Below are 250,826 nucleotides of genomic sequence, written 5' to 3' on the forward strand. Positions count from 1 at the left end.
TGCATTTATCGACTAAAACCAAAGGTAGTAAAAACAAATAAAACGCGCACGGTCGGGAGCTACGTCCCCGGAGTTCCTGGCTCCTCCAGCCGCTTATTCCCATCGCGCAGCGGCGCAGAGAAAGAGTGGAGAGGCAGCGACAGAAGCCATATTTCCGCCAGAGTCCGCCATATTTCTACATCACCACGCCCGCAGAGACAAGCCATTGAAAAGCCCGTCAAGCTAGGCTCACAGTGTGTATGCCCTAGTCTCCACCTGCCTTCTCTTCCTCCCTGGTGGAGCCCTTTCTACTCGTCCCCCCTCTCCTCCTTACTGCCAGGGCAGGAACGAGCCGCGACAGCTCTTCAGCAGCAGTTCTTCTCGCGAGAGGGACGAGCGACCGTGCCTAGAAAAAAGGTTCAACGTAAGGAAGTTCTCCTGCCTGGCGCACGCTGAGATTGCCGGGCGTCGGCGGCGGCGGCCTTGCGCACTTTCGGAGGAGCCAAACTCTTGCTTTAGGACAGAAGGAGCGACAGGGAAGCGAAATTGAGGAGGAGGGGAGGGATTAACGGAGATAACCACTTCCGTGGGGAGTGGTTATTTAGGAAGGCGGTGTAGGGTAGAGTTTGTGAGGGACATTCGGGTGGTGGTAGCGGTAGCAGAGGCAGAAACAGAAGTAGTAGTGAGGGAAGGAGGAAGAGGGGTGTTGGTGCTGAGCAGCTTGGCTCGCGAAGAAAGCACTGCTGCCGCCACGGCTGCAGTGGTGGATGTTTTCATGTTGCTTGGTGCATAATTTAGCGGAGGAGTTGGAAGCGGCGACTATTTGAGGCAGGGAATTTGTGCTGCTGGGGGCCCGCTTTTTCTTTATCTGTGTATTGCATCGAGGCAGTTCGCTGCACTTGATCTACAGTGCCTGGGTGGGGACTTCCGGGCAGAGAGTGTCTGTGTCCCCCGGGGCTGGTGCTCTGGTGGGGTGTGTGCGCGCGCGTTTTTAGGGTGGGGGTTGTGTCTGAACCAGTTAGGAAGAATGACTTTGGACTCCATGATGGCGTGTTGCCTGAGCGAGGAAGCCAAGGAAGCCCGGCGGATCAACGACGAGATCGAGCGGCAGCTACGCCGGGACAAGCGGGACGCCCGTAGGGAACTGAAGCTGCTACTGCTGGGTGAGTGTGGGCCGCTGTCAGCACACACGCCTTAAGCGCCGATGGGGGTGCAGCCCAGACATCGCTGCCCCGGGCTCTATCCGGCTGCCCCCCCCAGTGCATTACATGGCGCGGTCGGTTCGGTTTCCCCCAGGCGCCTGCCACCTTCACTGCGGGGCGGCCGTGGCGGTGGTGGTAGTGATCCTCTCGTCGTTCCTCCGCCACCGCGTTGTGTGTGCGCGTTCGTGTACAGGCTTCGCTGAGGCGCTTGTAGCTGGGTAAATAACCGTGGTTCCTGTGGGTGGGTTTGATATGGTGAGGAACCCGTCCTTCCAAAATGGAGAGGGAAAAGATGGCTGGTCAGTGGAGGGGGTGTTGGGGGAATATCGGCGATGATGGGTATAGGAGAGTGATGGTAAGGAAGCAGATTAATGAAAGAACTTGCAGGAGGGATGCTTTGCGGATTTCTGGTGCATTGTTCTCTGAGTCTTAGGTTGTTGGATCACCAGTTGCATTTTTTTATTGTGATTTTTATTCAATGAGGCAAAATGGGATAAGGGGCTTATGCCAGATTGTAGACTGACTTTTAAAGCAAAAGGAGAAAGAAATCATAAAGACCAAGATGCACCCGTGAAGGTGAAAAGTAACCTTAAAGTATACTAGTGGGCAGCAGGATCTTTAACGCCTGTGGAATCTACCCACTGTTCCAAGAAATAAAATCTATTGTATCATTTATCTTTAATTAAAACAGGTTGTTATTTTGGAGCCACAAATGTGCAAAGGCAATGTTTGTTAATTAGGAGTTTGGCTTGTGTTAAAATAAGCTTTTAGAATTAAAACACATTTGTCTGTATCTGAGGTGCTCTACTACAGTGTGTAGTTCTTGTGGTAACACAGCTTCTGTCGTAGACTAGCAGGCTTGAAATAGGTCTGCACCAGTGTTTGGGTGAATGGGAATGTTCCAAGTGGATGTGGGGTGTTTATGCCAAAGACTTTAGTCTTGGATCAAGTATATGAAAGTAATTATTTATATTGGGGTAATAAGCTGCCTTTACACTAAGGTGATTTGAAAGGAACTCATTTATTTTAATGCTTGCTTATGAATGTTTTTTTTTACTTTAAATAATACAGTTTGACTTCTGTATATGGAAAAAGGTATTGGCATCCTTAACTGATATGGAAAAAGGAGGGATGGAGACAGATACAATGCTACCAGTAATAACATTCTGTCTCATTTTGGCCTAATTTTGGGCTGATGGAAGTGTGTGCTGTGGCTATTTCAAAATCCAAAACCAAGATAAAATAGAGGACAGATAGCTTGCATTTTTAAAATTTTATGGATGATCAAGTATAATTACTTAACTATATGTATTTGCTACGGGAGAGGTAGTTGATGTTTGACTTGTTACTCAGGTCAAAATTGTTGCTGCATATCCTGGTCTTCTTGCAGTAATGCTAGAGGTTTCTCCCAAGTTTTTAAAAATGCCTGAAACTTACTGAATGGTACCAACATATACCACACAGAGAAGGAATTCAGAGATTTAATTCCACAGTCAATAGTGCAGATCTGGTATTGTTTTATAAGGTCCACCCATTGGTAATGGTAAGTGTATGGTAATGGTAGATTAGGGCCTAACTGTGGCATTACTTTTAGATCAAATGAAATAAAGTGTTTTCAGAGCAAATAGATAAGAAGCCATTACTTAGAAAGCTTTGAAGAAAACACACTGGTTGCCTGTATGAATGTTTTCTTCATATATCAGTATCTGTATAAACCATGCTTCTGAACGTGTAAGCATGATGTACATGAAACCAAGGTAAATGTTCTGCTTCATACTTAATAGTATATCTGTGTTTGAGTAGATATTAGTATAGAAATTGTTCTTGTGTACACATTTTTCGTGTTGTACTTTGTCAGCTGCAGTCACATATTTGATTGAAAGTGTGCACGTGCAGCTGTTTAAGAGTTAATATTGTAAAATGCAGTATAGCAGTAAACCATTGTTGAAGTCACAGGATTGGATAGAGATTCAAGTTTCAATTTATTAAAAAACCACAAACCAAAACTCAAACTTTCTAAAAATTTGTTTTAATTAGTGTATTTCTTTTAGGTATCTGACAGTACTTTCAGTCACTCTCACTGGTTCCCCAGCATAGTCATTTGTTCAGTTCTTAAGCTTGTGTTATTTGTTTGGGTAATTCATATGGTTAGGATGGATAAAGCAATTTTAAAAATAGGAAAATAATAATTTAAATGAGGAAACTGGGAAATGTCTGAAGTTGTTTGCCATCCATTTTTTTAATTGACTTGACCTTTACTGTCCCATTCTGTATCTTTAGCCATCAAAACTTAAAATAGCAGTAGTGCTTTATTTTATGTAAATGTAAGGCAAACTTTTTTGAAAAGTGCCAACTTCTCACACTGAAAAGTGTTGTTGGATTTAGAAGCCTAAATGGGTTAAAGGCTTTTGAACATGGGACAAAAGGTATACCCTTTTGATCATAAGGTGAGAACACAGCTTAAGCTGAGCTGTGTTAACTGACCACATATGCTTTTTGAACTTGTGCATAGTAAAAGGTATTAAATCAAAAGGCTGTAAGGAACAAATGAGCATGCCTATGCCATATTTTTTGTTCTTATTTAAAAATTAGACATACATACAAATGCAAACATCTAGAAAATATAAAGAAAAAATTCTGAGTTAGAATGGAGGATTTTTTCCCCTCCTTAACTTACAGAAATTATAGTGCTTCCTTGCAAGGTGAAATATTTCCCTCCTGTGTTGGTTACTGTGACACACATTATGCTGTGTGCACCTTTCTTGTGTATTAATGATATGTTTTTACTTTTCCTGGGATCAGAGTTTAAAATGTTGCAAGTAATTTCTGGAAAACTTTTTGCATGGTGAGATTATTTTAAACTATTAGTTAAAAAATAAACTCTCTCCATGATTAAATGTTAAAATACCACTTTTAGGTACTGCATTGAACATCATTGTCCTGTTCTAATCTACTGTAAAAACTTAAGCAAAGTCTCTCTTACTATTGTAATTCTAAAAAGTGAGAACTCCAGCATATGCACTGAAAATAGTCCAGCTAGCACAAGTTGGTTGCAGTGTTTAATGTACTTTGGAACAAATTCAGTCTTCCACTGAATTTGGTTTTTATCTCCTGTATTTTTGAAATTCTTCTGTATTCCATTACTACTGAACATTTTGTAAAGCCTTATGATTGTTCTCCAGAGTATGAAGTTGTTAACATTTATTTGTTGTTTGCTGTTGTAAATACATATATTGCTATAGTACAAAAAAAGGCATGTGTTTTTAGTGTTTTATATTTGTATGCACCAAACAATGTACAGTATTCTGCATGCTTGTATTTTAAGCATGTATGTACGTATTTATTGTTAAGTAGCAAGAGGCATGTGATCTAACTTTCTATGTATATAATTTCGACTGTCATCAGTGGAAGTTTTACCTGGTCTCAGAAAGCAATGTTTGGGTTTAAATGTTAGTTTGTAGCCATAAATCTTCACTACTGGAAATAATATGCCTGTACACTGTATATACTTGTGTTATGCATTATTTTCTCTTCGGGAGTATCTAAGAAAATTATCAGCAATATCTATAAGTTTTGGCAAAATTAGGTATTGGAGATGAATCAGTGAAGCAAGGTGTCAAATATGAGTATCTTTTCATTATGTTACCAAAGAAAACAGGTTGGAGGTAAACCTTTTGAATTTAGCATGAATTGAAACTAGTCTTAAGTGGAAGACTTTGTTTTTTCTCCAAACCTATATGTTGTAGGGTTTTATTTGTATACCTGTGGTAGCTGAATGAAAGATTTGTGTACAGAACTCTGTAAATTAGTAGACAGTCTTCAAAAACCTTGAAGAAAAAGTGGGCCCATCAAGCCAAGTCTTCCTTCCCTGCAGTAATCTGAAATATATATATGCAAATAGACAGTCTTATCTACTTATATAAGTAGATAAACTGATACTACATGTTTCAGGATTTTTTTGTGCACAATTTAAAAATGCTGGTGTTGATTAGCATATCCTGATTGACTATTTTCTTTGCTCTTCATAAAGCAGAAAATGTAATTATTTTGAAAGAGCATTGCAACCTCTTCTTATTTATCTTGTATTGATCCATACTTATACTTACACTGTATGTATTTATGATTAGAAAACTTGATGATGTATGTTGAAACTAGATTGGTAAGTATATTTTAGTTTGGAGAAGCTGTTTCTAAGGTTATGTAATTTGATTCTGGATGACAAACACTGATCTATTATAGAGATGTATATAGACATATACATCCAATTATAAAAATAACTGGTTTTGAGGAAAACATGAATCATCATCTTGTTATCTATCTGATAGAATGATTTCACATTTGCTGGAAAAGAGCATATTAATTTTTTAATGCATGATAAAGGAATATTTTATTTTCAGCTTTATAAAGGATTTTCTTCTGGGTTATTTTGTTTTGATTTTCCTCCTTTAAAAGTGACCTACTGTAGTTAAATGGAAATTTGTTTAGAACCTCAATAATCAAAGAATTCTGACTAACTTAGTTTTGCTCATATGTCAAAAAATCAAGGGACTCCAAATTTGTACTTCCTTTAAAAAACATTATTGAATTTGTACAGGAGGGAAACATGATAAACTGAGGACTCTCTTGAGAAGGGACTTTGGGGTATATATTGTAATGTTAAGAAATATTTCTCAGTTTTTAGCTACTTCAAATTATTTTTGGTGTGTAAAGGCAGTGGTAATTTAATAAGTGACAGCATTTCTTTTGAAGTAATATGACAATCTGCAAAATTAATCCAGGGAAGGGAGAGTGTGATAAGGTAGATGTGTGTTTCTCGCTTTGCTGAATGGATTAATGCTGAGGAAACATGTTCTCATACTTAAACAAGATTGCATGCAGCTGTTGCTAATAAAATTATGGGATGTTTTTCAACATTCAACTGTTATTTGCTCTACTTATTTAAAACATATAACTTGTAAGAATCAAGAGTAACAAAGTAAAATAAAAACTGAGGAAGCACTTGAATATTGGAAATACTATGAAGCCATATAAATAGTATTTTTAAAATCAGAGAAGTGGGCAACAGGCTTTAAGTATTGTGTTAACACTGTGCAAAGAAATAAGATATTGAGGGGCATAAGTCTAAGTGATACTAGTTTTAAAAGTTTTCAAAGTTTCCGGGGAAGTTCTAGGAACAATATATATCTGTGGGTTCTCTGTGATCTCTCTGTGTAGATGAGCTTGCGAAGCTGTTCTTCAGCATTTAAAAACAGTCCTGGCTCACTGGTGAGGTTCCAGATGACTGGAAGCTGGCCAGTGTGGCACCCATTCACAAAAAGGGTAGGAAGGAGGATCCTGGTAATTATAGACCACTCAGCCTGACCTCAGTACCCGGTAAGGTTATGGAGCAGTTTATATTGTCATCACGCAGCACTTACAGAATGGCCAGGGTATCAGGCCCAGCCAACATGGGTTTAGGAGAGGAAGGTCATGTTTGACCAACCTGGTCTCCTTTTATGACCAGGTGACCCTCCTGGTGGATGTGGGAAAGGCTGTGGATGTAATCTGTTTGGACTTCAGCAAGACCTTTGACACTGTCTCCCACAGCATACTCCTGGATAAGCTGGCAGCCCATGGCTTGGACAGGAGCACCCTTTGCTGGGTTAAGAACTGGCTGGATGGCTGGGCCCAGAGAGTGGTGGTGAACAGTGCTGCATCCAGCTGGTGGCCAGTCACTTGTGGTGTTCCTCAGGGGTCTGTGTTGGGGCCAGTTCTGTTCAATATTTTTATTGACAACATGGATGAGAGTATTGAGCCTTTCATTAGTAAATTTGCAGATGACACTAAGCTGGGAGCTTCTGTCGATCTGTTGGAAGGTAGGAGGGGTCTGCAGAGAAACCTGGAACAGTTGGATGGATGGGCAGAGTCCAACAATATGATGTTTAACAAGTCAAATTGCTGAGTTCTGCACTTTGGCCACAGCAACTCCCTGCAGTGCTACAGTCTGGATACAGAGTGGCTGGACAATGCCCAGGCAGAAAGGGACCTGGGGGTACTGGTTGACAGCCGACTGAACATGAGCCAGCAGTGCACCCAGGTGGCCAAGAAGGCCAACGACATCCTGGCCTGTATCAGAAATAGTGTGGCCAGCAGGAGCAGGGAGGTCATTCTTCCCCTGTACTTGGCACTGGTGAGGCCACACCTTGAGTACTGTGTCCAGTTCTGGGCCCCTCAGTTTGGGAAGGATGTTGAGATGCTTGAGCACATCCAGAGGAGGGCAACAAGGCTGGTGAAGGGCCTGGAACACAAGTCCTATGAAGAATGGCTGAGGGAGCTGAGGTTTTTTAGCCTAGGGAAAAGGAGACTCAGAGGTGACCTTACTCTCTACAACTTCCTGAAAGGTGGTTGTAGTTAGGGGGGGGTCGTCTCTTTCTCTAGGCAGCAACTGACAGAATGAGAGGACACAGTCTCAAGCTGTGCCAAGGGAAATATAGGTTGGATATTAGGAAAAGGTTTTTATGGAAAGAGTAATAAAGTACTGGAATTGTCTTCCTGGGGATGTGGTGGAGTCACCATCCCTGGATGTGTTTAAAAGAAGATTGGATGTGTCACTCAGTGCCATAGTTTAGTTGAGGTGTTAGGGCATGGGTTGGACTTGATGATCTTGAAGATGTCTTCTAGCCTAGTGATTCTGTGATTCTGTGTAGCATTCTCTTGGCACCAATGAGCAGTGGCCCGATGCTGTACCAGCTCAAGCTTCATACTGCTGACAGTTGTTGCAAAATTCACTCTGGAACAGTTTCTGATTGCAAAGTACAGCTTTTTTCTGGGTTGCTTCTGCTGTGAGCCCAGAAAACCCATGTGAAATAACCCCCTCTGAAGCGAAGCCTCTACCCTAAAGAAAAGCCACCAGGTAAAAGAGGGTTTGCTTGGTGTCCTGAGTGTACTGTGATGCTTGTATCCCCAATCGTCTGTTCTGTTTATGTTGAATATTGTGTTCTGTACCATTAAGACTGGTTCTGAGAGCAAAGGGGGGGAAAAAAGAAGCATGCAGTTTGTTTTCAGAAACTACTCTGACTCCTTTGCTTTCTGACTCCTGGACTGTGTTCGTCTGAAGCAAAGACAGAGAGCGGGACAGAGATCTCCTTTGCTTTTATTTAGCTTAGCTAGCTGAGGCAGAGAAGTTCCCTGGACAGTTTATTTTCCCTCTTTTTCTCGGGACTGTTTACACTTGTCTTGGACTGAAAAACACAGAGACACCTGGATCTCACACCTGTGGCCCACTGGGGTTTAGGACGGCATTTTCCAGCACTGGAGGGACTAATAAGAAACTGGGTGAGCTGAGCTGCAACCTATGGCAGGGACGTTCTGAGTTTGCCATTTCACTTTGGAACTATGAGAGGTTTTATTGTTTCATATTATTAATTTTTTTATGCTTCTGGACACTTTGTTGAATATTTTTTTCCACTTTTCTCCAAGGAGATTTTTTCCCAGATCAGTTGGGGAAGGGGCTGTTTGGGTTTTGCTTTTCCAGGGGGACCCCATTTGGAGGTTTCCTCCCAAAGTTACCCTAAAGCAGGACACTTGGTCACCCCCTACTTTTTAAAGGCACTCCAGAAATCCCTCAGCTTTGTTTCCAGCCATGGTGCCAGTCCTTTAAGTGACAGTAACAATTTTGGGCACAAATAGATATGGAATACAATAACAATTTGGGTTACCCTGGACACCTCTAAATTATTTTATCTGATTTACAGAATTAAAATAATTTAAGATCAGTTATGTTCCCTCCATGACTGCATGCACATGTGCCTTAGAGTTGCTGAAGAAGGACTTCCAGGTGTTGTGTAATGTTCAGTAAGCCAGTTGACAGTGGTTTTGTGTTTCTGTTGATAGCTGTTTGTGATCCTTTTGCTGTTGTTTTTTTTTTTTTTTTTTGTTTAATTGAAATTATAATATAAAAAAAAGTATGAAGAATGTTGACTTGTGTCGATAACATTTTAATATCTGAAAATGTAAGCTCAAAATTTAGACTTGAGCACTTCTCATTTGTCTGTTTTGCAAATATGTATAAAACAACTTTATTTCATGGAAGTAAAAGTTTACTTTGGAGAAAAGTTAAAAAAGTTAAAAAAAAAAAAAAGACATCTACAAGACCTCCTCCCTTGTGTGAGCTGAAATTTCATTATGATTCTTGTTAGGATCTGGTCTTAACATAGAAGAGCAAAGAAAACTAAGTGTCTGAATAAAACAGATTGAACTCAGAAAGGTTTGAATTATATCCCAAAACTTTATTAAAACTAATCGAGGTTAGATGTTGGTGTCAAAAAATTGGTATATTTTATTTAATAGTAAGAGAGGCAAAGAGAAAGAAAGAAGGAAGGAAGGAAGGAGAGTGGTGGGTGGACAGGATGAGTGTTCACTGCCTCTGACCAGAGGCTTTTGCACCACACACCCAAACCCTTTCCACCCCCCTTCTTTGGTGTGAGGGTCTGTGTGAGTTTCGCAGCAGATAAACCTGGGGCTATGGTCTCCACCCCGAAGGTGAGAGGCTTAATCCTCCTGTGAATATATTCTTCCCCCAGCCCAAACCACTTTATCTTATCTCCATCAATGTGCAGTGCAGGGCCTCAGACAGGGCATGGTGTTTTTCCATGTATCTTTTGTTATACAATTTTGCTATAATAGGCAAAAGACCTTAATGAAGATGTTTAAGCCATAATTTATAAGATTTCAGTTTCTGACAATTCTTTGTCAGAATATCAGAATAGGGACTGATTCCCTACCTAAGTCTATTCTTAAGTATCTTATTCCATAACAACTAAAAATAACTAGAAATATATTTGAGTCCGTTCTACAAAACCAGAAGCAAGTATAACTAGTGAAAAGTAGAAATATTGAAAACATTATACAACAAAAACTTCTATCAGCCAGTGACTGTAGTGAATTTAGAATTTTTCCTCAGAGGCAGAGGTAAAGCAGGATTTATAATATCAATAACTCTTATGCCAGTAATCAGCTTGTGGACTTTCATTAAACAAAAAACCATAATATTTTAAGAGAGCAGAACTATGAAGAAACTTTGGGAGAGCTCAGCTTTTTCTCAGGTACATAAAGCTGTACCTCGGTAGTATAGCTTATTTGCTAGAGGTGATGTTGTTTGATTAAAACAGTAGTTGTAGCTCACCGCTTCTAATTCTTGCATTTAGTAAGACTTCTCATACTGGAAAAGTATCAGGGAGTAGATACTCTTTCTGAATGACATCTATAGTTTTCATTGTATTCTGATTCACATAATCTTATGATTTTAATGCCTTTTTAATAGGGAGCAGTCATTTATTAATCTATACATTTTTAGTTCATATTTTATGTGTGTTTATAAATGCTATAAAAACATTACAAAAGAAATTATAAAATCTTTTTGAGGAGTTGCTGATTGGGTATATACAAAGTTTCATAATCAAATCTAAATAAATATGTACTTTAAGCATATAACAAGCTTCTAGGCAAGTATAAGGAAAAGCAGCAGCTTTTCTTGAAGAGAATGTTTGGAGTATTAGAACCATTAGTTTTGATTTGTCTGAAAAGGCTGGAAACCATTTTTCTTTAAAGTTTCTGAATTAGCTCAGCTGAGCGGGTGGACAGAATGGAGCTGAATTCAAGCTAGTATGGCTGAATGGGCCCTACAGGTGAATGCTGTCCACATAATGTGGTGCTCTGTTGTGCTGCTAATAATTTTGCAGAAGAAATAGAATACTATGCTGTTCTTTTTAGTCATGGGAAAGCATTGCTTTAAATGACATGATATGTTAATACACTGTGCTGTTATGAATGCAAATGCAGAATGAGGTGACCAGATGTTTTGACTGAAAATCTGCCCATTTATCCATGGTATCTTCTAATGTCATGTTCTTAGTGACCCAATAAACGCTTCCGTTCTTCCCCCAAGAATAAATTTTGTTTTAATTTATTGTCATGAGCAAATGCTGCATCTAAAAATTTACATTGCATTTCAGTAATCATGCAGTTAGCACCAAAATACCTATATAGTATAGTGCATAAGGCTAGCAAGGATGTCCTCTGAGAATTTAGCTGTTGTGGTTTTGGTTTGAATTTTTTGGTTAATGTATTATTTATGTGGTGGTTATTGTCCTGGTTTGGAATAAATTAGGGGAGAACCTTTAAAAGGAGTCCTCTAAAGATGAACCTCCACCACCCCTTCCTCCTCCCAGCCCTGGGTTTGGGAAGGAAAATGTCTTGGAGGAAAAGTGGAAAAAACAGTTTATTGATAAATGAAAAAAAACCACTCCCCAACACGAAGGAAAAGGAAAACAGTACTTGAATTTTCGGTGAGGGGGAGGGTGCAGAGCTTCTTCCGCGGGCCCCGGAGATTCTCCGACTTCTCGGGTCAGGTCTGGAGCCGGTCCAAAATCTTTGGGGGGGGGGGGGGGGGGGGGGCGGAAGGGAAAAGAAAAGGAAGGAAAGGAAAAAAAACCACAAACAGAAGCGGCGAAAGACAGTGGCAGAGGCAGGCAGCAGGTAGGCAGAGATAGAGAGAAGCAGAAACAGCAGCAAGCACGCAGCTGAGCCAGAGAGAGAGAGTGAGCAAGCAGCAAAAGCGGCAGGCCCCGCCAAAGAGGGAGGGGGGCAGCTGTTAGACATAACAATGTAGTCCAAGATATGGGCTAGGGGACAGCGTCAGCCTAGAACATTCCACCCCTTATCCCATATCGTGGACACACAATAAAAACTTTCATCTTACTCAGACTTTTGATACTTACACATTTCCGTCCATCTTACTTGCTTAGACTTTTGACACTTATACGTTTCTTTATGTTTCATGTTTGACTGATTTAATGTGCAGATAATGGTAGTAACATTCAGCATATATGAATTCTACTCCACATTCAGATCTTCTTGAGGTACACATCGTATTGTTTTATCTTTCTGTATTATCTAACATGTACAACTCGGTTTTTGAGCAGAGACAATTCTATGGATGGGTTTGTCTTTACTTGAGGCAGGGTTGATTCATACTGTCTTTCCCAACAAACTTTTAACATGGGTTACTGGGACTTCATCTTTATTTACTATATTAAGGTGCTGGGACTGAGCAGGACCCGCTCGGTTAGTGGAACTTTGAGTGTTAATTAACCAGGTGGTTTTTGCTAAATGCTGCTTCCAGTTTTTTAAGGAGCCTCTACCCAATGCTTTCAGGGTGGTTTTTAACAACTCATTGTACCTCTCCACTTTATTTGCAGCTGGTGCATGGTAGGGGATATGATATACTCATTTAATACTATGTTCTCTAGCCCAGGTTTTAATAAAATTATTTTTTAAATGAGTCCCATTGTCTGACTCAATTCTCTCTGGAGTACCGTGCCTCCAAAGGACCTGCTTTTCAAGGCCCAGGATGGTGTTGCGGGCTGTAGCATGAGACACAGGGTAGGTTTCCAACCATCCCGTGGTGGCTTCTGCCATGGTCAGCACATGACGCTTGCCTTGGAGGGTTTGAGGCAGTGTGATGTAATCAATCTGCCAGGCCTCCCCATACTTGTACTTAGACCACCGCCCTCCATACCAGAGAGGCTTCATCCGCTTGGCTTGCTTAATGGCAGCACATGTCTCACAGTCACTGGTAACTTGAGAAATACTGTCCATGGTTAAATCTACCCCTCGTTCTCATGCCTACTTATAGGTGGCATCTCTACCTTGGTGACCTGAGGCATCATGGGCCTATCGTGCTAGGAACAACTTTTTTTGTGCTTCCACTTAAGATTTATCTTCAACTCCCCTATTTTTGCAGCTTGATCTATTTGCTGATTATTTTGTTGCTCCTCATTAGCTCTACTTTTGGGGACATGGGCATTTACATGGCAAATTTTCACAGGTAGGTTTTCTGACCTAACTGGGCAGTGATATCTTTCCACTTTTCAGCAGCCCAAATTGGTTTTTCTCTGCGTTGCCAGTTCGCTTTTTTTCATTTCTTCAGCTATCTCCACAGAGCATTGTCTACCATCCAAGAATCAGTGTACAGATAGAGCTTTGGCCACTTTTTTCTTTTTGCAATATTTAGGGCCAGTTGAATGGCTTTGAGTTCAGCAAATTGACTGGATCTATTCTCTTCTTCAGCAACCTTTACGATTTGTCGTGTGGGGTTCCATACAGCTGCTTTTTACTTTTGATTCATCCCTATGATGCGACAGGAACCGTCCGTGAATAAAGCATAACATATTTTTTCTGTCGGCAGCTGGTCGTATGGCGAAGCTTCCTCAACCCGGGTCACTGGTTTTTGTTTTTCATCTGCAACACTGAAATTGTCACATTTGGGCCAGTTTGTAATTACTTCTATAATTTTAGGGCGATTTAATTTTTCAATTTGGGCGCATTGTATAATGAGGGCAATCCACTTGCTCCAGGTAGCACTGGTGGTATGGTGGGTGGAGGGAACCCTTCTTTTAAACATTTATTTTAGCACCGGTAGTCGGGGTACCAGGAGGAGTTGTGCTTTTGTACCTATAATCTTTGAGGCAGCCCAGAACCCTTCGTAGGCTGCTAAAATTTCCTTCTCTGTTGGAGTGTAGCTGGCTTCTGACCCTCGGTAACTTCGACTCCAGAATCCCAGTGGTTGGCTTCGCGTCTCCCCAGGCACCTTCTGCCAAAGGCTGCAGGACAGACTATGGCTCCTGGCTACAGAGTAGAGCACATTCTTTATGTTCGGTTTCGTCCTGACTGGGCCAAGGGCTACCGCGTGAGCAATTTTCTGTTTGATCTGGGTAAAGGCGTGTTGCTGCTCCGGGCCCCACTGGAAAGTGTTTTTCTTGCGAGTTACCAAGTAGAGAGGGCTCACAATTTGGCTGTACTTTGGAATATGCATTCTCTAAAAGCCTATGGTGCCTAGGAAAGCTTGTGTTTCTTTTTTGTTTGTTGGTGGAGACATTGCTGTGATCTTGTTGATGACATCAGTGGGAATCTGATGCCATCTATCTTCCCACTTAATTCCCAGGAATTGGATTTTCTAGCAGGTCCCTTGACTTTGCTCTTCTTGATGGCAAAACCAGCTTCAAGGAGAATCTGGATGATCTTCTCCCTTTTTTGAAACACTTCATCTGTAGTGTTCCCCCACACAATGATGTCATTGATGTACTGCAGATGTTCTGGAGCCTCATCCTTTTTCAATATGGTTTGGATCAATCCATGGCAAATGGTAGGACTGTGCTTCTACCCCTGGGGCAATCGGTTCTAGGTGTACTGCACACCCTTTCAGGTGAAAGCAAACTTAGGCCTGCATTCTGCAGCCAGAGGAATGGATAAAAAGGCATTGGCGATGTCAGTAGTGGCATACCACCTTGCTGCCTTGGACTCCAGCTCGTACTGTAGTTCTAGCATGTTCGGCACAGCAGCGCTCAGCGGTGGAGTCACTTCATTCAAGGCATGGTAGTCTACAGTCAATCTTTATTCTCCGTCAGACTTGCGCACAGGCCAGATGGGGCTGTTGAATGGTGAGTGGGTTTTGCAGATCACCCCTTGGCTCTCTAGCTCACGAATCATCTTGTGGCTGGGGATTACTGCATCTCCATTTGTCCGATACTGCCAGCGGTGCACTGTCGACGTGGCAGCAGGTACTCGTTGTTCCTTTACCTTCAGAAGTCCTACTGCAGATGGGTTCTCTGAAAGTCCAGGCAAGGTATTCAATTGCTTAATACCCTCTACTTCCACAGCAGCTATTTCAAATGCCCATTTGAGTCCCTTAGGGTTTTTGTAGTAGCCATTCTTGAGGAAGTCTATGCCCAGAATACACGGGGCCTTTGGGCCGGTCACAATCAGATGTTTTTGCCACTCATTTCCCAGTCAGGCTCACTTCAGCTTCTAACAAAATCAATTCCTGTGATCCCCCTGTCACCCCAACAATAGAAATCTGTTCTGCCCCCATATGTTCCGATGGCATTAGAGTACACTGTGACCCAGTATCAACCAAAGCTTCATGTTTTTGTGGCTTTTATGTGCCAGGCCATCGAATCTACACAGTCCAAAAAACACGATTTTCCCTAACCTCTACCTGGCTAGAGGCAGTGCCCCTCTAAGCATGATTTTCCTCAGCTCGCGGGATGTGCCTTCTCTTCCCATCAAAGGTGCGCCCGCGTTGAATACCAGGGCTTCTAATTTGCACAGCTGAAATTTGGAGGAAGTCCTCCTTAATCTCTTCCTTGAGCTTCTTATGATTCTTCTCTAATTTATATTCCAATTTCTGCAGTCGTGTTTCCACGGCTGCAATCCTGGTATGAGTTGGGCCATGTACAGCATCAGCATATGCTTGAAGTTTCTTTGCCATATCGAGCACAGTTTCATGTCTCCTCCTGCTTCATTATTGCTATAGCAGAAGCGTATTCAGATGGCCCAAGTCGTACAAGTTTTCGCCACATCACGGGTGTACATGGTACCAAGTCTGGGTTCTTAATGTTTAGGTCATCTGAGAAGATGATCTCCGCCACTGCCATTTCTCTCAAGTGTTGAATCCCTTGTTCTATGGTCTTCCACTGGGTCTGCTGCATGTAGAGATCGTCTGCACACAGATATCTTTGTGCCACACTTCTCAGGACTCGTTCCCAGAGACTGCAAGGGGTAGCCTCCCTCATCATTCCTTGGTCAATAACTGGATCATGTGATAGGGAGCCTAAATGTCTTGCTTCAGTGCCATCCAGAATTGTAGCTTCGCCTGCAGCATCCCAAAGATGGACTAACCAACTAATTATAGACTCATCTGGTCATCGAGTGTAATCCTTTCTTAAGCCTTGAAGGTCTTTCAGAGAAAAGGACTCAGTAGTCGCTGCTGATCTTGTGCCAGCTGGTTGGGCATTTGATCTTAGGCCAGTTGGTCCGGCTTCCCATTGGGTGTCAGTTGGTTCGACTTCTGATTTTACGTCAGTTTATCCAGCTTCTGATTGGGTGTCCTCGGGAGGCCTCAAGGGTCCTTCACCTGCATCATCCTCCACTGGTCGATCAGTCTTTTGTGCTCTCTTTGCCCCAGCGACTGCCAGTGTCTTAGACTCCATGTCTGGTTTAGCTGTTGGCCTGGAGCCCAGGATATTAGCTGCAGCCTGAGTGACTGGGGTGGTAACTAGCTTATCTCCCTGTTCCCTTTCTTCTATCTGCTGCCCTTCAGTATCCAGCAGAGTACGATAAACATATGCCAGGGCCCAGCTCACTGCAATAATCCTTTTCTCCTTAGTATTACCAGGGCACTTCTCTTTCAAGTACTTTGCCACCTCAGCTGGGTTCTGAATTTGTTCAGATGGGAAGTCCCAGACTATAGGATCAGAGAATTCCTTTAAAATTTGGCCCATATCTTCCCATTTCCCACTCCACTCAAGATTTCTTTTAGTTGGCTTTATCCCTAAATCAGGAGTCTCATTAGCCCCTTTGGAAATCTCAGCTTTCATTTTATATAAACTGCAGACAGTATAGAGAAAACTTACTAAATTAAATGCCAGAAAGATGGTCTCTTTAACACTCAGGGGAAACTGAACATTTTCTAATAGAGATGTAAACAATTCAAAGGAGAAGAGGGAAGACAGAGGCTGAAAAACCTCTTCCCCTGCTTCTCCCCTAACAAACTGAGTGCACCACCATAACAACGAACTATACACTCCTGGAACAGATTTAAGCATCTTAACAGCCCTCCTATAAAACATCACAAGCAAGCCCAGCCCAATGAATATTCTGGTTAGTGCCCCACGGCCCCAAGAACTATGTATTAGGAGCAACACCAGAGCTATTTCTGGGTAAGGAAATAACCCTAGGTACCACAAAGGTCTTAAGACCTCAAAAACCCCTGGGGACCAGAAATATTGGCAGGCTTTCACCCCGAATGACATTATGAGTTGAGAAAAAACCATCCCAATACACCCACAAAACAATTAGAACCACCAATATTATTATTAATGTTTTTTCTGCTTTCTCTGGCCTGTTTCCCAGCCAATGCACCAAGAAATGTCCTGGTTTGGAATAAATTATGGGAGAACCTCTAAAAGGAGTCCTCTAAAAATGAACCTCCACCACCCCTTCCTCCTCCCAGCCCTGGGTTCAGGAAGGAAAATGTCTTGGAGGAAAAGTGGAAAAAACAGTTTATTGATAAATGAAAAAAAACCACTCCCCAACACGAAGGAAAAGGAAAACAGTACTTGAATTTTCGGTGAGGGGGAGGGTGCAGAGCTTCTTCCGCGGGCCCCGGAGATTCTCCGACTTCTCAGGTCAGGTCTGGAGCCGGTCCAAAATTTTTTGGGGGGGGGGGGGTGCGGAAGGGAAAAGAAAAGGAAGGAAAGGAAAAAAAACCACAAACAGAAGCGGCGAAAGACAGCGGCAGAGGCAGGCAGCAGGTAGGCAGAGATAGAGAGAAGCAGAAACAGCAGCAAGCACGCAGCTGAGCCAGAGAGAGTGAGCAAGCAGCAAAAGCGGCAGGCCCCGCCAAAGAGGGAGGGGGGCAGCTGTTAGACATAACAATGTAGTCCAAGATATGGGCTAGGGGACAGCGTCAACCTAGAACAGTTATATATTTGCTGAAATCTGTTTATTAATTGGGACATAGGATTTTTGGGAGAAAAAGGTGAAATAGGTTTAATTTAAAAGTAAATAGATAGATTTTATTAATATACATTAAGAAAAGAAAGAAAAGAGGGAAAAATGAGATATTTAAGGATTTTTTACAAACTTTTTTCTACTTAATACAGAGAGAAAACTGATTTTTAGTTAGTTGCAATTATTTAAATACAATTTTGTATTATTTTGTGAGAGGAGTGTTTTTTAAAGTTTATGGAGATATATGCTATAAGAAAAGGTTTGGTGGTTTTTAATGTTACAAATCTGCAACTTTTTAGAATTTTGCAGATTTTGTGTAGTTTTACTTATATAATAGTTTTTTAAAGTTGCTTATGGGTTTTTGTATGCTTGGGGTATTATTTTAAGAATGCTTTTTTAGTTTAAAATAAGGATTTTTTAATTATTTTTAAAATTGTTTCTATTTTAAAAGAAAAAGACACTTTTTTTAGGAGCTGGGGACATATTTTATTTAAATTTTTAATAAATATTATTTTTATTAGTATACACAATTTTTTGGTTAGAACTTGCATTTTTAAAATAGCATGATATTAAAAATAGTTTATTTTTCTATAATTTACATTTAGAGACGTTTGGTTAATTTTTAAATATAGTTTTTATTTTTTTTTGTTGATTTTTAAATGTTTTTTATATTGTAAATTACTTTGTTTTTTATGAAGAAAAAAGAATTAATGTTTTTGCTCTAAGTTTCTTTCTTCTTCCTCAAAACTGTATATATTCATCAAATACATAAACAACCAAAAAAATTTTTTTTCTTTTAGTTAGTCTAGCTAACTAAAACAACAAAACTTCCTATTTCTTTTTTCCTTTTTCTTTCTTTCACCCACAACCCACCAAACCTAAACATCAACATTTTCCAACACCAAAAAATCTAAAACTAATAAAAATATAAAAAACTGAACTAACGCCTAACAAAAACTCTCAATTTTACCATCTCTCTTCAAAACAAAAAAAATTATTATTTCATTTCATATTATTCGTTCCTTATATTTATAAACATTTCATTTTTTAAATAAATAATTTTTTTCATTTTTATCCAAAAAAATTCTTTTCCCAAACTAACTAAAAAAACCAAAACATTAAAATTTTCTCTCTAAAAAAACCCCATTCAAAAATTTCCTCCCAAGTTTGCCCTAAACCAAAACAATACATTTTTATACAAATCTGCAAAATTCTGAACGGTTGCAGATTTGTAACATTAAATCCACCAAATGTTTTCTTATAACATATATCTCCATAAACTCTAAAAAAACTCCTCTCTCAAAATAATACAAGATTGTATTTAAATAATTACAAGTAACTTAAAATCATAGTTTTCTCTCTGTATTAAGTAAAAAAATAAACAGTTTGTAAAAAAAAGTTTAAATATCTAATTTTTCCCCCTTTTCTTTCTTTTCTTAATGTATATTAATAAAATCTATCTATTTACTTTTAAATTAAACTTATTTCACCTTTTTCTTCCAAAAATCCAATCTCCCGATTAATAAATAAATTTCAACAAATATAAAACCACCACATAAATAATACATTAACTAAAAAAATTAAACCAAAACCACAACAGCTGTTCAATTTGCTTTCTTTTTTTTCTTTAATAAATAGCACAGATTTCTTTGTGTGTGTAGAATCTAATTATTATTTTAATTATAAACTTGTTTATTGATAATATTGCCTTTACCTGTTTTCTTTAAACTTGCAGAGTGCCAGTGGTATATTCATATCTATAAAGTCATCACTGTGTGTCTATCTACACACGTTAAAGTATACACATAGGTATATTGTTGTTAAAATATACAGGGAACATGATTAAAAAATTAATTTTTTAATGACTTCTAGTGACCTGTCTTCCTAGTTTGAAATGGTTGAAATTAGACTTGAGGTCTCTTCTGAGAGTATAGAAGTTGTATTGTTCTTGTCCAGCTAGAGGGCTGACTGGCCCTGACTAATCTATATGGGAACATGGCCACATTCCATGGGGAATGCTGGTGAAGGGGAGCTGTCTGGGCTTCCTCCTCTCCTTGCTGGTGGACAAAGTCCATAGAGGGGCTAGTTTTCTTTGAGTTTTCTTTTCTTGCAATAGCTGTGAAGATGTAGAAGTGCAAGAAGACAGCAAAAAAATTGCTGGTGACTCTCAAAAGAAAATAGACATTAAAAAGCACTCTCAATAACGACCCACTGTAAGCCACAGGAAATGTGTTACAATCTTTGGAACTGTGCTTCCTTCTGGGTAGACTTTTAATGTTGCACTTGGAACTGATGCCTTGGAAGGCTGACCTGAAACAGAGACTGGACAGAGCTAGAGAATAAAGTAGGTATTTATTGCAAGGCCTCCAGGATCCACCCTGGGCAGGACAGGAGCCCGACCAAGGTTGCACCTCAGGTGGACCAAGAATAGTCACAAAAATAGCACACCGGTCATGAGATTTTGCACTTTTATAAGTTTTGGTCTTATTTGCATATTGGGGTTTAATTGTCTAATTACGGCTTCAGGTTGTGAGGTCTCATCCTTCTTGTTCTTCCCTTCAGTCCACTGTTGTTTATGCTTTCAGGCCTGAAAGGTGTCCTTGGTTCTCCTTGGAAAAAGGATTTGTTTTGTTTACCTACTCTCTGAAGAGAGCTTACTGCCACTTAATATGAGGCTCAGAACTACATCCCTAGGCAGCACAGAATCCGCAAACATGAAAACTAAAACTTAAGGCATCAGAACCAGTAGATATTTCTCTGTATGCACACAGATGTGGGTGGGTGTTGTGAGAAACAGATAAAGCTGTAGGTGACCCTATAAATTCAGGACCAAGGGAGAATACAAATTCAACATTTGAGTCCCTCAGATTATGTGAGAGAGAAAAATTAAATGTCAGTAGTGTTTTCATTGTCTTGCTACATGTCATGTCATGTCACGTCTGCTTATTGTTAACTTTCGTCCAATTTGGTCTATGAATACTCACTGGGGGAGAAAGGGTGAAGGAATACTATTAGTTTTAAGGAACAGATATTTTGGGGACATAGCTTCTCTTAGCATTTATTAATATCCTGTGAGAAACTTTCACTTTGAACAGTGGCTTTAGTAAGGAAGAACTATGTTTTGTGCATAGCCAAGAAAGCAACAGTTGCAGTCTTGGAGCATTAATGAGAAGGGGAAGAGGGAAAGGATTTCATAATGCATTCTCAAGGCTGGTAATTGGAAAGTTTTATACTCTTTAACCTTGCCCTCCTACCACCCTCCTATTACCTCCTTTTCTATTTCTCTGTTGGAGATTATGGCTAAAATTATCTATATGATTCCTAGGTGATATTGCCTCTGAATGTTTTCTTTGTTTTATTATTTTATTTTATTTTATTTTATTTTATTTTATGGAAGAGTGGTTTTGTTTATTCCTTATCAAATTACTAATATACCTCTTCTTTCCCCCCCTCAAAGTTTAATTATGTAATCATGTGTAATGACACTGAGGCAAATCTGAGACAACAGAGTAGCCAGGATAAGAGTATATGGGAATAAGATGAATGCTCTTTTGAGAAATATCTATGAATGGCCTTGAAACTAGGTAGATGTAGGTCTACATAGTTACTGCTTGTTCAGTCTTAATAAGAAAGAGGAGTGTGAAGAAGTTCTATACACTGGTACAAGGAAAAAGGGTTAAATATGAGAAGAAAATATTTATTGTGAGACTATTTTACTTACACTGTTAAGATAGTATTATCCTTACGGTACTCTTAAGATGTAGTCTCTTTGAAAACCAGTAAAGATATACAGTGCATAATAAATACTGTAAGGTATATGATTTTAAACTTCATGTTATCCATGAGGATTCAAGTTGTTGGAAGGTTTTGATTGCAAGACCATGGACTTGTATTTTTTTTATGTTTGTCTAAAGTAAGAATTGCTTTATCATTTTAGTAGAAGTGGCATGTTTGAGCCTTGAAAGAATCCTTCTTTCAGGTATAGTTCTGAAATAGGTGTTATGGACAATCAAAACTATCAGACAAGCATCTGAATACTAATATTTGATATATAATAGCTTTATGTTTCTAACATAAGTTGATATATTTTACTGACTATATTATATAGCACAATGAGATCCCAAATAGCTACATGGGAGAAATGTGTTTAATCTATCATGTTAGAATGACCAGGTTGATCTGCATTTATGTTCTGTACCATCTAAACCCATACGATGATGTTCTTTCTTTCACATGACTAAACAACAGGTCAAGGGAGGTGATTCTCCCCTTCTGCTCCACTCTCACGTGACCCCACCTGGAGTACTGCACCAAGTTCTGGGGTCCCCAGCACAAGAAAGACATGGGCTTGTTGGCGTGGGTCCAGAAGAGAGCCACAGAGGGCTGGAACACATCTCCTATGAAGAGAGACTTGGAGAGTTTGGGCTGTTCAGCCTGGAGAAGGCTCTGGGGAGATCTTAATGTAGCTTTTCAATATATAAAGGGGGCTTATAAGAAAAACAGAGAGACTTTTTGCCAGTGCCTGTAACGACAGGATTTCACAGAATATTCTGAGTTGGAAAGGACCCTCAAGGATCATCAAGTTCAACTCTTACATTAACAGCCCATGCAGGGATCAAAGCAACGACTTGGGTATTATTAACACAAATGGTTTTAAAGAGCTTAAATAAAATTTAGATATTAGGAAAAAATTCTTCCCTGTGAAGATAGTAAGGCCCTGGCACAGATTGCCCACAAAAGCTGTGGATGCCCCATCCCTGGCAGTTTCAAGGCCTAGTTGGATAGGGCTTTGAGCAACCTGGTCTAGTGGAAGGTTTCTCTGCCCATGGCAGGGGGGTTGAAACTAGATGATCTTTAAGGTCCCTTCCAACTCGAACCATTCTATGATTCTATGCTATCTAGGCAAAAGCCTAGAATTTGAGTGAACGTGTCTTCTGGAAACAGTTATTTTGCTGGTAGGCAGGGTCACCACCAAAGACACAGACACCAGCTTAAGGAATAAGTATAATTTACTATAATGCAAAATTGCAAAGAATTGCAAAAGGATAATCTAAACAATGCACCAAATCATTAGCAAATAATTACAAAAGGACAAGCTAAGCAGTACATCTAATCATTACTACAAAAGATTGCCTGTAGTCATCAAGAAAGATACACCATCAGTTACCCTAATACTTTACCCCTTCATCCAGATCCTCAAACATCAGCTGGGGGAAGCTGTCATAGCAAAGGACTGGAGAAGCACACCTGGTAACTGGGACATTCTGAGGTGTGTCCACCTTACAGGCCATGAGGCTTCTGACTTTAATGTGAGAGGGGTCCTGTTTTTATACTGTTGAATAAACAAGCTACCATAACGTCTAGTGTGGGAACATTTGGTTTCATTCTCCTTTTGAGTTTCTCCCAAAGCCTGGCCAGGGCTCAAGGAAGAACCATGGGAGTTGTTTTTGATCCTACACCCCCAAACAGGGCCAGATGTGGACTTTTCCAGTTTCTAAATATGGAAAGGTAAATACATGTTTTGCCAATGAATGAATACATATATCATATTGCTAATAATACTACATTAATGAGCAGATACATATATCGTATTGCTAATAATACTTTGTTAATGAGTGGATATATATAACATTTGGTTGGAAGGTTCATCTAGAGGTCAACTTTGGCTGAGGGCCTGTTGTTCAAGCCTTAGTACTTCAACAGTGGCCAAAAATTTGTAAGGGGAAAAAATCATGAAAGCACTAAGAAGCACTTGCTGTTCTTAGTCTCTCATTTAAGATAATGATATTTAATAATATAAATGCTACTTGACATAAATATTGTACTGTAACAGAAGCATACCTATTCCAATGGCTTCTGTATTCAATAGAGATGCTTATGCTGGCTTTGGTATGATAAAGCAATTAATTTTTAAAGCATTTATGCATTTTAAGAAACAAAATACTCAGCAGTCTCCTTTGATTTTCTGGATGGAGGCCCTTAATACAAGTGGGAAGTCAAAAGTTAATGTTACTGTGTCAAAACAGACCTTACAAATGTAAAATACATGAAATAATACCCCCCCACCCCCCCCGAAAGTGTACTTTTATCTTTTTGCACTTTGATTTTTAACATATTATTAAAAAGTAACAAATTGCATAACATACCAGGTTTTAATTTGCATTTCTGATGTATGCAAACATATATCAAGTATACTTTCCAGATAGTACTTATTTAAAATATCAAATAGAAAATTGAGTACCAAATATTTTATCTACAATTTAGGAAAGAAAGATGTACAAAGTATAAAGTTGTATTTCTGTGGTAAATGTGTGGGTTCGGTTTTTTTCCTAAATATATTTTGGTACATGATAATTACATATAATACTGGAAAATATCAAGAAATCCTGACTTGTCTTTTCCAGTTAAAATAATTGAAATTTCATTCAGTGGAGAAAACTGTTACTCAGTGAGGCTGGAGGGGGAAGACAGGACAAATTAGGAGGAGCTGTTGATTCCCCTGAGGGTAGAGAGGCCTTAGAGAGAGCTTGATAGATTAGAATGCTAGGCAATTGCCAGCCTTGTGAAATTCAAAAAGAAGAAATGTTGGATTCTGCACCTGGGACAGTGTAATCTTGGGTGTAAATATAGATTGGGGAACAAGAGGCTGGTGTGCAGCCCTGCAGAAAGGGATTTAGGAGTTCTGGTTGATGGTAAACTCAGTACGACTCAACAAAATGCCCTGGTGGCCAAAAGGGCTATGTCCTGGGGTGCATTAAGCACAGTATAGCTAACTGATGAAAAGAAGTACTTGTACCACCATACTCAGGATTGGTCCAGCCTCACCTTGAGTACTGTGTGCAGTTTGGGACTTCACAATATAAGGGAGGCAACAAAGATGGTAAAAGGCCTCAAAGGCATGAATCATCAGGAGCAGCTGAGGATACCTAGGTATGGTCATCTTAGAAAAGAGGTAACTGTGACCTCATTGCCATCTACAACTTCCTCAAAGGGGGCAGCAGAGGGGAGATGCTGAACTATTCTCTGTTGAGTCTAGTGCCAGGACATGAGGGAATGGCTTAAAGCTGCATCAGGGGAAGATAGATATTAGGAAATAGTTCTTCACTGACAGAGTGATCAAGCACTGGAACAAGCTCCCCAGGAAAGTGGCCAGGGCCCCAAGCCTGTTGGTGCTCAAGAAGCATTTGGACAGTGCCCTTAGGTTAATGTCTAGGTTGCCCTGTGTAGAGTCAGGAGCTAGACTCGATGATCCTCATGGGTCCCTTCAAACGTAGGTTATTCTATGATTCAAAGCATATTCTGTTTTACCATTTTGTAGTTTCCTTTCTGCAGGATGTGTGCCAGGAAAAAATAGTATTAATGCAATAAATTGTATGTGATGTTTGTATATAAGGGGCTACTGCTGCCTTTAAGCAACTTGACTATCTTCCTGACTCTGCTCTGTGTGTTATCAGCCAATGTTTTGATCTTTTCATCGTGCCAATCATGGAACTTGAAAAGGTCAAAAATATATAAAAATAGTTTGTCTTCAGTGCTGTAATAAGTCTTAAACCCCACTCTCCACCAGTAATAATGCTGTAATAATTGCAGCTTTGCTTAGCTAACCTTTGAGATCCATTAATCCCAAGTTTTTCTTGTTTTGTTGTAGCTAATAATGTTTCTTGTTTTCTTCCAAGTTAGTCTAGTTATGGGGGAAGTATCTGAGCAAATCCCTAGACATGCATGTATTTCATGTTCTGCCACTACTAAGCAGCTTTATTTTCACCCAAATAGGATTTTTTTTACAGAAATATTTGATTTCTTAGTTTAAAGAACTTTTTCTGTGCACTTTTTTGTGACTAACAGTAGAAAAAGATGGACTTTCTTCCCCTTGATCATAACAATCTAAGAGAAGCTAATAATGTTAAGATTTTGTAAGTTCCTGTATATTGTGATGAAAATTACATATTCACTTCCTAATAATTTCTGTGTAATCCCATAATTTATATTATATCTCTAATTAATATTCTTTTATCCCATTTTAGTGCATTCTGTAATTGAAATTTTCCATTATTTCTTTTTTTTACTAGGATTACTTTTCACACTTTTCTCCTGTACATAGAATCATGGAATCATTTAGGTTGAAAAAGTCCCTTTATATCATCAAATCCAACTGTAATCCTAATGCTGCCAAGTCAACCACTAAGCCATGTCCCTAAGTGCCATGTCTACATATCTTTTAAATCCCTTCAGGGATGGTGACTCAACCACATGCCTGGACAGCCTGCTCCAATGCTTGATAACCTTTTGGTGAAGATTTTTTTTTCCTAAATCAAACCTGAACCTCCTCTGTCACAATTTGAGGCCATTTCCCCTCATCTTATTACTTCCTATTTGGGAAAAGAGACTGACACCAACCTAACTACAACCTCCTTTCAATCAGTTGAAGAGAGTGTTAAGGTCCCTCCTCAGCCTCCTTTCCTCAAGACTAAGCAACCCCAGCTCCCTCATCTGTTCCTCATAAGACTTGTGCTTCAGACCTTTTCCCAGCTTTGTTGTGCCTCTTTGGACACATTCCAGCACCTTGATGTCTTTCTTGTATTGAGTGGTCCAAATCTGAACACAATAGTTGAGGTGTGGCCTTGCCAGGGGGACAATAACTTCCTTAGTCCTGCTGTCCACACTGTTGCTGACATGAGCCAGCATGCCATTGGCCTTCTTGCCTACCTGGGCACACTCTGGCTCATATTCAAAGGCTGTCAACCAGCACCCCCAGATCCTTTTCCAGTGAGCAGCTTTCCAGCCATTATTTCCAAGCCTATAACCTTGCATGGGGTTGTTATGACTGAAGTGCAGGACCCAACGCTCCATGGAGTTAAGGAGGACTGGAAATGTTTGCTTCACTGCTGCTACTGGCTTAATCACAAGATCAGTCAGTGGGAAGAAAGAGGATGGTTTATTGAGCATTGACCTTAGAAGGGACAGACTTGAGAAGGCACAGAGAAATGACATTTTTATATATGTAGGTCTAGTATTGCGTTTTCTTTTGCATGTGTGTATGTGTGGCTATATAAAATAGTGTCCTGGGTTGTAGTTTAGGATGTATTCTATCACCATCTTCAGTTAATGGCCCATCAATGCCTTTTGCATGACACAGAGATAACTCCCTCTGGGAGTTCTCTCTCTTTAATGAGCCATCAAGGCCCTCTTCCATGACTCATCATCCCATTGTGAGATGCTCCGCCCATGGGGAAGAGCCAAGCATTCTCACCTGGATATAAGCTGGGATTTGGGACAGTAGAAGCAGCCCTCACCCACTGGATTCCCAGAGGACCGGAGCTACCAGACCTTTCTACAAGATTTCTGTTTCAGGAAGACCACCTCGTCTGGACTGTTTCCATCACCCTGATCAGGTTGTATTCTGACTCTGTCAGTGTTTTTTTCTTTTTGTATTTATTTTATTTTATTCTATTTTATTTTCCTTTTCTTCTCATTAAATTTTATTTCTGATTTAGAGCCTCTCACTTGGTTTGTTTCTCAAAACCACAACAAATAGAAATTGGATCCAATTCTTTTCCCATACAGACTTCTAGAAAAGCTGAAGACTGGAGTAAAAATAGTTTTAATTCAGCACCATTACATGACAATCTTTGCAAAATTTAGTATACTATCGGCAATTGAGAGACGGAGACATTCCGAGTTCCGATCAGAAGCCAAATTTATTGATCATACAAAGCGTTTATATAGGGGTTTTTTTGTATGGCACTTATATAGGGTTCTATTTTTTGGTAACAATTTTTCATTGGTTATACATTGTTTATGACATCAGTTACTTGGTAATCATTACAAAATTTCACAACATGTTTCTTGGTCACTTCTACCCCAGGGAGCCTTTATCTGTGTCTGTCTGTCTTGGTTTGGAAAGACAGGTGTCTGCTAAGAAAGGCAGGAGCCTCCCTTGAAATGGAGAATGTGAACCCCCTCCCTCCAAATTATTACAATTTTAAAATTAAGGGGCTCTCATGCAAAGATATGGGAATAGGAATAACAGTTCTTTACTAGGAAAATTAAAATAAAAATGTTGTAGTAAAAAAAAAAAAAAAAAAAAGCAAGCAAACAAAAAGAAAACACTGACAGGGTCAGAATACAGCCTGACACTTTTGGTTAGGGTGTTGATAACAGTCCAATCAAGTCTTCCTGGAGTGACAGATGTGGTTCTGTTAAAAGCGATGATCCTGTAGAAGGGTGTAGTTTTCCTCTGAAGGTCCAGTGGTGGTGAGATGGGTCCAGTTTTCCTCTGGGAATCCAGTGGAAACAGGCTACTTTGGTGTTCTGACTCTCAGATTTTATCCAGATAGGAATGCTTGGCTCCTCCTGCTGGGTGGAGCATCTCACAATGGAACAAAATGTAATTTTATCAGTAATGCAGTGAAACTGAATGGCCCATTAACAGAAGATATCTCCCTGGGCAGAGGATGGGTCATGGAAGAGATAAAGAACACTACTCCACCTGGTTTTGACAGATGATAATACATGCTTTTGGTTACATCTTGCATTGCTACTTAAGACACTGTCTCTCTCATGATTTCTGCTCGATCAGGCATAAGATACCAGGCTCCTTTATCAGTTCCATTATACTCTCTGTTTCAATCCCCGTAATATACCTTTAGATCTTCAAATATAGTTTATTTTCAGCCTTAGGCTGACGAAGTCTTAGTACAGTGCCACTCAATTAAAGAATCACAAAGCTGAATAAGATATAGACTCCTTCAGTTTTATTTTTTTGAGTTTTTAAAATTTTGTTCATCTATATATTGTAATTTTTATAGACTCACAGAGTAAATAATTGGAAGTACTGTTTTGTCTAATATAATGCAGATGGCTTTATTGACATGTTTTCTTTCCAGTTGTGTATGATTTTAGTTGCTACCTAAACTCCCAGCAAAGAATTACAAGCTTCAAGTTTTATTTTATTTTAAAACAGAGTAGATAATACAAACATGTTCTTACCATCTCAGTGGCTAAATTTGTATTTTATGATTTGTTTTTTGGAGGAATATGGATTTCTTCTTAAAGAAGAAATATTTTGACCAAAAATGGAAGTTATTTTGTATTTCAGTGGTTTAGAGATATGTGGAAAATCACGCTGTTAAAGGCCAGTGTCCACAAAGGAGACAGAGGAGTCCTACAAGAATCAACTTTATTCAAATAAAGGGAGAGATTCCACAAGGCCGTACCCCCATGGAGTCTCTCTCAAGTTTTTGGAGTACGTGGCCTCCTTTCATCCTAAACTCTACTGCATGTTGCCCTCCTCCTTTTCTCATTGGCTCTGGTACTAGGAAGGTACAGACTTCCCAAACGGCCTACTACATATTTCCCCTTTAACATGTATCCCCTCCTCATCATGCATTGTATGACCATTAAAATTAGCTTTAAGCCCCCCCTGGGTAAAGTTAATATTCATAAGTCTGTTAAGCCTGAGCATTTTCTCATAAAGTTCAGAAGTTCAGACTGCTGGGTTCTGCAACAAACTTGTATGGCTTGATGTTTGTGAAGGCTCCCACACCCATTCTTCCAGAATCTTAGTTCTTTCAGATCTAGTAGTTTGTGCAGACATTAACACCCATTTCTCCTATCAGGGATATTTGGTGCAAATGACTTTATGTGTTAGTTAAAGCAAAGTTTTTAATAAGCCTGTCAAAAATGCATACCATACACTATTCTGTGCTTTATGGATTCATATTGAACACTCTTGTACTAAATGTATGACATATCTTGCAGGAAAAATGGAAAATATTACAGAATTGTTAAAGCAATGCATGATATGGTACTTATTTCACTTCATATATTGATTTGGTTTAGGGCAAATTTGGGAGAAAACCTTCAACTGGTGTCCCTCCAGAATAGCAAATTCAAGCGGCCCCTCCCCCAACTGGTTCAGGAAAAGATTTCCTTGGAGAAAAGTGGAAAAAGCTATTTATTTAACAAGCAAAGTATCCACAAGTATAAAAAATGAACAGTATGAAACAATAAAACCTCTCACTGTCTGAAGAGATGGCAAACCCAGAAAGTCCTTGTAGTGGAGTGTAGCTCGGCTAGCTCACTCTTATCAGTCCCTCTGGCACTGGAAAATGCTGAGGCCCAGGCCCCGCTCAACATAGAGAGAAAACTGATTTTGAACTGATTTTCAGTCAGTTGCCACCATTTAAACATGATCCTACATCACCTTGGGAGAGGAGCCTCTCTAGAGTTACGGAGAACACGCCACAAGAAAAGGTCTGGTGGCTTTCAACGCCACAGATCTGCAACCACCCGGAATTTCTGCAGATTCTGTGCAGTTCCACCCATATAACAGTTTCCCAAGCTGTTTATGGGTTTCCGCATGTTTGGGGTATCATTTTAAGAATGCTTTTCTAGTACAAAACAAGGATTCTCTTCTATCTCTATAATCGCCTCTATCTCAAAAGAAATAGAGACCTCCTCATTCTTTCCCAAGAGCCAGGGACATATTCTGTTCAACATTCTCAGTTAAAACCCTTTGGCTAGAAATTGCATTCCCCCAAGCAGCATTAGGATATTACAAAAACAGTCCATTTCCCCATACTTCACATCTAGAGAAGTCCGGTCAGAAATGTCCACTTCCTCCATCCCATCTTCCAACAGTCTTTCTCAGTTCTTTCACTGACTTTGTCTCTCTACGTTTCAAATCCCTCTGTCTTCCATGGAGGAGGGAAAAGGGTTAAAGTCTTTGCCCAGAGTCTTTTTTTTCCTCCTCTCCAGCTGACTCCTGGAACTTCAAGGCCACAGGTGATGGGGGGGGAGGAAGGATGAGACGGAGCATGCTCAGGAATGCTGATGGATGAACCCTCCTCCACCCTGGTCAGATCTAAAGCAACTCAAACTTTTCTCCAGAGCTCCAGGGAGCTGTTCAAAGTTTTTAAAAAAGTCTCTTCTTCGGACCAGAGGCTCTGGCAGCCAAGCCCCAGAGCATGGCCACTGTGGTCCTGGTGAAGGGCCAGCACTGCTGATCTGTAGTCCTCCTCCTCCTCCTCCTCTTCCCATCGGATGAGCTGGGGGAGGGGGGGAGGAAGAGGGGACATGGCCAGCCTCAACCACTCTCCCCCAGGTAGGGCCTTCCCCAAAGCCTGGCCAAGCCTGGCCCGGGGGGCCCAGCCCGAACTTCTGACTTACGAGGTGATGTTAGCTCCTTGCCAGCTGGAAAAAGAAAGGGCCGATTCACCTAGGACTTGTGATTCAAGACTGCATTTCCAGAGGCGTAGAAAACACTCCCATTCATTAGCCAAGCTGTCAATCCATGCAAGAACTTCCTTAGGGAAAAAACCTTTCACATTCATGCTAAACCACCACAGTATAAAGACAGGTTTATTAATAAAACTACAAGAAAGAAAAAATTAATAAGAATCAGAATGCAACCTTCAAAACACTTCTCCTCCCCCCTACAACTGTTCACTTTCCCACTGACAACATAAAGTGACAAAACTTTGGATTTTTAGTCAGTTTTACCACTTTAAAATAGTCTTTCATCAGTTCTTGGGGAGAGAAGCCTCTCTTAGAACTCCAATGGAGACATCACCACAAGAAACAGTTCTTTGATGGCTCCCATGTCACGAATCTGCAGCCATCCAGAAACTCTACAAACCATTAAGTCCCTCCCATTTGGCAGCCTTCCCACAGCTGTGCTCATGGGCATATCAGCTTATTAGGGTACAGTTTAAAGATGACTGTTCTAGTATAAAACAAAGGTTATCTTCATTTATCTCTAAAATCATCTTCATCTCAAGAAACAGAGGTCTTCTTTTTTCCCTGGGGGCAGAGGGCTTCCTATATCTTTCTCTCTATCTTCGTCTGTTCAAAATTCTCCATTAGATCAAAACTACATCAGCCCACGGCAATGACTAGAACTTTGCATCCACTCGAAAAGCATTCTATAAGTTACAGGGATATTTTAGTCTATTCTCCATGGCCTCACAAGAGAAGTCCAGCCCAAACTAGGCAACTTCTCAATCTTCCTCCCACCTAGGACTTTTACTCTCTCCCTTCACTGACTTCAGTCTCATGCTGTGTCTCTCCACATCTCACTCTGTCCTTTTCCTCTCACTTGGGGAGAGGGTTAATGTCCTCAGGTCTTATTTGTGCAGTGAAAGAGTTAATATCTGTTGTGGTTTGAAAACAAACCAAGTGAGAGGCTCTAAGTCAGGAAAAAAAAATTAATGATAAGAAAAGGAAAATAAAATAGAATAAAATAAAGTAAACTAAATACAAAAAGAAAAACCACTGACAGAGTCAGAATACAACCTGATCAGGGTGATGGAAGCAGTCCAGACGAGGTGGTCTTCCTGAAACAGAAATCTCGTAGAAAGGTCTGGTAGCTCCGGTCCTCTGGGAATCCAGTGGGTGAAGGCTGCCTCTACTGTCCCAAATCCCAGCTTATATCCAGGTGAGAATGACTGACTCCTCCCCGTGGGCGGAGCATCTCACAATGGGATGATGAGTCATGGAAGAGGGCCTTGATGGCCCATTAAAGAGAGATAACTCCCAGAGGGAGTTATCTATGGGTCATTCACAATGCACTGATGGGCCATTAACTGAAGATGGTGATAGAATACATCCTAAACTACAATCCAGGACAATCCACCCTTATTCTATTACCATCTACAACATGCCTAAATCAATACATTCTTACAGATGAATGCATATATACATACAGAATGAAACCTTACACACTGCTCTCACTTAAAATTAAGTCTCCCTGTGGTACACAACGGGTTTCTCCATCTTTCTGCATTACCCACCAAGTGTAACCAGGTCCTTGAGCAAAGACAATCCCATGGATGGGTCTGCCTTTGCCTGAAGTGGGATTAATCCAAACACTCTTTCCTAAAATGCCCTTCATGTGTACCACAGGTACTTTGTCTCCATCCACTGTGTGTAAGGGTTCAGACTGGGCAGGACCCTCGGGTGTTAACTATCCATGTGGCTTTGGCTAAGTTTAGTTCCCAATTCTTGAAGGTCCCCCCACCAAGTGCCTTCAGGGCAGTGTTTAGTAGTCCGTTGCACCATTCAACTTTCCCGGCAACTGGTGCATGATAAGGAATGTGGTATATCCATTCAATACCATGTTCTCTAGCCCAGGTGTTTATAAGGTTGTTCTTGAAATGGGTCCCATTGTCCGACTCAATTCTCTCAGGGGTGCCGTGTCTCCACAGGATTTGTTTTTCAAGACCCAGGATGGTGTTCCGGGCAGTGGCATGAGGCACAGGGTGGGTTTCCAGCCATCCAGTGGTGACTTCCACCATGGTCAGCACGTACCGCTTTCCTTGGCGTGTTTGGGGAAGGGTGATGTAGTCAGTTTGCCAGGCTTCCCCGTACCTGTACTTCAGCCATCGTCCACCATACCACAGAGGCTTCATTTGTTTGGCCTGTTTGATTGCAGCGCAGGTCTCACAGTTATGGATGACCTGTGAGATGCTGTCCATAGTGAGATCCACCCCTCGGTCATGGGCCCATCGATATGTTGCATCTCTTCCTTGATGACCAGAGGCATCATGGGCCCAACGAGCTAGGAATAATTCTCCCTTGTGCTGCCAGTCTAGATCCACTTGTGATACTTTCACCTTGGCAGCCTTGTCTCCCTGCTCGTTGTTGCGATGCTCCTCATTAGCCCGGCTCTTGGGTATATGCGCATCCACGTGTCGAACTTTCAAGGTCATCCTCTCTACTCGGGCGGCGATGTCCTGCCAAATGTCAGCGGCCCAGATGGGTTTTCCTCTGCGCTGCCAATTGGCCTTTTTCCAGCGATTCAGCCATCCCCACAGAGCATTAGCTACCATCCATGAGTCAGTGCAGAGATAGGGCCTCGGCCACTTTTCTCGTTCAGCAATATCCAAAGCCAGCTGGACAGCATTAAGCTCTGCAACTTGACTCGATCCACCTTGTCCCTCGGTAGCTTGTGCAACTTGTCGTGTGGGGCTCCATGCTGCAGCTTTCCATTTCCGGTTAGCTCCTACAATTCGGCAGGAGCCATCAGTGAACAGAGCATATCGTCTTTCAGTCTCCAGTAGCTCATTATATGGTGGGGCTTCCTCAGCACGTGTCACTTGCTTTTCTTCTTCTTCCTCTTCAGATGATAATCCAAAAGTCTCACCTTCCGACCAGTTCGTTAAAACTTCCAGAATCCCAGGGCGATTTGGGTTGCCAATGCGGGTGCGCTGTGTAATGAGGGCAATCCATTTGCTCCATGTGGTATCGGTGGCATGATGTGTGGAAGGAACCTTTCCCTTGAACATCCACCCCAGCACTGGTAGTCGGGGTGCCAAAAGCAGCTGTGTTTCAGTGCCAATCACTTCTGAGGCGGCTTGAACTCCTTCATAGGCAGCCAAGATCTCCTTCTCTGTGGGAGTGTAGTTGGCCTCGGAGCCTCTGTAACTTCTGCTCCAGAATCCCAATGGTCGGCCTCGAGTCTCCCCAGGCACTTTCTGCCAAAGGCTCCAAGACAAACCATTGTTTCCAGCTGGGGAGTAGAGCACATTCCTCACATCTGGTCCCGTCCTGACTGGGCCCAGGGCTACTGCATGAGCAATCTCTTGCTTGATCTGAACAAAAGCTTGTTTCTGTTCAGGGCCCCAGTGGAAATCGTTCTTCTTGCAGGTCACCAAGTAGAGAGGGCTCACGATCTGACTGTACTCAGGAATGTGCATCCTCCAAAAGCCTATGGCACCTAGGAAAGCTTGTGTTTCCTTTTTGTTGGTAGGTGTAGACATGGCAGTGATCTTGTTGATTATCTCTGTGGGGATTTGGCGACGACCATCTTGCCATTTGACTCCCAGGAACTGGATTTCATGAGCTGGTCCCTTAACCTTGCTTCTTTTAATGGCAAAACCAGCTTTCAGCAGAATTTGGATAATTTCCTCTCCTTTCTTAAAGACCTCCTCTGGCGTGTTCCCTCATATGATGATGTCATCAATGTACTGCATATGCTCTGGAGCCTCACCCTTTTCCAGTGCAGATTGGATTAGTGCATGGCAGATGGTGGGGCTGTGTTTCCACCCCTGGGGCAGTCTGTTCCAGGTGTACTGCACGCCCCTCCAGGTGAAGGCAAACTGAGGTCTGCACTCTGCTGCCAAAGGAATGGAGAAGAAGGCATTGGCGATATCAACGGTTGCATACCACTTTGCTGCTTTGGACTCCAGCTCGTACTGAAGCTCTAACATGTCTGGCACAGCAGCGCTCAGTGGTGGTGTGACTTCATTCAGACCACGGTAATCCACCGTCAGTCTCCATTCTCTACTGGACTTACGCACCGGCCAAATTGGGGTGTTGAAAGGTGAACGGGCCTTACTGACCACCCCTTGTCTTTCCAGTTTACGGATCATCTCATGTATGGGAATCACAGAGTCTCTGTCAGTGCAGTATTGCCGACGGTGTACTGTTGCTGTGGCAATTGGTACCTGTTGTTCTTCAACTTTCAGCAGTCCCACAGCAGAGGGGTCATCTGAGAGACCAGGCAAAGTATTCAACTGTCTGATGTCTTCTTTCACCACTGCGGCTATCCCAAAAGCCCAACGATATCCTTTTGGATCTTTGAAATATCCATTCCTGAGATAGTCTATGCCGAGGATGCATGGGGCCTCTGGGCCAGTTGCGATAGGGTGTTTTTGCCACTCGTTCCCGTTTAAACTCACTTCGGTCTCTAATACAGTCAGTTCCTGGGACCCTCCTGTTACTCCAGTAATAGAAATGGGTTCTGTTCCTACATATCTTTATGGCATCATGGTACATTGGGCCCAAGTGTCAATCAATGCTGTATATTTTTTTGGGTCAGATGTGCCAGGCCATCGGATCCACACAGTCCAGTAGATCCGATTGTCCCTTTCCTCTTCCTGGCTAGAGGCAGGGCCCCCCTATTCCTGGTCATCGCATATGTTTTTCTCTTCCTGTAAATGAGTTGCTGAGGTCCCTTCAAGAGGATCAGTCATATCATCATTCCTGTACCGTCTGGAGTTCTGTGCACGAGAGACTGGAGCAACACTGATTCTAGATGAGCTTTTTATGGCAGGTGTTTCTCTTTTCAGTTCACGTACCCGGGCTGCTAAGGAGGAGGTGGGTTTTCCATCCCACTTCTTCATATCTTCTCCATGCTCCCGAAGAAAAGACCAAAGGTTACCTCAGGGTGTGTATCCTCTCTCCCTGGCTGGGGGATGCCTGCTCCTAATTGCAGAGACTCTTGTTGGCTCTGGTGAGATATCGTAAATTTCTTCCTTAAGTTCTTTTTTCAGTTTCTGATGGCCTTCTTCAATTAAGCTCCTGACTTGCTCAGCCAGTCTTGTTTCCACAGATGAGACATGGGCACGAACTGGGGCGGTGACAGTGTCCTCGTAAATCCTTAGTTTATTAGCCAGGACACCCACCTTGTCCTCACCTTCTCTCCATTGCAGTGTTGCCAGGTAACGTGAGTACATCTCTGGTCCAAGCCGTGCAAATCTCAACCACATCCGTGATGTGCACTGGACATCATCTGGGCTCTTAGGAAATTTCTTGTCTTCTGCAAAAATGATCTCCAGCACAGCCAATTCCCTTAGGCATCGGATACCTTGTTCTATTGTGTTCCATTTTCCTTGGTGCACGAGGAGGTCTTCTTTACAAAGGTATCTGTCTTTCACACTTGTTAGCAGTCGCTGCCAGAGGCTGAGGGTTTCTTGGGTTTTTCCAATTCCCTGGTCAATGACCACATCCCGAGACAGTGATCCCAGATGTCTGGCCTCAGTTCCATCCAGAATGGTGTCATTGGCTGCAGCGTCCCAGATGCGGCGCAGCCAGGTGAGGATGGACTCGTTGGTCTGGCGGGTGAATTCCCTTCTCAGGTCATGCAGTTCACCCAGAGATAGAGAGCGAGTGATGATCTCTGTCTCTTCAGCTGGGTGCGAAGGTCCTGCTCCATCCTCGTCAGTTGCTATGCGGACTGATTTGCTCCTTGATGTCTTCTTCTGAGTGGTGGCAACTGCTACTGGTTTAGGCTGTTCCGGTTCAGTGACGGTTTGTGTGGAGATGCTGAGGGCACTTTTGGCTCCTTTCTCCTCTGTGACAGTCTGCATAGATGTGGACACCGTTGCCTCACTTTTGGCTTCTTTCTCTTCTGTGATAGTCTGTGTGGTCGTTGATGCTATTGCTTTTCTTCTTTTTACCTCTTCTACTTCTTTGACAACATGCTCCAACACACCATGTAGTGTTTTGATTCTAAGCATAGTGCAGAGAAAACAAAGCAGGACTAACAAGAACATCATGCTGTCCTTGGCATCCAGAGGGTACTCAACATTTTCAAAAACTGCTGTGTCATTTCTGAAAAGCTGGAAAAAATAATTCTTTACTACTCCCCACAGGGGCTGGGTGAGATTGTTGAGGCTCCAGACGTAGCATCCTAGGCTAGAACAAGAATACAAAACTGGGTATATATTCTGAATAATGTTCGTTGCCTCAGATTTTATCAAGCAATGGACATAATAGACCAGTAAAGCAATTTTAGTACCATATCCTGGTCTGCGCCGGAGCATTAAGGGTGGCAGATAGTGCCCGATGTTTGGAAAAATATTGAGAGATAAGTATAAGACACATGTAAGCATGTTGAGCATCATAACAGACAGGTGTCTTCTTCAATAAAATTATAATTTCTGACTTTTCTTATTGCCTCCGCCCTACATTGTGCGCCAAAAAATATGTTGTGGTTTGAAAACAAACCAAGTGAGAGGCTCTAAGTCAGGAAAAAAAAATTAATGATAAGAAAAGGAAAATAAAATAGAATAAAATAAAGTAAAATAAATACAAAAAGAAAAACCAGTGACAGAGTCAGAATACAACCTGATCAGGGTGATGGAAGCAGTCCAGACGAGGTGGTCTTCCTGAAACAGAAATCTCGTAGAAAGGTCTGGTAGCTCCGGTCCTCTGGGAATCCAGTGGGTGAAGGCTACCTCTACTGTCCCAAATCCCAGCTTATATCCAGGTGAGAATGACTGACTCCTCCCCGTGGGCGGAGCATCTCACAATGGGATGATGAGTCATGGAAGAGGGCCTTGATGGCCCATTAAAGAGAGAGATAACTCCCAGAGGGAGTTATCTATGGGTCATTCACAACGCACTGATGGGCCATTAACTGAAGATGGTGATAGAATACATCCTAAACTACAACCCAGGACAATATCTTGCCCAGGTCTCTCCCTCTTGGGCTGTGGCTCAGGGAGTTGGATTTCAAAACCGCACTGATAAGGGGTCTCAGTAGCTCCATGCTGAGCAGTGGGAGCGGCCCAGACAACAGCAGTCAAAATCTTAGCAGCCAGGCAGGCTGATGGAGGCTTCCCCCACCCCTCGGTTGCATCAGAGTGGGCCTGGCCCAGCTTGGGCCCGGAGCCAGTCCTGGGGACCTGGCGAACACCTCCTTTGGCCCAGGCCGGTGGCAAGGCAGGCCTTAGGGTCAGCTGGATATTTGTAGCTGTGGCATGCCCTCCCCCCACCAGCAGCTGCTGAGGCCTGGAGACCCAGCCAGGCCTGGCCTCACCAGCATGGTGGAGCAGCAGGGCCTGGCTTGGCCCGCCCAGCCTGCTGACTGGAGCGGGCCAGGCTGGTTGTTACCTGTTCCCAGGCCAGAAGGAAAAATAGGGTTTATCCTGAGATTTCTCTGATTTTAACCCTGTGTGTTCACAGAGTCATCTTTATAATGGCTACACCGGATGTCAGTATTCAAACCTAGTCACTGATGGGGTTTGCTATAACTTCCTCAGAAAAATCACTTCCTTGCAAAACCAACACAATTCCTCATTTTGCTTTTTTATTGGTAATATTGGTGTGTTATATTCTGGTTCACACTCCTTCAATAACCCATATTTAAAAAAATTTTCTATGAGCTTTTCCAGCCTCTTCCTTGCCTCCCAACTAATAGGATATTGTTTTTGCCTTACCAGTTTAGCTTCAGGTTTGAGAGTAATCTTCACCAATTCGGTGGCTTTTGATTTTCCAGGCATTTCAGTTTCCTATACCAACAGGGTCACAGCATTCTCTACCTCCTATGGGATTTCTTCCAATTCAATTGACTCCTGTAACAGAAATCCTTTCCCCAATGGCTTTTGATTCTGGTATTTAAATTTGTATTTCCCCATCCTAAAAAATTATTTGAGCATCCAATTTTCCCAATATATCTCTCTCCAGCAAGCCAACTGGGCATTCGGGCATATACAGAAACTCATGAGTAATCCAGTTATTTCCAAATTTAAATTTCATGGGTTGTAAAAAGGACTGAGTTTTGCTTTTCCCTGTAGCACCAATTACATTTACCACTGTCTTGGTCTGAAACAAATTAGGAGGAAATGTCTTGAAATGAAGGCATCCTCTAAAGAGAGGTAGGTTTCAACAGCCCTTCCTCCACAGGTTCAAAAGGAATTTCTTGGAGGAAAATTAAAAAACCCCTGTTTATTCAACAAGCAGAGTGCACACAGACACAGAAAAGAAAATTAACATTGTTAGATAATAAACCTTCTAATTGCAGAGAAAGATGGTGAATTTTTAGAGTCCTGCTCAGCTTCTCCTGAGGTCTGGAGCCAGAATGCGGCGTCCCTGAAGCCTTCCCCCCACCAGGCCATGGGGCTCCTGGCGATGTTCTGGTGTTTTGGATCGGAGCAAAGCTTAACAGTTCCACAAGAGGAAGCCACAGCTCTGGGAAAAAAAAACTTCTTGCCTCAGCTAGCAAAAAAGAAGCTAGCTAAAAGGAAAGGCACAACTTCCTTTTTTTCTGCTGCATACACAGAGCCGAGAGCTGGCGAAAAGCTGAGGGATTTACCTGTGGTTTTGAACACAAGTCACCAAAAGAATTCCACTGCCTCCCCCCCTCTTTGAGCTTTAAGTTACAGGATCCATGTATGGGCATAAAGCAGACGATAGGGGATACAGTATCATAACATCACCCCAAGAAAACCACATTCCTACTAAGTTTCCCTTTGCATGTATTCTACACGGAACAAGTTGCTTCTGTGTCCACCAAAAATTCCACTTCTTTTTGCAGCCTCAATGTAACCAGGGGATCAGCTGGGGTAGAATTCCCCTGTCCCCTTCAATCTTCATCTTCTAATGGTTTAATCTTTAAAACCAGGTCCAGCTTTCCAGCCTATGGGCATTCTCCCTTCCAATGCCCCTTTTCCTTGCAGACAGCATACTGGTCTTCCCCTAACCATTGTCAGGGAAATGTTGGGAGCCTCCCACCTCCCCTTTCCCTTTGTCCTCCCACCTGACCTCCCCTGTTGGCCGGTCCCTTAGTACCCTCCACAGGTTCTTTAGCCACCCCCAGTGTCATAAGAAGTTTGTCATGTCTCGTTCTCTCTTCTAGCCTGTCGTAGTTCTTTTAAGGTATCAATGTCATGATATGCCTTCCATACTTCATCTAACAACTTCCTTAAGTCACGTGACTGCACTCCTTCCAGTTTCTGGAGTTTCTTTCCAGTATCTGAGGTAGACTGCCCTATAAGGGTAGTTGCTAACTTTCACAATGGAGTCGGAGACAGGGATGTGACATACACACGCTGAGGATCATGTGGCAACAGCCTCGTTTATTGTTTGGCAGCTCCTTTTATAGGGTTTTCAAATTTCCTGTGCTTACAGACATGATTGGTCAAGGGTCTTAACTCTGCCTAGCTAACTGGCCAATGATATAGGTATATTTGTTCTTCACAGGGGTTGGCTGAAGGTCTTTTGACTGGGTTTGAATCTGACCTATCCTTGTTGTGTCTACTTTGAGCTAAGCTGGTTGAGCTGGTATCTGTTAAGCCAAATCATCTATGCAGATATAGTCTGGCTGTATCTGTCATAGTTCCCTCTTCTCAGTTTAATAAAAATGCAGTGTTCTCTGTTATCTTACTTGCAAACGCCCTTTGCAGATAAGATGACAGGACAGCATGATGACACACATAATTTTACCTAACTCGATGTTGTGGTTTGAAAACAAACCAAGTGAGAGGCTCTAAGTCAGAAATAAAATTTAATGAGAAGAAAAGGAAAATAAAATAAAATAAGATAAATACAAAAAGAAAAACCACTGACAGAGTCAGAATACAACCTGATCAGGGTGATGGAAGCAGTCCAGATGAAGCGGTCTTCCTGAAGCAGTGATCTCGTAGAAAGGTCTGGTAGCTCCAGTCCTCTGGGAATCCAGTCAGTGAGGGCTGCTTGTACTGTCCCAAATCCCAGATTATATCCAGGTGAGAATTATTGGCTCCTCCCCATGGGCGGAGCATCTCACAATGGGATGATGAGTCATGAAAGAGGGCCTTGATGGCCCATTAAAAAGAGATAACCCCCGGAGGGAGTTATCTATGAGTCATGCAGCAAGGCATTTGGTGGGCCATTAACAGAAGATAGCCCAGAGAGAGGGGGCCTGGGAAAACACTGCCCCACCTGGATTCAACAGTTCATGAAGATGGTGATAGAATACTTTGTGTACATCCTACACTACGACCCAGGACACTCGACAAGCTTAGGCTCTCTTAGGTAGTGATGCATGTCACATATCATTAAACATGCTACATATGTTCTTAGGAGCTGTCAGGCAGGATTCTTAATAATACAAGCTCTCAAATTGGCATGCTGCAGGCTTAGTACTTAAAGTTACAAACTTACAGCTGAACTCTATGAACAAGAAACATTTCAACTTTACAACCATGGGAAAATCAAATAACAGGGAAAGCAACTTGTCAAGTTCAGGTTTTTGCCTTGAATAAACTTGTTATCTCAAAAAGGTCCCAAATCACTATGTATCAATTGCACAAGTCATTTAACTCACTGTTCTGCGATGTCTGCTGGAGCTTCATCAGGAAGATGTTGTCTCTGGTCTCGAGCAGGACAAACACACCTGGCGGGTATCCATTGTGTTCCAGTGTCCATGGAAACACAGGCATACCCATGTCCCTATGTAACGAGGTCTTATGGACCTTCCCACTTGTTCGTGATAGTGTCTTATACCATTACTTTAGGTTTAGGTGACTGAGCATCTCCAGATGACTACAGTGATAGGAAATTATTTAAGATCACTAGGTTTTGGGATTGTTCTGGTACTGTTAATTGATTCAAGGTGTAAACAGCTTTCGCTACTCTGCTCTGTGGATTCAAGGTGTAAACAGCTTTCGCTACTCTGCTCTGTGGGGTCTCACTACATATCCCTCCTTTTTGTTTATCTGTGTTTTAAAGTGCCATGTGCTTGTTCTACAATGGCCTGTCTAGTTGGTAAATGGGGTACACTGGTTTGGTGTGACACACCCTAGAGCTGCAGAAATTGTCTAGTTTTTTGTGATGTGTATGCACGTCCATTATCTGTTTTGATGTTATGAGGGATACCCAAAGCAGCAAAGGCTAATCGTCAATGTATGATGGCATCCCAGCCTTTTTCTCCTGAGTGGACTGGTGCTCATATGGCAGAGGAAAAAGTATCAGTCAATACATGCATATATTTTAACTGTCTGAACTTGAGAATATGGGTGACATTAGTCTGCCAGATTTACAAGGCTTTTAAGCTATGGGAATTAACTCCAATCTGTGGTGGTGCAGTGTGGCCTTGGCAGTTAGCACAAGTACTGACTATGTTATGAGCCTCTGTGTTCAACAGCAGAAATTGCCTCTGCAGAGCTCAAACACCTTGATGAAAGAAATTGTGTGAGTCTTTTGCTTGTGCCAGCATGTCTGGCTGTGGTTCTGTCCAGGCAGGGCTAGCTAGGTGATCTTGTGTGTTGCCCTCTGTAATAAAACCTGGGAGATTTGTATGGCTTCTAATGTGTAGAATGTAGTACAGATAGTTTCTTGTTTGGATGGTGTGCCACAAAGTTTTTAGTAGGCCAAATATTGTGCATTGTTGATTTTTTTCAACAGAGCTCAGTCTAATCTCTGTGTTATGTCAGCAACTACGCCAGCTGGTGGATGGGGTCCGCCGCTTGGGACCCAGAGAGCCACAGCCACCCCAAAGGATGTCTCGCTAGAGACAGCTCCTTGGGGGGTCAGGGCGCTCCTCAGCTGGGTAGAGGGGCTTCTCAGCATTGGGCAGAGCAGCAATTTTTCAGCTCAGTGATTTCAGCTTTCAGTGATTTCAGCCCAGTGCTCTTAGCTCATGCCCTTGTGAGTTAGCCCCTCTTTTAGCCGGCTGTGGTGAGAGAGAGAGAGGTCTTGTATGGAATTTCCGCAGGTGGTACTTTATTGAGAGGGTACCAGCGAAAGGGGTCCAGGGACGAGGAACCTCTGCTGACCAGAGGAAACTCAGGGGTTTTTATGGGACACCAGGGTGGGAGGAAAAGGTTACAGAACCAATCAATTGTAACAGATCTACATAAAATCCCGAGGGGGCTTGTGGGTCTCCAGACGGGTTGCCGTGGCTAGGATGGTTGCCTTTTTGTCCTAGGGGCTCAGGGTGAAGTTGCGAAATTCTTCCTTGACTCCTCAGCTTGGCTCCCTCCAGGGCAGAGCAGCCGGGGCTCCGCCCACCTCCACAAGCAACATAGGGAGAGTCAGTGAAAATATTTAAAGAGGTATGGGGAAAGCACTGAAAAGTCACAGCTACAGCATGTAGCTCTACCAACTGAGGTGATCCATTCCATGACCCTCCAATGTTTGCCATTCACTTTTTTGCTTTCACGTCACAATTGCCTTTCCCATTTTCCTAGAACCATCAGTAAACACAGTAATACCTTTTAAGGGTGTTCAACTGTTCAGAGGTTTTAGGGATAGTGCAGTGGTTTTACTTATTTACAGTAATGTATGACTCAGTAAATGATCGCTAATTTGCCCTGAGAAATTTTGTAAGGCACTTTGCAAAGCAGTGCTGTTGGCATAACACCACTCAAATTCTTCTTGCGTCACAGGTTTAATGATTTTTGAACGATCTTTTGCAGTCAATTGTAAACACCTTTGACAACATTTCATGATTAACTTGGCAATTAACTCAAAAAAACAGTAGGGGCTGTTTTTCTAGGTTGATGAGGTAGGAACATCCATTCTAAAACATGCAAAGGGTCAGACCAACGACTATCCCACTGTCCAATAATAGCAGTAGGATGGAAATCAATGAGAATAAACACAATACACACTTCAAGGCATATTCGGTGGATCTGTCTGTTTGTGATGGCTTGCTCTACTATCTCAAGAGCAACCTTTGCCTTCGTGGTTAACTTCCTGGGAGAAGTTAGATCAGGATCACCCTTTAGAAGGTGAAATAAGGGCACTAATTGTGGAGTGGTCAATCCTAGATAGAGTCTGAACCAGTTGCTTGTACCCAAAAGTTTTTGAGCATCATTTAAATTTTTAATTTTTGTTGAGAATTGAATTGTTTGGGGCTGTATAGTCTGAGCCATAATTTTGAGTCTGAGGTACTTCCAAGGTGGTTGCTGCTGTACCTTTTCTGGCGCTACTTCCAGCCCAAATGTTTTTAATGCCTGCAACAAGCTTGGCCAACTCTGTGAGAGTTCCCTTTTTGTTTGGGTTGCTATCAAAATGTCATCCATGTAGTGGTAACAGTATGCTACTGGAAATTGTTCTCTCACTGATGAGAGTGCCTGAGCAACATACAACTGACAAACTGTAGGGATATTTTTCATACCCTGAGGCAAAACTCTCCATTGATAACGCTCCACTGGTGCAGTGTTACTGATAGAAGGCATGGTAAAGGCAAACTTTGGGGTATCATCTGGATGCAATGGAATAGTAAAGAAATAATCTTTCAGGTCCTCAATATCTCAGTTTTCAGGAATCATTGTAGGAGATGGCATACCACGCTGGAGGGCGCCCATGCTCTCCATGGCTGAATTGGTCTTTCTCAGGTCATGGAGCAAGGTCCATTTACCTGACTTCTTTATTATAACAAACACTGGAGTGTTCCAAGGGCTCGTGGATGGTTCTATGTCCCCCTGAGCCAGTTGTTCCTGCACCAAAGACCTAAGGGTGTGCAAGTTCTCTTTCTCGAGCGGCCACTGTGGTACCCATGCCTGTTGAGTGATAAGCCATTTTAGGGGTAGTGTGAGATATTTTATGCCCCTTAAAACAGAGGCCCTTGTTAAAAATCTGTCCCCACCTGGACTGCCCAAGCAGATAAAACAGCCCTCCCCCACAGGTTAAGTGGTGCTGCAATGATGTAAGGTCGCTGAGGTAGTAGTTTGTCCCTCGGGATTTTTTACCAGAACAGGTTTGCTGCTCTGTCCTGGTTTAGGTCAAATTTGGGAGGAAACCTCTGAATGGGGTTCCTCTGGAGAGCAAACTCAAACGGCCCCACCCCCAGCCGCTCTGGGAAAAAAAAATTTCCTCAGAGAAAAGTGGAAAAAACTATTTATTTAACAAACAAAATGCCTACGAGCATGAGGAATGAAAAAAATTAAACAACAAAACCTCTCGCTGCTCCGAAGAGAGATGGCAAACTGAGGAGGTTCTCGCCAGAAGTTAGTTTCAGTCTTTCTGGTGCTGGAAAATGTCGAGGTCCAGGCCCCGGTGGGCCACGGATGCCGGATCCCAGAGACTTCTCTGAGTTTTCAGTCCAGAGCAGACTTAAACAGTCCCAAGAAAAAGAGAGAAAAACAGTCCAGGAAGCTTCTTTGCCTCAGCTAGATAAACTAACTAAAAGGAAAAAAAAAAAAAAAACTTCTCCCGGTCGCTGTCCGAGTATCTGACAAACACACCGTCCTGAGCAAGAAGAAGGAAAAAAAAAAGGAATGTGGAGGAGTGAACACTTTTCAAAAACAAACTGCGTGCGTCTTCTTCCCTGCTCACCCTCAGAAGCACTCTTAAAGGTACAGAACACAACCTACAGCACACACAGAACAGACAATTGGGGATACAGAGGCATCATAGTCAACCCAGGACATGCTCAAACAGCTCTGTGTGGTCCCTCTGAGGCCAGCTGTTGCGAAGAATGAAGACATGATTTTTTGGAGGATGAGCAAGTCCAGACTGAGCCCTAAGGCCTGTGGGCTCCTTGGGCCCACAGGGCCTGTTGGCTTCTGTGACACAGGAACAATTCCCAGTTGTGGCTCAGTAAAAATTCCCTTCTGACATTAAGGTGTTCCGGGCAATAATGAGGTTTGATATGCAGAATTGTAGCTCTGATACTTTAATCACCTTAAGACAGAGATTGTTTACATACTTTGTGTGACCTGTAATGTCAACTAAGTTGTGAATGTATAAAATTCACTGCTGTAAACAATAAAGCTGAGAGCGACATGATAACCACATTGGTTCAGATGTGTCGTCTGCTCTGTCCAGCCTCCTATTAATTAGGGCTTTTTGTTACAGCCAGCAACAGCAGATCCCGCAGGCTCGGTGAGTCGCGATGGAGCCCAAGTGTGGGCAGGGATGATGGTGGCATATGCTCCTGTGTCAATCATGCCACTGACCTTTATTTCAGAGGGTCTTGCCAGAGGCATTGCGACAATACACACCATGTTGGGCCTCTGCTCACCCATGACGGGGGTCTAAAATACCTAAGGTTCACCTGTTGACTCAAAGCCTTAGTCTCGTTACACTCTGGGATCCATATTTGGAACACAAGACTTAAAAAGGATAAGCGGGGCAATTCTGTTTTTTTCTGGGATAGTCACAGGTGGAGTAGGGGTGGAAACCATTGTGTGCATTTGTCCTGTAAATCTGCATCTATAACACCAGGGTGCACATAGATGCCTTGCAAGGTGGCACTAGATCTTCCAATTAACAGTGCACTCTAGTCCTCTCCTGATAGGCCCCCGTGCCTTGAGAGGGACTTTATGTAGCTTTAAGGTGGCAATAGTTACTGAGATGGAGGTGGAAACATCCATTCCAGCTGCTCCTCGAGTCCTTCCTGTGAGCCGGTCGCATAAATTTGCACAGGAAGGTGAGGAGATACTTGTGTCTTCATGTGTCTCACTCTCGCGTTGGGTTGTTCATTTCCCTTGTTCTTAAAGGATTCTTTAAAAGAATTTTTATTAGTATAAACTTTGTATTTGCACTGTTTAGCCATGTGACCAGGTTTCCCACATCAATCACAATTAATGATCATATTCCTTTGTCTTTGACATGCCTCCATCAGAGTGGACTTGTGGGGACAGTTTGCTCTCAGATGGCCTTGCTGTCCACACCTGTAGCACTGAGATGCTATCTTTACAGCAGCTTCTATGGAATCTGCTAGCATGGTCATGTAATGAGAATTAGATCCAACCTTAGCATAGGCATTTATCAGTTAATTTAGTGATGAATTTTCATTAGGTAACACTTCTATGACCTTTCAGCAGTCCTCATTTGCACTGTCCTTTGTCAATTGTGAAAACATACATATGATAATCATTTCCCCAAAGTCATTAACATATTTCCCCCCTCCTCTTTATTCATGTGTTCTTCTGTCCTGGGGGTCTCTCTGGTGGTCCCTGGTGGTCGTAGACCCCAATGTTCCAGGTGACCTGGCTGAGTTGGGAGGACACTGAGGCTGGTGAACTTCCAGTTCTCCTTCTTACACAATGGGCATTGTGTAGTTTCCATAGGACAGTAGTTTTGGAGAACAAGCATTGTGTTAATTCACCAGGTACAGGCCATTTGTCATCTGGTAACACACCTATGAGGAAAAGAATTAGCTGCCTAGCCAACAGTGAGAGTGCTCATCCTTCCTCTTCCATCATGGTGCAGGCTTCTCCTGTATCACACCAGGAAGCATGAAAGCCTCAGCAGTCCAACTGCTGTTAGATCTACTTCAAAAGCTTTCTGGATAAGCTGATGTTCTATACTCTCCATCTTGGAGATTTGGTCTATACCATTTCCATAATTTAGCAAAATCTGATAAGACTGTCAAATAAAAGATAACAGCTCCTGGAAATAACAATTTTCATGTGATAATGGTTGGATAATGGCCCTTTAGCTCTTTTTGGCCACCTGTCTTTCCTACTTAGTGCTTGGCTTTGACCTAATGCCTCTGCTCCTGGCATATATCAGGCCTTAGCATGAGCTGTGTGAACTAAAAATTTAAGCAGGAGTTGAATAAACAGTCACACATTGTAAAGACAAAATATTGTAGAGACTTTGAGGTTAGATTTTGAGATGTACTACCTGAAATACTTAAGAGTTACAAGCACAGAATCATGTTTTACCCTTGCATTGCACTGCTTGTGAAATACACTTCTCTGAGACACCTAAAACATCATGTAAAGCATAAGGCTTTCTTTGTCCTGGTAGTCAAGTATTATATCATAAATGAGGCCTGAAAGCTTTATAAAAATGATCAAAATAAAATCTAGGCTGAAAGGCTAAGTACTGCATGCATTTAAATGCATTGCATTTCTTAGGGAGCTAAATAGCTAGGTGAGCATACAGCATTCACATGGCTGTGCAACTGTTTTAAATTTCAATTCCTTCTTATAAAGTATTCATATGATTTGTTTGTTTAGATAAGCTCTGCTAATCCCAGAGACTAAATTTTGCCAAAGGCAAAAATGCTGTGTGATATATTTTGTGCAAAATTCCAAAAAAGCAAATCTTAACTTTAAATTGGTAAACATGCAGAATATTAATTTATTAGTTTTTTATGCTTTTTGTAAGTACAAAGACACAAATAAATTCAAAGAAAGTAATGACTCTCCATTACCAAATACAAGCCAAATTTTACTTAAAGCTGATTTTATATATTTCTGAGGTTGAAGTTTGCACAACTGTAATTGTTATATTATTTGGCTTTCTAACAAATTTATGTTTTGGTTGTATATTGCTGCTTACCATAATGTTCTGAAAGTTGGCCACGCAAACTAATTTTTGTTCTTACTCTATGATTTTTTTGTGATAGAACATCTACTAGTAATTCCCTATAGTTGAGAACTATATCTTTGGGAATGGAATTTTATGCTTATAATTTTAAATACACAGTGGTGTATACTAGATTTTTTGGAGAATACATTTTGGTTTAGTTACTAACTCATTGCTATTTTTTTCTGCTTCTATTTTTTCTTCAAAATAAATGTTTTAATTCAATGTTGCTTCAGTTGTTACTGTTACTGCTGTCTTGATATTGAAGCAAGCACCTTGCAAGCACCATAACCACTTGACAGTGTTTTTCCCAGTACTGAACAAGCTGTACACTTTGTGCAGAAATGTCATGTTTGTGTCCATTGGTTGAAGTATATCCTTATTTGTCTTGCAGGCACAGGAGAGAGTGGCAAAAGCACATTCATCAAACAAATGAGAATCATTCATGGATCAGGTTACTCTGATGAAGACAAAAGGGGCTTTACGAAATTGGTGTACCAGAATATATTTACAGCAATGCAGGCCATGATCAGAGCCATGGATACCCTCAAAATCCCATACAAGTATGACCATAATAAGGTGAGATTTTTGTTTATTTCCATAGCTGAAATTTTTCCTCTTTTATCTTTAGGAAATGTACTGAAGGTCTCTAAAAATTATAAATCACAAATTATATTCTACCTAAAGTTTAGAAGAAAAGGGCTTCTTTCAGTCCTGTCTCTAGTTCTCTGCCCTTTGCACTGCTCTGACAACACAGGTGCTGTTCTTATAAAGGTGTTTGGGGGGGTTTGTCATAGCAAGAGGGTAGAGGGCAGGCTGCTGTTTGCCTGTGACTTTAATTAATCTTTTTTCCTTTCCTCCCAGCTCATGTTCTGGCCAGAGCACAGTTAAGTAATTTTTCTGGTTTATACCAGTACTACTTAAAATTTCTCATTAATATTATGGGGGGGGGGAAAATTATTGGAAAAATAGGCGGGAATATCTGCTTGTGTGTGAAATAAAACTTTTGATACAAGGCCTTAGAATTAACAAATTCTTTTCAAAGTGATGACATCATTGAAACTTAGAAAGAAAATACATTTAAAGCATTTTGTAAGGTTTATCTTTGATTAACCTGACTTTTTTCAATTTTTGTTCCATTCAGAGATTTTCCATTTAAAATCAAATGTATAACTGGTATAACTAGTATTAAAATGGAAATTTGCATGTGTATTTCAGCTCCATGTTTTTGCTGTTCATAAAGCACTGAATTTCCTAACAAGCTGACTTGAAAACTTAGTTGATTGTGAAGCACACTTTATCAAAATCGGTACTGACAGTCATTTTACTGTAGTATATGAAAGTCCTAATCATAAATCAGTAAATTATTTCCTTGTATTATACTGCTAAGTGTGTATTCTGCAGTTATTGTTCAAACTGTGTGTTCAATTTATATAGGCTGTTTTTGTACAGTTGTACTGAATTAGATGTATCATAGCTGTATATGTGTGGCCAGACCTTTCTAATTAGAGCTGTTCATTTCTCTATATAAAAATACCTTGACTTAAAGTAAGTGACTCTATCTTTGCACTCACCTCCTCCACAAGCATTTCCATCAGTTCTATGTGTGGATTAAAGTATAACTTGCCAAAGTTACCAGGTTCTAGATGCAATTCCTTTAAAAACTTGGGGATTTTTTAATTCAAGGAAATTAAAAATGCAAATTTATTTCTCCACCTCCCTCCTTTTTTTTCCTCCGTTGAGAAGGTAAATTCATTAGCCTTGCAACCTAAAAAACACAGGAAGGGCATTTCTTATTAATTTGAATATCAAATTAAAAATTTGGTCTCTAGAGAATATCTCAAAGTTCAAGGAACTGCATATTTTTAGCACAGTACTTGTCTTGCACAGTAGCTTAGAAAACTACAGCTCAAGCTGATGTTTGTATGGCTGAGCCTAAAGAAAAGAAAGTGAAGTGACACTTATCAAATTCAAAAAGTCCAGTTACGTAGACAGTTGTGATCCTCATACAGTATAAAAAAATTACATCCAGGCTGGATTATTTTAATATCAGTGTAGGAAGAGGCATGTTGTAAATTAAGGAAGTTAGTTCTTTCAGTGTTGTGTTGGCTTCCTAGTCAGTGATATAATTAGAGTCAGAGTTTGAAATTCATTGTCCTATATTATAATAATCTAGGATATTTGAAATATTTATTATCAGAATAGTGAAAGTCAATTGAGAAATGTAACCATTACTGTTTACATTGTAATGTCTCAAAACTGATGGTAAGGCATTGTATCATACTTCATCACACTTTTCATCACATTTTTTGTCTTGTCAGTTTCAGAATATGAGCTCTACTGAGCTTTAAGATAATAGGTGAGGGTTATCCTTAGGGATATGACATAGGAAATGGTGGCTTATGGATTGTGTTTTTAGTTTCCATTTGAGTAAACTGTTACTGTGTTTCCTTTTCTTTTAACCAGAAATTTTGAATTTTTATATGCATCTTGAATTTTGGAGAAGCAGTTTATATAATACAGAAAAGCCTTAGGTGGGGTTTTGTTTGTCCTGGTTGTTTTTTTTTTTTTTTTTTCAGAAATGGACTTCAGCAATTATCAAAATTGCCTGTCTGTAAAGTTTTTGAGAATGTACAATAGTAACTCATGTGCAACCTCTGACATTCAAATTCAATTTAAAAAAATCTTATATATATTTTAAAATAATTTTTAAAATTGTCTTTTTAAAAATCTGACCTGTGTATTTATGTTCCTGTCAATCCTTTCAAATTCTGAATTAAAACATTAACTTTAATTTTTTTATCTTCTGAAATTCCCAGTGTTGTCCATAGTGGCTTAGAAGTCATTGCTCCAGGTAATGTAGTCCCCCGGTTCTCCTTTTCTATCTTTCTTCATGTCTAATATTGCTGAAGGAAGGCTTTTTATTTTTCTTCTCCTGTTGTTACATAACTTTTGTTAAATAAATATACTACTATACTAAAGAACTACTACCACTTTTACCCATTATTGTTCCCTTTCAGTGTAATTTCCAGAAGACAGTTGCCTCTTCTTACAGATGTCAGGAAGATGTCACTCAGCAGTGGTTATCAGGCAGAAAATCTTATTTGAATCCATATCCATAATTTCCCATGACACTTCTTAAATATTTATAACAAGATACCTAATGAGAGATAGAACAGGGTACAAGAAACTGTAGGGACTGAAAACATAAAATGATGTCTTATTGTAGACCAAGAATTTTGTTGTAAGTTGTTTCCATTGCTGAAGTTGTTAATACCTCCACACCCCCACCCCCATAGAAGTAATTTACTGTAACAAACACAAAAGTAAGATATCAGGATCAGGTATGGAGTCAAATTACATAAATTCTCACCACAAGTAGTGGAGTCTTAAAAGTTTTGGATCTTCAGTGAAATTTCATGTTGAACAACAAAGTAGTAATTTCACATGACATTTTTTTTTCCTCCCTGGTTAAAGTAGGTATAAAGTCTAAACATTAGAGGTATATGGACAGCATAGGTTGGAGAAAAGGACCTCCCTCATATACCTTACCTGATATTCAGAGTATGAAGGATTGAATCCCAAGCATTAGCATACAAGCTGTGAGATGCATTGACTCTCAGATGATGCAGAATCTGCAGTATTTATGGCCTTCTTAAAAAAGAATTATTATATTTTTGGGATGTTGAAATGAAATGCTTCTAAAGAATAGCTTATTGGTCTGGAATACACATAAAAAACTGAACTGTGCCATCTTTGTAAAAAGTATTCTTCAGTGTCTCAAATTGAGGCAGAGAGCTTAAAAGCAGGTTGCAGGAAAAAGGGATTTATACTAGTCATGTTAGTTAGTACTCCTAATACTCTCAGATGTCTTCCTCTAGACACACAAAACTAAAGAAAAATCACCTAGTAAATAAAAGTTTTGCAGTCAGTTAAATGCTTCTAATACTCTGAAGATAGTGATGCAATTTTCCACAAGAAATAGACTACCTAAGAGCAAGCCAATATGGAAAAGAGTGCGGTAAGATTTCAAGTGTTTTAATCAATTAACATCTATGCAGATAAAGAAATCTTTAATTTCTTTTTATTTTTTGTTTGTGAGCCTTGTTTGACATGAGGTAAAAGCTAGCTCCCCAATAGCTTTACATTTCCTCCCATGAGGATTTGCTTTAAAGAGGGCTTCAATAAAGCCATGAACATTTTTTTCTTCAATGCTTCATAAAGAATCAACTTCCACAATCCAGAACAGAACTCAGTCTCCCCCTAACTGCTCTTCTTTTCAACTGTCTTCCTCTGTCAGTCACTTATTTCTCTCTTGCTTAGCTGGCCTCTCTCCAGTTTTATTTTACATTTTAAAGTTTTTTTATCTCTTTACCTGTGACTATATTGTCCTACTCTATTGTTTTCATTTTTCATTACATTTAAAGCAAAATTTTTTAAAAATCATTGCTTACTTCCCTTTTTTCTTTACCTTTTGGTTAGAGATGAAATTTCTTGCATTTGCTTGCCTGTATTGCTCCAATGATTTTATAAATTATTTGTTTCCATCTCTTATATTCTTTACTATTTCATATTTTATCCCAACAGAAGTGACTTTTAGATTATATTTTTTCCAAGTGTAGGAAAAATGATGGTCTACCAGAGGTAAGAGGTTTGCAGTCACTCAAAGAACTGAAAATATCTTTTGTTTGCATTTTAAAACAGCTGCAAACCTACAAAATTAAATTAATTAATCACACTGAGGTTCATGCATGTGCTAACATTTAATTTTGAAATGAATAGGACATAGATTATTTAATATATATGCCAGATACAGAATACTGTAGGCATAAATTTTAAAACTTAATGTTAGCTACTCATATTTCAGTGCACTAAAATTTCTTCATTCCTTCTTTTATATTTTATTTTAAGAGAAGCACTTTATCTTTTTTGGAACATAATATTTTAAGTGATTAACTACCCTTTGCTAATGGGAAATGAGAAGTCAAATACAAAAGCATATGTGTGGCTTGTGACATCCATGTTTTATCTTTCCAATTCCACCATTTACTCCTAGTAGAGAGAATGGGTGGTTAAAATGCTTGCTTACAGATCCTTGTAGATTTTGCGATGGCTCCTGCAGGTGTTAAAGGACTAATTATACAAGATGTTTCTAGTGCTTTTTTTTTTTTGTCACTGTAGTTTCCTTTTTATAAGTATTCTTTCTCTTTTACTTTAGATATGTTTGTCACAGTTATTTTTCTTATTGTGTGTCTGAAAAGAAATATTCATATGACCATGCATTCTGACAATAAAAATGTGAAATACTCTCAGGTCAATTTTTCTATGTAATAGAGGTTCGGAGTTTATTTTAAGGCAATGAGTAAGATGTCATAGTCTTGAAATGATTCTGATTTTTTCCTTTATTAGCAGTATTTTAATAGCTATATGGGTATTTATATTATATATAATTTTTTCTTAGAGCAAAATATTTGTTAACTTACTAATTAGTTCATTCATTTGTACAAATTGTGTTTACATAATCCGGAATTCAATTCTGAAATAATTTAAAATTGAAATATTTTCTTAAAACTCTCTGAAACCTTGGAAAATGTTTTCGATCCCCAGTAAACATTTTTTGGGAAACTAACTGATACAGTTATGTTCCATTTATGTTATGTGAAATTACTAAAAGCTTTTCAGTCTTGTGTCTTCATTGTTCATTTCTAACTCACAAGATTTGCTTGGAATAAGATTTAGTTCCATGAATTAAGAAGCTGTCATCTAAAATGGGCCATTTTTTCTGAAGATTTTATTGGTCTCTCTTTTGGTTTGCACTTTCTATGTGGTAAAAGTTGTAACGTCTGAAATGTAAGAAAGCTTCCTCTTATTATACAGTTCAGGTTTGGTTTAGAGAATTGGCTAAGTGTTAAGCAAATTAGTTGTGTTTTTTTTTTTTAAATATTAGAAATTAACCAACTTTTTTTTTATCAAGTGTTTGTTTTTTTATTATTTGTGGCAGTACTAGTAGTTTTGTATTTATAGTGGGATGCATTGCCTGAGAGGTATTCCCATAATTGCTTTGATTGTTGAATTTTTTTCTTGCATTTTTTTCTCCCTGCTTAAAGTGGGTATAAAATCTAAACATTAGAGTTTATTACATATTCACACTACGCAATTCTGATCACATGCCTACCTGATTTCAGAATATGGACCAATGTACCTCCATTCTTACAACAAAGTTAATACAATCTAACTTTAGGTGACTACCTAAAGGTGAGGCATGAGACAAAGGATCAGTGTTTTATTTCTGGAACAGGAGAGGAGTAAAGAAAAATCTTAGGTATGACACTATTTGTGTTAATTTTGTTTTTACAATATGCTTTTCCAGAATCAAAGGAAGGCCTCTGTTGCATGCCTCAATTTTGGAAAAAAGTATATACATTTTTTGGTTTCTGTAATTATTTATTATTATGGTGGACCTAAGATATTGGATAAGAAGAAAATGATTTGTAATGAGCAAGTGGCTTCTGTGAACAGTCTTCAGTTTGACAAAACAGAGCTTAGTATTGGGTTGAAAGGGTAACTGAGAGAGTTGCTTTGAATCCTTTCTTTCACTTCTCTAATTTTCATGTGCAGTAGAGTTCATGAAATGTATGCCTTGGCTGGGGTAAGTAATACTGTGAAAAAACTGTTATGACTAAGATATTTTCATGCAAATTGAGTTTGTTTCAGGTTGATGACTTTGCATTTTTCTTCATGTGACCAGTAAGGCAGAGTATAAATTTGACTTGTTTTGTTTTAGTTAACCTTGTTAGCTAATTTGTATACAGTGTAGGTGTAGACTGTATGCACGTGTTTTGCAAATTTTGAGTTTTTCTTGAATATTTTCAAAATGTAACTTTTGACAAGTAGTTTGTTTGAAGATGTTCCTCTATTTTTAGATTTTATTTTCTTTAATAAGCTATGACCCTTGTTTTGAGAACATATGCTCTCAGTATGTGTTGTTGCTGTACAAGCAGATAAATGAGCACTCTTGGGGTGTGCATACTTTCTTTGCATCTTGCTTTCAGTCCTTATCCAGCTATTTTTTTGGACCAGAGAACCAAGTGCTGTCAATTGTACAGGTTATAAAAACAGTAACTGTCACTGGATCATAAAAAAGGTCTTGGGCACACTTGTTTTCTTTCTGGACTCTGGTACAGACATATACTGGCTGGAGACAGAATGGAAACATGCTCTGGAGTAAAGAGGTATTAACACTGCAGTTGTGTAACCCTGGTAAATCCCATTGCAGTCTTTGGGGTCCCAATTACACCACTTCATTACTATTGTTATGTTTTTATTCCTGTTGATCCAAAAAAAGAAAAACACAGAGATCAAAATTATTGACATTGGATTTTGTTTGATCATATTTTTCTTACCTAGTCTATATCTATTTGTAAACTACATTGAGTTTGCTGTGTATGTTGTAGAAAAGAAGCACCACCTTGACTTTGGAAAGTCTGACAAAAAATATTTTTTTTTCTAACCTTACCATTTGTAGGGCCACACTATGTCGTTTTACATTTGTTAAGAGGTTTAGAACAAATTGGAAAAAAAATTTTTGTGTGCTCATTTCTATTAATGTTTGTTCAATTATTTTTGTGGTAGTGTAGTAATTTATTCTTGTATTGGGTTTGCATGGCAAGGTTTTGGTAGGGAGGAGGTAAAGATGTGGCTTTTGTGAGAAGCTGCCAGAAGCTTCCCCTATGTTTGATAGAGCAAATGCCAGCTAGCTTCAGGAGAGACCCATTGATGGCCAAGGCCAAGCCCATCAGTGATGGTGGTACCACCTCTGGGATAACATATTTAAGCAGGGAAAAAAAACCCTGTGCAGCAGCAACTGCAGCCAGAGAGAGGAGTGAGAATATGTGAGAGAAATAACTGCAGACCTCAAGGTCAGTGGAGAAGGAGGAGATGGAGGCACTTCAGGCACAAGAGCTGAGATTTCCCTGCAGCCCATGGTGCAAGACCATGGTGAGGCAGCTGTGCCCCTGCAGCCCAGGGAGGTCAATGAGGGAGCAGAGATCCACCTGCAGCCCGTGGAGGAGATCCATACTGGAGCAGGTGGATGCTTGAAGGAGTCTGTCTGTGGGAAGCCTGCACTGGAGCAGGGTCCTTGCAGGACCTGTGGAGAGAGGAGCCCAAGCTGGAGCATATTTGCTGGCAGGACTTGTGACCCTTGTGGAGGACTCCTGCTGGAGCAGTCTGTTTCTGAAGGACTGCACCCCATGGAAAGGAACCCACGCTGAAGCAGGTGGATGCCTGAAGGCGGCTGTGACCCCGTGGGAAGCCTGTGCTGGAGCAGAGTCCTGGCAGCATCTGTGGACCTGTGGAGAGGAGCTCACGCTGGAGCAGGTTTGTTGGCAGGACTTGAGAAACTGCAGGGTAGTCATGTTGGGAGTAGCCTGCTCCTGAAGGACTGCACCCTGTGGAAGGGACCAGTACTGGAATGGGGGAAGAGTGTGAGGAGTCCTCCCCCTGAGGAGGAAGGAGCAGCAGAAACAATGTGTGACAAACTGACCACAACCTCCATTTCTTGTCCCCCTACACTGCTGGGGGAGGAGATTGAGAAAATTGTTAGTAACATTAAGCTCAGGAAGGAGGAAGAGGTGGGGGGGTGTTTTTAAGATTTGGTTTTATTTCTCATTATCCTGCTCTGGTTTGATTGTTAATAAACTAATTTCCCTAAGTTGAGTCTGTTTTGCCCATGACAGTATTTGGTGAGTTATCCCTCCCTGCCCTAATCTCAACCCATGAGCTTTTCATTATATTTTCTCTCCTCTGTTCAGTTGAGCAGGGGAGTGATAGAGGGGCTTTGGGCACCTGGCATCCAGCTAAGGTCAACCCACCACAATTCTTTACTGCTGGTTCTGCTCAACTAGGTGCTTGACATTGGAGAGATATAGTAGCACCAATAATTCAAAGATCCACCAAGGATCATTTAAAACACAAATCTGCTGAGTACAAAACATGAATAGCTTTTACACCTGCAGGGTGCACTCAGACTACACTAAAACTTATAGCTGTGCAGAAACAGGCTTCCTGTCTCATCTATTTTAGCAGGTGTTCTGACATAACAGAACGTTTCTGCAGTGTATTTCAGTATTTATTTTGAACTGGGTGTAGATGCAAAGGTAATATGTTATCAATCTGCTTTTTTAAAAACTGAAAAGATAAGAATAGCTTGGTTTGGAAGGGTTTTCTTTACTGTTTTTATTAAGAGTTAGAATCATGATGATATTCCATTAAAAAAACCCAGCACCCTCCATTTCTATGTCTAAGCCATAATGTCATATGTTGCTATATCATTTGGTAATGAAGGTTAAAAGGCCAGAATAATTTTATTGTATCGGTCTCTGAAAGCTAAACTTAAAGGCACATATTACAGTCAAATAGGAAGACTCTTGTATAATTTTAAGTTCGTGAAGGGTGGGGGTTTTTTACTTAACTCACAATAGGTAATCTGATAAAATTGTGTTTTCTGGCATGAAATATTGTATTTTTAAGAAACCTTTAAAATAAATTTTTAATGTTTTCTTTGATGTTCTATGCATTTTTTTAAAGCTGGTTTCATTCAACTCTGGATTGAAAAGGGACTTTTGAAAGATGAAATCTTTTGCAGTAAGGCTTTTAATTAATTTTTCCCCATGAAACCAGTACTTTCTGGGTTTCATTTGGTTCTTCTTTTCCCCCTTTCCTTTCCTCTACTTTCTATGTCAGCTTGAAACTTTAATACTCCCTTGGCCTTTAAAATTTAAAACATTAAAGGATTGAAAATAAAGCTGTTCAAAAAAGCACAAAATATAGTGGATATTTGTGGTGGGTTGACCCTGACTGTCCCAGGTGTCCACCAAAGCTGCACTATCACTCCCTTTCCTCGGCTGGAAAGGGGAGAGAAAATATAATGAAATGCTCATGCCATGGGTAACCCAAAATGTTATTGTATTCCATATCCATCTGTGCCCAAAAATTGTTACTGTCTCTTTAAGGACCAGCAGTACAGTCAGAAACAGAATCACAAGGTCGGGGGAATGGTAGGGCAAGTGCTTTTAGTCTGCTCTTTCCCAGGCAGCCCACTCTTTTTTTGACTCGTGATTTTTGCCTTGCTGGCTTCTTGGGTTTTGCCTTAGGCAGAGCTCACTCTTTCTTGGTTCCTTGGTTTGACTCTTGGTTTCTTGCTATAGAGCTGAGGCAGCATGGGCAGAGGCTTTTCCTTTTTGGGCTCTCCTTTAGTTTTTTTTTCTCAACTTGGAGAGACTGCCGTGGGGCGAATTCCACAGGTGCCCAACTGTTGCCATAGCCCTGAACATCCCCAACCTCCAGCAAGCCAGTCTAGCTTGCCATTGGTGCCCAGCCAAGGGGAGAAGACCATGAGCTGCCCCAGCCCAGACACTTTGCTTTGCCTGTTCCTGTCATCTCCTGCTGTGAGGAAGGTGAAGTCCCTCTGTGAGTTTCTAGCCCTTGATCCAGAGAATACCAGTTGGAGCTCCAGACATCAGGGAGATAAGCAGAGCAGAGGGAGGCATGGGGGGAACACTGACACCATATTTCCCTTTGTCCTTCGAACCACATGCTCAGATGTGGAGCACTATCTTGATGGGATGTGCCTGGCATTTTGGGTCTCTTTGTTCTTGGGGGGAATCTGTGAGATTTATGTTTTATCCAGCAGTTATTTACTTGTTTAATTGTTCTGGGGTTTTTTGCCTGTTGCTGTTCCACTTGTTAGTAAACTGTTACTGTTTCACTTATATCTACTAGTATTCATTGCTCATCAGTGGAAAGGGATTTGTTTGAACCTATAAAAGGAGGCAACTCATTCCAGAGTGTTCTCCTTTAATTTGTCTCAAACCAAGATAAATTTGGCACCCAACTTAAGGGGCATGAGAAAGAGTGGAAAAATTGCAATTTTGTCTGGAACATTCTATATTGGATACAGAACTCACTGGTCAACATGCTGCCTGGTTTAATCATGGGTCTCTGGCACCTAGGCTTATATATATCTCTGTATATATGAAACAGTTTGCCTAGGATATGGTTGTTTTTCAGATCAGGGATGCAAACTGTTATAAACGACATAGCCAAATTGATATTTAAAAGCAGATTTTATTGTGCTACCAAAATTGGTCTCGGAAAGCCGCAATCAAAAGAGACAGCATTGAGCCCAGGATCAGTGCTGGGTGAACCTTAGATTCGGACTCTATCACTCCGAACCTCCCTCCGTTCACAAATTCTGCCTTCGCGGGGTCCATTTTTATACAGTTTTTCGGCTGGACAGGGGTTGCCTCATTCTTTTTGTTTCTCTCATTCTTCTTGCATATTCATGTAGTCACTTCTTGCTGCCGGTTTGTTGAAAAACTTTCCGGGAAGGGATGAATGCTTGATTCCATTTACAGGAATCTGGTATTGGGATGAACCAAGGATGCAGATTAGCTTCTGATAGATACATATTGGGTATTGATCACTGGGTCGTTGTCAGGCCCATCCCTGGAGACAGCCCATCTCCGATCAAAGCCACCTTTTTCTTTTGCAAATCCAATTCTTTCCTGCTGCCACCCTTGTTTTACAATTGCAAATCAGTCTCTTCCCTGTAGCTGCTTATAATTTTACAATTTTTGGAATCCTCAAATCTTAAGCACGAGTTATTTTATATTACATATCACATTAAGCATGAATTATTCTATATTATATATCACACAAACCAACATTGCTTTGTCGATACACTTTGTGATATCAGTTTATGTTAAGATAACATCAGAGGCAGTGAGATGTGTATTTGCTTCTGTTTTGCCTGTCCTGGTCTCAGCTGCAACTTCTGGGGGTTTAGTAATAAAAGTAGGTCATGATTTTTCCCAGCCTTTTATGTCCTTCTCCCCCTTCAGGTTTGACACATCACCTTTTGAGAATGTTCATTTCTGTCTGGATGTTAAAGACACATGTTTTTGTTGTTAATTCTGTTAACTCTCCTCTATATGGCCTACAATACATTTAGAATCAGGGCTGAGATTTCCAGGGTGGTTGCTAAGAGATCTGCCCTAGTGGTGGAAAATCCAGAGTGGCATGGGATGTGGGAGGATATAGGCTAGGTCCTGAAGAAAAACTCTGCCCCAATAGTTTACAATTTTGCCCCTGAACAAATTCAGAACCCAGCTGAGGTAGGGAAATATCTGAAAGAAAATTGCAATGACAACTTCAATGAGGGACAGCTCATTGCACTGTGCTGGGTCCTGGGTAATGCTTATCACAATGCTTGACACCATACAGCAGCACCTACAGCCGGAGGGTAAGGAGAACAAATCAGGGGACACTATGGACAGTCAGTCTGCAGTTACGCCAGAAGGGCAGCCTAAGCCAATAGCAGTTGCCTCCATCCAGAAAAGGAAGACCAAATCCATTCACTCGATGGATGATGATGGGGAGGCAGGACCCTCACAGGAAGCAGAGGAATCAGAACCAGAAATAATCACTGAATCTTCATCCTTAGAAAGTCTCTGCAGTCTCAGGAAAGACCTCACCCGATGACATGACGAGTCTATATTGAGCGTCTTGATCTGAGTTTGGGACACTGCAGGTGATGGTTCAGTTTTGGATGGTATTAAAACAAGGCACTTGGAATCTCTGTTGTGTCATGAGTATCGATCAGGGGATCATGAGGAGGTCTGAACCCCTCAGCCTCTGGACACAACTCTTGGCCATTGTGAAGAAGAGATACCTTTGCCCAGAAGATCTCCAGCCGCAGAAAAGCCCTCAGAAGACCATGGAGCAACGAATCCAATGCTTGCAAGAATGGGCTGTGCTAGAGATCCTTTTCTCAAATTATGACAAAACCAGTAAGAGTCCAGACCTGGTAAAATGTACAACACTGATGGGGCTCAAACTCGCATGACACAGGCATACTCCCATTTCCTAGCATCACTGCAGTGGAATGAGGAAAATGAGACAGTGGGTACTATGACTTCCTCTTGTTAGCCATTCAGGCACAGGCAGGGGCTTCCTCCACCCATCAGAGGTTGATTTTAAAAGGGAGCTGAGCAGGTGGTTTCCTTCCTGTCATTAGCCATTCAGGCACAGGGAGGGGCTTCCTCCGCCTATTGTAGATGATTTAAAGAAGGCTTTAGGGAGCATAACAACCCAGAGCAGGCAAACAGGAGTGGGAAAACAGGGGTGTGGCATATCTTTGAAGGTGTTGCACAACAATTTGTGCAGGCGGGGCAAGCAGGCAGGGTTGCAGCCATCCACCTGGTAGTGGGGTTTTATTTTGTGTTGGGGTTTGGTTTGGTTGGTTGGTTTTTGGGGTTTTTTTCCTCAGCAATGGTCTCCAAACGATCAAAAGCTATAGCTAGTAAAAGTGTACCAACTCAAACAGAACCCCTCAAGAAGGACACATCTGTCAAGACCTCTTAATGCAAGGAATGTTTGAGCCTGTCAGTAGTACCAGAGGATGGTGTAAAAGATTCCTCATGTGGTGCAAACAGGTGAATGATCTGCTCGGTCTGGTGGTGGAGCTTAAGGAGAAAGTAGAAAGACTAAGGAGGATTAGGGAAAGTGAAAGGGAAATAGACTGGTGGAGTTTCACCCTTCCATCCCTGAGAGAAGCTCATCAGGAGTCAGAGGACTCCCATGCCTCTTAACATCAGGTAGAAGGAGGAGACCTAGTAGATGAAGGGGAGTGGAAATGAGTCCTTACTCAGGGACGTAATAAAAATACCTCCCGATCCCCATCGCCTACTCAGGTGGCACTTCAGAATAGGTATGAGGCCCTGGATCTAGAGGGTCAGCCAGATGACATCAAATAAAATAATCTGCCCAGTGAGCCTCCCAATTATGCTTCATCTGTCAGACGGATCACCATCTCTGACATTAAAAAGGAAAGAGAGGTAGTCATAGTAGGTGACTCCCTTCTGAGGGGAACAGAGGGCCCTGTATGTTGATGGAGCCCATCTCACAGGGAAGTCTGATGCCTCTCTGGGGCCTGGGTAACAGATATCACTGGGACACTCCCTTAGCTGATTCAGCCCTCTGATTATTGCCCATTGCTGTTACTCCAGGCTGGCAATGATGAGATTGAAAAGAAGAGTACCAGGGCAATCAAAAGGGACTTCAAGGCTCTGGGTCGAGTTGTTGATGGGGCAGGAGCATAGGTGGTGTTCTGCTCAGTCCCTTCAGTTGCAGGGACAAATGATAAAAGGAACAGTAGAACCTGCATTATCAACAAGTGGTTTAAGGGCTGGTGCCATCAGCAGAATTTTGGGTTCTTTGATCATGGAGCAACTTTTATGGCACCTGGCCTGCTGAAGCCAGATGGACTCGATCTATCTATTAAGGGCAAAAGAATTCTAGCCCATTAATTGGTGGGACTCATGAGAGGGCTTTAAACTAGGTTCAAAGGGAGAAGGGGATGCAACTAGGCTCTCCAGAAACAAGCTCAGAGATGGTAAGCCAGTCAGGGGTAAAATCAGCAGCCCAGTTGAAGTGCACGTACATCAATGCACGCAGCATGGGTAAGAAACAAAAAGAGCTGGAAGCCATGGTACAGCAAGAAAGCTATGATGTAGTCACCATCATGGAAACATGGTGGGATGATTCGCATTACTGGAGTGCTGCACTGGATGGCTACAAGCTCTTCAGAAGAGACAGGCAAGGGAGAAGAGGTGAAGGGGTGGCTCTGTATATTAGGGAGGCTCTCGACACCATGGAAATTGAAATTAATGATTATAAGGTCAAGTGCCTATGGGTAAGAATCAGGGGGAAGGCCAACAAGGCTGACATCCTACTGGGAGTCTGTTATAGACCACCCAACCAGGAAGAAGAGGTAGATAGCTTATTCTACAAGCAGCTGGAGGATGTTTCAAGATCACCAGCCCTTATTCTTGTAGGTGACTTTAACCTGCTAAACATCTGCTGGGAACTCAACATAGCAGAGAAGAGGTGGCCTAGGAGGTTCTTAGAGTGTATGGAGAACAACTTCTTGTCATAGCTGGTGAGTGAGCCTACCAGGGGAGAGACTACGCTAGACCTGCTGTTTGCAAACAGAGAAGGGCTGGTGGGAGATGCAATAGTCAGAGGCCATCTGGGGCACAGTGACTATGAAATTTATAGAGTTTTCAATATTTGGTGAAACAAGGAGGGACTTTAAGGAAACTTCTACACTGGACTTCCAGAGGGCAGACTTTGGCCTATGCAAGAGACTTATTCAGAGAATACCTTGGGAAGCAGCCCTTAAAAGCAATGGAGTCCAGGAAGGATGGGTGTGCTTCAAAACAGAGGTCTTGAAGGCTCAGGAAATTACTGTCCCTATGTGCTGAAAGATTAGCCAATGCGGAAAATGACTGGCCTGGATGGGCAAGGAGCTTTTGAAGGAACTAAGGAAAAAAAAGAGGATGTATCACCATTGGAAGGAGGGCCAGGTACCTCAGGAAATGCTTAAGGGAGTTCCTAGGTCATGTAGGAAAAAAAATTAGAGAGGCAAAAGCCCAGTGGGAGTTCAATATGGCCACTTCTGTGAAGGATAATAAAAAATATTTTTACAAATATGTTAATGGCAAAAGGAAGGGCAAGGACAACCACCATTCTCTATTGAATGCAGGAGGGAATTTAGTAACTAAAGATGAGGAAAAGGCAGAGGTACTTAACACCTTCTTTGCCTCAGTTTCAACAGAAATACAGGTTTTCCTCCGGACAACTGTCCTCCTGGGCTGGTAGATTGTGTCAGGGAGCAGAACAGCCCCCTGTTATCTAGGAGGAAGCAGTCAAATCCCCGCTGAGCCACTTAGATGCTCACAAATCCATGGGACCAGATGGGATCCATCCTAGGGTGATGAGGGAGCTGGCAGATAAGTTTCCGAAGCTGCTCTCCATCATTTATCATCAGTCCTGACTCACTGGTGAGGTTCCAGATGACTGGAAGCTGGCCAATGTGACGCTCATCGACAAGAAGGGACGGTAGGAGGATCTGGGAAACTATAGGCCTGTCAGCCTGACTTTGGTGCCTGGCAAGATTATTGAACAGATCATCTTGAGTGCTACCACACAGTACCTACAGGATGGCTGGGGGATCAGACCCAGTCAGCATGGGTTTGGGAGGGTCAGGTCATGCCTGACCAGTCTGATCTCCTTTTATGACCAGGTGACCATCCTGGTGGATGCGGGAAAGACTGTGGATGTAATCTGTTTGGACTTCAGCAAGGCCTTTGATATTGTCTCCCACAGCATACTCCTGGAAAAGCTGCCAGCCCATGGCTTGGACAGGTGCACTCTTTGCTGGGTTAAGAACTGGATGGATGGCCAGGCCCAGAGAGTTGTGGTGAATAGTGCTGCATCCAGTTAGCAGCCAGTCACTATTGGTGCCCCCCAGGGATCAGTATTGAGCCCTGTCCTGTTTAATATCTTCATTGATGATCTGGATGAGGGGATTGAGTCCACCTTCAGCAAATTTGCAGATGACACTCTGCTGGGAGCATGTTGATCTGCTAGAGGGTAGGAGGGCTCTGCAGGGGAACCTGGACAGCCTGGATAGATTGGCCAAGTCCAACAATATGAAGTTTAACAAGTCCAAGTGCCGAGTTCTGCACTTTGGCCACAACAACCCCCTGCAGCGCTACAGTCTGGATACAGAGTGGCTGGACAGTAGCCAGGCAGAAAGGGACCTGGGGGTACTGGTTGACAGCTGACTGAACATGAGCCAGCAGTGTGCCCAGGCGGCCAAGAAGGCCAATGGCATCCTGGCCTGTATCAGAAACAGTGTAGCCAGCAGGAGTAGGGAGGTCATTCTTCTCCTGTACTTGACACTGGTGAGGCCACACCTTGAGTACTGTGTCCAGTTCTGGGCCCCTCAGTTTAGGAAGGACATTGAGATGCTCGAACGTGTCCAGAGGAGGGCAACAAGGCTGGTGAAGGGCCTGGAACACAAGCCCTATGAAGAACAGCTGAGGCAGCTGGGGTTGTTTAGCCTGGGAAAAAAGGGAGGCTCAGGGTTGACCTTATCAGTTCCTACAAGTACCTGAAAAGAGGTTGTGGTCAAGTGGGGGTCAGTCTCTTGTCCCAGGCAACCACTGACAAAATGAGAGCACAGAGTCTTAAACTGCACCAGAGGAAGTTTAGGTTAGGCATCAGGAGAAAATTCTTCACGGAAAGAGTGGTTCGACTTTGAAATAGGCTGCCCTTGGACGTGGTACAATCATTGTCCCTGGACGTGTTTAAAAAAAGACTGGACGTGGCACTCAGTGCCATGGTTTAGTTTGTAAGGTGGTGTTAGGTCATAGGTTGGACTTGATGATCTCAAAGGTCTTTTCCAACCTAGTTAATTCTGTGATTCTATGACAAGAAGACTCCAGAAGTATGAAGACACTGTCCATGCCCCGACAAGAGCCCAAATCCTGGGTGTGGAAACAGACTTGACCAAGTGTATGCAGAAATTGGGAGACAAGATTGAAGAGACCCATCAGAAACTCAGCAAGGAGCTTAAAGAAGGCCTTCTCCAAGTCTCATCAGTACTGACTAGAGCCCCTGTTATCAGAAGCAGACATCGCCCAGCTAGGGAGAGGAGGTACACTCCATGAGCCAACCCATGGTTCCTACTGTGTGAAAATGGGAAAGACAGGAGAATATGGGATGGAAAACCCACTTTTGTCCTTACAGCACAGGTGCATAAGCTAAATGAGGAAACTACTAACAAAAGGAGTCCTACAAAAATGAATGTATCTCAAGTCTTGTGACCAAGCTGTTAGATATAACAGAAGGCAGGATGACATGTCAGATCCCCTTGAAGGAACCTCCAGAATGTATGCCCAGGGAGGGAACAATAGCCAGAACTAGAGGGGCCTTGCCTCCAACCAGGTAGAGGCCAGGAAAAATTGAGTCTATTAGACTGTGTGAATCCTATGGCGTGGCACATTAGAACCGCAAAAATACAAGGCTTTTGTTGACACTGGCACACAATGTACTCCAATATCATTGGGACATGGGGAGGCATGTGTTGATTTGGCACAGCCTGTTTTTTTTGTAATGGCGGGGGGAGGGGCACAGGGCGAGCTTCTGTGAGAAGCTACTAGACTCTCCCACCATGTCCAACAGAACCAAACTCTGATGGCCCTGAAGATGGACATGCTGCTGGCCCAGTTAGAGAGGTTGGTAAAGCCTCTGTGATAACATATTTAAGAAGAAAATCCAAACAGGGCACTAGCAGCTTTTTCCAGTAGGTGGCGAGGCGCTGTTGTCAGGGGCCATCCCTGGTATGGTGCACAGTGATGTGCCGCGGCCACCACCATCTCGGTGTGGCCTCCGGTTAGCCTTGCTTGCCTGGCTGCCCCTAACTGGCCATGCCATGGGCAGAGGGGTGGTGGCAGCTTCTCCTTCCCAGCTTCCCCCAAAGAGAGGTCTTGAGTAGCACCAGCGCCACAGTGGCTGCTGCTGCCTGCACAGTGGTGGTGGTGCCACATGGCCGGCAGCAAAGGACATGTGGGCAGCTGGATGGTGTCAGCCTCCTTGTGCTCTGGGATCCAGCGGGAACCTTTGGATTGGTGGAGCTTGTTGGCGGTTGGTTTGCTGTCACCAAAACTGCGGGAAAAACAAAAGCCTCTCCAATAGCATTTTTAATTTAGAGAGTCAAGGCATTACTTTATTATCTGGCCAGGATGTGCCAGGGAAAATATTCCAGACACACATGTTGTTGCAGGATTTTCCCCCAAATTTTATGCAGTCAAAACCCATAGAGATGCACTGTTTCAAAGTTCATTGGTCCAGAGTTGAGCAACCCCCAATATTCAGTTTCCCATTGGATCCGAATCTCCTTGCCTCCGATGTTAACTAGATCTTCATTCTTAGACTTTCTTATCAGTCTTTTCTGGACCAGATGTCTCCAACTCTGCCAGAGGTGGCATCTGAGGGTAGAGGTTCATAGATGGCTACTGATGTTCTGTTGATGTTCCGTGATGGCCTTTTATCTTTCTGGGTATCTTTGGTCTACTCCCAGTCTATTGGTATGTTAAGCCTGAGCTGCAGAATAAGGACTTTACAATTTTTCCTAGTTTAGGACAAATTTGGGAGAAAACCCCTGAATAGGGTCCCTCTGGGAAACAGACCCAAACGGCCCCTCCCCCCAGCTAGTCTGGGAAAAGAACTTCCTCAAAAAAAAAGTGGAAAAAACTATTTATTTTATGCCACAAGCATAAAGAATGAATAATATGAAACAATAAAACCTCTCATTCTGGAGTGAGATGGCAAATTGAAAAAGTCCCTGCCGTGGGTGTAGCTCAACTTGCTCAGTCCCTTATCAACCCCTCCAGAGGTCCAGGCCCAGTGGGCCTCAGGTGCCAGCTCTCAGTGCTCCTCTGGGTTTCTTCAGTCTGGAGCAAGTTTAAACAGTCTCAAGAAAAAAAAAAAAAACCAAAAAAACAAAAAACACAACAAAAAAAACCAAAAAAAACCCAAAAACAAACAAACAAACAAAAAAAACCCCAAAAAAACAGTCCAGGAAGCTTCTCTCTGCCTCAGCTAGCTAAACCAACTAAAAGCAAAAAAGATTTCTGTCCCGCTGCTGTCTGTGCCTCAGACGAACAACACCGTCCTGAGAAAAAAAATGCAGAGGAGTGAACGCTGTTTTTCAAAACAAACTGTGTGTTTCTTCTTTCCCTGCTTCACTCTCAGAACCAGTCTTAAAGGCACAGAACTCAATATACAGCACACACAGAACAGACGACTGGGGATACAAGCATCATAAAGTCACTCTAGGACAAATTAAAAATTGTAAAGCAGGTATGTTTTATTTCCACCTGGGACACATGGGGGATTTTCCACCATACATGCATACCTAGTCGAGACAGGTTTAAGGTTTAAATACACTTAGAGCCCACAAAATCACACTTCTCTGCCCACCCAGTCCCCTACCCATTCTCCGCCTCCTTGCCCTTCATATTATAATTAGCCTTGTGTGATGCCACGCCTCCTGGTGGTCACAGGCAGGAGTCTTCTGGTGAAGTAAGAAGTTTTCCTCAGGTGTTTGCTGTTTGACCTCCGTCTCTGGGCACGCACAGTGGAGGTTTGGCTAATTCTCAGGTCACTTTGTCCTGGCCAAAACCAGGAGCCTGGTTCTTGCTGGTTTCTTAAGCCACAGGTTCTGCTTTATTGGGTTTTTACAATACCTAAATCCTGTTTCACTGAGTTTTAACAATATGCATCTTATCTTTATGGCCTTTACCTAGGAACTCAATTCTTATGTGTTCTGTTACAAGTTGTTTTTCTACTTCTACAAAATTGCTAAATAAGCTATATATTTCTGTTTCCCCTCCACCTGCTTAAGCACATTATATGCTTCTAAAATTCTGAATTTTCATGTACATATATGTTTCCCATATCAAGCCCATCTCCTTAGAGTGATGCAATATCTCTTAAAAAAAAAAGAAAATTCCTTTCCTCCAGGCAAAGTCAAGTCAAGCCTAACTAGAGAGACAAAATAAAAATGTAAAAGTTATATTGTTTCCAACAGTGCCTACGGGCAGCGGTTTTTCTTCTGGTCAGAGAAGAGGAGGAAGTGAGGAGATGTGAGGGAAAACAACATGGCCACACCAAGGTCAGTGGAAATGAAAGAACGTGAAGAGGTGCTCCAAGCATTTGAGATGAGATTCTTCTGCAAGTTGTAGTAAGGACTGGTAAAACAAACTGTCCCCCTGTAATGCATGAAGCCCACGGGGGATGCAGAGATCCCCTCGCAGCCCATGGGAAGAGTGCTCTTGCCAGAGGGGGTAGATGCCAAGGAAAGCTGTGATCCAGTGGGAGACCTGAATAGAGAGAAAGAAAGCCCCTTCTTCCAGAGATAAAGAAGAACTCTTGCTTCCAAACTAGAGCAGTCTATCCTTAAAAGACTGCACCCCATGGACGAGTCACCCATGCCGCAACATTTTTGGCATTTTTGCGATGACTGTCTGCCCATGGGAGGGACCCCATGGCATAGCAGAAAAAAGACTCCTCTCCCTGAGCAAACAGAAAAGGATCTCGAATGACGAACTGACCAAAACCCCCACACCCTGTCTCCGGGCACTGTAACTGGGAGGGAGGGAGGGGCTGGGGGGAGAAAAGGGTGTTTTAAAGGGTTATTTTACTTCTCATTATCCTCCTCTGACTCTGTTAATAATAAGTTTACTTTATACCTTTAAATTTGAACCTGTTTTGCCCTTAGAGTATTTTCTCTCAGTCCTTATCTCAACTCACAAGCCCTTTGTTAATTTTTTTCCTCTCCTCTACCCAACTATAGCAGGAGAAGGTAAGCCAACGACTTTCGTGAATGCCTGGCATTTGGCCAGTGTCAAACCACAATAGGGCAGAACCTGTTTCTATTACTGGGGTGACAGAGGGGTCTCAACATTTGACTTTGTTTGAAGCTGAGGTGAGCTTGACCGGGAAGGAGGGGAAAAAAACCACTATTGTGACTGGTCCAGAGGCTCTGTGCATCCTTGGTATAGATTACCTCCAGAGTGGTTATTTCAAAGACCCGAAAGGACCCAAGTGGGTTTTTGGGATGGCTGCTGTGGAGACAAAAGGCATTATACAGTTGAACACCTTGCCTGGTCTCTCAGAGGAACTTTCTGCAGTAGGACTCCTGTTGGTTGAAGAACATCATGTACTGATTGCCATCAGAGTGATGTATCATCAGCAATACCGCACAAACCAAAACTGTGATTCCCATCCATAAGATGATCCATGAACTGGAGACCCAGAGACTTGTCAGTAAGACTCACTCTTCAACAGCCCCATTTGGTCTATGCATAAATCTAATGGGTAATGGAGACTAACTGGACTATCGTGGCCTGAATCAAGTCACACTATCACTGAGTGCTGCCATGACAGACATGCTCGAACTTCAGTATGAACTGGAGTCCAAGGCAGCAAAGTGGTATGCCACTGTTGACATTGCTAATGCATTTTTCTCCATTCCTCTAGCAGCAGAGTGCAGGAAACAGTTTGCTTTCACCTGGAGGGCTGCATAGTATACTTGGAATTGACTGCCCCAGGGGTGGAAGCACAGTCCTACCATTTGCCATGGACTGATCCTGCCTGTACTGGAAAAGGGTGAGGCTCCAGAACACTTGCAATACATTGATGACAAAATTGTATGGGAGAACATGGCAGAGGAAGTTTTTGAGAAAGGGGAAAAAATAGTCTGGTTTCTCCTGAAAGTGGATTTTGCCATCACACCAAGTCAATGGCCTGCCCAGGAAATTCAGTTCCTAAGTATGAAGTGGCAAGACGGATGCAGACAGATTCTAACAGCTCATGAGTTAAGGACAGGCAGAGATCACTCATCGATTACCATCACGGGCAAAATAGACTTGGCTCAGGAAATTAGTTTCATTTATTACCATTCAAATAATAATAGGATAATAAGAAATAAAACCAAATTTTAAAACACCTTCCCCTCAACCCTCCATTCCTCCCAGGTTCAACTTCATTTACAGTTTTTGCTACCTCCTTCCCCTGAGCAGCGACAGGGGGTTTGGGGTTGTGGTCAGTTCATCACATATTGTTTCTTTGTTCCTTCATTCTCCCATTCTTCTGCTCTAGTGTGGGGTCCCTCCCGCAGGAGACAGTCCTCCATGAACTTCTCCAACGTGAGTCCTTCTCACAGGCTGCAGTTCTTCACAAACTACTCCAGCATGAGCCCCTTCCACAGGGTACAGTCCTTCAGGTACAGCCTGCTCTGACATGGGTCCCCAGCAGGGTCACAAGTCATGCCAGCAAACTGCTCCAGCGAGGGCTCCTCTTTACATGGGTCTACAGGTCCTTGTCAGGACCCTGCTCCAGCATGGACTTCCCACAGGGTCACACCCTCCTTTGTGCATCCACCTGCTCTGGCATGGGTCTCCATGGGCTGCAGGAGGATCTCTGCTCTGCCATGAACCTCCATGGGCTGCAGGGGCACAGCTGCCTTACCATGGTCTTCACCATGGGCTACAGAGGAATCTCAGCTCCAGTGCCTGGAGCACCTCCTGTCCCTCCTTCTCTACTGACCTTGGGGCCTGCAGACTTGTTCCTCTCACATATTCTCACTCCTCTCTTCTGACTGCTGTGTGCAGCAGGTTTTATTCACTTTTCAAATACGTTATCCCAGAGTCGCTACCACTGTTGCTGATTAGCCTGGCCTTGACCATCAGTGAGTCTATGTGAGCCACCTCACACTGGCTCTATCTGACACAGGGGAAGCTTCTGGCAGCTTCTCATAGAAGCCACCGTTGTACTGCCTCTGCTACCAAAACCTTGCTGTGCAAACCCAATACAATTTTATAAATTCCCTTGCAGTCAGTCTGACAGGAAATGTTTTAATAATTTTCAAAAGTAGCTTGCGGAACATTTAATTTAGATGTACAGTAACAATTTGGGAAAGAAAGTTTCAACATTTATTCTCTTATTTAAGAGTTTTTTCAACTTCCTGCCATTTCAAAAATAGCATGTGTTTTTTAAACCCTTATCTGTAGCGCAAAGGTCAACTGTTTCTGTGGTAATGCAGGTGTGCTAACAGTATTGGACTGAGATATCACTATAAGATATGGAGACCATTTGACTAGTATATGTTTGTACTGTGGCTGACTGTAAAAAATGGATTTTTCTAAAAGAAAATTTGAGTTACTTCTCTGTTTCAAATTTGCTCATGGGAAAAGGTTTTCAAGGATATACATGAGGAAATTGAGGAATATGTGAATGGACAGATTTTTCAGGGGTTGCAAAGGAGTCTTGCACAATGGGATGTCTGCACAATGGGATGTTTGCAAGGGACAACAAAGCATTGAAGTAGTTTCTAAACTACCTTCAGGAAGTTTCTAAGAACCCTATCTGTCCCTTCTTGGATGCTTATCATCTTTTGTGGTCTTTATGCAGAGCTTTCTGTGTGCTGTTCTTAGATACCATACGAATCATCAGTGTATGTGGTGTTTTACTCATCTGACAAATAAAACTGCATCAATGATATTTTTAATATTCTTCATTGACACTGGCTTTATTAAAAGAACTGCTTTCTTATGTTGCACTGCAACTAATTTATGCAATCCAGTAGGTCTTTTTTAATTTCTGTTATGTACTAGCTAGGATAGGCAGTAGAAAACAGCCTTTTATGAATGCATCCCAAGTAGATGGTACAACCATCTGGGTGTGCTGAAACAGATGCCATATAGAGAAGCCTTTTCTACATAAAATCAAATCATGGCTGTTTCACATTCTAATCTAAGTTTTCTTTGTGTCCTGCATTGCTAGGTTGAACTACATGAGAATTGGAGTGTATGATTTATTTCCCATTGGGAAAGGAATGAAAACTAGATCTCTCATGTAAAGCTATCCCAATGAGAGGAAATATACATAAATATGCTTTGGAGAGGATTTGACAGTATAAGAGTAGTGATATAGTTGAGATGTAGGTTGAAATGTCAAACCTACTTTTAAGGTCAGGGTTAACACCTGACTAAGTGTATTCAGTTATCTTTCTCCAGTGTTCAGATGGTCTCATTAAGTCATTATTCCTTAAGAATGACAGTTATTTCTCAGCAGGGTATCAAATTAAGTTTTTTCACTAAACACCTGAGCTGGTTTTGCCTGAGATAGAGTTCATTTTTTTTCACAGTAGATAATATGGGGCTGTATTTTGGATTTCTGCAGAAAAAAAGTGTTGATAATGCAGAGATGTTTTAGTTATTGATGAGCAGCACTTGCACAGTGTCAAGGCCTTTTTTGCTTCTCACCCCATCCCACCAGCCAGTAGGCTGGAGGTGCACAAAAAGGTGGGAAGGGACACAGGTGGGAAAACTGACCAAAGGGAGATATTCCATACCATATGGAGTCATGCTCAGCATATAAAGCTGGGGGAAGAAAAAGGAAAAGGGGGATTCTCAGTTATGGCATCTTGTCTCAGCAAAGTTATGACTACAACAGTAAAGCTATGATTACAACAGCAAAGCTATGATGTAGTCACTATCACGGAAACATGGTGGGACGACTCACATAGCTGGAGTGCTGCACTGGATGGCTACAAGCTCTTCAGAAGAGACAGGAAAGAGAGAAGAAGAGGAGGGGTGGTCATTTTTATTAGGGAGGCTTTTGATGCCATGGGTATTGAAACTAATGACGATGAAGTTGAATGCTTATGGGTAAGAATTACGGGGAAAGCCAACAAGGCTGACATCCTACTGGGAGTCAGTTATTGTCCACCCAGCCAGGAAGAAGTGGTGGACAACTTATTCTATAAGCAGCTGGAGGATGTTTCAGGATCATCAGCTCTTGTTCTTGTAGGTGATTTTAACCTACCAGGCATCTGCTGGGAAATTAATATAGCAGAAAAGAGGCAGTCCAGGAAGTTCTTAGAGTGTGTGGAGAACGATGTTTTGTCACAGCTGGTGAGTGAGCCCAGCAGGAGAAGGACTATGTTAGACCTGTTGTTTGCAAATAGAGATGGGCTGCTGGGACATGTGGTGGTTGGAGACCACTTGGGGCACAGTGATCATGAAATTGTAGAGTTCTCAATATTTGGTGAAATGAGGAGGAACATCAATAAGACTTTTGCATTGGATTTCTGAAGGGCAGACTTTGGCCTATTTAGGAGACTTATTCCGAGTTCCTTGGGAAGCAGCCCTTAAAAACAAAGGAGTTCAGGAAAGCTGGATGTGCTTCAAAACAGAGAAGCTGGCCAATATGACACCTATTCACAAAAAGTGTAGGAAGGAGGATCCTGGTAATTATAGGCCACTTAGCCCAACCTCAGTACCCGGTAAGGTTATGGAACAGTTTATATTGAGTGTTGTCACGCAGCACTTACAGGATGGCCAGGGTATCAGACCCAGCCAGCATGGGTTTAAGATGGGGTAGGTTGTGTTTGACCAACCTGGTCTCCTTTTATGACCAGGTGACCCTCCTGGTGTATGTGGGAAAGGCTGTGGATGTTGTCTTTTTGGACTTCAGCAAGGCCTTTGTCACTGTCTTTCATTGCATTCTCCTGGAAAAGCTGGCAGCCCACGGCTTGATGGGGAGCACTCTTTGCTGGGCTAGGAACTGGCTGGATGGCTGGGCCCAGAGAGTGGGGGTGAATGGTGCTGCATTCAGTTAGCAGCCAGTCACTAGTGGTGTTCTGAAGCACTCCCCCGCAGCCCCCCGGGGCTAGCTCTGTTTCTTGGGAGGCTTTGGGGGAAATGCTTCGAGGGGACCAGGGCAAAAGATTCCAAAAGAGGCTCTTACCCCCAGGGTTGATCCAAGACGTTTATTCCATACGGGGAGGCGAAGGCAGGAGGGCCAAGAGGCAAGGGCCCAGAGGGTAGGAGGCAGGGCCCCAGGAGGCAAGAGAAGGCCCCAGGAGGTAAGAGAAGGCCCCAGGAGGTAAGAGAGGGCCCCAGGAGGTAAGAGAGCGAGAAGAGGAAGAGCAGGACCTTATCAAGGCTCCTGCCAAGGGGGATGGCTGGAACTCAGCCAATTAGGTCCAGAAAGGAAGGAAGGGTCAAACTACAGGGTTACAGCTCCAGAGGCCCTGGGGAAAAAACCATTCCCCAGAGAAATACAACAATTCCCCCTTTTTTGTTTAACAAAGTTACAAGAAAAGCATTAGGTTCATTTTGACTTGGAATGCTGATTTCCCCACCACTCACAATTGGTGGGAAAGTCAGACTGCTTTAGGTTTGTCAACTCTATGTGGTTGACTTCTGAGGTAGAAGGTATGAGACTATTGATAGCTTTGAAAATCAAACAACGTAGGATCCCGAACGCTATGGTTACAAGGAAGAGAATAACAAGAAACAACAAAATGGTTTTAACTATAGAAATCCACCACCCTGTGAATCCCCAACCCTTGAACAGTTCCTTGACCCAATCTTCAGATTCTTGTTTCACTTGTCACTAACAAGATGACAGCTTGGATGGGGTTCATCACAGGGTTGAGTGGGAGGTAGGTTTTCTCTAAAAGGGAAAAACAGACATTTTAAAACACGGTAGAAGTTTCTGTTTCTGCCGGAAGGAGTCCACACCTAGGAAGATTCTTTTTCCTCCATCCGGCGGCGTCTTCTCTTTGAGGCAACGGCTACTTGCCTGTCACCCCCTTCTGCTAGAGCTGGATTTTTGGGGACAAAAGGTTTCACCCACTTCTGAGGAATCCACCGAGGGCCTGAGGGAGTAGCCACACATGCATAGCCACGACCCCAGGTCACGAGCTCATAGGGACCTTTGGTTTCCCAAGTTTCAGGATCCCTAATCAAGACTGGTGGACGCTGAGACAATTTGAATTGATTGCCACTGTTAAAATGACGTACCACGGGTGGACTCATATTTTCAAATGAACAGTTCAGAAAATTGATAGTAAACATGGCTTTGCAGAGCTTCTGCTGCGGAGACATCCACGCAGTTGAACTGCTCTGTCTAGCCAAGACTTGCTTGAGCGTCTGGTGTGCACGCTCAACCACAGCTTGACCTGTGGGGGAGTGAGGGATGCCAGTCTTACATTTCACTCCCCACTGCTGGACAAACTCCAGGAACTCCTTGGACACATACGCTGGGCCGTTATCAGTTTTGATTTCTTTTGGGATTCCCAATACTGAAAAAGCTTGCACTAGGTGCTGCTTGGCATGCACAGACTTTTCTCCCGCATGGGCAGAGGCATAAACTGCGCCTGAATATGTGTCAATGCTTACATGAACATACTTGAGGCGACCAAAACTAGGAATGTGTGTGATGTCTGTCTGCCACACTTCACAACTGCCAAGGCCCCGGGGGTTAACCCCCATGCCCATAGACGGCATGGCTTGGAGCTGGCAGTTGGGACAGGTGGCCACAATGGCTCGAGCCTGACTCCGTGTTAGCTGGAACTGACGGATCAGACCTGGCACATTTTGATGGTATTGTTGGTGACTCAGCTTTGCCTGTTGGAAGACATCAGGGAGACGTGCTTTTTCAACTGGTGCAGCAAGGGAGTCTGCCTGATGATTCCCTTCTACAATTTCACCTGGCAAATCAGTGTGTGACCTCACATGCATCACATAGAATGGATGCTCTCGATGAGAGACTAAATGAATTAGCCTCGAAAGCAATCTGAAGAGATGTTCATTCTCGATTTCTTTGAGCACAGCCTGCTCCGCTCTGGACACTACCCCCGCTACGTATGCAGAGTCCGTTACCAAGTTAATTGGTTCTGAGAACTTCTCAAAAGCTCTTACCACTGCGGCCAGTTCAGCCACTTGGGGGGATCCCTCCACAAACTCAACATCAGCTTCCCAATGCTGAGTCTGTGGATTTCTCCAAGTCATCACCGACTTGTGGGAAGCCCCAGAAGCATCTGTGAACACTGTGAGCGCCTTGAGTGGTCTCCGACTCCTTATCTCACAAGGAATGAGGTGGAATTCCTCGTTGAACAACTTGTGAGACGGGGCATGGACTGATATTTGTCCTCTGTAGCTGTCCAGAGATAATTGGAGACTGGCATTGCTCTGGAGCAAATGCTCAAACATCTCTTTGGTCAATCTCTCAGGAGAGTTCCTTCCCTCCTTAGAAAGTCTGACTGGAAGGTGAATACATGTAAAGTCACAACCAGCCAGTTCACACAATCTCACCCTGGCCTTCCGAATCAGCTGAGCTATCAATTCTTGTGGCTTAGTGATGGTCTTGGATCTTTGGTGAGAGAGGAAGACCCACTTTATGATCAAGAGTGAATCTCTCTGCCCCTCGATCCATTGGAAAATCAAACCATGCAAATGTGGCAGCTTTCCTAGAACAATGAAATGGAAAGGCACATTTGGCTCACACCGATGAGCCTGCCTCTCTGACAAGGCCTTCTGTACCTTTTCGATCGCCATCTTTGCCTCTGGGGTCAGTTCCCTGGGAGAAACCAGCTCCCTCTCCCCCTTCAATAAATTGAAGAGGGGGGCTAAATCCTCATTCGTGAGGCCTAGCCAGGGTCTTACCCAATTCAAAGACCCACACAAGGAGTGGAGATCTGCTAGGGTTTTGGGATTGCACTCAATTTCCAATTTCTGTGGAACAATGGTCCTCGCACTGATTTCCAGACCCAGGTACTTCCAAGGTGGCATCCTTTGAACTTTGTCTTCCTGCAATTGAAATCCAGCAGAGGTTAAAACCTTAACCACTAGGTCAAGTGTGTGTTGGAGTATTATGTTATTAGGGCAGCACAGTAATATGTCGTCCATGTAGTGAAGGATGATGGCATCCTTTCTCTTGGCACGTACCGAAGATAGCAATGAGGCTACGTACTGTTGGCATATGAAAGGACTCACTTTAAGGCCTTGGGGCAAAACTCTCCAGTGATAGTGCTTCATTGGGGCTTCTCGATTGATGGTGGGAACCGAGAATGCAAACCGTGGGGCATCTTCTGGGTGCAGTGGAATTTGGAAGAAACAGTCCTTGATATCTAGGACAGCCAATTGCCAATCTCGAGGGAGCATTGATGGAGTGGGCATCCCTGGTTGGAGTGGTCCCATGTCCTCTACAATTTTGTTTATTTCCCGGAGATCATGGAGCAACCTCCACTTGTCCTTCCCCGGTTTCTTTACTACAAAGACTGGGGAATTCCAAGGGCTTGTTGTCTTCTTCTAGGTGTCCTTGAGCCAATTGTTCTTCCACGAGCTCCTCAAGCACCTTGAGCTTCTCTTTACTCAATGGCCACTGTGCTACCCATTTTGGGGTATTATCCAGCCACGTTAACTTTTGGGTAGGGCGCTCCACAGTGGCTATCTGCAAAAATCCTGAGGAGTCTTAGGAATGACCAATTGGACTCCCCACTGGGACATGGTGTCTCTGCCCCACAGGGGGGCCTTATATTCTGCAACAAATGGGCGGACGCTGGCCAATTTTCCATCAGGTCCCTGAATTTGCACGATGTTTTTTGAAATTTTTGCCAATGTGATTCCACCTATGCCCTGAAGTTTACCCGCTACAGGTTGCAATTCCCAATGTGATGGCCACATGGTTTTAGGTATAATCGTGATGTCCGCGCCTGTGTCCAGGACCCCTTCCACATGGAGGTGGTCTGGCCCACAGGCTAGGTTGCATGCCATACAGGGTTTATTCTCTCCCACCACCTCAGCCCAGTAGACTTGTGGTGATTTTCCATCTGCCGTGATCTCTACTGGAACAGGAATAGCCTGAGCAAGAATTTGCCCCTCTACTAGGTAAAATGGTGGGTGCATGCAGCGTGCCAACAGCATAAGGCTTGTTATCTCTCCCTTAATGGTCATGGGAGCTACCTCAATCTCCAAAGGTGTGTGTGCTGTGTCCCCAATAACAAAATACTCACTGTCCAGTCCCATGTGGTAAACCATCAGATCCTGTGGGATGTTTGACAGGTCCACTGTAATGACTGTCCAATCAGTAGACCTGAAATGAAAACCTTTGGCAGTCACGAGCCTGAATCGGCCTCGCGGCTGCCAAACCTTCTTAATTGAACATTTGACATTTTTATTTTTCTGCACCCCCACACCGTGTGTCCTGTCCTCCCCCTTTTTTGTTAAGAGAGAGGCATTCGCCAGTGTGGGTCCCGCTATATTTATATCTTTGCGCGTATTTTTATCAACAGCGGGTACGCGCTGTGAGCTCAGTTTTTTTGTTTGTTGAACTTCTTCTGTTTCTGGTTTTGTGGGCAGGCTCTGGCGAAGTGTCCTGGCTTTTTGCAATGGAGGCAGGTGATGTGCTGCAGCTGGTCTGGTGACATTGGTTGCCTCCTTGGTCCTGGTAACGCAGCTGCCGCATGCTGTGGGTGTGCCAGTCCTGGATTCCTTTCAGGTGCACTGAACAATTCTGCTTTCCTGGTACAGGCTTCAATCATATGTGCAAGACTAGGCGATGGGTCGAGGGGAAGGCTAAGAATAATTCTACGACAGGTCTCATTAGCATTCCTCTGAGCCATCTCCTTGATCAATTCTGCCTGCACCACCGGATCTTGCACTTGTCTTTCCACTTGCGTTCTCAGATGGTCCACAAACTGCAAGAAATTCTCTGAAGGAAACTGTTTAATGTTAACATAACTGCCTTTAACTTCTATTGTTGGTAGCTGGTAAAACATTTTTTCTGCAGCATTACAGATCTTATCTAAGACTGGCTTGGATAACACTCGAGTTTGCATTTCTGGACAGTGCCAATTCCCTTCACCACACAAATTATCATGTGTGATATCATTATCATCATTGTCTTTTGTTTCGCCAGGAGTTTGGTGAATTTCCTGTAATACTGTTATCAAAGCCCTTTTCCATCTGGTTTCCCATAAGTCATATTCTGAGGGGCTTAACAAGCATCTGAATAGGTCTTTGATGTCAGTAGGTACCATTTCATTCGAATTAAAAGTTGCTCTCATCATACCTTTAAAAATTTCACTGGATCTTCCAAATTCTCTCTGTATTTTGCAAAGTTCCTTTTTTTCTTGATAGGATAACGGCTGATAAGTTCTCCTGCCGTTTCTCTTACCAAGATAAACTACAGGTGCTACATAGGGTATGCTTTCACCAACATCTTTCTGAGTTACTAAAATTTCTGCTGCTCTTCCATTGCCCAGGGAGGCAGGAGGTATTCCCTCCCCCACCCCCTGGGGTCTGGCACGAGGCAGCTCCCCCCCCCTCTCCCGGGGTCCCGGAGGAGGCTGCCCATTTCCGCTTGCAGCAAGGAAATCTCCTCCCCCGCTGGGGCTGTAGGCTGGGAGCTGCCCACCCCCACCCCACCAGGGGCCGCAGGCTGCAAGGGGCCCGCCCCCGTCCCCGCCGCTCGGAGGGAGGGGGAGGCACTGGGAGGAAGGATGGGGCGGGACAGCCCAAGGCACGAATGAATTGGGGAAGAGATATGGAGCAGGGGCGGGGAACTGGGGAGAGAGGGGGTCGTTGGGAGAAAGAGCAAGCACATGGTGTCCGCCATTGTCCCCCAACACGTGGTCCTGTTTCTGCTGGGGAAGCTCATTGAGCTTTTCCAGTTCGGGAATGGAGGAATCAGGGAAAAGGGAAAAGGCATTTGGGGAATTTGTCTGTGGCTGTCTGCTTTTTTCCGCTTCTAACAGCTGCTTGCGGGCTTGTAAAAATATTGGAATGAATAGAGGAGCTTTTTTATCACCATTCTCAATTTTTGAAGTTAATGAATGTCCAATTTTATCCCAAAATGAAACAGAATTTAAGTCTTGCAAGGCAGATTCTGGAATTTCAGCTGATAGCCAACCGACGAAATGTATTAGCAACTTTTTAGGGATTTTAACATCAATTAAAATACTTTTAAGCTGTTGTAATAAACTCTTTTGGTGAACAGATAGCCGTACGCCCATGTTTCTGATGTTTTAAAAAACTACCTGTTCAAAATCTACCTTCTGACGCGAAAACACAACACGAAATTTTCCCGACACTCGGTATGAGCCGAGCAAGCGAGACGGGGGAACCACGGGGCCGAGAGAGCGTCACTGCTGCCGCTTCTCTTCGGCTCCGGGGGCACTGGGGAGGGGGGGGTCCAGCTGCCGTAGCCTGGCTTTTGAGACCCGACCCGTGCTGTGAAAACCCCCGAAACGTGGGCTGTGCCGGCCGGGGCGGCGCCGCTCGCTGCGGAGCTCCGGCCAGGGAAAACCCCTCACGTTTACTTCAAACTGCCTCTGCTGGGTCCTAGCGCACCCTGCAGCCATGCAGTGTCCACGATCCAAGGGTAAACCTCCCCCCAGCTAGGAGCTATTCCCGGGTTAGTCGCAACACGGGGGAATTTTACCTGTCTTGTGGACCGAGGCTTGTGCGTGCAGCTGCATCAGAAGTCCCTAGTCCTGAGCCGACTTGCCTCAGGCGTAGGGCAAGCTACCGGTCAATCCCAACCACTTAGGGTCACAAAAAGGGCAACTCATAGATGGTAGGGTAGTTGACTGCTCAAAAGCTTTTGAGACCCCTGGAAGGGGCTCCAGCTACTGCGTGGGCTTTTAATATAATAAAAACCGACATTGGGCGCCAACTGCAGCACTCCCCCGCAGCCCCCCGGGGCTAGCTCTGTTTCTTGGGAGGCTTTGGGGGAAATGCTTCGAGGGGACCAGGGCAAAAGATTCCAAAAGAGGCTCTTACCCCCAGGGTTGATCCAAGACGTTTATTCCATACGGGGAGGTGAAGGCAGGAGGGCCAAGAGGCAAGGGCCCAGAGGGTAGGAGGCAGGGCCCCAGGAGGCAAGAGAAGGCCCCAGGAGGTAAGAGAGGGCCCCAGGAGGTAAGAGAGCGAGAAGAGGAAGAGCAGGACCTTATCAAGGCTCCTGCCAAGGGGGATGGCTGGAACTCAGCCAATTAGGTCCAGAAAGGAAGGAAGGGTCAAACTACAGGGTTACAGCTCCAGAGGCCCTGGGGAAAAAAACATTCCCCAGAGAAATACAACAGTGTTTCTCAGGGGTCTGTGCTGGGGCCAGTTCTGTTTAGTATTTTTATTGATGACATGGATGAGGATATTGAATCTTTCATTAGTAAATTTGCGGGCAACACTAGGCTGGGAGCATGTGTCGAACTGTTGGAAGGTGGGAGGGCTCTGCAAAAAGACCTGGAACAGTTGGATGGATGGATGGAGTCCAATAAGATGAAGTTTAATAAGTCCAAGTGCCGAGTCCTGAAATTTGGTCACAATAACCCCCAGCAACATGATAGGCTGGGGACGGTGTGTCTGGACAGTGGCCAGGCAGAAAGGGACTTGGGGGTACTGGTCAGCAGCCGGCTGAACATGAGCCAGCAGTGTACGCAGGTGGCCAAGAAGGCCAATGGCATCCTGGCCTGTATCAGGAATAGTGTGGCCAGCAGGACGACGGAGGTCATTCTTCCTGTCTACTCAGCACTGGTGAGGCTGCACCTTGAGTATTTTGTCCAGTTCTGGGCCCCTCAGTTTAGGAAGGACGTTGAGATGCTTGAGCACATCCAGAGGAGGGCAACAAGGCTGGTGAAGGGCCTGGAACACAAGCCCTATGAAGAATGGCTGAGGGAGCTGGGGTTATTTAGCCTGGAGAAAAGGAGACTCAGAGGTGACCTTATCATTTTACAACTACATGAAAGGTGGTTGTAGTTAGGAGGGGGATTGGTCTCTTTCTCCAGGCAGCAACTGACAGAATGAGAGGGCACAGTCTTAAGCTGTGTCAAGGGAAATATAGGTTGGATATTAGGAAAAGGTTTTTATGGAAAGAGTAATAAAGTACTGGAATTGTCTTCCTGGGGATGTGGTGGAGTCACCATCCCTGGATGTGTTTAAAAGAAGATTGGATGTGTCACTCAGTGCCATAGTTTAGTTGAGGTGTTAGGGCATGGGTTGGACTCAATGATCTTGAAGGTCTCTTCCAACCTAATGATTCTGTGATTCTGTGATTCTGTCTCTCCAAGTAACTGTTACATGCAATTGAGCCCTGCTTTCCTGGACATGGCTAAACACCTGACTTCCAATTGGAAGTGGTGAATGGATTCCTTGTTTTGCTGCATGAACAGCTTTTGCTTTCCCTATTAAATTGTCTTTATGTCAGCTCATGAATTTTCTCACTTTTATTCTTCCAGTTCTTCCCCATACCACCAGGGGACCGGGAGTGGCTGTGTGGTGCTTAGTTACTGGCTGAGGCTTAGACATGACAACCTGTTTTGCCTATTCTGGATTTGGTGATTAGATCTCTGATCACATTAGGGTTGTGTGTGTGTGTGTAATGGTTTGGAGTTATATTAGCTTCAGAGTTTAGAGAATTATAATACAGTGATTGTTAAAATAAGTATGCTAAGTGACTGTGTAACCAAACAGAAAACATTATCATAATTTTAGGCTTTACAGTTGATGGTGTTGTGCAAAATACAAAGCATTCCTTTTATAAGCTATGTGTAAAGAAGCAACAGTATCTTTTCCTTATGAAGAGCAAAAATGTAATGCATACTTTTACCATTAATAATTTTCTCCCAGAAAATTGAGTTTATAGATACTTGATCAGCTGAATAAAATGTACTTAACCAGAACTACATCACACCCAAAATTCAGACATCTATTTTTATCACCATCTTCTTATTATGTCTCAGTGCATCACCAGATGAATGCAATGAGTAACAAGAATAAGTCTTCTGTATTATGTTACTGATACCAGCACTGTTATACTTCATAAAGAAAATTAGCAACTCTGGAAAACATTTTTTTACTGCACTGTTTAGAATTTTTTCTTCATCATAACCAATTATAGAAGAACAGAAAGGCTTGTATTCTTCAAAATGTTTCTTCTATTTTATTGGAATCTTGCTATTTCAAGTGTTAGTGTGTGCTATATTTCATGTTTTTACAGCATCTTGCTATTCAGCAGCCCAATGATGTTAGAGGCCAATGTGTTGAACTGAAATAATAATATAATCGACCTTAAAATGAAGAAGACTGCTGGAAAAGTATTCAGAGCTTTTATTCAATGACTATTTAATAGAATCACAGAATATTGAGTTGGAAGGCACCCACAAGGATCATCAAGTCCAACTCTTGCACAAGGATCATTGAGTCCAACTCCTGGCTCTGTGCAGGACACCCCAAGAATCCCACTATGTGCCTGAGAGCGTTGTCTAAATGCTTCTTGAACTCTGGCAGGCTTGGTGCTGTGACCACTTCCCTGGGGAGCCTGTTCTAGTGCCCAACCACCCTCTGTGTGAAGAACCTTTTCCTAATATCCAATCTAAACATGCCCTGACACAACTTCAGGCTCTTCCCTTGGGTCCTGTTGCTGGTCATCACAGACAAGAGATCAGTGTCTTCCCTTCCTTTTCCCCTCACAACAAAGCTGTAGACTGCAATGAGGTCTTCCCTCAGTTTTCTCCAGGCTGAACAGACCAAGTGATCTCAGCCGCTCCATCATATGGCTTCCCCTCACAGCCCTTCACCATCTTCATTGCCCTCCTTTGGACACTCTCTAATAGCTTCATGTCTTTCTTATATTGTGGTGATCAAAACTGCACACAATATTCAAAGTGAGGCTGCACCAGGGCAGAGTAGAGCAGGATAGTCACCTCCATTGACCAGCTGGCAATGCTGTGCCTGATGCACCCCAGGACACAGTTGGCTCTCCTGGCTGCCAGGGCACTGTTGACTCATATCCTACTTGCCATCAACCAGGACCACCACGTGCCTTTCCATGGCACTGCTTTCCAGCATCTTGTTTCCCAGTCTGCCTGTATATCCAGAGTTGCCCTGTCCCAGGTACAGAATCTGGCACTTGCCCTTGTTAAACTTCATAAAGCTGGTGATTGCCCAGTCCTCTAATTTGTCAATCTCTCTCTGCAGGGCCTCTCCGCCTTCAAGGGAGTCAACACTCTTCCAGTTCTGTATCATCTGTGAACTTGCTTAGTATCCATTTATGTCTTGTGTCCAAGGCATTTATGATGATGTTGAAGAGAATTGACCCTAAAATGGTGCCCTGTGGAACCCCACTAGTGACAGGTCACCAGTGTGATGTCACCCTATTTATTATATACCCTTTGTGCTCAACCCATGAGCCAGTTTCTCACCTATTGCATGATGTGTTCATCCAGCTGTATAGTGGACATTTTGTCCAGAAGGATGTGTGAGAGACCATATTGAAAGCTTTACTGAAATCCAAAATGATGACATCAACTGGCTTCCCTTGATTTGAATGTAGACCTCCCCTTCCCACTGAATGCTGGACTGTAGTACTATCCACTGCCTCAGCCTCTGCATTCCTTTCCCTACTTGCACACTCATAAGGATCAGCCACAGAATAACCTAACATTTCATTTACTGTGCAGTCATGAATGGAAAGCAGCAGTAGCATGCCCAGAAAATGCTGCCTTGGATTACCATGAGGTAAAAAAAAATCTCATTGGAACTGTCCTCTTTGTGTAAATAATACATGGTGAGCTGTAGGGATCCTTCCATCTTTGATCCCTGTCTCTCAGCAACTCATTATGAGGCCACAAGAAAGTCAGTTTTACCAGAAATGTTGAATATGCTTGGTAATTATGGGCAATTCAATCTAAATATCCTATAATAATGCCTTAATTTAATTGCTTTACATACTTAGTGCAACATATGCTAGCTATTGAAATTGATGTACTTATTGACAGCTAAGAACCTAAATATAGATCTTGGATTAGATCCTAAAGTATTTAAATTGTATTTTTTTACTTTTTTTACTTTAACACTATAAAACTTTATACAAATAAATTGGAATATGATAATTGTCTTTTATCCACCTCTGTGTTCACAAAGTTGTTTCCTCCCTTTATAACTTTATTGTACTAAGGTGTTCATCATACTAGCTTGGGGTTGCTGCAAAACCTGTATGATTGTAGAAGTGAATGTTGGAATCATGTATTTGTGGCTCAGTGCCTTGTGCCACTATGCAGGAATACAGAAATACATGTTCTGCATATTATAGGAGCTGGTTCAGCTTTCATAAATGAGTCCTAATTTTGGAAATTGCAGGAATGTGCATAGTCAATTTGTAGTAAATAAATGCTAATGCTTTCCTTCATCATCCTTTTTTCCCATCTTACCTTTTTCCTTCTTCTATTTAATGCAATTCCTTTTTAACATTCCGCTATCACATTTTCAATTATATGAATAAAAAAGGGATAGATTTCTCAACTGAATAGAAATAAGATGCAACTGTTAGAAATAGAAAACTTCTTTTCATCGTCTTCCAGCTCTTTTAATTGATGGCTGTTAGCCAGAAATAGATTTCTGCCTAATACATGAACAATAGGAGTACAATGAATGTACTAAGATTCCTCTTTTTAATTGTACCATCTGCCTAACACAGGTAGAAAGGGACTGACTCAGCCAACCAATATTTTCCTCCACCCCATTTGTGTTTTCAGTGTTGGTGCACAATATGTATTGATAGTGAATGTGACCTCCATACAGATAGTACACTCACACGAATGTAATCTTTAGTGCATAGGTAGATCAGTTCAGTTGGATGTACTGACAGGGTGGGGTCTACAGGGCAAGCACAGTAAACTGATTCTTGCTAGGAAAAACACTCAGTTCAATCACTCAATTTCAACATATTTATTTTGCAGTTATTTCCTTGGTTGTTTTTTTTTACATCAACATCCCACTACCACTCCAGATCATCTATCCGTGATTGATCTGTGTGAACTGCATACAGTTAAGAGAAAGGGATTGTTTACCCCAGAGCTCTTTCTCACATAGGAACACTTTAATTTTTATGAAGATAATCTGTTGTGAGTTACTCTTTGCATTTAAAAAGTACTCATTCTGGACCTTCAGCACCTGTATTTCAGATTAGAAGAGAAAGAATGATTAAACACTGTCCTACTATTTACCTTGGCAAAACAATAAAGATGAAATATATAGCTGAAATTGTAACTAAAAATGTGACAGCTCTTGCCATGTATTCACTCTGCAGAGTCCCTCTTGAAATGTGTCCCTTCAAGCATGCTTCTAGTGGAATCCTTGGTTAAAAACCTTTTTGTAAAACTAATTTGAACAAATATTTGAAGAAATCTTTAAACTTTATAGTACAAGTTGAACTTGATTTGGCCCAATTTTTTTTGTCCCCCAAGGGCATTCATAATTCAGTGTTGATTATGAGTTCAGTGGTTGTCATCTTAATCAAGTTGATAAGCGCTTGCTCAAACTAATACCAGATTATTCACATAAAAATTCATGAAGATGAATGTTTTCAATATTTGTGGTTAAAGAAATTTTTGAACAAACTGGATAAAATTATGACAATTCTAAATTATCTGTGTTAAAATAATTATATGTTAAGTTGGTTGTGTTTCACTAGTGTAATAAAAAACCTCAACATCTCAGATGATAGCAGTTAAAAGCATAGAGAATGCATGCCTTCAGCTCTGTGTGCTATTTCAGAAAAAACAACAATAAAAATAAACTTAGAACCCAATTCTGGTTCAATTTTTTTAAAAGCTACACTAATGTATATGACATTGCATATCAAGATTGTCAGATACTATAGCATTCATAATTTGTAGTGCTTAAGGAGTTATGAAAAAATGTTCTAGAAATAAGGAAGAAAAACAATTAGTTAATTATTAGTTATGGCTTAAATAATCAAGACAATTTTAAAATTTCTTTCTATGCAGTTTAGCAGTCCTATGCACTAAATGGCTTTTTGCTTCTCCTGAACTGAATGTAATAAAAGTGTAAAGGGTTTGTTGTTTTTTGATTTTGTTTAGGGTTTTTTTGTTTTTGTTTGCTTAGGGTTTTTATTTTTAATTGCTTTTTTTAGTGCAAACTAAAAAACGGAAGGAGAAGAAAGTGAAGGGTATAATTAGAAGTCTCATAGGCGTTTGGGGACTTATATTTTACAATAATGAAACTTTGTATAGTTATATCACTATAGTGCTGTCCTGCCACTGGAGTGCTGATTATTTGATTGTTGTTCAGTATGCATGTGGGTAGTAAGGTTAATCTTATCCTCATGCTGATTTTCAGGTAAATAGCAGAGCCTATATACTTCTAAAGCAAAATTTAAATTAATCTGTGATTCTTCATCATGCCAAAAATAAAAGGAATATACATGAGAAAGCAAGAAGTAAAACATTTATATGTGGCCTTTATTCAAATAAAACATTGCAAATTGATTCAAACTGTCTGTATAGGTCAAGGAAAATGTATGACCCACCAACACTTGCTCTAATGTTTCTATTTTACTTGTTTGTTTTGCGGGGTTTAATCATATGGATTTATGCTTATTAGATGGCACACATCTATGGAGGTAGTCTGCAGAAGAACTTGAAAAATATTTGATACTATTCTTGCACTGTTTTGCTAAATTGTTTTGCAAAGAATCATCCAGTGCTCTGTCCCACCCAGGAACATACTCTCTGGAATCAGGAGCTCTGTCAGCATCTCTTGGTCTGCCAAGATTCCAAGTTTATGGGTGTGTGCTGCTCTAAGAGGAAAGACAGCTTCCTATTTTCTGTACTTTGGCCTTACTGTGGTACAAAACATAGAATCATAGAATTGTAGAATCATTAAGGTTGGAAAAGTCCTCTAAGATAATCAAGTTCAACTGTTAAACCAGCACTGCCATGTTCACCACTAAACCATATCCCCAAATGCCACATCCACATGCCTTTTCAACACTTTCAGGAATGGTGATTCTACCACTTCCCTGGGCAGCCTATTCCAATGCCTGACCACACTTATGGTGAAGAATTTTTTCCTAATATCTAATCTAAACCTCCTCTGATGCAACTTGAGGCCACTTCCTCTTGTCCTGTTACTTGTTACCTGGGAGAAAAGACTGACGCCCACTTCACTACAACCTCCTTTCAGGTACTTGCAGAGTGATAAGGTAATTCCTGAGCCTCCTTTGCTTCAGAGTAAACAACCCCAGCTCCCTCAGCTGCTCCTCATAAGACTTGTGCTTTAGACCCTTCACCAGCTTCATTGACATTCTTTGGACATGCTCCAGCGAGGCCAAGATGATTTTTTTGCCTTTTCTTCTATATACCTTTTATGTAACTTCTATGTATCCTCAGTATTCTTACATGCATACTTGTAATTCCTTAAGTTGTATAACTTAGGATAGCCCTAGTATTTTGCTAGGCCAGGAGACCAAACATCCTAAAGGCCTCTTAGTAGAAAGCCGGAACACCCTACACTGTCTTGGCAAACCAAGGTCATCTCTAGAACATATCCTGTAAACTAGGGATTTGGCCCATCCAGGGGGGAATTCCTCGAATGGGGGAATATCACACCATTCATCCAGGCCTCATATTGGGGCATCCTTGTAAGATATGCTAATTTGTAAGGTCTATAAATTGTATACACGATCTATCACATGTGCATTGTGGCACGTTCCACCTTGGCAAAGTGGTGCACCAATAAGGATCCTTAATAAAATACCAAGGTAAAACCCCTTATCCCTTATCTGTGTCTGGCTCTCAATTTTTAAGACCAAGAAAAGGCATCACCAGCACCTCAACATCCATCTGGTAGTGAGTAGCTCAGAACTGAACACAGTACTTAAAGTGGGGCCTCACCAGTGCTGAATACCGAGGGACAATCACTTCCCTAGTCCTGCTGGCCGCACTATTTTTGATGCAGGCCAGGATGACATTGGCTTTCTTGGCCACCTGGGCACACGTTGGCTCATGTTCAGCATGCTGCCAAACAACACTCCCATGTCCTTTTCTGCCAAGCAACTTTGCAGCCACTCCTCCCCAATCCGGTAGCACTGCATGGGGTTGTTTTGACCCAAGTATGGGATGCAGCACTTAGTCTTTATTGCTGAACCTCATACCATTGGTCTTGGCCACCTACCCAGCCTGTACAGATCCCTCTGCAAAGCCTTCCTACTGTCCAGCAGATCAACACTCCTGCCCAACTTAGTGTCCTCTGCAAACTTCCTGAGTATGCACTCAATCCTCTCCCCCAGGTCATTGAAGCCACGGGAAGCCAGTTTTTCCAGAAGAATGATGTGGGAGACAGTTTCAAAGACTTTACTAAAGCCCAGGTAGACAACATCCACAGCCTTTCCCTCATTCACTAAGTGGGTGACCTGGTGTTGTGGTTTGAAAACAAACCGGGTGAGAGGCTCTAAGTCAGAAATAAAATTTAATATGAAAAAAAAAAAAAAAAAGAATAAAATAAATGCAATAATACAAAAAAAGACCACTGACAGAGTCAGAATACAACCTGAGCAGGGTGATGGAAGCAGTCCAGGTGAGGTGGTCTTCCTGAAGCAGTGATCCCATAGAAAGGTCTGGTAGTTCCTGTCCTCTGGGAATCCAATGGGTGAGAGCTGCTTGTACTGTCCCAAATCCCAGCTTATATCCAGGTGAGAATTCTTGGCTCCTCCCCCTGGGCGGAGCATCTCACAATGGGATGATGAGCCATATAGGATATCCTTGATGGCCCATTAAAGAGTGATAACTCCCGGAGGGAGTTATCTATGAGTCATGCAGCAAGGCATTGATGGACCATTAACTGAAGATGGTGATAGAATACATCCTAAACTACAACCCAGGACACTTGGTCATAGACGGAGTTCAGGTTAGTCAAGCAGGACTTGCCTTTCATAAACCCATGCTGGCTGGGTATGATCCCCTTCTTGTCCCACATGTGCAAGATGATCTAGTCCATGACCTTCCCTGGTACTGGCATCAGACTGACAGGCCTGTAGTTCCCTGGATCCTCCTTCCAATTCTTGTACATGGGTGTTACATTTGCTAACTTCCAGTCAATTGAGACCTCCCTATTTAGCCAGGACTCATGGTAAATGATTCCAAGTGCCTTGGTAGACTCAACTCCCAGCTTCCTCACTACCCTTTGGTGGATCCCATCTGGCCCTGTAGACTTGTGGGCATCTAAGTAGCATAGCTAACCATTTCCTCCTAGATTATGGGGGCTTCATTCTGCTTCTTGTCTGTCTTCCAGCTCAGGGGGCTGGGTACTCTGAGGAACCCTGGTCTTGCTATTAAAGGCTGAAGCAAAGAAGGCATTAAGTGCCTCAGCCTTTTCCTCCTCCTTTGTCACTTTCCCTTTGCATTCAGTAAAGGACAAAGATCCTTTTTAGTCCTTCTCTTTTTGCTGATGTATTTGTAAAAACATTTTTGTTGTCTCTTACAGCAGTAGCCTTTGGCCCTTCTAATTTTCTCCCTGCATAACCTCACAACTTCTTTGTATTCCTCCCAAGTTGCATGTCCCTTCTTCCTAAGGTCACTCTTTTTCCCTCTGAGTTCCAGACAAAGCTCTCTGTTCAGCCAGACTGGTCTTTTCGCCCTCTGACTAGTCTTTTGACACATGGGGACAGCCTGGTCCTGTACCTTCATGGACTCCTTTGCCCCTCAGGACTGCCTTCCAAGGGACTCTCAACCAGTCTCCTAAACAGGTCAAAGTCTTCCCTCCAGAAGTCCAAGGTAGTAATTCTGCTGACCTTTCTCCTTACTTCTCTGAGAATTGTAAACTATCATTTTGTGATTGCTTTGCCCAAGACAGCCCCTGACCATCACATCAGCCATCAGTCCTCTGTTCACAAACAACAGGTCCAGCGGGGCACCTCCACTGGTTGGCTCACTCACCAGCTGTGTCAGGAAGTTCTCTTCCACGCATTCCAGGAACTTCCACTGCTTTCTCTCCACTGTGTTGCATTTCCAGCAGATATATGGTAAGTTGAAGTCCCCTACAAGAATAAGGGCCAGTGATTGTGAGTCTACCCCTAGATGCTCATAGAATAATACATCTCTTCATCCTGGTTGGATGGTCTAAAACAGACTAACCAGGATATCTGCTTTGTTGTCCTTCCCCCTGACTCTTACCCATAAAACACTTGACCCTATCCTCACCATTATTAAGCTCCAGAGAATCGAGACTCCACTACCTCTCCTTCCTTGCCTATCCCTTATGAGGAGCTTCTAGCTATCCATTGCAGAACTCCAGCTGTGTGATTCATCTCACAATGTGTCCCTGATGGAAACTATGTCATAATTTTCTGGCTGCGCTGTGGCTTCCAGTTTCTCCTGTTTGTTGCTCATGCTATGTGCATTGGTCTTAATGCACTTCAGTTGAGCTATCAATCTTGCTGCCTTTTCAGTGAGAGAAGCTCTAATTCCTGCATGACCATTCTCAGGTACTTCTATGGTTTCTAGCACATCATTAACCCTTGCATCCTTGTTGCCACATAGATGCATCCTTGCTGCTACATAGATCTCCATCCCCTACCTCTACCAAATGGCAGACGAAAAGACCTCGCTAGCACACCATCCCTCAAATAATAGTGTGCCACCCCCAGGCTTATTTTCAGTGATCCTGATTTCACATCCTTTCACCCTACAAATCTAATTAAAAGCTGTTTCATTTGTTGTTGATTTACTAGGCTCAAGTGATGCCTTAGGATTTAGTTTTTATATTTTTATATTTTTCAGATCCCATAGTGCTTTAGTGTATAACTCTAAAACTCCATGGCCTGTCAGCTACTGTTCTCCCCTTTTATTCAGAAAAAAACAATTCCTCTTTGGACCTGAAACTCAAGGACACCTTCTTATCTCAGGCCCCGAGAGATGTAAATGACAATGAATTGTGAAAGGCAAACTTGGAGTGAATTACTTAATTACCTGAAACTGTAATTGGAGGATTAACCCCTGATATGTAAATGGACCAAACTTATAACTGTATGAAAAATTCATGACTGTCATCCATCTTAGGTGTAGCCCCTCAGAGGCTTTTGACTGCCCAAGGTGTACCTATTGAAGACCTTCAATAAATACCTGATTTTATTCTCTTAATTTTGTGTAGTCTCTGTTTCAGGTAGCCACTCCAAGTCATCACAAGGAATAAGAAAAGAAGGGCAAAGGATAGATAAAGATTTCCTCCAAAGCTGTATATCTTCCTATACGGCCCAGTAAGGCAAGGCATTTACATATACTACAGTTGTAGATTACAAGTCATCAAGGTCTGAATCTGTAAATGACTCATGACTTTGGTTGACTAGCATAAATAATTGTTTATTCTAAAAGCAAGAGCTACATTCTCAAGAAATGAATCACTGGGATGTTAATCCTCTCAAGACAGGAGAGAAAAAGTCGTGGTCATGATGATGGCTTTTTGTACTGACTTCCATTCAGCTTCCAGACTGCTTGGATCTGATCTCTTGCCATTTATGTCTATGCAATCTATGTGAATTATACCATGCAGACCTAGAATCATACAATGGCTTGGGTTGGAAAGGACCTTAAAGATCATCTAGTTCCAATCCCCCTGCCATGGGCAGGGTCACCTCCCATTAGACCAAGTTGCTCAGAGCCCCATCCAGCCTGGCCTTGAACACTTCCAAGAATGGAGTATCCACAACTCTGGAAAAGATGTTACAGTACCTCACCACCCTCACACAGTAAAGAATTTCTTCCTACTATCTAATCTGAATCTACCCTCCTTCAGTTCAAAGCCATTCTCCCTTGTCCTATCACTACATGTTCTTATAAGTCCCTGTCCAGCTTTCTTGTAGGCCCCCTTTAGGTACTGGAAGGCTGCTGTAAAGTTCTCCTTGGAGCCTTCTCTTCTCCAGGCTGAAAAACACCAACTCTCTCAGCCTGTCTTCAGGCTTACTGTGGTTGATGATTTAGTTATTGGCAGGCCAAGCACTACAACATTTCTTCCAGTTTTGGGAAATCTTGTTACAAAACAGAAAATAACTGCTAAGATTTGTTTTCTCACATAAGAGAGATTCTTTAATTGGGCATCTTAAAATCAATTAGTCCACATAGACCATTGATATGAAACAACCTTGCCTACTGCATCTGAAGCATATTGCTTTCTTCTGTGGATCAAAATACTTTTTAAAAATAGACTTCATTTGTGTATGTCTCTCATAATTTTTGGTAGGTTAGAAAGCTGTCACCAAAACTGTAGGAAAAACAAAAACTCTCCAACGACATCTTTTCAGTGTTAGAGAATCAAGGCATCACTTTATTCTAGCCAGGATATGCAACAGAAATAATTTCATCCACACATTGCCCTGGTTGTGCAGAGAAAATCATTCCATCAGACAATCTTTACTAGATTTTTTTCACATACTTATACAGTCAAAACCCAGAGAAATTCATTGGTTCAATCTTAATTGGTCCCAAGTTACACAGTTCTTAGTATTTGGTTTCCTAATGGTTATTGATCCCTTTGCCTTCGATGCTAATTAGGTTCTCATTCTTCATTCTCTTATCCATCTTTTCCCAGACCAGGTATCTCAGACCATGACAGGGGTGATGTTTAGAGTTAACAGTCGTTATCTTTTGTGTATCTTGTTTTACTCCCAGTGTGTTGAGATGTTAAGAGTGGTGAAACAGTCCTTTGAAAAGTAACTTCAATTCCTTTCCCCCAGGCAAAGGCGAGCAAAACCCCTGACTAAAATTATATAAACATTTTAAACTTTGTATCATTTCCAACAAAGCTAGTTTGGAAAAAAAATACATAGACAATATCAAAAGGAATATAAATTTTTTTAACTTCTTTCTAAGTTTGTTCTAACATTGACTGTAACCACCTGTAATAGTTTTAAAAAGAAAAATTCTGTGAGAAAAAAGTTAATACTGCTCGAGCCCCTCCCCCCTGCCCAACAGTGTAGGGGAAAACAACAAAAACAGGACTGTGAGAGGTAAAAACAAAAACATTAGAGTCACAATTATACTGAGGCAAAACGCACAAAAAACACAACAGTACAGAGGAAAATGGTTTACCTACAAAACCAAGAAAGGCAAAACGTCACCTGGCCTCCCATTCCTAGGGCAAAACCAAAATGATTTGCTGCCCCCATGCTGTCTGCCACGTGGGACCTGGGGGAACAGGCAGCACACCGGAGAGCCTCCTGTGGCTCAAACCTCCTCCCCCCAGCCCGGGAATAATGGAAAAACAGGGACAAAACAAAACCCGGTGAGCTAGTTCAAACCAGGAACTATGCTGCCAAGATACGTCATCCTGGTCAAACTCCCTCCCTGTGGCAGCAGCAGTGGTGGTGGCGGTGGGGGGGTGCTGTTGCCATCTGGATCTTCCCTGACTTGTGGTGAGTGTCTCTCCCCGACAGTGAGTGGCAACGGCAGTGGGGGTTGCTGGGTCTCTCTCTCAGTGGAAGCAGCAGCAAACTGGCAGGCAACATGCGGCTGGGTCCCAAGCAGGCTCTGGCTGCACGCAACTCGACTGGACTGGGGGGCCACCCCTGACACTCCATTTCCCACGGCAACCTCCTGGACAGAAGCTGACTTTTCAAGGCTTGGGCTCCACGGCTGGAGAAAATGATGAACAGGGAGCCTGTGGTGATGGTGTGGTCTGGTCAGCCCCAGCCCCTTCCCAGCTCCAGGCCAGAGAAAGAATTGCAGCCCTTATGCTTCCCCCTACTGCCTTATAAAAGACAGTCCGCCAAAGATGATGTAGAGGAGTGTAGAATACACAATTTTGTTACCTCTGTTATAGATGGGTAATATGATTATTTGCTCTCACAATTAAGGGATGAATATTGTGTGTATGTTAAGAGGAGTTTTGTTGATGTATGGTTATGTTACTGCAGTTTGTTGTTTAGACACCCTCTGTTCTCCCCGTAGTCCCCTTTCTCTCCCTCTGTATTGTTGCCACCGGACAGCCTTGGTTTTCAGGGTTGTCTGGGACATGTGGAGGGAGGGCGTGTACATGTGCCCCTTGCATGGGGCAGCTGGGAATGGGGAAAGCTTGTTGCTGGGGAGGCATGGCATGACAACATCTCACCTTCAATCAAGTTGCAAGAAGATGTCCACCAATGGACAGCAAAGAAGAGTTGACTGGCAGACTTTGGGAAGGGCCAGGGTTGGCTGATGCAGCACCAGGGGTATAAAAGGAGGAGCAGCCATTTTGTAGATGAGCCACTGGCAGTCGGCCATGCTTCCAGAGATGCAGTTTTTCCTTATTTAGTCTTTTGTTGTGCTTGTTGAGGTTTGATAAACCTTTAAAAATTTAAAGTGAGCGGTAATTTCTCACACCCCTAATGCTAAACTCTGCCTCCTATCCCTGTAACTAGGTCACCAGTGTTGTAAGATTCCAAAAGGTTGATGCATCTATGGAAACAATACGGGAACAGATCCATTTTCTGTCCCACCTAGTCACTGAGGAACATCAGTGCTTTCAAAAAATTAGATAATAGGTAGGAAACTGACACTATGAAGCTGTCATGGTTTAGGAATGGTACTCTGCAATTTAGTTCGCTTAACAAGACTTTCCAAACCACACTGTTGCTTGGTCGTCCCTCCTATCCCCTCTTCCACCTCCACTCTCTGTGAGTGACCAGGGTTAGGCCAGAGATGAGAATTGGAGGCACCAAAGGCAAAGATCACAGGGTGAGATAAGAACAATTTATTGTAAATGGCAATGAGATTTATGCTTTAAGTTTTAGCTTTCATATTTTCCACATTCTGTACTGCCTTAGTTTGTGACTCTGAACTTCATATAAAGTGTTAGCAAGTTCTTTTCACAGGGTAGTTAGACAATACAATCCTTTTCCAGCCTGAGAACCAAGGACACGCTTGCGACTTCAGGCCCAAAAAGGTATAAACAAAGGCGATTTGAGAAGAACAATCGGGGATAATGGGACTTCATAACCTGAAGCTGTAATTTGACAATTAACCCCAATATGTAAATGGACCAAAACTTATAAAAGTGTGAAAACTCGTGACCAGTCATCCATCTTGTGTCCATTTTGGGTCCATCAAGAGCCATAACCAGGCTCTTGTACTGCCCAAAGTGTATCCTTTCAAGGCCTTTTAATAATTACCTACTTTATTCCTTTAACTCTGTCCAGCCTCTGTTCCAGGTAGCCTTTTAAGGCATCAAGATAAGAAAACTAACAGTAACAGCAACAGCAACAATATCAATAACAAAGTTATACAAAAAGATAATGGTTCACATGCAAGAATGCTCACCACAGAGCCAGATCCAACCTGACTGTAGCCATGTTTTTCCGACCAGAAGGAATCCTTTTTCCCTGGAAGCAAGACAGTCCCTTCCCCCTAGCCCTGGCAATGACATAAGGTGTTATCAAATAACATAATGTCTTGGCCATGTCCCCTTCCGCTGATCTGGGCCAGAACCAGGACAGAACCTTAGAGATTAAAAAATATATTTCTATTTAAGTGCAATCAGGGGAAAAATAATATTGCCAGAATGACCAGTATAAAAATATAATTATCTTCAAGCTCAGAATTAGTTTTTAACATTGTCAATAATTTTCTGAAGGGAATGATGAAGAAGGAGAAGATAGCTATTTTGGTATCATCTAACACTGATTTCCTGGTTTCAGAAACATAAAATCGCTGTTAGAAAATACCTCTAATGGTATTCCTGGAAATTTGAGTCTTCTTTTTCTGGGATGATTCTTTTTAATACCTGTAGAAATCAAGGAAGAAACTCTTAAAAACTGATGTGATTTGCTAAAGATAATTGGATGAATGTTTCTATATCTGTGGCAAATAATGTGCAAATTGTTATATGTATTCTTATATCTTCAGAAAGACATGGAAAATGTTCTTTGACTGCTGATGTCAAGTGAATCAGACTGTAAAGTAAGATCATCTAGATTTTGTTTGCAGAACATTACAGCTTAACTAGTAATTACATTTTAATTACCAATTTGAATTTGGTGGTACTTGCAGAATCCTTTTTGTTTGTTTGTTTCACTGCTTTGATAGCAGTTGTTGGTGTTCCAAAAGAAAGAAATCTCAGATGGTACAATTTTTTAAGGGGCAGTAGCTTTACTGTTTTGTTTCAAGTAATGTCTATTTTTGGTTACAACAAGAAGTATCAGTGAAGACTAAGAAGTACTAGATAAAGTTTATACTGCAGAAAATGGATGAATGATGAGTCTTCAGATTTTTCATGCAAGCAATTTGAGTGCTAACATGAAAAGTAATGTTCCAAGATTGATATTATATTAGTGGAAAGAAACTAAACCCAGTATTTAGCAGTTGTAGCACCACACATCATGCATGGTTGAGTCTTTTTCTGCATTAAATTTATGCTTTTGCATCTCATCAGGCTTCGGTAGAATTACTTTTGGCTTTTATCAGAGCAAATGAGAAAAGAAGCCAATAGATGAGATCCTGTTTTTAAATCTCACTCTTTTTGACCAAAAATTAGAAGCCAGTAAAAGATACCAACTGACAATGACTTAGAGAAAGAAAATTTGCAATCTACAGCAAAGTATAGTACCTCTGGGGAAGAAGACACCATAGCCTAGATGTAGCATAAAAACTTGAAATCTGTGTGAAGGGTTATTACTTTTTCTTTTTTAAGAAAAGCAGCATTGCTGTGAAGAGCTGTATGTCAGTAGGATACAAGTAGTCATGAGTCTACCCAAGTCTACCCAGGGAACCAGAAACAGTTTTCATTGAGAAAAGAATGTTTCTCTTAAAAGGCTGAATTATATTTCTGATGTATACGCATCATTGGTATATATTGAACTTCATTTCAGAGGTTTTGCCACATAGTGCCAAGTCATATTAGTTCTAGGGCAGGACAAATAAAACTATTAAAAATTTGAATTTATTTTTAATTTATGTCTAAATTAAGAACTGAATAAAGTAATTACCTTTTATGATGCTCTTGATGTATAATACTTGAGCACCTGTCAATTATGATGAATTTCCCATGAAAACTTAAGAGCAACTTTTCAATACTGAGTCAGTCTTTTACCTCTGTTAGCATTTTGATATGAGCTGGCCATACTTTCAGAGCTCAAGAACAACAAAAGAAGTAATATCTGAATATATTGCTGTATCAGTTTGTTACAAGTAGTAAGCAAATACTTGGGGTATTATTCTTTTGGAATACTATAAAGTCAACTGAATACATAACTGGGCTTGAGCAAAAAATACAAAATCTTTTGGGAAAAAATATATCTTCCTGTTTCACAAGAGTATTGGCTTGTGATTAGTGGAATACGATTTTTTAAAAATTTTGTTATGAGACTGTAGAAACCCTTCATGATCTGTCCAGTTTTGGGATGGGTGAACATGATGTTCCAGAAGAAAATATACTTTGTTAGAACTTGAAGACTTGAGTTCTTATAATAGAGAGCATATGTTCTCCATATCTCAAAACCAAACATTTTTCAGATTGAACTTGGGGTTCTTGATTTCCCCATGAGTAGACAATAGTTGCAGGTATAAAATTTTATTAAGTAATGAGTAGTAGCATACTTCTGGACTGTCTAAAAAGAGAGATGACAGGTTGTATGTGTGTAACCAAGATACATTACTTTAAAAATAACAAACCCACTACTTATTGTATGCACTTACTTGATTTAAAATGCAAAGGGGTCTGTCCCCTCACTGAAATGAGTCTAGTCTGAAATGTAGACTAAGTTTGAGAATAGAATCAGTTGGTTTTTTGTTTGCTAAGTTTTCATCTCTTCTTTTTCTCTCTTAGTGTATGTACATATAAATGAATATCTTTAAATGACAAGTTTTCTCCTTCCTTCCCATTCTTTCTGCTCCCATCAATCTAACTCTGCCAAGTTGCTTAATAGGTTATTGTTTAAAAAGCAAGTATATTATATGCCCTAAAATTGGACCTGAAAAATGAAAGCTTTCTTAAAAATTAGTTTATTTAAACATAAATTTTCATGTGAACTGTCGCCGACTGCCCAGTTCCCTGGCAAGGGTCTTCTGGGTGCCGCGACCTTCCCAAGTGAGTCGCCCAATGAGAGACAGCCTCAACCCAGGCGGCACAGGCACTCCTCTAGAGTGATCAGCTCTTTTGTGAGATTGCAGAAGCGATCAAGCCTGTCAGCTCTCGCCAGGCTGTGGCTGCCAAAGCAGCTTCCTTCCAGGCAGGGGTTTACGCAGGTGGCGCAGGAGAAACCACAGGAGCCGGGGGTCTTCTTCAGGAGCCTTCTTTATTCTCTGACGACTCTCCGAGGAATGACCCCAAAGGTCTTGGGAGCTGGATTTTTATTCTTAACTCAGGGGGTGGGGTTTACTAAAGCAACCAATAGTGGCGCGGATTGAAAAGTTTGCCAATCGGAGAAGGGATCCAAAAAGAACCAATCAGGATACAGAACTGAGGGGAGGACACAACAACCAATCAGGGGTAAGGTAATTAACATATCAGGAAGTAACTTTAACTGCCAACTTCAAATAACAAGGGGTTAGACAACTAGGTTAGGGAAATTCAAGGGCTAGACACCCTCCATGGGAGAGCCGGGAGCGTTGCTCCCTCTGCATAGTCTTTGGGGGCCTCCACAGTGAACATTTTATCAATTTCAGCTAAATAATACTAGATTAAGATAAGTTTATTCTGAAATAATGGTCCATGTACTCATTTATTAATTCACCTTCTCTCATATCATCCCCATTACTATTTTTCTTAGTCTGAACACATCTTAACATCATTCGTTCATAACCACACATTGGTAAGATAGCCAGTCTGAAAAATGATTCCTGTTAATCACATTCACAATATATGAACTATTTGTAAACATAGAAAAAAAAATTTGTTTTCTTTGTTTCAAATTAGGCTCATGCACAGTTAGTACGAGAAGTCGATGTAGAGAAGGTGTCAACTTTTGAGAACCCCTATGTAGATGCACTGAGAAGTTTATGGAATGACCCTGGAATCCAGGAATGTTATGATAGACGACGAGAATATCAGTTATCAGATTCAACAAAATAGTAAGTATATAGTGGTTACAAGCAACTGTATCTTATTTTCTGTTCTTTCTAACAAATTAATTCTTACTTTTTATCTTTGTATATTATATTTTTGTGTACTTACATTTACAGTTTTTGTGTGTGTCTGTACAAGTATCTGCGTGTGCGTACATATTCAGCACAAACCTACACAATAATGTGAATGTAAAGACTACTGTAAGGAAGGTAGTGTATCTAGTTTAGTGTTGTGTGTTTCTCAAAACAAAGCCTATGTTATTTTGAAATAACATAAATAAAGCCTATGATAATTTGAAATCTTACATTAAGTTTATTACTAGGGAAGTGCAATCAAACGTAAACCTATATGCAATTCATAAAAATTGTAATGCCCTTGAACATCTGTTTTCCTAGTTTAAAATAGCAATGGAATTTAACATTTGACCCTGAACATTGTCTAAATTTTATCTCCAAGAAATTCTGTTGCTCTGATGTAGCAGTCCGCTGTTTCTGCCACAGTGGAGGCTCTGGTATCCAGACATACAGCACGACTTCCACTTTGCTTTCATGAGTGGGTCGGGTCTTGTAACAGACGCATTGTACCAATATGGCAGACGGTTACAAAAGACGTTTATTAAGTAAAGTTTTCAGGTTTTATACTTTCAGGTCTTCTACTACGTCAGACAGGATATAGCCCTACTTTCCGGGTTAGTAGTTGGAGTGGAAAAGTACTGGCACATGTTAGTAGGGGGTCTACATTCCTTTCAGGGGTAGCTCATCTCGAGAGGGGGATGGGGCTTGCTCTTTTCCTCACCGTTACAGCCCGAAATCTTCCGCGCCGCCTGTCCCTATCTAACCACACTCTGAGTAATATACTGCAGAGCTCTGGTAAAATTTTTCATCTGGTTAAAAAAAAAAAAAGATGGTGGTAGAGGAGGATGACTTTTTGGTATTGCTCACTAGAAAAAGAGTTAGCATACTTGTGTATTAAAGTTGTGGCAAAAACTTCCATGGTTTCCACTGGAACTTTTAGATTACCTATGGAAATCAATCATATTATATTGTTCTAGTCTCCATGTCAGGTTGGCATGAAAGACATCCTCTCGTTGAGGAAAACACAGAAGAAACTGAAAGGCACCATGAAGGTAAAGTCAATGGAACATGACCATATACATAACAAAAGTCTGGAGGGAGATTTATCTACACAGTAGCCTGAGGGTCCTTATCTAGCACAATTCTTTATACATGACTGAGTCAAGACAAACTTTAAAATATCTTGCTCCTACAGTTTAGGAAGCTAGAGAGCTACTAGTGTGTGAATTAGGTCTGCTCAAATTAGCTCCCGTGCTCTGTAATTACCATACCACATTCTGCTTCTGCTTTATCAGCCTCTCATACAGGTTGTTCTATGCAATATGCTGTCCCATAGAGCTGGTTTCCTTCACAGTCTATAACTTTTATTACGTATATATGTATATTTTGGTGCACAATGCTTCAAAATACAGTAAACTCTCTCTTGTATTGCATGGATTCTCAGTGTCCCCAAATATACAATATTGTGTTCCATTTTTGAATGGTAAGAAAGCTAAAAATCATAGGAAATTACATATAAGTGAAAATTTTTAGTGCACATAATAGGAAAAGAACATTTTAGAGACAAATTAAGCTAACTATACTTTCTGATTGTTTTAATTTTGAAATGAACAGCAAATATAAGTAGAAGGTGAAACAGCTTTTCTTATACTTTCAATTTCCTATATTTGTATGTCCTAACTAGGATTCCATGATAGATATAATACTGATTTCAAAATTTAAATTAGTGTATATTTTTTAATGGTTGCCCTAGAAGAATACAATAAAATTAATAAGTCTCCAAAGTAGGGAATAGGCATCTGATGTCACTTCACATCAAATTGTACTGAATCTTAGTTTTGACCTAGTTCTAATGAAATCATCACCATAATAGATCTTTTGAGTAGTATTAAAATAGTATATCTCATTAATGAGCTATAGAAATATAATTTTCATACATTTTCTTGCAGAAGAGAAATATACTAGTTAATTGGTAATTTTTAAAGTTCAGCATATGTAACCATTTAACAACATGATTTACTGAGGATTTTGTAGATTTCAGTTATAAAATATTAGAGTTCATTTTGTGGTGTTCTTCAAAAATTGTTTTAGAACAAGTAATAAAACATTAAAATTATGAAGCACTATATATGAGTCTTTACATGAGCCTCTCATATTTATGCTTGCAAATAGAGTTTCTTTACATATGTAAGTCCAGGAAAAGTGATTTGCAAAAACCAAAGAAGCATGATTTAAAAATACAGTCCACATGTCAGCAAACAGGGTGAAAGAAACTTATCCAAACTTATCCTTTGAAGCCAATAAGTAGACACTTCTTTATTCAGGGCGCCAGGGACACTTAACAAACAAACCTCATCCATTTTATATACTTTTTCGGCTGAATCATCATTATATAAGTTCTTTTACATACTATGCATACCATGCCCACTCTTAAATTTGACCTTTACATTCATTGGTTCCAATAGTTAATAAATTAATTGTAATAAATGATCAGCCAATTTTATCAATAAAGTAATTTATTGAAAAATTGCAAAATGAAAGTCCGAGAAAGCCACAAGCAAAGACCAGCACCAAGTCCAGGGTCAGTACTGGATGAACCTCAGATCCGGTCTCTATCGCACTGGATCTCTCCTGTTCACGAAGTCAGTCTTCGCAGGGTCGGTTTTTATACAGTTTTTCTGACTGGATAGTGGGTTGCCTCATCGTTTTGTCCCTCTTGTCTTCATTGCATATTCATATTTCTTTTCCTCCTAGCTTCGGGTCTGATGAATAGTTTTCTGGGCAGGGATGGACACTTGATTACATTTACAGGAACCAAGCATTGGGATGCACACCCATGAAGATGTAGATAAGATGTCCTTTAGGTGTTGATCACTGGGTCGTTGGCAGACCCATCTTCGGAGGAGACCCATCTCCTCTTGGAGCCACCCTTCTTTCTGTTGCAAATGGGTCGCTTCCCCTGTTCCTGGCAGAGGCGGCACAATTCCCGAACACCTTTATTTCTTACACATGAATGATTTTATACTGCATTTTACAATAAAACACTAATTAATTCCACAAAATATATCACATTCATCAATATGCCTATCCTAAAACAATCATTTGTCATATCTACTGAGGTCTACTGATTGGAATCCTTAATATAAAAATCAAGATGGGAAGGGTAGTGGGTTTCCAAGCAGCATAACTGGTGAGCATGACAGTCTCCATAGCTTCTTGACTGAAACATAAGGGTCCAGTTACTTCTTGGCAAGATTTCTGTGGTTACAGATTCCAAACACAGCACTCCTGATATTTCTTTACCTTATACTTCACAATTTTCTACTTATAATCATAGCTAACCCTTTCATATGATTTAATTGATTATTGGATCAAAATACTCATAGCACACATGTTTAGGGATAAAACAATGTCCTTGTTTTAGCCAGGACAGGGTTACGTTTTGCAGTAGCCAGGAGGAGGCGTGGCCAGGGCCCTGAGGTTATTCTATACCATCTCACATCATTGCTGGGGATGGGGGAAGGGACTCCTGAGGAAAAGGGATTCCTTCAGTTGAGCAAGTGTGGCAGACAGGATGGTCAGGATGAGGTAGCAGTCACATCTGGTTGGGCTCTGCAGTGAGCATTTTTGCATGTGAATCACTCTTTCATACACCTCTGTTGTTAATATTGTTGCTGTTACTGTTTGTTTTCTTGTCTTATTGCCATTTCCAGTAAATTGATCTTATCTCAACCCATGATCTTTGCCTTTTGTGCCTCCAGTTCTTTTTTCTGGCCACCTGTGGGGGCGGAAGAAAGGGATGGGAAACGATTGAGCAGTAGTGGGGTTTGGAGAATCTTGGTGGGAGAACTAAATTGGGGAGTACCATTCCTAAACCACAACAAACATCTAAACAAAATTTGCCAGCTTTATATCCCAATGTCACAAAGCAGAAAAAAAATGAAATTTATTACTGGGATTGACAAAGCACTTAAAAGGAAGTAAGCATCCAGTGTTTACTGACTTGGTGAGATTTCAGTAATTTCATCTGACTTGATATATATAACTGGAAAAATAGTTTGTTGGCCATCAGCTCTCTTGTATATGTTTTGAAACATGTCAATCTCATTCTTCTTCCCTTATCCCTTGCATGAATCTCTCCTGTAGTCTTGTCAGATTTTTTGCCCCAGCATTTTTACAATAGTGGTATTTTTAATCTGTTCAGTGTTGCTTTTTCCCCCCCCCTCACCATTAGTACATGTTGTCTTTCTAAATCTCTTTCCCTGTTATTTCTGTTTCTGTTGTTTCTAAATTCTGTTACAACTTCTAGTATCTCTTGTAAGTTTTTATACTTTCACTTTCTGTTGTCTTCTGAGCTGCTTTGTCATTCTTAGCAAGACTTTTGAAGTTTTCTCTCCACTGCTAGTACACTGCAAGAAGACATCTGATAGATGTGCATTTACCAGAAGAGGTGAGAGGAGTGTCTAAGAAAGTAAGTTTCCTGAAAGGTGGGAGTTGATTTTAGCCTCTTGGTAGCTCAGCAAATGGATTCCATAATTTGCCCTTACCACTGGGTGCACCAATGGCTGTATGTTCATATTGTTTTCTAAGTAATTTCTAGACTTGTATCTGCACTAAATTCAGGAGCACAACTTATAAAAAGATATTCACTTCCAACATACATTGCTGGGTGACTTACCCACTTATTTACCATTTAACCACTTCCATTTATGGTTTCAAAGATACCATTCAGTGTGAGACAGATGTAAACCAACATCACAGTGTGGATAGCCTGAAATAATAGCTGGGTGAGATTAGATATTTTTCTATATATAAACTCTACAGACCTAAACCCAAATAGAAACAAGTTACTAGTCAACAGTTGGATTATATCATGATTTTTCGAAGTCTGAAGGTAAGAGAAGCAACAGTTTTACCAAGAAGATACAGTTGTTAGAAGTATCATTTCACGTTCTTGTTACAGCTTGCAGAATTTATGATGACATAACCAAAGGAAACTTTTAAAATGTAACTGGAAAACTTGCCATAACCTTGCTAAGCAACTTCACTTTCACTACCTCATTAGATAGATGAGTTATGGCATAGTGTACCTCCAACCAAGGGTTTTCTAGTTGTTACACAAGCACTGAGCTTGTGTAACAATTAGTTTAGCTTCTCTTCCCTGCGTTTTATTACATTTTAGATAATTAAATATTATTCTCCCTCAAGTTCCTACACCACTTTATCTATGCCAGTCAGTATTTAATGCTTTTTTTTTTTAATTATACATGCATAGTTATTCTGTCATGCAATAGACATACTAAATCTAAAAGGAAGGCTTGAACAAAGGTATAGAATTTACTGTGTAATTGTGTTTCCTGTAGAAAAACTGAAGATTAAGCAGTTGAACTAGGAAAATTCAGAAAGGCAAGTGAGATTGCATTAAACAGTATACAGGATGCAAGTTTTGAAAATTTGCACAACTGTTTTTTGGTTTGATGACTTCAGTTTTTAGCTGCCTCCTAATTTTGGTTTTGAGCCATGTAGAAATTATAAATTCAGAGAAGTAATTAGGTAGGATTTGGATGGGATAAGAATAAGAAGAACACAGTTCATCTTTCTTCTACACCTACTAATCTTAGCTTTACTACATTTATTTTACTTTAGACTAAGATTAGATAATTCTGGAAACTGGTAAACATGCCTCAACTTTTTGCAAGTGGTAAAGAGGTTCAGAGAGGCAAATATGCACAGAGGTTCTGCAACCACTACTTTGCATTTAGCTTTGCTCACAGCTTGTGTTACTGTAGTGGAAATTGATTAAATTTACTGTACTGAGTGTTCCCAAAGAGGATGCTCTTCTTAGTCTGGCAACTCTGATGTAGGAAAAAATCCTGCTACAATTACTTTGACATTTTGCTTATGTGGAATTTGGAGACAATAAAGTTATATGTATTTTTCAAAAGTGCATAAAATCCCTCTTGCTTTTCAGAGCTTGTTGCTTTCTAGCACATGGTCAAAATTACTGCTTGTTTTGGGTAGTGTCATCACTCAGTACAGTTTTTAGCAAAAAGAAAACTCACAGAACTCCCCCACCAAACCCCAACAATAACTCAGTAAGGGTGGCTCCATCCAATTTCAGAAGAAACAGATCCCAAAGAACAGAAATATAATAAATGGAATTAACCAAAGCTTATTACTTAAGGCTACTTAATCAGATTATTTTGTGGTTTTTTGACTTTAACTTGTCATACTGACAAGTATGACAGGTAGTTGTAGAGAGCAATAAGGTCTCCCCTGAGCTTCCTTTTCTCCCAGGCTAAAAAATCCTAGTTCCCTCATATGCTTCTCATAAGACTAATGCTCTAGGTCCTTCAGTTGGCTTCGGCCCATCTATCCAGTCTGCCCAGATCCCTCTGTAGAGCCTTTCTACCCTCAGGCAGATCAACACTCCTACCCAATTTGGTGTCATCTGCAAACATACTGAGAGTGCACCCAATCTCCTCATCCAGACCACTGATAAAGATATTAAACATGACTGGTCCCAGTACTGAGCCCTGGGCAACACCACTTGTGACCAACTTCCAACTGGGTTTAACTCCATTCACCACAACTCTTTGAGTCCAGTGTCTCAGCCAGTTTCTTACTCAGTGAAGAGTATACCTATCCAAGCCATAAGCAGCCAGTTTCTCCAAGACAATGATGTAAGCAATGATGTCGAAGGGTTTACTAAAATTTAGGTAGACAATATCCACAGCTTTTCCTTAGCGTTCTTAGGTGCTTTCATGGCTTCTAATGCATTGACAACCCTTGCGTCTTTGCTGCTGCACGGATCTCCATCCCCTACCTCCACTGAAATGGCTACAGTTCTGTGCACATTGATACAGGGACATTTCAAATGTACTCCAGAGTATTCAGCATATAGTGGAGCAGACTGAAAGACCTTGCTAGAACACTGTCCCTCAAACACTGGCATGCTGATTCCAGGCTTATCTATAGCAAGCCTGGTTTTATCCCTTTACCTCTTCAAATCTAGTTTAAAGCTCTTACAATGAGCCCTGCTAACTCTTGCACAAATATCCTTTTCCCCTTTTTTTTTTCCCTTTTGAGAAAGATATATCCCATTTGACACCAGCAGGCCTAGAGTCATATGGACTGACCTACAATTAAAAAACCAAAATTCTGCTTGTGACATCAGTCATGAAGCCAGGTATCAATCATCTGGCTCTTCCTGTTTCTTTCCTCATCATTCCCTGCAACTGGAAGGACAAAGGAAAACATAGGACCTTTCATTTCACACAAAAAAGAGTCTGCTGTGACAATAACCTGCCTTTTTTTCTTTATGTAAGGGATTTGGATATGGTGCATAGTCCAACTTAACCTTGACAACACCTCCAACATAGATGGACCATCATCCTCATCACTTTTTGGTTCCACTTGCAGACCCTCATACCTATTGCACAAGGACACCTGGGAAGGTGAGGTAGTCACAGAGGAGATGCTCCTGCTGCGTCAGGCAGGAACTTGTTGCCACCACCTCCATCCCTTAAGTCACTGCATTCTGCCAGGTGGAGAGAGCATAGGGAATCCTCCATATCATTTGTCCTGTCTGCCAGACAAAACTATCCCAGGGAAGGTGGGGTGCAGTTCCAGTAGTCGATTTCCTTAGACTCCCTGATACTGCTTAACCTACTTACCTCCTCCCTGTAATCTCCAGAACAAACTTTCTGTTAAATGATAAACTTAATTTCTTGGGTTTTCTCCCTTCTTTCTTCCCCTGTATTCCCACTCTCCTCATATAGATTAAGAAAAGGTCTAATTGCTGACTGTGTTGTAACAAGTCATCTTGACTAGTCTTAGATTTATTAGTGTGAATAATCAGCTATATCTCAACAAATTTATTTTATGTGTAGAGATTTTTCTTGGAGGCTTTCTAGTGTGGTGCCAGTCATATTCCTTCTCTGAAGCAGTGCATTTCAGAGGCAGTATATCCCCCAAGAATTTGTCCTGTGTTCATAAGGACTTCCAGCAGGATTTCATCTAGGCATGGGGTTTATTAACATGCCAGTGAATATTAATTATCTCACTCCACCAGATACCCTGAGTTTGGGAAGAGGTACTGGGCAGTATTCCTAAATGAAACAATCTTATTCTTGGCCTTGGAAAGGAAAAGGAGTCTTAGAAATAGATAAAGGCTATAGCTATCTACCTTTGCCCACCCCTTAATGCCTTATATTGGAAAAGATGGGATATATGTCTCATCTTGTCATGGTCAACAAGTCTCGCTTTATTGTAAAACCAGTGGTCTTTTATACACACAATAATTAGCTCATGCATATTGCAAAATCTAAGCTCAGGATTGGGTCTAACACTAATGCTTTGTTTTCTATTACTAGCCTTGCGATTCCAAGTTCCCATCTCATTAATTTTCTTTACTGCATACTAACTATTCTCAACAACCCAGCTGGTATCTCTGCACCTGTGTTTCAAGGGCACTGTTGGCCCTGCTTCAGTCACGTACCCAGCTGGTATCTCTGCACCTGTGTTTCAAGGGCACTGTTGGCCCTGCTTCAGTCACGTACGCCTAGTTTCTCACACAGAGATTAGCTGAATCTGGCTGCTATGTCCTTTCTCACGCAGCCACATCTCAGGCAGGCTTCCCACATTTCCCCCGTTTTCTTTTTGTGCTAACAAAAGTTGTTTCCCACCACCATCAATCATGTTCATAAGCATGCGTTGCAAGCATTTTATAAGACATGGCAAAAGCAATAAGATAGCTACAATAACAATTAGCAAGATTATTCCATGTTGCAGCAATGAAGTTATCCAAGGGCCAAAACCGAGTCCTTTCAACCAATCATCAAGTCCAAAGCCTGTGGATTTCTGTAGATGTGTGGTTAGTTCTTGCAACTTAGAAAGCTGAGCATGGATAGAGACTGAGTGATCAGACAAGTTCATGCAGCACATCCCTTCAAACTCTTCGCATCCATGTCCTTGAGCCAGCAGCAGGAAGTCGATAGCTGCTCTGTTTTGGAGGGACGCATGCTGCACTGAATCCACATCGATCAGCAGGTCTGAAATGGCCTTAGAAGTAGCATTAGTTTGTTTAGCCAGCCAACAGGCCATCCTATCCAACAATGTTAAAGCCCGAGCAGCTGCTGCTTGAGGGACAAAAAATGATATTGCAATGATTTCACCCGGGGACCAGAACGTTACATCATCTCTGCACTCTGGGGTGTATGCGTGTGTCATTCGTTTTGACCTCAATCGCATGTGATTTCTGTATTTGTGTAAGATCATGGTCATATTAGGTGTCAATAGGGTCAACCTTCCTAATGTACACGGACCACCCTTTATCCTTGATGAAATATCAGCCCATGCTCTATCCCCACAAATGAAAAATATCCCTTTTGGCAAAGCAATCGGAGTGTTAGATGACCGAGAAACATTCGTGCTAGTGTAGTTACACCAAGCAGTAACATTTCTATACGCAGCTATAGTGGCATTAACAATTATGGGAAAAGTCTGATTTCCAGTAGGTGTACCAGAGGCTCGAAGTGTACTTGTCCAATTAAACATAACACAGGCATCTGCTTTCACTGATCCTAGTAGTTCTAGCTCTTGAGGTTCCCTGGGGGCTGGAGGGAGGTAGGGAACAATTTGGTTCCAATGATTTGCATAGTTTTGGCATAACGTATGAGAATGGGTCGAGGTGAAAGGACATGGTCACACATTAGTGGGCAATCTCACCAGGCAGGTGGTAAAGGGGTTACCGGGAGAGGAGAGAGACAGGCAGATTGCTTTCTGGCTTGTTTGATTTGCTAAGGTAACTTATATGTTTTCTTTAGGTTGCGTGGGAGCTCAAAAATTTTCTATCTTTTGCATGATGGCTACAACGATCAAAATTAATTTCATGTTTGCGATTAATTCAATCTTGCTTTGGATTTTTTCTTTCGTTTTTTTCTTTTAAGTTTTAATCGTTGAAATTTGCGGTTAATACTTTCTTAATTAGCCGGATTAATGGACTACTGTCGAGGTGTAAAACATGTAATTTTACAACGTTTTTGCAACACTTCAGACTTTTTAATAGCTTGAATTCTTATTATGGCCTTACTTAGGTTGTAACGGAAAAGGGCCAGAGAGCGCTGTTCTTCGCTCTCCAGCAGGCGTATGGCCTGCTCAAAGGGTAACTCTGTTTCAATTGATAATACTTTCTCTGGGTGGGCAGCTCTTCAAGACTGCATACAGTTAGGGCACGCAAGGTTAAAAGATAACTCTCGCTGATGAACTCACTTGATTGTGTTACAACCTTCACAACGCAACAATATTTAGGCCCTATGGGTATTATTTACACAATAAACACAAGTATAAGGCGACAGCTGTCTGCTACTATATCGATGCAAGCGAGAGATTAGGTAATTAAACTCATCTGGTGATCGTATCTGTAGCTGGGCTGGGCTGAAGCAGGTTTGCAGGAAGGGGAGATGTGGTCTGAGTAGAAGACTTAGCTTCAGTTGAGGATTCTTGATGTAAGTCGGCTCCAGTTTGAGGCCGCTGCGCCGGTCTCGCGCTCTGAGCCGGTATCTACTCTGGTTCTGTAGGGGTAGAAACACAGAGATACTCTTTTCTCTAATATACAAGTGGTATTGGGAAAGTCTAAGCAGTGGCCATTAGCTCAAAGGGTGTTCATTTGTGAGGACGAGACCCATTTGGGAGAGGATGTCCCGTCCTACTAGGCACTGGACGGTAGGTGGCAGCATTGTTACAGAAAAAATAGCTTGCAGAGTTTTTCTATCCATAGTTACCACAAGCGTAGGTGTTTTATTGGTTAATATCATGCTTTCTATATTTGTGACTGTCGTTGAGGAGGCTAGTAAGGGCCAGTTCTGTGGCCAGTAGTCCGGAGAAATTATACTTGAGTCTGCGCCCGTATCCAACAGTCTAGTTAACTTTACAGTCTTATTTTTAAATCGTAGCTGCAGCTGTCTTTTAGGCTGGGACAAAAGATTTACGGTTAACAAGACAAGTCTTCCGGTGCTTCCGAAACTCTTTTTCTTCCGCGGTGTTGGTTGAATTGGGGGGAGGGCTTTCGCGAGTTGTGGTAGGGGCACCACTTGAGCCAATTTTTGACCCTTGGCGATTTTTAAAGGTGGAAAAGGGGTATGTACCATGACTATGATTTCTCTGCTGTAATCAGCATTCAGCAATTTAGGCAGGATAAATAGTTCGGATATCGAAGTTGATGATCTGCCTAATATTAGTCTGTCGACTTGATTGCCTTCTATGATTATAGGTCTAAAGATTTCCGTAGGAACAGTCTGTGGGTGAGGTGTCATTAGCGTAACTTCTACTGCGGCTGTCAGGTCCAGACCGAGGCTCCCGGCTGTGGCTGGTCGGAGCTGTTGGATGGCATTGCAGCTGCTACTTGTATCCCGGCGCGGCTGCTGTTCGCGCTGTGTCTTACGTTTTTCTGCTTACGGCGGCATGTAGCAGTATTGTGGGTGTTAGATTGATAGTTAATACACCAGACACCCTTAACTTGGCACTTCTTCCTGATGTGACCGGACTTTCCACAGCGGAAGCACTTCATGCGAGAGCCGACCTGACCGGTGCGGTTACAAGCCATACTGGCCGCTGCAGTTTGGAGAGGTGCAAGGGCAGCCATGACCTGATTCTGTGATGTTTTTGCTTGTTCTTGGAGCTCTAAACTTAATTGCTTAATTGCTTCCACTAAAAATGCCTGAGAGCCAGATGGCATGCCGGCAGCCTTTTCAAGCAACAAGGGAACGGTCTAGTCTCCATTTATAGTATTTATTAATGAGCGAGTCTGTGCGTTCCCATTCTGTAATATACACTGCTTTAGTAATGCCCCTTTCATAAACTCTTGTACTCCTGCTTTATCTATAGCCTCGGCCACCTTATTTACAAACGAACCTAGCGACTCTTCTCTACTTTGTTTAATGCCCATGTATATAGGCGTTCCTCTAGGATTTTTTACCTTATTCATAGCTCTACGCGCTACTTCTATTGCCTCACGGACTTTATTGGGGCCCATTAACACCTGAGCTTCTAGTCTAAGGAATGCGCCGAGACCTAATAGCTCATCTATTGTTATTCCGTGCAAAGGATCACTCGGTCCTCTTTGTACCGCCACAGATGCCTGAGCCTCTGCCTGCCAATGCGCACCAAACAACATAACCTGATGCTGTGAATAGATCAATTTAGCTATACTCCTAATATTCCTAGGCAGAAGCAAATACGCATTAAAAAGATATTCAAGCATTTGCTTTGCCGGCTCACTGTTCACACCGTACTGTGCCACTGTAGTACGCAATTGTGTTAACAGCTTCTAGTCAAGCGCGCTCAGATTTGCCGTCAGACCTCTAGTTGCGTTTGGGGTAAACACCACCGGACACGCCAGGCATTGAGAGGCAACCTCCAGCAACCTTTTGTCCCCACTTTCCGCACCTTGGCGGGCCAGCGATACCCATAACTCACGCCGCTGCCTTGCCAGGGCCTCCGCTAGGTCGGATTCCGCCCCAGGGATAGGCTCTTGACTGCGGGGGGTAGGCAGATGGCTTGAAGCACCGGCAGGGACAGGGGTGCGCTCAGGGGAGTGCTTGTAGCTCTCGTCTAGGGGAGGTGCCGATGGCGTGGCTTCAGCAGGGGCCGGTGGAGCAGGCAAGGTAACCGTGGTGAAGGCAGGAGGGTTGGGGGTATTAGGATGTTGCCGCGAGGAGTCATAGGCATAATTACGTTCCTGAGCGGCTTTGACTTCTTTTGCAGCTCTTTTTTCTGCCTGCATTAATAACAGCTCATTGTGCACTACCTGCCAGAGCTTTCCAATCTTTTTAGCTGGTTTATCATCTTCCAAGGTCAACTCCCACAACCTATCTCCGAACTTTCTCCATTCCGACAACTCATGTACTGTGTGGGGATTAGTAAAAAAACCCATAAGACTCCCCGTGTCTCAAAAGTGAAGGTAATTCTTTATCCAGGTCGATACCCTGTATCTGCCTCTGCCTTAAGCAGGCGGTAAATAACTCATATGCCGCTTGCCTATTTATACTCACGTCAGCGCTGTTGCAACTCTCCAAAAGGTTGTCGGCGGCACGTATCGGCTGAGCTCGTCGTTACGATCACTCAGGGTCGGGGCTTCTTCGCTTATCGCCCTTATACCATTCTGGTTGCTGCAGAATTTGAACCCATCATCTTTTCTCAACTCCTGCAGGGAGGGACGCAGCGCATCACGTCGGGGTCACCAGATATTGGAAAAGATGGGAGATATGTCTCATCTTGTCATGGTCAACAAGTCTCGCTTTATTGTAAAACCAGTGGTCTTTTATACACACAATAATTAGCTCATGCATATTGCAAAATCTAAGCTCAGGATTGGGTCTAACACTAATGCTTTGTTTTCTATTACTAGCCTTGCGATTCCAAGTTCCCATCTCATTAATTTTCTTTACTGCATACTAACTATTCTCAACAACCCAGCTGGTATCTCTGCACCTGTGTTTCAAGGGCACTGTTGGCCCTGCTTCAGTCACGTACGCCTAGTTTCTCACACAGAGATTAGCTGAATCTGGCTGCTATGTCCTTTCTCACGCAGCCACATCTCAGGCAGGCTTCCCACAGCCTTATCTTGATTAATTGGACTACATACTAAATTGAGTTGAGTTACAGAAATTCATAGAATCATACAATGCTTTGGATTGGAAGAGACATGTAAAGATCATCTGGTTCCACTGCCCTGGGAGCTGGGTATCCTAAGGACAATTGGTTTTCATATTAAAGACTGAGGCAAAGACGACATTAAGTACCTCCGCTTTTTCCTCATCCCCTGACACTATGCTATTCTCTGCACGCAGCAAAGGATCGAGACTCTCCTTAGCCATCAAGATGGTATCCCTTCCCTGAAGTGTATCTACTACACCATTCAACATGATGTCATCTGTAAACTTTCTGATAGCACACTCTATCCCATTATGCCATTAATAAAGGTATTGAACACTAAAGGTCCCAATATGGACCCCTGAGGGAAATCACTTACTTATTATAGATCTCCATTTGGACATTGACTCACTGCCCATTGTGAAACCATGTTAGCTCTCTCTAATCACCTCTCTGTCTTCCATGTTTTTTGACACATCTTCCAGGATGATCTCTTCCATGATCTTCCTGGGCACAGAGATGAGGCTGACTGGTTGGCTGTTCATCTGATTGAATTCATCCTGAGAAAATGCTAATATATCATGTAACTATTTCCAACCGAACTGTGACCTCAAAGATACTGAAAAATAGTAACTCATGGATGGAGGTGGGTGTTTGTTTTAAGTGCCTGCCTCATGCTTGTTTATGTTGAAAATATTTCAAAAGTTCATTTATTGAAAGTAAATTCAGATATGTTTTGATGGCCAGTCTTCATTAGGTGGCATAATTCAGGATTTTAATTAAAGCTGTCAGGAAAATGAAACCACAAACAGCAGAGGTTTATGTCCAAAAAAGGAGGCAGAGGAGTCCTGTAACTTTATTCAAATAAAGGGAGAGGCCATGGAGCATTTGACAGAATCACAGAATGTGTAGGTTGGAAGAGACCATCAAGATCATCGAGTCCAACCCATGCCCTAACACCTCAACTGAAACATGGCACCAAGTGCCACATCCAGTCTTGTTTTAAACACGTCCAGAGATGGTGACTCCACCACATTCCCGGGCAGACTATTCCAGTACTTAATCACTCTTTCAATGAAAAACTTCTTCCTAATATCCAACGTATATTTCCCTTGACACAACCTGAGACTGTGTCCTCTCTGTCAGTTGCTGCCTAAAGAAAAAGACCAACACCCAGCTGTCTACAACCACCTTTCAGGAAGTTATAGAGAGTGATAAGGTCACCTCTGAGTCTCCTTTTCTCCAGGCTAAACAACCCAAGCTCCCTCAGTTGTTCTTCATATGGCTTGTTTTCCAAGTCCTTCACCAGTCTTGTTGCTCTCCTCTGGATGTGCTCAAGCATCTCAACATCCTTCCTAAACTGAGGGGCCCAGAACTGGACACAGTACTCAAGGTGTGGCCTCACCAGTGCCAAGTATAGGGGAAGAATGACCTTCCTGGTCCTGCTGGCCACAGCATTCCTGATACGGGCCAGGATGCCATTTGCCTTCTTGTCCACCTGCGCACACTGCTGGCTCATGTTCAGCCAGCTGCTGACCAGAACCCCCAGGTCCCTTTCTGCCTGGGCACTGCCCAGCCACATTGTCCCTAGCCTATAATGCTGCAGGGAGTGATTTTGGCTAAAGTGCAGGACTCAGCACCCAGACTGATTAAACTTCATCTTGTTAGGCTCTGCCCATCCATCCAACTGTTACAGGTCTTTTGCAGAGCCCTCCTACCTTCCAACAGATCAACACATGCTCCCTGCCTAGTGTTGTCTGCAAATTTACTAATGAAAGACTCAATACCCTCATCCATGTCATCGATAAAGATTTTGAACAGTACTGATCCCAGCACAGACCCCTGAGGGACGCCACTGGTGACTGGCCACCAGCTGGATGCAGCACTGTTCACCACCACTCTCCAGGCCCAGCCATCCAGCCAGTTCCTAACCCAGCAAAGAGTGCTCCTGTTCAAGCCATGGGCTGCCAGCTTTTCCAGGAGAATGCAATGAAAGACAGTGACAAAGGCCTTGCTGAAGTCCAAAAAGACAACATCCACAGCCCTTCCCACATCCACCAGGATGGTCACCTGGTCATAAAAGGAGATCAGGTGGGTCAAATACGATCTACCTCTCCTAAACCCATGCTGGCTGGGTCTGATACCCTGGCCATCCTGTAAGTGCTGCGTGATAACACTCAATATAAACTGCTCCATTATCTTGCCAGATACTGAGGTCAGACTGACTGATCTATAATTACTAGGGTCCTCCCTCCCACTCTTTTTGTGAATAGGTGTCACATTGGCCATCTTCCAGTCATCTGGAACCTCGCCAGCGAGTCATGACTGATTGTAAACGATGAAGAGTGGCTCCGCAAGCACATCTGCCAGCTCCCTCATCCCCCTGGGATGGATTCCATCTGGGCCTATAGATTTATGAGTATCCAAGCAGCTCAGAAGTTCTCTGACTGCCTCCTCTTGGATAATGGGGGGACCATTCTGTTCCCTGACACCACCAACCAACCCAAGAGAACAGTTGTCTTCAAGGCAATTTGTCTTCTCACTGAAAACTGAGGTAAAGAAGGCATTAAGCACTTCTGCCTTCTCCTCATCTGCAGTTACTAAGTTCCCTCCCCCACCCAATAGACAACAAAGGTTGGCCTTATCTTTCCTTTTACCATTAATGTATTTGTAGAAACATTTTTTACTATCCTTTACAGAACTCGCCATTTTAAGTTCAAACTGAGATTTGGCCTCCCTAATTTTTTTCCTACATGCCCTAGCAGCCCCCTTAAATACTTCCTGAGAGACCTGACCCTCCTTCCAAAGATGATACATCTTCTTTTTATTCCTAAGTTCCTCCAAAACCTCCTTGCCCATCCAGGCTGGACGTTTGCCTTGTCGACTCATCTTTTGGCACACAGGGACAGTCTGTTCCTGTGCCCTCAAGATCTCTGTTTTGAAGCATGCCCACCTTTCCTGGACTCCTTTTTTTTTAAGGGCTGCTTCCCAAGGAACTTTCTGAATAAGTCTCCTAAATAGGCCAAAGTCTGCCCTCCGGAAGTCCACTGTAAAAGTCTTATTGATGTTTCTCCTCATTTCACCAAATACTGAGAACTCTATAATTTCATGATCACTGTGCCCAAAGTGCCCTCCAACCACCACATCTCCCACCAGCCCAGCTCTATTTGCAAACAACAGGTCTAACGTAGTCCTTCCCCTGGTGGGCTCACCCACCAGCTGCAACAAAAAGTTGTCCTCCATGCACTCTAAAAATTTCCTGGACTGCCTCTTTTCTGCTGTGTTAAGTTCCCAGCAGATGCCTGGTAGGTTGAAGTCACCTACAAGAACAAGGTCTGATGATCCTGAAACATTTTCCAGCTGCTTATAGAATAAGTTGTCCACCACTTCTTCCTGGCTGGGTGGATGATAACAAACTCCCAGTATGATGTCTGCCTTGTTGGCTTTCTCCTTAATCCTTACCCATAGGCACTCAACTCCATCTTCATTAGTTTCAATACCTATGGCATCAAAAGCCTTTTGAATATAAACGGCCACCCCTCCACCTCTTCTCCCTTTCCCGTCTCTTCTGAAGAGCTTGTAGCCATCGAGTGCAGTGCTCCAGCTATGTGAGTAATCCCACCATGTTTCTGTGATGGTGACTACATCATAGCTTTGCTGTTGCACCATGACCTCCAGCTCTTCCTGTTTGTTCCCCATGCTGCATGCATTGGTATACATGCACTTCATCTGGCCTACTGATTTCACCCCTAACTCCAGCTTACCACCCTTGGGCCTGGTTCCAGGCAGCCCAGCTGTGTCCCCTTCCCCCTTCAAACCTAGTTTAAAGCCCTCTCAAGGAGGTCTGCCAGCTCATGAGCTACAAACCTTCTGCCCTTAACAGAGAGATGTATCCCATCTGGTTCCAAAAGAGCAGATGCTGTAAAATTTGCCCCATGATCAAAGAATCTGAAATTTTGTTGATGACACCAACCCTTAAGCCACTTGATAATGATGTGAGATCTCCTATTTCTTTCATCATTTTTCTCTGCCACCAAAGGGACTGAGCAGAACATTATCTGTGCTCCTGCCCTATCCACCACTTGACCCAGTGCCCTAAAGTCCCTTTTTATTGTTCTAGCACTTCTTTTTTCAATCTCATCACTGCCAGCCTGGAGTATCAGCAGTGGGTAATAATCAGAGGGCTGAATTAGCCCAGGAAGTCTTTCAGTGATATTTCATACCCAGGCCCTAGGGAGGCAGCAGACTTTTCTGTGGGGTGGGTCTGGGCGACATATGGGGCCTTCTGTTCCCTTCAGAAGGGAGTCACCTACTACGATTACCATTCTTTTCTTCTTGATGTTAGAGGTGGAGATCTGTCTTACAGATGAATTATAATTGGGAGGCTCACTGGGCAGATAATTTCCCTCTAAATCATCTGGCTGGCTCTCTAGATACAGGGCCTCATACCTATTGTGCAGTGGCACCTGGATAGGAGATGGGGATCGGGAGGAGTTTTTATTATTACCTCCCTGAGCAGGGACCCATTTCCACTCCCCTTCATCTACCAATTGCCCTTCTGTTGCCTAGGAGTGGGAGGCATACAAGTCCTCTGAATCTTGATGGGCCTCCCTTAAAGATGGAAGGGCTGAACTCCACCAGTGTATTTCACTTTCACTTTCCCTGATACTCCTTAATCTTTCAACTTCCTCCCTAAATTCGGCCACCAGTCAAAGGAGGTCATTCATTTGTTTACACCTCAGGCAAGCCTCCTTCACAACACCCCCTGAAACAACTGATAAGCTCACACAATCTGGGCAGGAATGGGTCGGTAGAGACGCATCCTTTTTGGAGGGCTCCACATGGTCACATACATTTGTACCAACCACAGTTTTCGACCATGTTGAAACCATTACTAACAGAACCCCCAAGACCAACCAGCCAGCAGAAACACCTCAAACAACCCATAGCACACCCTACTAGCAAGAGAATTTGCAACCCTGCCTGCTTGCCCTGCCGTGGCCACACCCCAGAGATGTGCCATGCCCCGTTTTGCCCATGGCCACGCCCCAGAGATGTGCCACGCCCATGTTCTCCCGCTCCTGTTCACCATGCTCTAGATCACCGCGCTCCAGGTCGCTGCAGTCCCTAGAGACCTCTTATAATTGGCCACTCAGCAACTAAGGAAGCTCCACCCCTCTTTCCTGAATGACTCACAACTATTTCCCCTGGGGTCTCTCAAATTGTTAGAGGACACAGCCTCCTTTTTATACTAATTTCCTGGCCTCATTTCCCTCTCTCTTTCTCCATTGGCTGAGGTACTTGAGAGGTACAGACTTCCTGAATTGCATAATACAAAACCCCTTCTAATGTATACCCCTCCCTTTTTCTTTTCCTTGTGTCAATGAGTGGAATTCTTATGGAATTTATGGTTCTTCCCATTGTTTCTTTCATCTCTCAGTATCTAGCTTTATTTACCAGCAGACCCACAGTTTGTAAAGACATACCTCTCTCATTCCTTTCGATCCCTCCTCTTTTATTTTCTCAATAATTGTCTTTACAAACTTTAGTTATCATTGACTTAATTTTTTGTTCCTGGATCTTTTTTGGTTTTGCAATTATTTGCAGTGACATAATTTTCTGTCCTTCTGTAGCCATTTCTGGATCTGTAGGCATGGCTAATACCTGCATCCCTTTGATCACATGTGGAATAAGTTGCACCGAGCAAGGGATCAGGTATGGTAAAAAGATGAGAGTTGCTAGAGCACATAAAAGGAAAAAAGCATTTGTTTAACTCTTAGTCCACCAGGTAAATGTGTCCCATTCCCATCCTTTACACATTTGGACCGGTACATGAGCTAACTTTCTTATTCCCTTTGTTATTTTTTTCACCACTTTTTCCTTGTCATCTATTTGCAAACAGCAATTTGACTCATTTAATTTTCCACACACTCCCCATTCTTCTGCTAATAGATAATCAAATACCATCTGATATTGAAATATTGCATTTCTCATCTGAGTAGATTGGTCAGCAAGGTGATCAAAAGCTGCAGCTGTCTGGTTGGTTATTGTTTTAAAGAGAGCTTGTAACCTAATTATTTCATTTAAATCATAAATGGGTTCTCTGGCACCTGACATTAATTCATTACGATACCAAGTCTCTCGTCCATAGTGTTGTATGATTTGCTCAGGTGGCCATTCATCTTTTCCACAATTTTGGGCATTCCCTCAGGCCAGGGATGCATCAATTGACCGCTTTTTTCTAATCAGATCATCATATACCTTGATTCTTAACTGATTCCCCCAAACTTGTGGTAGCAAAAAGAACAATGGTCTAATATACCCTATATAACATATTCCTGACCAGTTTGGAAGCAACCTGCAATGCCACCCATGGCCAGTCTTCAGGTCTTCCTGGCCCTCCACAGACCCAACAATTGCTAAGATTAAAGGTTTTTGCTACTTCTTCTCCTAGGACTAAAAAACAATTCTCCTACCTCTGGCTCAAATCTAACTGACAATATAAAGGTAAGATTAATAAGAAAAACATTCTAATGGTGTAATCTAATCTCCTAATATAATTCTCATGTCTTTCACACCACCTGTGGCGAGTGAAGGCACAGAAACAGTTTAACATAAAAAAAACCAATGACAGCAAGGATTAGCCCCCCCAGTGACTGGAGATCCGAAAGGAGGGATGCCCATACAGACTATTTCTGCAGACAGTCTGTGGGTATGCACACAGGGCTTCTCCCGATGTTGACGCACTGGATACTGCTCTGGTCCACTCCTTCGGTGTGTCAGTCATGGCCTCCCATCCTTCTCCTCCAGCCGAGATGTCCAAATCTCTGGGGCCTAAGAGACCTTGACCTGAGTGTGATGGGTTCACCTGTGTTCAGCTGTCTTGACGGATGTTTCTGTGGTCAGTAACACTTGGAAAAGTCCACGCCACTTTGCCAGCAGTGGTGCTTCCTTCTATTCCTTAACTGGGACCCAATCTCCTGGTTAGATGTTATGAACAGCAAAGTCCAAAGGCAGGATCTGTGCCAGCTGAGCTTCCTGCCAGAGAGATTTCACAAGAGACAGTATCCTGGCCACATATCGTTTTAAATATACATCACTTATTTCCATTCCTCCCTCATTTCGGGCGGGAGGTTGTGTAAATCTGGCTTCTGTGGGCTGTGGTCTCCCTCACCTAAAACTCAGCCAGGGAAGAATCTCTGCTGCGTTTGGCTTTCTTGTGCATGCATCTCTCTCTTTCAGCCTTCTTTGCTTTTTCCTAGGCCTGAGATGATTAAAGAATAGGTTTTCCCTTTATCTAATCCTAATGATTTAACTTAGAGTCCCAAGTCTCAGGCAGGTATCAATTTATATCAATGTTTGAGGCATGAACTTTTTCTGTCTCCACCCCGTGACTCAAACATTGTCTTTTGTCCTCAGATGATGAGGAAAGATAGTAGAAGACAGAAACAGCAGAAGTAATGATATACAAAATTAGCACACAAAATCTTTTCATACAAAATGTTCTCATGCAAACATATCCTTACATCAGGGCTATGCTGTTTTCCAGGAGACAGATTATAGCATTGTTGTAATTTAATCTTGACACAAACCAGGAACTGTGGCTTTATTATTGGTGGGATTAAAAATGAAATTAAGTCCCTTTCAAACTTTGTTTTATTATCCCAAGTAACTTTTTCTTTTGAATTTTAGTGAGTAAATTGCCCCCTTTACATTTTGCACCCACAAACTGAGAAGCATGTGCATTGCAGAATGTCCCATAGTCACTACACTGGTTGGCATAAATTGGAAAAGTGAGGCAAAGTTAAAATCCTCTCTTAAGATATATGGCATTAAATTCAACAGTACATTAGTTTGAGAGCTGGTAGAAATCTTTTTTTTCTGTATTTTATTCATGTCTTATTTGCAGTCCATGGCTACCTCACCTGGTTTAGGAAGGGGGATTCAATCATTTCTCATGTAACATTTGCTGGGGTTTTGATAATTTTCTTGAATTCACTAATATTAGTAAATCCAAAAAATTTAGCCAAATTATAATAGTTTTGAAGCCTTCTGAGGAAGAACTGGGAAGGTTAGTATATATTTGTATGATTTAAAATATGTATAAATTCTTATACCAACCATCAGGATAAAATTGGTTGAGACAAATTATACATCCACAAGACCTTTAGCCACACCATTTTTCAGTAAAAAGACAGAACAAGTTAGACAAAAATCAAACTCAAGTATATGTAGAATGCTGTAACTAATATTTGATCTCCCACCAAGTCACTCACAATGAAAACACAAACAAATCGCAAAAATTAACAAACTGACAATGCAAGCAATTATGGTGGCACTTTAAATTTCATTGATGGGGTTCCCCACACCATCGGAGTTGCAGTATTGGCTTCAGGACTAAAACCTGCCAATTCTGGCTTTTTACAATAAAACATATAAAAAGCACAGGGGCATGGGTCCCATCCAAGTAGGAACTTTAGGCTACGCACAAAACCCCACACAGTCAAAGGAGTTAAATCCCCAAATTCATCTACCACAATTTCCACAATTCCCTCAGAGAAGGATGCATTCAGACTTCCAAGCCTACAGAAGAAACCACAATTTTCACAACTCCTTGAACAATCAAAAATCTTTTTGACAATTTTCCCCCCTGTTGTGGTTTGAAAGCAAACCGAGTCAGCAACTTGATCAGGGTGATGGAAGCAGTCCAGGTGAGGCGGTATTCCTGAACCAGTAATCTCGTAGAAAGATCTGGTAGCTCCAGTCCTCTGGAAATCCAGTGGGGGAGGGCTGCTTCTACTGTTCCAAATCCCATCTTATATCCAGGTGAGAATGCTGGGCTCCTCCCCTTGGGCGGAGGATCTCACAATGGGATGATGAGTCATATAGGAGGTCCTTGATGGCTCATTAAAGAGCGATAACTCCCGGAGGGAGTTATCTATGAGTCATGCAGCAAGGCATTGATGGACCATTAACTGAAGATGGTGATAGAATACATCCTAAACTACAACCCAGGACATCCCCTTAGGGATAAAATTGAAGGTGTATCGAGAGGCCCCTGTGTCTACCAGGAAACACACCTCCTCTTGATCTGCACGCACCTCAAAAGTTGACAAGGGCTGCAGTGTGGTGAGTCCCTCGTATAATAGGAAGTCCTGACACCCGTAACAATCCATCGTCATTATATTCTGAACTTCTTCCTCCTGAGGATCCAGCTGTCTCTGTGGACATTCCTGCTTCCAGTGTCCCTTTGCCCTTCAGATAGCACACTGATTCTTTGGTTGGTTCTCCCCTGCTGAGGAGGGAATGCTTCTGCCACTTCCTTGTGGCCTACCCCTTTCCTTCTATCCCAGGGTCCCCTTGGACCCTGTGGCCTATTCTTCTGGGGCCATAAAAACTTCGCCATCCTTTTTTACGTGCATGTGCTCTATCTTTCTAACAAGTTCATCCAGGCATCCAGAGACTTATTTTGCCCTTCTAGTCCATCCCATCGCGTGTGTCGTTCTCCCACAGCTCAAAAGCATTCCTTTCTCAAGTGAATCAAACAAAATCCTTCAAAGAAAATCTTAATCCTTCCACTTACAATCTCCATTTCCCAGATATTCCTTCCTTCTCTTCCTCCTTGTGCTTACTCTATCACACACCTTATACCAGAGCTGGCTCCCCTCCCTCCCCACCCCCAGTGCTCCCAGCAGGCATGGCTGGCAGCATCACAGGCAGCCAGGGGGTCCTGCAGCCTCATGGAGCTGCGCCACAGCCCCCCCACCCCCACCCTGCGCTCGGTCCTGTTGCTCCTTGTCTCAACTATATCTCTCCACACTCCATTTCAACCAATGCATTTCCAACATACTAACGCTGTCTGTCCATCCCTTGTTGTCAAGACTCCTTCTAGCCTCTCCTTATTTCCCTCCCTGGGCATGCATTATTGAGACGCCTTCTCAACTCCCCTACTGCCCCTTTTGGGCATACATGCTTTTAATTCTGGGAGAATGTGTAAACCATCTCCACATTCTTCCAAGGGATTCTTCAGAGATACTTTGGGATCGTCATCCCTTTTGCTGGGGTCCCTTCCCAGCTTTATCTTTGCTAACCTCCATGGGTGCCCTGTTTAACCTGTCCTACCCTCCATGGGTGCTTTTCCAGGTTTACTCCCTGAAGATCCCATTTTACTCACTGGTGAGATTTTCAGTGGTCCTTCCCTGTGGACTCTTCACGGACCCCCCAGATCCGCCACTCGTCTGTCTCCTGGACAGTCTTGGGAACCCAATCTATCACCCAGTGCCAGCTGCCACCAAGGGGAGCTGATCACCAAAACTGGGCAAGGCATGCCCTTAGCTACGCTCACTGCACTGGACAGTGGAAATATCCCAGACAACAGCCCCCAAATTGTCAGGAAAATTAATCCACAAACACCAGAGGTTTATGTCCAAAAAGGAGACAGAGGAGTCCTGTAACTTTATTTGAATAAAGGAATAGGCCATGGAGCATTTCCCCATGGAGTGTCTCAAATTGTTAGAGGATGCAGCTGCCTTTTTATCCTAATTTTCCAGCTGCGTTTCCTTCTCTTTTTCCCCATTGGCTGAGGTACTTGAGAGGTACAGACTTCCCAAATCGCTTAATACAATCCCCTTTCTAATGTATACCCCTCCCTTTTTCTTTTCCTTGTGTCAATCAGTGGAATTCTTATGGAATTTATGGTTCTTCCCATTGTTTCTTTCATCTCTCTGTATCTAACTTTATCAGCAGATCCACAGTTTGTTTGTAAAGACAAACCTCTCTCATTCCTTTCAAAGCTGACTGTTGAATTACAAGGTTATGGTGAATAAGGTTATATTAACCATATTCATGAAGAATTTTTTTAGTTAAAACTACTCTTGTTTTGATACCAAAATGGATCAGATAGAAACTTGCTAACACAGTTTTGAGTATTAGGAAGCAGGCATCCTTTATTGCAATGCTGGGTACTTGGAGGATCTTTCCTCTAATTGAGTGCACTGAGCATCAGGTAAACAGAGTTTTTATCATACACACTGATTACATATTCATTAGCTATGTTCGCTTACTTGATCTATATGTATTACTTTATTTTACATAGTTGCACCTCTTATTGGAAGTCCTTATATAGTCTTTTGGGATCTTCTTTGGTGGTCTTCAATGTCCAGTGTCCTAATTTCCAGGTGGCCATTCCTTGACCTCAGCTCTTGAGTAAGCACAATGCCATTGTTTTTCATGACTCCTGCTTTGTCAGCCTTATCTACTTCTCCAAGTCTACATTGTTCCCTTTATTTGGTAAGAGTAAAATGTTGTTCTGTTCTTCTATCATTATCAGGTTTTTTATTAAGTTTAGGAGTCTTTTCACTTCTTTGTCTGATTTCTTGATGTGAACAATGTGGGAAAATGTAAAGCTAATTAGTCTATTCCTATTATCATATTATTTTTCTTTTTGTAATATGGACAAATAGTTCCTTTGGAAGTTTTTCAATGGCATTATAAGCACTTTCATAGCCTAGTTACTTCTTTGAAGGCTGATTGCAGTTTTGGCCCTTGTCACAGGGAATATATAATTCATTAAAAGTAACTGCTTCTTCCTTAACACTGACTAGGAAACAAAAGGTTTTCTTCTATTTCTGATTGGTTAGTTTGCAGATCACAAGTATACTTGAGCAGTTTTTTCTGATGTTAAGAACTAGCTACTGTAAGCAGCTTGTTACATACACATTACTTTGGTAATGCACCTTCCGCCTGTTGCTATAACAACCTCAGAACATTACCTCAGCAGCCATTCCAATTAATTTTTAGAAAAGTAAAGTAATTATGGCTATAAATAACTTCTTAGACTTGGTCTGTAGTGTAAATTTACACAGTGCTATGTTACTGGGTTTTTTTTAAAGTAACTTTATGCAATTTTTTTTTTTTAATTTTTTGTTTTGTTCCTTTGTATGATGCTTAGCTGAGTATGTACCATTTGGGTGAGAGGTTGTAACTACCACATGTCTCATCAAAATAAGATATTTCTTTGCAGGTGGTAAAAATAAAATCCTAGTGCCATGTAGTTCTGCCCTAAATTGTTTGCACAGTTGCTGCTAACTGTTTAACTGATTCCTCAGTAATAATAGTGATTATCTGGTTTTGGACTCCACCTTAGGACAATGGCCAGGATGTTTCCAAGATCTGTATCTTTATTATAATTTTAAATTTTGAAGTAAATAAACTAATAAAATGTCTGTTTTTGGCAATTGTTGGCAACACTTTTTGTGAAAGGTCCATGTTTATGATGATTTCCTTGTTTGTTAGAAAGAGTGCATGTGTATAGCAGCTTCTTGTGTATACTGAATCAGTAGTTGTGTCACAAAATCTGATTGCAGAACTTGTGCATGCATGTATGTCGTAAGGCTTCTAAGGGCTTGTGATTTTATTTGGGTGTTGTCTTTTTTTAGTTAGATCTTTATCCTAAATGCATGCCTGTTATGTGATTAAAATTTTTACATGTGCACATGTCACAGATAACCCAAAATGCTGTTGTATTCCATATCTATCTGTGCCCCAAAATTGTTTCTGTCTCTATATGACCCTGCAGCCAGAAAACAGAACTGGAGGGAGGGAGAACTTTGCCACGGTCCTTTTTTTTAGTTGGAGCCTGGAAGCAGAGATGTCTCTGTCTCTTGGCAGCATTTGCTGAAGGTGGAGGCTCCACGTTTGAGGGGGTTGTTTTGGGCTTTTTTTTTCCCCCTGGGCTTGCAAAAGTAGCCACTCAGAAAAACTGCATTTTGCAATCAAAAACTGTTTCAGAGTGAATTTTGCAAAGCAAGCCCCAGTCCCTGGGGCCAGGTCACCCTGCATTGGTGCCAACAGACCAGTTCTTTTCCCCCAGCACACCTGCAGTGTGGAGGACAGCAGCACCAACACCAGCAGAATCCAGCGAGTGGCAGGAGGAAGCAGCAGGAGGTAGTGCTGACTCCACACATGCCAGCAAGTCTTCATCTGTCACTAAAACTGCTCCACAAGCTCCTACCTTCCCAGGAGGATTTGCCATCATTCTTCCCCCTTGTCTCCCAGACCGTGCAGTCACCTGTGAAGGCTGCCATCTTGGGGGAAGAGTCAGATGCCATTCTCACTTTGTCTCCTTACATGTTCCTGCCAGTGGTAGGACCCATTTTGGAAAGGGAATTTCTGTCACAGTACAGCTAGTCTGTAGCTGGACAGATAAATCTCGCTATAATAAGAAACCAAATTTGGCTCACCTAGTTCAATAAACAAGTCCCTAGGTTAACAATCATAGGATAGATTTCAACTCAGAGACCTCAACCAATCCCTTTCAACCCTAAATGCAGATATATCATTGGCCAGGGAGCCAGGCAGTGTTAAGACTCAGACCAATCAGTTGTCTAGACCCAGGAGTTTTGAACTCCCTATATAAGAAGGTTCTAAACAATAAAACGGGCTGTTTGTTGAGGATGCTCTGTGAGTTTCTGTCATCTCTGTCTCCAATCAACAACCTCCAACTTAACATCTGGTGACCCCAACGTGATGACAGCAGTCATCCCATGAGTAGAACGGAGGAGACAGAAAAAGCATGCATGAAGAGCCACAAACCAGCAAAAAGCTGGATATAATTGAGGCGTGCAAGCAGAGCTGTCCAAAATATGCAGTATACAGAACTGTTTTGTGGTGGAAAGCTGCAAAAATCCCGATTCCTCTCTGTAAATACCCCTTATAAATAGAAAATAGCACCAAAGAAATGGGAGGATGGTTCTCTCTGGAAGAAACCCCAATTATGAAGGTATGGACATTTTTTTTTATTTCAGAGGAGAGAAAAGCATAAGCAACAGGCTTTAGAAGACACTATGGACATTATAAAATCCTGGAGGCTTGTTTTGGACTGGCTGAGGCAGTTGGAAGCTGAGTGAGATGCAGAGACAGCAGCAAAAATGCCGTGGACACTGCCCGCCAAAACATCTGCCAAGGATATGGAGCGGGGCAGAGTGGCAGGCAAAAAAATGAGAGGGGAGAGGCCGTTATTTACCAGAGCTCCCCTGCTGCTGGCAGCACTGGATGTATCCTCGGAATGCCCAGGTCCACCCATGCCCCACCTACAGGTGCCATCTTTGGGCTCCGTGCCCTGTAACACACCACAGAGACAGCCTGCTGAAAAACCCCATGTGCTACTGACACGGGTCACCCAACATGGCGGATGCCACATGGCACCAAAGTCACTCATCCAAGATAGTGGACCGCAGGAGGCAGCCCTCAGGAGCACAGGGGAGCAGCATCTAGAATTACCCCTGCCATGATGCTTGGGACTTCCTCTGGTGCACCCACCAAAAACCGGAAAAAACAGCATCGCATCACCAGAAACCAGAAGTGAAGCTGGCAGCCCCACAGTGCCAGGGCTCCACGCTTTAGGGACTGGAGGCCCCCCACAGTGGGCACTGGATGCCACAGGCAATGTAGACTGCCCCTGCATCACACACAACTTTGCCAGTGCTGCAACTGCCCGAGCCACCACCAGAACCCACTGCTGCAAAACACCATGTCTTATTACATTTGCAGCTTGATCCAAGCTACTGCTCTGCATCCGCAGACCAGACAAAAAGGATGTTTGTGTCTCCACGGCAGCCCCTACAAGCCCTTCTACACCTCCAGCCAACAACTATAAGTTTACCAGGGCTGTGGGAGGAGAACCAAAAGGTGGCCTGTGATCCCCCAATTCTGTTAATCTTAAGAGAAGCTCCAACAGTGTCATGGGGGAGCCCACGCCAGGGGAGCCTGTGCCACCCTGTACCATGCAGGCCACCGTCTCTGCGAGCCCAGTGAGATGTCAGCAGCTCCCTGCATGTGGGCAGTAAAGAAGCAAACCAATAAACTTAGCAGCGCCAGTCAAGGCAATGACAACAAAGGCAGCTCCGAGTTTCTATCCCACACACTCAGCAGCATGTGCCTGGTAAAGCGTGGCCAGCCTCCAATATGTCAGGAGAGCCCCACAGCTGTCCTGCCTGCCGCTACTTTGACTCTGCCAAGGCTCTCAAGCCCAGCAGACTCTAATAAGCTGATACTAAATAAAGGAAAAGATCGAGCCCCTTCCTCAAGAGGGAGGACTACAGCATCTGTATGTGGTAAAGTTGAAACTGATTCATATAGCATATCTTTCCTAGCTAATGCTTTTGCAGTTACTATGAAGCTGTCACACTGATGTTACCACCACCATTTTGGATGTCTCTTTGTTCTCTGGGAGTTTGTAAGATTTAGTAATTTTGTGTCTAGTGTTTATTTACTGGGTATTTTTGCCTGTTGCAGTTTTGCTTGTTAGTAAACTGTTATTTTTTCATTTATATCAATTTCTATTTTGCTTCTCCTTATTGGTGGAATGGAATTTCTTAAAACAAAGTGAAAGAACTCATTTTAGAGTGTTCCTCTTTAAATTGTCTTGAACCAAGACAGCACGTTTTCTCACAGCAGTACTGTATTTGTCAGTGTGAGAAACAAGGCTCACTCTTTAAAACTTTAAAAAGCTTAATAAGGGATAAAAGGAACAGTACCCAGCACTGGGGTGCCTGGCAAATCACCAAAAACACATTGTTAGCTTAAAACAATTTTCTTATATACTTTTTCATTACACTGGTTACACACATATTCATGAGGCTTATACATATTCAAACATTCCTGTGAGTTCTTTTACATGTTCTGGGAATTTGTTAGCTTTGTTGCCACCTGATATGTCCTGCAAAAGTGTAGATCTGATTTTTGGGAGTCGAGTATGTAATTTCCTCACAATGTATATGCCATTTCCTCACAACAACAGACAGGGAATTATTGATAACTGCAGGGTCAGTAGCAAGAGTTTTTTCACATCCTTTCTTTCAGTGTTATCTGTGTGATTCATTCAATGTTATCTAATCATTATTGGAAAAGATGGGAGACGTGTCTCATGCTGTCATGGTCAACAAGTCTCGATTTACTGTGATCAAAATCAACATTCTTATACAATCAGTAATTAGCTCATACATATTACAAAAGCATAGCTCATGATTGGTTACAGCTCTTCTAACACATATAACTCTTGCGGTTAGCCTTGTGGTTGCAACTTCCCTAATTCCATATACTTTTCTACATACCATGTACTTTCAACATCCTTGTTGTCATCTAACATCTGTGCTTAAGGGCGCTCTGCCCTTGGCTTAGTCACGTACACCACACACGCCTAGCCCCTCACACAGAGACTAGCTGGATCTGGCTGCTATGTCCTTTCTCTCGCAGCCAGGTCTCAGGCAGGCTCTCCACACTTCCCCCGTTTTCTTTTTGTGCCAACAAAAGTTGTTTCCCATAACCATCAATCATATTTATAAGCATGCGCTGCAAGCATTTTATAAAGCATGGCAATAGCAATAACATAGCTCCAATCACAATAATCAAAGTTATCCCATGTTGTAGTATCGAGGTAACCCAAGGGCCAAACCCAAGTCCCTTTAACCAATCATCAAACCCAAAGCCCGTGGACTTCTGCAAATGTGTGGTTAGTTCCTGCAGTTTAGAAATTTGAGCATGAATGGAGACCGAGTGATCAGATAGGTTCATGCAGCACATTCCTTCAAACTCTTCACATCCATGTCCCTGCGCCAGCAGCAAGAAGTCGATAGCTGCTCTGTTTTGAAGGGTCGCATGCCGCACTGAATCCACATCAATCAGCAGGTCCGAAATAGCCCGGGAAGTAGCATTCGTTTGTTTAGCCAGCCAACAGGCCATCCTATCTAATAAAGTCAACGCCCGAGCAGCTGCCAGTCTCAGTCAGGGATTCCTGATGTGGGTTGGCTCCAGCTTGAGGCCGCAGCGCTGGTCTCGCGTTCCGAGCCGGTATCCACTCTGGTCCTGTAGGGGTAGAAACACAGAGATACCCCCTTCCCCAGTATAGTACTTGAGCCGGGTCTTTCCACTCCCCTAGCCTGGGGCATTTGTATTTTACCCAGACCCCTGTGTTCTTTAGTACACTACTGTCTTCCTTTTCTTCCAGAGTGTGGGTGACAGCAGCAGGTGTGGTTGCTGACCCAAAGATACACAAATGGTTCATCACAAATAAGGCCTTTGCTAATCGCTGCTGAACATCCCTCACCTCCTTAAACTTGTTTAAGTATGTTTTCAAGGTGCCATGTGTTCGCTCCACAATGGCTTGACCTTGTGGATTATGGTGTATTCCTGTAACATGTTTAATTCCCCACTGTATCAAAAATGCCTCAACCTTTTTACTAACATATGCCGGCCCATTGTCCGTTTTCAATTGTTGACACACCCCCATTACAGCAAAGCATGATAATAAATGCCAAATAACATGCAGCGCTTTTTCCCCTGCTTGTGCCGTGGCCCAAACATAATGACTAAAGGTGTCTACTGTGACATGGACATATTTTAGCTTCCCAAAAGCATTTATATGCGTGACATCAGTCTGCCAAATCTGATTACTAGCTGTGCCTCTAGGATTTACCCCTTGACCCAGCCCAAAACTCTGATTATGGTTGCTACAAACAGGGCAGCTACGCACTATATTCGTAGCTTCTGCTTTGGTAATTCCAAACTGCCTTTGTAACCCCCTCGCATTTTGATGATATAATGAATGGGCCTCCCTAGCCATTGTGAAGGGTGGCAAGGCTGGCATCACAGCGGCAGAAACTAGCTCATCTGCTTTCTTGTTGCCTTCCCCCAACCCAATGTCCCACTTATGGCTCCTGATGTGTATAATTGCATAGGGCTCTGTTCTATCTCCCAAGGCCCATTTCAGCTGCATAAACAAGCCAAACAGCCGTTTGTTGGCAACTTCCTTAATCGTGGAGTCTTCAATCCGGGATGCCACTCCCACCACATAAAGAGAGTCCGACACAACATTAAGGGGTCCATTCAGGTGCGATACGGCCCAAACCACAGCCAGTAGTTCAAGCGTCTGTAAGTAGTCCTCAGGTTCTGCTTTTAGGAGATGTTGTTTCCATTCCCCCTTTTCTTGCCAAACAACAGCTGCACTGCGGGATTTACGTCCGGCATCTGTGAAAGCAGTAAGAGCGCCAGCAATTGGCTTGTCCTCACGTAGGGGTCGGGCAATCCAATCCCATTCACCCAACCACTGCAGCGCTTTTGGGCGGAGCGGGCCTGTTTCTATGTGAGCCCCCGATCCCAGCAGTGCCTCTGCAAGGTCAGCAGAATTCAACAAATACTAGTCCAGGGTGGCTTTTTCCAGGGGGAGGTAAATGATGGCTGGTTCACAACCCATGACTTCCAGGACTCGCAGTCTGCCTCGTTGTATCAGTCGTGCCAAATTTTCAATTTTTGTTGTTATTGTTTTCTTTGTTTGCAGTGGTGGGGACATCCATTCTAGCACCCGGGCCTCCCCCTTTTCCTTTTTGTGTTGCGTAAGGGCCCCAAGCAGGTGACCCGATCGACTGTGCCATACCGTAAGAGTCACCGGGGAGGCAGGGTCCAAACGGGAAACAAACCCCTCAGCCACACAGCGTAATATCTGATGTAAAGCGTCTTTCTGCCGAGGAGTCAAAGACACCGGGGTGCAGGGATCCGTCCCTTTCAAAAGAGGCTGGAGAATCTGGAGCAAGGTATTAGGGATACCCACAACAGGTTTGAGCCACTGCAGATCCCCCAAAAGCTTCTGCGCCTCGTGTAATGTAGTCAGGGTGACAGCCCCCAGCAGTTTTTGCGGTCTAATTCTACTTTCCGTTATGGTCCACCCAAGGTACTTCCAAGGAGCAGACTTCTGGATTTTCTCTGTGGCGACGACTAAAGAGTGGTCTGCCAGCGTGGTTTTGATACGCTCCACCTGATCAGGCAAAAATTCATGTCGCTGTGCAAATAAAATATCATCCATATAATGGTAGATGACTGTCTCTGGCATTTGCCGGCGTAAAGGCTGTAATGCTGCATCTACATAAAGCTGACACAAGGTTGGTGAATTTCGCATACCTTGTGGTAAAACTGTCCACTCAAATCATAACTGTATGGGGATTAGTAAAAAACCCATAAGACTCCCCATGTCTCAAAAGTGAAAGTAACTCCTTATCCAGGTCGATACCCTGTATCCGTCTCTGCCTTAGGCAGGCGGTAAATAACTCATATGCTGCTTGCCTATCCATTACTCACGTCAGCGCTGTTGCAACCTCTCCAAGGTCTCGGCAGCACGTATCGGCTGAGCTCGCCGCTGCGATCACTCAGGGCCGGGGCTTTCTCACTGTAGCCCTTATGCCATCCTGGTTGCAGCAGGATCCGAACCCATCATCTTTTCTCAACTCCTGTAGGGACGCATCGCATCACGTCGGGGTCACCAGATATTGGAAAAGATGGGAGACGTGTCTCATGCTGTCATGGTCAACAAGTCTCGATTTACTGTGATCAAAATCAACATTCTTATACAATCAGTAATTAGCTCATACATATTACAAAAGCATAGCTCATGATTGGTTACAGCTCTTCTAACACATATAACTCTTGCGGTTAGCCTTGTGGTTGCAACTTCCCTAATTCCATATACTTTTCTACATACCATGTACTTTCAACATCCTTGTTGTCATCTAACATCTGTGCTTAAGGGCGCTCTGCCCTTGGCTTAGTCACGTACACCACACACGCCTAGCCCCTCACACAGAGACTAGCTGGATCTGGCTGCTATGTCCTTTCTCTCGCAGCCAGGTCTCAGGCAGGCTCTCCACAAATCATATAGACAGTTTTAAGCTATTTCCACAAACTATCTAAGTCACTACCGTCAGCTAGTTCAAAAAAAAAAAAAAAAAAAAATAAAGCATCCTGCAAAAGTTAACATAATCTCTATTTTGAAAGCCTAAACTGCAATATATATTTATCACACTAATGCCTAGATAAGATACACATGGCCAGGGCACAGGCCGCAGAAGCTGACAAATTATACTATATCAAAAACAGCTAAACTAAGTGATTACAAGCTGTACTACATCAAAATTGTTATGATTAATAATAATTTGCAAAAGCAAACACATAACAGTGAAAGCCAATAATTACACAGTTATCTATAACAGTCGGTTGATCAGAGCTGCAGTAGATGAGTGATTTAAAAGCCATGGTGAATTGTGTATTTAATAAGTAATGACAGAAAAATAAATAAAAATATTCATTTTCTGATAGTGCTCACTTTTACTTTTCATCCTGAGTAGTCTGAATTCAGAGATTCTCAAGACATTTCATGTAGCCCTATCATTTTCTTATATGTCTTTTAAATTAAATGTCTTTAAAAGTCCTCTTCTGGTTACAAATAAATCAGTGGAAGAGGTAACTGTGAGAATCAAGAATCACTCTTTAAAATATTTAAAAGTTTAATAAGGGATAAAAGGGACAGTACCCAGTGCTGAGATGCTTGGCAAATTGCCAGAAGCACACCAGTTGGCTATAACAACTTTCTTTATATACTTTTTCATTGTATTGGTCAAATGCATATTCATGAAGATTATACATATTCAAATATTCCTTTAAGTTCTATTACATGTTCTGGGAATTCTTTAGCTTGGTTCAACCCTTGACCCATCTTGCAATAGTGTAGATTTGATTTTTGGAAGTCATGTATATCATTTCCTCATAACGTATATGCCGTTTCCTCACAACAACAAACGGGTAATTATTGATCACCGAAGGGTCAGTGGTAGAAGTCCTTTTAGCATCCTTTCTTTCGATGTTATCTGTGTGGTTCCTTTAATGTTATCGAATCAGACAGACAGTTTTTGCTATTTCCACAAACTTATCTGAGTTATTCTCACTATTGTCAGCTATTTACAAAGATAAAAACATCCTGTAAAAGTTAACATTACACAGTCTCTATTTTAATATTTTGTGAAAGCCTAAACTATAATATATTTATCACACTAATATTCATAAGCTACACATGGCCATAACATTGGCTACAAAAGCTGACAAATTATACTATATCAAAAGCAGTTAAACGTGATTACAAATTGTACTACATCAAAATTGTTGTGATTATTAAGAATTTGCAAAAGCTAATACATAATAGCAAAAGGCAACAACTACATAGTTATTTATAACAACTCCATCCTGTTTCCCTGCTGGAGCTTAGAGACTTCCCACATCCCAGTCTGTATCAGTCAAACAAGCTGTCTTAATTTGAGCAATTTCCATAGTGTTTCTTTGCTATTTCAAATAATTTTCACAGCAATAGATCATGGAGACATTGGACAAGAGCAAGAGTTAAGCATGGACTGTGACTTTTGGAAAAAGGTGCAGTTAGAAGCAGCTGGAGTGAGGATTTGGCCTGCACAGTTGCAGTTGGAAAAGGTGTTTGATGTTTTGATGTTTTTATTTAAAGTTGCTGCTTGTGCCAGAGACAATACCAGTGTGATTGACATTACTGTTCTCTAATATATGCTCACTATCAGGATGCTAGGCATCCTCCAGTGTCAGGAGGGAATATGTGGATTGAAACCAATTCAAGCCTGTTTCCCTCCTCAAAATTCTTCTGCTAGTTGTTCAGTTCTTATACACTATATTGAGCTTAGCCATGTATATGCTTCTCCCATGCTCGACTGACTAACTCAGAGAGATATTCACACTCTCTTAATGAACTCAGAGAAAAACATTTACATCAGCAGTTGATCCACTCAACTTATTGATCCAACTCTTTTGATACGAAGAAGCCTTGAATATAATTCACTGCAATAATAAAGACTTATAAAATATGATAACCCAAAACTATGATAAACCCTTTATCAAAGGGTTATCAAAGGCAGGGCCTCAATTTGAGTGCTGTGTGCAGTTTTGGGCCCGACAATTTCAATAGAATGTGAAGGTCTTTGAATGTGTCCAGAGAAGGACCACAAAGCTGGTGAAAGGGCTGGAAGGCATGTCCTGTGAGGAGCAGTTGAGGACTCTGGGTTTGTCTAGTTTGGAGAAAAGGAGGCTGAGGGGCGACCTCATGACTCTGCAGCTTCCTGAGGAGGACACATGGAGAGGGAGGTGCTGAGCTCTTCTCTCTGTAATCTACTGACAGGATGTGGAGGAATGGTTCAAAGCTGCATCAGGGGAGGTTCAGATAAGGAAACATTTATTTACTGAGAAGGTGGTCAAACACTGAAAGAGGCTTCCTAGAGAGATGGCTGATGCCCCAAGCCTGTCAGTGTTTAAGAGGCATTGGGACAATGCCTTTAATATTATGCTTTCAGTTTTGGCCAGCAGTGAAGTGGTCAGGCAGTTGGACTATATGATCATTGTAGGTCTTCCAACTGAAACTATTCCATACTTTTCTAAAAAAATAAAATTCTAAATGTTCTGTATTACTGTGACACCTATGATAATATTTGAAAATCATGTGTGCTGGTAGTGTGCATTTAGGTTATAATAGTATTCCAGTCATCTTTTCCTTTTTATGTAAATATTCACTTTTATTCATTTATACTTTCCATATTCCTGCTCAGCATTTTGAAATAGTCCATCAACCCAAAAAGTTGCTTTAAAAAAATTGCACCATTACCCCATTCCTCCTAATGGAAAATGTGTTTGCAGTTCTAGAAAAATAAAAGTATATTCTTACACAGTTAATACAAAAGTTATTTTAATGTTATTGAGCATGTCTGTTGATTTGTTCTACTGGCATTTTGGGAAAATGGTACATGACTAAAGAAAAACAATTAATTTCTGCTATATTCCAAAATATTCAGATGTAGTACAAAGCAGTGGGTGCAGTAGAGCAGAAATACCCTGATAACAATCCTTATGATACACACGCTTACCCACTGAAATTTTTTTTTAAATTTAATTATATTATTTTGGATCAGAGGGAACATGAGCTTCAAAGAGAAATATAAGGAGATTTTATTGATTTTACAGTCTTTTGAATGAAATTTTGTATTGCTGATGCAGGCAAAGCTTTCAGACTGATTGTCAGAAACATGTTTAATTCCCTCTAAGTTGATATAATAATCAAAAGTTATATCCACTGCCAGCAACGAAGTACGATGCAGCAGCTCACTCACTCCCCTGGTTTCCCCCTCTCCCAGTGGGATAGGGAGGAGAATCGGGGGGAAAAAACTAAAACCCATGGGTTCAGATAAGAACAGTTTAATTACTGAAACAAAGTAAAATATAATAATTATATAATATTTATATTTATAATATAAAAATTATAATAATTAAAATAATAACAATCATAACAATAATTATAATAAAAAGGAGAGAGAGAATGGAGTACTTCTTTTAATTTCCTTTCCTTTTTTATGTCATTATTGCTTTTTTTCCTGTTGTACTTCTTCCTATCCCACACTTCATTTCTTTTCCTAAGACTACCTTACTCTTTTCCTCAGTGGGATTATGGTCTCACTGTCTTGCATTCCTGTTGTTTCTTTCCATCTATAGTTACCTTAACGACTTGGACCGCATAGCAGATTCGGCCTATCTGCCAACTCAGCAAGATGTGCTTAGAGTTCGAGTCCCAACAACAGGGATCATTGAATATCCATTTGACTTACAAAGCGTCATTTTCAGGTAGAAAAAAGTTTAACACCCATTTTCTTTGTTTCTTTTGTTTCCTTTTACATTAGTAATACCGTGTATAGGATATTGGTTAAATGTACAAATTATTCAATGTTTTTTAAATTTGAGCTTGGTGTTAATTTTTTTTCATGTTTTTGTCCATATATGATTAGCAGCTGTTGTTAAAGGTGTCAAGAGGATGAGAGACAGATTTGTTTTTTTCTGAAGGTAGTTATTATTGATAGAAAAACTGGAAGTAATTTTTCAATAAAATTAGTACAAATGTTTTATTATGAATAATTATGAAATGGAAAGGTACCACTTTCTGTACTTGATTTTTATAAAGAAGTGATAATTTGAAAATTTAATGCCATTCCTACAAATAATTTTCCCCACAGCTCATTCTGAGGGCAAATACAATTGCTAAAGAATAACTATGCAGTTATGAGTACAAGTTAGACACTCGAGTGTCTAGTTACATTGAGATCCATAATAAATTTGGAGTACACTCTGCCAGCAAATTTGAGTTTTTATTTTGGCTATTAACAACTTCAGTAAATACAGATTATATTCTATTTATACTTTTAAAATTAGGCAGCCTTGACACATTTGGAATTTTGAATGGCAATTTCTTGGGAGAACAGCAGGCCACCAACTTAATTCTGTGGACGCATTTCTGCTGAATATACAGAACAGAATCATAAATGTTTTGAATAACAGAAATTTGAGGGCTTTGAGACCCATAATAATTTTAATTCAGAAAACACATCAAACTAAAAAGCAAATATGTAAATTTATTTATTTTCAACACATTCCATCAGTCTTTAATATGAATGGCAACAGTTTTAAGAAGAACCAAATTGTTTTCAAGTAAATTCTTGAATTCAGTGTTTCATGTGTTTCTATGTTTATCTGCAAAGGTATTTGTGGAGTTGATGCGATCATTGTTAATTTCACAGAATGGTGGATGTAGGAGGCCAACGATCAGAAAGAAGAAAATGGATACATTGCTTTGAAAATGTCACGTCTATCATGTTCCTAGTAGCTCTTAGTGAATATGATCAAGTGCTTGTGGAGTCTGACAATGAGGTAAGCAAGCATTAGCATAAATCACCAGTTTTTAAGAAAAAATACTTTCCCTAAAATTAATATTAATTTTTATTTGCAAATTGATTAAAACACAAGTTTGTAGAGTGCTTTGGTGTGTGTGGTTTTATATGTTTATTTGCATATTAAATATTTTGGACCAGTAAAGTGTAATGATAGATTGAATACTTCATGCTAAACAGCAAAAGAGAAGGTTGCTAGTCCTTTTAAGATATTTTCAAAGCAGGCTGGCTTGTCCAGTCCTGGTTGTTTTCCAAATGTCTTACAGCAGTTGTATGCAATGGAATGGAATGAAATGAGAAATTCTGCATGGATTAAGATGCTAATCCTCAAATAATATGACACAAACTGATCTCTTCCATGGAAGATCAGCTGAACCGATCTATTTTGTGGTAAAGGTGGAATAGCTGACTGTAGGGAAATGTTCATGCAAATAGCCATTTGCATGGGTTATGTTGTGTAGTAGAGCCATAAAAATACAATGGGAATTAAAACAAAATTCATAGGTTCTTTACTAGAACAGACCCTAAAGTAGTAAACTTCATTCCATTGACTTAAAGTATAGGATTTATATTGGCTTATATTTCCTACTTGTGTTGTTATTTCAAAGAATAACAGAAGTAAAAAACTCATGGGTGGTGATACATGAACTAAGTAGGAAAAGTGCAGGAGTACCCAGTGTTTTTTGTATACAGTTTTAAAAAGTAGGGGGGAAATTTAATATTTGGACTTTTTCTTTCATTAGGACTATTCCCATTATTAATCAAACTTACATGAGTTACCAGCACTGTTCTATGCAAGTTTTTAGTATTCATTTACAAAACTTAGGTGAAAAAAAGAAAACATTTTAATGTTCTTCATGAGTGTATATATATGTTGATTTCATTATTTGAGACAAGGGTTGACATACCAAGGTAAAACAGATGTCCTGGGGCAGTCTTGATTGTATTTTCAACTTTTTCAATAATATTTTTTTCAAGAAAGACTAGGAGTTCTGAAAGCTTTTAAATTTATACTTTTCCCATAAAAGAAAGAAATTTCATTAATCTTTATATCATCAGACATCTCCTTAAAAAGTACAGCTGTTACAAAGGAAAAAATTTCAGTTGCTTATATAGTGAATATATCTTCTCATTTATTTTTGTAATTTTTTTTAACTTGGCAGGTATCAGAATGCTTTTATTTTGTTTTGTAAGACATATATTTGATGTTGTGGTCCAAACAGTAATGGAGTCTGACAATACGTTATAAAACAAAGCTTTATTGAGGAAGTAAGAAAGATGAACAATTCCCCCATTAGCAACTCATCCAATCACCAATAGTGAGCACAGGATCATAAGCAATGCCACGGCTCTGGTGGACTGCCAGGACATTTGGTGTTTTGGTCATCTGGCAGAAAAAGCCAATCATGCATATGTCTTAAATGTGGAAAAGAGTTGTGACAATGTAGGTCGGGGGTGGAGTGGTGGCAGACTAAGATACCAGTATTGGTTAAGGGACAGGGTGTCAGAAGGCAAGATGTTGCTTCCACCCTGTGATTTTCTCAAATCATCACTTGACATGGAGTTATAGGCAAGGTTGTTATTTTGATGGGTTGTTAGCTATATAATAATCTGGGTAAGGTTGGTGTTTCAACACCTGCAGGGTATTTTATACAGTCAGAGATTGAAAGGTGGTGTATCACGAGATGGGTACTCTAGAATCACCTCTATCAAGTATCAGTTGTTCAGGCGTCTGGGAGTTGATTACTGTTACGAATGGAGAAGAGAGCTTAAACAAGTCCTGCCTTTGACTTAGATTTCTGGCAGTAGCTCTGTTAGGGGAGGCCTGCACCCCAGATCACTCTTGCTTACGGGTTCTTAATCATGGCCAATTTGGTCTATTACAAAATAAGTAAAGTATTTAATAGACACAAATTTAACAGACATGAGACTCTAACAGGTTACTTACTACATAGGATAAACAAAAGAAACACTACTAGTAGATAAACAATAAAATGGATAAGTGAGGTACCTATTATTACAGCTAGATTAGGATTCAATGTATCTTACCATCCAGTTTCTGATGGGGCACACATAGCATCCTTTCCTCTCAATTTCCAGAAAAGTAACCACGAAGATGTGTCCAAGCTTCGGGAAGAAGTCCTACGTGTTTCCAAGGAGTGTGTAGGAGACTTCTACCTCCAAGAGAATTTGCATAGCTTTTATAGTTGTAAAAGATCCTTTCAGTCAAGGATTCCTGGTTTATCTCTCTAGATCTCACTCTCAAGGCAAGGGATGTTTATTATCAGCTGGAGATCTTACCTCCCTGGCACCAGAGATAACTCATTGCAGGACATCTGTCCAGCCAGGTTATCTCACCAATTCATGTGAGGGGGGACAATGTCCAGAGCTATGCACCAGCTGATGGACAGAGCAGATAAGCTTTTTTGTGGTAGAGGGGGGACTTGATGCTACATTCCACTCCTGTGACTGAAGGCACTGACTTTACCTCATGGAGGGATAGTGCAGATATTGCTTGCCTCCATGCTATAAAAGCATCCACTTTCATATGTGTGTGCCATCATTGAGTGTTTTGATACACATTGTTTTCCTAAGCTGTATAATTTCTTCAAAAATGTATATATTATTGATATTGATAAGAAATACCTGCTGTCATTTCAGCTTATGTATTTATGTATTAGATCATGTAACACACATATCTATTAAAAAAAAAAAAAAAAAAAGATTAGTGATAAACCAAAAGATTATAAGACATGGCAATAAGTTCAGAGTGTTCATGGTAGTTGAGAACAATCCAGTAAGACATTTTACTTGTGTTGTTATCAGTCTATGCAGGATAGGTTGTTCCCCACTCCTTGAGTCTTAAGATTATAGGAGGATGAGATGCAAATCAGGAACAAAGAATTCATGGAGGTATCTTCTTGATTGCAGTGATTGGAGGAGTTCAACAGATGGTCAGTGACTCATTTCACTTCCATTCACACTTCTTAGTCCAGTGTTCTTCTTCAGTGAAGTTCAGTACTTTTCATAGTCTTGCTTAATATATCAAGTGTTAGACAATTCTACAGTAATCTAAACCTATATATATGTATTATTGTCCTAGGTTGCAATATATACCAAGAATGTGTATTCTATTTGCCATCTGTTGAAACTGGTTGGGGAGGTGTTTTTCTTTATCTCTTGTATAACCCATTCCTCATAACTCCAGGAGGGAGGGGGCATATGCCTTCTGTTAATGGGCCAGCTGTTAAAACCATGTGGAGCAATGTTCCTTATCTCTTCCACGACCCATCCTCCCTCCAGGGGGGATATCTTCTATTAATGGGCCATTAAGGATCACCACATGACTGATAAAATTACACCACCCATTATGAGATGCTCCACCCAGTGGGAGGAGCCAAGCATTCCTACCTGGGTAAAACCTTCAATTCAGAACTGCAGGACAGCCTGTTTTCCACTGGATTTTCCAGAGGAGGACTGGACCCATCTCACCACCACTGGACCCTTCTACAGGATCATTTCTACTCCAACAGAACCACATCTGTCACTCCAGAAGGACTTATTTGGACTGCTACCAACACCCTGACCAACAGGGTGTCAGGTCGTATTCTGACTCTGTCAGTGTTTCTAGGATTTTTTTTTGTTTGCTTGTTTTTTTTGTACTACTACATTTGTATTCTTATTATTCCTAGTAAAGAACTGTTATTCCTATGCCCATATCTTTGCCTGAAAGCCCCCTTAATTTCAAAATTATAATAATTTGGAGGGAGGGTGTTTACTTTCTCCATTCCAAGGGAAGCTCCAGCTTTCCCTGGCAAACACCTGTCTTTCCAAACCAAGACAATTATATAATAGTCTGTCTCAGGGGAATCAAAGATGTAATGAAACTCAATTATTTTTACTTACTTAAGATATTCCAATTAGGAATTTTGTGTTATATACTGGAGAGATAGGAAGAGGTAAACAAAACTGATTCCATAAACATATGAAAATTCAAGCCATATTTAGGGTGAAATATTTTCTACCCACTGACAATCAGAGTGAACACATAAGCATTTTAAAGCAATATTTATAGAGAACTACAAAGCATAATCAAAACAACTAAAACTATCAAATAATTTGGTACTTCAGTAGTACTAAAGGAGGGGTTTAATGCTATGTAAACAAGTTTAAGTGGAATAGTTGTCCACTCTTTTGAGACCTTTTAGGAAAATGGTTATTGTCAGATTTATACATTTGTTAAATCCAGTTTTGAATATTTGGAATAGGATTCATGGACCAAACATTGTTAGAATACCATAATTATACCAATTTTTTTTAATGGACACATTTAAATTTGGAATTTGTGGGGTTATCCTATTAAATATATTTTCTCCTTGATTTTCTCATTTCTTGGAAGATTCCAGTGTTCCTTTTAACTTGTATTTTCAGAGTCTGACCTACATATACCCACTAATTGCTGTTGGTAGCTGTGGAAGCCAAAAGCAAATCCAAAGCTATTTGATTTTGTTCAATTACCTTAGAGAGATTGGTAATTTTTTGTTTCAAGGCACTGATTGTATCATCAGACTGTTGCTTTATGGAGATTTGGGTTATCTCTCCTTGCAGGAGTTATATCACCTTAGCTGGAGTACGACCTTTAGAGAATATGTTTGGTGTGGAGTTCTCACCATTTGAATACTTTCATGAAATGTGTAGAGGCCTGAAAACAAACTAGCCATCATTGCAATTTGTTAGTGTCATAGCTTGCATTAGCTCTATGTGTGACTGTCTTGGTTTAGAATAATTTAGGGGAGAACCTCTAAAAGGAGTCCCCTAAAAACAAACCTCCACCACCCCTCCTCCCCAGCCCTGGGTTTGGGAAGGAAAATACCTTGGAGGAAAAGTGGAAAAAACTGATTTATTGACAAATGAAAAAATACACTCCCCAACACCGAGGAAAACGGCAAGTTACTGCGGGGGAGGGTGCAGAGCTTCTTCCGTGGGCCCCGGAGATTCTCCGACTTCTCAGGTCAGGTCAGGTCCGGAGCCAGTCCAAAATCTTCGGGGGGGGGGGGGGGGGAAGGGAAAAGAAAAGGAAGGAAAGAAAAAAAACAAACAGAAGCGGCGAAAACCAGCAGGCAGGAGCAGGTGGCAGAGAGAGAGAGAGAAGCAGCAGCAGCGGCAGGCCAAGCGATCAGCCGAGCCAGAGAGCAAGCAGCAAAAGCCGCAGGCCCCGCCAAAGAGGGAGGGGGGCAGCTGTTAGACATAATAATGTAGTCCAAGATATGGGATAGGGGACAGCATCAACCCAGAACAGTGACTTTCCTTTCCAAGGATCTGGTAACATTTGCTGTATATGTGTTTAGGAAAAACCAGCGCTGTTAGTTTTTCTTGGGATGGCTGATTAGCTATGATGCGTTATTGCAAATGTTGACCTGTAAGTATAAAAATGCAAACAATACCATCACTGAGATTTTTGGTTACAGTAGATTCATTAGTTACTGTGCAGTCCAGTATGGCTTCTCTGTGTCCAGAGCTGGCTTTATTCACTTATAGGAGTCCAGGAATTTCAGTAGTTTTTACAGCTGTGCAGGTAGTGAACAGTCTTTATCACTGCTGCTTGAATGGCTTCTTGTTCCACATCCGGATACACACCTAGCTTTTGTCTAGTCAGGGTATACTTAAACATTTAAGGTTATTAAAGAAACCAAGCCAACAGAACTTAAGCAATGATAGATATGTTTCTCACAAAGAGTTATGGCAGTGGTTCCATCTCTGGTCTCTAGTTCCAAACTCAGGGCTATATTCACTACTGTCAGACGGGGGCAGTGTAGGAGCAGTTTGCGAGGCTTCATTGTTTCGTTTTAGAGGAAATTTAAGTTTGTACAGAGGCAAGAGTGCCACTGTAAAGAGTTTTAGTACAGGGTGACTGGAAAATGAGTCACTGTGTTCTGAAATAGAAGGCTTTGCATCAGTATGCCTGCTTTTAGTGACAATTACTTGTAACTGTTAGATTGTTTAGAGGTTCAATATAACCTATATGCCAAGTTGACCAATGTTTTGTTATTTTTTGATATCCAAAGGTGGTGCCAGGTTTGGATGACTTTACTCAAGCCTCTGTTGGCACTATGGACACTGTGTGAGAATGTCTTTACACATCTTCCTGGTCAACAGTCAGTTTCTGCTTTGTGTTGTAAAAATACTTTCCAGGACACCCTAATTTACAATATAATCATTCATCAAATTGGTACTAGTGTTGTGGATCAATTTTTATCTTTCTGATTTTTTTCAGCTAATCCACTTTGCTGTTATGATAGGCTTGTAACTTCTGGGTTTTTGCATGAGTATTAACCAGTCCCGTATGTATTCATTGGGACTGAGCCTGTAAAAACAGAAATTTAAACTTCTTTCTGTTAAATTTCTCTTTTCCGTTTGCTTGCCAATCTCACGCTTCCACTGACACAATCACCATATGGCACCAGCTCAGGTTGTATAAGAATTACACCATCTTTGCCTTTTCCTTTACTGCCAGTACTAGAGCTTTCAATTCCTTCCATTATTTATCCACTATAGGCTTAGGGTTTTGTAATGCTAGCATGTCTTAGGGATGAGTGTGTGTTCTCCTCCCACCACTGGAAGTTTGTAATGTTTTTCTGCTTGCTGGTTTTATTTTTCAACTTAACCAATTCTGCTGCAGAGTGAGATAACACCAGCATCAGCCTTGCCTTTTGTTATGTAAATTTCGTCTTTGCAAGCAGGCAGAGCTTGGGGAGGGTTGAAAGGCAAAGAAAACCAGATTAATTTCTCCCTCAAGCATGAGGATTCCCCATTGTCCATCCCTTCCTTCAGCAGTGTTAATTTGACACAGAACTCCAAAGCTATATTTGATAGTACACACTAAAACCCAACAGACACTCAAAATTTACATTTCAACACTGAGTAAATGAGTTAAATCCATACAGGCAACTCGAAGAAAAAGAGGGGAAAAAAACAAAACAAAGCATCTGATTTATGACTCCTGAGGTTATATGCATACCATTTGTGAGCTGTATTTCCTCTGGGGAAGCACCACTTTTCTTAATGCTGGTTAGCAAACTAAAAGGTCCTTGGATTTTTACAGGTTGCTGCTGTTGAATTTTATTTGCTTAAGAGTTCAAATCAGAGATCTCTTTTCCAATTTTTTTTTCAGCATTTGTGAAACTTGTTGGTGGCTACTACAGAAAATCCAGGAATATGATTATTCCAGTATTCTAAAGTATTTATGATTTGCTTGGAAATTTTCTTTTAGTAGTGGGGAATAGCTATAACATCTACATTTGTAATTATGGCTTGGCTTGCAGGTTATTAGTTTCCAGATGATACACAGAAAGACTCTAAAACTCAAAGACAGTGAGTTATAAAGTAGGTATGCGGTTTATTCAGCCAGGCGCATGTAGGATCGCTCTGCAAAGATATGTGGATCTACTCGCTCTCAGTTTTCCTTTTTATCCTCTAAAATGTTACATATACATTAGGTTTTGCAATACATCTATGCATATTCATTTCCTGGCTCCACCTTGCCCCACTTCGAATGCTAATTCACTTTTCAGTCCCTTGCCCATATGTACTTGTCTTTGGTGGTCATCTTGGAGGTTGCAGGGGATGAAGTAAGTGGTCTTCATCAAAGCTGACCTTCTCACCCCATCTCCTTGTGCATGCTTACTGATCCTTTGGTCACAGTCTGAACCATGAGGCTGGTCTAATCTGGTTCCGGGGGTCCGAGAAGCCTTGTTATGTCAGTAGCCTTGTAAGTTTAATGTACTTTGTCCTGTTTTGGTGAACATCATCCTTCCCTTATCACATATCCTTGCATTCTTTCATATTGCTGGACATGCACCCTATCTCCCATGTACACCCTGTCTTCCCTTTACAGGCAGTTAGCACAGTAAAATGCAGCAAATATTAAGCAATATACATCATCTAAATATCTATTTCTAATCAATACCCCTCTGTTATATATTAATCAGCCAATTTAATAATTAAAAAGGATTTATTAAATAATCAAAGTATAAGTTTTGGAAAAGCCACAAGCAACACAGTGCTGATCCTGGCGATTAACACTGGGTGAACCAGAATCAAACTCTATCGATCCAAATCCCCATGGTTCACCACTCCTGCTTTCGCAGGGTCCTGTTTTATACATTTCTGGCTGAACGAGGTACGGGGGGGGTCTTCTCACTTTTCTCTCTTATCCTTTAGCATATTAATGTATTTTTCTTTTCTTGCTGCCAGTCTGACAAAAAGTTTCCCAGAATAGATGAATAATTCATCTCCTTACTGGAATTCTGTTCAGGAATGAACATCTTTGGCGACGAATATTATCTTATCATTGGTGCATATCAAATGCATATCACTGGGGCCTTGTCAGACGAAAAAATCCCTTGGAATAAACATCTTTTGGAGATAGCTTATCCTTGCTTGGTATCTGCATTTTTCTTCCCTTATCACCTGATGCAACTCGCTTTTTCTTGTTACTGGCTTTGGTTACATGAATGCTGTAGTTTTTAATTTTTTTGCACTAATTATTTTGCAAGATATATTACACTTCCCATTGTTTCTTTTATCTCTCAGAACTAGTTTTATCTAATAGCAGACCTACAGTTTATTTGTAAAGACAAGCCCCTCATTCCTTTCATTAATCATTGACTTACTTTTCTGTTCCTGGGTCTTTTTTGATTTTGCAGTTGTTTGAAGTGACATAATTTTCTGTCCTTTTTTAGCCATTTGTGGATCTGTAGGCATGGATACTACCTGCATAATACATATTCTAATACCATCCAATATTGAAATACTGCATTTCTCATCTGAGTGGATTAGTCAGCAAGGTGATCAAAAGCTGTAGCTGTCTGGTTGGTTATTATTTCAAAGACAGCTTTTAACCTAATTATGTGATTTAAATCATAAATGGGTTCTCTGGCACCTGATATTAATTCATTACGATACTGAGTGTCTCATCCATAGTGTTGTATGATTCGCTCTGGTGGCCACTCATCTTTTCTCCATTTGTGGGCATTCTCTCCAGCCAGAGATGCATCAGTTGACTGAGGGTTTTTTTTCTAATTAGATCATCATATTCCTTGATTCTTAACTGATTTCCCTGAAGTTGTGGTAGCAAAAAGAATGACAATCTAATATATCCTACATAACATATTCCTGACCAGTTTGGAGGCAACCTGTGATAGTCATGTTGGGCACCCATGGCCTTTTGTCAGATCTTCCTGGCCTTCTGCAGACCTAAAAATTGCTAAGGTTAAAGTTTTTTGTTACTTTTTCTCCTAATACTAGGAAAACGATTCTCCTACCTCTGGCCCAAATCTAACTGACAATATAAAGGTAAGATTAGTAAGAAAAACATTTTAATGGTGTAATCAAATCTCCTAATATAATTCTCACATTGTCTTCCACACCACTTGTGGTGAGTGAAGGCACAGAAACAACTCAACATAAAGAAAACAGTGACAGCAAAGATTAGCCCCCCCAGTGACTGGAGATCCAAACTACAGACTATTTCAGCAGACCATCTGTGGGTAGGCACATGAGGCTTCTCCTGACTTTGACGCACTGGCAACTGCTCTGGTCCACTCCTGTGAAGTGTCAGTCTTGGCTTCTGTTAGAAACGACCCTCACTTTAAAGAATTTCAAAGGTTTGTTAAACCTTAATGAAATACAAAAAAGGACTGAATGAGGAAAAAGGACAGTGTGCTGGGAGTTTGTGACCAGCTGCCACAAGTGTGTCTACAAAATGGCTGCTCCACCTTTTATACTCCTGGAGTTGCATCAGGCAACCCTGTCCACTTCCAAAGTCTGACAGTCAACTCTTCTTTGCCATCCATTGGTGAAGACTACTTTCTTGCAACTTGATTGGAAGTCAGGTGTTGTCATGCTGCGCCTCCTTAGTAAGAAGCTTTCCCCATTCCCAACTGCCCCATAAAAGGGGCACACGTACATGCCCTCCTTCCTCATGTCGTGGACAACCCAGGCTCTCAGGTGACAACAATACAGGGGGAGGAAAGGGGACTGTGGGGAGAACAGAAGACATCTAAAAAACAATCCACAATAACATAACCATAAAACTTCTCTTACCATACACATAATATTCATCCCTTAATTGGGATAACCAATCATCACATTACTTATCTATAACACTTCCCATCCTTCTCCTCCAGCTGAGATGTCCAAATCTCTGGGGCCTCAGAGATCACAGAGATCACACCCGAGTGTGATGGGTCCACCCATGTGCAGCTGTCTTGATGGCTGTTTCTGCGGTCAGTAACACTTGGAAAGATCCAAGCCACTTCACCACCAGTGGTGCTTCTTTCTACTTCTTAACTAAGACCCAATCTCCTGGTTTGATGTTATGAACAGCAAAGTCCAAATGATATGCAGAAAACTCCACAACTCATGAAAGTTGTAAAGTAGGGATGTTTTTATTCAGTGCTGAGATGCATGGGGGATAGCTCCTCCAAAGACATTTATGACATCAGTGGCACTTATCCTTCTATTTATCCTCTAACTATTTCATATACATTAAGTTTCACAGTATGCCAATACATACTCATTACCTATCCCCGCCTACCCTCGTGTCGTATTATAATGAGCCTAAAGTCCTTCTGCGCTTGAGCAGTGCTCTCTGGTGGTCGTGTGGTGGCTGTAAAGGATGATGTAAGGAGTCTTCCTCAGGGTTGAACTTTTCACCTTGCCTCTTTACGCATGCTCCCTGGTCTCTTGGCTTCAGTCCAAGCTTTAAGGCTGGTCTTGGCCGATTTAGGGGTCCAAAGATCAGAAACTAAGTCTCAGTTTCTTCTTTTTCACAATACCCTGCATCCTCCTATCCTGCTTTTGCAAACATAGTTATTGTTAAGCAAGTAATATACATTGTTTAGTCAGCTGCCCTTCATAAATCATTCTTTAACTCCTAAGTCCCTTGCTTCACAAAGGCAGTATCTGTGCTAACTGAGCTTCCTGTCAAAGGGATTTCACAAGACACAGTATCCTGGCCACGCACTGGCTTAAATATACATCTTCACCTCCCCATCACAATGAAAATTAGCAGAATATGTTGTAGAATTTCTTAGAGTTTTTAGAGAGCAAGGACATGATTTATTGGGGGGTGAGCAATTCCAGACTGGGCCCTTTGGCCTGCAGGGCCTGTGGGCCTCTGGGGCCCACGGGGCCTGCAGGCCTCGATGACGCAGGAAAAATTCACATTTATGGCTCAGCAAGAATTCACATTTCACATTAAGGTGTCCCAGGGAATAATGGGTTTCTAAATGTAGAACTGTAGCAGTGACAACTTAGCCACCTTAAGACTAAGATAAATAAGGCTTGTTTGCATTCTTTGTATACCCTGTAATTGTAAACTATGTTGTGAATCTATATAATTCGCTGTCCGGAAACAATAAATTGGAGAACGTCATGGTAGCTGAATTGGTTGGGATGTGTCGTTGCTCTGTCCAGCCTCCCATTAATTAGGGTCCCTTGCAACAAGGATAAGACTCTCAAACAACTCAAAGGGCAATAATTGAATATTCCCCCAAGTTTGGCCCTTATTCTTGCCAAAGCCAATGGCAAAAGCTATACCCATGGAATTTTAGTTTCTGTCACAAGCTTCAAAGGGTGTTCCTTCATTCCTACATTAATCCTTTCTACTTGACTTGAATTTTCAGGGTGCCAGGGGGCATGAAGGTTCCATTGAATTCTCTAAGTAGCCATAATCCCTTGAAGCACATTTCTGTAAAATGAATTCCCCTGTCCAAGTCCACTGCCTTCACAATCCCATATTCAGAAATAATTTGTTAACTTATCAAATAGTTGCTAAAGTGGCTAGAAATGCCTCTGGCCACCCTGCCAGCCAGCATACCACTACCAGAGGATATCTAAGCCCTCTTGCCCAGAGCATCTTGGCGAAATACAACTGACATCCCTGGAAAGGACACATAGCCCAAGGTCATTTCCCTGCCTTGCAATCTCCTTTGTAGACTGGCTATTAACTTTAGCCAGGCACCCCTCAGTAGCTCGTTTTGCTAAAAAAAACCAAAACCAAAAAAAAAAAACAAAAACCAAAACCCAAACCCAAAAACCTCAAGGCAGTACATCTTGAAGAAAATCTCTGCCAATCTTTGAGAGTCCCAACAACTCTCCCCATGGAGCTGTCTCAATATTTGCAGGGTCAAAGCTCCTGGCATTCAATGTTTACTGTCCTTTGTAAATCAATTTTCTCTTCTTTCTTTTGCCCTCCTACCTTTAATTATCTCCAACTCCTCTGGGGGAAAAGACAACACCAGCACCACTACTTCCCACCTACCCCTGGCAAAGGCAGAGCCACATAGAGCAAAGGGTGGATGTCACAGACCTCTGGCAGGAGTACTGCTTTCTGAACATCTTTACTGGACAGGTGATTACCTATTGTCTCTTCTGAGTACCCTGCCTGATGTCCCTTAACAGCTTTTACTCCTACCTCTTTTGGTAAATTCACCACCTCCAACAAGCAAGTAATTGAGCTCTCATGAGTGGACAGTTTTCTTCTCCCTGTCTCCCTGCAAGTTAACAAACCTCTCTCCTCTCAGCTTTTTAAATGCATGTACCACCCCACATGCATATTTGGAATCTGTAAATATTCACTAATTTTCCTTGAGACACTTTGCATAAATAGGAGAAGTGAGGCAAAGTTAAAATCCTTTCTTAAGACATATGGCATGAAAATCAACAGTACATTTGCTTGAGAGCTGGTAGAAGTCTTTTTTTCTGTATTTTATTCATGTCTTATTTGCAGTCCATGGCTACCTCGCCTGGTAGGGGGATTCAATCATTTCTCATGTAATATTTGCTGGGGTTTTGATAATTTTCTTGAATTCACTAATATTAGTAAATCCAAAAAATTTAGCCAAATTATAATAGTTTTGAAGCCTTCTGAGGAAGAACTGGGAAGGTTAGTATATATTTGTATGATTTAAAATATGTATAAATTCTTATACCAACCATCAGGATAAAATTGGTTGAGACAAATTATACATCCACAAGACCTTTAGCCACACCATTTTTCAGTAAAAAGACAGAACAAGTTAGACAAAAATCAAACTCAAGTATATGTAGAATGCTGTAACTAATATTTGATCTCCCACCAAGTCACTCACAATGAAAACACAAACAAATCGCAAACATTAACAAACTGACAATGCAAGCAATTATGGTGGCACTTTAAATTTCATTGGTTTTCACGCAGCTCCATCTCATGTGTTGGTAGGTTCCTATTATAAATGATTAGAAGCAAATTCAAAATAACAGAATTTATTTAGCAATTTTTCCAAAATTAAATTGAAAGGCCACAATAAAATCAGACAACATTGATCGAATGCTGGGTGGACAGAGTGACAGCAGCAAAGGTACCATCCAACCTCTGACCACAAATACTCTGTCTTGGCGTACAGTTTTTATAGAGTTTATCTATCCTGAGGCTAAGTCCACTGAAATTCCAAATATTCATGTATCTCTCTATTTCCAAGCAAGGTTTTGAAAGGGGTTCCCATAAGTATGAAAAGACGATTCAATAGTCTTCCTGGATTTCTTCTTTGAGGTGTTGATTTGATCATCTTCCGGATCCCCCACCAAGATTGATATCAGATGTTGAGCAGCTGTGAAGTGGAGGCCCATCCTTGATGAATGGGCCATCTCCTGTCCAGTCCTGTTGTTTCTGTTGCAAATTTTGTGGTTTCACAGCTTGCACAATAGACCTTGGAATCTCGGAGATGCCCTCGAGTAGCTTTTAGTAGTCCAAACTTTTGATACAATATTATATACATGAATTTATAAATTGCATTTATCACAGTTCCTATAAAAGAAAGTGAAAATTTGGCCCACTAGACCGATTATTACAAAGAAGTAAAAACCTCTTGTGGCTAACACAAAGTGACAGAGTCCACATGAAGTTATCACATTTAGGTGTGATTTTGCTGAATGCAGTTTTTCTGCTTTCAAGCTGTTTTCCTTATCTTCGATGCAGGTATGTTTGACATTCCTAAAAAAAGAAACAAACTTCCCAGCAAAATATGCCTGAGTGAAACAAGTTGTTAATTGCATTAACCAGTTCAGGTGGAGTTTTAGCTTTTATTCTATGAAGTGCTTGTTGCACCACTTTTGTTGTTTCTCACAGGTTTTCAGTGGGGTTTCCTCTGATTGATTGTTCAGTGGAGGGAGTGGGACTGCTTTTAAGAAGTTGTCCAAGAGTTGCAGTATGTGAAGGAGGTTTTTGCTTTTTCACCCTGGAGCTGTTTGCCTTATCAGTTTACTCCTTTTGTTCCAGTGATTTTCCTTTCAGATATGATTGAGTTCAGCAGCAAATAATGCCACTGCCTAAAGCAAATTACTTTTTTTGGTAACCAATTTCTCCCTATCCCAATTTTTAGTATCAAGTCCACGCTAGGGGTAGGGAGGTGACTAACAAATTAACCTAAGTAGGATAACAACGTATTTCCCCCTAAAGTTTTCCTATAGAAAACTTCCCCATAGAGGAAGCAGCATGATAAATACCTAGGCCTGCATAGGGACAACACCATCCCCACAAGGCAGCAGCTGCAGAATTGGCCTCAGGTTTAGAACCCACCAATTCTAGTTCTCTGCAACAAATCGCAGACTGATGGCTGGATTCCCCACAAGACAGGAGTTGCAGAATTTCCTTCAGGACTGAAACCTGCCAATTCTGGCTTTTTACAACAAAACACAAAAAACACAGGGGCGTGGGTCCCATCCAAACAGGAGCCTTTTTGCTCCACACAAACCCCCACGTAGACAAAGGAATTAAATCCCCAAATTCATTTACCACAATTTCCACAACTCCCTCAGAGAAAGATGCATTCAGACTTCCAAGCCTACAGAAGAAACCACAATTTTCACAACTCCTTGAACAAAGATCTTTTTGACAATTTTCTCCCCCTTAGGGATAAAATTGAAGGTGGATCAAGAGGCCCCTGTGTCTATCAGGAAACACACCTCCTCTTGATCTGGACCGACCTTAAAAATTAACAAGGGCTCCAGTGTAGTGAATCCCTGGTGTAATAGGAGATCCTGACACCCCTAACAATCCATTGCAATTATTTTCTGGACTTCCTCCTCCTGAGGATCCAGCTCTCTCTGTGGGCGGTTCCTCTTCCAGTGTCCCTACAGATTCCTTTCCAGCTGCTGTTTGGCTCGGCTCTCCCCTGCCAAGGAGGGAATACCTCTGCCACATCCTTGAGGCAGACCCCCTCCCCTCTGTCCCGGGGCATCCCTAGGACCCTGTGGCTTATTCCTCTGGAGCTGTAAAAATTCTGCCATCACCTTTGCCTTTGCTTTCTCTTTTTTCTTATCCCTTTTTACAAACACTTGCTGTATCTTTCTAATGAGTTAAATCCAGGGACTTATTCTGTTGTTCCTCTAATCCCCCAGCCCCTCTCCACTACTGCCTGTGGGTACTCATTTACCCACAGCTCTAAAACATTTGTTTTTCCAGTGAAACAAACAAACAAAAAATCTTCAAAACAAAATCCTAATCTTTCTATGTACGATCTGCATTTCCCGGATATTTCTTCCTCCTTGTGCTCACTCTCTTTATCACACACCATATACCACAGCCTGTCCTTTTCCTGCCGCAGTGTCCAAACAGCTCCTCCCCCTTCTGCCGCTCCCAGCAGGCAGGGCTGGCAGCATCACAGGCGGCTGGGGCATCCGGTGGCATCATGGTAGCCGGCAGCCACTGTCGCCCCTGCCTGGGGATGGCGGGGTCAGGCACTGCCCGGTGCTGAGTCCTGGCGGCCCCACTGGTCCTCAGCCCATGTTCCCAGTCCCGCACCTCTGCGCCCAGTCCTGCCGCTTCTTTTGCCTCTCCATACTCCCCTTAAACCAGTTCTGTTCCAACACACTAACACTATCTATCCATCCCCTGTTGTCAAGACTCCTTCTCAACTCCCCTAATAACCCCCCTGGGCATGGATTGGCAAGACCCTTTCTCAACTTTCCCTTATCGCCCCCATTTGGGCATCTGTGTCCTTAATTACCTCTGGGAGAATGTGTAAACCATCTCCACATTCTTCCAAGGGATTCTTCGGATATATTTTGAGATTGTCATCTCTTTTGCTGGGGCCCCTTCCCAGATTTACTTTTGCTACTCTCCATGTGTGCCTTGTTTTACCTGTGCTACCCTCCATGGATGCCGTCCCAGATTTATTCCCTGAAGATCCCATTTTACACATTGGTGAGATTTTCAGTGGCCCTTCTCTGTGGACTCTTCACAGACCCCTCGGTCTGCCACTCATCTGTCTCCTGGACAGTCTTGGGAACTCCATCAATTGCCTAGTGCCCGCCACCAGCAAGGGGAGCTGATCACAGAAACTAGGTGAGATGCACCTTGAGCTCCACTCGCTGCCCACCCTCTCTGGATGGTGGAAATATCCCAGACAAGAGCTCCCAAATTGTCAGGAAAATTAATCCACAAACACCAGAGGTTTATGTCCTAAAAGGAGACAGAGGAGTCCTGTAACTTTATTTGAATAAAGGGAGAGGCCATGGGGCATTTCCCCTGGGGTGTCTCAAAATTTTGGAGTAGCAGCCTCATTTTTATCCTAATTTCCTGGCTGCATTTCCCTCTCTTTTCCCCCATTGGCTGAGGTACTTGAGAGGTAAAGACTTCTGGAAATGCCTAATACCGAAGACCCCCTTCTAATGTAACCCCCCCTCCTTTTTTTCTTTTCCTTGTGTCAATCAGTGGAATTCCTACGGAATTTATGGTTCTTCCCACTGTTTCTTTAATCTCTGAGTATCCAATTTTATTTATCAGCAGACTTATAGGTTTTTTTTGTAAAGACAAATCTGTCTCATTCCATTTATCAGTCAATGGAATACTTCCCATTGTTTCTTTTATCTCTCAGTGCTAGTTTTATCTACTAGCAGACTCATAGTTTATTTGTAAAGTCCCTCATTCCATTTACTTGCATGCTCTTAATCATGACCAATTAGGTCTGTGAAAAATTAGGTTCACTTTCTTGGTAAAATTTCAAAAAAAGTTTAATAAAAAGACAATTAGGAGATAGAAAAACAAAATAGTTAGCGGTGCTAATAGTTAGCGCCAAGAGCACACCTTATCATCTCAGAAACACTTCTTTAAACGCACCAGCATGTTGCATATTCATAGACACTCATGCATTATTCAAACATTCTTTTGCTTTGTTTCAACCCCCAACCTGCCCAAATTCCATCCTGAAGATTAAATCTCCTTGTGTCTCCATCCTGTCCTCCTACTCCCTAATAAATTCTTCCTTTGGAGTTCTGGGGTCTGTCACCATTATCTTCATCCAGATAGGATAATCCAAAAATGTGAGGAATTTCCTGATTATCTTTACCATTTTTCTGAGTTAGCTACATGAACAAAAAAAGCATTCTACATACCATGCTATAGTCCAAGAAGTATATATATATATATATATCACACTACTATTTCTAAGTCTTGTTAATAGCAGAAATAAAAGAAGCTATATTCATACAGCAAAGTTTTCCAACATTATATGTATAGCATTCATTTTAATATTTGCAAAAAGCCAACTTTATAATATCTATTTATAACAGGTCTATTACAAAATGAGTAATTTGTTTAATAGACATAAAATTAACAGACATGAGACTTTACCAGTTTACTTACTACACAGGATAAACAAAAGGAACACTACTAGTAGATAAACAATAAAGTGCACAAATGAGGTACCTATTATTTCAGCTAGTGAAGACATAGTATAGATTACGATTCAATGTATCTTACCATCCAGTTTATGATAGGGAACACATAGGATCCTTTCCTCTCAGTTTCCAGAAAAGTAACCACGAAGATGCGTCCAAGCGTCGGGACGAAGTCCTACGTTTTTCCAAGGAGTGTGTAGGAGACTTCTACCTCTGTGAAAATTTGCATAGTTTGTACAGTTGTAAAAGATCCTTTCAGTCAAGGATTCCTGGTTTATCTCTCTACATCTTGTTCTCAAGGCAAGGGATGTTTATTATTAGCTGGGGATCTCACCTCCCTCAGTAATTCATGTGAGGGGGGAGAATGTCCAGAGCTATGCACCAGCTGATGGACAGAGCAGATAAGCTTTTTTGTGGTAGAGGGGGGAAGTTCTGCCACAATTGCTACTGCATTTTCCCAATTGCTATAAGAGAGGCTGTAAAAGAGATTACAACCAGCTCTTATTTATATCCAGTGGCCCCAACCCCAGTCAGGGAGTGGCTTGACATGACTGGAAAATGTTTTACAACACAATCCACAACTTCATCCACTGATATGAAACAAAGCATAAATAATGACAGTGAAGTTGATCATTAGAAAAAGTACAGCCAAAATATTTTGATTGATGCCCTGAGATCTATGAACCAAGGGGTAAGCCATGACCACAATTTGTTAATTCCCCAATCTACATCTGCAGTTGCTACCCGATGCAAGGGCTTTAGTTGTTCCTGGATTTTAAGGTCAGTCTCAATGCATAGATCTTGGCTGACACAGACACAGCAGATAGTGTTTACTAATGTGCAAATGCCACCTTGTGTAGCCATCAAGTATTCTGAAGGTAGTGGTTTTGAACAGAAGTCTGTGGTACTTGAACAACTTCTTGCTGCAGTGCTTGGATGGCATCAATTATTACATTTTCTCTATTTGCCAGAGTAGCAGAGATTGAGAATTGCTTTCTCCAGCTCAGAGATCCCTAGACAAGGAAGGAGGGTCCAGGGAAACTGGTGAAATATGCATCCTCATTCTACTAAAGGATTAAAACCACACCAATGTTGCAGGGCATCAGGATAATTATGGACATGGGTCCTGAAGAGGTTTACTTCAACATGCATTGCAGGCACTATTAGTCTGGGTGCATAGACCTCCACTTTCTCCATGGGAGGATTTTCATGGCACAGCTGATGCACAGCCAGTATAGGCCAGTATAAACCGATTTTGATAAGGTCACAGCAGCAAGTGGTGTCTTTCAGGCAATTGTCAATATTGGCATGGTAGGTCTGCATGGTGTAGGATGGACCCTGCTGCATGGTTTGTCATTGATCATGGGACAGATGACAGCCCAAAAAGTTTTGGAGGGTATAGAGTTCTGATCCATGATTTATCAAAGCGGCAGTCAGTAGTCAGTGTTTAAGAGACTAGCCTAAATAGAGTAATATCTAACAAAACTTTTAGGTGCACAGCCCCACAATTCCACCAATACCAGCATTCCTACCACAGGAAAACCTTGGTTCACAGATGCAGGATGCTATGTACAAATCCAACCATCAGTTCCCTTCCTGACATTCACCAGAACCTGAGAGAATCAGCAAGTTAGGATACCAACCAGCAAGGTTCTGCTGGACCTCTTGAGTGGCTGAAAAGATGCTCGGCAGAAAAGGACCTGGGGATGTTGGTCAACAGCTGGCTGAAAATGAGCCAGAAGTGTACCCAGGTGGCCAAGAAGGCCAATGTCATCCTGGCTTGTGTCAGCAACCAAGCCCCATGCAGTCACTTGCTGACTCCCTCACCAGTGGCATCTGGGAGAGAATCAGAAGGGTAAAAGCCAGAAAAGTTGTGGGTTGAGATAAAGACAGTTTATTGGGAAAGCAAAAGCCATGCACACAAGTAAAGCAAAACAAGGAATTAACTGCTTCCCATAGGCTGGCAGATGTTCAGCCATCTCCAGGAGAGCAGGGCCCCATCACACATAATGGTTACTTGGGAAGACAAATGACATCACTCAAAATATCCCCCACTTTCTTCTTCTTCCTCCCACTTTCTATACTGAGCATGATGTCATATGGTCTGGAATATCCATTTAGTTAATTTGGGTCACCTGTTCTGGCTCTGTCTCCTTCCAACCTACCATGTATCCACAACTTCCTTGCCAGCATGGCAGTACAAAAGCAGAAAAGGCCTTGGCTCTGTGTAAGCCCTGCTCAGCAATAGCAAAAATATGTCTATATTTTCAACCCTGTGTTCAGCACAAATCCAGAACATAGCCCCATACCAGCCACTGGGAAAAAAATTAACTCTAGCCCAGCCAAAACCATCACAATCAGAAATAGTGAGGCCAGCAGGACTAGGGCAGTGATCACCCCCCTGTACTTGGCACTAGTGAGGCCGCACCTTAAGTACTGCATGCAGTTTTGAGCCCCTCATTGTTAGTGTAGGAAACACATAATCACAGAATGATTATATTAGGTGCATTATTGAAGAGCTCTGGGAGTCGGGGTACAGACCCAAATCCAACTCCGACAAGGGCTCAAAAAGTATACAGTCTTACACCTTTTCGTTATACAACTCTACGTTAATCATCAAGCTCCCCGTTGTTCTATTATATACACCCAAGCATGAATTTTGGTAAATATCTTTCCTTGTGATTCTCATGATTCTGGTTTAAGGTAATAATCATATTCAGCTGCCAACAATTGTTACAATTATATAATCTATCATATAATGATTAGGTACACTTTCACCCAACCTAGTAAAGAATAGCTTTATTTCTAGGGCCTATGTATCTAAATACAAATTGTTCTCATCCCCCCTCCTTCCCTGATTACCTAGGCAAAGTTATACTTGATTTGGTTAAAACAATAGCATGAAACAACATCCTGGTTGCAGTGAAGCTGAGGTTCTATTCCCCAGCTTTGCAGCCACAGAAATCATTCTTAATTTTTAATCCTATCCTATCATCATGATAAGAAAGACACTTAGGTGCTGGAGCATGTCCAGAAAAGGGCAACACCTCAGCCTGCTTACTGGCAGGGCAGTGTGAGAAGCAGAATAGGCCTTGATGCTGAAAAAGCACTTTTCAGAAATGTCCTGGTTTGGAATAAATTAAGGGAGAACATCTAAAAGGAGTCCCCTAAAAACAAACATCCACCACCCCTTCCCCCCCCCCCCAGCCCTGGGTTCGGGAAGGAAAATGCCTTGGAGGAAAAGTGGAAAAAAACGGTTTATTGACAAATGAAAAAAACCACTCCCCAACACCAAGGAAAAGGGAAAAAACAATGCTCAAGTTACTGTGAGGAGGAGGGCACAGAGGTTCTTCTGTGGGCCCCAGAGATTCTCCAACTTCTCAGGTAAGGTCAGGTCCGGAGCCGGTCCAAAATCTTCGGGAGGGGAGGGAAGGGAAAAGAAAAGAAATAAAAGGAAGGAAAGAAAAAAAAAAAAAAAAAACAAACAGAAGCGGCGAAAGCCAGCAAGCAGGAGCAGCGGCAGGCAGGCAGGCAGAGAGAGAGAGAAGCAGCGGCCAAGCAGCAGCAGCCAGCAGCGAGCGAAGCAGCCGAGCCAAAGAGCGAGCAGCAAAGTGGCAGCCGCCGCCAAAGGGGGGGGGGGAAGCAGCTGTTGGACATAACAATGTAGTCCAAGATATGGGATAGGAGACAGCGTCAACCCAGAACATTCCACCCCTTATCCCATATCATGGACACACAATAAAAACTTTCATCTCACTTACTCAGATCTTTGACACTTAGACATTTCTGTCCCTCTTACTTGCTCAGACCTTTGACAGTTATACGTTTCCTTCTGTTTCATGTCTGACTGATCTAATGCACAGACAATGGTAGTAACATTCAGCACATATGAATCTTACCCCACATTCAGATCTCCCTGAGGTACACATCATATTGTTCCATCTTTCTGCATTATCCACCATGTACGACCCGGTCCTTGAGCAGAGACAACTCCACGGATGGGTTTGCCTGTACTCGAGGCAGGGTTGATCCATACTGTCTTTCCCAACAAACCTCTAACATAGGCCACTGGGACTTTATCTCCATTTACTATATTAAGGTGCTGGGACTGAGCAGGACCCGCTCGGTTAGTGGAACCTCGGGTGTTAACTAACCAGGTGGCCTTTTGCTAAATGCTGCTCCCAGTTTTTTAAGGACCTCCCACCCAATGCTTTCAGGGTGGTTTTTAACAACCCATTGTACCTCTCCACTTTACCCGCGGCTGGTGCATGGTAGGGGATATGATATATCCATTAAATGCCATGTTCCCTAGCCCAGGTTTTAATAAGATTATTTTTAAAATGAGTCCCATTGTCTGACTCAGTTCTCTCTGGAGTACCGTGCCTCCAAAGAACCTGCTTTTCAAGGCCCAGGATGGTGTTGCGGGCTGTAGCATGAGACACAGGGTAGGTTTCCAACCATCCTGTGGTGGCTTCTACCATGGTCAGCACATGGCGCTTGCCTTGGCAGGTTTGAGGCAGTGTGATGTAATCAATCTGCCAGGCCTCCCCATACTTGTACTTAGACCACCGCCCTCCATACCAGAGAGGCTTCATCCGCTTGGCTTGCTTAATGGCAGCGCACATCTCACAGTCACTGATAACTTGAGAAATGCTGTCCGTGGTTAAATCCACCCCTCGGTCTCGTGCCCACTTAGAGGTGGCATCTCTACCTTGGTGACCTGAGGCATCATGGGCCCATCGTGCTAGGAATAACTCTCCCTTGTGCTCCCAGTCAAGATCTATCTTCAACTCCTCTATTTTTGCAGCTTGATCTATTTGCTGATTATTTTGCTGCTCCTCATTAGCTCTACTCTTGGGGACATGGGCATCTACATGGCGAATCTTCACAGGTAGGTTTTCTAACAGGGCAGCGATATCTTTCCCCTCTTCAGCAGCTCAAATTGGTTTCCCTCTACGCTGCCAGTTCGCCTCTTTCCATTTCTTCAGCCATCCCCACAGAGCATTGGCTACCATCCAAGAATCAGTGTATAGATAGAGCCTTGGCCACTTCTCTCTCTTTGCAATATCTAGGGCCAGTTGAATGGCTTTGAGTTCAGCAAATTGACTGGATCCACCCTCTCCTTCAACGACCCCTACGACCTGTCGTGTGGGGCTCCATACAGCTGCCTTCCACCTCCGACCCATCCCTATGACACGGCAGGAACCGTCAGTGAATAAAGCATAACATATTTCCTCTGCTGGCAACTGGTCGTATGGCGGAGCTTCCTCAACCCGGGTCACTGGTTCTTGTTCTTCATCTGCAACACTGAAACTTTCACCTTCTGGCCAGTTTGTAATTACTTCCAAAATTCCAGGGCGATTCAATTTCCCAACTTGGGCGCATTGTGCAATAAGGGCAATCCACTTGCTCCAGGTAGCACTGGTGGTATGGTGGGTGGAGGGAACCCTTCTTTTAAACATTTATTTTAGCACCAGTAGTCGGGGTACCAGGAGGAGTTGTGCTTTTGTACCTATAATCTTTGAGGCAGCCCAGAACCCTTCGTAGGCTGCTAAAATTTCCTTCTCTGTTGGAGTGTAGCTGGCTTCTGACCCTCGGTAACTTCGACTCCAGAATCCCAGTGGTTGGCTTCGCGTCTCCCCAGGCACCTTTTGCCAAAGGCTCCAGGACAGACCGTGGCTCCCGGCTGCAGAGTAGAGCACATTCTTCACATCTGGTCCCGATCTGACTGGGCCAAGGGCTACTGCATGAGCAATCTCCTGTTTGATCTGGGTAAAGGCGTGTTGCTGCTCAGGGCCCCACTGGAAAGTGTTTTTCTTGCGAGTTACCAGATGGAGACGGCTCACAATCTGGCTGTACTCTGGAATGTGCATTTTCCAAAAGCCTATGGCACCTAGGAAAGCTTGTGTCTCCTTCTTGTTGGTTGGTGGAGACATCGCTGTGATCTTGTTGATGACATCAGTGGGAATCTGATGCCGTCCATCTTCCCACTTAATTCTCAGGAACTCGATTTCTCTAGCAGGTCCCTTAACTTTGCTCTTCTTGATAGCAAAACCAGCTTCCAGGAGAATCTGGATGATCTTCTCTCCTTTCTCAAACACTTCAGCTGCAGTGTTCCCCCACACAATGATGTCATCGATGTACTGCAGATGTTCTGGAGCCTCACCTTTTTCCAGTATGGTTTGAATCAGTCCATGACAAATGGTAGGACTGTGCTTCCACCCGAGGCAGTCGGTTCCAGGTGTACTGCACACCCCTCCAGGTGAAAGCAAACTGAGGCCTGCATTCTGCAGCCAGAGGAATGGAGAAAAATGCATTAGCAATGTCAACAGTGGCATACCACCTTGCTGCCTTGGACTCCAGCTCGTACTGGAGTTCCAGCATATCCAGCACAGCAGCGCTCAGCAGTGGAGTCACTTCATTCAATGCACGGTAATCCACAGTCAATCTCCATTCTCCGTCTGACTTGCGCACAGGCCAGATGGGGCTGTTAAAGGGTGAGTGGGTTTTGCTGACCACCCCTTGGCTCTCCAGCTCACGGATCATCTTGTGGATGGGGAGCACTGCATCTAGAGTTGTTCTGTACTGTTGGCGATGCACTGTGGAAGTGGCAATTGGCACGTGTTGGTCTTCCACCTTCAGAAGTCCTACAGCAGATGGGTTATCTGATAGTCTAGGCAAGGTGTTCAATTGCTTAACACCCTCTGTCTCTACAGCCGCTATCCCAAATGCCCATCTGAATCCCTTCTGGTCTTTGAAATAATCGTTTTGGAGGAAGTCTATGCCCAAAATGCGTGGTGCCTCTGGGCCAGTCACAATAGGGTGCCTCTTCCACTCATTTCCAGTCAGACTAACATCAGCTTCCACCAAAGTAAAATCCTGTGATCCCCCTGTCACACCAGCAATAGAAACAGATTCTTCTCCCACATGTCTTGATGGGAGCAATGTGCACTGTGCACCAGTGTCAACCAAGGCCTCATATTCTTGTAGTTCTAATGTGACAGGCCAAAGAACCGACACAGTGCAAAAACCACGATTTTCCCTAACCTCTACCTGGCTGGAGGCAGGGCCCCTCTAAGCATGATTATCCTTCTTTCCTTGGGTATGTGTCTTAGAGGTTCCTTCTAGGGGATCGGATATGTCATCACCATCATCATACTTAACGTCCTGGCTGAAAACAACTGGAGCTGCTCTCTGTTTAGTAGGACTTCCTCTTTGAATCCTACCTTCCTTCAAATTACGTACCCATTGTGCCAGAGCAGCAGTGGGTTTTCCATCCCATCTCCTCATGTCTTCTCCAGATTCAAGCAGGAAGAATCACAACTCAGCTCGTAGGGTGTGCCTTCTCTCCCCATCAAAGGTGCACCTGCGTTGGATACCAGGGCCTCTAATTTGCACAGCCGAAATTTGGAGGAAGTCCTCCTTAATCTCTTCCCTGAGTTTCTTATGATTCTCCTCTAATTTGTCTTCCAATTTCTGCAGTCATATTTCCACGGCTGCAATTCTGGCATGAGTTGGGCCATGTACAGCATCAGCATATGCTCGAAGCTTTTTCGCCATATTGAGCACAGTCTCATGTGTCTCCTCCTGCTTCATTATTGCTAGAGCAGAAGCGTATTCAGATGGCCCAAGTCGTACAAGTTTTCACCACATCACGGGTGTACATGGTACCAAGTCTGGGTTCTTAATGTTTAGGTCATGTGAGAAGATGATCTCCGCCACTGCCATTTCTCTCAGGTGTTGAATCCCTCGTTCTATGGTCTTCCACTGGGTCTGCTGCATGTAGAGATCGTCTGCACACAGATATCTTTGTGCCACACTTCTCAGGACTCATTCCCAGAGACTGTAAGGGGCAGCCTCCCTCATCATTCCTTGCTCAATAACTGGATCATGTGACAGGGAGCCCAAATGCCTTGCTTCAGTGCCATCCAGAATTGTAACCTCACCTGCAGCATCCCAAAGACGGACTAACCAACTAATTATAGACTCATCTGGTCGTCGAGTGTAATCCTTTCTTAGACTTCGAAGGTCCTTCAGGGAAAAGGAATCAATAGTGGCTCCTGATCTTGTGCCAGATGGTTGGGCATTTGATCTTAGGCGAGTTGGTCCGGCTTCCGATTGGGTGTCAGTTGGTTCGGCTTCTGATTTTATGTCAGTTTGTCCAGCTTCTGATTGGGTGTCCTCGGGAGGCCTCGAGGGTCCTTCACCTGCATCATCATCCACTGGTCGATCAGTCTTTCATGCTCTCTTTGCCCGGCAACTGCCAGTGTCTTAGACTCCCTGTCTGGTTTAGCTGTTGGCCCGGAGCCCAGGATATTAGCTGCAGCCTGGGTGTCTGGGATAGTAATTAGCTTATCTCCCTGTTCCCTTTCTTCTATCTGCTGCCCTTCAGTATCTAGCAGAGTACGATAAACATATGCCAGGGCCCAGCTCACTGCAATAATCCTTTTCTCCTTAGTATTACCACAGCACTTCTCTTTCAAGTACTTTTCCACCTCAGCTGGGTTCTGAATTTGTTCAGATGGGAAGTCCCAGACTATAGGATCAGAGAATTCCTTTAAAATTTGGCCCATATCTTCCCATTTCCCACTCCACTCAAGATTTCTTTTAGTTGGCTTTATCCCTAAATCAGGAGTCTCATTAGCCCCTTTGGAAATCTCAGCTTTCATTTTATATAAACTGCAGACAGTATAGAGAAAACTTACTAAATTAAATGCCAGAAAGATGGTCTCTTTAACACTCAGGGGAAACTGAACATTTTCTAATAGAGATGTAAACAATTCAAAGGAGAAGAGGGAAGACAGAGGCTGAAAAACCTCTCCTCCTGCTTCTCCCCTAACAAACTAAGTGCACCACCATAACAACGAACCATACACTCCTGGAATAGATTCAAGCATCTTAACAACCCTCCTATAAAACATCACAAACCACCCCAGCCCAATGAATATTCTGGTTAGTGCCCCACGGCCACAAGAACTACGTATTAGAAGCACTACCAGAGCTATTTCTGGGTGAGGAAATAACCGTAGGTACCACAAAGTTATTAAGACCTCAAAAACCCCTGGGGACCAGAAATATTGGCAGGCTTTCACCCCGAATGACATTATGAGTTGAGAAAAAAACATCCCAATACACCCACAAAACAGTTAGAACCACCAATATTATTATTAAGGTTTTTTCCACTTTCTCTTGCCCTTTCCCGGCCAACGCACCAGGAAATGTCCTGGTTTGGAATAAATTATGGGAGAACCTCTAAAAGGAGTCCCCTAAAAACAAACATCCACCACCCCTTCCCCCCCCCCCCCCCCAGCTCTGGGTTCGGGAAGGAAAATGCCTTGGAGGAAAAGTGGAAAAAAATGGTTTATTGACAAAAAAACACTCCCCAACATCAAGGAAAAGGGAAAAAACAATGCTCAAGTTACTGTGAGGGGGAGGGTGCAGAGCTTCTTTCGCGAGCCCCAGAGATTCTCTGACTTCTCAGGTCAGGTCATGTCCGGAGCCCATCCAAAATCTTCGGGGAGGGGGAGGGAAGGGAAAAGAAAAGAAAGAAAAGGAAGGAAAGAAAAAAAAAAACAAACAAACAGAAGCGGCGAAAGCCAGCAAGCAGGAGCAGCGGCAGGCAGGCAGAGAGAGAGAGAAGCAGCGGCCAAGCAGCAGCAGCAGCCAGCAGCGAGCAAAGCAGCCGAGCCAGAGAGCAAGCAGCAAAGCGGCAGCCCCCGCCAAAGCGGGGGGGGGGGGGTGTGGTTGGATAGGGACAGGCGCTCGGGAGATTTCGGGCTGTAACGGAAAGAGCATACCCCAACCCCCTAAGATAAGCTATCTCTAAAGGAATGTAGACCCTTACTAACATGTGCCAGTACTTTTTTCCACTCCGTCTTCTAACCCAGGAAATGTGGCAATATCCCCTCTGACGTAGTAAAGACCCCAGAGTATATAAACTGCATTTTTTACTTAATAAACGCCTTTTGTAACCGTCTGCCACGTTGGTATTAGCGTTTGTTACTAGGCCCGGCGGTACCAGCAGAATGTACACGCCGTGCTGTCGGTCCTGAAGACCAAGCCTCCACAGTTGCTGAAAAAGAAACAGCAACAGGGGGGGCAGCTGTTGGACATAACAATGTAGTCCAAGATATGGGATAGGAGACAGCGTCAACCCGGAACAAACAAAAATATCCTTATGTTGTAAACACTGTTTTGGTCACATATCCAAAACAGCACCATATGAGTTGCTATGAAGTAAATTAACTACATCCCAGCCAGAACCAGTCCACATATCAGTCTGTACATCCAGGATGGTCCAGTAATGGGGCTGAGTGAATGGCTCCTGGCTCATTATGGATCTTATCGCTTCCAGAAATGCAAAATCACTTATATGACAGACCAAAGGGGCAGTACATGGATCCAATGACTGCCAACCTGTCAGCCTGAGTTCCATGCTCAGAAAGATCATGGAACAGAACCTCTGAGAAGCTATGCTAAGGCACATGGAGGACAGGGAAGTGATTTGAGACAGCCAGCAGGGCTTCACCAAGGGCAAGTCCTGTCTGTTCAACTTAGTGACCTTCTGTGGTGGAGTGGCTACAGCAGTGAACAAAGGAATAGCTACACATGTTATCTATCTGAAGTTCTGTACGGCTTTTGACACAGTGCCCCACATCTTTCTCTCTAAATTGGAGATACATGGATTTGATGGCTCAGTTATTTGGTGGATGAGGAATCGGCTAGATGATTGCATCCAGAAGGTAGTGATGAACAGCTCAATGTCCAGATATAGACCAGTGACAACTGGTGTCTCTCAGGGGCTGTATTGGAACCAGTGCTATTTAATATCTTCACTAATGACATAGACAAAGTGATCGAGTGCACCCTCAGCAAGTTTGCAGATGACACAAAGCTGAGTGGTGAGGGATGGGATGCCATCTAGAGGGACCTGGACAAGCTTGAGAAGTGGGCCCATGTTGCTATTGTATTAGGGAGAGCTGAATAATGACACAAACTCCAAGTCTTTTCAGAAGGCATATCTCAGAGTTTATTAGAAATCACATCTTTTATAGACTGTTCCAAGAAAGCTGGACATGATTGATCTTCCAACCAACACCCCTCACCATTATTGGCTAATTAGAAACAACACCCCTTCATAAACATTTTGCAAGTCAACAATAAGTGCAAAACAACAGGTGCAGGATTGTTTGGATTCCTTAATGAGTTTTCTCACAGCTTCCCAGATCAGTGTATGGGAAGGTTATGTGACTTTCTCTCTCACAGGCTCTGCTGCTGTCTGATGCTTCATCTCTGACCTGGCTGTCAGCATCCACAGGCCCATGTAAACCTCATGAAGGTCAACAAGGCCAAATGCAAGGGCCTGCACCTCATTTGGAGCAAATGTAAGGCCCCAGAACCTCACTTGATGAGCCTATTAAAAGGGCTTACAGTTTTTCATGCACTCTGATTTAGATGCATGGAAAAAATACCGACAAGATATCCTCAAAATGCCAAAACAGCAACAAAAATTTACTGACAACATCAGAAAATCAGAGAACTTCTACAAAAGTTTAAAGCGGCATTCAAACAACATAAAACATTTCACAAAACATTAACTTAGTCCATTCGACTTAGCAAACTCCAAGCCCATTGGATTTTAAGTTACTCAGAACTCTGAGAAGAGGGAATTAGAAGAAGAAGGAAAAAGAGAGAAAGACAAAAGATATAGAAAAGAATAAGTATAGCTTCCCCTTCTGGTTGCAGTGGTGTTCAGATGATAAAAATCCCAAGAGTCAGGACATATGCTTGCTTCATGCACTGGCTTAAGTACCATTTGGCTTTCCCGGGCCCTTCCCCCAGGTGGGACTTCTGGTCATCTGGCCACTCTGGGGCTAGACTGGGGCTCCAGGGTTGGGGTGAGGAGCACTGCCTCCAGTGTGCCAGTGATTGGCAGACACTGCGGGGCCTACAGGCCTCAGGGCATATGGGGTGTACAGGACGGTGCATTTCCTCACCAAAGGCAAGGCCCAACTTGCCTCTTTCCTTCACACACATGCACCTGAAATGTTTTGAACCACTAATCCTTCCAGGCTTACTGCAACCTCAAGTATCAATACAGACTGGGGGATGAAGGGATTGAGAATAGCCTTGAGAAGAGGGACTTGACTACTGGTGGATGAAAAACTGTACATGAGCCAGCAATGTGCACATGCAGCCCAGAAAGCCAACTGTATCCTGGGGTGCATACAAAGAAGTGTGGCCAGCAAGTCAGGGGAGGTGATTCTCCCTCTCTACTATGCTCTTGTGAGACACCACCTGACGTATTGTGTCCAGCTCTAGGGTCCTCAGCACAAGAAAGACATGGATCTGTTAGAGCAGATCCACATAACACAATTTGCATTTTTGTCGGAATGTTCGGATCAGCAGAAATATGAAAACATTTCTTCCCTTAAATTAACAATAAATATTATTCTTATTCCTCACTGAGATGTGACAGGTTCATTAAGGAAGACAATAATTGAACTTGGCTGCTTTGGTAACCACTCAATGGATATTTTTTCACACTCTGCATATTTCAAATAAACTTTGAACTGTGAAAGAGTATCAAAATTTCAACACCAAATTTAGGGTGTGTATAAATGCCCTACTTTTTTTCTTATAGATAGCATCAGTGTGATACTATGATAGAATGTAATCCTTCTTTGATATTTGTGCCTGTCATGTGTTAGAGATCTGACTCAAAAACTTGCTGTGTTCTGCTGCTGCTCATGGTCAAATTAAACAGTATGAATTTTGTAAGATGCCCTACTTTCTTTTTCTAAATAGTCCATTGCATGATATTGGCTGAAGTCTTTTTCCTTATAGCATGCTTTAACAAAGAAAACTGAAACGAATCCCCCGCAGCCCCTTGGGGCTAGCTCAGTTTCTTGGGAGGCTTTGGGGGAATATTTCAGGGACAGGGCAAAAGATCCAAAAGAGGCTCTTACCTCCAGGGTTGATCCAAGACGTTTATTCCAGGAGGGGAAATGAGGGCAGGAGGCCCAGAGGGCAAGAGAGGGCTGGAGGGCAAGAGCCGGAGGGCAAGAGAGATCCAGAAGGAGTGCAAGAGGGCTGGAGCCGGAGGGCAAGAGCCCAGAGGATAAGAGGGCTGGAGGGCAAGAGGAAGAAAGAGGAAGAACAGGGCCTTATGAAGGCTTCTGCTCAGGGAGGATGGCTGGACCTCAGCCAATTGGGTCAAGAAAGGAAGGAAGGGTCAAACTACATGGTTACAGGCTTCAGGGATGCTGGGGAAAAAACATTCCCCAGAGAAATACAACAGAAAAATATTCTTTTTGAATTATCTCTACAATATTTGAAAAGTCATGGCAGTCAGAAAAAGTCCCAAGTGACCGGAAAAAGGGAAACATTGCATTCATTTTTAAAAAGAGTTGAAAGGAGGACCCTGGAAACTACTCACCTGTCAGCATCATCTCTGTGAAGGAGATGATGACAAACTTGCTGCTGTCAAAGGGGGTTGTGAAGGTTGGCATAACTGCTATGAAAGGCCATCAGACACTGAGAAGCCTTGAGCCAGCTCCAGCTGCGCATTTCTGTACATTAGCCATTGACATATTTCTGTCTGCAGCCTTTTCACTCTACAGCTACCTGAAAGGTGGTTGTAGTCAGGTGAAGACTGGTCTCTTTTTCCAGGTAGCAGCTGACAAAGTGAGAGGACAGTCTTAAGCTGTGCCAAGGGAAATTTAGGTTGGATGTTAGGAAAAAGTTTTTTACTGAAAAAGTGGTAAAGTACTGGAATTGTCTGCCTGAGGAGGTGGTGGAGTCACCATCCCTGGATGTGTTTAAAAAAAAGATTGGATGTGGCACTCAGTGCCATGGTTTAGTTGAGGTGGTGTGAAACTTCCTGGAGTCTGAGCCTGGATGATCAGACCCCTTTGAGTTTCCTTGGAACTCTGGCCCAGTGGCAACTTAAATGGAGAAAGACAGCTTTGATCCATTGTCCAAAAAGTAAATTTAATAATACAAAAATAACAAACAATAAGGCATTTACTGTATTGGAGCGAACTGGATCAAGGCAGTACAAGGGGCAAAAGGCATGATGCCAAAGGTGGAGTTTAGGGTCAGACAGGGGTACTTATGCACCCTGCTGTGGCTGGGGAGTTAAGGTGTGGTCTGAGGGAAGGGTCCAATGGGGGACAACGATTAAGAATATTAAAATTCTTGCACCAAAAATCAACCTATGATAACACAGAGAACTGAGAACTTTCTAGTAACAATTAGCATAGAGAGCACGTCAATAAGCCTTTTGCTTATGGCACTGAGAACGGAGTTTCCCAAGGCATTTTTCCGAGGTTTTCTTCTTCCCTGGGGAAACTGCCCTCTACAGTGATATTAGGGCATGGGTTGGACTCAATGATCTTAAAGGTCTTTTCCAATCTAGTGATTCTGTGATTTTCCACTGCAGCTCAAATAGGCTTTTGCTGAAAGCAATTTTGTGAGGTAGAGCTGGCTCATAAAATCAGAGCTAGAGATTGAACAAGATATTAAATGCTGCCTGCTCCCCACTGCTCCTGTCCTCTCTTTAAAGAGCCATACGGTCTTGCTTGGTTTGGCAAGGCTTCCTTCACATTGCATCTGATATAAGGTCAGATCCCTAATAGAGGCCTTCCCCTATATTCCTTGTTATCCCATCTCTATTTCTAGAACTAGTTCGTATTTCTTCAGCTGTGCAAACAGGTAGTTAATGTGTTTGTAGGAAACCATTTTCCCTTGAAGATTAGTTTAGCACTGGAAAAGGGAACCCAGAGAGGTGGTGAAATCTCCATTCTTGGAGAACGTTCCTAGACAAAACAATGACTGATGATCTCATGTTGCTAATAACTGTACTTGAGTGAAAGGCTGGACTAGATGGGCTTCAGAGGGTAATTTCAGCTCACACTTCTAGTATAATATTCTACTGTCATTTTAGTTGTGTTTCAGTGGGATATGTGTGAGTACTTACAGATGTTTACATTTCAGTAGATTAAATATGTGACCATTGGTTGTTCAGTGGTACCTAATGGTCTCAGCAATGCATCAGTATCCCTGCTACACAGTCACACTCTTTATGTTCTCTTAAGTTATAAAAGTAACTACTCTCATCTAACTGTGTTGTTTTACCATTGATAGACCTAACTGTTACACTGAAGCTACCCATGTCAAACTCTGCATTGGGTAGGACCAATAGTATTGTATAAGTCTGATTGTGGAAATAAACTGTAATTTCCTGCTCCTAAATTTGTAATGAGTAATTTATGGTGAAATAAAGGGAAAATACTCCAAATATAAATGTCCTGGTATCTTAGTGCAATGAATGTAGGACATTCTCTCTTGGGAAGAGCTATTCAGTAACAGATGCGCATATGATGAAATTTTCCTACTCAATTTCTAACAGACCATCCTGCAACACAATTTCTCTCTTATATCTAATGATAAGCAAAGGATCAGTTTTGCAGAAATACACACATATTTACAGTTAGAATTAGACTTAAGTACTTTGCTGAATCACAGAATGCTTAAAATGGGAAGGGCCATCTTGAGATGGTCTAGTCCAACCTCCCTGTTTAAGCAAGGTCAGTTAAAGCAGATTGCCCAGGAAAAATAATAAGCCATTCATAACAGTAAGAAATTAATTGTTTTAATATTTATCCTGTAGGCTTAAATTGAATATTTATCAGCTACCCTAAAATATATTTACTGCACTTGTCTCTCATCATAAATATGTGACAAGTTCAACAGAAATTCTTTAAACTTGTACATTCAAACTGTAATATTTTCATTAAAAGTCCATTATTTTCTATTAGTATTCTATCAATGTTTAAGCTATAATATTTCATCTCTTTGATTCTTTTGTTATGCCTCTGCTTTCTTTCAAACTTTCTGACTCTATCAAACTACAAAAAGCAGATTTTATTCATATGAGTCTTTCAATAGAAACAAGAAGCTAATAGTTTTTTTACAATAAAACATTATAAGTTCAGGTTTATACTGATGACTTTTAGGACAGTTTTTAAAAAGTGCTTAGAGTTTAATATGTGTTTAACAAAATCCTGTCTACCTTCCTTATAACAACAGGAAAAGGGAAAAAGCCTGATAAATATTTTTATGTGCTTCTGAAGGAGGGGCTCAGTTTTGGAAAGACCACCCACTCAAAGGTAGCAATTACAGGGAAAGAATGGAAGAGCTAAATCCTACATCATTTATAATTGCTAAGACACTGGAAGAAGACATAGGTATGGTCCTGTCTTTAGAGCATGTTAGGTATTTTATTTTCTCAAACCTTAATACTTAGAGATACTATTGTCCATGGTGTGAGTGTAGTTTGTGACAGTAAAAAACCCAAACAAAACCACAAAAAACAAAACTGATAAAAAAACCTGTGTGAATTTAGGACGTATTCCTTCAGCTTTTCCCCTTATCTGACTCACCTCAAATTTTAACTATGATATTATTATTAGGTCTCTATATTAGAAAGTTATAAAAAGAATCTTGAAAATTGTGCTTTAACAATTGACCTAAGAGCTTATGTTTTATGCTCAGCTTTGTTAATATTTCAGTTTTCTCCTTTTTGAATGAAATTCCTGCACCATTGAAATCAATGCAACTGGTCGCATGTCTTGGTTTGAAAGACATGTCTGCCAAGGAAGGCGGGAACCTCCCTTGGAATAGAAAATGTGATCCCCTTCCCTCCAAATTATTATAACTTTGAATTTACAGGGCTTTCAGGCAAAGACATGGAAAAAAGATTAACAGTTCTTTACTAGTATATATTTATCAATGTATAACAAGGAAAACTAACAACCACAACAGCAGCAACAGCAAACAAAAACAGAAACACAACAGCCTTTTCTCGGCTATCAAATAATTTCCCCTTTGGTGTAGTTATGGTCACAATCGACAGGGGCACTGTTGGCTCCCGGTGGGCAGGGCAGGTGCAATGATTCCCCTGTGGCTGCAGGAGGCACTGTGGCACGAGCTTAGCTGCCTCTCTCCACGTGGGCAATGGCAGGCAAGCCGGCAGGAGAGAGAAGGGGCTTCCTTTGCAAACCTCCTGGGGCAGCTGGTCTCAGTGCCCCTCTGGATGGTGAAATGGGCTGTAGCAGGAATCTTGGAGTGGTGGCTGGAATGACAGAAGCAGGCACATCCCAGGGCTGGCAAAAAAAATGTTACAGAAAACTCCACAGCCTTGTTATAAATGGGCCAGGAGACCTGCTCCTTTGAAAAGCCTTTATTAGTCAGCTCTTTAAAGGGGGAACTCGAGGGGTCGCCTGCGCCGCCGCTGCTCCTGTCGCCGCCCTCGCTCCTGTCGCCGCTGAGGATCAGGTGTCAGTCGGACTCTGCTGCTCTCGCCGCAGCAGAGTCGGGGGTTCCGGTCTCGCGGGAATCCCCGGCAACCCAACTAGGGCTCGTGTGGTCTAGGGGCGTCACTTCTTCCCAGTCTCTTTGTGGTCAGTGGCGAGGCGGCAGAAGCAGAATTCAGTCTTTAGGTAGCTGAGGGTCTTCTCGGTGTTGTAGTGCCTCCCTTTTTACCTGGATTTGGTGCTGGGTCCCGGCTTTTGGGTCCGCTTGCCGGCAACTGCACTTCGGTTTTGGAGCGGTGCACCATGGAAGTCCTTGGATTTTCCTATTAGGCGGGGCCGGCAGTTCGAGGAGCCGGCAGGGAACGGCGACAGCCTAGCCCGACGGAAGGGGGAGGGACCCGGGGTTTTAGAGGGGGTATACAACTTGGAATAAGATTTTTGAGGGTACAAACTTTGGTACAAACAGCTTAACAGACTGGTTTACAACTGGCATAATATTTGAAACAGTACAACTTTTTAACAATTGACAGACTGTGTAAGAAAATGGGAATCTCTTACATTTTATTCATTTCAGTCCCCCCTCTATTTCTTTGATCGGGCCTTTGCCCGCATCAATTGGCAGTTTTTGATTCATGGGAGTATATATTTTTTAATTTCTGGTATTGGTTATATATTCTTTTGGCTTTATTCAGTTCTTCAGTTTGAGGTTCTAGTCTTATTTCAGTAGGTTTGGGGCTTGCTTGAATGGTTGCAGTTCGAATTAAACAGGGGAATATGCAGGGAAGGAGTAGAAAGCTGGCAAGGATGCTTATTACAATAAATAAGTCAATAGGTAAGTTTTTATTAAGGGGTTCATCAATTTCATTCAGTGGCTTTTCTTTTATTAAATTTGCAACTCCCTTTGGATTGTCTAATTTTTTTTGGTAAAACAATTCTCTTATAGGGCACTCTCTAGTTAGGTGCTGCATAAACGTTGCAGCAATTTTTGCCATCCAATATTGTTTTTCATTTTTTCGGCAAGTAGATACTTGGGTTATATTAAAACACGTGGGACTCACATGAGTGTGAACTCTTATAAGGGACTGCAGATTCTCTTCATCATAGATGAGATGGTAGCCCCTAGAGCATGTTCCTTTGGCATGTTTGCTTATTAATGGGACTATAATTAGTCCTCCCAAGAGTCCAGTATGAACCATTATCTCGATCTCACCTGGTCTTGCCTCTTGGGTTAGGGAAGTGGGATAGTCATTCTTAGAGCATGCTCCTTCGGTGGGTTTGCTCATCAATAGGACTATAATTAGTCCTCTCAAGAGTCCAGTATGAACCATTATTTCGATCTCACCTGGTCTTGCCTTTTGGGTTGGGGAAGTTATTTAGCTGGCCTTATGGAGTTTCTTTCAGTGTGCTCCCACTTGTTCAGTTTTTGATTAGGCTTTCTGTGGTGTGCCCTATAAGAGATCTGTAATGATATTATTATCACAACCTTTTTAACACTTTATAATAACTTAGAACAACAACTTACAGAGAACATTTTATGATCTAATTGGGCTTTGGTAGTTTCTTGAAGGTTATTTTAAGTGTGTTTGGATCTCTAATGGTAGTCCATTCAGAGGGAGTCTCTGCTGGGGTAACAGAGTCACTGGGAAGTGGCAATGGTCCTTTTACTCGGGATATGTGTGTCCAGCCCTTTTCTTGGGTCCTCACTGCAGTGTGGGTTGTGAGCAGGACCTGGAATGGACCTTCGAATTTGGGAGTTAGTGGAGTGGTATTCCAAGATTTAATTAGGACCCAGTCCCCTGGCTTTATTTGGTGTACATCTGCATCTAAGGGGGAGGTTTGAGGAAGATACCCTCTTCTCTTAAGATCGGCCAATGTTTTTCTAATTGTTTGAATATATTCTTGAGTGGCTGCCTCCCCTTCTAAATAATTTGCAGTGCTGTAAGGAGTTAGTAAGAAAGGGAGTCCAAACATCATCTCATATGGTGAAGCCCCTATGTCTGACCTTGGCCGAACTCAGATTCTCAAGAGTGCTAGGGGCAGACATTTTAGCCAATTCATTCCAGTTTCTGTTATCAATTTAGTCAATACATTTTTGAGGGTTTTATTCATCCTCTCAACTCTCCCCGAGCTTTGGGGATGCCAGGGTGTATGCAACTGCCATTTAATTCCCAAGGCTTTAACAACATCATGCAGGACTTGTGCTACAAAGTGGGGGCCTCTGTCTGAATCGATGTTATTTACCAGTCCATATCGGGGGATGATGTGTTCTAATAGTATTTTTATTACTACTTGTGCTGTTTCCCTTTTTGTAGGGAAGGCTTCTATCCAATGCGTTAAGTGATCAACTATAACCAAAAGGTGCTTATATCCCTGTACTGGAGGCATTTCTGTGAAGTCTATTTGTATACTTTGAAAGGGTCTTAATGCTATTTGTCTTCCTCCTGGTGTGGGCTTTTTCATTACTTTTTGATTTACTTTTTGACAAATTAGGCATCCTTCAGTAACTGCTTTGGCCAGGTTATAGATTCCAACACATAGGTGTTCCCTCAGGAAATGATCACACAACCCTTGGGTGCCCCAGTGGGTTAAGCTGTGGATTTCTGCCAGTATTTTTCGAGCTATTGCTTTATTTAGGAATGTTCTTCCATCTGGGGTCAGCCATTCCCCCCGCTTCCCTTGGTGTAAACCTAACTTTTTTATTTCTTTTAATTCATTTTCATCATATATTGGTTCACTAACTTTGTTAGCTGGTACATCATTTAAAGTAAGAATTTTTATTGGTTCTCCCAGCCTTTGAGCTGCTAGTTTGGCTGCTTGATCAGCTACTTGGTTGCCCTTTCCTTCAAATGTGTCCTTTTTTGATGTCCTTTGACATGTACAATTGCTATTTCTTGGGGCTTCATAAGAGATTCTAATACCAATTTAATTAATTCTTTATGTATCAGATTTTTCCCCTTTGAATTTAGGTAGCCTCTTTCTTCCCAGATTTTTCCAAATGTGTGTACTATTCCAAATGCATATCTCGAGTCTGTGTAGATTGTACCTTGGTCTTGTTCTAATAAATCTAATCCCCTCTTGAGGGCATAGACTTCACAACACTGGGCAGACCAATGGGGTGGCAGTTTTTCTTTTTCTATAACTTTTAAATTGTCCCTTTCTGTACCTTCGACTATTGCATAGCCTGATATTCTCTTTCCCTCTGTCACCCTAGATGATCCATCAATAAATAGCACCCTCCCACATGGTAGAGGTGTATCTTCAAGATCTTCCCTTACTTTTGTTTGTAAATCTATGATTTCCAGGCAATTGTGCTCTAAGTTTGGTGTGGGTTCCCCTGAGAGGAACTGGGCAGGATTTAGACTTTTTGATGTGATTAGTTCCAAATCACTGGTGCCGGTTAAAATCACTTCATATTTTAAAATTCTAGAGTCAGTCAGCCATTGTTGAGCCCTTTGGCTCAACACTGTCCTGAGATCATGGGGTGTGTGTGCAATGATTTTTCCCTGCAGTGTCAGTTTTTGTGCTTCCTCTACAAGAAATGCTGTGGCTGCTACAGCCTGGAGGCAAGCCGGCCACCCTCTTGCAACTGGATCCAAAAGTTTGGAAAGATATGCGACAGGCTTTTTGTGTCCTCCCCATTCTTGGGTTAATACTCCATAAGCTATTCCCCCTTCAGAGTTAATGAATAGGTCAAACTTTTTCTTAAGGTCTGGGAGACTCAGGACAGGGGCTGAAGACAATTTTGTCTTTAGGTCTTTCAATTGTTCTTCATCCTTATCAGTCCATTTTACAGGTTCAGGTTGGACTAACTTCTCATAGAGAAATTTAACACTTTGGGAATATTTTTCTATCCATAGCTTGCAATAACCAAATAGTCCTAATAATTTTCTTATATCTCTTTTTGTGGTTGGAGCTGGGATTGAGAGTATACCTGAGATTCTCTCAGGGCTTAATTTCTTACACCCTTCCTCAATGAGGTGTCCAAGGTATGTGACTTGTGATTCTACAAACTGTAATTTGTTCTTTGACACTTTGAGGCCTTTTTCTCTTAGGAAATTTAGGAGATTAATACTGGTTTTTTTCACTTCATCTTTCTCTCTCCCCGATATTAGGAGGTCATCTACATACTGCAGGATTTGTACATTATTTTTAGGGATAAACTGCCTTAGTAACTCTTCTAGGGCTTGCCCGAAAAGGTTTGGGCTCTCAGTGAACCCTTGAGGAAGACGAGTCCATCTTAGTTGCTGCTTTCTCTTACTTTCAGGGCACTCCCATTCGAAAGCAAACCAATCTCGGCTTCCTTCTGCCAAAGGACAGGCCCAAAAAGCATCTTTTAGATCTACTACAGTAAACCAGGAATGTTCTCTAGGGATCCTGCTCAGGAGTGTGTAGGGGTTTTGTACCACCGGGTGCCTGGTAATTGTTTTTTTGTTTACTTCTCTTAGGTCTTGCACTAATCTAAACTTATTTTCTGCCTTTTTTACAGCCAGAATAGGGGTGTTGTGGGGTGACATACAAGGTTCTAATATTCCTTCTGTGAGTAGATGGGTTATAATTGGGGTTAGTCCTTTTTTCCCTTCCAGAGAAATAGGATATTGCCTGACCCTTATAGGAGGCGTATTCTCTTGCATTTTTATTTCTATAGGTGGGATATCTAAATATCCATATTTTCCCTCCTCGGCCCAGACTTCTGGCTTGATTTCTTTCAAGTCTCCAATAGTCAGCCTCATCATTTGTACTACCATTCTTCCTTCTCTAGGAAGAATCCCTACTCCCAACTGAACTTGCAGGTCCCTTCCCAGCAAGTTACTGTCTACTTTGGGTAGATATATTAAATTAGTGACACATCTCTTGGAATTTCCTTTAATTTCTATATTTTCTATAACTGAGGCTTTGAAAGGCTCCCCTTCTGCTCCTAGGACTTCACAGGTTTTTCTTCCAATCGTAATTCCAACTGGAAGTCGGTTAATACACGATTTATCGGCACCAGTATCTACTAAAAATTCAAACTCTTCATGTTGGGGACCTACTTCAAAATTTACTATGGGCCCTTCCTGATGTTTCGTGGGGTCCCCTAACGCATAGAGCCCATGACACCCCTAATCCTCTTTGACCTCTCCTTTCAATAATTTTTCCAATGCCTCTTGCTCCCCTACGACAGTCTCATCAAATGACAATTTTTTGCAATGTTTTTTTAAGTGTCCTATTTCTCCACAATAAAAACAGGCTCGGGTCTCTCTTGGTCTCTGAGGAGTACCCCAAGATGGTGGGTTCCTTCCTCTTCCCTTTTCTGGTAAAGATTTTGTGTTTCTTTCACCTCTAGCATCCTCTTTGAGATCTCTTACACTCTCCCTGGCCACGGCTACCATAATCCTGGTTTTTGCTTTTGTTCTTTCTTCATCTCTCCTAAGATATACTCTTAGTGCTTCCCTTAATAATTCATTTATTTCTCGGTCTTACCAGTCCTCCATCTTTTCAAGTTTTCTTCTGATATCTGGCCAGGATTTTGTGACAAACTGTAATTTTAATAATATCTGTCCCTCTGGGCTATCTGGATCTAGATTGGAATATTGCTGGAAATTCCGTCTGAGCCTGCTCAGCCAGGCTGCTGGGGTTTCATCTTTCTCTTGGGCCCTGTCAAAAGCTAATTTGGTGTTGCTACTCCGAGGAACTGATTCTTTAATACCTTTTATCATTAGGTTTCTATAATCCTCCATATTTCTCCTCCCTTCTTCTCTGTTTGGGTCCCACCCTGGGTCAGCTATTGGCAATTTCTGGTCACCGGGGGGGCCCATTCGGTTTTCTCTCTCCCAGATGCGCATTCCTGCTGCCCTAACCAACTGAAACTCATCTGGATTGAAGAGTATATTTAAGATGGAGTTTAGTTCTCCTCATGTATAAATATTTGGGCCCAAAAACTGGTCAATCTGGTTGGCAATTCCCACTGGGTTTTCAACTAGATTCCCCAGTTCTTTCTTAAAATTTCTGACTTCTGACGCTGTTAAAGGTGCATTGACAAACCCTATTCCTCCAACTGCCCCACCCAATGGGACCTCCCTTAGGGGAAAGAGTTTGGTTTTTGACCTGGTGTTACTGTAAGGTCCTTCTGGGGTTTTTATTGCCTGGCAGGACGCATTGTTAGTTGCCAGACCTAGCTCCCAGCTGTGAGGGGGTGCAGGGATTGTGGATGGTGAAGGAGAGGAGGTTAGACCAGTGTTAGGAAACGGCAGAGGGTAAGAGGGGTTATAAGCTGGAGGGGGGCAAGTTGGGGAAAGAACAGGGATTACAGTTTGAGAAGGTGGGATATGATTTTCAAATGAGGTTGGAGGATTAGTAGGGATAGTTTGTAGTACTTCGGGATAAACTGGAGGAGGAGGCAAATGTTCTAAGGGGTCCCAATTATGGCTAGCTTCTTCTTGGTTCTCCTGCTTTTCATTCTTTTGTTTCCCTTGCTGTAACTTACATATTTTTGCTGTTTCATTTTTGACTACTTGTTTCTGCCAACAGATAGCATAGAGTATTTGTTCAGTACTTGAATCTCCTCGAGATTTCAAGTATTGAGTTAATTGTGAACACATCCAGGGGTCTCTAGTTCCACACCATGGCCATTTTTCAGGTAAATCTAGCTTAGGCCAAGCCTCTATGCAATAATGGATCATCTTGATCCTGTCCAAGCTTTTAGTGGCTTCATCAAACTCCCATAGTTCTAACATTTGTCCTAGTGGACTGTCCGATGGAATTTGTTTTATCTTTTTCTCTCTCTCTTCAACTGGCTCCACTCTACTTATGTATGCCCCCATTTTCAGTGGGTCTCAAATAAAAACTACGCTGTTCCTATTCTGACAGAAATTTTACTTCAGGACAACACAAAGCAAAATTACTTGAGTTTGTTTTAATTAAACTTCTTTAAGGTGCCCCTACACATACACAAGTTTAAAGGCAGGCAGCGCAAATTTTAACTCTCACTCACTCTTTGAGCACTCGTAAGTAGCCCCAGGGACCCTCTCAGGGTTTGGGCACTACCCCTGCCAGTGCTCAGAATGCCCCACAGGTAGCCTGGTGACCCGCCCTTAGGGCCTCAGCCACTACCCCTTAGCAAGCACTCCTTTACTCCCCTGCACCCGGACAGCGTACCTCTTCCCTGGGCACTCCCGACCAGTTCTACCTCTCGAACCCGGAAAGCGTACCCAAGATACCCCCGACCAATGCAGACTTTTATCCCAGCACCCCGACAGCTACCCCAGCCAGTCTCCAAAGCACCCCGAAAGCAGCCTATCTTTGCTACCCCAGCCGGTACTCAGACGCTCTGGGCCGTAGCCTCAGCCAGTACCCTTTATCCCAGCACCCCGACAGCTACCCCAGCCAGTCTCCAAAGCACCCCGAAAGCAGCCTATCTTTGCTACCCCAGCCGGTACTCAGACACTCTGGGCCGTAGCCTCAGCCAGTACTCTTTATCCCAGCACCCCAACAGCTACCCCAGCCAGTCTCCAAAGCACCCCGAAAGCAGCCTATCTTTGCTACCCCAGCCGGTACTCAGGCGCTCTGGGCCGTAGCCTCAGCCAGTACTCTTTATCCCAGCACCCCGACAGCTACCCCAGCCAGTCTCCAAAGCACCCCGAAAGCAGCCTATCTTTGCTACCCCAGCTGGTACTCAGACACTCTGGGCCGTAGCCTCAGCCAGTGTGGTGCATGCTTCACTTACTTCTTTGACGTGCCACTTACTCTCTAAATTCCTCCGCACGTCCAGAGGGGGGCGCCTATGCCCCTGGAGACGCCTCAGTCACTCTCAGTTCACTCGCTTCCTGCTTTTCCCGGCCGGCCCCCTCGCGGGGGTGCGGAAACGCGGTATTCAGCAGTCCAAACTCGCTTGGGGGGTCCGAGCTGCCGGCCCCCCACTCATTCACTCCACATCCGCTCGTCTCCACTCCCACCACCGGTTGTTCTTACCGATGTTCCTCAGTGGCGTCCCGCGAGGCTGGCGAGCGTTGTCTTCTGGTCCGGGATGTCCAGCTGTCCAGGAGGTCCGAGGTCGGGCTGCGCCTTCCCGTCCTGGTCCTCTTCTGGGCGTGGCTTAGATCCCGGCGAGCCCCCAAATTGTTATAAATGGGCCAGGAGACCTGCTCCTTTGAAAAGCCTTTATTAGTCAGCTCTTTAAAGGGGGAACTCGAGGGGTCGCCTGCGCCGCCGCTGCTCCTGTCGCCGCCCTCGCTCCTGTCGCCGCTGAGGATCAGGTGTCAGTCAGACCTTCTGCTCTCGCCGCAGCAGAGTCGGGGGTTCCGGTCTCGCGGGAATCCCCGGCAACCCAACTGGGCTCGTGTGGTCTAGGGGCGTCACTTCTTCCCAGTCCCTTTGTGGTCGTGGTGAGGCGGCAGAAGCAGAATTCAGTCTTTAGGTAGCTGAGGGTCTTCTCGGTGTTATAGTGCCTCCCTTTTTACCTGGATTTGGTGCTGGGTCCCGGCTTTTGGGTCCGCTTGCCGGCAACTGCACTTCGGTTTGGAGCGGTGCACCATGGAAGTCCTTGGATTTTCCTATTAGGCGGGGCCGGCAGTTCGAGGAGCCAGCAGGGAACGGCGACAGCCTAGCCCGACGGAAGGGGGGGGGACCCCGGGGTTTTAGAGGGGGTATACAACTTGGAATAAGATTTTTGAGGGTACAAACTTTGGTACAAACAGCTTAACAGACTGGTTTACAACTGGCATAATATTTGAAACAGTACAACTTTTTAACAATTGACAGACTGTGTAAGAAAATGGAAATCTCTTACATTTTATTCATTTCAGCCTTAGCAGGAGCTGCAGGGTTTGGGCAGACACGGGGTGTTGGGTTAGGATCCACTCAAGTGTACTGGTGACAGGTCCTGTTTAACTAACTTGGTCTCCTTCTATGACAAGGTGACCCACTGTGGATGTTGTTGACCTGGACTTTAGCAAAGCCTTTGACACCATATCCCATAGCACTGTCTATGAGAAACTGGGTGGACAGGTATACTCTTTGCTGGGTAAAAACCTGGCTGGCTGGCTGGACCCACATACTTGTGGTGAATGGAGTTAAATCCAGTTGGCAGACAGACACTAGTGGTGTTTCCCTGGGCTCAGTATTGGGGTCAGTCCTGCTTAATATCTTTATCAATGACCTGGACGACGGGATTGAGTGCACCTTTAGTAAGTTTGCAGACAGGAGCGTTTGGGCTCCTGTTTGGGCAGGAGCATTGATCTGCTGGACAGTAGGAAGGCTCTGCAGAGAGATCTGGATAGGCTGGATCAATGGGCTTAGGCCAACTGTATGAGGTTCAACAAGGCCAAGTGCCAGGTTTTGCACTTGGGTCATAACCCAGTGCAATGCTATAGGCTTGAGGAAGAATGGCTGGAAAGTTACCCAACAGAAAAGGATGTGGGGAGTATTGGTTTACAGCCAGCTGAACATGAGCCAGTGTGTGCCCAGGTGGCCAAGAAAGCCAATGGCATCTTGGCTTGTATCAGAAATAATATGGCCAGCAGGACTAGGGAAATGTTCATCCCTTTGTACTTCAGCACTGGTGCAGCCACAACTCAAATCCTGAGTTCAGTTTTGGGCCCCTCACTACAAGAAAGACATTGAGGTGCTGGAGCACATTCAAAGAGGAATAATGAAGTTGATGAAGCTTCTGGAACATAAGTCCTATGAGGAGTAGCTGAGAGTAATGAGCGTTTTTAGTCTGGAGAATAGAAGGCTCAGGGGAGACCTTATTGCTCTCTACAAGTGTTTGAAAAGAGGTTGTAACAGTGTCAGTCTGTTGTCCTCTGTAACAATTGACAGAACAAGGAGAAATGGCCACAAGTTGCACCAGGGGAGGTTCAGGTTGGATATTAGGAAATAATTCTTCACTGAAAGGGTTATCAAGTATTCAAACAGGTTGCCCAGAGAAGTGATTGAGTCACCATCCCTTGAGGGTATTGAAAAGATGTGCAGATGTGGCACTTAGGGACATGGTTTAGTGGTGGGCTTGGTAGTGTTAAGTTGGTTGGACTCTATAATCTTTTAGGCCTTTTCCAACTTAAACAATTCTATGATTCTATGGCTCCGCAACATCAGAATCTACAGGACTCACTTTGATTTTGTTCTCTAGAAGCCTGTGTGAGGACTTAAAGAATGCAATTACATATCTCAAAACACTATTCCCATAAGATAAGCGACCACGACAGGAACTTGAGATAAGCATGGATGGCAAAAAGGAAAGTGCTAATTCCAGGCCTAAACAGAGGTGAAGGTTTGGAATTAGCACACCAGACAAAATTCCACTGTGCAGACTGTGGGAAAGGAAACCACTGCTTACATCCATGCCAGTCCAAGTTCTGGGAACATCTGCAACCACCCCTTGGATACCCAGAACTTGGACTGTATAAAGGTGGTACCCTCAGTAGAATGACTCTGGGACCCCCACCACCAAAGATCAGGGTGAAGAATGCTGCAGGAATCCACATGGTGGTGATATCTTTTGCTTAATTTTTCTCACTCTGTCTTCCTCCCCCTTCTCTCTTCCTATCTCTCTACCTCACATTTACTATTAAATAAGATCTGTGCTATTGACTTTGGCATATGGTCTCGTTTACACATTAATTTGAGCAGACGCATCTCTCACTAATCAGATCATAACAGCCTGTTTGGTGGTGAAACTGTTGTTTTCAGGAGGCATCTCCTAAAAAAAGCTTCCATAGTAGCTAATCAGGCCTGCTTTAGAATTTTCAAATAATAGAGAAGTAAAGTTAATTCCTTGTTCTGAACTCAATTTGTTCTGACTCTGTATTAACTACATTGCATCAGCCTAACAGTTCTTCAGAATTGTATTGAACCACAATTCAAGAATAGTCATGCTTGAGTCATTGAGTTTGCAAAAGGAAACTGCCTGCATATTTAATATACCACATACCTATGAATTGTAAATGAATCAGTTAATTCTTACATTTTGGTAAGAAGGTGGAAAACGTGAAATGGATATGTTTATCAACTAAAATGGAATTGCATTGATTGATTAAAAAAAAATTCACAACTGCATAAATGTATCTCTCTTTTTTTTAAATTCCAGAATCGAATGGAAGAAAGCAAAGCACTCTTTAGGACAATTATCACATATCCATGGTTCCAGAATTCTTCGGTCATTCTGTTCTTAAATAAAAAAGATCTTTTAGAGGAGAAAATTATGTACTCCCATTTAGTTGATTATTTCCCAGAGTATGATGGTAAGTATATTGCCACCAGAGCTCATGCCCCATTTAAAATACAGTAATGACCAAATGTAATAGCATTGCCCACATTTTGCTTGGAGGTTCTTAGGACAAAGATAATCACCCATTCTTCATTAAATCCATTTCCTTCTTTACAAATTTCAATAAGTACACTAAATGGTTAGTTTGTAGTTGAATTACTTACTGGTCATGTTTTTTTAAAAATTATATGAAAAGGAAAAAAATTATTAAAAATAGCAGTTTTTAATGCTTCAAATTTTTAAAGTCACTGAAGTCTTGTGGAACTTTCTAGATTGCTAGGATTTCATCTTATACCTCCATTAATAGTGGACAAGATGGCAGTACCTTTCATGTGAAATTATTGATTCTAGATGAGTAACATATTAGCAATGGACCTTATTCTGTCCCTGTTCATGTTGGGGTGAGGATTTGAACTGAAGTATAAAGCTAAATTTATATAAAAATACATTTTTAATTCTAACCAGAACCTCACATACTCTTCTTTTTTTAACTGAGTTTGTGTTTTGTTGGATTTTTTTTTGTTTAAGGCTGGAAATCTGAAGACAGGTGTCATAAATTCTCTGTGGCTCTCAGATAAACCAGTATCACTTCTCCCACCCTTTTATTGTACCATTTCTTCTTTGTTTCCATCATTTTAATTTTATGGTACTTATATGAAATTTAATGTGAAATTTAATGTGCTTGTCACGGAAAACATTACATTGAACAAACAGCTGTTTCTAAAGAAGCTGTACTTTGAGAAAGTTCTCCTGAGGTGAAAACCTAGGTCTTCAAAGGTAACTGAGTGGAGGCTTTGGTAACAGAAAAAAAATCAGATTCATATAATAACATTTGTTTTGTCACACCAGAGAGTGAAAAGCAGATTCAAAAGCTACAAAAAAAGGTTAAATCTCTCATTTTCAAAACTAGATAGTGATAGAAGGAAAAAGTTTCATGTTTTTCCTGTTTGAGAGGAAAGGATGTGTTCACAGTGAACAGCCTGCAGGATCAGACCACATTTATGAATCAGTGTAAGCTTAGTTTGATAGGACTAGACAGAAGAGAACTGATAGCTAAATAGAATATATTCTTGTCTTTCATGTTAGAAGTGTGACAGGTGCCTTAGATGACATCCTGCAGGTGAGAAGGCTATAGTGGCCTTTTTGTTATGATCACTCAAGTGGAGGCACACCTGTGTTAAATGCTTGTCCAGAAAAAAACGGGCAAAATTCATACATAAGAGCTGACAATGGAAGGGAGCTCTGAAGATCTCAAGTTCAACCCCTCTGCTCAAACAAGGTCATCTAGTGACTGCTTCACAGGTATATGTCCAGATGGTTTTTTGAATATCTCCAAGGATGGAGACTCTACAACCTTTTTGGGCAACCTGTCCCAATGCTCAGTCACCCTCACAGGAAAAAAGGAGTTTCTGATGTTCAAATGGAAATTCCTATATTTCTTCTTGTTCTCTAACTGGGCACCATCAACAAGAGTCTGGCTTCATCTTCTTTGCACCCTTCCTTCAGGTACTTGTATACATTGATAAGATCTCTGTCTGAGCCTTCTTTTCTCTAGGTTAAATAGTCACAGGTTTCTCAGCCTTTCATTCAGTCCTTTAATCATCTTTGTGGCTTTTGGCTGGACTTTCTCCAGTACGTCCTTGCCTTCTTGTACTGAGGAGCCAAGAACTGGACACAGAAGTCCAGGCATGGTCTCATCACTGCTGATTAGAGGGGAAGGATCACATCCCTCAACCTGCTGGCAACATTCCTCCTAATGCAGCCCAGGATACCATTTGCCTTCTTTGTGTCAAGGGCACATTGGTGGCTCATGTTCAACCTAGTATCCACCAAATATTATGTTATGGGTCACTGGTTGGAGACAGAAATGACACAAACTCACCGAGTGTCCTCAACAAACAGCACTGAGTTTATTATGGTCGCCTCTTTTATAGGGCTTTGATTTTCCTGGGTTTAGACAGCCAATTGGTTGGGATCTCTCTCTCTGCCCAGATCTCTGGCCAATGGTATTTCTGCATCTAGGCTTGAACAGGGTTGTCTGAGGTCTCTGTTTGAGTTCAAATCTATTCTATCATTGTTCATCCAGGGACTTGTTCTACTTTTCTAGAACAAACCAGGCTAGCCAAATTTGGTTTGTGTTATGGCCAGCTTTATCTTGTCCAGCTACAGACCCGCTGTACTGTGACAATTTCTCCTTTCGGTTTTATTAAAAAATGCAAAGTGTTCTCTGTTATCCTACCTGAAAGGGCCCTTTGCAGACAGGGTGACAGAAGACAGCATGGGTCTAATTTGAATGAGACTTTCCACCCAATTTTGACAAACCTAGCTCCCCTCAGCCAGCGATGTGTCCTATGTACCACTGCAGTTGCAGCACTCACTTCCAGGAGCTGTCAGGCAAGATAACAATTTTTCAGGCTAACGTGCCACAGATTAACTATTTATAGTTACAAGTTACAACTTAACACTAAAAAACAAGAAACCATCTAACCCTTCAAACCGTTAAAAAAACCCCCAACTACTAGAAAAACAATTTGTAAACAGAAAAAACAATTTGTAAACCAATAGAATCCTTAAACGAACTGTCACTTCAAGAGTCCCAGATTTCCATGAGGTAGGTGAACAAGTTGTTTCCATCACTGTTCCACACATGGCTCCATGACGTCTGTTGATGGGCTGTCAAGAGTATGCTGTTTGTGGCCCCTGACAGGACGTAGGGCAGGACAGATACATCTGGCAGGTGCCCAATGCATTCTGGTGTCCATGGAAACACAGGCATATCCCCGTCCCCAGGTAATGAGGTTCCACAGGCCTCCTCACCTACTGGTGATAAGGTTTCGCACCATTACCTTGAGTTTGGGATACTGATCATTGCAGATTGATTGTAGTGATAGCAAGTGATTTAAAATTACTGAGTTCTTGAACTTTTCTAATACTCTCAGATGTTTTAGTGTATATAGATAGCTTTAGCTACCCTGCTCTGTGGGGATTTGCCAGACATTCCTCCCTTTTTTTTTTCAAGTTTACATTTTAAAGTGCCATGTGCTCTCTCCACAATGGCTTGTCCTGTTGCTACGCAGGGAATACCGGTGCTGTGTGACACTCCAGAGGTGTAGGAAATGTCTTGTTTTCTGTGAAATGTATGCAGGGCCATTGTCTGTTTTGATGGTACTAGGGATACCTAAAGCAGCAAAGGCTGACCTCCAATGTGCAATGGCATCCCAACCTTTTTCTCCTGTGTATGCTGTAGCCCATATTGCTGATGAAAAAGTATCAATGCATAATTGCACATATTTTAGACACCCGAATTCAGGGATGTGTGTGACATCAGTTTGCCAGACTTGCAAAGCACGTAGTCCATGAGGGTTTACCCCCATCTGCAGTGGTGCAGTGTGGCCTTGGCAGTCAGCACAGGTGTTAACTATATTACGAGCCTCTGTGTTTGACAGCTGGAACTGTCGCTGTAAGGCCCGAACACCTTGGTGGAAAAAATCATGTGATGCCTTTGCTTGTGCCAGCATATCTGGCTGTGGAGGTGTCCAAGCAGGGCCAACAAGCTTATCTGCTTGAGCATTGCCATCTGTGATGAAAACTGGTAAATTTGTGTGACTTCTGATGTGTAATATGTAATAGGGGCAAGTTCTGGCTTGGATAGTATGGCACAGAGTTTTTAGTAAGTTAAATAATTGTGCATTGTCAATTTCCTTTAGTAGTGCTTAATCTAATCTCTGTGTGATATCAGCAACATAGGCAGTCAGTCACAACATTTAAATGAATATGGGGAAAACATAGGAAAGCTATAGCTATAGCACATAGCTCCACCAACTGAAGTGATCCACTCTTACAACCTTCTAATGTTTGCCATTTACCTTCTTCTTTCCATGTTACAATGGCCTTTCCCGTTTGTCCAGAACCATCAGTAAACACTGTAACACCTTTTAGGGGTGTTCGGCTATTTAGAGGTTTTAGAGAGAGTGCAGTTTCCCCAATTCAGCAATCTATGGCTGGGTAGATGGTAAGTAATTTGTCCTGAGAAGTTATGCAAGGCACTTTGCAAAGCTGTGCAGATAGCAAAACACAATTCAAATTGCTCTTGTGTCTCAGGAATAATAATTTTTGAAGGATCTTTTGCATTCAGTTGTAAACATTTTTGAAGGCATTTGATTAATAATTGTGCAATCAATTCAAAGATGGTAGGTGCTGTCTCTTTTGGTTGATAAGGTAAAAACGTCCACTCTAGTATATGTAAAGGATCAGGCCAGTGAGTATCCCACTGCCCAATAATACCAGTAGGGTGAAAGTTAACAATGAGAATAAACACATTAATACACACCTCTGGGCATATCCAGTGGACTTGTCTGTGATAGCTTGCTCTACTGTTTCAAGAGCGGCTTTTGCCTCTGGGGTTAATTTTCTGGGGGAAATTAACTCAGGATCAAATTTTAGGAGGTCAAATAAGGGTGCTAATTGTGAGTTGGTCAATCCTAGGTAAGGTCTGACCCAGTTGATAGTACCCAAAAGTTTATGAGCATCATTTAGAGTTTGGATTTTGGTTAAGAGTTGGATTGCTTGTATAGTCTGATCCGTAATTTTGAATCTGAGGTACTTCCAAGGTGGCTGCTGCTGTACCTTTTCTGGTGCTACTTGCAGCCCAAATGTTTTTAATGCTTGCAACAGGCTTGGCCAAATCTGTGACAGTTCTTTTTTGGTTTGGGTTGCTATCAAAATACCATCCAAGTAGTGGTAACAGTATGCTCCTGGAAATTGGTCTCTCACTAATGAGAGTGCCTGTACAACATACCACTGACAAATTGTGGGGCTGTTCTTCATGCCCTGGGGAAGAACTCTCCATTGATAACGTTGCACTGGTGCTGTGTTATTAGTGGAAGGTACTGTAAAAGCAAACTTTGGGGTATCATCTGGGTGCAATGGAATAGGAAAAACAGTCTTTTAGGTCCACAGACAGGTATCATCGTAGGAGATGGTATACCAGGCTACAAAGTGCCCATGCTCTCCATCACAGAGTTGATTTTTCTCAGGTCATGGAGTAGCTTCCACTTACCAGATTTATTTTTTATAAAAAATACCGGGGTGTTCCAAGGGCTCATAGATGGTTCTATGTATCCTTGAACTAGTTGTTCTTGTACCAGGGCTTTTAGGGGGTCTAGTTTCTCCTTTTCAAGGGACCACTGCAGTACCCACACAGGTTGAGTAGTAAGCCACTTTGGAGCTAATGTGGGATACTGTCCTGGTTTAGGGCAAATGTGGGAGAAAACCCCCAAATAGGGTCCCTCTGGGAAGCAGACCCAAACAGCCCCTCCCCCCAGCCAGTCCGGGAAAAGAACTTCTTTGGAGAAAAGTGGAAAAAACTATTTATTTAACAAACAAAGCGCCCACAAGCTTAATGAATGAATAATATGAAACAATAAAACCTTTCGTTCTGGAATGAGATGGTAAATTGAGAAAGTTTTTGCTGTGGGTATAACTCAGCTCTCTCTCAGTCTCTTAATTGTCCCTCTGCAGGTCCAGGCCCTGGTGGGCCACAGGTGCGAGCTCCCTGGTGCTCCTCTGGGTCTTTCAGTCAAGAACAGGTTTAAACAGTCTCAAGAAAAAGGAAAACAACAGTCCAGGAAGCTTCTTTGCCTCAGCTAGCTAAACTAACTAAAAGCGAAAAAAGATTTCTGTCCCGCTACTGTCCGTGCCTCAGCTGAACACCGTCCTGAGAAAGAAAAATGCAGAGGAGTGAAGGCTGTTTTTTAAAACAAGCTGTGCACTTCTTCTTTCCCTGCTTTACTCTCAGAACCAGTCTTAAAGGCACAGAACTCAACATACCGCACAAACAGAACAGACAGTTGGGGATACAAGCATCATAAAGTCACCCTAGGCACCTTACACCCTCTAATACAGTGACCCCTGTAAAAAATCCATCCCTACCCAGACTCCCCACACAGACAGAACATCCCTCCCCCACAAGTTTAGTGGTACATCAGTGATGTACGGCTGAATTGTAGCTGTTTGGCCATCAGGATTTTTAAACAACACAAGACTGCCACTCAAGTAGCTCTGTGTGGTCCCTCCGATGCCAGCAAAAGCAGATTCGGCAGGTGTGGTAGGCCAGGATGAAGGCCATATGTTGGTAGAGATGATGGTGATATTTACTCCTGTGTCAGTCATTCCACTGACCTTTAGCTGCAAAGTCTTAGCTTGAGGGATTGTAACAGTACAAACCATATTAAGTCTTTTGTCACCTATGACATGAGTCCAGTACACCTGGGGGTGTCTTGTTGATCCAAAGCCCTGGTCTCCTCACTCCCTAGAATCTGTTTTGGGGACAGAACACTTAAAACGAATGAGTTGAGCAATTCTGGTTTTAGCAGGGATAGTCACAGGTGCACTAGGGGTTGATACCATGTCATGGTTTCATGTTCGCCAATTTCCGTTTCCCAAAATTAGTGCAGTGGTTTGAGTGTCTCCCAGAATTATTTACTCTTTTTCTGCTGTGAGATAGGATAAGGAGAAAAGCAAAGCAGGCTCAAAACTTAAAAGGTATAAAGACAGGTTTATTAACAAAATTATAAGAGATAAAAAATTAATAATAATTAGAATGAAACCTTCAAAACACTTCCCTCTCCCCCACCAACTTCTTTTCTTTCTCACAGACAACGTATAGAGACAAAACTTGGAACTCTAGGCCAGTACCACTTATAAAATAGTCTTTCATCAGTCCTTTTAGAGGGAGAAGTCTCTTTTGATCTGTTATGGTACTTTGCATAAAAAAGAACAGTCCACTTGCGGCTTTTAACTCTCACAAAAACAGTTGCCCGGTGTCCTGGGTTGTGGTTTAGGATGTATTCTATCACCATCTTCAGTTAATGGCCCATCAATGCCTTGTGCATGACTCATAGATAACTCCCTCCGGGAGTTATCACTCTTTAAATGGCCATCAAGGACCTCCTTTATGACTCATCATCCCATTGTGAGATGCTCCGCCCACGGGGAGGAGCCAAGCATTCTCACCTGGATATAAGCTGAGATTTGGGACAGTAGAAGCAGTATTCCCCCAGTGGATTTCTAGAGGACTGGAGTTACCAGATCTTTCTATGAGATCACTGCTTCAGGAAGACCACCTTACCTGGACTGCTTCCATCACCCTGCTCAGGTTGTATTCTGACTCTGTCAGTGGGGTTTTTTTGTATTATGGCATTTATTTTATTTTATCTTTTCCTTTTCTTCTCATTAAATTGTATTTCTGACTTGGAGCCTCTCACTCGGTTTGCTTTCAAACCACAACATATTTTTTGGCGTTCAATGTGAGGCAGAGGCAATAAAAAAAGTCAGAATTACAATTTGTTTATTGAAGAAGACTCCTGTTTGCTATGATGCTCAACATGCTTACATGTGTCTTATATCTATCTCTATATTTTTCCACACATGGGGCACTATCTGCTGGTCTTAATACTCCTGTGTAGACCAGGATATGGTACTAAAATTGCTTTATTGGTCTATTATGTCCATTGCTTGATAAAATCTGAGGCCATGAACATAATTCAGAATATATACGCAGTTTTGTATTCTTGTTCTAGCCTAGGATGCTACGTCTGGGGCCTCAACAATCTCACCCAGCCCCTGTGGGGAGGAGTAAAAAATGATTTTTTCCAGCTTTTCAGGAATGACACAGCAGTTTTTGAAAATGTTGAGTACCCTTTGAATGCCAAGGACAGCATGATGTTCTTGTTAGTCCTGCTTTGTTTTCTCTGTACGGCCCGCACCATGCTTAGAATCAAAACACTACATGGTGTGATGCAGCATGTTCTTAAAGAAGTGGAAGAGGTAAAAAGAAGCAAAGCAACAGCATCAACGTCCACACAGACTGTCACAGAGCAGAAGGGAACCGAAGGCAAGGCAGCAGTGTCCTCATCTACACAGACCATCACAGAAGAGAAAGAAGCCAAAAGTGAGGCAACAGTGTCCACATCTATGCAGACTGTCACAGAGGAGAAAGGAACCAAAGGTGCCGTCAGCATCTCCACACAAACCGTCACTGAACCGGAACAGCCTAAACCAGTAGCAGTTGCCACCACTCAGAAGAAGAAATCAAGGAGCAAATCAGTCCGCATAGTGACTGACAAGGATGGAGCAGGACCTTTAGATCCAGCTGAAGAGACAGAGATCATCACTCGCTTTCTATCTCTGGGTGAGCTGCGTGACCTGCGAAGGGAATTCACCCGCCAGACCAACGAGTCCATCCTCACCTGGCTGCTCCGCATCTGAGATGCTGCAGCCAATGACAGCATTCTGGATGGAATTGAGGCCAGGCAACTGGGACCACTGTCTTGGGAGGTGGTCATTGACCAGGGAATTGGAAAAACCCAAGAAACCCTCAGCCTCTGGCAGTGACTGCTAACAACTGTGAAAGACAGATATCTTTGTAAATAAGACCTCCTAGTGCACCAAGGAAAATGGAGCACAATAGAACAAGGTATCGGATGCCTAAGGGAATTGGCTGTGATGGAGATCATTTTTGCAGAAGACGAGAGATTTCCTAAGAGCCCAGATGATGTCCAGTGCACATCACGGATGTGGTTGAGATTTGCACGGCTTGGACCAGAGATGTACTCACGTTACCTGGCAACACTGCAATGGAGAGAAGGTGAGGACAGGGTGGGTGTCCTGGCTAATAAACAAAGGATTTATGAGGACACTGTCACCGCCCCAGTTCGTACCCATGTCTCGTCTGTGGAAACAAGACTGGCTGAGCAAGTCTGGAGCTTGATTGAAGAAGGCCATCAGAAACTGAAAAAAGAACTTAAGGAAGAAATTCATGATATCTCACCAGAGCCGACAAGAGTCTCTGCCATTAGGAGCAGGCGTCCCCCAGCCAGAGAGAGAGGATACACACCCCGAGATATCCTTTGGTCTTTTCTTCGGGAGCATGGAGAAGATATGAAGAAGTGGGATGGAAAACCCACCTCCTCCTTAGCAGCCTGGGTACGTGAAGTAAAATGAGAAACTCCTACCACAAGAAGCCCATCTAGAATCAGTGTTGCTCCGGTTTCTTGTGCACAGAACTCCAGAACGTACAGGAATGATGATATGACTGATCCTCTTGAAGGGACCTCAGCAACATATTTACAGGAAGAGAACAATGTACGCGATGACCAGGAATAGGGGGGCCCTGCCTCTAGCCAGGAAGAGGAAAGGGACAATTGGATCTACCGGACTGTGTGGATCCAATGGCCTGGCACATCTGACCCACAAAAATATACGGCATTGGTTGACATTGGGGCCCAATGTACCATGATGCCATCAAGATATGTAGGAACAGAACCCATTTCTATTACAGGAGTAACAGGAGGGTCCCAGGAACTGACTGTATTAGAGGCTGAAGTGAGTTTAACCGGGAACGAGTGGCAAAAACACACCATTGCGACTGGCCCAGAGGCCCCATGCATCCTCGGCACAGACTATCTCAGGAATGGATATTTCAAAGATCCAAAAGGATATCGTTGGGCTTTTGGGATAGCCGCAGTGGTGAAAGAAGACATCAGACAGTTGAATACTTTGCCTGGTCTCTCAGATGACGCCTCTGCTGTGGGACTGCTGAAAGTAGAAGAACAACACGTACCAATTGCCACAGCAACAGTACACCGTCGGCAATACCGCACAGACAGAGACTCTGTGATTCCCATACATGAGATGATCCGTAAACTGGAAAGCCAAGGGGTGGTCAGTAAGGCCCGTTCACCTTTCAACAGCCCGATTTGGCCTGTGCGTAAGTCCAGTGGAGAATGGAGACTGACGGTGGATTACCGTGGTCTGAATGAAGTCACGCCACCACTGAGCGCTGCTGTGCCAGACATGTTAGAGCTTCAGTACGAGCTGGAGTCCAAAGCAGCAAAATGGTATGCAACCGTTGATATTGCCAGTGCCTTCTTCTCCATTCCTTTGGCAGCAGAGTGCAGACCTCAGTTTGCTTTCACCTGGAGGGGTGTACAGTACACCTGGAACCGACTGCCCCAGGGGTGGAAACACAGCCTCACCATCTGCCATGCACTGATCCAATCTGCACTGGAAAAGGGTGAGGCCCCAGAGCATCTGCAGTACATTGATGACATCATCATATGAGGGAACACGCCAGAGGAGGTCTTCAAGAAAGGAGAGAAGATTATCCAAATTCTGCTGAAAGCTGGTTTTGCCATTAAAAGAAGCAAGGTTAAGGGCCCAGATCAAGAAATCCAGTTCCTGGGAGTCAAATGGCAAGATGGTTGTCGCCAAATCCCCACAGAAATAATCAACAAGATCACTGCCATGTCCCCACCTACCAACAAAAAGGAAACACAAGCTTTCCTAGGTGCCATAGGCTTTTGGAGGATGCACATTCCTGAGTACAGTCACATCGTGAGCCCTCTCTACTTGGTGACCGGCAAGAAGAATGATTTCCACCGGGGCCCTGAACAGCAACAAGCCTTTGTTCAGATCAAGCAAGAGATTGCTCATGCAGTAGCCCTGGGCCCAGTCAGGACGGGACCAGATGTGAGGAATGTGCTTTACTCCGCAGCTGGGAACAGTTTGTCTTGGAGCCTTTGGCAGAAAGTGCCTGGGGAGACTCGAGGCTGACCATTGGGATTCTGGAGCAGAAGTTACAGAGGCTCCGAGGCCAACTACACTCCCACAGAGAAGGAGATCTTGGCTGCCTATGAAGGAGTTCAAGCCGCCTCAGAAGTGATTGGCACTGAAACACAGCTGCTTTTGGCACCCCGACTACCAGTGCTGGGGTGGATGTTCAAGGGAAAAGTTCCTTCCACGCATCATGCCACCGATACCACATGGAGCAAATGGATTGCCCTCATTACACAGCGCGCCCGCATTGGCAACCCAAATCGCCCTGGGATTCTGGAAGTTATAACGAACTGGCCGGAAGGTGAGACTTTTGGATTATCATCTGAAGAAGAAGAAGAAGAAAAGCAAGTGACACGTGCTGAGGAAGCCCCACCATATAATGAGGTACCGGAGACTGAAAGACGATATGCTCTATTCACCTGATGGCTCCTGCCGAATTGTAGGAGCTAACCGGAAATGGAAAGCTGCAGCATGGAGCCCCACACGAAAAGTTGCACAAGCTACCAAGGGATAAGGTGGATCGAGTCAAGTTGCAGAGCTTAAAGCTGTCCGGCTGGCTTTGGATATTGCTGAACGAGAAAAGTGGCTGAGGCTCTATCTCTACACTGACTCATGGATGGTAGCTAATGCTCTGTGGGGATGGCTGAATCGCTGGAAAAAGGCCAATTGGCAGCGCAGAGGAAAACCCATCTGGGCCGCTGACATTTGGCAGGACATCACCGCCTGAGTAGAGAGGCTGACCGTGAAGGTTCGATACGTGGATGCGCATATACCCAAGAGCCGGGCTAATGAGGAGCGTCGCAACAACGAGCAGGTAGACAAAGCTGCCAAGGTGAAAGTATCACAAGTGGATCTAGATTGGCAGCACAAGGGAGAATTGTTCCTAGCTCGTTGGGCCCATGATGCCTCTGGTCATCAGGGAAGACATGCAACATATCGATGGGCGTGTGACTGAGGGGTGGACTTCACTATGGACAGCATCTCACAGGTTATCCACAACTGTGAGATGCAATCAAACAGGCCAAGCGAGTGAAGCCTCTGTGGTATGGTGGACGATGGCTGAAGTACAGGTATGGTGAAGCCTGGCAAACTGACTACATCACCTTTCCCCAAACACGCCAAGGAAAGTGGTACGTGCTGACCATGGTGGAAGTCACCACTGGATGGCTGGAAACCCACCCTGTGCCTCATGCCACTGCCTGGAACACCATCCTGGGCCTTGAAAAACAAATCCTGTGGAGAAGAGGCACCCCTGAGAGAATTGAGTCAGACAATGGGACCCGTTTCAAGAACAGCCTTATAAACACCTGGGCTAGAGAACATGGTATTGAATGGATATACCACATTCTTTATCATGCACCAGCTGCCAGGAAAGTTGAACGGTGCAATGGACTACTAAAGACTTCCCTGAAGGCACTTGGTAGAGGGACCTTCAAGAATTAGGAAATAACTTAGCCAAAGCAACATGGATGGTCAACACTCGAGGGTCTATCAATCGAGGTGGTCCTGCCCAATCTGAACCCTTACACACAGTGGATGGAGACAAAGTACCTGTGGTACACATGAAGGGCATTTTAGGAAAGAGTGTTTGGATTAATCCCACTTCAGGCAAAGGCAGACCCATCCCTGGGATTGTCTTTGCTCAAGGACCTGGTTACACTTGGTGGGTTATGCAGAAAGATGTAGAAACCCGTTGTGTACCACAGGGAGACCGAATTTTGAGTGAGAGCAGTGTCTAAGGTTTCATTCTGTATGTATATATGCATACCTCTGTAAGAATGTATTGATTTGGGCATGTTGTAGATGGTAATAGAATAAGGGGTGGATTGTCCTGGGTTGTAGTTTAGGATGTATTCTATCACCATCTTCAGTTAATGGCCCATCAATGCCTTGCGCATGACTCAGAGATAACTCCCTCCGGGAGTTATCTATGTTTAATGGGCCATCAGGGACCTCCTTTATGACTCATCATCCCATTGTGAGATGCTCCGCCCACAGGGAGGAGCCAAGCATTCTCACCTGGATATAAGCTGAGATTTGGGACAGTAGAGGCAGCTCTCACCCACTGGATTCCCAGAGGACCGGAGCTATCAGACCTTTCTACGAGATCACTGCTTCAGGAAGACCACCTCACCTTGACTGCTTCCATCACCTTGATCAGGTTGTATTCTGACTCTGTCAGTGGGTTTTTTTTGTATTATGGCATTTATTTTATTTTATCTTTTCCTTTTCTTCTCATTAAATTGTATTTCTGACTTGGAGCCTCTCACTCGGTTTGCTTTCAAACCACAACACCCGGGAAAATCTGTAGTTGTGAAATCCCTCCCATATCATGCAGTCTTTCCTGCATGCATATGGCTGCATATGGGCCATTAAGTTCACTGGGGTATCATTTTAAAGATGAGCAGTTCCAAAAGCAAAGGATTTTCTTCAGCTGTCTTTAAAATCGTCTTCATCTCAAGAAACAGAGGTCTTCTTTTCCCTGGGGGCAGAGGGCTTAATATCTTTCTATCTTCCTCTATTCAAAGTTCTCCGTTAGATCACAGCAACTTTAATATTTACTTAGTCCGTCACAAATACCTTGCTCAATTCTACAATCTGAATACTCTCATCACCCTAATGTATATTTTTCCACAGTTTAAAGGGATATTCTAGCATAATACAGTCTGTTACCACAGCTCACAAAAGACTTTTAGCCCAAAAATGAAGGCATCTTCTTCATCTCCTCATCTAAGATGCCACTCTTCCTTAACTAACCCTGATATCTTCCTAGTGTCTCATTACATGTTTCCCACTCTGGCTTTTCTCTCACTCAGAGAAAGGCTAGTGTTTTGCAAGCTTCATTTGTCCAATGAAAGAGTTAACATTCTCCCAGGTCTGCAGAGGGCATGCTGGTTCTTCCCCAGGAAATGGCTGAAGGTGGTAGCTTCCGGCTGTGCTGGGGCTGGAGCCAGGATCTGTCGTGCAGCTAGCTTTTTCCCTTCCTCTTCCTCTGTCCAGCAGCCACTGGAGGAAGGGGGGGAGAGGGGGGGGCTTGGCCTGGGCCATAATGGAGGTGCAGCATAGCTACAGATGATAGCAGCCACTTGGGCCCAGTCTTGGCTGGGACAAGGCCTCTTCTCCTCCCCTCCCTCTTCCTGGGAGTCATTGGGCCCAATCCGGCCTAGACAGCTGCAGCAGCAGGGCTCAGCCAGCCCACCGGGCCTGGGGACCATGTGGCGGAGCTGTTACCTGTTCTGAGGCTGGGAGGAAAAGGAGTTTTCCTGGAATTCCTCTGATTTTCAACCTGTGTATCCCAGAGGCGTATCCCATATTTAATTGGTCAATCAAACTGTAAACAGTCAAAGCCAGTCACTAATTGGGTTTTTTTTTGCTATAACTTCCTTGGAAAAAAATCACTTCCATGCTAAACCAGCCCACCATGGCTTGTATTTGCCCTGTAAAGTCAGCATCTATGACACCGGGGTGCACAAAGATAACTTGCAGCGTGGTACCAGATCTTCCTAGCAGCAGTGCACTAAGTCCTTTCCCCATGGGCCCCTGGGTCTCAAGAGGGACTTTATGTACCTGTAATGAGCTTATGGTTATTGGAATTGAGGTGGAAACATCCATGCCAGCTGATCCTCTTGTCCTTGCTGTGAGTTGGTCACACAGGCTTGTACCAGAGGGTGGGATATTACTTGTGTCATCACACAATTCCCTTTCGTGCTGGGTTTCCCATTTCCCTGGTCCTTGAGAAATTAACCTATAACATGAAATTTGGACTCACATACCTTGGTCGCTATCGGGATTATTGAGAGATGGGACTACTAAAAAATGCGTTAAAGCATGTTTATTACTCTTATCTTCTACAGTCTCATGAGAGGGTGAGAACATCTCCACATCAGAAATCAGGGGTCAATAGTGAGTAGTCACAAGATCTCTAGTTGCAAAGTCTTTTAAAGATTTATTAGTCAATAAACTACTGCCACAAAGTTTCTTAGTGTCTTTAAACCAATCGTTAATTATTTTGTTTTACACGTTTTGCTGCAGTGTGGATTTTCTTATCCAATCGTATAACAACCCACAAACCTATAGTTCTACACCTCAAAACTTCTTACTACCTTTGTAACAAATTCTCTAGCCAAACTTTTTGACTCTAAAACTTTCTACTTATCTAGCTTAACATGTTTCTACTTAAACTACAAATCCACATTGTTGCTTCTGCTCTCTAAATCTAGAAGCCTCTTCCAAGGCCTCAAGTCAAACTCTGTATTCATTTCTAAGTCTGGGCCTGTAGGCACAAGGTTTTGAGAGCTTTCTGTGCCTTGATTTCCCACAGGTGGCATGTCCGGATCTCCCACATCAGTTGCAGTTTGCATTTTCTCCTTCCATCCTTTAAACGTCCCCTGTGGAAGGGACTTTTGGGGACAGTTTACCTTCAGGTGGCCTTGTTGTCCACATTTGTAGCAATGGGATGTTTGTTTAGCGGCAGCTGTAATAGAATTAGCTAACATATCCATGTTATAAGATCCAGTCCCAACCTTAGCACGTGCTTTTATCATATCCTCTAGCGAAAGATTCTCTTTAGGTAATGCATCTATGATTTTTCTACAGTCCTTGTTTGCATTATCTCATGCTAGTTGCAGTATTAATTTGCTTCTTGCTTCATAATTTGCTATTTGTTTTTCCATAGCATCCTGCAAATGTTCTATGAACTGTATATATAATTTGTTGGGGTTTTGTCTTACACTTGAATAGCTTTGGGTTGGCACAGACAGGTTTGTGATTTTTGTTAGAGCTCACATTCCTTTGCTTGGGCTAGGATTAAGGGGTTCAGGTGTGCTTGGGTTTGTGGGTCTTCCATGGGGAGCAGCCCCATAAGTTGAGAAATCCCTGCCCCAAAGCATGGATCCTGCTGTGAATCTCTTGAATTTTGCAGTCCCTGGTCCTCTGCATAAGATCACCAGGCTGATTCAAACATCATGTATTGCACTGGAGTACAGAGTAATTTTGCAATTTGCTTCATATCATAGGGGGTTTATTCACTATCAGTTATAAATCGAAGCATATTTGCAACAGCAGGTGACCCCAGCCCGTGTTTAGCAGATAGTTGGTGTAGCTCTGAGAGGATTTCCCAGTTAAAGGGTATGTATTTGTCAGGGGTTGTCCCATTACCTCGTACAAGTGGGAATGCTACAATTGCTCCCCCCTCCCTGCTGCCAGTCCTCTGATGATGGCAAAGACATGGGTACAGAAATGAGTTCAGCTCCCTCTATATTATTGGGGTTCCCAATACCTCTGAGGGTCCAGCCCTTGCAGAGAAATGGCTTAAATCAATTAGTGAGGTGGCATGATCAGATATGTCTTGAAAAATCAAAAAGGTTTTATTAAAGCAAGAAAATAATACAAAAACAAAGAGCAAAGCCGAGCACAGTATAGGGACTGGTCCCATGCACTTGCTACAACACCCTGAAAATGCGCTGAGTTTCTTTGTTCTCTCTCTTTAGTACTCGATAGTTCAGGTGGGCTATTTAGCCCCTGGCCCAATGAAATAGGCAACAGACTTCTTTGAGTTAAACTTTCCAAGCCTAATTAATGCCTCTGTGCTGGCACTGAGCCAATTACTGTCAGGACACCGAAGATGTTTCTGGGTCCTTTACCTTATAAGAAATGCAAGGGGTGCGTCTTAAACCTATTTGGAAACACCTGCTGGGGGTGTGGGGTGCATGCCAACACTATATCCCCACTTTCAATTGCTATTAATTTTACCTCCATCCAGAAGATAACTGACTCGTGAGAGGGGATGGCATCCAATCTGAATAGCCATGAGGCTGGAGCTGATGCCAGTATTACTGCCAGTGCTTCCTCTCTGGAGCTGGTAGCAGGGCGGAGACTTGGTTTCCCTCCGTGAGGATCTCGTGTATCAATTAGCGATGTAGGTTGCTCAGGCTGTTGAAGCTTTGGCTGCTGGCTCGGTGGGGTAACGGCAGCTGCGGGGTTCACAGGGTCTGGCAACGTGGGGTCGGTATTTCCTGGTTCCGGTGCACTTCGGGTGTGACGTAGCTTCAACATCCAGGCACTCGAAGTGATGTCTTCTCAGGCCTCTCCCCAAAACTGCAGCAGCAGGTAGGCGTGGGCAACGGAGGTGGGGCTGTAGGCGCGGCTTCGCAGCCAAGCCGATTAACTCCGGGTAGAGGTGGTCCCGGGCGTCTCTATGGCATGACGTGTCTGCTGTCGGGGGGGGGCTGGGGGGTGGCCCCTGGGAACATGTGAAACTGCGGGATGGTCCCAGGGTGCTTGGCTGTGTTGGCGGCGTGGCTCGACCTGGGAGGGCAGAGGGCAACTCAGCCCAGCCCAGCACAGCAGCTTGGAGCAGGTACCACGGCTGTGTTTGCCTCTGCTCTGCTGCGTGTTGGGCTCCACCAGCTGCTGCTGCGGCATTTGCGTTCAGGGCTCTGCCAGCCGCCTCCGTGCTGCTCTCCAACAACGCCCCATCTGCAGCATCTTGGCTGCCCGCTGGGGCTGTGCCTGCTGCCTGGGTCGCCTTCCCCGGCACTGTCACCTTCCAGGGCTGCAGCACATGGCTGGGTTGTGCAATCCAGCATTCCGCCTGCCTGGGCGCCAGCAGCCGCTGCAGTACCAGCCCGTCAGGATTTGGCTGTCCCTTCTAGATCCGCCACCTGCCTGGGCTGCTGAGCAATCCTCCACGTGGCGACCCAGTCCTCGCCACACATTGGTTTTTATCTGCTTTATCAAGTTCATTATTAGCTTCCAGGGTCTTAGTGACACGCGGAAAGACTCTAAAACTCAGAGACAAAGTGAGTTTTAAAGTAGGTATGTCATTTATTCAGCACTGGGCGCGATGCGGGATAGTTCCCAAAGGCATCTGCACCTCTCACTCACTTCTATGCTCTTTTAACCTCTAGAATGTTACATATGCATCAAATTTCGCAATACACCTATGTATATACATTCCTTGGCTCCTCCTCTCTCCGCTTCGTATGTTAATTGTCTTATCAGTCCTTTGCGCCTGCACAGGTGTTTCTGGTGGTCGTCCTGGGGGTCTCAGAGATGAAGAAGGATAGTCTTCCTCAGAGATGAACTTCTGACCTTGCTGTCTTGCGCATGCTCACTGATCCTCTGGTCATAGTCCAAGCTCTGAAGCCAGGTTTATCTGGTCCTGGGGGCTCGAGGCGCCTCACTATCTCAGTGTCTTTGGTAATCTGGTATTCTTGTCTTTTGTTTTGGTGAGCACTCACCCCCTTATCAGGCACCTTTGTATTCCTCTTTTGTTGTTCTTGTACACAGCCCTGTCTCTTCTTTCGAAGAGCAGCAATACACACCATCTGAATGCCTATCCTTTAATTAGTATTCTTCTAATTTTTTTTATGATTAATATCCTCTAGTTTCTAACCCCATATTTCAGTCCCCCCTTTTCAATAAGGCAGTAAATTCTTTTATTCAATATGAATTCTAGTCTTTATGATATGTGTCTCTTAATGCTTTGCCATGTACTTGGGATAAACAGGTTAATATTACTACTCGTAACATTTTTCAGTTCTAAATAAGCATTACAAAAGATAGGACAAAACTTATACCAACTAATATTAATAAGACAATAATGGGGTGACTTATTGTATTTAGGATCCTAGTCGTAGTGGGTGACTATCTAAAGAGTTAGTCCTACATATTGTTACTTGCATCTTGTTTCATTCTTTGCAGAACTTTGTTCATTGCTTTTGTGTCATGATGGACAGTAATTAAAGTTTGCTTTCTAGTTTTTTGAATACTTTTTAGAATTTTGGCAAGGTCCTGATGATCAATTAATTGTTTTATTAAAGTGAGATTCATTTTAATAGGTGTGGGTGATAAGTTATGATATATTGTATTGTCAGACTTGACTAGCTGGTGGGACACAACTGGTGCTAAATACAGGAAGTTATACTCTAAAATCTTAACGAAGTTACAAATACAGTGGTTAGAATGATCTTTGTTAAACAAAGTTACATTATCTTTGTTTATTTCTATAAAAGTACAGGCGGTCTTTAAACATACACAACCCTAACCAATATATACAAGTACAGTCTTTTGACTGGTGTTTGAATGAACTTTAAAATGACAAACACCCTGTTCAGTATCAAGATATATATTTCGAGCATCGATTGTGTTACTCTTACAAATGAACTCTTGTTGTTTATGGGAAATGCAAGATTCTAGATTTACAGTTTGCCATTTTTTACTTACTTTCCGTGCCCATGTTCTGTGTTCTGAAGGGTAGAGCACTGATCTTTCATGATTCAGTCTTAATGCTATAATGGGGTGAATAACATAAACTGTGGCATTGCGGATGGTGAGCACAAAAGCAGTAGCTGTGTTAATGCTTGGATTATAGGTGAAGTTTATCAAGGTCCACTAGGACTGAAATTTTTTTTCAAAATCAGTAGCATTGTCTCAGACAGCTTTTTGAACTTCAATTGGAAAGGTTCCTTCGCTTTCTTCTTTTATAACTAAGGCAGCTGTTGACTGCAACTACAACTGTGCCTGTATACAGCTAAAAGCTAAGGATGTATTACTCTGAGCTGTACCAAGTGCATCTATGATTAACCTATGGTCTTGGTCTTTTGCTTCTTCTTAACTTGGCAACATTTTTGAAACTTGCCACTGACTAGTTCCCAATGCCAACAAAGATGATTGTAAAGGTTGTTTTAATTTAGTTAGATCACTTGTTGCAGTGGCCAATTTGGTCATTAATATTTCTGAATTGATTTTATTTAGAACTGTTAGTCTTGTTTCTAACATTCTGGTCAGATCTCTCCGCATTCTACCCCTGGTGTATGCTTGTTTTTGCAACCATGTTGTCTAGCTCTCAAAGGATGTTTTTAGGAAGGAAGAACAGGCTGGCTGGACTTCAGAGATGTTAGTTTGCATTAATAGTTCAACATGCTTGAGAGACTATTCTGGATTAGACAACAATTGTTGCTGACTTATGTTCCTTATCACATATGGGCCTATTTTATAAATTTTGGGTCCAAACCTGGGTGGCGTGATTTGGGTTTGGGCTGGAGTGCTAGTGTCGGCTGTAATGGGTTTAGTTGTGGCATTTATTCTAAATTTGAAGGAGAGCTCAATTTTATCGTGGGCTTAAAGGCAGACCACTTCGACAGTCTGTACTAGGGTGAAATTATACCAACAAACCTCTTTGTGTTTGTCTGTGGGAGTGGATGAAGCACTAATTTGGATTGCTTTCTTATAAGTGGTTCCATTAATCAGTCAACATCTAACCTTGATTTCCTCTCCTACAGTCCCTTGGAGTGACTACAACCTTGTTTTTTTCTGCTACTCTTGTCTTTTATATACTTGGTTTTCATGCATAACCACAGTTGATAGGTTTAGATTTTTTATATCAGAATGCTCTTCCATGGATCTAGTGTACCAGGTAAAAGCTTGGGATTAGGGCCACTCAGCATTGTTCTGGCTAGAGGTATTTCCCAGTTTTTGGATTGTAATTATGATTATAAACAAAAAAAAATTCTCAATTAAGCTCTTGCAGCTTAGGTTACAAAACATTCTTACCCATAATGCACTTATTTTGTTTGAGTGAATTTTAGTTTTAGTCCTTTATCTCCTGGTGTTACTTTCTAAGAGGTTTTAGGAGCTTTCTTTACTCGGGAGTGGTGAATCCAGGCGTTCTGCTCTTGGATCTTAATTGCAGTGAAAGTGGTGAGAAGCACTTGGAATGGTCCTTCCCACTGTGGCTCCAAGGTCTTTTTTGTAAGAGACTTGACATACACATAATCCCCAGGCTGTATGTCATGCACTGGCCCATCTAGCCTTCTGCTCCGAGTTCCAGCCACATGTTTCTCAGTTCTTCTGAGTTGTTTACCTAAGGCTATTATATAAGCAGTCAGCGTTTTTTTCCCAATTTGGGTGGATATCCCTTTCTGTATACTATATGGTGTTTCATAAAGCATTTTAAAAGGGCTCAGGTTTTTTTTCACTTCTGGGCTTAGTTCGAATCTGCAGCAATGTTAACGGGAGGGACTGGGGCCAAGGCAAATTAGCTTCTTGCTCTAGTTTCACAATTTGTTGCTTGATCAGATGGTTCATTTTCTCAACTTGGCTACTTGACTGGGGACGGTATGGTGTGTGAAGTTCCTAGTTTATGCCCAGATGCTGACTGATCTGTTGAACTATTTTTGAAATGAAATGTGGTCCCCTATCTGAAGATATTGTGGCTGGAACTCCAAAGCGTGGTATTATTTTTTGCAGCAGCACCTTGGTTACTTCCTGGGCTTTGGCAGTCCTGGTGGGGAAAGCTTTTGGCCATCCTGAAAAGGTATCTGTTAATACCAATAAATATTGATACCCCCGCTTTTCTTGGTAATTCTGAAAAATGAATTTGCCACTGCTGACCAGGTCCATGACCTTTTTCAATTTGACCCAGGTTTGGTTTAGGGGTATTTTTAGGGTTAGTCTGGAGGCAAAGGTCACACTGCCGGGCCACTTGAGTGATAGTGGCATATAAATTACTGGCAGTGATCATTCCAATCAAGTAATTATACAAAGCGTCAATTCCCCAGTGTGTTTTCCGATGTTCTTCTCTTACTAATGGCCATAGTAAATGAGAGGGGATAACTAGTTTTCCTTCTGCTGTAACCGCCCATCCCTCCTGGTTATATGTTCCTTTTTGATCCTCAATTAGCATTCTGTCCTTTTTATTGTACACAGGCTTACTTTCTAGGGAGATTTGGCCATCGGGAATCAGGGCTCCTTCTACTGTCACCTCACTTTTTGCTGTTTCTTTTGCCTCTCTGTCCGCCAGCTCGTTTCCCCCTTCCAATTCTGAGCTCACTTTCTGATGTGCCTTAATGTGCACGATTGCCACTTTTTCAGGCAGTTGAACTGCTTCTAGCAGCCATATTATTTTTTTGTGCGTGTTTAATGTTCTTCCCTTGTGAATTTAACAGTCTTCTTTCTTTCTAGATGGCTCCATGAGCATGTACTACTCCAAATGTATATCTTGAATCTGTGTAAATGTTTATTCTTTTTTCTTTTGATAGTTCTAATGCACGGGTTAGGGCAATTATTTCTGCCTTCTGTGCAGAGGTACCTGCTGGTAACGATTCTGATTCGATCAAGTCTTTGGATGTGGTAACTGCATACCCAGCATATTGTTTTCTATTCATGATGTAGCTGCTCCCATCAGTGAACCAGGTTTCTGCATCATCCAAAGGGGTGTCCTTCAGGTCTGAGCGGCTGGAGTAAGTGGCTTCAATGGTCTCCAGGCAATCATGATGAATTGGCTCTCCTTGGTTCCCGCTAAGGAAAGGAGCTGGGTTGACAATGTTAGTTACTACTATTTTTACATCGTCTTGTTCTACCATGATAGCTTGGTATTTAAGGAATCGTTGTGGGGAAAGCCAGTGGCCTTCCTTTGTTTCCAGTACTGAGGATACTGTGTGAGACACTAGCACAGTCATTTTCTGGCCTAGGGTGAACTTACGGGCTTCCTGAATGTTCAGCACAACTGCAGCCACTGCCCTGAGGCAACCCGGCCATCCTCTAGCTGCTGCATCCAGCTGCTTGGAGAGATAAGCAACTGCCCTTCTGTATGGGCCCAGGTCCTGTGCCAGTATTCCCAGGGCAATTCTCTGTTTCTCATGAGAGAAAAGAAAGAATGTTTTACTCACATCTGGCAGTCCTAATGCAGGAGCTGACATGAGGGCCTTTTTCAGCTGACCAAAGGCCTGTGTGGTTTCCTTTGTTCAGTGGAGGTCTCTGCTCCCATTTGCAATGAGTGAATACAGAGGTTTCACAAGTAATCCATAGTTATAAATCCACAGTCTGCACCATCCCATCATGCCCAGGAAGGTTCTCAGTTCTTTTATTGTCTGGGGTCTCGGGGTTTGGCATATTGACTCTATGCACTCTCTCCCCAAGGTCCGTTGTCCAGCACTGATTTCATAGCCCAGGTAGATCACCTTTTGTTTTACCACTTGAGCCTTTTTCTTTGTTACTCTGTAGCCCTGAAGCCCCAAAAAGTTTAGGAGGCTTACTGTCCAGGCCACACATCCTTCTTCTGTGGGGGTGGCTATTAGGATGTCGTCCACATATTGCAACAGTTTCCTTTCTCCTGGTGGAGCTTCCCAGGATTCCACGTCCTTTGCAAGGTGTTTTCCAAACAGGGTAGGGCTGTTTTTGAATCCCTGAGGCAAAACTGTCCATGTGAGCTGAGTTTTGCATCCACTTTTAGGACTCTCCCACTCAAATGCAAAAATTTTCTGGCTGGCTTCATGGAGAGGGAGGCAAAAGAAGGCATCCTTTACATCTAAAACGGTAAACCAAGTTAGCTCTGGTGTTAGACATGCTAACAAGGTGTATGGGTTAGCCACCACAGGGTAGAGATTCTCAGTTATCTTGTTAACAGCCCGTAAATCCTGTACAACCCTGTATGACCCATCAGGTTTGCGGACAGGCAGGATAGGAGTGTTAAAGTCAGATTGACACTCCCTCAACAACTCTAGCTGTAAGAAATTTTCAATTATCGGGCTAATTTCTTCTCTGTCTTCCTTTCTTAGGGGGTACTGCTTGATTCTGACTGATTCTTTTTTTTCCTTGAGCTTAATTTGTATTGGGAATGCATTTCTTGCCCTTCCTGGTACATTGGAGGCCCATACCCCTAGAAAGACTTGGTTTAGTATTTCCTCACTAATTTCTTCTTTAGCTTCAGTAGCTGTTAGTATTAAACTCAATACTTCTATATATTTTTGATCATTTACCTCCAGAGTAACTTCCCCATTTTTAAACGAAATGGTTGCCTCTAATTTCTCCAATAGATCTCTCCCTAGGAGTGAATCCGGGGAGTTGGGCATGTATAGAAATTTATGAATACTCCACTGTTTTCCATATTTGTATTTGAGTGGTTTGCAAAAATATGCTATTTCAGATTGGCCAGTTGCTCCCCGCACCCTAACATAATTATTCTCCACTGGCACCAAGGCTTTATTTAAAACTGAAAATGTTGCCCCCGTGTCCACCATAAGTTCCATCTCCTTCCCCTCCTTTCCCAGTTTCATTTTTATAACCAGTGGATCTCCTGGGGTAAGGTCCCCCAGTCCCCTTCAGTCATTTTTTGTGTGAGCAACTACTACCTCTCTCCCTCGGTTTTCTTTCCCATTTCTTCTTAGTTCAGGACATTCATTCTCCCAGTGTCCAATTTTTTTGCAGTTTGCGCACTGGTCTCTGCTCAGCTGGGGTGGTTCTTGCCTAGGTGGTTTTTGTCTTCGCCGCCCTTTCCTTTCTTCCTTTACTACTGCCATTAACTTTTTCATCCCTTGCTTATATTCTTTTTCTCGATTGCTGAAAACCCTCCATGCTTCATCTAACAAGGCCTCTAAATTCCTTCCCTCTGGTCCCCGGAGCTTTTGAAGTTTCCTCCTGATATCTCCTGTAGATTGCCCTAAAAATAAATTTATCAGCTGCTGTATTCCTATCTCAGATTCAGGATCTAATGGTGTATGGCGGCGCATCATATTTCTCAGGCGATCTAGAAACTCAGAAGGAGTTTCGGAGGGAGTCTGCTTAATTGCATACAAGGCTGACCAATTTATAGTTTTGGGGATGGCTTGTTCCATCCCTTTTGCTACCCATTCTTGATAATTTCTTATTTTTACTAATTGCCTTTCATTGTTTGGATTCTAACCTGGATCCTGGAGAGGAAAAACATCCTTAACATCCTCTTGTGTTGTCCTACAAAAGTTTTCTGCTAAATCCCCTGCTGTTTTCAAAACTAACTGTTTTTCTGTCTCTGTTAGTGCATCCAATAATAACTGGAGGTCAGACTAGTCCGGGTTATGCTGCTTAATCATATATCTTAACCTTTTAGCTGTTCCTATTGGGTCAGTCTTGGCAACTTTTTCCCAGCCTTCTAAGTCAATTGTAGAGAAAGGGACTTTAACTAACAGTTTCTCTCCCAGGTCCCACTGCTGCCCTTAAAGGGGCTTGTATAATTTCCCTTGTTTGTTTTTTGTTCCGAGATGCTATGGGATCGCTTGTGATAGTGGAAGGTTCTTCATCATCACTATCACTGTCAGGCAATGGGAGATATAATATTGTTTGTAAGTCAGAGGTGCATGGAGGAGCAGACGGCCCAGCTTGTCTCCCTTCCAAGGGAGCTGAATCTGCTCCCCTTCGTCCCCTTTGCTCCTCAGGGGGTGGCCCAGATAAAGCTAGTAACTCCTGTGTTTGTGCCTCTGCTTGATAAACCTTGTCACGATTTGTGCAACGCTGGTTTATTGAGCAGGTACTACAGCATTGTTTAGGCTGCTTTCTATTAGCTTTATTTTCCTTTTCAAGGGCTAATACCAGGGGATCAGAGGGGACTCTGATCCCACAGTCCCTCTGCCATTCAGGATGATTTCAGAGGGAGAAAAACATTTCTGCATACGAAACTTCAGACCACTTCCCTTCACATCTGAGGAAAAGCATAAGCATCAATAAAGCATTATATTCTAAAGTCCCAGTCGATAGCCATCTAGCTCCATTTTCTAGCTGATACAAAGGTCACCACTGTGTGCAGTACTTTACAAGGGTGCATTTGGATTCTGCACCTCCCGAACCTGCAATCTCCTTCCAGTGAGCTAGAATACAGCCCAGAGGGCTTGCTTTAGGGATTCCCTTACTCTCTCCTGATCCCATTATCTCTTTTTCCTGTTCTGTTTCCACTCGAATCTTTCTCACACTTTTGTACATTCTCTTCCCAGTCTTTTATTTTATACTCCAAACCTCCGGGACTGCTTGTGATCTTTCACAGAAGTCTTCTAAAATCTCTGGTTTAGGGTCCTCACCAGCCTGTATGCCACAATGAGCACCAGTATTAAATCTTTTACTCAAGAAAAAACCACCACTTGCTCTCCACAAGACACACACTTAACCAACACCCAGGCTAGATGCTGTCTTGCCTACAGAAACAGATAGTTTCACTCCTTCTTTTCACCTGGATGTTCCAACCCTTTTGATGCAGGCAACTTTTAATCTAATGAAACCACATTCCCTGCAGAGTCTTATATGGCCTTTCTAAAACTCGCTGGTGTTTCCCTTTATCACCCAATTACTTTCGGGGTTACAAACTCCCAAGGGTCGAGCTCAAGCCACTGGGGAGAAAGACCCCTTCCAGTCATGTTTGCCAGAGTTAGAACGACTGTCACCAATGCCCTATCTGTGGTAAGGCACACTAAACCGAAGGCAATACTCACAGTAAAAACATTAAGACAAACATCACTAAGCTGGAACAATATTTATCACATAAACCCTGAAGACAATACTCACAATAACCCATCCCTGTAGAAAACACTGCATCAAAGTAGAATGCAAAAAAAAAAACACCCTTAAGAGCAGAGCTCCAAGCCAGCCACACTAAACAAACCCAAAAGATACACGGTAATAGAAAATACGAAAAGTAAAAGTGCAAAGAGTTCCCTCATGCACACATTAAGGAAGGAATATATAAGCGGTAATTGACTGCAATTACACCTTTCAACAATGGCAATATTCCCTCAAAAACACATCACAACTCTCAAACCCACGGTTAGCTCACAGACACTTTCAGGCACTCACAAAACCAAACACAAAACACATCCGAACTTTTAGGAAAACTCGCACACTCAACCAAATAGCGGCAATAAACCAGGAATTCGCTCGATTCACCACCAGAATCGCTAGTGGCCGAGCCACGGTCAACGAACCCCTCCCCTCCCCGCTGCCTTTCCCTCAGTCAGAGGTTCCTCCTGCTGGTCACACGTTTGACCCAGCAATTGCTTGCAAGCCCAAACCCACCAAGACTCTCTTTGTGCGCCCAGACGTCTCTGGGCGGCTTACCAATAGTCTTTACGAGGCCCCTTTTTAAAGGAATACATACCGTTTCTCCGCTGTTTAGGAGGTCGTTGTCTGCCCCCACAGTGAACGACTCGAGAAGCGGAGTTCCTTCCAGGGAAAATCCCGGGGGCGCCTTAGGAAGTCCGCCGGTCCTACGGCTGGGCAGAGAACGTCCCTTCGTGGTCGCCAAAATGACACGCGGAAAGACTCTAAAACTCAGAGACAAAGTGAGTTTTAAAGTAGGTATGTCATTTATTCAGCACTGGGCGCGATGCGGGATAGTTCCCAAAGGCATCTGCACCTCTCACTCACTTCTATGCTCTTTTAACCTCTAGAATGTTACATATGCATCAAATTTCGCAATACACCTATGTATATACATTCCTTGGCTCCTCCTCTCTCCGCTTCGTATGTTAATTGTCTTATCAGTCCTTTGCGCCTGCACAGGTGTTTCTGGTGGTCGTCCTGGGGGTCTCAGAGATGAAGAAGGATAGTCTTCCTCAGAGATGAACTTCTGACCTTGCTGTCTTGCGCATGCTCACTGATCCTCTGGTCATAGTCCAAGCTCTGAAGCCAGGTTTATCTGGTCCTGGGGGCTCGAGGCGCCTCACTATCTCAGTGTCTTTGGTAATCTGGTATTCTTGTCTTTTGTTTTGGTGAGCACTCACCCCCTTATCAGGCACCTTTGTATTCCTCTTTTGTTGTTCTTGTACACAGCCCTGTCTCTTCTTTCGAAGAGCAGCAATACACACCATCTGAATGCCTATCCTTTAATTAGTATTCTTCTAATTTTTTTTATGATTAATATCCTCTAGTTTCTAACCCCATATTTCATTAGGATTTTAACCTCACTCTTGTTGCCTTTTGAGGCTGCATCAAAAATATATTTTCCAGTCCTCGTCCAGGTATTTATATCTAATGCAGTCTCTTTGGTTGGTTCTAGACCACGGTTTTTAGTTGATATCAAATTTAATAAAGTGTCTTCTTCATAATCTATCTCTCATTCCCACAGAAAATTAGTCTATACCTTCACTGCTGGGTGTTCCTCCACGTAGAAAAAATCCACCCATGTCTTCTGTGGGGTTTTTCTTCTATTTAAAGGGGGTATATACAAGGAAGAATCCAGTTTTTTGGCAGCTCTGCTCGCTAGATATTTTGAGCAGCTCTTCTCGCACACCTCTTGATTATTTCCAGCTTTTTGCTGGTTTGCGGCTCTTAACACACGTTTTGTCTGTCTCCCCCCGTTCTGCTCAGAGGATGGCTGCTGTCTTCAGGAATCACCAGATGTTACGTTATGACTCATTGCTTGGAGACAGAAACAACACAAACTCACTGAGTGTCCTCAACAAACAGCACTGAGTTTATTATGGTCGCCTCTTTTATAGGGCTTTGATTTTCCCGGGTTTAGACAGCCAATTGGTTGGGATCTCTCTCTGCCCAGATCTCTGGCCAGTGGTGTTTCTGCATCTAGGCTTGAACAGGGTTGTCTGAGGTCTCTGAGTTCAGATCTATTCTATCATTGTTCACCCAGGGACTTGTTCTACTTCTTTTCTAGAACGAACCAGGCTAGCCAAATTTGGTTTGTGTTATGGCCAGATTTATCTTGTCCAGCTACAGACCAGCTGTACTGTGAACACCAGGACACTCAGGTCCCTTTTCTGCCAAGCTGCTTTCTACTTGGGTGGCCCCCAGTATATATTAGTGTCTAAGTTTGTTACTCTTCAGGTGCAGGACTTGGCACTTGCCCTTGTTGAAGTTCATGAGGTTCCTGTCAGCCCCTTTGTCCAGCCTGTTAAGGTCCCTCTGGATGGAGCCACTCCTCCCAGTTTTGTGTCACCAACAAACTTGCTGAGGGTACACTCTTCTCCCTTATCCAGATCACTAAAGAAGATGTTAAATAGGACTGGATCCAGTACTGACCACTGTTGTACCCCACTAGTTACTGTCATCCAACTAGACATTATCCACTGCTCTCCCCATATCTACTAGGCCTGTCATTTCAACATAGAGGGTTGTCAGATTTTCAGTCAGCTCAGAAAAACCCTCTTCCTCTTCTCCTTTACCATCGGTAAGGGAAACAAAAAAAGGTTATAGACAAGTAGGACCATAGCCAGTAGGCCAGACCTGAAAGTCTTTTAAGTGTCTAATTCTGCAGATCTTGCTAGGCTTAACCCCTTAGAGAAGGTTATGATTTAATTTGATTTCTTTTAGTGGAGAGATGGGACGGATGATTGTTGTGCTTTACTCCCATCTGGAAATTAAGTATAACACAGCTGTTTGCTCACTCCTCCCTTCCTGGGGAGAAGAATCAGAAAAAAGGCAGAACCCATAGTTTGAGATAAAACCAATTTAATAATTGAAGTAAAGTAAAATAAAGTAATAATACTAATGAGTATAATAACAATAATAATATTAATGAAAAGGACAAAATAAAAACAACTGATGTACAATAAAAGCAATTAGCGCACAATATAATTGCTCACCACCCACTGACTAATGCCCATCTCATCCCCAAGCAATGATTGGCCCCTTCTGGCTAACTTCCCCCAGTTTATATACTAGGCATGATGTTTTATGGTGTGGAATATACCTTTGGCTACTTCAGGTCAGTTGTCCCAGCTGTGCTCCCCTTCCCAGCTTCTTGTGCACTTCCTCACTGGCAGAGCATGAGACACTAAAAAGGCCTTGACTCAGGGTAAGCACTACTCAGCAGCAACCAAAACATCAGTGTGTTATCAGCATTATTCTCATACTGAATCTAAAACACAGGACTATACCAGTGTACTGGTTTTACCTTGGCTATATGCCAGGTCCCCACCAAGTCACTCTATCACTCCCCTTCCCAGTGGGACAGGGCACAGAAAATAAGATGGGAAACAACTAGTAGGTTGAGATAAAGCAGTTTACTAAAGCAAAAAAAGAAAAGTGAAAGTTTGAGTTCACATAAGCAAAGGTTAAATTTAATCTCTACTTCCCATCAGTGAGTGTTGTTCAGCCACTTCCCAGGAAGCAGCGCTTCAGCACGTGTAGCAGTTGCTTCAGAAGGCAAACATTGTAGAATAATGAATGTCCCTGTTCCTCCTCTCTCCCTTAGCTTCTATATCTGAGCTAACGTCATATGGTATGAAATATCCCTTTGGTTAATTCAGGCCAGCTGGCTTAGTTGTGTCCCCTCCCAGGATCTTGCCCGCTACCAGCCCCTTGATGGGGAGAAGGAATGTTAGAGGGACAGTGCTGCTCAGCAGTAGCCAAAACACTGGTGTGTTATCAACACACTTCCAACTACCAATGCAAAGCAAAACACTGTGAAGTCTGCAGAGAAAAAATTAACTCTATCTCAGTCAGACACTACAAGCAACTACTAAGAAGAAAATTAATTCTGTCCCAGCCGAAACCAAGACAGTTGTAAAGTCTTTGGCTTGCACAGGTCACTGTGTGTCCCTCTCTGCTGTTCCAACATCCTGTTTGGAGATGTTGAAGACAGACACATTTGGAGAACTCATCATGTAGTGGTTTCACATTTGCCGAATTCTGTTTTTCCAAATTAAGTGTAGTGGTTTGAGTGTCTACACTCTTTTCCCTCTGGGAGATAGGATTTGGGAGAAAAAGGCAAAACAGGCCCAACTTAAAAGTAAACAGATAGATTTTATTAACACGCACACCTAAAGAATAAAAGGAGATTTTTCAGTCAGTTTCACCATTTGAATATAGTCTTTCATCAAGTGTTGAGGAGAGGAGTCACTTAATTTACCATGGAATTTTCCCCCACTGACAACCTACAACAGTTCTCTTGTGGGTTTGAACTCGCACAGAAACAGCCGCCTGGGGAAACCTGCTTCCATGTGGTCTCCTCCCATTAGCAGTTTCCCAAGCTGCTTATGGGTCATAGGAACTCAGGCATCTGGAGTGTTACGTTTTAAAAATGAGCAACTTCAAAGGCAAAGAATTTTTCATCTCAAAGAACAGAGATATCTTCTCACTTTTTTCACTGGTGCAGGGGGCTTCTCATCTCTCTGTTCGGGCATCTCATGGGACCACAAGAATCACAGATTCTAATGCAGTATTACTCAGTCCATCATAAACACATTTGCTTAAAAATCCACAAATCATCTCCCAAAATGCATATTTTTTCCATGATTTAAAGGACAATCTACCTATAGAGTTTATTTCCATAGATGAATAAGAAAGTCCAGCCATCAGGCAACTCCTCCATCCTTCCTCTAATTAGTCTTTTACTTATTCTCTCCATCTGACTGTTATGCTGGGTCTTCTATATGTTCACTCTGTCTTTTTCTCTCTGGGAAGAGCTAAGTCTTAAAAGTCTCAATCTGTGTCAGGAAAGAGTTAACATTCTTGCAGATGGGTCATGTGATCTCTGCCAGGCAGCAGTGTCAGGATTTTCAAAAGCCACGGGGATGGGGGAAGGAAACGCAGGCCGACAGATCTCAGAGCAGCCCGGCTGATGGATGCCTCCTGTCCCCACCCCTCGGTCTCATCTGGGATGGCCCAGCTTGGAGCGGCTGCAGGCTCCCCTCCCCCTGCTGGGGGAAAGGGCCCAGGCCCACAGCCAGACCTTGGGCCAGCTTCTCCCCCCCCCCCCCCATAGGAGGAGCGGCAGGGTGTTTTACAGCTGCTAAAAACGATCAGGGTCGGGACAGGGCATGCGCTTATCCCCTCCCCCGGCCTGGGAGTCATCGGGAGTCCCAGCCCTCCCCCTCGCAAGGAGAGAGCTGGGACTGCCTTCTTACCTCCTGCAAGGTCGAAAGGAAAAAGGAAGTTCCTAGGCTTCCTTCTGGCTTTTTAAGGTTGTGTGACCCAGAGGTGTATACCTGTATCTGGTTGGCTAATTTGATTGTCAGTTTAAAGGAAATCACTAATAAGTTTTTACCATTTGTGCTGAACCAACACACATCAGAATTCGGTATTTTTCAACTAGATCACTTTCCCCATGTGGGTAGTACAATGGAGAAAGTACCATAGGAATGAGAAATGGTAACCAGGATGGCAAACTGGACTGATTAAACTAAGCAGTTGTACTGCACAGTATGTCATAACAACATTGGATGAGAGACTGAGATGTTCTCAAGGGTCAGAGTATCATGTGAGGGTATGCTTTCACAGATCCTACTAAAAGACTGACTCAAAGACCAGAATGAAGTGCTGGAAGTGAGGAAAAAGACAAAAAGTGGCCATGTTTGGGAAGGAAAGAATTAAAAAATATCTGTCTGTGGGAGCACACTCCCCTCCAGTCTTCAAAGAAAACAAATGCTGACAATTACAAGTTAATGTAGCCAAGCTAAATTGTAGTGCTTTTTATACAGTACTTGACTATCATATAGAGAAAATCCTTTAAGACTGCTAAAAAGGGAACTATGGACAAGAAACCTACTGATTTGTATTATAATTCTTTTCCAAGATTATTTAGATTGTAACCATTTAGCGTTGTAAATCTACCATTGGTTCATTTCCTTTTTCTAAATACCTGAGATGGCAAAATTTCTTTTTAATTTCAGTTTTCTGTACTTGAATTCCAGTCAAAAAAAAAATTGAATTACATTATAACAACCAGACATGTTATTAGGCAAGCAAAATTTGGATATACACTTTAAATAGTGCAGTAGATTTTAAAAGAGGAACAAACCTGCCTGTGCCTACTCACTGTAAAACTGTTTAACAAAATTCTAGGAAGTTGATTAAAATAATAAATGTCTTATTTTGAAGAAATCATTGTCTTTGAAAGTGTTGGAGTCTCCTTTAAAAATGTTTAAACTTCTTAAGAGTAAAAAAAATTATCGGGAAATTAATTTTGCTGCTGTTTCTATAGAATATGTGATGAAGCTAAAGGCTAGAATCTGTTGTGTTTAGAAATGTTAAAAATTTTCAAGTTTTCTTTGTCCTAGTTCAGAGAAATTATTGTTTACATGTCCTTCTCTACATCTCAGAAAATATGTCTATGTGTCTATATATACAGATACATATTCATGTGCATACAAGATATTGTAAAATCATGATCTTCTTCCACCAGGCTTTGCAACCAATAGATATCAGAAAGTATTTTATCTTTTGTGATTCCACTGTTACCTAATTTGAGCATTTATTGAAATTAGAAATGCTTACATTTGTATTTAAATATTAAAAATAAGTTTTATTGTGCAGTCATTGAAAGTTATGTAGGCACATACTAACTTCCTAAGTACAGATTTCATGACCATTAAAGGACACAACTATATAACAGCTGAGTGCTGGTATTTATATTGTCATATAACAAGACCAGAACTAATGAGGAGATAGGAGGAAGAGGCACAGCAAACATACATGTTCTGTAGAAACCCATATCGCAGAAACAGGAGGACAATGGAACAATGGCCTATGAAAATTGCACTGGGACAGCATATGCATATACAGTATAGGAAAAAATAACCTGTGGCTAATATTACTACTTCTGTACTGCTCTTTTGGCTATGAACAGGATCTAATTCTCACTCCTATAGATTGGAAGTCATTATTTTGCCTTCTGCTTTATGCAAAGCAGAATATGCAGTTTGGTTGTTCTGAGAATTACAGGCTTAATTTAAATTTAATAGAATTGTTATATATAATTTAGAAAATTGATTTGTTAGAACATTAAGTTTTGCAATTGAACAGCTTTTACTAGCAAGCATGTATATTTTACTATCACTAAATGTGGTGGTTTGAAATTGGAATTGGTGCCCCATGTGAGGAAATTGAACCAAACCTGCTACACTAAAGTAAATTAAATTCTGTTGGGGACAGTGTCCGGCCAGTTTAAGATGTAACTTGATTATGCTACATTTTAAAAGAATGTACTTAAGTATAGTTTAAATATAGTAGACTGAAAATGGGCCAAATCTATTATTTTTAATATATTTATGAGTATAAAGCAACTAATTATTCTGTTGTTCATTTTGTGGGGTTGTCAACTTCATTTCTCCATTTTTAACACCATATGGAAGAAAGAGGATAGTCAGCACAAAAAGAACAGCTCTTCTGTTATCAACTTCTGGAATTTCCTTCAATCTTTATTTTTTAATGGTCCCTATGGGGAAAAAATAGTATATGGTAGTATTTGTTAGTAAATTTTTTCCCTTTCTCTCTTATACAAGGATAACAGTCTGAGTCTTTCTTCTGGTTTCTGCTCCTGAGGTTCCCTTCCTAAATAAGCTCAAATACTGAATGACTTCAGGAGAAACTGACTTTTTCTTCTTAATTATCAGGACCACAACGGGATGCACAAGCGGCACGAGAGTTCATCTTGAAGATGTTTGTAGACCTGAATCCAGACAGTGACAAAATTATCTACTCCCACTTCACTTGTGCTACAGACACAGAGAATATACGGTTTGTCTTTGCTGCTGTCAAGGACACGATTCTACAGTTAAACCTGAAGGAATACAACCTGGTCTAACTGTGCCTAAGAGGCCCTCCAAGACCATCTTTGCATGATTGAAGATGCACAAGAGGGACTGTATTATCTGTGAAAACAAGTTGCATAATACTAATTTATTGCTGGCCTGCACTCTGAGAATGTTCACAGAGTTTTTTAGTTATTATTATGATATTATTTAAACTATATGGAGGAAAACCAAAAGATGCTGAAGTACATTCATAGTACATTTTCTTATTTTTTAGGCAAAATCTTGTGACTCAGTGGTTTCTAAATTCTCAGTCATACACTCACAAAGGATAACAGGTTTTTGCTATTGAAGCAAAATTAAGCTGGTTCCTCTTTCCCTGACCCTTTCTCTCCCTCCTTCCTCCCCCCTCTATGTTTTAAAAGTACAATGGTCATTTCACCACTTGCATTCCTTGATAATATATTTTCTGCTGAGTGGTTTGTTCAAGAAAATTACTATCATCAGAAGTGATTAGTCATTGAAATTTTACAGAATGTGCTTTCTCTGAAGGATCAAAAGTATTGATAGTATGATTTTTTAATTCTTAAAATTAGTATTCTCATTGTCTTCACTTCTGAGACTAGAATATTGGGAATTGCAAAATAGAAATAGTTGTGCGTGGATTTAGAATTTAAACATACTTTCACAGTTCAGAAAGATGCATAGAAGACAGCAATGAAATAATTAAAGACATAAACCTCAAATGTTCATAGACTACCATAGAATGTCTTTTTAATTGCCATGTGCCATTATTTTCTTTTTTCTTTATTCACTAATGACAAGTAGAAATGTTGTGGACAGTACATTTTCCCCAGTGGCTACAGCCTGAAACAGGGATAGGAGTTTATTTTTCAGCTGTGTGCATTTTTTCTTAAGTTAGAGCTCCTATCAAGTGTTTTTCTGTAGTAGAAAAAAAACTTTTTTTTTTGTTGTATAAAATCTTGCCAAATATGGCTTTTTATGAAACCAATACTTTTGAGACATAAGATAGTGATTGAAATGCCAAACTAATAGATTGGGAATTGACCTGATTGAGTCAACTGCTGAATGATAAACATAGTTTTAACTCATATGTTCCTGTTTTTATTGTGTTCCATTTTCTAATGCCAAAAACAACAGTGTGAGTGAATATGCTACTCAGTATACATGTATAGAAGACAGTTTAATTCTCTCCTTATGTCAGAGATGGCATGTGATTGCATACAATGTTTTCTCTAATAATATCAAGCACCTTTGTACGGCATGAAATTATTGATGAATGATCACATTCAGAAACCTTTCTTGATAAGGTTGCCTCTTAACCTATTCACAGACATTTTATAGGTTTCATGCAAAATAGATTCTCTTGATATTCTTTAGAAAGAATTCTTAATGCAAATCACTCTTGAAATTTAAACATACAAAGTTTTAATAACAAAAATGTAGCACCCATCAATGAGCAGCTTAGGTTAAAAGGTATTTTTTGACCAGGTACATGACTGCTAGCAAGCTACACAGAACTCTGAGGTCAGACTGAATTACTTACATTGCCAAATAGCAATAGGGTGCACTTAGCACAGAAGTTGTTGCCTCTCAGCAGGAAGGAGAGGTGGAAAAACAATCTCTTATTACTTGAGTAACAACGGTAACAATAAATACTAATGAGATGTTTTTCATCCTTGATACTCCCCACTCTAAAACAACATTAAATAAGAGTAGTTGCTAGTTTTTGTTCCCTCATAAAACATCTTATAATTGGAAACTGATTGTAGGTATAGTGCAATTATGAAAGCTATAATCATTGTACGTACATATATATGCCAGCATCCATATTGGCTTTATATTCATTAATTTTTGGCAAATTGAATATGCTGTGTTTGATATGTATCTATGTAATTGTATAATGTCTTATAGCAGATTCACATTTTAAATAATGTTATTTTATTTACTTTTTTAAGAGAAGAATGTCAATTTTTTTCAGTTAATTCCTGATTAGGTATTTGTTGTTTTTTATTTAAAAAGCAACAAAAAAGCTTATCATAGTACAGAATTGTACTAGCATTGTGATATATAGAATCATTTGAACATTCCTGAGTAAAAGTAAATTGGAGACACACAGAGGACATTCATAACCAAAACAATGAATAAATCTTGCCAGGGCTTTATACAGATGTAGAAGCTGTTTTTCTTAGAAGAATTTATGCCATTATATCTAGGATTAGAATATAACATCTTAAATATCAATTTCTATTTGGCAGATTCAATTTCAGTTAATTTTACCTTTCTAATAGCCTTTTTTTGAAAAGTGAATTTAGAGACATTTCAAACCATTGAACATAAGCACTAATGGGTATATGCTATTCCCCTAAAAATGTAGTAAAATAAAACCATCAGATCAGTTAAACATTAATTCAGAAATTACAAAAAAATTAGATCTAACAACAACAAAGTTGCTAATGTTAAAAATTTTAAGGAATTAAAAAAAATTGTTTAATAAAGGTAAAGCACGTAGCTGAAGGCTATAAAAAGTGACACTGACATCCTAAATGTATCATCAGAACAGCTGTTCTTGTTATATATCTAATTGGCCCGGATCTTACTTATAAACCTAAGAAATCTTCTGTTTTAACCATTGACTCTGGAGTGTGTGATAATATCCCTTCTTTCAGCCTGTGAATACATTGGCCACCTTGGATTTAGTAGTATAAGTAGAACTGTAGGGGGAAAAAAGTCAGTGTTGTCTAATGAAGGTTTGAGTTTGTTTTATTATGGGATATTGGGGGAGTGTATGGGGTTTTAAGTGTTAATATAAAAAAAGTTTTGTATAAAAACAAACCAAAAATTTACTCACACTTTATAGATATATTGATATATAATTCAAATACGTGTGCCACTGGGCTACTTCTGGTACATTTTAATTGAGTTGAACCTGTGACAATGTTTAGATCATTTAAACATTCTGAAAAGATATAGTCAGCATGCTAATGCAAGCCTTACATGATTCATCTAACTCAGCATTGCAGTGTGACTGTTTACAAAAACATTTCATTTTTAAATGACAGATGTTCTCATTTGCAGTATATTCCATTGCTGTTGCTGTTTTAATTGGTGATTTCCACTATGCATTACAGTGCTTGAGTCTAGAAGTATGTGCCTCTAACATGAAGCTGAAGGCAAAAATAAGACAGGAACCCTTTTAATTTTGCAACATTACATTGTTTCATTGAATGTCATAAATGGGAGAGAAGAAAAACATTGGGAAACTATTCTAGGTGTACAAAAAAGCTGTAAATATGTTTTACAAAAACTTTAAACTTGCTTTTTTCACTAATTAGCTGGCACTTTGCTTACATATATAGGATGATGAAGCTATAAGGGCAGTTTACTTTTATAATTCAGACTTTTGATTTTCAAGGTAACCTGTAGTTTTAAATCATACTGCTACATGATTGTGAAGCACTTTAAAAAGTTTGGAAGTGGAAAAGAGGTTTCATGTTGGTTATCAGTCAGAACTGCCTGCATGACTTGCAAAAATTTTAAAAGGTGATAAAAGGGCTGGAAATTAAGATATTGCTAGACTCTGAGCTTTTGGTTATGAGATGCAAGACTTTGCGGTTGCTCAACTTAATGGTCCTTCCCTTGTTATGCATTCTTCACAAAATAATGAAATAACAGGTGAAAACAGAGACATGTTAACCCATGTGGAAAAGAAAAATAATGCCCAAATAATTTATTATATGCGCTTCTGGTATTGAAGGTCTGTGCATGATTATCCTGCATTACATTAGCAAACTAATTAAGTGTGCACAGTATATTAACAAGGCCTACAAATTACCTATCTCTAGTTAAGAAATCAATAAATTAAATATGTTTTGGAGAGTGTCACAAGTAAGGAAATTAAATTGGCCTGTTATAGATACTTAATGGTTATTTTAGACATTCACACTTCTGCAGATAAAGTCCCTCTCTGGACATAAACAACTAAGGGTGTATATCCCTGTCCAATTTGCTAGTTTACTAGAGATCATGAAAAACAGTGTGTTTTGGTTTGAAAAGAACCACTGATAGTTCCTCATTTTGTTGTTATTTTGCTTTAATTTACCATTTTACTTGTCAGTCAAAACAAGCATTTCCATGTAATCAGTAATCCATTGAGAGTCATTGGTTATCTAGTTGCAGGGCTTTTACTGTAACTTTCACTCAAGCTGTTTTACAGTAGCTATGTTGCAGGAAAAAAGGAATCAAAGAATCATTTGGGCAAAGTTGATGTTGAAGATAGTGTCAAAAATGCAAGGGAATTCAACCAGAACAATCTTACTCTTGGTAATAAGATTGCTGTTTTTGTGGTGTTGGGGTTTTTTTTTATCAAATGATGGCCTAAGATGAAGTCTTGCTGGATTTCTTATTTATCATGCTGCAGAAAAACTTTTTTTTTTTTCCCCAATATATTGGAAGGGGTGTCAGATACATTTTTTAAAATTGCAGTGTTTAACAAAATAAAGATCATATTTGTTATTCTAAAGTGTCATTTAAATGCATGTATTGTGTATTGTTTGGGGGACAAAAATAGGGTGTGGTTTTCTGTTTTTCTGCTTAAAAAACTAATGCATAAATGCTGCTCCTCAACAGTCGTGTTGGTTAAAAATACAGTACTTTTCACCATAGCTTTGTACTATAGTATCTTCTTTGTTCCTTGACATTTAGCTGTTCTGAAATATATTTGGGCTTGTTCTCCAAAAATATTTCTTTTGACAAATATTTGTCTTGGGAATGGTTTTCATACCATATCTATATTTTTTGTTTTGTGTCCAGAAATGGTCACCCCCTCCCTTCCCCCAGCTCAGGGAGTATCGCAATGGGTGAGAGCCAGCCCAGGATCCTACGAGGGTTTGGGGCAAGGGGTTGCTTCCTTCTGGTGGGGCAATTCGTCTCAGCGGCCACATGGCACAGTGCCTCTTACCAGAAATACTATTGCTTTGTGGTTTTTGTTTTTTTTCTTCTCCTTCGGCACTGTGACTGGGCTTACTGGCTTGCTTTTCTATTCCTCTGCTTGCTCGGGAGCCCAGAGCCAGTGCATGCTGCCCCAGGAGCTCGCCGGGGGCACCCCTCTGTGTGGCCCGACCCTGAGACCAGCCATCACCAGTGAGCTATCCAGGGGAGTGATTCCCTGTCCAGCCCTGCTGTTTGCTGCTGCTGCTTCAGGGCTTTTTGGTACATTTTAATCTGACACTCGGCCGCCTTGCAGCTTCCGGCATGGCCCTCGAGCCTGTGCAACACTTTGTCATCTTGGGTGTGCCCGCCTCTGCCATTCCAGTTTGCTGCTTCTGAGGTTCCTACTACAGTCCATTTCGCCATCCAAAGGGCATCGGGACTGACTGCCCCTGTGAGTTTGTACAGGAAGCCCCTTTTCTCTCTTCTTCTGGCTCGCCCGCCATTGACCATGTAGAGAGAGGTGACTGAGCTCGTGCCACAGCACCCCCTACAGTCGCGGGATGAACATTGCACCTGCCCAGCCTCACCGAGAGCCAACAGCACCCCTGCTGGTTCTGACCATAACTACACCAAAGGGGAAAGTGCGTGACTGCTGAGAGAAGGCTGTTATTGGGTCTCTGTTTTTTTCTGTTTGTTGTTGATGCTGTTGTTGTTTGTTTGCCTTAATATATATATATATATATATATACACTAGTAAAGAACTGTTATTCTTTTTCCCATATCTTTGCCTGACAGCCCTGTAATTTCAAAGTTATAATAAGTTGGAGGGAAAGGGGTCATATTTTCCATTCCAAGGAAGTTTCCCACCTTCCTTGGCAGACAACTGTCTTTCAAACCAAGACAATATTGTATAGATGTATTATCCCCATTATTTTTTTAATGATATGTGCTCTGTCCTCGTTGTCCATATATTAACATTTCCTGAATATCCTTATTACAGTCAGAAAGTTCAAAACATTTACGGTTCAGTACAGTGAATACAGTTATTTGACATTATTACTAATTTCTTTTTGTTGTTTGTGTACAACAGAAACTCAGAAGCATGTGGGAAAATAAATAACCATCTGTGTCTTTATTAATTGAAAACATGCAGAATTTGTATTCTTGAGTGAAATTCTGAAGCATTTTGCATGATTACAATAGTTCTGCAAAAGCAGACTGTTTCTTTGATCTTTTTGTTTGCTGAAGTGATAGAAAAACCAGAAAGAGGCCTACATATTGCTTTTCAAGATTCTGACTCATACTTGAGCAGCAATCATTGCATCTGACATCTTTACAACTGAAGAAACAGAATTTCAGGACACTTGGAAAAATGACTGTTCTCTATTATGTGATTATAAGTTTAAATAAGATTTTTGGAATGCAAATACTTTTCCTAAGTAAGGACTTCAGTGAATTGCTGTTGCAGAAGGGGATCAATGATGAAGGATTTCTTTTACCTTTATGTCTCAGTGAAAATGGCATCAACAAAAATACAAGTGCAAGTTGCGATATTTAGATATGTGAAATAGATGCTGAAACTGTATTTATGTGATAAATTGTGCATGGATGTGTGTCAAGGTTTGACACTGAACAAAACGCCAGGCACTCCCAAAAGTCATTCGCTTACTGTCCTGCTACAGTTGGGTAGAGGAGAAGGAAATAAAAATAACTAAGGGCTCATGACTTGAGATAAGGACTGGAAAAAACAACGGTCTAAGGGCAAAACAGGTTCAAATTTAATGATATAATGTAAATTTATTATTAACAGAGTCAGAGGAGGATAATAAGAATAAATTAAGATGTTAAAACACCTTTTTCCCCCCAGCCTCTCCCTCTTTCCCACCAACAGCACAGGGAGACAGGGCATGGGGGTTTTGGTCAGTTCATCCCTCAAAATCTTTTTCTGTTCGCTGAGGGGGAGGAGTCTTTTTTCTGCTATGCCCTGGGGTCCCTCCCATGGGCACTCTTCCCAAAACCGTGGTGGCATGGGTCACTCATCCACAGGGTGCAGTCTTTTAAGGACAGGCTGCTCTAGTTTGGAAACAGGGGTCCTCTCTCTCTCTATTCGGGTCTCCCACTAGACCACAGATTTCTCTAACATCTACTCACTGTGGTGTGAGCACTTTTCCCATGAGCTGCAAGTAGATCTCTGCATCCCCTGTGGACTTCATGCATTAAAAAGGGACAGTTTTACCATAGTCCTCACCACAGCTGGCAGAGGAATCTTGGCTCTGATGCTTGGAGCACCTCCTCCCCATCTTTCTTTTCCAATGACTTTGGTGTCATCATGTTGTTTTCCCTCACATGTTCTCACTTCCTCCTCTTCCCTGACTAGAAGAAAAACTGCTGCTTGTAGGTACCATTTTCAAAAAGTTCCACTAATTCAAAGATTCTTGCAAGATCCTGCAGTGCAGAAAGTTGATCTGCCACAAAATATGCAATTGACTGTTTCTTATGAACACTTCTGGTATCAGTGACAGAAAAGTTTCATAACTGACACAATTTCATAGCTCTGCTGCCAAAATGAACCACACTCTAATTCCTCCTCAGTTTCAGTGTCACAGCTACATTGTACTTTTCCTTGTCCCTTCTGTCAGCCCTTGGTACTTGGCAAGCCAGTAAACTGGGTAAAAACAACCCACTGATTCTAGTTACTCTTACTTGACTAGTTTAGTACTCTAATTTTCTAATTTTTTTTATCCAGTTTGGCTAATCAGTGGCTCAAACATCCCAAGCTGACTAAAGGGAAGATGTATAAGTGTGTGGCCAAAAGAAGGGCTTTCAAGTTGTCTTGGGTTGCAATGCAAGGTGGAACCAAAAGAATGTATTCTATTACTATCTGTTGAAACTGGTTGGGGAAGTGTTTTTTTTCTCTTCTATGACCCATTCCTTGTGACTCCGGGGGGGAGGGGGTGGGTGTCTTCTGTTAATGGGCCAGCTGTTAAAACCAGATGGGGCAGTGTTCTTTATCTCTTCCACCACCCATCCTCCCTCCAAGGGGATATCTTCTGTTATTGGGCCATTGAGTCTCACTGCATGACTGATAAAATTACATCATCCCATTGTGAGATGCTCTACTCAGTGGGGGCAGCGAAGCATTCCTACCTGGATAAATACCTGAGATTCAGAACTCCAGGACAGCCTGGTTTTCCACTGGATTCCCAGAGGAAGACTGGGCCCATCTCATCACCACTGGACCTTCAGAGGAAAACTACACCCTTCTACAGGATCATCTCTGCTCCAACAGAATCACATCTGTCACTCCAGGAGGTCTTATTTAGACTGCTACCAACACCCTGACCAACAGGGTGTCAGGTTGTATTCTGGCTTTGTCAGTGTTTTCTGGGGGTTTGTTTGTTTGTTTGTTTGTTTGTTTGCCTGCTTTTTTTTGTACTACATTTTCATTTTTAATATTCCTAGTAAAGAACTGTTTTTCCTATTCCCATATCTTTGCCTGAAAGCCTCTTAATTTCAAAATTATAATAATTCAGAGGAAGGAGGTTTACATTCTCCATTCCAAGGGAAGCTCCCGCTTTCCCTGGAAGACATCTGTCTTCCTAAACCAAGTCACAAGTTAGAAAACAAGGCGTAAATTTACCTTCCTCTTAAAATCTAATCCTAAAATTTCCATGAACAGTGAGCAATATCTAAGCCCCTCATTTTAAGCACTTCCTGGGCTACTAGGTATTTTGGCTTGGGAGAATCACCCTATACAATTTGAAAGGTCTTGATTTTATTTTTATTCAGAAAAGGAAAAGCCTTTAACAAAAATGGTAAGACAAGAAAAACTCTTTTTTGCTCTCCTGTAAGAATAACAAGTTTGTGTAAATGTGGACTAAACCTGTTGGAGTATGAATTCCCCCTGGGCCAAATCCATACAGGCCCAGGAGTGCCCAGAGATGTAAGAATTGAATTAGAACCTTCAGATTATCTAAAATACATATATCCACCCAGACATGAGGTAGAAATGCAAGTTTAATTTTAAATATATAGAGGATTTTAAGTGCCTATATTAGCTAGTAAGAGAAGCCCTAAGACCTAGTTTAAAGTTTAGTGGCATTGCCTTTTGCAAAGATAAATAAACTCTAGACATAATGAAAATAATGTAACCTTGCTATACATTCTTAGACAGAACAGATAAAGGTATATGTGTGGAATTTGTGCAAGAATTTGTGTTTGTCTTCGCACATCAATCTTAACTTGGGATTGGTCCAGCAAGGAGGTAGAAAATTTGTGTGAATACCCAATTGGCTAAAAATTGAATAAAAATGCACTACTTTGAGAACACACACACACGGGACTCACGAAAAACACCTATGCCTCTGTTGTTGCTACTACATAGACTGCTACTGATAAGATGCTCATGGGACACAGACTACTGATGCCTTTACTGTGGCTGTGGCTGCTGCTTCTGCTTTGGGACTTAGAAACTTTTTATTAGAAGGCTTCTGCATACTGCTATGGACTCTAACAACTTTGCCTTCATGGGACTGTCTAACAATGCAATAAACGACTTATTTTACAACTACCCAGCTTCTAGTCTTCAATGAAGATGCCCCAGAAACTTGACAATGGTATTCCGACTTAAGCCAACATATCATGCTTGGTTTTAGGAAAGGAAGAGTATGACAGTTGGGTGTTGGAGACTGAATGTTATAACTGATGACTTAAACATCTTCATGAAGGACCTTTTGCCTAATATAGCAAAATTGTATTACAAAAGCTGCAGAGAAAACAACCAAAATCCTGAATGGAGTCCTGGACTGCTTGTTGATGAAGATAAGACTCAGGGGAAAAGAATGCATCCACAGAGATCGAGCTTAGCACTTTTGGGGTTGAGACCACAGCCCCAGGGCTATCAGCTTCCAGGCTCGAACAGACCCTAACACCAAAGGGAGGGGAGGAGAGGTTTTGGGTATGTGGCAAAAAGCTTTTGGTGAGAGGCAATGAATGTCCATCCTCCGCCGGGAAAAGCTGCATCCAGGCAAAGGAAAGCAGAGGGAGTGCCATGGACCATCAAAGGCCGCCTTAAAGGAGCCCCCAGATCCTGAACCAGAGCACTGCAACATGATGCAACAGATACACAGTGTTGCAAAGGACAGTTTCAAACTTGTCCTCCCAAAGAGAAGCACTTGGGCATTCCCGCCTGCCCCAAACGCATATTAATCCATGGGATTCCATACTTTTTGGCAGTGGCAGGTGGCAGGGGAGTCTCTTACCACCAGGAAGACCAGATGGAGGGGAGTGTTATAAGTATTGGAGAATTAATTAGTGTTTTATAGAAATATACTGTATTGAATAATTTTAATTCCACAAAAAAAAAGTAATTGTGAAATTACAAGCCTCTGCCAGGAATAGGGGGAGCAACACATTTGCAACATAAAGAAGGGCGTCTCCACCAGGAGATGGGTCCTCTCCGAAGATGAGATTGTCAACGACCCAGTGATCAACACCTGATTAAAATCTTATCTGCATTGGCCTGGGTGTGCATGCCAATTCCAGGTTCCCGTAAATGTATTCAAACGCCTAACCCTGCCCGGAAAACCATTCATCGGACGGGCAGATGGAGAGAAAAGAAATATGAATATGAAACACTGACTGAGTGAACATTGGGATGAGGTAACCTTCTTTCTGGCCGAAAAACTGCATAAAAGTTGGCCCTGCAAAAGCGGACTTTGTGAATGGGGGAGGATACGGCACACTGCCGGATCTTCAGTTCACCCAGCACCGATCCTGGGCTGTCTGCTGTCTGTTGCTTGTGGTTTTTTTGAATTCCTGTTTCGCAATATTTCCTAATAAAATGGCATATTGATGAAATTGGGCTGATTACTTATTATGGGAGTAATGAGATGGCATTGGGACCTCCAGAATGGTGATATGTTTCTACCCAGCCCCTGTCACTTTCTCCCTGTCCCCCCACCCCCACACACACACTTCTTTTCCTATTTCTTTCTTTCTCTTCCTTTCTCTCTGCCTTTTTTACTATTAAATAAAACATACTAATTTTTTTTTTTGGCACCAACATCTAACCTCTTTTCGTTTTAATTATACTTTTTGGATATATTTCAGACCGTTCTGGGTTTGAGCTGTTTTATTCAAAGAGGCTTAGTTTCTGTAGTGGTTTTGGTTTGCCAATTTGAGTTTCCCAGCCAGTGCACCTGTTAGGATAGGGTTAATAATTTCGGTTACCAGAGAAGCTGGGAATAGAGTCTCCGCTTCACTGCAACCAGGTGTTGCTTTCATTGTTTTAACCAAATCAAGTATAACTCTGCCTGGGTAATCGGGATGGGGGGAGAAGGAGAAGATTGGGATGACTTGTATTTGGAAACTAGGTCGGGTGAAACTGTACCTAATCATCATAAGATAGATGATCGAATTGTAATGATTTTTAGTAGCTGAACATGATTATTATTTCAAACTAGAATTGTAAAAGAAGATATTTACAAAATTCATGCTTGGATGTATACAATAGAACAATGTAGGTTTAATGATTAACATGGAGTTATGTAACGGAGGGGTATAATATTGGGGCCTTCTTGGACCCTCGTTGGAGTTGGATTTGGGTTTGTACCCCGGCTCCCAGAGCTCTTCAATAAAGCACCTCATAATCATTCTGATGGTTATGCGTTTTCCTACACTAACATTTTGGCAACCCAGGCGGGACCCTGTGAGTGCTGCTGAGGACCTCCCGTCCCGATCACGCTCCAGCCGGCACCGAGGGATTCTCGGGGAGCCCATCGAGGCGGGACCCCCCGCCGCTCACAACGTCCCCTGGAGAAGAGGTAAGGTGCTTTATTCTGGTCTGGTGCCTGCCTGTCAGATGTTGTGAAAGCTGCGCGTGGTTGGGCTAAGGAATTCCTGGTAATGCCTAGGCGCCGTCCGTTAGAAAGGGCGAAAGCCCTGCAGATTCGGCATTGGTGGTGTTATGTACTGTAACATATGGAGAAGCTGAAGGGTTTAAAAGTAGGGGTTATGGGCGGCAATGCCCCCATACCCGCTTCTCCTTTGGGGTGCTTGGCAGCACACGGGAAGGATGAAAATTTTGGTCAGGAATTACAGAAGGATAAATTGATTAATTATTGCAATACATGGTGGCCTGGTTATGTTTTGCCTAATAATCAGAGGTGGCTGGAGAATGGATCTTTGGAACCGAATCTAATATCACAGCTGATGGAGTATTGCGAATAACGGGGGAGATTGGATGAAGTTACGTATTTGTTTCATTTACAGGAAAAGCCAGAGTGGCTGGCTGAGTATGGGTTAAAAACAATGATCTTTGAAAACAATCAGTGCCTGGCTTGTGTCCAGGATAAGCGTTGTGTGGAACACTTGGTTTTGAGTGCAAGTTTGGGGAAAAGGGGGGAGAAAATGATTTAGAAGCTGATTTGTTAGTGGGACCCACAGTTCCCACCAGTGCCCCCCCCCCCCGACATTGAGTTCCCCTTCGCTTGGTCTCACCCCACCTAATTCTCTTACCTCTCCCCAGCTTACGCCTATCTCTTTCCCCTGCTGACACCTGCTCCTGTCCCCCTGACTTTCGTCTGTCATTTTCACCTGCTCCTTCCTTTCCCGAGAAATAACCAAGATGTAGCTGTGATAAAGAGACATGGGGAGGGTGCAGAAGGAGTGGATAGTAGTGGGAGTGATGAAGATAAACCAGTAACCCCGGTATCTCATTGGACCTGGTTAAAATTGGCCCCTGCCTGGCCTAAGGCAGGAGGGGCAAGAGTTAAGAAATTTGGACAAATTACTTGAGGTGGCTTAAAGATAATAACAATAGAGAAAAGTGGCTGCTAAGAAACAGGGACAGAGTCTTTTGGCAGTTTTACAAGGACAAGGGTGAGGATGTAGTAGAACTGGTCGGAGTGGTAATAGAAGTGGTTTTGGCAGAAGCCATGAAAAACTAATAATAAATCAATGCTTACTTATTTATGCTTACTTACTTATTAGAAAGTCATTAGAAAAAGAGTGCCCAAACCGGTTTACCCAGAATGGTCAGCCCCAAGCAGACAGCGTAGCTGGAGTCATGGTCTTATGTGAAAGAAAGCCAGGATTAAAGGAACCCATGGTGACTATGTGTTTAGAAGGAAAGAAGGTTACCCTTTTTACATACACATTCTGTATTGAACTGTATGGAAGGGCAAATTGAGAATAAGTTGACTGTAATCATTGGCGCCACAGGGAAGGAAGAAACACGGTCATTCCTGCAACCCCTAGATCTGAGTTTTGGGAATAATGTTTTAACACATGAATTTTTGTATTTGCCTGAGTGCCCAATTCCGCTCTTAGGGCATGATTTATGGGTGGCACTTGAAGTGGTAATTACTTTTGAGAATGGTGAACTTGTAATGATACCTGAGTCAAAACAGGAAAGATTTTAATGATAAAAGAAAAGCCAATCCCCAATATTCCTAAGGAGGTAGAAGATGCAGTGATTCCTTCTGTATGTGAAACGGATGTACCTGGAAAATTTAAATTGGCACAACCAGAACATGTAGAATTGAAAGAAGGAGAAAATACTGTACGGATTAAACATTACCCTATAAAACAAAAGCAAGGCAAGGAATAGCAAAGACTATTGATAAATTTTTAAAATATCAAATTCTATAAGAATGTGAATCAGAATACAATACTCCAGTTTTTCCAGTGAAGAAGCCCAATGGTGAGTATAGACTTGTACAGGATTTGAGGGGCATAAGTGAGATAACCAGAGATATTTATCCAGTGGTGGCCAGTCCTTATACATCGTTAGCATCTGTAAAGGAGATATATAAATGGTTCACTGTATTTGATCTAAAATATGCCTTTTTCTGCATACCCCTTGACCAAGATAGTAGGAACCTATTTGCCTTTGAGTGGGAACATCCTGGAAGTGGAAGAAAGTCCTAACTCACCTGGACTCGATTACCGACGGGTTTTAAAAACTCCCCAACCCTATTCAGGAGTCAGCTGGCAAAGGAGCTGGAAATCTGGACTAAAGAAGGACAGGTACCAAGAGACCAGTACCTATTGCTCCAATATGTAGATGATATTCTGATTGCTACTGAAGAAGAGGCAACTTGCATAAAGATACCAACTGAGATTTTAAATTCCTTGGGAATGGGAGGATATAAGGTGTCCAAAGCAAAAGCCCAGATTGCCCAACAGACTGTTATCTACCTGGGATGTGAAATCTCACAAGGGCAAAGAAGGCTGGGTATTAATCATGTTCAAGCTATTTGTGATATTCCAGAGCCCCAGAATCTACACGAGCTGCAAATTTTCCTTGGAATGACCAGGTGGTGTCACCTGTAGATCGTGGACTATGGACTGATTGCAAAACCCTCATATGAGGCTCAGGAGACTCAGCTGTTCGTCTGGGGCAAACCACAAAGGAAGCCTTCCAGAAAATGAAGGAAGCATTGACGACTGCTCCTGCATTAGGGTTACCTGATTTATCTAAAGACTTTCAGCTGTATGTACATGAGAGGCAGCACCTGGCACTGGGAGTCCTGACCCAACGATTGGGAGGTTGAAAAGGCCGGTGGGTTACTTTTCCAAACAACTTGACAACGTAAGTGCTGGGTGGCCCTCATGTCTGCGGGCAGTGGCAGCTACTGTGCTACTGATACAAGAAGCCAGGAAGCTCACGATGGGAAGACATATTGATGTCTTCGTGCCACACATGGTAACCACAGTCCTGGAGCAGAAAGGGGGCCACTGGCTCTCTCCGAGTCGGATGATGAAATTCCAGGTAACCCTGACCGAGCAGGATGATGTGACACTAAAAACAACTAACCTTTTGAATCCAGCCTTGTTTCTAGGTACTACAGCTGAAGAAAGTTCACTGGAACATGACTGCGTAGAGGTGATCGAATATACCTATTCAGCAAGAGCAGACCTGAAAGATACTCCTCTGGAGCAACCAGAATAGGAACTCTTCACGGATGGAAGCAGCTTTGTGGAAAATGGAATGAGATACGCTGGATGTGCGGTAACCACAATTAACACAGTAGTGGAAGCAAAAGCATTACCATCTAATACATCTGCCCAGAGAGCAGAGCTGATTGCATTAACCAGAGCATTAGAACTGAGTGAGGGAAAAGCAGTCAACATATGGACTGACTCAAAATATGCCTTTAGAGTAGTGTATGTACACAGAGCATTATGGAAGGAGAGAGGACTACTGTCCTCCCAAGGAACACATATTAAACACCAAGATGCAGTCCTACAACTGATAAATGCAGTACAAAAACCCAAACAAGTAGCAATCATGCACTGCAAGGCACATCAATCGGGCAGTTCTAAAATTTGTGAAGGGAATCGAAGAGCAGATTGGACAGCCTGTCAGGTGGCACGGGAAGTGCAGGAAACAATGGCCTTGATTCCGTCAAAACTTAACGTCTCTCAATTCAATTTACCTCCCAAGCCAAAATACACAAAGAAGATGACAGACTGACGCATCTGCTGAAGGCACAGAAGAATGCAGAATGGTGGTATGTAACCACACAAGGGCAAATAGTGGTACCCCCCTTGGTAATGAGAGAAATTTTACAAATAAGACATAATGAGTGTCATTGGGGTGCAGAGGCATTGGTGAAATCGCTGAGGCGATATATAGTCTCGGTACAGATGCAAACAATGGCGAAATCAGTAATGTCAAAATGTGAGATTTGCTTAAAGAATAATCCAGTGGCCAGACGACAGGCACAGCTAGGAAGAATTCGAGTAGGTATAGAACCAGGAGATTATTGGCAGGTAGATTTTGCAGAATTACCAAGAACTCGAGGATATAAGTATTTGATAGTAGGGGTTGACACATTTTCTGGATGGCCAGAAGCCCTTCCCTGTTGCACCAATCAAGCAAAAGAAACAGTTAAGTGGTTACTACAGGAGATTATTCCCAGGTTTGGGGGTGCCTATAGGGATATCATCAGATAGAGGCCCACATTTTATAGCCAGAGTGGTACAGGAGGTGAGTAGATTAATGAGAATCTCTTGAGACCTCCACACCCCATAGAGACCCCAGTCAAGTGGACAAGTAGAAAGGATGAACCAGACATTGAAGAGGCAGCTTAGTAAGATATGCCAGGAAGCCAAATTGCAATGGCCACAAGCATTACCAATAGCATTGCTGGGGATTCAGATAAAACCTAGGAGTGGAATGTCAGTCAGTTCCTATGAGATATTGTATGGGAAGCCATATGAATCTCCAAACCCTAATCCAAATGTACACGTTACAGGGAAACAAGATGTGTATAATTATGTTCTGTCTCTTTAAGAAAACTTTAGCACAGCTCCGGAGAGCTCTCCTGTAGAATAGACCACTGAGTCTTAAAAATCCAGTCCATGACATCAAACCGAGAGACAAGGTGTACCTCAAGACCTGGGATGGAGAGCCATTGAAGGAAAAGTGGACTGGTCCTCATCAAGTACTACTAACCACCTTTACAGCTGTCAGAGTGGCTGAAGTGGAACCCTGGATACACTACACCCAAGTGAAGAAAGTCCCTCGTGGAGCTGTGTCGTGGGCTGCACAAGCTGTAGGACCAACAAAGCTGAAGATAAGACGTCTGTAACTGTTTTCAATGGTGTTAGTAACCATGCTCGTTTGGGGGTTAATGTTAACCTCATGTATTTTAATGTTACCATTAGGAATTACGTTTGCTTTGGGATATGGAATGCACGGAGGTCTACCAACTGCTCTTCATTCTAAAGTGAAGAGAGAGGTACAAACAGGAACACAGGTAATAGAAGCTCCTAATACGATTCAAGCTGAAATGTGATGATTGGATTAATCAAAGACTTTGCCAAAATGCAAAACACCACTAGAATAACAGCCTGCCTGCCAATACCAAAGGCAGCAGAGGACCCAATAAGTTGGGGAATCATAACATCAAAACTACCTAATATAAAAGAGAACAAAACAGTTAAATGTAAACAGGTAACAGAAAATGTGACAGGAAACCCATTAGTGTGGAAGTGTGAAGAAAATGAGTAGAAAGGATCAGAACCCTGGGATAGTGCATGGTCTGTGGGTATATTTCAGAAATTTCAATATATGTCAAACACTCCTTGGTGCATTAAATAGAAAAGCCCTGAAAATGAAACAGATCCAGCAATAGTAAACAATAGTACTGCTAGCAGAACAGAAACAGCAAAAGTAAATTGGTAGACATGTGATAAGATTTATGACTGCACCTCTGACGACCTGGAGGTAAAACAATGGTCACCTTTGGCTGTAGCCTTGCAAGTTGGTTGTGCTTGCAGAGGAATCAAACACAAACAGGGCAAAATCGCACCCAGGATCATAGTAGGATGTAGTAAGAGTACAGTCCGAAGTCCAGGGCAGTTTGTGTGGGCAACAAGTGATGGTGCTTGGACAACACACTTGCCAGTAGACGGGGAGGTAAAGGAAATCACTCTGGGTCTCCCCACCTTATGCCCAATCGGGAAAAGGTCCCCCATTTAATGGGAGCCGTGAGCTCCTGCAGATAAGAACAAAACGAGATGTCTCAAATAATCAAAATCAAGATGACACCTGGCAAGAACCCTCTAGTGGAGTAAAATTCGGGTGGGCCCTGGAATCTCTGTTTGGTCCTGTTGCAAATTATCGAAATAGGGAAATGCTGTATAAGATCACAGGTCGGGTAAACAGATTAGCAGGAGTTAGTTGCACGAGAAGGATTTAGTAAACTAAATATGCAGTTACAAACTACTACCAAAATGACTTTACAAAATCGATTGGCTTTAGATATGTTACTCCTGAAAAAACATGGAGTGTGTGGATATTTAAAAGGACGAATTGACCATTGCTGCATCCACATCCCAAATGTAACAACAAATGTAGAACCTGATATTAGCCAGTTAGGACAAATAGAACATGAGGTCCAAGAGGAACAAAAGGATTTAGCTACTACTTGGTTAGACAAAGTTTTTAAAGGATTAGGATTGAATATTAATTCATGGGTGAAATCTATTCTTGAAAATTTAATAATTTTACTGATTATGTTTCTAGTGATTTGGTTAGTTTATAGGATCCTAAAAGGAGAAATACAAAGAAGAACATCCTGGAACAGAACAATAATGAAGGCGCTGACATGAGACAAGACTGCACCTTCAGCACCTCCGATCTGCACTAATGAAGCCCACATGAACCATGGATTCGAAGCTGAACATCCAGTATAGAAGATGAATGGACTATACTGAATGAAAGCATTTACACTTAGTAGATTTAAAGTGAAATACTTTCAAAGGGGGGAATGTTAGGATAGGGTTAATAATTTTGGTTACCAGAGAAGCTGGGAATAGAGTCTCCGCTTCACTGCAACCAGGTGTTGCTTTCATTGTTTTAACCAAATCAAGTATAACTCTGCCTGGGTAATCGGGATGGGGGGAGAAGGAGAAGATTGGGACGACTTGTATTTGGAAACTAGGTCGGGTGAAACTGTACCTAATCATCATAAGATAGATGATCGAATTGTAATGATTTTTAGTAGCTGAACATGATTATTATTTCAAACTAGAATTGTAAAAGAAGATATTTACAAAATTCATGCTTGGATGTATACAATAGAACAATGTAGGTTTAATGATTAACATGGAGTTATGTAACGGAGGGGTATAATATTGGGGCCTTCTTGGACCCTCGTTGGAGTTGGATTTGGGTTTGTACCCCGGCTCCCAGAGCTCTTCAATAAAGCACCTCATAATCATTCCAATGGTTATGCGTTTTCCTCGCTAACACACCAAATAATGTAGTGGGTCTAATGCTGGCCAAATGCCAACGCACCTATTAGAATTTACTCATTTTCTGCTGCAAGATAAGAATTAGGAGAAGAACAAAGCAGGCTCAAAACTTAAAGGGTTAAAAGAAAACTTTATTAACAAAATTAAAAGAAAAATAAGAATCAGAATAAAACCTTCAGAACACTTCTCCTCCCCCCACAACCTTATTTTCTTTCCCACTGACAATGTACACAGACAAAACTCGGGACTTTTAGTCAGTTTACCACCTCTAGAATAGTCTTTCATCAGTTCTCTTAGGGAGAGGGGTCTCTCTTGCCATGCCATGGAGACTTCTCCACAAGAAACAGTTCTCTCATGGCTTCAATGTCACAGTGAATCAGCCACCCAGGATATGGAAACCTGTTCATCATGTGAAAATCCCTCCCATCGACTTACAGCTTTCCCCACAACTGTTTTCTAGGGCTCAGTCTTTAGCTAATGTTTTGTTAAGTTTCTTGAATTCACGAATATTAGAATATCTAAAAAATTTAGCCAAATTATAATAATTTTAAAGCCTTCTGAGGCAGAACTTGGAAGGTTAGTACATATTTGTATGATTTCAATATGTATAAATTCTTATACCAAATCTCAGGATAAAATTGGTTGAGACAAATTATACAACCACAAAATCATTACCCACACCATTTTTCAGTAAAAAGACAAAACAAGTTAGACAAAAATCAAACTCAAAAATTTGCAGAATGCTTTAAATAATATTTGATCTCTCACCAAGTCACTCACAATGAAAACAAAAAAAAATCACAAACATTAACAAACTGACAATGCAGGAAATTATGTTGGCACTTTAAATTCCATTGGTTTTCATGCAGCTCCATCTCATGTGTTGGTAGTGATAGTATATATAGGATTAAAATTAAAATTAAAATTAAAATTAAAATTAAAATTAAAATTAAAATTAAAATCAAAATTATTTCTGCAGCTGCAAAGCTGGGGAATAGGACCTCAGCTTCACTGCAACCAGGATGTGGCTTTCATGCTATTGTTTTAACCAAATCAAGAACATCTTTGCCTGGGTAATCAGGGGGGAGGGAGGATTAGGACGATTTGTACTTAGGGCTATGTATCTAAAAAATAAAGTTATTCTCTACTAGGTTGGGTGAAACTGTACCTAATCATCATGTGATAGACAATATAATTGTAACAATTGTTGGCAGCGGAACTTGATTATTACCTTAAACCAGAATCGTGAGAATCATAAGGGAAGATATTTACCAAAATTCATGCTTGGGTGTATACAATAGAACAATGGGAGGGCTTAATGATTAACATAGAGTTGTATAATGAAGAAGACTATAATACTGTATGTCTTCTGAGCCCTCGTTGGAGTTGGATTTGGGTCTGTATCCTGACTCCCAGAGCTCTAAATAAAGCACCTCATAATCATTCTGTGATTATGTGTTTTCCTCGCTAACATTTTGGCGACCCAGATGGGACCCTGGGAGTCCTGCAGAGGACCTCCTGACCCAATCACAGTTGTGGAAGCAAAAGCATTACCATCAAATAGGTCTGCCCAGAGAGCAGAGCTGGTTGCATTAACCAGAGTACTAGAACTGAGTGAGGGGAAAGCAGTCAATATATGGACTGACTAAAAATATGCCTTTGAAGTAATGCATGTACATGGAGCATTATGGACAGAAAGAGGACTACTGTCCTCCCAAGGGACACATATTAACCATCAAGATGCAGTCCTACAACTGCTTAATGCAGTACAAAAACCTGAAGAAGTAGCAATCATGCACTGCAAGGCACATCCGTCAGGCAGCTCCAAAATTTATGAGGGGAATTGAAAGCAGATACGACAGCCCGTCAGGTGGCATGGGAAGTGCAGAAAACAATGGCATTGATACCGTCAAAACTTAATGTCTCTCAATTCAATTTACCACCCAAGCCAAAATACATAATAGAAGATGACAGACTGGCACATCTGCTGAAGGCACAGAAGAACGCAGGAGAGGGGTATGTCACCATACAAGGGCAAATAGTGATACCTCCCGTGCTAATGAGAGAAATCGTACAAATAAGACATAATGATTGTCATTGGGGTGCAGAGGCATTGGTAAAATCGCTGAAGCGATATATAATCTCGGTACAGATGCAAACAATGGCAAAATCAATAATGTCAAAATATGAGATTTGCTTAAAGAACAATCCAGTGGCCAGATGACAGACACAGCTAGGAAGAATTTGGATGAGGATAGAACCAGGAGATTATTGGCAGGTAGATTTTGCAGAATTGCCCAGAACGCGAGGATATAAGTATTTGATAGTAGGGGTTGACACATTTTCTGGATGGCCAGAAGCCCTTCCCTGTCGCACCAATCAAGCAAAGGAAACAGTTAAGTGGTTACTACAGGAGATTATTCCCAGGTTTGGGGGTGCCCATAGGGATATCATCAGATAGAGGCCCACATTTTATAGCCAGGGTGGTGCGGGAGGTGCGTAGATTATTGGGAATATCTTGGGACCTCCATACCCCATGGAGACCCCAGTCAAGTGGACAAGTAGAAAGGATGAACCAGAAACTGAAGGGGCAGCTTTGCAAAATATGTCAGGAAGCCAAATGTAACCACAGATGTTGAACGTGATATAAGCCAGTTGAGACAAATAGAATATGAGGCACAAGAGGAACAAGAGGATTTAGCTACTACCTGTTTAGACAAAATTTTTTACAGGATAAGGATTGAATGTTAGTTCATAGGTGAAGTCTATCCTTGAGAGTTTGATAATTTTATTAATCATATTTCTAGCATATTTGGTTAATTTATAGGATCCTAAAAAGAGAAATACAAAGAAGGACATCCTGGAACAGAGCAATAATGATGGCACTTACATGAGACAAGACTGCACCTCCAGCACCTTCAATCCGTAATAATTTTCACAACGGAGCCCATATCAATCACAGATTTGAAGCTGAACATCCAGTATAGACTCTGAAGATGAATGGACTGTATTAAATGAAAGCATTTACACTTAGTACATTTAGAGTGAAATACTTTCAAAGGGGAGAATGATAGTGTATAGGGTTAAAATTGAAATTATTTCTGCAGCTTCAAGGCTGAGGAATAGGACCTCAGCTTCACTGCAACCAGGATGTGGCTTTCATGCTATTGTTTTAACCAAATCAAGAACATCTTTGCCTGGGTAATCAGGGGGGAGGGAGGATTAGGACTATTTGTACTTAGGCGTATGTATGAGAAGCAGCTGGGTGCTGTGCAACAGAAGCAACCTTGCTGTGTTCCTCCTGCGAGCACTCCGCTGCTGTAAGGAAGGAGGAACCGCCTTTCTATTACATGAAATTGCCTCTAGCATGATTCTCCCTGCGGACCACAGTTTCGCAGCCGTTTTGTCCTTCTTAGTTGCCCTGTGGTACAGTTCCCTATTTGCCTCTTGCCAAAATGCCGGCTCAAATAGGACGTGGGTTTCGCAATGTGGAAAGTTACACTGATCTCACAAAAGAAGAGCTTGAAGCTCCTTTTCAGGAAGACCTGCAGGATGTGCAGACATAACTACTCGTAAAGCAGATAGGATCCTAAGTTGTTCCTGGGAGACTCCCACCCCTATGTGTTCTGGATTCCACTGGTCTCACCAAAACTGAAGAACAGGGTGCAGATGTTCTCAAATTCGTCCCGGGGGTGTCCTGATCACCAACCAGCAGATCTCAGGGTGACGAGTCCAGGGCCCTTGAAGTTCATCTGTCCGAGGCGAAGTTGAAGTCAGCTGCTTTGGCGAAAAATCTTCCCGTCTTCTCTGGGTTTTTTTCTGGCTTTAGAAGGCTTTGTGTGTCCACTGGAAAGCACCTAGGGATGCCAATTCTCACGGAGGGTTCCCTCACCAGAGATTTAGGTGGTTTAAAGTCCTTGGCCCTCTAAAACCCCCGAGTCACGTTGGTATAAAAAAGCAGAGTCTTCCAGGTTTGTTTTCAGGTTTCTCTTGTTGTTTATTATTTGATATCTCAGAATTTTCTCTGCTCCCCAGCCGAGGTCCGGACAGCAGCTGGGACACGAGGTGACTGCCTCCCGATGGGATGTTCCCTTACGTTTATACAGATAAACTACGTGTCGGTTATTTACTATTTTGTACCAATGCCCAGTGCCCACACTAAAAGTGTCATTTCTACTTTGACCCAATCCACTCTAACTACTTTGTGCCATCATCACCCCAAAAGATGGAGGATGAGGAAGAAGGAGAAGCACATGAGGTACCACCCAAATTCCACCATCTTGTCCCCATTTACCTCTATTCTATAAACCCTAAAACTACTGAATTTTGTATCTTCTACTGTAATAAACTACTGTTTTCAAATCCCAGTCATTTGCAATTCCTTTCTCTGTGTCAGAGGCCTCTCTCATGGACTAAAATCAAACCCAGTGTTTTCCTGGGCTCTGTGCCAAGTTCTCCAAGCCCTCTGGACTGGGCTCCACACCCCCCTGTCCAGGGCTCAAATTCCCTTCCTCGGGTCCCAGGTCATCCAAGGGGATGTCCTGGACTCCAACAATTACCTTAAACCAGAATTGTGAAAATCAGAAGGGAAGATATTTACCAAAATTCATGCTTGGGTGTATACAATAGAACAACGGGGGGCTTAATGATTAACATAGAGTTGTATAACGAAAGAGTATAAGACTGTATACTTTTTGAGCCCTCGTTTGAGTTGGATTTGGGTCTGTACTCCTCAATAAAGCACCGCATATAATCATTCCGTGATTATGTGTGTGCTACGCTAACAGGTCCGGATCGAGAAGAGGTATGTTTCCTGGTAGACACAGGAGCCCCTTGATCCACCTTCCGTTAAATCCCTAAGGGGGAGAAAATTGTCAAAAAGATCTTTGAATATTCAAGGAGTTGTGGAAATTGTGATTTCTTCTGTAGGCTTAGGAGATTGAATGCATATTTCTCTGAGGCAATTGCAGAAATCGTGGTAAATGGATTTGGGGATTTAATTCCTTTGTCTTTGTGGGGGTTTGTGTGGAGCCTAAAGCTCCTGTTTTGATGGCACCCATGCCCCTGTGGTTTTTGTGTGTTTTGTTGTAAAAAGCCAGAATTGGCAGGTTTCAGTCCTGAAGCCAATTCTGCAACTCCTGTCTTGTGGGGAACCCACCCATCAGTCTGTGATTTGTTGCGGAGAACTAGAATTGGTGGGTTCTAAAACTGAGCCCAATTCTGCAGCTGCTGCCTTGTAGGGATGGTGTTGTCCCTATGACAGCCTAAATCTTTATCATGCAGCTTCCTCTGTGGGGGCTACAGGAAAACTTAATGGGAAAAGTTTCCTTCCCTGCTTAATTTGTTACTTGGCTTCCTACCCCTGGGGTGGATTTGATACCAAAAATAAAAATTGGGATAGGAAGCAATTGGTTACTATAAGATGATTGATTACTAAAAAAGTGATTGATTATTCAAAAGGGCTTTAGGAACTGGAATTTTTTGCTGCTGAATTTGATCATGTCCAAAAAGAAAATCACTGAGTTAAAAGGAATAAACTGATAAGGCTCACTGCTCCAGAGTAAAAAGCAAAAGCCTACTAAAACCCTGAGGAAAAAAAAAAAAAAAGGCAACTCAAATGCCTAATTCACAGACTGCAACTCTTGCAAATTTTTTTCAAAGCAGTCTCACTCCTGCCGCTGAACAATCAGTCAGAGGAAACCCCACTGAAAACCCGTGGGAAACAAAAGTAGTGCATGTCAGAGTCTGTCCAAGGATGTGATATGCCTCACGACCGTCTCCAATGATTGAGGACTGAGACCGCAGACTTTGAAAGGAGCCCCTGGCCTGGCTGAGGTGGAACGTTTGCCAAGTCTTGGAGGACTGATATGCATCTCCATGAGAACGGAGTGCAAGAACAATGGAACTGGTCACAGTGGACTGAGCCAAGGCTGCTAGCCCAAACTGGTCTGTCCGTACCAGAGTACGGACATGTACGGTGTGCAGCTTGTCCCTGAGCACCCAACCTCAACACAGGTGGTTCCTGCTCTGGCTCTGTGCCCCTCACTTTGGTTCCCGCCTTGACCAACCTATAAAAACTCTGGAGACCCCTGCTCTGGCTCTGTGCCCCTCACTTTGGTTCCCGCCTTGACCAACCTATAAAAACTCCGGAGACCCCTGCTCACTTTTGTGTACACCCCACTGGAGAAGATCACGTCTACAGGCATCTCGGCCTCGAGGACTCGTCCCTCCACATTGGTAGCTATAATCCCCTTCCCCTCTTTCTCTCTCTTTTCTTACTATTCTTTATTTCTCTCCCCACTATCGCATTTGTTGGCACTAAATAAAGGTGCATTTTTCATTGACTAAACTGAGTTGTCCCCTGCTGTGTCTTTTGCACTCTGAGATCCTTAAAACAAACAATCAGGTTTCCGGCATATGTTTGCGGACCCTGACAAGCATATCATAGAATAAAACTCCACCTGAATAAGTTAATGGAACTAACAACTTGTTTCACACTGGCATATTTTGCGGGGGAAGTTTGTTCCTTTCCTCTTTTCTAAGAATGTCAAACATCCCTGCATCGAAGATAAGGAAAACAGTTTGAGAGCACAGAAACTGCATTCAGCAAAATCACACCTAAATGTGATAACCATTTCTTCACATGGACTCTGTCACTTTGTATTTGCCACAAGAAGATTTTACTTCTTTGTAATAATCGGTCTAGTAGGCCAAATTTTCACTTTCCTTTATAGGAACCTACTGTTAGCGAGAAAAACACATAATCACAGAATGATTATGAGGTGCTTTATTTAGAGCTCAGGGTGTCAGGATACAGACCCAAATCCAACTCCAACAAGGGCTCAGAAGATGTACAGTATTATAGTCTTCTTCGTTATACAACTCTATGTTAATCATTAAGCCCTCCCATTGTTCTATTGTATACACCCAAGCATGAATTTTGGTAAATATCTTCCCTTATGATTCTCACGATTCTGGTTTAAGGTAATAATCAAGTTCCGCTGCCAACAATCGTTACAATTATATTGTCTATCACGTGATGATTAGGTACAGTTTCACCCAACCTAGTAGAGAATAACTTTATTTTTTAGATACATAGCCCTAAGTACAAATCGTCCTAATCCTCCCTCCCCCCTGATTACCCAGGCAAAGATGTTCTTGATTTGGTTAAAACAATAGCATGAAAGCCACATCCTGGTTGCAGTGAAGCTGAGGTCCTATTCCTCAGCCTTGAAGCTGCAGAAATAATTTCAATTTTAACCCTATACACTATCATTCTCCCCTTTGAAAGTATTTCACTCTAAATGTACTAAGTGTAAATGCTTTCATTTAATACAGTCCATTCATCTTCAGAGTCTATACTGGATGTTCAGCTTCAAATCTGTGATTGATATGGGCTCCGTTGTGAAAATTATTACGGATTGAAGGTGCTGGAGGTGCAGTCTTGTCTCATGTAAGTGCCATCATTATTGCTCTGTTCCAGGATGTCCTTCTTTGTATTTCTCTTTTTAGGATCCTATAAATTAACCAAATATGCTAGAAATATGATTAATAAAATTATCAAACTCTCAAGGATAGACTTCACCTATGAACTAACATTCAATCCTTATCCTGTAAAAAATTTTGTATAACCAGGTAGTAGCTAAATCCTCTTGTTCCTCTTGTGCCTCATATTCTATTTGTCTCAACTGGCTTATATCACGTTCAACATCTGTGGTTACATTGGCTTCCTGACATATTTTGCAAAGCTGCCCCTTCAGTTTCTGGTTCATCCTTTCTACTTGTCCACTTGACTGGGGTCCTCCATGGGGTATGGAGGTCCCAAGATATTCCCAATAATCTACGCACCTCCCGCACCACCCTGGCTATAAAATGTGGGCCTCTATCTGATGATATCCCTATGGGCACCCCAAACCTGGGAATAATCTCCTGTAGTAACCACTTAACTGTTTGCTTGATTGGTGCGACAGGGAAGGGCTTCTGGCCATCCAGCAAATGTGTCTGTGACGGAGGGTCACACTTGCGGCTGCTGTTAGGAGCACGAAAGGACGACGCAGGCCAGCAGGAGGTCAAGCAGGAAAGCTTCTACTTTATTTTTCTGACTCCATATATATACAAATTTACAGACAGGCCAAGATTGGCTACACAGGTAGCCACCTCTTCGACCTCGTTGGTGACCATCACCATCAATCATCATTCTTCTCCTAGAGAGGAAGAATGTAAACAATTCTATTAATATACATAGTTTACTTGAAGCTGCGTGAGAACAAAATGCAAACAGTGAAAAACAGGCAAACTTGAGGCAACATCTCACCCTTTTACCATGAAAAAAGAAAAAAGAAAACAGAAAAAAGAAAATGAACAATGTTCAATTTCTTGACGTGGAAGGAGCATCGGAGTGATCATCGGCATCAGAGTCATCACTCTGTGGTTCCTCCACTTGTTGACCTTCGTCTTGGTCACGGTCTCCTGGCTGTCTGTTGGTCGAAGTCTGTCTTTGCGGTCTCAGGTCAGGACGAACACACTTTGCAGGTACCCAGCGTACGCCAGTATCTGTGGAGACACGTGCATACCCGCGCCCCGAAGCGATAAGGTCATAGGGACCTTCCCATTGCTTGGTGACTAGATTTCGCACCCGGACCTTTGCTCGAGGTTGATGCATGTCGTCCGAAGCCTGTAACGAAAGGTGGTGGTTCAAGATAACAGGGTTATTTGAGTTCTGCGGCACCGTAAGGTGATTAATTTTACACAAAGCCTTTTGCAACCGACTGTGTGGGGTTTCACCCTGCATTCCCCGTTTTTGTTTTTGAAGAACACGCTTGAGTGTACCATGAGCGCGTTCTACAATTGCCTGGCCTGTGGGAGAATGAAAGATACCAAATTTATGAGAAACACCCCACAACTGCAGGAACTGCCACACCTTCTGCGAGGCATAAGCAGGACCATTGTCGGTCTTGATAGCAGAGGGTATGCCCAAAACGGCAAAGGCCTGCCTCCAGTGAGCAATGACATCGCGGGTCTTTTCTCCGGTGTGAGCTGAAGCCCACATAGCAGAGGAGAATGTGTCCACCGTAACATGCACATACTTGAGCCGGCCAAACTCGGCAACTTGAGTAACATCTGTCTGCCAAAGTTCCAAGGCCTTGAGACCCCTGGGGTTTACCCCTGCTGGCAAAGGTGCAGCGACCGCGTGACAGTCATCACAGGACTCAACAATGTCACGGGCCTCAGTCGACGTCAACTGAAACTGCTTCTGCAATGTATGCGCGTTCTGGTGGAAAAACCCATGTGATGCCTTGGCCTGCGTGAGTGTATCAGGCTGAGGGGCCACCCACGCTGGGTTAGCCAGCTTGTCAGCCCTCGCGTTACTTTCCGCTACAAATCCAGGCATGTTAGTGTGGCTTCGAACATGCAGAACATAATAAGGATGAACCCTGTCCTGAATAGCACACCACAGGGTCTTCAGTAGATGAAACAAAGCAGCATTGCTGACTTCTTTCAACACCGAATGACCCAACCGCTGTGCCATGTCTGCCACAGAAACGAAATCTGTGACTAAATTGAAACGTTCCTGGGAAACTTTGGAAATGCCATGACGGCAGCCCTCAATACAACCAATTGGGCTGTCCCATCCTCATGACCTTCCAAAACTTGACCCTCAGATCCATCCTTCCAAGCAACAATGGCCCGTCATGTCCTTCCTGAACCGTCTGTGAAGACAGCAGGTCCTTGCACTGACTTCTGACTAGTTTTGTGCCGCAAAAATTTCAAAGAATTTTTGCCACTTGCAATAGCTCATGGCTGGGCAGATGACAAGCAACCTGCCCTAAAAAAAATTTTCAGAGCATTTGGCAGAGAAACACTGCTTGCAAAGCTCCAGTCAAATTTCTCCTGCAATACTGAGAGTATAGAATTTGCAAAATCCGCACCCATCAATCTGCAAGCACTGTTGCCTGCATTTAATTATCAATCAAGCAATGAGCTCAAACAATGCAATTGCCATCTTTTGCGGCAGATGGGGCAGAAAGACCCAGTCCAAAACGTGCAAGGGATCAGACTATTCAACATTCCATCGGCCACTGATACCTGTAGGGTACAAATGAATCACAAGAAAACAATCTTTCAGATTCACAACGAGGATCAACCAATCTGTGGGAAGCACGGTGGGCGATGGCACATCAGCCTGCACCATCTTCATGCCTTCCACCACAGCATTAACTTTTCAGAGGTCCTGTAACAACCTCCATGTCCCAGACTTCTTTCTGAGGCAGGAAACAGAGACATTCCAGGGACTGGTAGAAAGTTCCAGATGATCCTGGACCAACTGCTCCCGAACCAAGTCACGAAGGGCGACGAAGTCATCTAGAAGAAAGAGTCCATTCCAGACGCCAAGCAGCAAGGGAGAAACTTGCAATGTCCACTCCAAAGACAGACAGAGTAAAAGTCATTTCAGGACAGTCTCTGGCCAGAACAACAGTCCAGTGAACATCAGGCAGCCCAGTAGCTTCAGAGCAGCCTCCTTCTCGCCACCAGCACTCTGTCCTGTGAACAGAAGATTCAAAAACACAAGTTGAGCAATTCAGGTCCCTTCAGGGACAGTGACAGGGGCGGGTGGGTGTGGAAACTCTGCTGGCCCAGAAGACTTCCATTGGCTCTGGGGATTGGGAAGACACTCGAGTCTGAGCACGCTTCCTTTTCGCACTCCACTGCCCATTTCCTGAGCCCGACAGAGGCTGGCCATTCACATGAACTGTGGCCTTACAATCATTGGCTGTGTGATTTGGCCGTCCACACCGTGCACAAAGAAACAAAGGTTTGGTCCCCTTCTTCCCTTTCTTCCCTGTCTTCTTGCTGGCCGGAGCCTTTGCCTGCTTTGGCTTCCCACCCCGCTTCCCCTTCCAGGTCGGCTGCAGGGTGGTAGCCACGGCAGCCACCTTAGCACGTACAGTGCTCAGTTTGGCACAGGCCTCAGCCATTTGCAAAAGTGAGGGATCAGCTGGAAGGGCCTCAATGATCCTTCTACACTCTACATTGCAATTGCTCCTTGCCAAATGTTTGAGCAACATCATTCTGGTATTAAAATCATCCACCTGTCGCTCAACCGAAGCTGTCAGCCTCCCAGCGAATTGCAGAAAGGGTTCATCAGTCCCTTGAAGAATCGTGGCAAAAGACTGTTTTGGTGCAGACAACTCCATTGTCTGTACCAATGCTGCCATGCCAACCTTCTGGCACTGCTCCAGTACCAGGGGCTCACAGGTGATCTGCCTATTAACATCAGCAAACTCACCTATACCCAGCAGCATGTCTGGCCCGACCCCATACCTAGGGTCATCTTGACGAGCCAGCAAATTCTGTGCTGCAGTCTTTTCAGCCAATTGTGACCACTTGGACTCAAATAGGTCATATTCGACCGGCTGAAAAAGAACCTTGCCCAAACACCGAATGCCATAAGGAGGTAACACGTCTGTGTCTATCAGCCGGAGTACCTGCATCATCTCCGGAGACCCCAGACCGTATTTACCAACCCTATCTCGGAGATCAACCAATGACTGCCAAGACAAATGGGCATGTTTCTTGCGACCAGCTTCCCGAAGCACAGGGAAAGCTCGCAGACCGCCCGTCGAGGCATCATCCTCCGAATTCTGCCCCTTAGACTCCACGGGGACAGAGGCAGGTACCTGTCTTGCAGCACCTGCAGAGCTGGGGAATTCATCCCTGCCCTTCAGGGGGCGCCGTGCCGAACCACGGCTACCCACGGTATCAGCCTTGGATCGGACATCCTCCCAAAAACGCGCGCGATCCCGCGGCCGGACCGTCACCTGACACGGTGGCAGTGTCCAACGGCCACCCGAAGGCGACCCGGCATCCCGGGACCCCTTGCCATGGGTGAACACCGGCCTGTCGCCAGCTGCGCCATCCCTCCTAAAAGTAAAAACTGCGGAGACGCTCCGGCTCAGCGCGGGGGGGGGAACGCAGCGCCTCGAGGGACTTGCCGTGCGGCACCGCTTCCAAGGACACGGGCGACTGGGGGGAGAAGCCACGGGGGAAGGAGGGGGGTTCGCGGGGGGTGAAAGACTCGCTGGAGAGTCAGGCTGTGAAATGAATAAAATGTAAGAGATTCCCATTTTCTTACACAGTCTGACATTTGTTAAAAAGTTGTACTGTTTCAAATATTATGCCAGTTGTAAACCGGTCTGTTAAGCTGTTTGTACCAAAGTTTGTACCCTCAAAAATCTCATTCCAAGTTGTATACCCCCTCTAAAACCCCGGGGTCCCCCCCCCCTTCCGTCGGGCTAGGCTGTCGCCGTTCCCTGCCGGCTCCTCGAGCTGCCGGCCCCGCCTAATAGGAAAATCCAAGGACTTCCATGGTGCACCGCTCCAAAACCGAAGTACAGCTGCCGGCAAGCGGACCCAAAAGCCGCAACCCAGCACCAAATCCAGGTAAAAAGGGAGGCACTACAACACCGAGAAGACCCTCAGCTACCTAAAGACTGAATTCTGCTTCTGCCGCCTCGCCACGACCACAAAGGGACTGGGAAGAAGTGACACCCCTAGACCACACGAGCCCAGTTGGGTTGCCGGGAATTCCCGCGAGATCGGAGCCTCCCGACTCTGCTGCGGCGAGAGCAGAAGGTCCGACTGACACCTGATCCTCAGCGGCGACAGGAGCGAGGGCGGCGACAGGAGCAGCGACGGCGCAGGCGACCCCTCGAGTTCCCCCTTTAAAGAGCTGACTAATAAAGGCTTTTCAAAGGAGCAGGTCTCCTGGCCCGTTTTTAACAATTTGGGGGCTCGCCGGGATCTAAGCCACGCCCAGAAGAGGACCAGGACGGGAAGGCGCAGCCCGACCTCGGACCTCCTGGACAGCTGGACATCCCGGACCAGAGGACGTCGCTCGCCAGCCTCGCGGGACGCCACTGAGGGAGCATCGGTAAGAATAACCGGTGGCGGGAGTGGAGACGAGCGGATGTGGAGTGAATGAGTGGGGGCCGGCAGCTCGGACCCCCCAAGCGAGTTTGGACTGCTGAGTACCCCCGCGAGGGGGCCGGCCGGGAAAAGCAGGAAG

The 250,826-nt window shown here is 42.4% G+C and overlaps 1 protein-coding gene across 2 annotated transcripts; it reads left to right on the forward strand.

The window, feature by feature from the left end:
* Positions 1-201: 201 nt before the first annotated feature.
* On the forward strand, positions 202-219,971 carry LOC136373335 (guanine nucleotide-binding protein G(q) subunit alpha). Of its 2 annotated transcripts, XM_066338239.1 has the most exons (7): positions 202-1,142; positions 48,883-49,067; positions 100,433-100,587; positions 137,686-137,814; positions 138,762-138,891; positions 185,013-185,166; positions 218,900-219,971. In XM_066338239.1, the coding sequence occupies exons 1-7, from the start codon at positions 1,007-1,009 to the stop codon at positions 219,088-219,090; spliced, it is 1,080 nt and encodes a 359-aa protein (XP_066194336.1). In that variant the 5' UTR covers positions 202-1,006; the 3' UTR covers positions 219,091-219,971. The 2 variants fall into 2 exon arrangements, with proteins under 2 accessions (XP_066194336.1, XP_066194337.1); XM_066338240.1 differs by lacking the exons at positions 202-1,142; positions 48,883-49,067 and adding an exon at positions 73,204-73,879.
* Positions 219,972-250,826: the final 30,855 nt, after the last annotated feature.

The sequence above is a fragment of the Sylvia atricapilla genome, chromosome W, assembly GCF_009819655.1.
Source record: "Sylvia atricapilla isolate bSylAtr1 chromosome W, bSylAtr1.pri, whole genome shotgun sequence".
NCBI lineage: Eukaryota > Metazoa > Chordata > Aves > Passeriformes > Sylviidae > Sylvia > Sylvia atricapilla.

What these genes read in the sequence shown, in the direction of transcription:
- LOC136373335 (XM_066338239.1), top strand. Translation starts at nt 1,007, where the DNA reads ATGACTTTGGACTCCATGATGGCGTGTTGCCTGAGCGAGGAAGCCAAG. An exon ending in TTATCAGATTCAACAAAATA is followed by an intron (nt 100,588 to 137,685) that starts GTAAGTATATAG and finishes TTCCATCTATAG; the next exon opens with TTACCTTAACGACTTGGACC. An exon ending in TTATTTCCCAGAGTATGATG is followed by an intron (nt 185,167 to 218,899) that starts GTAAGTATATTG and finishes CTTAATTATCAG; the next exon opens with GACCACAACGGGATGCACAA.